The 288,358-nt window shown below is 41.9% G+C and overlaps 2 protein-coding genes and 1 long non-coding RNA gene across 5 annotated transcripts in view; 2 read left to right on the top strand and 1 right to left on the bottom strand.

Moving 5' to 3' along the window:
- The first annotated feature begins 1,810 nt into the window (after window positions 1–1,810).
- trim44 (tripartite motif containing 44) lies at window positions 1,811–154,435 on the top strand. 3 transcript variants are annotated; one of them, XM_034176852.1, is made up of 7 exons: window positions 1,811–1,920; window positions 5,511–5,815; window positions 5,861–6,217; window positions 28,828–28,905; window positions 64,067–64,363; window positions 78,182–78,204; window positions 152,872–154,435. In XM_034176852.1, exons 2-7 carry the CDS (start codon window positions 5,570–5,572, stop codon window positions 152,954–152,956), a joined length of 1,086 nt encoding a protein of 361 aa, XP_034032743.1. In that variant the 5' UTR covers window positions 1,811–1,920; window positions 5,511–5,569; the 3' UTR covers window positions 152,957–154,435. The 3 variants fall into 3 exon arrangements, with proteins under 3 accessions (XP_034032743.1, XP_034032741.1, XP_034032742.1); XM_034176850.1 differs by having other exon boundaries at window positions 5,511–6,217; XM_034176851.1 differs by lacking the exon at window positions 1,811–1,920 and adding an exon at window positions 1,922–2,058 and having other exon boundaries at window positions 5,513–6,217.
- Window positions 154,436–184,646: 30,211 nt separating this feature from the next.
- LOC117516401 lies at window positions 184,647–201,636 on the bottom strand. Its single transcript, XR_004562389.1, has 3 exons — window positions 201,560–201,636; window positions 201,337–201,338; window positions 184,647–184,657 (listed from the first exon to the last, which is right to left on the bottom strand). It is a non-coding gene; the product is annotated as an uncharacterized LOC117516401 (long non-coding RNA).
- Window positions 201,637–224,262: 22,626 nt separating this feature from the next.
- Window positions 224,263–288,358, top strand: part of ldlrad3 (low density lipoprotein receptor class A domain containing 3) — a 361,175-nt gene continuing 297,079 nt past the window's right edge. Inside the window, exon 1 of the mRNA XM_034176853.1 lies at window positions 224,263–224,498. Coding sequence (XP_034032744.1) covers window positions 224,444–224,498 — 55 coding nt within the window. The 5' untranslated portion in view covers window positions 224,263–224,443. The remainder of the gene's footprint in view (window positions 224,499–288,358) is intronic.

Below are 288,358 nucleotides of genomic sequence, written 5' to 3' on the forward strand. Positions count from 1 at the left end.
ATCTGTGATAGTGAGCACTTCTCCTTTGCTGAGATAATCCATCCAACCTCACAGGTGTGCCATACCAAGATGCTGATTAGACACCATGATTAGGCCACTCTGAAAGGTGCAGTTTTGTTTTATTTGGGGGGGGGGGGGGGATACCAGTCAGTATCTGGTGTGACCACCATTTGCCTCATGCAGTGCAACACATCTCCTTCGCATAGAGTTGATCAGGTTGTCATTTTTGGCCTGTGGAATGTTGGTCCACTCCTCTTCAATGGCTGTGCGAAGTTGCTGGATATTGGCAGGAACTGGTACACGCTGTCGTATACATCGGTCCAGAGCATCCCAAACATGCTCAATGGGTGACATGTCCGGTGAGTATGCCGGCCATGCAAGAACTGGGACATTTTCAGCTTCCAAGAATTGTGTACAGATCCTTGCAACATGGGGCCGTGCATTATCCTGCTGCAACATGAGGTGATGTTCTTGGATGTATGGCACAACAATGGGCCTCAGGATCTCGTCACGGTATCTCTGTGCATTCAAAATGCCATCAATAAAATGCACCTGTGTTCTTCATTCATAACAGATGCCTGCCCATACCATAACCCCACCGCCACCATGGGCCACTCAATCCACAACATTGACATCAGAAAACCGCTCACCCACACAACGCCACACACGCTGTCTGCCATCTGCCCTGGACAGTGTGAACCAGGATTCATCCGTGAAGAGAACACCTCTCCAACGTGCCAAACGCCAGCGAATGTGAGCATTTGCCCACTCAAGTCGGTTACGACGACGAACTGGAGTCAGGTCGAGACCCTGATGAGGACGACAAGCATGCAGATGAGCTGATCAGACGGTTTCTGACAGTTTGTGCAGAAATTCTTTGGTTATGCAAACCGATTGTTTCAGCAGCTGTCCGAGTGGCTGGTCTCAGACGATCTTGGAGGTGAACATGCTGGATGTGGAGGTCCTGGGCTGGTGTGGTTACACGTGGTCTGCGGTTGTGAGGCTGGTTGGATGTACTGCCAAATTCTCTGAAACGCCTTAGGAGACAGCTTATGGTAGAGAAATGAACATTCAATACACGAGCAACAGCTCTGGTTGACATTCCTACTGTCAGCATGCCAATTGCATGCTCCCTCAAATCTTGCGACATCTGTGGCATTGTGCTGTGTGAAAAAACTGCACCTTTCAGAGTGGCCTTTTATTGTGGGCAGTCTAAGGCACACCTGTGCACTAATCATGGTGTCTAATCAGCATCTTGATATGGCACACCTGTGAGGTGGGATGGACTATCTCAGCAAAGAAGTGCTCACTATCACAGATTTAGACTGCTTTGTGAACAATATTTGAGGGAAATGGTGATATTGTGTATGTGGAAAAAGTTTTAGATCTTTCAGTTCATCTCATACAAAATGGGAGCAAAACCAAAAGTGTTGCATTTATATTTTTGTTGAGTGTGTGTGTGTGTATATATATATATATATATATATATATATAGGCTTTAATTACAAGTAAGAACCCAAACTGTTGTTGTTTGCCTCTTATGTGTGGGGGGCTCGTCCCCTCAGTGCCCCCTGTGATTCACACCATACATTGGACCCACTGAACTCCACCAAATTTACAGCAAAAATTCATGTACACTAAAAAAAAGAACACTTTGTGAAGGACTTAAGTGACATTCCGAAATATAATTTTGACAAAATATTTAAATTCACCACCTGTCCGGACGTACAGTGTTTTTTTTTTTTCTTTTTACTTTGGGTTTGAGGTTTTTCCATGAGTTTCCTCTCTCCAGCCTCTGTGTGTCTCTGCTCCTGCTCACACAGCAGACAAGCAGGAAGCAGAAAACAAGAAAAACCCAGACAACAGCTGATAATATTAAGGAAGTAAACGCTCACACCTCGTAGTTGGAGCCTGTTATACTAATAAGTGAAAGCACAGAAGGTAAAATAGAGGCGTCGATAGCACATAGCGCACGGCTCTGCTAAGGAAGTTAGCCGTCAAGCTAACACCTCTCCACTGACTGTCACAAACAGCCTGAGACTGAAACACAACAGACAAGTAAGTGGAGCTCTAGCCTGGAAAACCACGCACAGTGGGGTCGAAAATGTCTGTCTTTAGACTGTGTGAGGAAAGGGGAGGTGAAAAAGCACCTTTGTCGTGGTTGTGTGTGTATGCGTGTGTGTTAGTGCGCGTCCGCCCGCAGTGGGAAATAGTAAATAAACAGCCGAGTGTGTATGTAGTCTTCCTTTTGTGCGTTCTCCTGTCTGCTAAATATATTTAGTTTGTCTCCTGCAGAGTGGATTGAAATGAGTGACAAAACTTGAAAAGGTCACAGCCTGAACACATTCAGATGTGTGTGTGCAGGTTCCACGCACTTTGTGCTTTTGAGCTCGAAAATTAATGTGCACCAACACTTCAGTCAGTCGCCTGGTGTAGAATATTTATTATTTATGGAGGTACAGCACACTGTGTTCGGTTTCAAGGCTCTGACCTCGACACTCCACGCAGTGCACATTTAAACTTGCTGTGAAATGAAAAGTTGACTTTTCCAGTGTCTAATCTACCATAGCTACTTGCATCAAAAATGTCATGCAAATTGGAAACTAATTGCAAACGCAACCTACAGTGCATGCAAAAATTCAGTGTGATGTTTTGTGCAAAATCAGAGAACACACAAAACACTTTGCAAAGTTTTTCAACACAATGGAAGTACTAAGAACACAACAGAATTATTCTCTGTCACACACACACACACATACACAGTATCTGCCCAGAAAACTACTCTTCAGTGTATTCCGAGTAAATTAATAAAATGTGAAAATATACCTGCAGCATAGTGGATTAGTGGTTAGCACTGTTGCCTCACAACAAGAAGTTAATGTGATCCATTCCCACCTGTGGCCTTTCTGTGTGGAGTTTGGGTGTTCTGGCATCCTGTCCAGGGTGTAACCCGCCTCATGCCCTATGACTGCTGGGATAGCTCCAGCCCCCCGTGATCCTTGGAGTAAGTGGGGAGAAAATGGATGAATGAAAATGTACCTTTTAGTGTAATTGTAAAATCTTGAATAAAGTAAATAATTAAATTTGGAGCACCACAATGCCCTGAACAGTCTGTTAAAAGTCCTCTGGGCAAAAACTGCTGTTTGTGAATACTTGTCTTGTGAAACTTTGCAAAGCATTTCTGTGTTTGACTGTGTTGTGTGAATGTACAACGGACACATTATCATATTCAACTGTTGCATGTGCTGCAGGTTATGTTTGTGTTCTGTGTTGGCAAGCATTTTTTTTCTTCAATTTGCAAGATGTTTTTTGATGCAACTGCATGTTGTTGAATTGATGCAGCTGTTTTTTGCATTTGTGCTTTGTGCTTATGCTGGTGTTATGTTCATTTGGGTTGTGGCCCCTATTGACCACCCTATTAACGGTGGACCCAAAAATTTTAATTGTTCTATGAGGTTTAATATAGACCATTTGTATTCTCACAGGCAAATCTGAAAGCCTCATATTGGAGATGCTTGCTATGTAAAAAGAGACTTGAGAGCAAAATATTTTCAGTTTTTAAATGATTACGGCATTGTGTAAATTTACTAACATTGTTTCAGTAGAACATGATACCATTTCATGCAGCCACAGCAGGATTGAGTGAGCCACAGCTGGTCTCAGTTACAGCCTTCATATAGTTTCAAAAATATGTATTTAGTTGTAAAAGGAGATATTTTATCTGGTGGAGCTACTATAACTCGCGGATGGTCTCAAACATCTTGGTTGAGCTGTTTGCAAGCTCCATTTTGCCAGCATCAATCTTCTTAGCTCCACCAGCCTCAATTATCTTGGTTCCATTGCAAGCAAGCCCCACTTCATCAGCTTTGATCATCTCTGGTTTTTTAATTTTTTTCTTTCACACTTTTGTTCTGATCTGTTTATGACTTTGTGGGTGTCTCCATCTTGACCAATGTCTTGGTTTATTAATATGTAAAAATTGTCTCTTGTTCGATTCAGTTTTGATAACCTTGTATTCCGAGGCATCATAGCTGTTTATATTGTCGTTGGCAATTCACTTTACAACTTTGTCCCCTTTCTCACTTGAACAGATATAGAAGGACACATGTATAACAGACGTGAAGATCACAGTTGCCTACGAGTGTTATCCAGCTTGTGGTTTCATGAGCTAAAGCGTCAGATGTTTTACATGTGACGTTTGCAAAAACAACCACAGCACGTCCACAGTATAACTTTCACACAACTGTGTCTGAGTGCCATGCACTGACACATCCACCACACCATGGAACCACCTTTGATCCTGACTGGCAACCACCCACGTAGGCAGCTGGTTCATTCCCACCTCTTAAAAATACAACCTATTGTTAGGTTGTCCAAACCAGTACAGTTACCACCAGTTATCATGGGAGACAAAATTGACATTGTTTGAACCACAGTTCGTACTAACACAACATCAGATCTTTACTGAGCCTTCAAGATGTTGTGACTGTGATGCAGTGTTTGAGCGAATTCTCCAGTTTTATCCTGCACCCCTTATACACATGGGCCAAAACAAAAACCTCCCATAGGTAGGACTCAGACTGGTGAACGTTAAGTAGTTGTCGGAGCATGCTGTGGGCGCTGTACAAGATGACGTTTCTACAGTGATCATTTGTGTACACACAACTCTCTGGCCTGATTGTGCAAAAACATAATGGGGTGGGACCTTGACATAAGTATTGGATGTTGTGGTTTTCTTGAAATCTTATCGTAGAAATGAATTAATCCACCATCTTGTAATAGAAATCCTTTTCCGTTTTTTTTATGAAAATTCTTATTATGAAAATAAAGTGACAGAAGTAAATCAGAAGGAATTTGGCAGTCAGATGACCCCACCTTTTGATAGGAAACTACTCATCTGTTACTTGGTCAATCTTAGTGGGTTTGTGACCTTGTAGAGACATTCTTTCATCTGTCAGAATTGTGCATTTGGTTGTAAGAAGAAGCAAGTACTGCGTAGGCAGTGAGGCCCATTGGTTCTGGAGCTTATCCCAAGATTCTGTAGTGTGAAGAGGATGAGAGCCTTCAGCTACCCCGGGATGGTATGCCAGTCTAACACAGGTTACTTCCCCAGCAGCGCAAGTACCCATTTATAGCTGGGTTGAGTGGGACACTGCAGATGACGTGTTTTGTCCTTGGACCCAGACAGACAGTGTGACCTGGAATTATGCATATGAGGCTGGTCAGACAAGATGAGTGGAAGAGAAAATCCTCTTCATAGACAGACAGACAAAATGGTTAAAACACTGAAACAATGACAGAATATAGAGGGTTATATTAAAAAAGAAGTCAACAATAAAGTGTGTGTGTCATTGCATTATCAGTGTTGCGAAGAATTTTTCTTCTTAATTCCCTCCTATATGATATATTGTTGCACTATCAAGTTAGATGGTTTAATTTCTGATCTGTGCACATGTGATGACTACATATAAAAAGTGGCTGTTATTTTTAATCTGTGCTGCCCCCTGTGTAGCTCCTGTAAGACTTACTGCTTGGATCTCCTGAGGCGTCCTCAGCTGCCACCACCACGATGGACCATCAAAGGGAACCCCCAGGGCCAAAACAAGAGGAGCTTCCGCAGATGGACGGCTCATGTGATGCATGTGAGCCTGATGAGGCCCAGCCAGCCACTCATGTTTGCTACTCCTGCAGCTTTGCCTTCTGTCCTGTCCATGCTGACAGCCACACCAGAAGGACACGTCACCTGCTACTGGTGTATAACCATGAAGCAGCCCAAGCTTGCAGCCTTGCTGTAAATGGAGACTCTGTTGTTGAAGGTGGAGCAGAGGCTGAAGCTGCGGAGGGGAGGTTATTTGGAGTGGACGGGCAGGATTTAGATGAGGTGAGGAATCGGGAGTTGGAGCAAGTTGGAGTGGCACTGGCTGATGAAGATGAGAATGTTGCTGGAGGGGAAGCCCAGAATGGACTGCTGTTGGAGGCCCAGTTAGGTGCCAGGGCTGAAGGTGGAGAAGCAGTAGCGCAGGAAGGCGTGGTTCCTCCTGAGCCTGGGAAGAGGGACACTGTGACAGTAGAGAGACTGCGCTGCAAGGAACATGGGCAGGAAGCCTCCCTCTACTGTAAACCAGATGAGAAAATCATTTGTGTGGTGTGTGCTGTGCAAGGTGAACACCGTGAGCATGAAATCATCACGCTGCATGAAGCTTACCAATGGCAGAAGGTGAGTCTCACTTAAGACTGAGGACAAAATGTGTATGATGTGATTGACATTTGACATTTTTGTGTGTGTGTGTGTGTGTGTGTGAGGTCTGTTAGAAAAGTATCCGACATTATTTTTTTAAAAAACCATATGGATTTGAATCACGTGTGATTGTGTCAGACAAGCTTGAACCCTCGTGTGCATGCGTAAGTTTTTTCATGCCTGTCGGTTGAGTCATTCGCCTGTGAGCAGGTTTTGAGTGAGGTGTGGTCCACCCCTCTCGTCTATTTTTTATTGCGAATAAATGTCTGAACGATTTGGAGCTTTGCTGCATCAATTTTTTTCCAGAAACTGTGAGAGACCTCCAGGTGGACACCGTTCGAAAAATTAATATGGCTTTCAGGGACGATTTTATGGGGATTAAACAGATTACGGGGTTTTACTGCCGCTTTAAGGACGGCCCACAACTGCTGAGAGCGCGGTGCGCTCCCAGCCCCCATCGACAGGCTCAGACCCAGCTGGAACAACCAGATCATTTCCAACGTGAAAGCTTTGTTGATCCGGGACCTCGTCTGACTTTCACAAAAAGGCAGAAGATGTGGACATCAGCACATTTTCCGGCACATTCCACCGTTACAGGAGATTTTTTCATGGAAAGAAAAGCGGAGGGACGTGCCACGGCTCCGTTCATTACGCGGGACAAAACCACTTCGGTGTTGGTCTCTCAGGACAGCTTTCAGGTGGATTTCAGACGGATTCCGGTTGCTTTCCAGTCGTGTGAATATCCGATTGTGATTGTGCATGAGCTGGACATGCCAGAACATGTCCCGTGAGGCTTCATCACGGCGTTGCTTTGCGCCGAGTGGCTGCACCGCGACGCGCGGTGGAGCAGCTTCTTTTTCCATGACAAAAACTCCTGTAACAGTGAAATGTGCCGTTCATTTTTAAACTGGACGCTGTCTTGATCCGGTATGTCATCTGACTAGCACAGGAATTGTGAAAAGACGTGGACATCAGCACTTTTCCGGCACATTAAGACAGACGTGCGGAGGAGTTCCGTGGTGCAGCCGCTTGGCGCAAAGCAACGCCGTGATGAAGCCTCACGGGACATGTTCTGGCATGTCCAGCTCATGCACAATCATAATCGGATATTCACACGACTGGAAAGCAACCGGAATCCGTCTGAAATCCACCTGAAAGCTGTCCTGAGAGACCAACACCGAGGTGGTTTTGTCCCACGTAATAAACGGAGCCATGGCGCGTCTCTCCGCTTTTCTTTCCATGAAAAAAACTCCTGTAATCGTGGAATGTGCCGGAAAAAGTGCTGTCCACATCTTCTGCCTTTTTGTGAAAGTCAGACGAGGTCCCGGATCAACAAAGCTTTCACGTTGGAAATGATCTGGTTGTTCCAGCGGGGTGTCAGCCTGTCGATCGGCGCTGGGAGCGCGCCACGCTCTCAGCAGTTGTGGGCCGTCCTTAAAGCGGCAGTAACACCCTGTAATCTGTTTAATCCCCATAAAATTGTCCCTGAAAGCCATATTAATTTTTCGAACGGTGTCCACCTGGAGGTCTCTCACAGTTTCTGGAAAAAAATTGATGCAGCAAAGCCCCAAATCGTTCAGACATTTATTCGCAATAAAAAATAGACGAGAGGGGTGGACCACACCTCACTCAAAGCCTGCTCACAGGCGAATGACGCAACCGACAGGCATGAAAAAACTCACGCATGCACACGAGGGTTCAAGCTTGTCTGACGCAATCACACATGATTCAAATCCATATGGTTTAAAAAAAAAAAAAAAATTATATATATATATATATATATATATATATATATATAAAATTTAAAACATAGGCTTTGGTTTTAGACGTTTTGGGGTCGTCGTTTCACTTGGGACAAAATTAATTGGCACATTATTAATTTAGAAGGCAGCCACCACCAGCTAACGGGCTAATTAATGTTATTGGATGGGGCAATCAGAAATACTCAGAGTAAAGGCCCCCTGACACGAGCATTACTTTGATTCACGCACTTGCAGGACCTGTGTCATGCAGGAGAGTAAACTCGTCTTTAACTGGTGTAGACTGAACGTGAGAGGGGCGCTGGCGCGTGCTGTTGCACGAGGAGAATTTTGAAATGTTCAAAAAAATCCTTAATGTGGTGCGATCTAATCGCCAACACGATGTGCAGTTCGTCAAGTCGAGTAAAGAAGTGAACAGAGTGAGTGGTGATGTCACCAGGTCTCATCAGAAGAATTATAACAAGATGTTAAATTTATCAAAAACACACTTTAACAGCTGCACACAAGAAGGAAAGAACACACAACTGTTTTGCCAAGGCATGACAATGTAAACATGACAAATAATTACCTTTTAAGACGGCTCAAAATGCTTTCTGCAGCTAGTTAGGCGCGCGTGTGAACGGCTGAAGCTGTCCTCTGTGATTCAGGAAGCGATTAGAGCCGTATTCAACAGCCAATTTGCAGAGAAAATGATTCATCCGACACAAAATCATTTTTTTTTTTTATACACAGCGTCCAGCGTAGAGCATGTGGTAGGCAGTGGAATAAAGAACAGCATCCAGCTGGGAACACAGCGAGTGGGATCGTCACGACAATGGACGTTCAAGTGTGTGACTCAAAAGTCATGCTCGTGTCAGGGGTCCTTAAAGGTGCCCTGACATGACTTTGATCCGCGCACTTGCACACACTTCATCATGATGATCCCACCCGCTGTGTTCCCAGCTGGATGCTTTGCTTTGTTCCAGTGGATGCTGTGCTTTGTTCCACTGGATGCTGTGCTTTGTGCTGCTGGATGCTACGTATATAAATAACTATTTCGTAACAGATTAACCATTTTCTCTGAGTTGGCTGTTGAAAACGCCTCTAATCGCTTCTGGAATCACAGAGGACGGTTTCATCTGCTGCTTTTTTTCCCTTTCTCTCTTGTGCGCTTAATGAGGTGGAGAATGCATTGGAACTGTCTAAAAGGTAATTATTTGTAATGTTTATATTGTAATAGTTTGGTAAAAACAGTTGCATGTTCATTCCTTCTTATGAGTAACTGTAAAAGTATGTTTATGATAGATTTAACATCTCGTTGTAATCAGATAAGCTGCGATTTGATGCGGTGCACAGACGCAATTACTTGCACTCACACACACTGTTTTTTTAATTGTTTGCGCAATGTTCATGTAATTAATGCGTGATGGAGATTTTGAACATTTCAAAATTTTCTCTGCACACTTGCGCAAACCCACACACAGTTTACGAGTTTGAGACGAGTTTACTGTCCTGCAGAGTGTGTGCAAGTGCGCGGATAAAAGTCATGCAGTGTCAGGGCACCTTAAACCGCTTCTTGTTGCCACTGTTTAGTTAAATACTTTCCCACGATATTACGACAGGCAGTACACATACAATTGAAGACATATAACTGTTATACAACAAGATATAAAAATAGTTTAAAACCCATAGAATAAAATAATTATGATATTAAATTAGAGTTTAAAATATCACAAAATATAAAACTTTTATAACTGACACCAGTAAATGTTAAAAATAATTTAATCATGCCAGTGAATAGATAGGATAAAATGAGTACACAACACCACTGCAAGGCATCCTACCAAATGCTGAATATATGTAAGGTTTTTAAATTATTTGCAGACGTATCTGTTGGGAACATGTCACACCTCAAGACAAGGAATGTTTTTATTCCTTTATTTATTTTTTAAAGCTCTATATTTTGTAAAGCTGATGGCTCTGTGGCAGAGGACCTGGACTCCTAGCATGTGTATTTGCTTCAGAGTACCTGGCTGTTTTTCTATTTTTTTGCACTATGTACTGCCTTTTTTTTCAGGATTGTAATGTATACAGAGCTTCATCTATGTAGTTTGCATTTCTGAGTTCGAGTTGAGCAGTATGCCAACAGCTGTAGGCAAAGTAGTCTTTGAATGAATTCACTGGGACTCCTTAAAATTTCTGTGTAATCTGAAATATGACAAATGATGCAGTATATAACAGATTATTTTACCTTATCCCAACATCACTTTTGTTTTGAAAATGCGCGCTCTCCCACAACTCAGTCATAGAGTGCGTCATTGAAATATTACCGTTTGTGGCTTATTTTGAGTTGATTTGGGCTGTTGACAGCCTCTCACAAGTATAGCATGATGAGGAGTATTTTGAGGGAGTGTTTTGTGGTTTTGCTCACTGACCATGATTTATGTTTATTAGTAAGATGAGAAACCAAACCCATTTTTATACAAATGTTCTTGACTGAATAAAAAACTGTCGTAATAATAATATTACTAATAATAATACCGTTAGTAATAATAATATTAATATTATATATTATATAATAATATTAAAGCAATAATATTATTCATAATTATTAAAAGGACATTATCATGGCGAAATATTTTCTTCTCAATAGTAAATTGATAACTTTCTTGCTGTGGCACATACACCTAATGATATATTTGAAATGATCTCCATGTTAGTATACCAGAGGTTTTTCTCACTTGAACAATCACTGCAAACACTACACTGGCAGCAGCCATTGTTGCTGATTTCTTGCTCCTTTCCCAAAAAAATGAGTATGGCATAGCACCAGCTTTTGGCTCCAGGTAGTTCAATGCTCTGCTCACCAAAAGCCGTGACTGTGAATATATTATAAAACATTCAACAGGACATATGCTTTGGAGGCGCAGCTGATCATGAGTGATTCATCTCTCATCTCATCTTCAACCGTCCTTTCCAGCACCCTGGAGTAGACTTTCACAGGGAGCCTTAGTAGTGTGATTCCCTTGTAATTGCCACACACTCTCTGGTCCCCTTTTTTAAATATGGGGACCACCACCCCAGTTTGCCACTGCTTAGTCACTATCCCAGACCTCAGCGCAATGTTGAAGAGACGTCTCATCCAAGACAGTCCCTCCACATCCATTCCCAGTGAATGGTTCAAATAAAAAATGAAAATGCACACAGAAGCACAAGCACAGAAAACAGCCCAAACCAAAAACAGTCACAAAAAAAAAACTTTATTCAATTTCAGTTTATTTTATTTATGTGGTGTCAAGTCGCAACAAAAATTACCCCAAGGCGCTTCACAAGGGTAAGGTCTAACCTTACCAATCCTCCCAAGGAAGCAAGTAAGAAAGGTGGAAAACTCCATCGGAATAGTTTAGGAAAGACAACTATGGAATAAATCCTAAATGTATGCAAAAAAAAAAAAGCCTCTATTCAGGTTTGGAGGTAAAAAAAAAAAAAGGTGATCAATTATAGCATGATATTTATGTGTCAGACATTGCTTCCACCACGAAATGACAATTTATGCTGTTTCCAACTGTCAGGCACATTAATTGCTGCAGTTGGCTCAGTAACTCACTTGAATAAACTGGTAAGCACTAAAGTGAGAAAGCGTGCTCAGATTCCCAACAATGAACCCATACCCAATAGAATGGCGCATTTTACAATCGAGAATCAATTAGCAGGGCCTTGTCATTTTGTTATTCACACAATGAATAACGACAGTCAGCCAGGACTACGTCACATGTGCACGTGAGGTCCTGAGAACGAGAAGTGTGCTTGGGGAGTAATGGCAGCCTCCATAAAGGCTTATTTGAGAGTAATTGTTTAATTTTATGATAACAAAGAGCACAACACATTGCACGCTTTACACGTCAGGCAATGCTTACCAACGCTTTAACGCGTGATGTCAGTCACTTCACTTTGGAAGTGGCAAGGGGCGGCAGAGATTACTACGTCACACTCTGGCTGTTTCTACAACCCGAAAAAAAATTGAGCGATCGCCATCTTGAATTTGCATCGCCTAAACCACAAAAAAAAGCTTTATAAACAGCAGTAGAACGATTTTCCCATCACCCTGCTGGGAGAAGCTTTTTTTCAGCTACTTTTTGGAGTGACGCCAACCGAGGGAGGACTGACGACAGTGAGCTGACCCGCATGGAGAAGCTGGGGTTCAGGCATCATCCCTGGGCAGGGCGAGGCAGGCAGCCAGGGTGATGGAGCAGACCCACTCAGTCCGAAGTCTCCCACTCTTTGGAAATATGTGAAGTCCCAGTTTGACAAACAGAGCTTAGTTCTGCAGCTTTATTAAGGTGAGAATAATATAAAAATAAAACATGACGTTTACTGCACTGCTGTGAAGGTTTAATGATCGGTTAATGTTAGCTTAGCCTTTTAGCGTAGTTGATCAGAGTGAATGCTTTAATTTGTAAATGATTCAGTCTTTTTTTTTTTTAACCAAATAAAGCTATAGCTTTTTTTTGGAGACCTTTAAAGCTCAACTTTAAACAACTTTTTTTTTCAGGCGTTTTTTTTTTTCTGTTTTTTTTTTTTTTTTTTTTATCTCTGTCTTCAACAACACCAGAGGTCAAAGCTGCAGAAGAGACCTTCATCTGGTCATGAGAATCCAGCATAACATCACCTGCTTCTAAATAAAAGGTTCTTTAAACAGCAACTATTTCATTATTTTTTTAAAAGTTGTTTCATTTTATATTTTAACAATAAATGAATGGATCATTAAAAATGTCCACAAAATCAAAGTCAAAAGACATTTGCACAGGTAGAAGCACACTCTCACGATCACCACTAACTTAGCTTATGGCAAGCTAAAAGTGGACGCTCTCGTTATGGCTGAACAACTGTCCAGTTTTTGGGTGTTCTGTGTTAGTATGCGTCTGCGGCTGATGTGCTTGATGAATTCCTGCACAAAAAGTAGTTCCCAGATAATCTAAATCAAGATAACTGAAGTTTTAAGAGTGGCCGTAATAAATATTTAAGAAACTTAAAGTTTATGAGCAACTTCACTTGTTATCGCTCAAGCACATTGTAAACATTGACACGATGGAGATTGATGTGGAAGAGTTCAGAAAGATACATTTGCAATGTTTTGATTACCATTTACAGTTGGCGATGAAAGACTTGGGTGTTAACTTCATGTTAAAGTCAGAACAAGAAGCTGCACTGAAAGAGATCTATCTGGGAAGAGACACATTCTGTGTTGTTGCTCCAACAAAAGCGGCACGCTGAGCAGGGTGGCGAAAGTAGTCCAGTGAGCTCAACCTGTGGGTGATTAGCTATCCCACAATGCCAAAACAGCAGAGATGTCGGTCCAATGAGAGCGGCACACTGAGCAGGGTGAGGTAAAAGCTCTCCCCTTATTGTGCACAGTTTTAAAACATTCACAATCACTAGTCAAATTCATATTTTAGAACTGACTCTGTCTCGTTAAAGGCAATCACATATTTTCATGCAATTACAAGTTGAAATGACTCAATTTAAAAAAAAAAAAAATTCATCATGAGGATTATGTCACAGAAATCCTACTTTACAATCACACTGCAGTCATTTAAAAATCATCACCTCCTGTTGCATTTATAATAAACATTTGTATTTATTTACAGTGTCTGTTTTTCTGGTTGAGATATGAATAATCTGCCAGACTTAAAAAATTTACAAATTTCCATGTTTTATTTGTCTAAAAATAAATGTCCAAGGTTCCTTATGTTAAACAAGAAATTATCTAATCTGAAATAATAGGTAGTTTTAATTTACAGATGAAGAAAGGTTTCTAAAGAACATTTTATTTATTTATTTATTTAGCTATTTTAATTACAAGTGTTCTAAACTTTTTTTTTAACAGTAATCAGAAATTTTGAGGTTAAAAAAACATTTGCAAGGATTTTTCTTCAGAAAACTGCTCTATAAATCAAATCAAATCAATTTTATTTATATAGCGCCAAATCACAACAACAGTTGCCCCAAGGCGCTTTATATTCAAGGCAAAAGCCATACAATAATTACAGAAAAACCCCAACGGTCGAAACAACCCCCTATGAGCAAGCACTTGGCGACAGTGGGAAGGAAAAACTCCCTTTTAACCTCCCCTATAAACGAGCAGTCCTGTGACACGTTTCTGTTTTGTAGAGATCAGTGGTTTCTGCCACTAGTCTTCCGTGTTTTGGCCCGACGTGTCGTTCCTATTGGACAGCACGAAGCTACGTCACAGCTCAGAGCGGCGAAAGTTGGATTGGGTTGAACTTTGACTGCATCAGCCTGTCAACAAGTGGCAATGCGTGCTCCCGTCAGAAGCATCAGTTTAGCTCGGCTTTTGATGCGACACGTCTGACGCCTCTAAAAAGCAATGTGTCTCATAGAAAATAATGCTTTTTAGACCGATTCGTGATGCCTCTGACGCTTCCAACGCGTCCGATGTAAAAAGCCCTTTTGGTTTTCTATTGGATGCCAGTATGAAGTCCTGAAATACTTTGTTTGGCAGTGATAATGCCACTTTAAATGGGACAGTCTTATTACGGTCCATGCTCTGGCATGGTTAGTGATCACAATAGATGTGTACTGTGCCCGAGACCACGTCTTCAACTGGGCTCAGGCACTGTTCCATAAGGTTTAGCATTTGCTGATGTTTATAAATGAAGTTGACATATATTTTGCTTTTGACCAACTAACTGAATAATCATTTCAGCTCTGTCTATCAAACATAAACATGATTTGTGTATCAGAAAGTCTGTTTTTTGTGGCTGTGACACTTTGACTACTCTGACCTCACATCTTTTTGCTTTGGATTTATTAAATAAGTCCACTGAGTCACATTCAGCACAGCAATCCAGTTGGTTCCATAAGCTTAGCTCATGTTGTTCTGGATTCTGATAACACAATATGGTCTCAGTTCTGCTGAGCACAGTGCTGGTGAAGATTATAGTTGGATTTAAGAGTCGGCTGTTATCGGCAGACTAAACACTTTCTCTGTGTTATTGCACAGAACACTAATTAACAGGGGCATGATAACATCGTGAAGCAAGTCTTGGGTTTGGATTATTATTTTGAACAGCCAAGGGTTTTGTTTGAACATAAAGGTAAATGACATTTGCAAGATCATCATTTAGAAGGTGGGAAAACAAACGTGGTACATAAGCTGCAGTTGTTAACTCTCAAGGTGTGATGGTGTGATTAATATACTGAGATGACGGTGTTGTCCTCTGCCCTGTGGCTCTACTACAATTGAAAAAAGGTGGGCAGCACATTTTACTCGCGTACTTCAGTATTGTGGCTATATGCATATTGACAAGGGAGAAATGAGGTCACACACAGCCCGTGGCTTTTGCCCCGATTTCTGTTTTAATGTGGACTGGTAAATGAATCATTCTGTCAAAGCATCATAGGTTTGTTGTGCATGTCAGACTTGAATTTGGTAGCTGATTACATAAAAATGTGATAGTGATAAGTGTAGAGGGATACAAGTTAAAACACTATTTAATTGAATACATCGAACGGGACACCTCTTGTTTAGAAGCAGGAAAAATAATGTTAAGTTCAATATTGATCAGTCCTTGATCTGAAAGTCATAAGTTCTGAATACGATTGATTAAATCGGTCTTCAACTGGATACAAGACAAAATGACTATTTACAGATTTTATTTACATATGTACAGGTAGGGATGGGTATTGATAAGATTTTATCGATATCGATGCCATTATCGATTCTGCTTATCGATCCGATTCCTTATCGATTCCTTTATCAATATCTCTTGTGGATTTTGTGGAGCTTTACAGGTTTTCTATGTATTTCATTGAGTCTTAAAATAAATAAATATGAAATTGGTCAGTGTATCCTTGATCTCTGGACATAAATAAAAATAAATAAAATGGTGTTTCGCTTTGAAGTTATTCATTCTGACTGGACTCTATCTTTCTAACTTGACTCGGCAGAGAGCCGCGCAGCGTTTGGAGCTGTGTGAACAGAACGGAGGACGATTCTTGTTTCTTTCTTCCAACAAGACAGGAGTCCCAGTTAGTAACTTTAATCCGCACAAAACTGACTCACAATTGACATATTCATGGATGAAAGTGGTGAAAAACAAAAAAAAACAACACATTAACACATTGAAAATATGGTTTGACCGAAACAAACTGTCATTAAACTTAAATAAGACAGGGATGAAATGGAGGTGTAAGAGTCACTAGGTGTTCACAGGAAACACTTATTTATTTATGTATATTCATTGTTGGTTGGTTTTATATTTTCTATTGTGTTTCTATTCAGGTTCTTTTTGTCTCTCTCTAAAACTGTATATAATAACTAATTAGATTATTAATATATAAACAAAAATAAATTTTCAAAAAATTACAATTTGTAATACATGTGACTCTTTTACGACAACAAACGCTTATTATACAGAAAACAATTGCACCCAAACGTGATGACAGCTGCAACTGCTTAATGCTAACTTTAACATTGAAAATGCGATAGACATGCTAACACGTTAGCATCGCTCCCGTGTTTAAGTTATAAAATGCATCTATCAACTGTTTCAGAAGACCATAACAGGTCGGTTTAACATAAAAAAGGTAAATGATACTCACAGACGTATGCTCTTTAGGGTTTTAGCGGGGGGAAATTAAGATATAATGAAAGGGGAAAAAAATGAATAAACGAAGCAATAGATTGGTTCAAAGCAAAGCCGCGCCGCAGAAAAGTTGATTACAGACCCACTGCAGGGCCTGTAATCAATGTAGAGAAATTATCACTTTCCTGAAAAACACTCCCAAAAACAAATGCCACTCTAAAGGACCGATAACGGAATCGTTAAGCAAAAAGCTTATTGATGTTGGTGGATCGAATCATTTCTTAACGAGACCTGAAAAGAACGGTTGTAATCAACCGTTTCTGGAGCGCGGCTTTGCTTTGAACCTTGAACCAATGAAGCAATGCTTTGATCTGCTGCTTTGTTGGTTCTTTGTTTTATTTCGCTTTATCTTAATTTTTCCCCGCTAAAACCCTAAAGAAGATATGTTTTGAGTAATATTTACCTTTTTTTATGTTAAACCGATCTGTTATGGTCTTCTGAAACAGTTGATAAATGTATTTTATAACTTGAAAACAGGACCGATGCTAACTCATTAGCATGTCTATGGCATTTTCATTGTTAAAGTTAACATTAAGCTGTTTGCATCTCCGCACGTTTGTGTGCATCTGTTGTCTGTATAATAATTAATGGCTCAGCGTTTGTTGTCGTAAAAGAGTCAAATGTATTACAAATTGTAATATTTTAAAATTTTATTTTTATTTATATATTAATAATAATAATAGCAACAACAACAGCAATAATAGTAATAATAACTAATAATGCTACAATACAATTTTAGAGAAAGAGACAAAATGAACCTGATAAAACAGAAAAGATAAAATCAACTAACAATGAACATAAGTAAATAAATATAGAAATAAATAACTGTTTCCTGTGAACACCAAGTGACTCTTACACCTCCACTTCATCCCTGTTTTATTTAAGTTTAATGACAATTTGTTTCAGTCAAACCATATGTTCAATTTGTTAATTTCTTCAGTGATTTCCTCCAGAACTATCTGCCAAGCTAGAAAACTGCTGTATCCTAGTAAGGGCAGAATACTACTGGAATGAAATTGAATAAGGAAAGTTGAGTTTTTTTTCTCACCAAAATGGATGCTGCAGTTTATTGTCTGGAATAGCCCCAGGTGACATTTCAGAGCTTATAGAATTCAAACATTTTCATGCAGGCGGTGTGGGGGGGTAATTTTGGGATTCAGCTTTTTTTGTTGTTGTTGTTGTTTGTTTTTCTCCACTTTCATCCATGAACATGTCAATCGTGAGTCACTTTTGTGCATATTAAAGCCACTAACTGGGACTCCTGTCTTGGTGCAAGGAAGAAACGAGAATCATCCTCCGTTCTGTTCACACAGCTCCAAACGCTGCGCGGCTCTCTGCTGAGTCAAGTTAGAATGATAGAGTCCAGTCAGAATTAATAACTTTAATTTAAATCAAGTGACACCTCTTTCCAAACTTTGTAATACAAACTGCAATTGGTCAAAACATTTTTTTTCCTCCCAAAATGAGATGTCCTGCACTGACGTGCAGCAGCCGGCTGAGCTCAGCTCAGAGGTATGGAGAGACATTCATGCCAAAATGTCTGAAAGGAAATGGTTTTGACAAAAACTACAGATTTTATTTATGTCCGGAGATTAACGATCCAGTGACCAATTTAAAATGTTGTTGACATAGAAAATCTGTAAAGCCTACTTTTAGTACACAGAAAATTCACAAGAGGTATCGATAAGGGAATCGATAATGACATCAATATCTATAAAATCTTATCAATACCCATCCCTACATATGACGTAATTTCTCTACTTCTGGGTACAAATCATGGCATTTTCAATGGGGTTTTAATGGGCAAATTGCACGCAAACAAAGTGGAAAATGCACAGAAAAAGTGACGATGCGGTGGAAAAGTGGACAAACGTGTCAAAGCAGTTTTGCAGGCGGCAGAATGGAGCTACTCTGGTTAGCTGTGTAGGCTAGGACTTACCGACACAACGTTTCCTACCTCCTCACCTTTTCTTCTCCATCGTGAACTAAAAAAAAATACTTTTCGCGACTGCTTCAGTGACTGCAGCTGAAAACAAAACCGTACATCATTTATCCATGTGAAGTTATGTTGTGTATATATTAAATGGAGGTACCCGTAAGTGGTCAAATCCCGCAATATCACGGAGGGTTCAAACCAGACTACGGTCTCCGATTGGAATACTTTGAGGTTCGCTTATCTGAGTCGTTTGGATTGGATGGAGTGAAGCGTTTCGGTCCAGCCTGGTTTCCCGATCAGCCTTTTTCTGGCCTCCTTTAATTGTCATGCATCGAGGTAACCCATCGCGTATTTCAGATAACTACAGGCAAGCGGACTGCTTTGTTGGTTTCACACTGGGGGTGAACATGATGGTTTGATGGTTCCATAGAAGTTTGGTTCACCAACCAACCAAGGATGAAGGTTTCGGTGTTTGCTGTCAAAAATGCTTCAGCTGCTTCCAAAACTTGTGCACAATCAATTTAAGGTTGTTATAAAAAAATAGAAAAAGGTTCAAGGCTTGGCAAAGGAATTTGTGGAGAAAATTTTTTTTAAATGAACAAAAACACTTTTGGCATTGAGCAGAAAATGAAGAATTTGGCGACTCGCAAATTTGGTCTTTATTGGAAAAACTCAGCTTGGAAGTTTTCGTTGGAGCTCGGATAGCTTGACTCTTAAAGCCTTAAATGTTATTACAAAAACTGGTTCCTCAAACAATGAATGTTACGAAACAAAAAGAAACACAATGAAACAAAAGCCACGGGCTAAAACTAAGGAATAAGAAGAGTGAGGAGAAGTTCAGAAAAGAGCATGGAAGCATTGAAGGACGAGAGAGAGAGTTTCTTTGTTCCGCAGCCCTTTTAAAAGAATAGATCAGATACAACAGATGATATATACCTTCTTTCTTCTTTGTCTAACAGATATAAGCTGACAATCATCTTCTGAACCAGTCCTAGAAAAAGAAAGTGATTAACAGAGATACTGTTTTCACATGACTATTCATAATAATTAAACAAATGACATTAAAACATACACCAACTGATTGTAAAAGGAAGACTCATATATAAAGAAAAAGCATAGCCGCTGTTTTATTTCATTTATTTGAAATAAAACAGCGGCTAGACATCAATATTTTGAGTGTGCTATGCTTTTTCTTTATATTTGAATTAGTATTTCTTCATGTGCACCTCAGCGGAGGATCTTGGTGTGCATTTTTTTTATCTATTTAAAAGGAAGACTCAACATCACATGAAAGAAATGTATAAAAGATTAATTTGGTGCATAAATCTCATCTTTAAGGATAAAAAACACACGAAAAGAGGTAAAAAGGTTTTTTTCTTTGTGAAATCATATTTGTGTATTGAGGAGTCTGTATTCTTCCTCAAGGTGGCGCTGTGGTTCCATCCCTATGTTGTGTTTTTATGACCTTTAGGATGTGTTGGGATTCTAGGTTCATTGTGATGTTATCTGTAGGAAGTATCCTTTTGATGTTTGACTAGGGATGGGTATCAAAAACCAGTTCCTGTTAAGAAATGCTTCGATCCACCGACATCAGTAACCTTTTTGCTTAATGATTCCCTTATCGGTCCTTCAGTTCATATTATGCCGGAGCAGCCATCGTTTTTGAGGGCGTTTATCGGAAAATGATCATTTCTCTACGTTGATTGCACACCTTGACGCTTCAAGCGACGAATCAGTCCTGGGGCCCACTGCTTTGCTGGTTCTCTGCTTCGCTAGTTCCCTGCTTTGCTGCTTTTCAGAAGCAGCAGGTCCGCAGTTTCTTCATTAAACCCCTCTCAAAGCCATTTAAAGATGCCAATCATGAGTCACCTTTGTGCTGATTAAAGTCACTCACTGGAACTCTTGTCTTGGTGCGGGCAAGACAAGAGAATCATCCTCCATTCCGTTGCTGTTTTGTGGGACTAACTGCACAGCTGCAAATGCTGCGCGGCTATCTGCCTAGTAAAGTTAGAAAGATAGATTTCGGTCGGAATTCATAACTTCAAAGCAAATTGGCATTTTAAATCAAATGACACACCTTTCCAAATGTTGTAATAAGACAACTGTAACAACCCAAAACCGTTTTTTCCCCAAAATGAGACATCCTCTGTTGTTTATGAATTACATTGATGTTGACTTGCAGCGCAGCAGGCTGCAAGAGCTCAGCTCAGAGGCTATGGAGTTACATTTGTCTCATTAATATCTGAAAGGAAATACTTTTGACAAAAACTACAGATTTTGTTCATTTCTATTTATGTCCAGACATCCAAAGATCCAGTGACCATGTACAGCTTTTATTTATGTCCAGAGATCAAGGATCCAGTGACCAATTTAATATTTATTTACTTTCAGACTCATAAAGTTGACATGGAAAACCTGTAAAGCCTACTTTTAGTACACAGAAAATTAACAAGCAGTATTGATAACGGAATCGATAAAGAATCAGATCGAAAAGCAGAATCAATAATGACATTGATATCGATAAAATCTTATCATCCCTAATCTGGATGCTCTCTGAGTTGGACAGGTCTCATTAAACTGTCTAATACAAATGGGGTGCTTTTCATGATGGGAAACAAATTCATTTTGCGACGGGAGCACGAACATGGGATGACGGCGTGGAGGGTCTGGAAAGGTTATGGTTAGGGTTATGGAAACTAACGCTACGGTTATGGTGAGAGTTAGGAGAAGAGGAAGATTATAAATGGGGAAATAAAAAACCCTGTCAGGCGCTTTTTGTGACAGGGCCACAAAAAAAAAAAACATGCTGGGCTGGATTAACATCACTTTGAACAGATGGAATCAGTTAATCAGTGAAATCACCTGGTGGAGTGGGCGGTTGCAAAGAAAACCTGCACCCTCTTGGCTCGTTCTGGAACGAGTTAAATTCCCTTGGTCTAATACATTCAGTTTCAACTGAGGTTGCCTAGAACCATTTCAACAAGTGTGTTTGATCCATAGCACTCTTCATTGAAGCTTTCCTGAGGCATTGTAAATTTAGCCAGGAAATGTTTGGAAGACACGTCGCTTTGTGACAAGGGTGAGGGCTTTTGGTGTTTAACACCAAGTCAAGTGATACAACCCCTGGCAATAATTAGATGTAGACTAACGAGCAGATCTGATTTAATGCAGGTGTTAGTTTTGGGGATGAAAATTTACAGGGTGATTCCATAATTTATTCCTCAGAATTGAGTGAGTCCATATTTTTTTTCCCTCTGCTTGGTCTAAAAAAGTAACCGTTACTGACAACCACAATTATTTTTCCTGATTTCTTATAGTGTTTCTTAAAGCCAGAAAGTTGCCATTTGAAATGACTTTAGTTTTGTGTCATGTCTGTGATCTGCTTTTTTTCTACAAAATTAAACAACTGAATGAACATCCTCCGAGGCCGGTGATTCCATAATTTTTGCCAGGGGTTGTAACAGTCATTCAGTTTATTCCAGCCTTATGTCTGGAGAGTCTGTTCTCTGTTAAAAGTGGAAAATTAAGCCAAATTTTAATTCTGTAAAGATTTGTGTGTAGCCATATTCACTACGTAAGATACCATCTATCTAGTCAAGATGTCGGTTGGTTGTGTGTTTCTTTCATGAAATGCTTTGTCTTTTTCTTAAAATTAAAGCTGCACAATATTAGAATTTGATTACAATTTATACATGATAATGAAATTATACATAAAATGATACAACTGTGTGAAAGTGAAAATGCTTGTTTTTTGGCCTGTCTTCTAATCATAGCCTTAGTTTACATTGATTAACAGAACCAAATCACATTTAGCTAATTTGGAATACAAGTTCTAATTTGCTGAAGTCCTAAAGCGTTATCTTTGCTCATCCATCGTCGCTGAATGTAGAGGTGTGTGCTTATGTGCTTCAATCACTTTTCATATTAAAAGTGACTGTTGACAGGAAAAGCCTAACATGTTTTTTTCTGTACTATATTACATGCCATTATGTTTTCACAAACGTGTAGCATGTCTTACAAAGTCTAAATAGTACACGGTGTACTTGCAGACTATTTTATTCCCATAGAGCAGACATATCCAGTGGAGAAACAATTATTTGCAAATTATGCAATTAAACATTTCAGCTGTTTTAGTTGAGCTGAAGCGCTACTCTGCTGTGTACTGTACTTCAAAAATGACCTTTAGGAGTATTTCTTTACAAGTGCAGCACGGTGGATTAGTGGTTTGCACTGTTGCCTTGTGGCAAGAAGGTCATGGGATTGATTCCCACCTGTAGCCTTTCTGTGTGGAGTTTACGTGTTCTCCCCGTGTTTGTGTGTTTGACAAACTCATTACTGTATAAAGGGGTGGAGTGTGGCTCTACATGTGACAAAAGCCCTGAACACGGCCCTCTTAAGGTTTGTGCTGCTGAACTTCCATTTGGGTGTATTTTAAATATTTTGGGGTCTATTCAGTGGCTCCACTAAAGGTTTACTTTGTTGTGGACATTAAAGCCTTGGTCCCACCGAATAATGGAGGCTGAAGAAGGAGCCACGCATGGGTGTGGGGTGATTATTTGAAGAATGACCCACGTTTTCATCTTAACACGTATCCACTATGAAGGTGCCACTATGTGCATCTCTGTACCCCGCATGTGCCGCGTAGCAGCCTCTAGTGAGCCACGACCGACCTGTCATTACAGCCTCGAATGGCTCGCATCAGCCACACTAAGCTACGTAGTGCCATGATAGCGCCATGATAACGCCATGTTGGCGCACGTTTAGGCATGAGTTTGGTCCAAACCTCCAGCCCTCCCACACCTGGTCCCTTTAAAGTGTGGGTTTTCAATTCACAGATTCACAGCAGCATTTAAAGATGTCCCTTTTTTTTTTTTTTAACACAGTCCAAAAATAGACACTCCATCACAGTTCAGTTGTGCGCTGTGCGCCAGGCTGCAGTCCACCTGTAATGCACCAGACCAGCTAGACCCGAACCACGGGTTCCTGGAGAGCCGCCTCTGTGCTCCTCGCTGGCTCCACGGCTCTCTGGATTTTTATTTATTTTTTTTTTTTGGAGCTTTAAACACACAAACTTTATGTTTGTTTATTTCTGCAAAATCGCTCTTTTGCATGTGCGCTGCTGTTGTCCTTTCATGGACAGCCGCCTCTCTGCTCTTTCTGGCTTCCGTTCCATCCGTGGCTTTCTGGCTTTATTTTTTCCCTGGCTTTAAGCACAATCATTTTTACAACGTGATTCCACTTTAACTTTGTGTTCGTCTGTTTATTTCTGCAAAAGCGCTCTTTTGCGCGTGGTGCCGTTCTGCATATAGAATGAGGCGGCCGTTTTATTATATACACCTGTGGATCATTTTCAATATATATATTTCTTTATTTCTTCCGCAGCTTACAAGTAACTATGATACAACTTTTAACTTTGTGTTATGTCTTCAAAATCGCTCTTTTGCGCGTTCTCCACCTGTGTTGCTGCACAGCTCCTGCTCTTAGTTGCTCCACTGGAGTTATTATCTTCCATGGCTTTAAACACACATCCACTTTCACGCAGTCACCCAAATTTTAACTTTGTGTTCGTCCAGTATTGACTGAAATATCACTCTTTTGTGAGCTGGCATTCTGCCTAAATGCTCTTTGAAGCATAATGAGGAGTCACTACTGCCTCAGTGCGCATACAAAGCGGAGCTCATGTGATACATTAATTCCAGAAGTGATTACAGGTATTTTCGGCATCCAAGGTTTGACAGAAAATGATTAATCCGCTACAAAATAATTATTTTATATAGAGTCCAGCGTACAGAGCAGGTGGAATTTGGTGCGCAAAGAGTTCACCCGCTCCAAAAATAGCCTCTCAGGTCTTGCTTCAGTGCGCACACACAGTGATCCATTAACAAGATATTAAATCAACATACTTTTACATACAACAGACATCAACATACAGGCATACGTTTATAGCAAGGAACTGTTTATCAAGCTATAAAAAACATTAAAAATAATTACCTTAAGCTGCTCAAAATACATCCCACATGGAGCAGGAAAGAGAGGAAAAAAAGTGTCCAGATGAAACAGTCCTCTGTGATGCCAGAAGTGATTAGAAGTGTTTTCAACATCCAAGGTTTGGCAGTCCAGCGCACAGAGCAGGTACAATTGTGTGCGCAAGAGGAGGAGCCGCTCCAAAAATAGCCTCTCGGGTCCTGCGAAGGTGCCAGGCGCACGGATAATGGACTTTTTGCAGACTCGTAAGCACCATGCAAATGCCTCTAAGCCGTCACAGTAACTCGAACACAAACTGCGCCACGCTGTTGTTGCTAAATTTTGAACATCTTGAAATTAGCGCTACGCTCAGAGAGGAGCCTAGTTAACTGAAGATAATGCCTCTAAGAGCCACTCTGAGCCACTATAATGCCACGATAGCTCACGAAACAAAAAAAACAGGGTGCGTGGCTCCTTCTTCACTCCTCCTTCACTCGGTGGGACCGAGGCTTAAGAGTCACGAGCCGCGTACAGTCGGTAGATCTAAGATCTCGGTCTCATGGCATACGACGATTCCTGAATGAAGGGAAGAAAGTTAAAAAAAAAAAGAAAAAAAAAAAGTCACAAATCATTGAGAAAAGGTGGACCAACAAGCCTTATCACAGAATAGCCTGCGATTCAAGATCACAAAAGGAATGAAAGACGAACAAAACAAAACTGAAGCTAATGTTGATCTTGATGCTTTAAATGAAACATACCTGGAGCCACTGCTGGAGCAGTGTGTGTCTGCATCTCTGCAGGACTCGGTGCTGGGACGGAGCTCAGCTGCAAACAGAAGCGCGTGATCCGACCCAGTGTGCAGGGTTCTCAGCAGGATTTTCCCTCAGCGTAACAGGATGGAAAAATCACCTTAAAAAGCCAGGGGTTCGGGGGATGCTTAACCTCCCTGGAACTTTTGCATTATGGGTTTATAAAGGGCCTTCTTTGTTAGTCTAAATAAATAAACCAAAATCTGATGTCCAGACAGAAGAAGAGAACATCTCCAATAACACCAATATGAAGTTGAAGCTGCAGAGGAGACTTTCATCTGGTTAACCCTCTGGGGCCGACGCCGTCGTATACGACGGCTAAGCCCAAGTTTTCCTAAATTATAAATAACTTTGAATGATATGAGATAGAAACTTGCTTCTTTTTTTTTTTTTTTTTTGCTGAAAAGTTAACTCCGCGGACTTTCGAGCCAGCCATCGGCCATCTTTGTACTCCTTATCGAAGCTGTGTGATGACGTGCGCAATGTGAATGTCCAATCGGAATTGGTTCACCGTCACGTGGTTTTCCAAAATCCAATCGTAGAGCAGATTTCCCACACGTAAAAAGCCAAAGATTGTTTTCAGGAGTGATGTGTTACTAGTTGGCCCGTTTGAATAGCCCCTTGGGTACTTCAATGAGTACATACAATTAGTACATACTCAGTGCGCCCTGCGCCATTACGCACAGTGATCAGTGAAAGCAGGAGCACACGGAGAGCCTCTGATGACAATCTCACGTGCTCAAACAAAGAGTGTGTATCTCTATCAGGATTGCTCCACTAGTTTGCATGTGAATGTTACTGGATAACTCTGTTGCTTTCTCTGCGTAAAGCACTATTTACCATATCAATGGACAACAAAACACATAGACCATTTTGTATATATTGTTCAAAATGTGCATTTGTGTTTATTGTTTGAACGTTTTTGTTGTACAGATTTTCACACAAGACCTCAAATTACCTTTATAAAGTGTCAAACAAGTTGTTTATTATAGTTTGCTGTACGTTTTGAATAAATGTGTGTGGAAAATTATTTTTCGCTTTATTTTTTCCTTGCCTATTTTTAATTGTAAACCTTTATTACACTTATAAAACACAACAAAAACATATATATTCTGAAAGCACAGGTTGTCCTGAAAAAGAGATATAAAACCTGATTGTGGGATGCAGGGAGAGCTGTTGACAGCAATAATAAAACATTTATGCCAGGCGAGTGACCCCAGAGGGTTAAATGTGCTGAAAGTCCAGCTCACCTGTCGTCTCTGCAAAATCACACCTGCTGCTACACTTCTAAATAAAATCAAGGCTCTTCAAACAGCAACTATTTTATTATTTCAAAAAAAACCTTTTCCTTATTTTAACTTTAAATGAAGGAATCAGTCATCATGGTTTTAATTTACAGACAAACATCAAAGATTTCTAAAGAGTCTTTTTTTTTTTTTACTTAAAACTATTTTAATTACAAGCTATTTAATGTAAGGAAAAAAACACAGAAGGGTTTACTGTGTATAAAATAGCAGTTCTGATGTTCCTGACACAAGTCTACACTGTTTTGTGTTTTTGCCTGATACCTTGTTTCTTTTGGCTTTAATGTAAAGCTGTAACATAGATTAAAAAAAAAAACTATGGCTTTACTTCACACAATTTGGCACTCAAAATGCAGGCAATAGTGTTTCAGAGTGTTCTAAATTTAAAAATCCAGCGGGCAAGCTGGCCCCGGTCTCCCCTGTCCTGCAGCGCTCAGCTTGTGGCTCGCTGTGAGGAGAACTTGAGCGGCTGTAAGAGAACTTTCCCCCGAGCACTCGGTGCCAGGTACGCTGCAGGAGTCAGAACTTTAATGGCTGTATGAGAACATTTCCCTCAAAAACCTTTCCCATACGCGCAGTGATCCACACCAGAGAACCTTTGTGCACTGTTCCATGGAAAATGCACATCATGAGGAACGGAAAAAAAAACTGCAGTGTCAAACGGTGGCTAATTTTCTTTTCTTGCTCGCAATAACAGACGGTAGTCCGGTTGCGACTTTAATCAGCAGAAAAGTGAGTTACAATTGACATCTTTAAATGGGTGTGACTGAGGTTGATGGGGAAAAAAAAAAAAGATAATTTCTGTCGGTTGATTATGGGCCCGCTGTGGGTCCACAATCGCAAAAGATCATTTCTGATGATCAAAAATTATCATTTTCCCATCACATGCCCTTGGAGACAGTGTAATACCCCAACTGCAGCGTAATCTTTTCACGCAGCAGTGTAATGGGCCATTACGCTGTTATGATGCTGGTGAGAACCGTGCTGTGGACATCTGTGCACATGTTGGTGTATCCACCTGCTCTGGTTCCTCGTCCAGAACAAAAGAGGGATCATCTCCTTCATCATCAGGATCCTCACTTTCTGGTTCAGACTCTGATGACACGCTGTGTGCTCTGTCTTGCTCCAATTAAAACAAACAAAAAAAGGTGAAGCGCTTGCTTAATATTCATACGACGCCACATCACATGTAGCCAGAAGCCCCACACCAGCACCGCAGCAGAGGAAGCAGCTGCATCTCTCCTCCACAAAAGCATTCACAAACCGGCTTCTGTACTGTGTGAAAACATTCAGCTGGTTGAACGAAGTCAAACTAAACGCTAATGTTACAAAAACTAAGCAATCGATAAAAAACGTCAAGAATGACAGCAAAATGAAATACGGACGACTTGAGGTTTTCGGCAGCATTTGTTCAAATTTTTCAACAGTTTAAAAATCTTGACGATGTGCCAGCTGCAGGAACGAAGCTGCAGGAAGGTTAAATGATGCCAACGAAAGTCCAGATTTCTTGTTTTGTTTGGGCTTCGTTGCCCTTCGTTAAGTGCCATGTGACCAAGCCATAAAGGATTGCCATAAAGGATGAACCTGCAGACAGCTGCTAAAAGTGCTAACTGTGATCTGTTAGATCAGCTGTAGACCTTGTTCTGCCTTTTAATAGTCATTCCACAAACATTGGTGAATAAACTGGCAGTACCTGGAATAACTCCATCTCTGTGCAAGTAGTTTGTGGACTTTTTAACAGACAGGCTTCAGAGTGTCAGAATCCGTAACACCACATCCTCTTCCATCATCCTCAGCACTGGTTCTCCTGAAGGCTGCATACATTACTGTACACATTACTGACATGTCTGTACAGTTCAAAATGAAAGTGGTGTTACTCGGGAGCCCTTTATAATTTTTCATTGAAATTGTATGCATTTTCGTTCACCCCTTAAGGTATATTTATTCAGGTTTTTCTCTAAATCTGAGAATGTCATCCAGGATTTTTTTCTGGAATTTGGTTGATTTTTGTTTTGTTTTTGCATGGAATGACCCAAAATGTTAATGCAAGATAGTTTTGTGCTTTTCCCGAGGGTCCTGAAGCGAATAATCAAAAAGTTTTGTCCAGTTGTTAAGTGGTTGTACTTTTTTGTGTGTGTTTACTGATTGTTTGTGTACTCTACCTGTAGAACAGGCAGGGCTATGACCTGCTGGGTTGTACACAACAGATGGCTGAAAAGATCAAGACCAAGTGGACAAACCCTGAGGTGAGTGTAAAGTGCTTTTGACAGAACAATGAGTCATAGACCTCTGAGCTGTAAATGTGAAAAAGAGGAAGGAAAAAAAAATATTTTCACTCATTCTTCATAAGTATATGAACGCTGACCAACTGTAAAATGAAAATTTCTCTGCAACCATGAAGGCTATATTTTACCTCTGTGGAAGGAATGACGGTATGACCTACCCAATTGTCCAAAGAAATGCCTGAGGCAAAGGCAGACAACTATGGAAAAACATCTCAAAGAACATAAATAAAATAGGTCATTATCCATGTGCACTTGGGCCAGTGTAGATGAATTTAAAGTTGATGTACAAACATATCAGGGCAGGATTGATTGAAATTTCTGTGTTGTCACCACATATTTTCCAATGATCTCTGATGTTTTCATGGCAGACATTTATTATCAACTATATACCCATCAGCCATAACGTGACCACCTGCCTAATATTGTATAGGGCCGTCTTTTGCCACCGTTTGCGACCGTATAACAGCATGAACGTCCGCAAATCATCAGACACAAAGGGGTTCTTCCCATTCTTATTCAATTCCATCATTTGCACAATTTATTTTTCTGTAGGTAATTTGGTGTCAAGCCGAGGCAGCATCGCACCAACAGCGGTCAGGGCGCAGAGTAATCCATCAAATGTGAAAATCCATTAAATCCATCAAATGTGAAATGGTAATTCTGTATCAGAATCCACATCGATACTTTAGTATGGTAGCTTAAATTCACCCATTGTCGGCGGCGGTGCGCGACTTTTTTCTCACTCTCAGCTACCAGCTAGCAGCGCGCATGGTGTTCTTTCGAATTGTGCTTCTCGTCACATAAATTGACAGTTCTGCATCTCAACAATACTGCGCATCTGTGTGCATCCATGCAGAGGACAGGAATGATATTCGACAGGAATGGCATCTCGTCAGAACACCAGTCAGGGCACAGAGTAATACATCCAAATGTGAAATGGTTGAATATTTTGCCGCCATTACCTCGATATTATACGGTATGAAATCTCACACAATTAACCAATCAGATTCACAGAAAAAAATGTAATTGGATTAGAATTATGGAATGAAGGACCTGCGGAAATGCTCCTTGTAGTTGGGGTGTAGCAGTCTGTTGCTGAAGGCACTGCTTAAGGCACTCGCTGTCAGATGGAGATGGTGGGAGGTGTTATTCGTGATGGTGGACAGTTTGGCCACAGTTTGGCCAAGTCACTCAAATATTTATGTGTCCCCATTTTCCTGGCTTCACATCAGCTTTGAGGACAAAGTTGATGTGTTGGCACCAGGAACTTGCTGCCAAATTTATCCCGCCCACTGGCAGGCGTCATTGTAATGAGTGGTTAACGTTATTCATGTCAACCCTCAGTGGTCACAATGTTATTGCTGATTATTGTATTCTCTCTGTACTTTTCTCAGCCTCTGAGATGGGAAAGCTCTTCAGGTTTTTTAAGTTGCTTAAAACAACTTTGATTGTTAAAATTTTACGTGATTGCCTTAATTTGCTCAGTAAATCGACATTTGAAAATTGTGCTCATGTAAATCAACCTTTATTTACATTCACCAACACAGGTGAATATAAGTTCTTTCTTCTCACTATGGTTTCTGCAACTGTCTCCAGCAAAAGAGAAGTCATTTTTGCTAGTATCCATATAATCTGGCCAAGCAGTCTCTGCCTCATGAATTTACAGTACAGCCTAAGGCTGTTTTGGTATTTCAGATGTGTGCTATTCCACATTTTACTTCTACTGGATCACATCCCTTGTAGTTTTCACAAATTGTGAAATTTGTGAGATTTAAGACACAATCAAACCAACCAGTTAACACATGGACAGATGGTTAAAAAAAGATGAAGAAACAATAATGATAATGGGAAAAAAAATCCTACTGTGAGGACTTGTTTAGGAACATACTTCTGTGTTTAAGGTTATATGACGCTGGTACTACAGATTATTTTTAGGACCTGAAAATGTCAGTGTGATGGAAAAATATTGTTATAATACATCAAATTGTTTTGTATTTGTTCCATATCCACACTGTCAAACATGCCATCATGATAATTAAATTTAATGACTTTATTTGTGCAAAGATGCAGACCTAGCAAACCTCTGAGACCTGAAACATTGTCCTTAAATCCTGGTTCACGCGGCAAGATTATGCCGATTTCGGATCCAATCGTCCCCTTCCAACAATCATAAGGATGCACCGACTATTGTGATGCCTCCAAAGATAGTCTTATCAGATATTCCTGCCGCGTATGGTGTGTTAAGAGCGCTCTTGTCTGCTCGGATGTACGTCAGGAATGCTCAGACCACAAATTGTGGATATTCAACATGTTGAATTATCTTGGCCCGATATCCCAGCGTGTGTGGTGTTCCCCAACCACAAACGAGCACGCAGCCCGCTGAATGTGATGTGTAGCCAATAAGAAAGCGAGGTAATAGATGCACGGAGTGGAATCCAAAATCAAAATGGCTGTTATGGCGCAGCAGAAAGTCTGGTGATCATGCTGTCTCCACTCTTTTAAAGAATGCCTTTTCTTTTTCTTTTTGTATCATTTCTTTTTCTCTGTTAGAAATAGTCCACAAACTGACTCCATTTGTTTACTGTGAAGTCACATTTAATATCGAGAGGTTTTGGGAGATTTCCTGTCTGACCTGGGAATGCTTGTGTGTGAAATCCGTTTGTGTATGGTGTGTTGTCTTCACCGTGTGGTTGCACACCACATGCTGTATGATCAAACCTGTATGTGTGTGTGTGTATATATATATATATATATATATATATACGAGGTCTATTAGAAAAGTATCCGACCTTATTATTTTTTTTCAAAAACCATATGGATTTGAATCACGAGTGATTGCGTCAGCCAAGCTTGAACCTTCGTGCGCATGCGTGAGTTTTTTCATGCCTGTCGGTTGTGTCATTCGCCTGTGAGCAGGCTTTGAGTGAGGAGTGGTCCACCCCTCTCGTCATTTTTTTCATTGTTTAGGAATGGCTCAGAGACTGCCGCTTTGTTTGATCAAAATTTTTTCAGAAACTGTGTGGGACATCAAAGTGGACACCATTCGAGAAATTCAGATGGTTTTTAGTGAAAATTTTATGGGCTTCAAAGAGATTACAGAGTGTTACTGTCGCTTTAAGGACGGCCCAGAGCGACTGGTGGTGCGCCGCGCTCCGATGCCGCCATCGACAGGCTGAGCGACCATTTCATTTCTAAACGGATGGCTGTATGGATCCGTGACCATTGTGTGCAATTTCTCTGGTTATCACAAGAGCTGGACATCAACCATTTTCCAGCAGATTTCACTTTTAACAAGAGATTTGGGTTCAAATACTTATTTTCCTCAGTGTATATTAAAATGTGCTATTTTCTTACAAACTTATGTGAAAGTACTTCAAAGTAAAATGGTGAATCCAGGAATGTCAGTAATTGGCATAGAACCCCCATCATTAAAAAAAGGGGGGGGGGGTGACTGGCGGTTCAAGCTGGTAGGGAGTGTCAGGAAAGATGACTTTAAGCTTGCTTTCATCTTGTTTTCATCTTGGAATATAATACGTGCCATGGGATTAATATACATGCTGTTGGATTAAACTGCACAGTGTTTGGTACCTTACAGGAGTAAGTGAGGTCATACTGGACTTTTCCATTGCAAATGGGGAGGCCCACGGAATGAACTCGGTGGTGAAGACGAGGGAATATGTCTAAGAATGATTCTAACATGACAAGTATGATCAAATGAAGTATTAATGTGTTAAAATTAAGAGTTGATTAGAAAAATTATTAGAAAAAGTATGTTACAAATAAGTGAAATGAATGATTATATGAGTTGTTTTTCATAAAGAGTGCAGAGTCAGAGAAAAAGAGGAAGTGAAGAAGATGTCGCAAGCAGGGCAAGAAAAGCTGATGTTAAACAACTGATCAAATGATTAAGATGTTGGTAAAATATGAAATGAATAATAAGGAATGAAAATGTTTGTATATGATCATATGAATTGTTTTTATGTGAAAGAGAGTTGTAATGAAATGATTGAATATGATTGATGTGATTTTGAAGAAATGATTTAAAAGAATGAATTCTCGGAAAAGCTGAAGTGTTAACAGAAAAGAGGAACTTGAGAAATAAGTTACTGGCAAGGGCTGCGGAGATTTCCAGTAAGCAGAAGGAGAAGGGAGGAGGTTTTGAGTCAACAGCGTCCCCATGGTAACCAAGATCTGAGGACAACAACAGTCAAGCACATATATAAACTGTGAAACACCAAAAAACGTGGTTATTCTTCCAGGGAGAGGTGCTGTTGCCACTACTCCCCTGCTACAAGGAAATCACAAGACTTGACCATCTTGTGAGCACCAATTGGAATTGTGGAGTGAGAGGATTGGAGCCATAAAAGATCATTTGAGAGAGTTTTCAACTCCCACTCAGGCCGTCCAGTCACGGAGTAGCAGAACAATGGAGAGTAACCACTGGCCTTAAGTCTGAGTGGGGAATGTTCAACGATTTCTCTCTCAAGGAACATCATCGCATACCAGAATGGATTAGATCAACTTTTGGTTGATTGAAGACGGAATAAATTCTTATGTGGATTAACTTCCTGAAGGACTACAACATCACACAAGGATCGTGGTCAGCTAAACATTAATAGTTGATGAAGAGGAAATCAAGTTCGAGCTGGGGACCCTAACCTCAAAAACCTCCTTCCCTCACTCCTAGAAAAAATTAAGAAGTCAATCCAGTCCCAGTCAAAGTAAGATCAGTCAGAATTATTGAATTAAAAACAAAAATCTCTGCCAATCATTATTCTAATTATACTTGAATTACTGTTGTGAAATTATCACCATATAACCTATTTTGATTATGTTATTGGCACTCGCAAAACCTGCAATAAATTTCCAAGCATGCATTTAAAGTGTTAAGGCTCGGACATTGGATTATTGATGCTTCTTAAGGTGTAAAAGTTAAAGTTTATTGTGTACAACATCAAAAGGCTCTAAAAGGTTAGTCTGTTTTTTTAATGAAAATAATACATCCTGGGGACTCGCTGTACGAGTCACTAAATTCAAAATCTAGCAACATTCCAAGAGCCCTGATCCATAAGAGGAGAGCTGCCGTTAATGGGCGTGGCCGGTTCGTATCCTGGTTCCAGAGAAGGCTATTCGACCGGGGTGCGAGATCAGCTTCAGCGGGGTGGACGTCCGGATGGAGGCAGTGAGCAGCTAGACGAATCTCCTCGCCACCAGCTTGAACAGCTTTCGTGCAGCCCTGCCGGGTAATACCCGTGGAGACACGAAGGTCGGACCCTAGAGACAGAGAGCTGGTTTTGTACACAAACACACTCATCGGAGGGTGAGCGTGTGCCGTGTATCTAAAAAGCGGGATCTGACAGGAGCCATAATAGAGGAGATAAAAAATGAGCCACTGCTCATTTTTAATTTAGTGGATACAGCAGTAAGCACTGCAGCAGTATAGACACTGCAGTGGTGGAGACACAACAGCCTGGGATGAGATAAAGAGGGATTAGAAAGAGATTATCATAAAGGAATTAGGCAGTAAACATGAGAGCCAATTATTTCAACCCATATATTTATCATGGTGTCCCATTCACAGATCAGAGTTCTCCTATTGAACTTTGGCAGATAGCATTCTTGTACCAGCTTAGGAGTGATGGCTTCATCGTGTGAGTACTGAGTCATGTTATTTTCGGCCTTCAGTTGATGTTCTTTTGATGCTGCACTTCGACACTGAATCAGTGGTTGCATTTTCAGAGTGACTAAAATAGAAGAAATACCATGCATTAAATAGAATGGCATAATGAATTCCCTGTTACCGACTTCTATTTTAAACCTTTGTCAACCTCGAAATTGATGACAAAATAATGTATTCATACAGGCTACACCGTAGGAGAATGATAAAGGTGTTTGAATTTTTTTTTTTTTTTTTTTGCCCAAGTGCAGTAAATAGGAGTGATACAGAATTGTAAAGCACATCTCAATACACTGCATTGTTCACACCGGGCGCGACGTGAGCGACAGCAGCAACAGGTTGCCATGTAATCCTTATGGAACCACGCATTTTGGTGCCAAGTCACGCAGTACGACGCAATGAACGCGAATGAAGTGATGCGAGTGAAGCGATTTTGAGGGATTGGCGCGTTTGTGGTGCGATATTGCATCACATCGCATTGCCCTCGTCCCCAAGTTGAAAAATCTGAACTTTTTTGTCTTGTCGCACTGCGATGACCAATCAGGGACTGAATATGTAGTGACATGGAGATGTCTGGAGTTTGACTGAAGATGTGAACATGTCCTGTATCTGGTAGCAGCCTGTGAGCAGGACTTATGTCTCTTTTGTCCTTTATTTCACAATTATGACAGAGTTTTTGGAACAAGCAGCAGCCCCACAGCAGCTTTCTTTTTATTTTCACTTTATGTGTGCGTACGAGCGAATCGTCCATGGAGATTATTTTACTTATTAACTACAGAGATGTATAATGAAACAAATGGTGACTGGTTTCTAAACACAATTATGACAGAGTTTTTGGGGGATAGAGCGAGCAGCAGCCCAACAGCAAGCAGCGGAGTTTCTTTTTTGTTGTTTACGTGCGCGCGCGAGCGAGCTAATTGTCTGTGGAGAATATTTTATTAATTAACTTCACAGATGTATAATAAAACAAATAGTGACTGGTTTCTAAACACAGTTATGACAGAGTTTTTGGGGGAAGAGCGAGCAGCAGCCTCACAGCAGGCAGCAGAGTTTCTTTTTTTTTTTCTTTTTTTTTTTTTTATTGTTTATATGTGCGCGAGTGAACGGGAAACTGGGTCCCGCAGAGGCAGAAGGACTGCTGAAAGCAGCCATCATCCAGATGCAGCTCCTGCAGCAAATAGTAATACTCCCTGAATTGGGAACGTCTCATGACGTTTGTCAGCTTTCCACAACTCGCTCCGTGTGATCAAGGTCCGTCATGTTAACTTGACTGACAGCCGGAGCCGGCGAGTGGAATGGAAGCTCCTCCTAATTGATGACGCACTGGGGCGAATTTTCACAGCAAAAGCAGAGCGACACACCGGGCGATGGTGGCGCGTCCGTCACCACACGAACCCCGCGAATTTGTAGCGTCTGATCACGCCCGGTGTGAACGCGGCATTATATTACCCAAGTTGAAACAGATGTACTACAAAAGACATGTCTGTATGTGCATTTGCATTATTTACCTCTTCTTTTAGCCATGTGTTATCAAAACATATCATCCGTATCCATTTTTTTATCCCGTTCTCTGTGTCTTCCTATGTCTGACCGACCACCTATATGTCCTCTTACCACAGCCGTAAACTTCCTATTTGGACTTTTTCTTCTGCACATTCTTGAGACCTCCATCCTCACCATTCTTCTCCCAGTATACCCCGCTCTTACTCTGCAAAGCCAAACAATTTCACATCTCTCTTTACTTTCGCCATCCTTCTGTATTTTTTATCTGGGAGGCTACTCTTAGTTGGCTCTCCTATTATTTAACCATCTTTCTATCCCAAAAACATGGTACACATGGGTTAAGGTCTCAAGATTCCATCATTATGACTGTTCTGAAAGTACATGAGCACCACCTGTTTGGAATACTTTCGAGAATAAGCTCAAACTCCAGGATCTAGTTTCACTCATTGAATTTAGAGGAACTGAAGTCCACGGCGTATGAGTCTATTGAAATTTGTAAATATTCGTTCATTCATTCACTCATTCATCTTCTACTGCTTAGTCCACTTAAGGGTCGTGGGGGGCTGGAGCCTATCCCAGCAGTCATAAGGCGTGAGGCGGGGTACACCCAGGACAGGACGCCAGTCTGTCGCATGGCCACAAACACAGACACACACACACACCTACGGACAATTTAAAGATTCCAATCCACCTAACCCGCATGTCTTTGGATGTGGGAGGAAACCGGAGCACCCGGAGGAAACCCATGCAAACACAGGGAGAACATGCAAACTCCACACAGAAAGGCCACAGGAATTGAACCCACGACCTTCTCGCTGTGAGGCAACTGCGCTAACCACTAATCCACCGTGCCGCCAATTTGTAAATATTCTGATTGAAAATATTGTGTTCTCCACAGTTTGGTTGGATTTCATTATGAGGTGTTGATTGTTTGATGGGATGTTTGTTGGCCTGAAAATATATGTATTACTGCAGTTCTTGGCCAGTTTTTATTTATTTATTTATTTTTTGTAGAACAGGTAGGTGAATGGATAAGGAGCTAGTCTGCCAAAATGTAGACCTGGATTTGAATCTCGCTCTTGCTGCCTGTCTTTGTCCTAGTACAAGGCGATAAATTAATCTACATTGTCTCAGTCTACCCAGCTATAAATGGGTACCAGACTCTCATCCGCTCGATGCTGCGGAATCTGGAGATAAGCACCGGCACCACTAAGCCTCAGGGACAATATAGCATTTACCTGGCCAGGTATCTCTTTGAGATTTTAATCTCAGCGGGACTAACATAAATAAATGAAGGTTAAATAAATAAATATGCTCATTTCTAGGGCGGTGCTGTGGCTTAGTGGTTTGTACTATTGTCTCACAGCAAGAAGACAGATCCAGTGAAAATTGTAGCATCTTCAGCTCTGCCAACTTTAGCTGTCATGCGACCTGTGTCGATTTTATCTTGTTTTTGTTTTGTTTTTTCCGGGGGGGGTTCCCTGTTTTGTTCGCCAACCTGACCATCTCCAGTGCAAATATGAAAGGGGTCATAACTGATCTTGAAGCAATCCCACTCCCCATGTTGAACGTGTTTCATTCCGACTGCAGATAGTCATTTGGTTTTTCTTGAAATTAATTGGATATTCCTCTCGTCAATGAAAATGCCACAACATAATGATGAATGTTATTCAAAACTTTGTAAAGGTCAGCAGATGGCTGCATATTTATTTTTCTGTTCATTTTTGGTGGAGAGCAACCCATTCTCACCTCAGCTTGTGGCAGCATTACAAAAAGTACATGGGTTTGTGATGGGGCCATGAAAATGGGCTGATTTTCATGACGGGAGCACAAATTCATTTTGTGACAGGGGCACAAAATGTGGGGTGATGGGGAGGGTTGTTAGGGTTAGGAGAACAGGAGGATTATACAACCCCAATTCCAATAAAGTTGGGAAGCTGTGTGAAATGATTTGCAAATCCTCTTCAATCTATATTCAATTGAATACACCACAAAGACAAGCTATTTATTGTTCAAACTGATAGATCTTTTTGTTTTTGTGCAAATATTTGCCCATTTTGAAATGGATGCATGCAACACAATTCAAAAAGCTGGGACAGGGGCAACAAATGACTTGGAAAGTTGATGATTGCTCAAAGAACACCTGTTTGGAACATTCCACAGGTGAACAGTTTAATTGGAAACAGTTGAGTGACATGATTGGGTATAAAAGGAGCATACCCAAAAGGCTCAGTCATTCACAAGCAAAGATGGAGTGAGGATCACCACTTTGTGAACAACTGCTTGAAAAAATAGTACAATAGATTAAGAACAATGTTTCTCAATGTTCAGTTGCAAGTAATTTAGGGATTCCATCATCTACAGTCATGATATAATCAGAAGATTCAAAGAATCTGGAGAACTTTCTACACGTAAGCAGCAAGGCTGAAAACCAACATTGAATGCCCGTGACCTTCTATCCCTCAGGTGGCACTGCATTAAAAACCGACATCATTGTGTAAAGGATCTTACTGCATAGGCTCAGGAACACTTCAGAAAACTATTGTCAGTTAACACAGTTCATCGCTACATCCACAAGTGCAAGTTAAAGCTCTACCATGCAAAGTGAAAGCCATTCATCAATAGGGCAGTCACAATTATTACAATATTCGCCAATCGTGATTATTTTTCATATTCGCGATTATTTTTCATAGTCGCGATTACCGTGAATTATTTATTTTATCCACAAAGCATAAAACGACTCAGAATCTGACGTCATTGTGCTGCAGCCTCGCTCACTCTGTTTCGCTCTCGTCTTAAGGCAGGACAATAACATGGAGGCTGAGGAGCGATCCGTCCTGCCGTTTGGATAAGACGGCCGATTAAAACAGTGGGCGTCTTCTTCAAAGCCATGTAAAATGCAGAGTTTACCAAAGAAGCTGTCGGTGTGTGTGCGCGCGCGGATTCAACAGGCTGCAGACTGCGAGGGAGGGGTGGGGGAGGGAGATTCCTGAATGGAGGCACGACACGCTGTTGAGAACCATCAGTGCACGTGAGACGGTGAGCGCGGAGCAGAGAGAGGATTTTAACCCGAGTGAACATGTTAAAAAAACAAAACCAAAACCTGGAGCTACTTTTACTTCTCTCTGAACTTTCTCTCCCTGTGTGATTCTGCTGTTACCATCCTGTTCACACCATGTCCGCGTCGTATACTGAATTTATGAGATCATGAGATGAAATAAACAGTCAATATCTTTAAAAACTTATTTAAAAAATGAGAATATATGAATGAACGTGGAGTAGCTGTGGTGATGTTCAGATGCACAGATCACAAAAAAGCAGGTGAGAACTCTGAACTTTAACAGCTATTATTTTCCAAAGATATTTATTTGTCCAGTCTTGAACTTAATGTAGTGTTTAAGCACAAAACGTGACTGATGTGGAGAAACAATTTCAGAAATGTAACAGAAACAACCACAAATCATAAGAAGTTGGGACTGTATGTAAAATGAAGATAAAAATAAAAATGTTGCACTATTCCCAGTTTCTCCACTCACAGAAGCCAAACGTTTTTCCAGAGTTGTGTAATTATACTACGATAGTAGAATATAAAGAAGGGAAAAAGAAAACAAAATAGACAATATATTTGTCAATAAAGAAAACAAAATAGACAATATATTTGTCACTCGCAATTATTTGTCTGACAATTAATCATCTCCAGAAATTCCTAATCGTGACAGCCCGATACATCAACAACATCCAGAAACACCGCCACCTTCTCTGGGCCCATGCTCATTTGAAATGGACAGATGCAAGTGGAAAAGTGTGCTGTGGTCTGATGAATCCGCATTTCAAATTGTTTTTGGAAATCATGGGCATTGTTGTGTCCTCTGGACAAAAGAGGAAAAAGACCATCCAGATTGTTACCAGCGCAAAGTTCAAAAGCCAGCATCTGTGATGGCATGGGGTGTGTTAGTGCCATGGCATGGGCAACTTACACATCTGTGATGGCACCATCAATACTGAAAGGTACATCCAGGTTTTGGAGCAGCACATGCTGCCATCCAAGCAATGTCTTTTTCAGGTACATCCCTGCTTATTTCAGCAAGACAGTGCCAAGCCACATTCTGCACGTGTTACAACAGCGTGGCTTCGTAGTAAAAGAGTGCGGGTACTAGACTGGCCTGGCTGCAGTCCAGACCTGTCGCCCGTTGGCGCCTCATGAAGCGCAAAATACAACAACGGAGATCCCGGACTGTTGAACAACTGAAGTCGTGCATCAAGCAAGAATGGGAAAGAATTCCACCGGCAAAGTTAACAATTAGTGTCCTCAATTCCCAAACGTTTATTGAGTGTTGTTAGAAGGAAAGGTGATGTAACACAGTGGTAAACATGCCACTGTCCCAGCTTTTTTGAAACGTGTTGCAGGCATCCATTTCAAAATGAGCAAATATTTACACAATGTCTTAACTTCATTGGAATTGGGGCTATAAATACCAAAATAAAATAAAAAATCATGTCACGAAAATTGGGTGCTTTTCGTGATGGGGCATGAAAAAAAAGTGAGACTGGGCTGTGGATAGTATATTAGTCTAAATACAAAAAATATTTATTTAAATACATTTAATGCTAACCCTAACCCACCATTTACATTATGTCAGGAACATTAACCTCAGATTTCTTTTCAAATTTACATTCTGTGGTGCCCCAAATTAACACTTGGTAGCCTTACAGAGTAAGTCTTATACAGGTCCTGGGGCCTGTATAAGATAGTGTCGGTGCTTATAGTGTCGGTGCTTCCCTAATGTTAAGCGTATAAGAATCTGTGTCCCCTGGATGGATGGAGGACACAGATGTGTAGTCTGAACCACACACCTGGAAACAATCGAACCCTGGTCTAACACTTCATAGTCCAACTCAAATGCTACCTGCTCTCTGTTGCCCTGAGAGTCATAGTATTGTTTCGCTCACCTTTCTATCAGCAGTCTTGCTTGCTTTCTGCACCTCATAATCAGTCGCCTTTTTCACCATATTGATGAAAACAAATGCAGTTCAGGCTGAATTTTTACAACAAGTCAACCTTGAAATCACTGGGTGTATTTCCAATGCATACGCTACAGCGGGGTCATGTTCTGCCACTGAAAATCCTACCTGACCACAGACTACAGTGTTGAGCTGTGAGATGCAACAGTGAGTGTATCAGAGAAACTAACAGCACAGTCTGAGCAATTTGCCATCAACATCAGGTGCGTCTGCTCTCTCTCACCCCTGCAACCTCAGTTCTGCTTAATGCCGAGGTTATGCAACTGTGTCGGTACACATCGGAGAACACTGGCATACACGAGTACTGCTAAATACCTGCGAAGTTGTGGCCTGGCATACTATGCAAGGTTAATTTAAAAAGGCATATAAGAAGTAATGCTTGCTGGTACCCATGCCATTTCAGTTTTGCTGTCACACTGAAATATCAGTGCTGCCCCAAAGACTCCCTGGACATTTGGTCTTTTAACGTTCCACTGCAGAGTTGCAGTGCTCTTGATTAAAAAAATATATATATATATCCTTTGCTGTACCTACTTGCTCACAAGACACTGTTAGAGGCTGTTATATGGATTTCTCAGTGTTCTGTCAGCACTCTAAAATGTAAGAATTTCTTATTATGCGTGACGGGTAACTCAGTGACTGCCATGTGGGAATGACAAAAGCCAGAGGTGGTTAAATTGTACTGTAGTCTGAAAGCAGTACTCGACCTGTGCATCTCTTGGATTGAGGTGGATGGGGAACAACTCCTTTGCTTGTGTTTTCTTATTAATTCAATTATACATATTTGCTTGGTGTCTGGAGGTGTTTTCATGTCTTAGCAGGGAATAAAGTAGAACTCAATCTGCTACAGTTGAGTGCATACTAATGGATCCCCTTATTTTAGAATGGCACAAAAAGGAAAGACACTTTTTTTCATCATTTTTGAGCTCCTGCTAATGCTCCTTTATGAACAATAGTTCCAAAAAATGGACAACAGACACTGCCAATGACTATGCCTTCAGAGTTGTCATGGGTGGCTTCGTGGCTCACCCCATTCTCTTATCTGCATGGTTGTTCCTTTTTGAGAACTGCCTCTTCCACACAGATTAAAGGCCCTGTCACACTTTGACGATTTAGCCAGCGTATGCCAATTGTATTAAAAATGCTGGCATAAGTCCACTAAGGTTTTTTTGTTTTTTTTTTATAACTTAAGAGCATGCTGAAACACGCTGAAGCTCGCTGATGTACGTCCTAATAAGCTGAGCTCCTCAAAAAATTTTGGGCATGCTGAAAATTTTCAACCAATGCCAGCGTGTGACTCATACGTCCGGCACATACTGGACATAAGTTGTAGGTAAGTTATGTGATTGTTGACACACGTTTCTTGTAATTTAGTCCAATTCACCATCACTGATGGACATGAATCCACATGAAGCTCCTGATTTTTGAAAATGACTATTGACGCTACTTTAATTCGTGGCTGGAAACGCAGCATTTTAAAGCAAGTCCCTCTGTGATTTTTCTGCTGCAGATGCGTTTCTCAGAGGATGTCCGTGTCGCACTCTGAACACACAGAAGCACTGTGATGATTTACACTTTTAAAGCGCCATCACTGTGGTGTGATCATCAGATGACCTGATCGATCGATCAGGGTCATCACACCTGATTAATGCGCCTTAATTCATTAAAGCATTGTCGTTGTTGGTGATCATCACACCGACAGATCACACAGCACTTCATTCAGGTCTGATCGCGGTGGTTTAAAAGTTTAAATCATCACAGGGTTTCATTATTCATGTCTGTGATGACCTGATCAGGAACCAGCCGACGCTTTAAACATTTAAAGAGACAGCACTTCATTTATTCATGGCAGCATTTACCACAGTCAGTCCACTCATCAGCATTCTGTACACAATGAAAATGGTCCACAAAGATAAAAATGAAAATAAAATAATGTTAAATTACTGTTTCTGACGCGCACCACATCGTGCAGTACTGACCCGAACCACTGGGTGGAAACGGGGCTGTTGTTGTACGCTGGTTAATCGTCAAGGTGTGACAGCTGCATTAATTTATTACACGTACCACAGCGTGTGCCAGCATTTTTAATACAGTCAGCATACGCAGGCTAAATCGTCAAGGTGTGACAGGGCCTTTAGCAACAGTACCATACTGGTTGTACTGCTATAATATGAGTGCATGTATATATTTCGAGAAGATACAAAAGCTGCTTAGGTGGACCCAGTGACATTGGAGGAGGTAATCTAAACAAACTGAGGACATACAGAGTATTTTATGTCACTGGAAGTTTTTTTTCTACACTTTGTCCATTTTTTGTGAGTTAGATGACAATGAGACATTTGTATGAGCTGAGTGGATGTTATCTGGTTTTTGCAATTTCACAGTAAGGAGATGCAACTTTTTGCACTCAACTGTGGATAGGTAAAACAATATGCAGGATGGCTGTTTCTGCAGGAAGCTGGTGATGCTCACTGTGAAAGCGCTGGCTGAGAGAAGTGTGTTATGGCCTCAGAGTATGACAGCAGGCATTTGGCATGTTCACTTTACACTCATGTTTTATTTACTTGAAGTTTGCTGTTATCTAAGGCACATTCTGCTCATGGGGCTGTTGCAGAAGAGCGGACACTGGTATCGGGAAGCAACACACCAGAATCGGCCCGGTCACGCAGATGTATACATGCGCATTGACTACATCCGCTTTCATCGCCTCATAAAGTCTTCAAGAGCAGCAGACACATTACAGACTGTCTTAGACAGCTAAAGCTCAGGAACAGACACCAGGGCCACTGAATGAACTGGCTGTTGGGTGTATTCCTTTGACTCTGCCACTTCCCTTTCTTCTGTTCCATCATGCATTATGTCTGCCATTTCTTCTTCATCTTTGTAAAATATTTTAATTGAATTACTTGATATCAGTGTCCAGACAGTTGTTTGGCTGTTACTTAAAAAATAAAATTTAAAAACTAAAAAAAATATGAATTTTAAACTATTAAAAAGGTGTTTGAAATTGAAACTTATTATAAAACCGAAGTTCTTTCTTACCATCGATACATTATTACTTTTGACGAAGCTGCATGTTTTGAAAGCAACTTTTTAATGTATTGTGTAGGATGCTAAATTGAGGAATTTAATTTGAGGGAGAGGGAGAGAGAAAGTGCTGTTCATTTAGAGCAAACCCACAATTGCCAAGGGCAAGGACGGTTCAAATCCATTTACTCCTAATGTTCTATTAATGCCTTTTAGCCCTCTCTAAAAAGCATCAGACGAAACAGATATGTGAATAAGCCAGACACTGATTTGTTAGTGAGGACATTGCACTTGATGTTTAATCGAGTAAAAATTGGCATGACGATGCATTAAAGTTGGTGAAAATGCTAAAGCAGTTACTGTGTTTCTTAAGTAGTTATTCCAGTTAAGACCTGTTTTTATCTATGTCACAGAAAGCAGAGCAGCTCCAGCAACTGCTTAACCCCGTGTGTGTGTGCGTGCGCACGCGCCTGTGGTTCGTGTGGCTGACGTCCGTGTGATAGCTTGACAAAGACTTCCTGTATCAAGGTGAAAGTTATTCCAGAAGTTCACCTCACTAAGACCTTAGACAAACTCAGTGTTTGTGTTTCAAGGATATTCAGTTTCTGAAAATTTGTGTATCTTGACAAAGACTTTGTGTATCAAGTTGAAAACATGATACACAATGTCACCTCATGAAGCACTCAGACAAGTTTGACATTTGGCACGTTTTGATTGAGAAGAGGGCAGATTCACTGAGCACTTGTGTACTTGATGTCTTTGTGAAAGTTTCTACACAAGGTCAACTCACCAAGATCTTGGACAAGTTTGCTATTGGACTCTATGACGCAGGCTCAGGGAAGTGCTACACTTATCCACCCACTGCCCCCACCCTTGGTCCGGGGTTTATTTTGGATTGGGGGGTAGGTTTGTATTAAATCACTCTGATATTGTAGTACATCATGTTTGACATCTGTGGAAAGAAATGTTTCTGTCCAGAAGGAGATGAAAAATAACTTGCTGAACTGTTTGTGAGGACCTTAAACCATATATTACCATAGGTGCAAAACCTCCGTTTGTATACGGATTTCCATCAAAATTTGTTTCCATGTTCCGTTTATATTGTCATCGAAAATCTCTAACAATATATAGGGTGTCCCAAAAAAAAACATTTAAAACACTCGGTTTGACCCTTAAATGCTACAGACTTAATCACTCATGTTTCTTTTTTACTTGCAGAGACCCTGAAGTTTATGTTGATGCCAAGCAAGACTCAGGAAAATGCCAAGATTAACCATACTACAGCGAGCAAAAAATATTGAGTTTTGGCACCAGACCAGGAGTGTCAAACAGGTAGAATGCTAGACTGACAAAATGCAGGGCCAATATTGACATTGCTATGAAAAACTTCAACCTTTCAGCTTTCTATCCAGCCATAAATTTATTTCCTTTGACCATTTTCTTTGCTGATAAAATGTTGCATATTTTTTGAGGAAAATAAGTATTTGAACACCCTGCGGTTTTGCAAGTTCTCCCACTTAGAAATCATGGAGTGGTCTGAAATTTTCATCTTAAGGTGCGTTTACACATAACCAAGACACGTTACGAATGTCATTTTTCTGTCATTCGTGACACATTCCTGACATTCTTAATGTGACTTAACACATCTGAATAGGTTTCTTAATAGTGCGTGTTGGTGCGTGATATTCATGATATTCTTGACATTCGTGGAGCATGTTTTTGTCTGTCAAAAAAATCTTCCACGAATGTCACACACCACCCTCATTTCGTCTCACGTCGTGGAGGTCGCAACTGAGCGTATTGATCCGTCTAGATGAGTAGTGATCCTTAATAGAACGTGACAACCTTCGTAGTGGTTCCTGTTATGGTTCTTGGAGCCCAAACTGTCATGTGTTATTACGAAGTCACACAGAAACTGTCAAGTTTTGACACAACTTGTAACGCGGCGTCACATTTCACTGCGCGCCACAATGAATCAGTTTTCTGTCACGTGCGCACAATTAAACTCGGCTCCAAATGTCGTTCCACAGTTCCTGCTGAAGCTCCTCAGGACGCTCCTGCAGGTATTACACCTGCTGTTGTAACTGATGAGCGGGAGAACGAGTCTGAGCCAGAGGAACCAGAGGAGCAAGAGGAGACTCACGTGCAGCCAGACATCTCTGCACCTCCTCCAGTCGGGCGGAGGAAGAAGCGTGCGCACAATTAAACCCTGCTGCACCGCATTCAGTTTGATTGCTGACACCAAGTCGGCAAAAAGTCTCATTTCAGTGCTCTTCAGCGCGCTCCTGCAGGTGTTCCACCTGCTGCATGTGCCAGATGTTTGGGAAAATGAGTGAGACAAGAGCAGCATGAAGCCACACATCTGGCTCTGTCCTCCTCCTCCTCTCTGTGTCACTCCATGGCACAGAGCCCAACTACGCATGCAGTCACAAAGTACTTCTGAAAAACTGGAGCGATCTGAATTTGGTTGGATGAATATGGGTGTGTGTGGAGACAATTCACCTCGTTCACAACGGGACAGAACTTAACGATGCGCTGTTGCGCGCAGTAGCGCTACTATACAATTCTAACACTATTCTTGACCCTGCGTAATGGTTCCTGATAATTCTCCAGCAACACGTGCCATTAATCGTAATGTGTGGTAACAAGTTGCAGCAGTTCCTGAGGACACCTGACGCCTCTGCCCCGAATAATCACTTTTGTGATCAGCGGCCAAGAATGTATACTTCGTGGCATTCGTGACTTGTCGTCATTATGTGTAAACGCAGCATTAGGTGCATGTCCACTGTGAGAGACATAATCTAAAAAAAAAAAAAAATCCGGAAATGTATGATTTTTTTAAAATTATTTATTTGTATTTTACTGCTGCAAATAAGTATTTGAACACCTACCAACCAGCAAGAATTCTGGCTCACACAGACCTGTTAATTTTTCTTTAAGAAGCCATCTTATTCTGCACACTTTACCAGTATTAATTGCACCTGTTTGAACTTGTTACCTGTATAAAAGACACCTGTTCACACACTCAGTCAATCACACTCCAACCTGTCCACCATAGTCAAGACCAAAGCTGTCTAAGGACACCAGGGACAAAACTGTAGACCTGTACAAGGCTGGGATGGACTACAGGACAACAGGCAAGCAGCTTGGTAGAAGACTACAACTGTTATGATTATTTATTAGAAAGTGGAAGAAACACAAGATGACTATCAGTCTCCCTTGGTATGGGATTCCATGCAAGATCTCACTTTGTGGGCTAAGGATGATTCTGAGAAAGCTCAGAACTACACAGGAGGACCTGGTCAATTACCTGAAGGGAGCTGGGACCACAGTCACAAGATTGCATGAGTAACACATGATGCTGTCATTGTTTAAAATCCTGCAGGGCAGCAAGGTCCCCCTGCTCAAGCCAGCACATGTCCAGGCCCGTTTGAAGTTTACCAGTGACCATCTGGATGATCCAGAGGAGGCGTGGGAGAAGGTCATGTGGTCAGATGAGACCAAAATAGAGCTTTTTGGAATCAACTCCACTTACCATGTTTAGAGGATGAGAACAACACCAAGAAAACCATCCCAACCGTGAAGCATGGGGGTGGAAACATCATACTCTGTGGGTGCTCTTCTGCAAAGGGGACAGGACGACTACACCGTATTGAAGGGAGGATGTATGGGGTCATGTATTGCGAGATTTTGGAAAACAACCTCCTTCCCTCAGTAAGAGCATTGAAGATGGGTCATGGCTGGGTCTTCCAGCATGACAATGACCACAAACACACAGCCAGGGCAACTAAGGAGGGGCTCCGTAAGAAGCATTTCAATGTCCTGGAGTGGCCTGGCCAGTCTCCAGACCTGAACTCAATAGAAAATCCTTGGAGGGAGCTGAAACTCCAAACCTGAAAGATCTAGAGAAGATCTGTATGGAGGAGTGGACCAAAATCCCTGCTGCAGTGTGTTATTTGCAGCAGTAACATACAAATAAATTATAACAAAAATCATACATTGTGATTTCCATATTTTTTTTAAGATTATGTTTCTCACAGTGGGCATGCACCTAAGATGAAAATTTCAGACCCCTCTATGATTTCTAAGTGGGAGAACTTGCAAAATCGCAGGGTGTTCAAATACTTATTTTCCTCACTGTGTATATATATATATATATATATATATATATATATATATATCGTCGTGTGGCTATGCCCCGCTAAGTTCCCCCTATGCTGTGACTAAATTCTGGTGAGAACCCTGATATCAAACTCTTGTGAATTGTGCACTCCAGCAACAGTTGGAATTTGAAAAAAAGAATCAGCTTGGCATTTAAATTCACAGTGAAATGAAAATTGTTTTTAAACATTCTTGTGTCGAAAATGTTTAAAAAAAAAATTCTTGTGTCCTCCTGTGGGTTCACCACCTGCAGAGGGGACCATGGGGGTCGGGTGCAGAGGGGACTGGGTGGCGGTCGAAGGCAGATGGCCCAGCAGCCCGGTCCGCACTCACAGCCTCTGGCTGTCTGGACATGGAATGTCACCTCGCTACAGGGGAAGGAGCCTGAGCTTGTGAGGGAGGTTGAGAGGTACCAACTAGAGATAGTCGGCCCACCTCCTCGGACAGCTTGGGCTCTGGTACCTAACTCCTGGAGAGGGGCTGGGTGCTCCACTTTTCTGGCGTTGCCCACGGGGAGAGGCGGCGGGCGGGGGTAGCATTGCTCTTTGCTCCCCAGCTCAGTCGCCATGTGTTGGCGTTCACCCCGGTGAACGAGAGGGTTGCATTCCTACACCTTCGGGTTGGGGACAGGTCTCTCACTGTTGTCTCGGCCTATGGGCCGAGTGGCAGTGCAGAGTACCTGACCTTCTTGGAGTCCCTGGGAGGGATACTAGATAGTGCTCCGACTTGGGACTCCATCATTCTCCTGGGATACTTCAACTCCCACATGGGCAGCGACAGTGAGACCTGGAGGGGGGTGATCAGGAAGCACGGCCTCCCCGATCTTGACCCGAGTGGTGTTCAGTTGTTGGACTTCTGTGCTAGCCAGAGTTTGTCCATCACGAACACCATGTTCGAGCACAAGGGTGTCCATAAGTGCACGTGGCACCAGGACACCCTGAGCCGGAGGTCGATGATTGACTTTGTAGTCATATCATCTGACCTTCGGCCACGTGTCTCAGACACTCGGGTGAAGAGAGGGGCTGAGCTGTCGACCGATCACCACCTGCTGGTGAGATGAATCCGTTGGGAGGGGAGGAAGCCGGTCAGACCTGGCAGGCCCAAACGTATCGTGAGGGTCTGCTGGGAAGGACTGGCAGAACCCTCTGTCACCAAGTTCTTCAACTCCCACCTCCGGGAGAGCTTCTCCCAGATCCCGGGGAGGTTGGAGACATGGAGTCCGAGTGGACCATGTTCTCCACCTTCATTGTCAATGCGGCCGCTCGTAGCTGTGGTCGCAGGGTCTCTGTTGCCTATCAGGGCGGCAATTCCCGAACACGGTCGTGGACGCCGGAAGTAAGGGATGCCATCAAGCTGAGGAAGGAGTCCTACTTGTCTTTGTTGGCAGGTGGCACTCCAGAGGCAGCTGACAGGTACTGGCAGGCCAAGCGTGCTGCAGCCTGTGTGGTCGCAGAGGCAAAAACTCGGGTCTGGGAGGAGTTCGGGAGGAGGACTATCGGTCGGCCTCGAAGAAATTCTGGCAAACCGTCCGACACCTCTGGAGGCGGAAGCAGCTCTCCACCAACACTGTCTCCAGTGCGGGTGGGGAGCTGTTGACCCTGACTGGGGATGTTGTTGGGCAGTGGAAGGAATACTTCGAGGATCTCCTCAATCCCATCGTCACTTCTTCCGAAGAGGAAGCAGAGACTGGGGACTCAGAGGCAGACTCATCCATTACCCAGGCCGAAGTCACCGAGGTGGTCAGAAAGCTCCTCTGTGGCAAGGCTCCCGGGTTGGATGAAATCCGTCCGGAGTACCTTAAGTCTTTGGATGTTGTGGGACTGTCTTGGTTGACACGTCTCTGCAACATCACGTGGCGATCGGCGACAGTGCCTCTGGATTGGTAGACCGGGGTGTGGGTCCCTCTGTTTTAGAAGGGGGAATGGAGGGTGTGTTCCAACTACAGGGTTGATCACACTCCTCAGCCTCCCTGGTAAGGTCTATTCCAGAGTACTGGAGAGGAGAATTCGACCGATATTCGAACCTCGGATTCAGGAGGAGCAGTGTGGTTTTTTTTCTTGGTCGCGGCACACTGGACCAGCTCTACACCCTTCATCGGGTGCTCGAGGGTTCATGGGGGTTCGCCCAACCAGTCCACATGTGTTTTGTGATTTGGAGAAGACTTTTGACCGTGTCCCTCGAGGCGCCCTGTGGGGGGTGCTCCGGGAGTACGGGGTCTGGGACCCTTTGTTAAGGGCTATCCCGTCCCTGTACGACCACAGCAGGAGCTTGGTTCGCATTGCCAGTAGTAAGTCAATCCTGTTTCCAGTGCATGTTGGCCTCCGCCAGCACTGCCCTTTGTCACCAGTTCTGTTCATTACCTTTATGGTCAGAATTTCTAGGCGCAGTCAGGGTGTAGAGGGGGTCCGGTTTGGGAACCACAAAATCTCGTCTGCTGTTTGCGGACGATGTGGTTCTGTTGGATTCGTCAAATCAGGACCTTCAGCGTGCAGTGAAGCGTCCAGGATGAAGATCAGCACCTCTAAATCTGAGGCCATGGTTCTCGACCAGAAAATGGTGCTTTGCCCTCTTCAGGTCAGTGGAGTGTCCTTGCCTCAAGTGAAGGAGTTTAAGTATCTCGGGGTCTTGTTCACGAGAGAGGGATGGATGGAGCATGAGATCGACAGACAGATCGGTGCAGCATCTGCAGTGATGCGGTCACTGTATCGGACCGACATGGTGAAGAGAGAGCTGAGCAGGGGGGCAAAGCTCTCGATTTACCATTCGAAAGAACAAAATCGTGAGTACAAGCAGCCAAGATGAGTTTCCTCCGCAGGGTGGCTGGGCACTCCCTTAGAGATAGGGTGAGGAGCTCGGTCACTCTGGAGGAGCTCAGAGTCGAGCTGCTGGTCCTCCATGTTGAAAGGAACCAGCTGAGGTGGCTCGGGCATCTTTTTCGGATGCCCCCTGGACGCCTTGCTGGAGAGGTGTTCCGGGCACGTCCCATCGGGAGGAGGCCCCGGGGAAGACCCAGGACACGCTGGAGGGACTACGTCTCGCAGCTGGCTTAGGAACACCTCGTGGTTCCCGGGAGGAGCTGGGGAGGTGTGTGTGCAACAGGAGGTCTGGGTGACTTTGCTTGAGCTGCTGCCCCCGCGACCGACCTCGGACGAAGCAAAAGAAAATGGATGGATGGATGGATGGATATATTACAACTGTCTTTTGTTCAGTATGAATTATGGGCATATTTTTAAACTGCCTTCCACAGTAGGAGTGCTGCATTCTGGTGATGACATTTTCCAACACGTTATTTAGAATTCATTTGGTCTGGTGGTGGTATTTAGCATTATTATGTGGTATTGATCTTGTGATTGTCCTTTTTGAATTAATTTTTTTTTAACTATTTCATCAGTTTTAAATTACTTACAAGTGGCACAAGTTGACAAATGTTATGTCTTTAAGTGTATTATTAACTGCAAGCAGAAAGGATGTAATTATTGATTTGTTTTATAAGACACACTTAGAATTTGATAAATGAAAACAGTGAAAGCGGAATTAAAGTCAGTTAAGGTCAGTTTTGTGTGTGTGTACATTTTACTTTAGTGGTAAAAGGGGTGGGCATTTATAAGCTTTTGCTGCTGCCCACAACCTTTCAGTCACACAGGTACTCTGTTAAATTGTCCTGTTTATGAGTTTTTTGTTATTGGTGAGTCTGTGTGCTGAATAAATTCATTAATTCAGTCATTCATTCATGCAGACAATCAGTGCATTTGTCGAAACCTATTACAGACAGATACAGATAGTAAATAAATTTTAATGAAATCAAGACTTGAGCCATATTTTGTTCCAGTATAGAGTCAAATACCAGTTTTAAAGCAAGAAAAAATGACCAAAGTGCTAGCAGAATGCACCAAATTGCACCATTTTTTTTCCAAAGGTTTCCTGGGGGAGTATGACCCTGGACCCCCTAGGGGACCTTGCGCCTTTGGCGCCCTGCTGTCCACTCACAAAAAATGTCCAGTCAAAATACAACCCCTGGCAAAAATTATGGAATCACCAGCCTCGGAGGATGTTCATTCAGTTGTTTAATTTTGTAGAAAAAAAGCAGATCACAGACATGACACAAAACTAAAGTCATTTCAAATGGCAACTTTCTGGCTTTAAGAAACACTATAAGAAATCAAGAAAAAAAGATTGTGGCAGTCAGTAACGGTTACTTTTTTAGACCAAGCAGAGGAAAAAAATATGGAATCACTCAATTCTCAGCAAAAAAATTATGGAATCACCCTGTAAATTTTCATCCCTAAAACTAACACCTGCATCATATCAGATCTGCTCGTTAGTCTGCATCTAAAAAGGAGTGAACACACCTTGGAGAGCTGTTGCACCAAGTAGACTGACATGAATCATGGCTCCAGCACGAGAGATGTCAATTGAAACAAAGGAGAGGATTATCAAACTCTTAAAAGAGAGTAAATCATCACGCAATGTTGCAAAAGATGTTGGTTGTTCACAGTCAGCTGTGTCTAAACTCTGGACCAAATACAAACAACATGGGAAGGTTGTTCAAGGCAAACATACTGGTAGACCAAGGAAGACATCAAAGCGTCAAGACAGAAAACTTAAAGCAATATGTCTCAAAAATCGAAAAATGTACAACAGAACAAATGAGGAACGAATGGGAGGAAACTGGAGTCAACGTCTGTGACCGAACTGTAACAAACCGCCTAAAGGAAATGGGATTTACATACAGAAAAGCTAAACGAAAGGCATCATTAACACCTAAACAGAAAAAAACAAGGTTACAATGGGCTAAGGAAAAGCAATTGTGGACTGTGGATGATTGGATGAAAGTCATACTCAGTGATGAATCTCGAATCTGCATTGGGCAAGGTGATGATGCTGGAACTTTTGTTTGGTGCCTTTCCAATGAGATTTATAAAGATGACTGCCTGAAGAGAACATGTAAATTTCCACAGTCATTGATGATATGGGGCTGCATGTCAGGTAAAGGCACTGGGGAGATGGCTGTCATTACATCATCAATAAATGCACAAGTTTATGTTGATATGTTGGACAATTGAAAGGATGTTTGGGGATGATATCATTTTTCAAGATAATGCATCTTGCCATAGAGCAAAAACTGCAAAAACATTCCTTGCAAAAAGACACATAGGGTCAATGTCATGGCATAGGGTCAATGTCAATGAGCAGATCTGATTTGATGCAGGTGTTAATTTGGTGGATGAAAATTTACAGGGTGATTCCATAGTTTTTTCCTCAGAATTGAGTGATTCCATATTTTTTTCCTCTGCTTGGTCTAAAAAAGTAACCGTTACTGACTGCCACAATCTTTTTTTTCTTGATTTCTTATAGTGTTTCTTAAAGCCAGAAAGTTGCCATTTGAAATGACTTTAGTTTTGTATCATGTCTGTGATCTGCTTTTTTTCTACAAAATTAAACAACTGAATGAACATCCTCCGAGGCTGGTGATTCCATAATTTTTGCCAGGGGTTGTATTCTTACTTGCACCCATGCATTACTTTGATATTAGTCCGAGGATTTTTGTTGTGATAACTTGCTACAGTAAAATATTTGTCTTTTCTGTCCTTTTTTTTACTATATACTCAGATTTACCTGCACATCCAAGTATTTTTGTATTGATTATGTATTTTTCCATCAGCACTAGTAAGTACCATAACCTTCTTTAGTTGGCTCTTACGCTGCGGGGTGTGAATTTACTTATTTTTGAAAGTGGTACTTTTTTGTAATAATTAAAATGTGAATGAGTAAAACTGTTTGTCTTTCATAATCCATAGTCCCCAGCTTTTTATTTATTTATTGGCAGACTTTAATGTTGACTTTTAAACTTGCCTTTAACACATTTCATATACAAGCATTGTACATTAGACCTGTTCAAAATGACAAATGTTACAAAATCCTTTGGGCCACATGTTGTTCTTGTTCCACTAATAAAATAAAAGATCTGTGCAAAATTTAATTGTAATCTGACATTGTTTAGGGTCCCCCACAAAGCAACAATTTTCCCCAAAAAGCAATGTAGTAATCCAGTAATTCCAGTAATGTTCTCCTCTAGGTGACCAATCAACCACCACTTTTTTGTGATTAGAAGCCATCACATGTACCTGTAAAAGAAAAATAAGGGCATCAGATTCTTCTCCTGTTAGGGTGATGTTGCCTTGCAAGCGGAGGGAGAGGAAAATGTGTCACTCTGGGGGACCTCTAAATTTTATCTGAGTTCAAATTTGATCTGCACCTATAAAACCGCAGATGGAACAAAAACAACATGTGGCCCAAAGTCTCTCACAACTTTTGTTTTCAGTATATAGCATGAACAGCCCTATTGTACATACTGCTAATCTAGTAAAGTTTAGCTTTTTGTTACAATGAACATTAACACGTTTAATTTAAACTGGTAAAAGACATGTTCAGCGTTTGATTTGCTTGCACTGCTGTCAGCCTTGAATTTTTCACATATGAAAATTTATTTTAAAAATTTGCTTTCTTAATCTGTTGGAATCCTATTGCCTCAAACAGAAATTAGCTTTCTTAATCTACCACCCTGATTGCCTGCACTCACTCTCTCACGTCATGTCCTTACTACAACTTTGCCCTTGGAAGCAGTGTGCTGCTGTATCTCCTGAGGCTTCATTTCTTGGCCTCAGCTTTCAGCAATGCAAATGAAGATTAACACACATGAATGTTCATTCCTTGCTAGCAGGGCAAATTCTCAGGGAAACTCAGTGAAAGGTCCAGGGGCAAAGGGCTGTTCCTCCACAAACACATGAACAGTGATTCAGGATCATAGCTTCCCTCTTCCGCTGAAGCCATGGAGATGCAGTTAGAGGGTGGCAGGGCTCTGTGAACGGCTAACAGACACTGTGAGGGAATGTTTCACAGTAATGCATGACAGGCAAAATGCTGAAAATGACTTTCAGTGGTTGGCCATTTATTCTTTGACATACATGTCAGGTAATATATTTATATTTCTGTTCTCCAGAATTTGTGATACATATACTAACCCCGAAGAAGAGCAAAATATGTACTACCTTGGTTTTCTGTGGGAAATTGCACATGCATCTCTGCTAGTCTGATTTAACAAGTTTTGTTCCAGTTGCCAAAGCTTGGCCCTTATTATAAGGCATTATTGCTAACCTCACTGCAACTGTACTGTTGTTTTTTTAACATACCAAGTTCAAAAGAAAGGCATGTACAGTCAGGTCATACGTATTTGGATACTGGCATGGTTTTTATAATTTTGTCAGTGTACACCGCCACAGTGGAATTAAAATTAAACAATCTTGGTGTGATTTTTTTTTTTTTTTTTTTTAATTCAAGTTGTTTCACTAAAATATTGCATTGATCATTTTGGAATTGCAGTGTTTATACACTGTCACTTAAGTTCAGAGCACATGAGTAATTGGACAAACGATAACAGTTATTCTTAATGCAAGTCATTATTAAGTTACCATGCAAGAAGGAAACTAGTCAGGGAAGCCAGCTGTAAAGGAGTTATAGGCTTCTGTAGCTGTGACTGATGAAACTGTGCATAGTGAAGCTTTTGTCTGTTGCATCACCAGAAATACCAGTTCAAGTTAATTTATTCCAGATATGTCAGAAACCATATAAACAAAACATTATAAATGCACCCACATCTGCATATCTTTAACACCAAAGAGATTTAAGGTGCGTTTACACATAACCAAGACGCGTTACGAATGTCATTTTTCTGTCATTTGTGACACATTCCTGACATTCTTAATGTGACTTAACGCATCTGAATATGTTTCTTAATAGTGCGTGTTGGTGCATGATATTCTTGATATTCGTGGAGCATGTTTTTGCCTGTCAAAAAATCTTCCACGAATGTCGCACACCACCCTCATTTCATCTCACGTCGTGGAGGTCACACGAGCGTATTGATCCGTCTTGATGAGTAGTGATCCTTAATAGAACGTGACAACGTTCGTAGTGGTTCCTGTGACGGTTCTTGGAGCCCAAACTGTCACGCGTTATTACGATGTGACACGGAAACTGTCAAGTTTTGACACGACTTGTAACGCACCGTCGCATTTCACAGCGCACCACGACAAATCCGTTTTCTGTCACGTGCGCACAATTAAATTTGGCTTCAAATGTCGTTCCACAGTTCCTGCTGAAGCTCCTCAGGACGCTTCTGCAGGTGTTCCACCTGCTGTTGTAACCGATGAGCGGGAGAACGAGTCTGAGCCAGAGGGACCAGAGGAGCGAGACTCGCAGCCAGATGTCTCTGCACCTCCTCCAGTCGGGCGGAGGAAGAAGCGTGTGCACAATTAAACCCTGCTGCACCGCATTCAGTTTGATTGCTGACACCAAGTCGGCGAAAAGTCTAATTTCATTTCATTTCTATTTTCATGTTTCCTTTTTTTGTGAATATTTACAAATAAAATAAAGGTAATCAATAGTAAATTAAATAAATTATTTTCCTAATGTTTATACCCTATCTATATACCCATACTCTGCACATAAAATATACTTACACACACATGTGAATCCAAGTACGCCCATATCAACATGTCTGAAAAGGGTAGGAAGAAGTATAACTTGTCCAGTGTTCATTACCTACGCTAATTACCTATAATTCATGCAAGGTTATATTATAGACAGCAGTTTTGTTTTTTGTTTGTTTGTTTTGTTTTTCTTTCTTTTTTTTCCTTTTTTTTTTTTTGTTTAAGATGGTCTAAACTATTCATCCAATTTTATTTGTGTCCCATTATATTTATAGTGCTAAATACATTGTTAGTGTCCACCTTGTATCAATGTCCCTGTATTTGTTGAAAAATAATCAGTCTGAGCTTTTTCTTGAACAGAATCATGCTTGGACACTGTTTCAGCTCATCACTAAGTTTATTCCAAACCTTCACACCACTAACTGAAATAAACATTCTCTTCACAGATGTTTGAACAATTCTGTTTTTGAAGTTAAGGTTTCCCCTGTAATTATAACCCCCCTCTGTATCAGTAAAAAGGTTCTGTAAGTTAGCTGGTAGTTGTTTGTGTCTAGCTTTATACATTAATAGAGCTGTCTGCAATTCTGCCAGATCTGGAAGTTTTAGGAGGCAGGAGTTTATGAATAAAGCATTAGTATGGTCATAGAAACCTGCCTTATGAACCATTCTGATGGCTCTTTTCTGGAGCATGCATAACGGTCGACGTGAGGATTTGTAAGTGTTGCCCCAAACTTCCACGCAGTAATTCAGATATGGCAAAACAAGTGAACAATATAAAATATGCAGAGCTTTGTAATTCAGTAAATATTTTGCTTTGTTGAGCACTGAAATACTTCTAGATATTTTAGTGTTAACATGTTTTATGTGAGGTTTCCAGCACATCTTATGGTCGATCATCACACCCAGAAACTTTATTTCTGTAACTCTCTCCACATTGGCACCATCTATCATGATTCCTAAATCACCATTCCCCCCTATGCTTTCCAAACAGTGTAAACTTTGTTTTATGTAAATTTAATTATAGTTTATTTGTATCAAACCACTTTTTAAATTTTGTCATTTCCAAGGTGATATCCTCCACGAGAAACTGTAAATTCTCACCTGTACAGAAAACATTTGTATCATCAGCAAACAAAACAACTTGCAGTATTTTTGAAAGATTACACGTCATTTATGTAAAGAATAAAAAGTTTGGATCCCAACACTGACCCCCGGGGGACACCACAAACAATGTCCAAGCATGATGACTGAAAGTCACCCATCTTCACAAATTGCCTGTTGCTTAAATAGCTTCTCATCCAGTGTAGAACCACCCCCCTAATACCATAACGTTCCAACTTCTTGATTAATATGAGATATATCGTGTATCGTATATCGTGATTTATTGTATCAAATGCCTTTTTTAAATCAGTGAACACCCCTGCTGCATATTTCTTTTTATTTATGGAGCTGGTGATTCCTTCTGTTAATTCAAGAACTGCCAATGATGTAGATCTTTGTGATCTAAATCCATATTGGCTTTCAGAGAGCAATTTGTGTTTGTTAATAAATTTGTCCAATCTCCTAATAAACAGTTTTTCTAATATTTTTGAAAATTGTGGGAGTAAAGAAACAGGCCTATAATTTATGAAATGGTGTCTGTTTCCAGTTTTATATAATGGGATGACTTTTGCAGTTTTAATTTTATTTGGAAATTTACCTGTCTGAAATGACAAATTACAGATGTAGGTCAGTGGCTGAATAATTGCTTCAATAACCTTTTTAACTGTCATCATATCGATGTCATCACAGTCAGTCTTGTTTTTATATGTATTGACAATCTATAATTTCTCTCTCCTTTACTGCTTTGAGGAACAATGACTTTGGATTTCTGTTTATTAAAGTCTCACTCCACTCATCAGCTGTTCCAAGATCAGGGATTTTTTTTTCTGCCAGCATTGCACCAGCATTTACAAAATACTTATTAAATTCATTTACCACATCATTCATATCGTCAGTGTTTTTCTCATTATTAACAAAATATTGTGGATAATTATACTGTCTACAACTTTTTAAAATAATATTATTCAAAACCTTTCAAATACCTTTAATGTTGTTCTTATTCCTATCTAATAATTGACTATAATATTCTTGTTTGCCTATCCGTATGATAGTTATCAGTTTATTTTCAGATTTCTTGTACCTATTCTCAGCTTCTACAGTCCTATACTTAATGAATTCTCTGTAGAGTGTGTTCTTTTTTTACAGGTATTTTCCAATCCCTTTGTGATTCATGGTGTGTCAGAATATTTATTTTTATTGCTGTATTCTTTTTATTGGACACTTTCTATCATGTAATGATTTAAAAATATACAAAAGCTTCATATGCCTTACCAATGCTACTTTCCCTTAATACCAACTCCCAGTTCTGTACCAGCAGTTCTTCTTTAAATGCATTAATTGCTTCCTCCGTCTTCACTTTTTTAAACCTTTGTCCAATATCCTGTTTAACTTTCTTGGTAAATGATCACTGATATCATTAATTAATAATCCACTTATTGTATTGTTATATATTACATTTGTAAATATATTATCTATTAATGTGACACTTTGAGCTGTAATTCTGCTAGGTCTAGTAATTTTAGAATAGAGGCTCAGACTGTACACTGTATCAATAAATTCTTTAGTTGACTTATGATTATTTGGGTTCAGCAGATAAATATTAAAATCCTCACAGATGAAGATCTTTTGGTTTGAAGTTGTATATGTTTCCTCAAACCATGCCTTAAAGATTTCAATATTTGAACCTGGTGTTCTATACATGCAACTAACAATTACATTTGATTTTTTTTTCCCCATATAACTTTCTACTGTTATACATTCAAATATGCCATCCATCACTTTGGTCATATTTTCTACCACTTTTAACTTCGGGTTTTTGTCCACATACACAGCTACCCCTCCACCAGTCTTCCCCACTTGGTTTATGTAATTAAATTCATAATCATCCAATTCAAAATCAGCTCGCTCATCAGGGCTGATCCATGTTTCAGAAATAGCAATAACACTGAATGGTAATTTGAACTGTCCCAAACAAGCTTTGATGTTGTTAAAGTTTGCATACAAGCTCCTACTGTTAAAGTGAATGATAGAGAGCTTATTGTCCGCTTTAACCGACATGTTGAACTGATCCTCTGTGTAATAGCAACAGTTATCAATGATGTGATAGTAGAAAGTATTTTCTGTGTTGATGTCCTCTTCTATGCACTGATGTTTGTACTCTGTGTAATCACATGTTTTCAGTTCTGGTTTTCCACCATTGACAACCATGTGAATTGATAATCTATCCGCAGCTATTGATGATTGGATGCTGATATCAAATGTCATCCTAATGGTGAAAAGTTCATACTGTCCCGTGTTTTACCTCCAATCCCATCAGTGCTCAGTTGTATCTGTCCAGTCATTCGGTTTCTCGAATGACCAGAACCTTCGCCTCCTATGGTGCTCCATTGAGTTTGATGAATATCTTGCATTTGGAGGTCCACGTTGCCTGGATCTTTCCTTTCTTCTTCAGAATACGGGCTTTTCTAGTGATGTCTCCGTTACGTTTGGTCAAATGTTCGTTTATGTAGATGTTGGAACCTCTCAGCTTCCTTCCTTGTCCCAGCAGAGCCGCCTTGTACTTCCTATTCACAAACCTCATGATGATGGCCTGTGAACCTCTGAACCTCCTTTGGGCAATATTAGCGTCTTTTGCTACTGACAAACAACTAATGACAAACAACCTTATTATGTTGCTTGTTGCTAATTGCAGGGTCCATCTGGCAGCTGAGGCTACTGTTTATCGAACAAACCATGTCTTTGCTCATTATGAATTATGGGCATATTTTTAGACTGCCTTCCACAGTAAGTAAGCTGAAAATGTTCAGGGTTTTTGTGTTTTATTTACAACCCCGATTCCAAAGAAGTTGGGACATTGTGTAAAAGGTAAATAAAAACAGAATACAATGATTTGCAAATCCTCTTCAACCTATATTCACTTGAATACACCACAAAGACAAGATATTCAATGTTCACACTGATAAACATTATTGTTTTTGTGCAAATATTTGCTCATTTTGAAATGGATGCCTGCAACGTGTTTTAAAAAAGTTGGGACAGATGGTATATTTATCACTGTGTTACATCACCTTTCCTTCTAACAACACTCAATAAGCATTTCAGAACTGAGGACACTAATTGTTGAAGCTTTGGAGGTGGAATTCTTTCGCATTCTTGCTTGATGTACGACCAGTTGTTCAACAGTCCGGGTCTCCGTTGTCATATTTTGTGCTTCATAATGTGCCACACTTTTTCAAAGGGCGACAGGTCTGGACTGCAGGCAGGCCAGTCTAGTACCCGCACTCTTTTACTGCGAAGCCACGCTGTTGTAACATGTGCAGAATGTGGCTTGACATCGTCTTGCTGAAATAATCAGCGACATTCCTGAAAAAGACGTTGCTTGGATGGCAGCTTGTGTTGCTCCAAAACCTGGATGTACCTTTCAGCACTGATGGTGCCATCACAGATATGTAAGTTGTCCATGCCATGGGCACTAACACACCCCCATACCATCACAGGTGCTGGCTTTTGATCTTTGCGCTGGGAATAATCTGGATGGTCTTTTTCCTCTTTTGTCCAGAGGACACGACGTCCATGATTTCCAAAACAATTTGAAACATGGACTCGTCAGACCACAGCACATTTTTCCACTTCGCGTCTGTCAAATGCGCTCAGCCCCAGAGAAGACGGCGGTGTTTCTGGATGTTGTTGATGTATGGCTTTCACTTTGCATGGTAGTTTTAACTTGCACTTGTAGATGTAGCGACAAGCTGTGTTAACTGACAATGGTTTTTTGAAGTGTTCCTGAGCCCACGTGGTAAGATCCTTTACACAATGATGTCGGTTTTTAATACAGTGCCGCCTGAGGGATTGAAGGTCATGGGCAGTGGTGGGCACAGCTAACCAAAAAGTTAGCTTCTATAACCATTAATCAGATAACTGAAAAGTTATCTTTTATGATGATAAACCGCTAAACTGCTAAAAAATTTGTCTTTATTACAGATAGCCAGTAACTATTCGTATTGATTTGGAATCGGCCACATCAGATTAAACTTTTGACTTCTGATAAACCAGTTTCACTTTAAGCGCCACAGGAGCTTCTGGGTAAATTCAAGGATCACAAACACAAAGAACACACATCATCATCTTTCAAAAGCAGTAATACACAGTATTAGAAATCACAGTTTATCTCGGTATTAGATACACCATCATTTATGAGCTCAAAGCTGCTGCTTTTTTCGCATGCTTTGAACCCTGCGTCTTAAACAACCAAAATACATCTATTAATGCATTGATTGGCAGAGTAAAATACACGTAATAAATATAAATTCTTACCTGTTAGTTTCAGTGGGATTCATCTGAATAAATAACCTACGTTTTAAATCCAAAACAATATCTAAAAGTGAAGAAAAGACCCTCTCTCTGTACACACAGCTGCGCCATGAGAGCTCCTCTCCCCCACCCGTGTCTTGGCAATTAAATTACAGCCACAAAGAAATAAAATAAAATAATGTTAAAATTAGTCTGTTTTGTTTTTGTGTTGAGTAGACAAGTCACTGTAATGTGCAAAGTGAACCTAAACTACACTACCCACAATGCTGTGCCGACCGGCCAATCACGTTTTGCGCTTAATGATGACATCATCAGCAAGCGACAGGCAGCCGGTCTGCTCCGTGGCTAGAAACACACAACAAAAGGACTAAAATGTTTGATTTTAGGGTTTACAAACATTTTTGACTGTTAACATTTTGTTTGCTGGTAAAGTTTATTGGACTGAAAGTTATCAGGACTAAATTTATCAAAAGATAATTGGTCCAATGATGGTTTTAAAACTTATCTGAAAAGCTAATCCTATAGCTGAAACATTAGCTTTGATCATTATCTGCTATCGGATTATCTGAACTGTGCCCACCACTGGTCACGGGCATTCAATGTTGGTTTTTGGCCTTGCCGCTTACGTGTAGAAGGTTCTCCAGATTCTCTGAATCTTGTGATTATATTATGGACTGTAGATGATAGAATCCCTAAATTCCTTGCAATTGAACATTGAGAAACATTGTTCTGAACCTGTTGGACTAATTTTTCATGTATTTGGTCACAAAGTGATGATCCTCGCCCCATCTTTGCTTGTGAACAACTGAGCCTTTTGGGGATGGTCCTTTTATACCCAATCATGACACTTAATCATGACCCTCAGTTCCCAAACATTTAGAGTGTTGTTCGAAGGAAAGGTGATGTAACACAGTGGTAAACATACCACTGTCCCAGCTTTTTTGAAATGTGTTGCAAGCATCCATTTCAAAATGAGCAAATATTTGCACAAAAATAATAAAGTTTATCAGTTTGCACATTAAATATCTTGTCTTTGTGGTGTATTTAATTGAATATAGGTTGAAGAGGATTTGCACATCATTATATTCTGTTTTTATTTACATTTTACACAACGTCCCAATTTCATTGGAATTGGGGTGTAAAGGGCCATTTAAAAAATCTTTTGTGCAGAAATACTAAACAAAAGATGACGTTTTCCCCCCTTGGTCAATTTTCTGCCAACTCAAAACAGCCCGTAAAATTCAGCTTAAGGCAAGAGAGACCAAGTTGCTGATTTAGACAGATTTCAATAAAGACACATTTTGCGGGAGCAGAGATGATCACTCTTGACTGTGATGGCTTCTGCGTAGGAAGTGGAACCATCTTGGTGGAAAGTATTACAGGGTGGTGTGTTTCTTGGTGTTTTGACGTAAGGAGTCGCAGCTTAAAGAAGTCTCTGTGGGAGCAGGGGAATTGATTAAAGACTTATGTCAGTGTCAGTTGAGGTGCCTTGAAAGCCAAGCAGATAGATGGTTTGCTGTAGTCCAAAGAGCCTCTGACGTGATTGACCTCATTAAAATGTTTCATTAATGAAATTGTAAAATAGCCTGAGTATTCCTCTTTCACCCGTTGTTTTTTGACTGAAATAGAATGTCATATTGTTTCTGATTTCATGTATATGATTGTTTTTTGCTATTTTATCATGTCTACACAGTAGTAGTTCTTTCAGGTAAGTTGTAGTCATGTATTATGTCCTGTATCCCTTTCCAACTTGTTAATTTCAGGACTATTCTCACTTAAAATTCAACCACTTCATTTTTCCTCTCTCTGTGTCTCATCCTGCTTTGGTTAGATGTCAACTGAAGAACTGGAGGACTATGTGAATGAACAGTTTGATGAGCTCCGTCGATTGGTGCGTCTGGAAGAGAAGAGGACCCTTCACCTGGTAGACCTCAAAGAAGCATTTTTGACAGCTTCTGCCGCTGAGAAAATTGCAGAGATCACCGTCCAAACGGAGCGCCTACAGGAAGAGATGGCTAACATTACAGAGCAGCTGTGCCTGCTGGAACAGGCAGAGGCCCAGGCAGTCGGTGCAGCAGTTGTAGCAGAGATCCTGACAAGAAGCCCTGCACCAGCCAACAGAATCCCGGTGAGATTGAGACCGGTGGTTGGCTCTCACTGCGGTATTGTATCACTTCCTGTTCCGGAGCACAGCGGTGTTTTTCTGTATCTGTTAGCTGTTTAATCTGCGCAGTTAGATTGATCTAGTTATCTAGATTACGATTTGTTTCCCAGTGTAATCTTTACGTGCCTTAACTAAAGCACTCCTTCTGCTGAATCACCTCTAAATTATTTACACATTATTCACTTTGCGTGTTTTTAGGAATCCGCTAGGTTAGCGTAGCTACTAGCTCTTAGCCGATTTAGCATGGCGGCTTCTCCTGTCTCTCCCGCACTTTTCTGCTCTGGGTGTGAAATGTTTAGTTATTCCTCGGCCTCCTTTAGCAGTAACGGTACTTGTAATAAGTGTAGCTTATTCGTAGCTTTGGAGGCCAGGCTGGGCGAATTGGAGACTCGGCTCCGCACCGTGGAAAATTCTACAGCTAGCCAGGCCCCTGTAGTCGGTGCGGACCAAGGTAGCTTAGCCGCCGTTAGTTCCCCCCTGGCAGATCCCGAGCAGCCGGGAAAGCAGGCTGACTGGGTGACTGTGAGGAGGAAGCGTAGCCCTAAACAGAAGCCCCGTGTACACCGCCAACCCGTTCACATCTCTAACCGTTTTTCCCCGCTCGACGACACACCCGCCGAGGATCAAACTCTGGTTATTGGCGACTCTGTTTTGAGAAATGTGAAGTTAGAGACACCAGCAACCATAGTCAATTGTCTTCCGGGGGCCAGAGCAGGCGACATTGAAGGAAATTTGAAACTGCTGGCTAAGGCTAAGCGTAAATTTGGTAAGATTGTAATTCACGTCGGCAGTAATGACACCCGGTTACGCCAATCGGAGGTCACTAAAATTAACATTAAATCGGTGTGTAACTTTGCAAAAACAATGTCGGACTCTGTAGTTTTCTCTGGGCCCCTCCCCAATCAGACCGGGAGTGACATGTTTAGCCGCATGTTCTCCTTGAATTGCTGGCTGTCTGAGTGGTGTCCAAAAAATGAGGTGGGCTTCATAGATAATTGGCAAAGCTTCTGGGGAAAACCTGGTCTTGTTAGGAGAGACGGCATCCATCCCACTTTGGATGGAGCAGCTCTCATTTCTAGAAATCTGGCCAATTTTCTTAAATCCTCCAAACCGTGACTATCCAGGGTTGGGACCAGGAAGCAGAGTTGTAGTCTTACACACCTCTCTGCAGCTTCTCTCCCCCTGCCATCCCCTCATTACCCCATCCCCGTAGAGACGGTGCCTGCTCCCAGACCACCAATAACCAGCAAAAATCTATTTGAGCATAAAAATTCAAAAAGAAAAAATAATATAGCACCTTCAGCTGCACCACAGACTAAAACAGTTAAATGTGGTCTATTAAACATTAGGTCTCTCTCTTCTAAGTCCTTGTTGGTAAATGATATAATAATTGATCAACATATTGATTTATTCTGCCTAACAGAAACCTGGTTACAGCAGGATGAATATGTTAGTTTAAATGAGTCAACACCCCCGAGTCACACTAACTGTCAGAATGCTCGTAGCACGGGCCGGGGCGGAGGATTAGCAGCAATCTTCCATTCCAGCTTATTAATTAATCAAAAACCCAGACAGAGCTTTAATTCATTTGAAAGCTTGTCTCTTAGTCTTGTCCATCCAAATTGGAAGTCCCAAAAAACAGTTTTATTTGTTATTATCTATCGTCCACCTGGTCGTTACTGTGAGTTTCTCTGTGAATTTTCAGACCTTTTGTCTGACTTAGTGCTTAGCTCAGATAAGATAATTATAGTGGGCGATTTTAACATCCACACAGATGCTGAGAATGACATCCTCAACACTGCATTTAATCTATTATTAGACTCTATTGGCTTTGCTCAAAAAGTAAATGAGTCCACCCACCACTTTAATCATATCTTAGATCTTGTTCTGACTTATGGTATGGAAATAGAAGACTTAACAGTATTCCCTGAAAACTCCCTTCTGTCTGATCATTTCTTAATAACATTTACATTTACTCTGATGGACTACCCAGCAGTGGGGAATAAGTTTCATTACACTAGAAGTCTTTCAGAAAGCGCTGTAACTAGGTTTAAGGATATGATTCCTTCTTTATGTTCTCTAATGCCATATACCAACACAGTGCAGAGTAGCTACCTAAACTCTGTAAGGGAGATAGAGTATCTCGTCAATAGTTTTACATCCTTATTGAAGACAACTTTGGATGCTGTAGCTCCTCTGAAAAAGAGAGCTTTAAATCAGAAGTGTCTGACTCCGTGGTATAACTCACAAACTCGTAGCTTAAAGCAGATAACCCGTAAGTTGGAGAGGAAATGGCGTCTCACTAATTTAGAAGATCTTCACTTAGCCTGGAAAAAGAGTCTGTTGCTCTATAAAAAAGCCCTCCGTAAAGCTAGGACATCTTTCTACTCATCACTAATTGAAGAAAATAAGAACAACCCCAGGTTTCTTTTCAGCACTGTAGCCAGGCTGACAAAGAGTCAGAGCTCTATTGAGCTGAGTATTCCATTAACTTTAACTAGTAATGACTTCATGACTTTCTTTGCTAACAAAATTTTAACTATTAGAGAAAAAATTACTCATAACCAACATGTTTATTAGACCCCATTCCTACCAGGCTGCTCAAGGAAGCCCTACCATTATTTAATGCTTCGATCTTAAATATGATCAATCTATCTTTTAGTTGGCTATGTACCACAGGCTTTTAAGGTGGCAGTAATTAAACCATTACTTAAAAAGCCATCACTTGACCCAGCTATCTTAGCTAATTATAGGCCAATCTCCAACCTTCCTTTTCTCTCAAAAATTCTTGAAAGGGTAGTTGTAAAACAGCTAACTGATCATCTGCAGAGGAATGGTCTATTTGAAGAGTTTCAGTCAGGTTTTAGAATTCATCATAGTACAGAAACAGCATTAGTGAAGGTTACAAATGATCTTCTTATGGCCTCGGACAGTGGACTCATCTCTGTGCTTGTTCTGTTAGACCTCAGTGCTGCTTTTGATACTGTTGACCATAAAATTTTATTACAGAGATTAGAGCATGCCATAGGTATTAAAGGCACTGCGCTGCGGTGGTTTGAATCATATTTGTCTAATAGATTACAATTTGTTCATGTAAATGGTGAATCTTCTTCACAGACTAAAGTTAATTATGGAGTTCCACAAGGTTCTGTGCTAGGACCAATTTTATTCACTTTATACATGCTTCCCTTAGGCAGTATTATTAGACAGTATTGCTTAAATTTTCATTGTTACGCAGATGATACCCAGCTTTATCTATCCATGAAGCCAGAGGACACACACCAATTAGCTAAACTGCAGGATTGTCTTACAGACATAAAGACATGGATGACCTCTAATTTCCTGCTTTTAAACTCAGATAAAACTGAAGTTATTGTACTTGGCCCCACAAATCTTAGAAACATGGTGTCTAACCAGATCCTTACTCTGGATGGCATTACCCTGACCTCTAGTAATACTGTGAGAAATCTTGGAGTCATTTTTTATCAGGATATGTCATTCAAAGCGCATATTAAACAAATATGTAGGACTGCTTTTTTGCATTTATGCAATATCTCTAAAATGAGAAAGGTCTTGTCTCAGAGTGATGCTGAAAAACTAATTCATGCATTTATTTCCTCTAGGCTGGACTATTGTAATTCATTATTATCAGGTTGTCCTAAAAGTTCCCTAAAAAGCCTTCAGTTAATTCAAAATGCTGCAGCTAGAGTACTGACGGGGACTAGAAGGAGAGAGCATATCTCACCCATATTGGCCTCTCTTCATTGGCTTCCTGTTAATTCTAGAATAGAATTTAAAATTCTTCTTCTTACTTATAAGGTTTTGAATAATCAGGTCCCATCTTATCTTAGGGACCTCGTAGTACCATATCACCCCAATAGAGCGCTTCGCTCTCAGACTGCAGGCTTACTTGTAGTTCCTAGGGTTTGTAAGAGTAGAATGGGAGGCAGAGCCTTCAGCTTTCAGGCTCCTCTCCTGTGGAACCAGCTCCCAATTCAGATCAGGGAGACAGACACCCTCTCTACTTTTAAGATTAGGCTTAAAACTTTCCTTTTTGCTAAAGCTTATAGTTAGGGCTGGATCAGGTGACCCTGAACCATCCCTTAGTTATGCTGCTATAGACGTAGACTGCTGGGGGGTTCCCATGATGCACTGTTTCTTTCTCTTTTTGCTCTGTATGCACCACTCTGCATTTAATCATTAGTGATCGATCTCTGCTCCCCTCCACAGCATGTCTTTTTCCTGGTTCTCTCCCTCAGCCCCAACCAGTCCCAGCAGAAGACTGCCCCTCCCTGAGCCTGGTTCTGCTGGAGGTTTCTTCCTGTTAAAAGGGAGTTTTTCCTTCCCACTGTAGCCAAGTGCTTGCTCACAGGGGGTCGTTTTGACCATTGGGGTTTTACATAATTATTGTATGGCCTTGCCTTACAATATAAAGCGCCTTGGGGCAACTGTTTGTTGTGATTTGGCGCTATATAAAAAAATTGATTGATTGATTGAGAAGGACCTGTATATTTTTTCTGCTAGAGAGGCTCTGTCACTTTTGGATATAGATTTTTTTATTTTATTTTATTTATTTATTTATTTTTTACTCATGCCAGCTTTCAGATCGATGGGTTACCAAGTTAATAATATCACAGAAATGTGGTGTGACAGATATTCCAGCATGCAGTACCTTTGTTTGAACATTTATGGTGTGACTAACCTCATTCTAGCAGCTAACCATCCTTTGCACTAAATGGTAAATGGATTGCATTTATATGGTGCTTTTCCATCCGAATCAGATACTCAGTGCTTTACAATGATGCCTAGCATTCACCCATTCTCTCATACAACCCCAATTCCAATGAAGTTGGGATGTTGTGTAAAATGTAAATAAAAACAGAATACAATGATTTGCAAATCCTCTTCAACCTATATTCAATTGGATACACCACAAAGACAAGATCTTTAATGTTCAAACTGATAAACTTGTTTGTTTTTGTGCAAATATTTGATCATTTTGAAATGGATGCCTGCAACATGTTTCAAAAAGTTGGGACGGGGCAACAAAAAACTGGAACACCTAAAGAACACCTAACTGGAAACAGGTGAGTGTCATGACTGGGTATAAAAGGAGTATCCCCAAAAGGCTCAGCCATTCACAAGAAAAGATAGGGTGAGGATCACCACTTTGTGAGCAACTGCGGGAAAAAATAGTCCAACACCTCATCTAACTCAATCCAGAAATCTTCTTTCTCCTTCATCTCGCAAGCTACCTGTGGGGCATATGCATTAATGACATTCATAATCGCCCCTTCAATTTCCAACTTCACACTCATCATGCTGTCAGACCCTCGCTTAACTTCCAACTCACTCTCTATATTCTTTTTTCAGAATGATTCAACGCCATTTCTCCTCCTGTCCACACCGTGATACAACAACTTGAGCCCAACTGCAATGCTCCTGGTCTTACTTCCCTTCCACTTGGTTTCTTGTGCACACAGGATGTCCATCATATCATCCAATTCTCTCACTTTACAGTCATATTGCCAACATTCAAAATGCCAACGCTCACTTCCACACTTCTAACTTTCCTCATCTACCACCCAACAGTACCCCAGTTTATGCCAGATACCCTTCCCGCTGCAACCCACACCAAATAAACAAACATATGCTACACCCTTCCTCCCCTCCTCTTTTACACGGTGTTACAGCCCGAACGGTCCGCCTCTAAAAATCGATCCGCATTTTGCATCTGCCCATGTGTTGTTTCGGACCACAGCAGCACGTCTGAGACGGAGTCTCTTCACCTAAAGAAATCAAATGGATTAATGGGATTATTAACTATGAGATGATAAAGGTAAAACCTCTTAAATCATTCCAAAGTGAGATTTAAGCAGAAACGAGTCGAAATTCCATAACGCTTTCAAATGTCTGACGCGCGATGGACGCATCAGCTAGCAGCTTGTTTAGCTGCGGCGCTCTGATTGCTTCCGCAGCGTTTTACAACCCCAGTTCCACTGAAGTTGGGATGTTGTGTGAAATGTAAACAAAAACAGAATACAGTGATTTGCAAATCCTCTTCAACCTATATTCAGTTGAATACATCACAAAGACAAGATATTTAGTGTTCAAACTGATAGACTTTTTTGATTTTCTGCAAATATTTGCTTACTTTGAAATGGATGCCTGCAACACATTTCAAAAAAGCTGAGACGGGGCAACAAAAGACTGGGAAAGTTCATGAAGGCTCAAAGAACACCTGTTTGGAACATTCCACAGGTGAACACCTAATTGGAAACAGGTGAGTGTCATGATTGGGTATAAAAGGAGCATCCCCAACAGGCTCAGCCGTTCACAAGCAAAGATGGGGTGAGGATCACCACTTTGTGAAGAACTGCATGGAAAAAATAGTCCAACACTTTAAGAACAATGTTTCTCAACATTCAATTGCAAGGAATTTAGGGATTGCATCATCTACAGTCCATAATATAATCAGGAGATTCAGAGAATCTGGAGAACTTTCTACACGTAAGCGGCATGGCCGAAAACCAACATTGAATGCCCATGTCCTTCAATCCCTCAGGCAGCACTGCATTAAAAACCGATATCATTGTGTAAAGAATCTTACCGCATGGGCTCAGAAACACTTCAGAAAACCATTGTCAGTTTACACAGTTCGCCTCTAAATCTACAAGTGCAAGTTAAAACTCTACCATGCAAAGCGAAAGCCATACATCAACAACATCCAGAAATGCCACCGCCTTCTCTGGGTCAGAGCTCATTTGAAATGGACAGACGCAAAGTGGAAAAGTGTGCTGTGGTCTGATGAGTCCACATTTTTTTTGGAAATCATGGACGCCATGTCCTCTGGACAAAAGAGGAAAAACACCATCCACATTGTTACCAGCACAAAGTTCAAAAGCCAGCATCTGTGATGGTATGGGGGTGTGTTAGTGCCCATGGCATGGGCAACTTACACATCTGTGATGGCACCATCAATGCTGAAAGGTACATCCAGGTTTTGGCGCAATACATGCTGCCATCCAAGCAGTGTCTCTTTCAGGGACATCTGTGCTTATTTCAGCAACAGCGTAACTTTGTAGTAAAAGAGTGCAGGTACTAGACTGGCCTGCCTGCAGTCCAGACCTGTCGCCCATTGAAAATGTGTGGCTCATTATGAAGCGCAAAATATGATAACGGAGACCCCGGACTGTTGAACAACTGAAGTCGTACATAAAGCAAGAATGGGAAAGAATTCCACCTCCAGAGCTTCAACAGTTAGTGTCCTCAGTTCTTAAACGCTTATTGAGTGTTGTTAGAAGGAAAGGTGATGTAACACAGTGGTAAACATACCACTGTCCCAGCTTTTTTGAAACGTGTTGCAGGCATCCAATCCAAGATGAGCAAATATTTGCACAAAAACAAAGTTTATCAGTTTGAACATTAAATATCTTGTCTTTGTGGTGTATTCAATTGACTATAGGTTGAAGAGGATTTGCAAATCATTGTATTCTGTTTTTATTTACATTTTACACAGTGTCCCAACTTCATTGGAATTGGGGTTGTATGATGAAATAATGCTGAATTTATGTGGAAATGATTGTTGAACAAAAGCTTCAGATATCTGTCGCTGAGATCGATGATGACTGGTGTACAGTTTGAAGCAGAAACGAGGTGTTAATTCATGAACCGCATCATTGGGGGGCTGATTTTTAGGGGGACCGTTCGGTCTGCGACACCGGGCTTGGAACAGCACTCAGAATGCACTGGCTGTTGACCCCATGTGGCTGAGTTCAAAAGAACAAATACATAAGAATAAAAAATATATATATGCTGAAGAGAAAAGCCATCCGGCTCTGACAGTGTGTTCTACATTAGCATAAAACCAAAAACAATAGTTTGACAGGGTGTGGAATGTTGGAATTTGAAATTCATGAATGAATTAATTTCAAATGAGGTAACACTGTAAACACACAACCAAGTGAAACAAAAGAATTGTTAGCATCTCTGTTAGATAAAAACATGTTTTTAAATGTGTTGACCTTACTGGCAGTAAGGGTTTTTTGTCTCACCATCTCAAACAGAAGCTAATCCTATTTGCCAGAGAGCTCCAGTCATGGCCTAGGGGGTTTTTTGTTTGCTTGTTTTCTTTTTCTGAAGTCATGCCTTGATTCCAACTTTGTAGAAGAAACAAAAGACTAGCAGCTTCAGAGCCAAGTTAGAAAAGTGCCTGGTGTTTTGTAAGTGCTAGTTTTCAAGCGGTGTAGCAGCAAGGCTGTGGAATATTACATATCTTCCTCCTGATTGTAATCCTCCATTTAAACTCATCCCAAAAGTGCAAATCACTTAATTGAGGTGAGTCTTTTTCCTTAAGGTCAAACACACGAATTACCACTGCTTCCATTTATATACACACAGACCCAATAAAGAGTGTCAGCAGGGATTTGTGGGGGAAAATATTGCTGAAAATTAACCAATCCCAAGAAGCCAGAGGCAAAAGATGGTAAGCGATTTTGTCTGTATTCCGAATCCCATTATAACCACATTTTAATTCCTGGCACGTGTGTGTGTGTGTGTGTGTGTGTGTGTGTGTGTGTGTGTGTGTGTGTGTGTGTGTGTGTGTGTGTGTGTGTGTGTGTGTGTGTGTGTGTGTGTGTGTGTGTGTGTGTGTGTGTGTGTGTGTGTGTGTGTGTTGGGGGTGGCTGGGTGGGTGGGGATATGGACTTTGTTTACTTTCCCGTTCAGCCATGTCTATTATTATGCTCACATGTAGTGGTAAAAAACTGAGGGGGTACTGTTTTTGGTCTTGTGTCTTAGTGTGAGCAAAATAATTAAGTTTTGATACAATTTTCAGGAGAAAAACACCTCAGTGGAATGATTTCAGGATGGTTGTAATAAAAGTGAGCTTAATTTGAGAAACATCTGTTAAAAATGAAGGTTCTGTAAATTTTTTGGTCCAGTGATTATTTATTGGGGATATATAAATAATGGCTATTTCAGGGAAGAATTCCACAAGCACAGTGTTGTTGAACATTGCCCATTCTGGTTCAATGCCCCCAACCTCCACAGGGATGCTGTAGAAGCTCTGCCAGAGGTGTGAGTTGAAGATCTCTCAGACAGTGGGCTCCTCCTGAGGTTCCCAGGTCACCTGCACTATCCGTTTGGGCTTACCAGGTCAGTCCAAAGTTCTCCCCCACTTTCTGAGCCAACTCACCACCAGACGGTGATCAGTTGACAGCTCTGCCCCTCTCTTCACCCGAGTGCCCAGAACATGCGGCCTCAAATCAGATGATACGATCACAAAATCAATCATTGTTCTTTGGCCTAGGGTGCTTTGGTACCATGTACACTTATGAGCATCCTTTGTTCGAACATGGTGTTCGTTGTGGACAGTGCGTGACTAGCACAGAAGTCCAATAACAAATGACCATTCGGGTTTAGATCAGGGAGGCTGTTCCTCCCAATCACGCCTCTTCAGGTGTGTCTGTCATTGCCCATGTGTGCGTTGAAGTCCCCCAACAGAACAATGGAGTCCCCCACTGGAACCCCATACAGGACTCCATCAAGAAGGCCGAATATTCCAAAATGATGTTCGGTACATACACACAAACAACAGTCAGAGTTCCCCCACAGCGAGGTGACGGTCCACACCCCCAGAGCTAGCCCCTGCAGCCTGTGTCTGGTCTGTCGAAGCCCTCGACTTTCACTGCCACCCATGGGACTGCGCACCCAACACCATCGGTTCCCCCTCCGGGTTGTGAGTCCACAGGATGGAGACGAAAGGTCCACGTTGCCTTTTCAGGCTGTGCCCAACTGGGCTCTGTGGCAAACCTAGCCACCAAGTGCTCCCTGACGGGCTCTACATCCAGGCCTGGCTCCAGATGAGGGCCCCGGGCTTCCTCTGGGTCAGGTCACATTTCCTCTGCCTTGTTCTGTCATGGTGTCTTGTGAACCATTCTTAGTCTGGCATCTCACCTGAGACCAGTTTGCCATGGGAGACCCTACCAGGAGCACAAAGGCTCCAGACAACACAGCTCTCAGGTTCATAGTGGCACACAAACCTCTCCACCACAATAAGGTGATGGTTCCCAGAGAGGTGTTAAAAATGCATTCTTTATTATTTCATAATCATTATGAGCCGTAATGGTGTCAGAGTTTTACCTGTCACTAATTAGAGTCCTGTCCCCTCCGTCACCCACTGCATAGATGTATCCACAAACCAGTAACCACACAGTGATTTTTGAAGTGAGACCTGCTTCCAGACTGATCCAGTGAATTGGATCACACAGGACTGCAGGCTTGGTGAAGGGATGGGATGAAGGGAAAACCTTAACACGAGTGGAAAGTGCGACCTGGTTCTCCAGTTAGAAGTGTGCCAGGTTTTACATCTGCTCAGAATGGATGATCGGGAGGCGTCTGAATTGCGCCAGTATGCAGGTGGTGAGTTAGCAAGCGTGGGCTAGAATGTGGCTAATTCCTCAGTCATCCTGTTACTTCCATAATGGGCCACTTGCCAGAACACAGGTGTGTTTTAGTGGTTCTATAAAATCATTGCATTTGTGATGTTCACATGACCTTTGACCTTGGGTGACCTTGTAACGTCAAACTCAAAGGAATGTTTGTTTTGTTTAAAGCCACTATGGGTTAAAGATGGTGGAAGGGTTGCGTTAGTCAAAAATAAAGTAGTTCAGTTTTGGACACAGCGAATCAAATGTCGAGGCAACACAAAACAACATATTTTGGCTTCACTGAACTGTAACAATAATACAATTCCATGAATCAGTGTCACATTTGGAACACATCTGGGACTGTATCAAAACCACATTTTTGCAGGGTTGTATATTCTGGTGTCACAGCAGTATGCACTATTGAGAGTAACTGTTCTTTGCTGCACATGAAATTTATTTACTGGTTTGATGTTTTGCTGTTTTAGTGGAATTACCATATGTTAATTTGTATGTCTTTGAAAAAAAAAAAGAACTACAATTGGGTCGGTTATGCAGTTTGAAATGGTTAAGCTGGAAGAAAAGCTTACAACTGTCAATCTAATTCAGATAGTCTGTCAAGTTTCTTTAAGTTCAGCATTTCCTCTCTGATTTTGCAATTTGACTTTGGAATCTAAGTGTTTGACCATGTAAAACTAAACAGGGGTAAAAACAATTGGTAACCTTAAATTATTGAACTAGAATATTTGTCCAGATCTGAAGCTAATTAAATTTCAGGCTTAATCTTAGTGAGGCAGACAGTTGGTGCTCTGCAGACCCCACTCGTCAGCTCTCTTCTCATCTGTGCAGCCTCCAAGAGGCAGTTAGTTACGCTGTGTCAAAATCCCTTCCCGGTGCAGCTATCTTAACACTGGCTGTGAAGGTCCAGTGCAGCAGTACAATCAGTGCCCAGCAGAATATTAAAGGCAGCCAAAGAGGCCGCCCTGTGTACAAGGTCCTGCTGCTTGAAACAAGACCAATTTGTGCAGAATCTGTAATGGTGTAGCTAATAGTTTGTGGCTGTAGTACACAACATCACTCTGAGTGCACGCTGCAGTTTGTGCAAAATAGTAATATACTAATGTGTGCACAGTAAAGAAACTGGCCATCTATTTTAAATATTATATCCAGGGTACTCGCCAGTGCTGTTGAGCATAGGGGGCCCTTATGCTGTGATTTGTGCCCCTATGCTAACCAGCATAGGGAGCTTTTCTGTGGATTTTTTTTTTCTTTTTGTCGTACGTTATTTAACGTCTCATTTAGCAACACAAACTGGCCCTCAAAATGCAGGAAATAGTGTTTCAAAGGGTTATAAATTTCAACGTTTTCTCAGAGGGATGCACCCGGACCCTCCTACAACAGTCGCACCTGCAACACTCGTTGTGTGGCTATGCCCCGCTGAGTTTCCTCCATGCTGTGAAAAAATCCTGGTGAGAACCCTGATATCAAACCCTTGTGAACTGTGCATTCCAGCTACAGTTGGAATTTGAAAAAAAGAATCAGCTTGGCATTTAAATTCACAGTGAAATGAAAACTGTTTTAAACATTCTTGTGTCCTCACTTGAATTGTGATCTATCAATCATGTAAGCTTGACATTAGGCACACTCTTGGACTTTGTCCATTACTTACCTTAGCACTTAGGATGAGTCAGATGAGGTGTGTATCTCCTTCAAAGTAAGGGAGCAGCAGGTACAACATTTTGGCCCTGTGGTGTGCTTCTCTGGCTATGGTACAGCATGCAGGCACCTCAGTGTTGAGATCCCCAACAGCTGGAAAAGGCAAATGTTTCTGTACATGCTGACACCAATTAATGCAAATTCATTCTTTGTGATTCAACAATACCATCTCACATCTATGCACATTGCTATTATTTTGAACAGAACAGTATTTGTAGTTATTTATAATAAAGCTCATGTTGAAACTGTAAACTGTCAATTTCTTTGTCACAAGGCTTTGATAACAAACTGTTAGGAATCATCACCATGTATATTGGCAGATATATTGCCATCATAATTTTTTTTTTTCTTTTTAATTCCTTAATATCTGTAGAAGCCCCCAAACACCAGCCGAACGGTTCTCCCTCTAAACTCGGTCCGCCCTGCCTTCAATGCGCATGCATCATTTTGGAGCGTCAGCAGCAATTCACCTATTATCTCCTCGTTTCTGCTTAAAACTGCACCCCAGTCATCATCTGTCTCAGCGACAGATATTTGAAGCTTATGTATAACAAGCATTTCCACATAAATTCAGCATTATTCAGTAATAAGATTGGGGGGGTGGCGGTCAGAGCGCGACAGCAGCACGTTTGAGTCTGACTCTGCAAGTCTGACTCTCTACACCCAAAGTGATCAAAGGGAATAATGTTATTATTAACCATCAGATGACAAAGTAAAACCTCTTAAATCATTCTAAAGTCAGTTTTAAGCAGAAACAAGGCAATAATCGGTGAATCACTGCTGATGCTCTGAAATGACATCAGATTCAGACGTGCTGGTGTCACGCTCTGATCTCTCCCCCATCTTTTATTATGGAATAATGCTGAATTTATGTGTAAATGATTGTTGTACAAAAGCTTCAGATATCTGTCGCTGAGATAGATGAAGACTGGAGTGCAGCTTTAAGCAGAAACTAGGTAATAATCGATGAATCGCTGCTGACGCTCGGAAAGGTTGCATGTGCAATGAAGGCGGTGGGGGGACTGTTTGGTCGGTGACACCGGGTTCTGCTTCTTATGAGTGTTGGCATTTAAAAACAAACAACAACAAAAAAAAAGCGATGACTTGCGTAGCTTCATATGTTTTGTTGTCACATCTCTCAGCATCTTTTCAGAGACTTCTGCCAGTCATCAGTGTATTCCGAGCTGTCATGTGTCCACCATATCTTATTGTCACCATTGTGACTTACTGCAAGTCCAGTGTTTTTCTTTTTATTGCAGGTGAATGAATGAGTTTTGCTCCCCTGTTTGTACCATTCACACACCCCTAAGCTAAACCCATTAGTAATTAGCATTATTGTTATAATAATGTGTTATGCAGGTTTAAAAAAAACATAATAATTAAACAGAAAAGTCTGTGTGTGAATAATATTTGTGTCTTGGTGGTTTGTTCCAGACTGTTTCTGTAACAGTTCATGAATATATATGAGCACAACTGGGGTATGAAAGTGAAAATTAATTGGTCAGCTTTCGAGCCACACCAGCTGTGAACTGCGTTGATATAAATTACGTTTACCTTTTGTTTGATAGCTGCAACACCTGTGCAAAGATTGTAACCATCTTTTATCTTCTCTTTTCCCCTTCCTCTCTCTCATCTTCAGCATGACATTGATGCCAGGCCGAGGTAAGACCACCAGCATGATTCATGTTTTTGTTTTCATAACCCGATAATTTAGGAGGACTGACGACACTTCCAGTGAGGTCCTTGTCCCATCAACAGCAGTGAGATTACGTATTCATCTCACATAATAACACACAAGCTCTCACTCCTTACCTTTTTTTTTCCCTCCTCCTTTAGCCATTCTGCTCCCATCATTAAGTAACACAGACTCGCCAATGCATAGTGGCCACCCACTGCCTTCTAAATTGCTCGATCACATGCATGTCACGTTGGTGCCTTGATGAAGCAATTAGTGGGTTTCATCTGTCTGTCTGCTGGAATCACAGGAGGTGACAATCAGTCTGCCCCAATAAAAGGGCTGTGGACAGGGTCTGGCAGGCTGGATCTGTGTATTTGCATGTGCAATATCCATAAACTTGTGTTAATTTGGGCTCTCGTGGACCAAACATTATCCTCTGGCGTAACCAAGCCCCAATGTTTGGTGCTGGAAAATGAAGCCAACACAGAAAGTGCCAGATATTGCAGTTCCTCGAATGTCCGCTTGAGGCTGGCTCTAAAAGTGAGTAACTCCCCGTAGACCCCATGTTAAAATCTCCAACTTAACAGTGCAAATAAGCATGCGTTTATTCTGGTTTTAAAAAAACTGTTTTGGTCTCTGCAGTTAGCTGTCAGACAACTGTATGAAGATGAATTTTCTTAAGTCATTGGTTTAAGCCAAAACATTAATAATTAGTGCCGTGAATAATTAGGAGCATGATCCTTTTGAGTGACAGCCAGTGTGTGCTAATGGGTTGAAAGCCCTGCTAGCAGAGGCTACTGCCGCTATCAGTGGATTTGACTGTTTGTCCTTTCTGAGCATTTTATTACAAATATGTGATAATATGATGTACTCTTTTAATTGTACAGACCATTTAAGAAATCTGTGCCTTAGTGTTTGTGTTGAGTGAAATTTTAGTATTTAATTTCTGTATTACCACCATTCGTACCCAAGCCACCCATTATGAAAACCATAGCCTAGTCCACAAAAAATGTTAACTAAGGTTAACCTGGTAACCTTAGCTTTGGTTATGTTGAGATGGGAGAGTTAAGGCACCTTGACACGTCCACAAATTTGATCCCCACACTGGCACACAATCTTGTGTGCCAATGAGTAAACTAGACGTAAGCTGTTGTAAACTGTGCATGGCTGCATGTCAGTGCACAAAGAAAATTTTGAAATATTCAGAATTTCTGGCACACATGAATTTCATGCCACCTGCATGAATTAGTCGGAAACATTGCGCAACCTATTTGAAAACACTGCGTGTCAATGCGTGTCATTGCATGCAACGCATCTGAACCTGAAATTAGATTATGACAAAATGTTACATCTATAATAAGCATAACTTGACAGATGCATTATCTAACTCACAAGAAGAAAAGAAAATGCAGCTATTTTACCAGTCTATCACTATATACGAGGTCTGTTAGAAAAGTATCGGACCTTTTTATTCTTTGCAAAAACCTGATGGATTTGAATCACGTGTGCTTGCATCAGCCAACCTGGAACCTTCATGCGCATGCATGATGAACTTTTTCATGCCTGTTGATTGCGTCATTTGCTGGTAGGCAGCCTTTGTGTGAGAACATGTGTAGTGCGCTCGGCAGATTTTCATTGCAAGGAAAAAGATGGAGTGACTGGAGCAGCGCCGCATCAAATTTTGCCAGAAACTGGGCGACAGCCAGGTGGAAACCACTCGGAAGATTCAGACGGCTTTCAGTGACGATGCTATGGGCATCACACAGATTAAGGAGCGGTACAACCGGTTTAAAGATGTCCACACAACGGTGGAGAGCGAGCCACACTCCGGTCGGCCATCAACATGCTGAAATGACCATATCATTTCCAAAGTGAACGCTGTGGTGATGCAGGACCGTCGTGTGAGTATCTGAAAATTGCAGAAGAGGTGGACATCAACACTTTTTCAGTACATTTGATGGCCAGATTTGGCCATGAAAAGAGTGGCTGTGAAATTCATGCCGAAGCTGCTGACAGCGGAGCAAAAGCACCTCCGTGTTGAAGTCTCACAGGACATGCTGTGACATGCCCAACTCTTCCACAATTTCTCGGATAGTCAAATGACTGAAAAGTCACCGAAAGCTGTCTGAATCATCCGAATGGTTTCCACCTGGCTGTCGCCCAGTTTCTGGCAAAATTTGATGCGGCGCTGCTCCAGTCGTTCCGTCTTTTTCCTTGCAATGAAAATCCGCCGAGAGCACAATACATGTCCTCAAACAAAGGCTGCTTACCAGCAAATGATGCAATCAGCAGGCATGAAAAAGTTCACGCATGCGCACGAAGGTTCAAGTTTTGCTCATGCAAGCACACATGATTCAAATCCATCAGGTTTTTGCAAAAAATAAAAAGGTCCGATACTTTTCTAACAGACCTCGCGTGTGTGTATATATATATATATATATATATATATATATATATATTAGGGCTGGGGCAACGTTAACGCGCTAACGTTGTGTTAATTATTGAGGTCATTATTGCAGACAATTTTGTTCCTCCCCTTAACGCTGCAGGGGTTTTTTTGTTTTTTTTTTGTTTTGTTTTTTTTTTTTGCCTTTTATGACTGTTGTTCGTTGCCTTTTATTTTGAAAGCGTCAGTCGGGAGCGAGCTTATGTTGCTGCTTCCTGCTGATAGCTGAGTTCACACAGAAAACGACACAAGGCTCGAGAAAAGTACATGCTATGCAATGCAAAACAAAACAAAATGCAAAAAGACGCCGAACATTTGAATGGACATTTTCGGTACAAAGTTTTACAGGATCAGGCCCAGATCCAGACCGGTTTAATTTTTTTTACGCATCGTTCGTCACCGGTAAAAAAAAAATCTTGAATAATCCAGAATAGTGCTGAACGTGTCCCCGCGGTGAACACAGCTTTTCGGTGGTTTTCATGTCAACCTATAGTCCATAAATTATACGTATTTTTCCGAGTTTCAGAGTCATACGACGTACAAATAAAGTCGGATATTCAGCGTTTGGTCTATAATCAACCGTTTCTGCAGCGCGGCTCCACTTTGAAACCATGACCCATTGAAGCAATGCTTCGATCCAGTAGCTCGTTGGTTCTTTGATTCACTGCTCTTCAGAAACGGCAAATCCCCTCTCAAACCCCTCTCAAAGCCATTAAAATATCGTCAGTCACTTTTGTGTGGATTAAAGTCACTAACTGGGACTCTTGTCTTGTTGCTGTCAAGAAACGAGAATTGTCCTCCGTTCCGTTCACACAGCTCAAAACGCTGCGTGGCCGAGACAGAGTCCGGTTGGAATTAATAACTTCAAAATGAATCGCTGCTTTAAATAAAATGACACCTCTTTCCAAACGTTGTAATACAGACAAGAAACTACAATCGACTAAAACATTTTTTTTCCTCCCAAAATGAAACGTGCTGTATTTTCTTTTCAAATTACATTCTGAAGTGAAGCACAGCAGCTGTAAGAGCTCAGCTCAGATATATGGAAACACATTCATGCCAATAATGCCTGAAAGGAAATGCTTTTGACAAAAACTACAGATTTTGTTTATTCCTATTTATGTCCAGAGATCAAGGATTCACCATGTAGAGTTTATTATGTCCAAAGTTTAAGGATCCAATAACCAATTTCATATTTATTTACTTTAAGACTCAATAAAATGTTCAATTTCAATTCAATTTAATCTGCTTATAAAGTGCCAAATCACAACAAAATCTAAATATACTAAAAAAAATACATCACAATTGTACACATATCACAGTTGTGGTATGTGTACAATTGTGACATATTTGTTTTAGTATATTTAGTCATGGACATGAATATTGTTACCTCCTGGACTGTTTGTAATTTTGATTGGTGTCAATGGAAAATGTCTTCTGTGAACTGTCTGTATCTCAATATATTATTAAGAATATATGCAGTCAAATCTTTATTGATTTTATCACTTGAAAAAAAATCATATATAGATTCAGGTATAATTGAAAGATTTGGGCAATAAATTTGATCCTGTTTAATCAATTTTTGTTATAGTGTTGTTGTTTTTAGGACATCATATTTATACAAATAAGAAATGTTCACTATGGTCCATGAAGTATAATAAATATATTAAAACAAGTGTGACAGTGTATGTTGGATTATTGAATAACAAGACACGTATGATTTTTATTTTATCATTGGGCAAAAATACATCTGTCAGATTTTCACTCTGGATCCAGCCCTGAGGACGGCGCATTGGAGAAAAGCAAAGTTATCTGTAATCATTGCAATGCAGAATTTGCGTTTCACTGAAGCTATACAAGTCTCAGGTGCCACCTCAATGGTTACTGTTTTTTTATTTATTTATTTTTACAGATTCTCATTTTGATATGAAACAGGATAACAAATGACCTGCCAGTGGTTTTATATTTGATTTCATTAGTGTTTCAGTTGAAATTTACATTTTCAAATATATGCAGCGTTCATTTACATTTTCAAATAAAACTGTGCTTTTAAGCAGCTTTTGAATTCATTTTTGGGTTTCACATATACCATGCGATTAATCATGATTAATCACAGAAAGTCACTGAGTTAATGCGATTAAGATTTTTTATGTTTTTTATTTTTTATGTTTGCCCATATATATATATATATATATATATATATATATATATATATATATATATATATATATATATATATCATCGTGTGGTGGAGAATGCATTTGGAATCTTGTCTCAAAGGTAATTATTTACTATATATATATATATATATATATATATATATATATACTGTATATATTTGAGACAAGATTCCAAATGCATTCTCCACCACACGATGTGCATGAGACATCCTGTATCTGTAGATAATTTCTGTATGATTCTGGAGAATGGTGTCATCAGCCAAGTTATGACAGCAAATGCGTCATCAGCTGCAAAATTATTATTTTATATAGGTTGGAATCCAGCAGGGTGCATTGGCATGACGAATTGCATGGCAGTTTGGGGATCAAATTTGTGCAAGTGTCAAGGTGCCTTCATGGTTGGGCATCATTTGTTCCACCCTGTCTTGCCCATGCCCCAACTCTTTACTCATTTATTGGTTGGCTGGCCGTTAGATGGAGTCGTGCACTGGACAAGATGGCAGCATTTGAAACCACCCTATATGCACTTGAAGCCAGCTTTTATACAGTCTGTGGTTATAACCTGCAGTAGTTTTTATATTTGAGCTACGGCAAACCACCTTTCAGGTGTGTGGCAGAGACCTTGAAAACAGACTGGACAATTCCAGACATTTTTAGAATGTGTTTGTATCATTGTTTTGTGTGTGTGTGTGGGGGGGGGGGGGGGTTCCTTCATTTCTGTCTGTGCCAGACAATCTGGACTGGATCATGCATTCTCAGTCTCACACTTATTGATCTGTTGACACCAAAATGTCTCTGCCTGACTTGAGCACTCCGAGCACCACCTGCTGTTTCTGCCTTCCAGTGGCTGTCTCTCTGAGCTTTTATCTCAGAGCTACAAATGCAAAAATGTTGACACCATCGGCACATGACAGGACATCTGTCCTTGGAGAAAATAACCCAATCCTCTGTGGGCAAAGGCTGTATTTTAAAATAGTCCTCTACACTCCAGAACTGTGTTTAAATATTCTGTGTCTCATATTCTGGCATATTCATGTTTTGCCAAAAAGTAATTTCCATGCTCCCAAAGTCAAACTAATACAAGCTGAATATTTTTAGTTTGTAGAGTTTCCCCTTGTGGTGTTGGATGCCTGTGGACATGCACTGTATTTTTTTTCTTTGTTTTAGATTGCGGCTGAGTTTAATAAGTCAAGAAAATTGTGGCCAGTGCCAGTGCGCTGTGCCAACATGTAATATGTTATTGATTGGTCAGCCATTACTGTGGCCTCGAAGAACTGGAGCAGATGGCAGCAGACTGAGGCCCAAACTCCTACACATTCTCTCACATGCACACAGTTATAATTGTTCCCTAAGTCCTCATGATGCCTTAGAATGCAGTGGGTGCACAATCTACTGTGCCTGGTTAAAAGGGAGGAAAAAAAGAAAATCTTCTAGTGAGGCTGATGGGAAGAAATGAGAGACATTCTGGACTAATTTATGTGTGAAACTGTGCAGAATATCTCAGCATTATACATAAAAAAGTGTAGCAGTGTACTTTGATGTTTAAACTTTGATTTTTTTTTTAAAGGTAGAACTGCAAAAATTAATTGATTAGTTAACTGTTAAATTAATCAACACCTGTGTGTGTGTGTGTGTGTGTGTGTGTGTGTGTGTGTGTGTGTGTGTGTGTGTGTGTGTGTGTGTGTGTGTGTGTGTGTGTGTGTGTGTGTGTGTGTGTGTGTGTGTGTGTGTGTGTGTGTGTGTGTGTGTGTGTGTGTGTGTTTTAATTGATTTCATTTGGTTTCAGGATAAATGTGAAAATTCTCTGCTTTATTTTTTTATTAGTTTCTTGTCCTCTGGTAGTAAAGTGTATATCCTTTGGCTGTGGACAAGACATGCGAATATGTCAACTGTGGCTTTGCAAAACATTGATTTGAAATTTTTGTCGATGCTTCTGAACACAAAGCAGCTTGAGCTTTGAGTCTGGTCTGCTTGAGGTTTCTTCCTCAAATCATCAGAGGGAGTTTTTCCTTACTGCTGTCGCCTGTGTGCTTGCTCTGGGACTTGGTAAGGTTAGACCTTGTGTGAAGCGCCTTAAGGCAACTTTGTTGCGATTTGGTGCTATATAAATGAAAATAAATTGATGAATTGATGATTGAGTTGGACCTCCTCCTCCCCACAAGACCACAATCCTGCACCCACACGTATCTTTCTTTGACTTCCTCATCAATACGAATCCCTAGCCTTTTCCCAAACCTCTTAACATAGGTGCTCCACACCTGCCAAGATTTGTCCTTCTGCAAGGATAAATCTGCCTTTATTCCCTTTAGCCCAGATTTCACACTGCAGCTGCTAACATGATTTATTGCAAATTTTATTTTCCCTGTGAGACTTTTAACTCCCTCAGTCTGTGATTTTGTTTTTCTGCTTGTGTTTACAGTCTATTTGCATGTCTCTTGTGTGTGTTTTAAGGAAACTATTAGGGTTATAAAAATTAACAAATACTAATTGCAAGTCATTTTTGAAGTCATGGATACAGCTACACAGATAAACACACCCCTCAGTCGATCTAAATGTACTATGGTCTGGGGTGAGAATCTCCAGGCACCTCACAATTTGATTAGATTGGCATTCAGCGGGCTATGATTTGATTATAAAACAATGATCAGTGCATTTTTTTCTTTCCTATGCAGGATTACTTTTTCTCACTTGGTACTTTTCAAAGCAAAGTATTTGTAATGATCCTTAGTGACTTGACTCCCAAAACATTCATAACAGCTCAACCATATTTGCACCCATGTTGCTCTCCTTTACTGATTACAAATTCTAAAACCCAAGGGGGTTGTTGCTCCACCTCCTGCGAAAACCATCTGTATAAGTGTGGGTTTATGAATGACGGACTCTGGTTTGGGTTATTACCACTCCAGCAAAGTAAAGCATATTATTTTCTTTGTTTGTTTGTTTTTTTGTTTTGTTTTTTTTTTTGTTTTGTTTTTTTACTTTTTTTTATTTGTTTCTAAACAATAATCAGACAAACATTCATTAAGAATCAAGAAACCAAAAGGGGGAAAAAAAATTAAACAAGAAAAAAAACACAAACCAGGGGATATCTCCTCTGTCACTGCTCTTGTTCCTGTATATCAATTTCTTCCATTTTTCTTCCAGCTGGGCTTTTTGTAGAGCTATGTTTTTACGAAGGCATTTTTATGCTTTTTTTTTTCCACTCCGTGCTGCTCTGTGCATATCCTCATTAAAAACAGCAGATCCATGACACGCAAATTCTAATGCTGTTTTCTTCCGCCCAAAAGCACCCTGGTCTCTTTCTGAGGATGACATGACATAAAAAACTGTGATAAAACTTTCTTAACTGTCAATCTTGTTGTGTTTTCTGCATAAACAAATATGATCCATTCTTCTGCTCAAACAGCAAGGCAGGGGTGAATCCATGCGAGAAAGGGGCAGGGGACGTGGCTCCCCACAACAGGCCTAGATTAAAGGTCCACTTTTGAAGACATTTTTTCATACTAGGGGGTGGTGGCCAAGTGGTTAAATTGCTTGGTTTCAGTTCAGAAGGTTCCGGGTTCAAATCCCACCCCTGCCACATTTCTCCATGTAATGTGGAGTTGCGTCAGGAAGGGCATCCGACGTAAAACTTGTGCCAGTTCAACATGCAGATCCACCTTGGATTTGCTGTGGCGACCCCGAGTGCAAACAAGGGAGCAGCCGAAGGGACTTACTTTTACTACTAATGCTACATATAGGAATAATAATAATTTCAACAACTAAAATGTTTAGAAAGAATTTAATAGTTACATTTACAAATAATGTAGGTTAGAAATTGTTAGAAAAAGAGTTACCATTACAGTGCTGTCAACAATTAAATATGAGGTCAAGAAAGATGCCCTTATTTTATTTTTTATAAACCAGTATTTGTGTTCATTGAAGTCAAGAAAGGGTGACTATAAAGTGAGTATTGGTAAAATGCGTTATCATTTTCATGTTGAGGTGGTGGAGGGGGTGTTGTCAGCAGCTGCTGAAAGTAACTAGTAATCTAACTTGATTACTTTTAAAATTGAGGAATCAGTAAAGTAAGTTACTTACTTTTTCAAGGTGTAATCAGTAATTGGATTACTTTTTCAAAGTAACTGCGACAACACTGGTCAGTTTCTCCATCAGATCTCTTCAATAATTTGGATCCATTGTTTTATAGTTGGAGGCTCAGGGTGATACCACTTCCTTTTTATTGATTTTTTTTTTTCTTTTTCTTTTTTTTTCTTTTTTTTTTTAGAAGCCACTGTAAAAAAAAAAATTAAAAATATTTATCTTTTCTTTGTACATATTCAACTGAAAAATAACCTTATTACAGTATAGTTGCATTCAATGGTAAATTTAAAAAAATAAATAAATAAAACCATAAAAGGTATTATTTTCAACTCATGGAGATGCATGTGCACACTGGCTATGCTGCACTAATGTATTTTGTACGTCAGAATAATTACAACATTGTTGGACTGGTGATTTATTGGCACTCTAAACTGGAAAAAACATGGCACGCAACATCTATTCTCAATTCAATTCAATTTAATTAGCTTATAATGCGTCAAATCACAACAAAAAGCGTCCCAAGGCGCCTCACACAGAACAATTCAACATAAAAATTAAATAAATAATTTAAAATGAATTTAAAAAAATCTAATACATAATTAAAACAGAAGTAAAAGAATAAAACAAATAAAAAATAAAGACTATTCATAAGAAACACACAGTCGCACGAATACTGTTCCACAGGGTAGGTGCACAATGAGAAAAAGCTCTTTAACCCGCTGACTTCTTCTTCACCCTTCTTCACACAGAGAAGTCCCACATCCTGCAACCGCAAAGCCCAGGCCAACACATAAAGTTCCACCAGATCAGCCAGATAAGATGGTGCCAGTCCATGAACAACTTTATAAGTCAATAACAAAACCTTAAAATCTGTTCTCACAGAGACAGGGAGCAAAGATGCCAAAATAGGTGTGATATGTTCAGACCTTCTGCTACGTGTCAAAGTCTGGCAGCAGCGTTCTGAACCAGCTGAAGACCCCTAATGCTGGACTGCGGTAACCCTGAAAATAGAACATTACAATAATCTAGTCTAGAAGAAACAAAAGCATGAATCAGGATCTCAGCATCAGCCATAGACAGGATGGGGCAGATCCTCACTATATTTCCCAGATGGAAAAAAGTCCTAGTAACATCCCTGATGTGGAGGTCAAATGACAACGTGGAATCAAAAATGACCCAAGGTTCCTCAGGTTGTCCATATGATGTATGACACACAAACCCAGACCGAGCACCAGCTGGGCAAACTGATGCCGATGTCTCGCTGGACCAAGAACCATCATTTCAGTCTTATCAGAGTTTAAAAGCAGGAAGTTACTAGACATCCAACTTCTCACTGATAGAAGACAGTCCTCCAGGGATTTTATAGGAATGACATTTCCCGCAGTTATAGGCATGTACAACTGAGTATCATCAGCATAACAATGAAAGGCAATCCCAAAACTTTGCAGTATATGCCCAAGGGGTGTTACATACAGGGAGAAAAGCAAGGGGCCTAAAATGGATCCCTGTGGAACCCCAAATCTCATGTCACTAAGGTTAGAGATAGTGTTATTATACAAAACACATTGAGAACGACTGGACAGATATGTCAACCACGCAAGGGCACTTCCAGTAATCCCAAAAAGATTCTCCAACCTATCAAGCAAAATATGATGATCCACGGTATCAAACGCAGCACTGAGATCGACCAACACCAAAACCGTAGTGGTGTCTCAGTCCATTGCTCGCAGAAGATCATTCACTACTTTAGTGAGTGCTGTCTCTGTGGAATGATATTTCCTAAAAGCAGACTGCAGCGGCTCATAAAGATCATTCTCAGTGAGGTGGTCTACGTCTACGAGCTGCCGTGAAACCACCTTTTCTAAAATTTTTGAACAGAATGATAGGTTTGATATCGGCCTGTAATTTTTCAATACATTATGGTCAAGATTACATTTCTTAAGTAATGGTTTAATCACTGCAGATTTAAAACATTTCGGATCAGATCCAGAGGTTAATGACAGATTGATCATTTCCACTGCAGTTGGCCCAAGAATGGTACACAGGTCCTTAAACAGTTTTGTTGGTATTGGATCAAATAAACAGGTTGTGTTTTTTTGTAGACGCCACGAGTTTCGTCAGTACGCCTAATGAAATGCTATTAAATTCTATAAATCTAGGTAACACCTCAGTGATAGCACTCATCTCCATAGCAGGTTTTAATGGCTGGGCCGAGGCATTGCTGAGATATGCTCAGCCTATAATCTTCTATTTTCTTCTGAAAATAATCCAAGAAATCCTGCGCTGAAAAGGGAGAACAACTAAGAGGTGGCTCTCGTGAATGAGAAATGCTACCCTGTCAAACAAGAACTTTGAGTTATGTTTGTTTTTACTGATCAAAACAGAGTAATAGGCCCACTTTGTGGCCAGTAGTGCATGCTTATAATCTAAAATAGCATCCCGCCACACAAGGCGGAACACCTCTAATTTGGAACTGCGCCATTTCCATTCCAAACCTCTAGCCTTCTGCCTGAGGTCACGCAAGTAACAATTGAACCAAGGTTACTGTGTCTTGGGAGGGCGTGGCCCCAAAGGAAGGTGTGCAATCTTATCAAGTGTAGTTTTAAGTGCTGAATTTAAACTATCCGCAAGGCTGTCTACTGATTTAGCATTCTCCAAACTCAAAGCTAAAATATCAAGTAGTCTAGCCTTGAGTTCAGTCATAGTTGAGGGTTAATACAATGCCGCAGTAGTAGACAAGGTTGTTGTTCCACTAAACGCGGCAGTGTGAATGTAAACCTGATAAGTGAATGGTCTGAGACCATAGATGCGAGAGGCAAGGTGTCAATATTCGTGACAGCAAACCCACATGCAAGAACCACATCCAGGGCATATGTGTCGGGTCCTGAATGCATTGCTGGAATCCTAATGCATCCACAATTTGCCTAAATGATTTGCTGAGGGGATCAGAGGCCTTATTTATATGAATGTTAAAGTCACCAATAATCAAAATGTTATCTGCACTAGTTGACAAACTAGAGCTGAATGCAGCAAAATCATCTAAGAAATCAAGAGTATGGGCCAGGGGGCCTATAAACAGTGACAAAATAACATAGCTGAGGTCCAGTCTTATGACCCTGACAGTACTCAGCACCATGGGCATAACGGAGAGTCAGATGCTCAAACGAATTATATTTGTAACACCCAATAAAGAAAACCTAGATTTATAAATGAAAGCAACACGCCCACCTTGCTTCACACCACGAGACACATGAATAAATGTGTACGCCGGTGGGCAGGCCCCATTCAAAGGAAGGAGAGTTGTGGGTTTGAGCCAGGTTTCACATAAGCCAATCATATCTAAATGATTTCGAGGACAGTGATCTGATGTTAATGAGACCCAGGGCAAGGACCTCAGTGTGGATGACAGTCTGTTTGGAACCTGGCGAAGCAAGCCCAGCTTCCGAGAGCGCCACTGGCATACATCAGTCCGGCTAAGACGTGGACGGCCGGGCCGACACTCCTCAGAGCCGACCAGCGGCACCACACAGGCTTTGACCGGATCCACAAGGCACCAGGGCAGGACAGATCCCGCCAGAATTCTGTGCACAGCTCATCCAGATGGCAAACAGCAAGCCAAACAGAGCTTCATCTTCACCAGCTGGCCCCTCGTCTCCCGTGGCAATGAATGCGCTTTCGGCCGAAAGGCAGCACAACGGCACAGAAACGCCGGAACCTCCAATAAAAATGAGGGTGGAAACTTCTGTCCACCCGCCGATAGCCGCACCGCACCCGGAACCGGGGGCTGGAGATCCAGCAGCGTTTGGCAGTCATACACCCGCAGTGACTCTGATTCAAAAACAGCATAAGTTAAAAACAATAAAATAACAAACAGAATGGAGAGCAGCAGACGAGCAGCCAGACACAACGGCGCCATCTTGGTTCTCATCTTGTGTCTTTTAGCTTAGTTTACACAGTGCGCACTGTGTGCTCATACACAATGCAGACCACCAGTGATACCAGTAACGCGTTACTTAGTAACGCGTTGCTCTAATCTGACCACTTTTTTTAGTAACGAGTAATCTAACGTGTTAATCTTTCCAAATCAGTAATCAGATTAAAGTTACTTCTCCAAGTCACTGTGCATTACTATTATTTTTGCATTGTGGGTTGATAGCAGCATTAAACTTGGTCCGTGGGCAGGGGGTCGGGGTTCGACTGAACTGCCCACTTTAAGCGGGCTGTGAGCTTTTCATCCGCGGTTTTCTGCAGCAGCTCGTCCTCACCTCTTAAAGCATGGTGACTTCCTCCAGACTCTGGGACCTTGATTTCCAAAGGAAATGCAAAATTTACTTTCATCAGAGAACATAACTTTGGACCACTCAGTAGCAGTCCAGACCTTTTTGACTTTAGCCCAGGCAAGACGTCACGTCAGCAGTCTTCTCCATGATTGTGTAGCCTACAGATCTAGACTGAGACACCAGTTAAAGGCTTTTGCAGGTGTTTTGAGTTAATTAGCTGATTAGAGTGTGATGCCAGGTGTCTTCAACATTGAACCTTTTCACAATATTCTAATTTTCTGAGATATTGAATTTGGGGTTTTCATTAGTGGTCAGTTATAATCATCAAAATTAAAAGAAATAAACACTAGAAATATATCAGTCTGTATGTAATGAATGTATACATTATACAAGTTTCACTTTTTGAATGGAATTACTGAAATAAATAAACTTTTCATGATATTCTTGATCAGCACCTGTATATCACACAAATGCTTGCCTGACAAGTCTCTGCTGCACACAGCAGTCACTGTGTTAGCAAAAAAGTAACAAGTAACCTCTTGTATTCTCCTTTGTTTGGCATTGCCTTCTTTTAGTTTGTCAGTAAGCTAGTAGTAACAGATGATCTCTTCTGCTCTTGGCCATTACTGGCCACTGCAGCATGGACGGCTCCCCTGGGTAGAACAGCCTGTTGGGCAAAAACATTTCTGTTGACTTCATGTCTCAAGGCTCATTCCACTAGAGGAAGTGGCTAAGGGGAACAGAAAATAGCAAGACACTCGATGGCAATAAAAAATATTACAGACAATGGGCAGGCTCCCACTGGGAGGGAGGTGTAATAACTTGAAGTACACAGTGGAGCTGAATTCCATTTGGCAGAAGTCAATTGGCAGTGTTGTTGGACTGCAGTGCAAAGTGTGGCTTGACTTCAATAATCTTAATTTAATTGGCATGTGTGAGTGATGTTGACTGTTGTTATCAGAGCTGATGTTTCGTTATTCATTATTTTTAACACTTGTGTTGATTGAGCTTGCGTATCTTAATGAGACAAAATTGAAAGGAAGGCCTAAGGAGGAAGGCAGTAATGTGACAATGGGTGTGGGAAAACTACAAAACCACCTGAATTGCTACTAGACGTCCATCAAAGCAGAATGTACATTTTTTTAGGGGAATAAATATTGTTGACTGAGTCACACCTCTTCAAATGTGAATTTATCTTAGACAGATACAGTACCCAAAATGTTGCTCGATGGTTGTTTCTTATACAGTAGGGATGCTTGACAAATTTCATCATGATTATTGTCTTAGGATTTGAGCAGCTAATTTCAATTACCCCTTTAAAAATGGCCCGTCATGCTATGAGCTTATGTTCATCATAAGTTGCACTAATGATTGACTTGTTAAATGTACATAACGACGTCAGTAGAAGCACGGTTTCCAAATTGAACTTGAGTGCACATAGGAACATATTTGGAAAGCTGATATGATATAACCTTTAAAACAGACAAATATGTAATACAAAAAGTGGGGTCTTGACCCAAATCCAGACCTATGCATCTTCCCCAGCATGAACCCATATTTTCACAACCCTGATTTTCATTAAACAAAAGGTAGGCCATTGTTTTCTTGATTAATGAACACATAGCTTATGTATTTGTTGCCTTTAGTACAGCCATGATACAACGGAGAAGTACTAATACCCCACCCCCACCCTCTCGTCACATAAAAGGAGACGTTGTTGAGAGGGTTTCCACCTATAGGTGGCTTGGGACTCAAATCTCTGAGGTTCTCGCTTGGTCAGCAAACACATCTGACGTCGTGAAGAAGGCCCAACAACATCACCACTTCCTAAGGGTCCTTAGATGGAACAAAGTGCAGTCAAACCTACTTGTGCCTTTTTACCATGCCACAGTTGACAGTGTACTGGTGTGTGCTGTTTCTGTGTGGTATGCTTGCTGCACAGTGGCCAACAGGAACAGACGACAGAGGCTAATAAGAATGGCAGAAATGGCAATCAGCTGTCCACTTCTGTCCCTGGATGCCATTGAAAGGACCCAGTGCCTCTCAAGAGCTAAAGCCATTGTCAGAGATCACTACCAGCACCTGTTCAATATGCTGTCCTCTGGTAGGAGGTACAGGATCATTGAGAGTAAAACCAACAGACTCAGTAACAAGTGGCCTGTTCAGACTCTTAATATGCACCTTTAATATAATTGACATGAATGCACAGGCACTTTAACTTAATGTGCAGTATGTATCGGTCTTTTTAAACTTATGCACCTTGCAGAAGTTGTTTTCAATAATTTCGTTGTTCAGGCGGCTGCACAATAACAATAAAGATATCTTGAATCTACATGTCAACTTTTTGACTCACCCAAATAACTACAGGGTTAATTTTCTGAAAACAAGGCAGCGTTTCGATTTTTGAGGGAAGTTATGAGGTGAAACCCCAGATTTTTAATACATGCAAAATTATATACACTCAACAAAAATATAAACGCAACACTTTTGGTTTTGCTCCCATTTTGTATGAGATGAACTCAAAGATCTAAAACTTTTTCCACATACACAATATCACCATTTCCCTCAAATATTGTTCACAAACCAGTCTAAATCTGTGATAGTGAGCACTTCTCCTTTGCTGAGATAATCCATCCCACCTCACAGGTGTGCCATATCAAGATGCTGATTAGACACCATGATTAGTGCACAGGTGTGCCTTAGACTGCCCACAATAAAAGGCCACTCTGAAAGGTGCAGTTTTGTTTTATTGGGGGGGATACCAGTCAGTATCTGGTGTGACCACCATTTGCCTCATGCAGTGCAACACATCTCCTTTGCATAGAGTTGATCAGGTTGTCAATTGTGGCCTGTGGAATGTTGGTCCACTCCTCGTCAATGGCTGTGCGAAGTTGCTGGATATTGGCAGGAACTGGTACACGCTGTCGTATACGCCGGTCCAGAGCATCCCAAACATGCTCAATGGGTGACATGTCCGGTGAGTATGCCGGCCATGCAAGAACTGGGACATTTTCAGCTTCCAAGAATTGTGTACAGATCCTTGCAACATGGGGCCGTGCATTATCCTGCTGCAACATGAGGTGATGTTCTTGGATGTATGGCACAACAATGGGCCTCAGGATCTCGTCACGGTATCTCTGTACATTCAAAATGCTATCAATAAAATGCACCTGTGTTCTTCGTCCATAACAGACGCCTGCCCATACCATAACCCCTCCACCACCATGGGCCACTCGATCCACAACATTGACATCAGAAAACCGCTCACCCACACGACACCACACACGCTGTCTGCCATCTGCCCTGAACAGTGTGAACCGGGATTCATCCATGAAGAGAACACCTCTCCAACGTGCGAAACGCCAGCGAATGTGAGCATTTGCCCACTCAAGTCGGTTACGACGACGAACTGGAGTCAGGTCGAGACCCCGATGAGGACGACGAGCATGCAGATGAGCTTCCCTGAGACGGTTTCTGACAGTTTGTGCAGAAATTCTTTGGTTATGCAAACCGATTGTTTCAGCAGCTGTCCGAGTGGCTGGTCTCAGACGATCTTGGAGGTGAACATGCTGGATGTGGAGGTCCTGGGCTGGTGTGGTTACATGTGGTCTGCGGTTGTGAGGCTGGTTGGATGTACTGCCAAATTCTCTGAAATGCCTTTGGAGACGGCTTATGGTAGAGAAATGAACATTCAATACACGAGCAACAGCTCTGGTTGACATTCCTGCTGTCAGCATGCCAATTGCGCGCTCCCTCAAATCGTGCGACATCTGTGGCATTGTGCTGTGTGATAAAACTGCACCTTTCAGAGTGGCCTTTTATTGTGGGCAGTCTAAGGCACACCTGTGCACTAATCATGGTGTCTAATCAGCATCTTGATATGGCACACCTGTGAGGTGGGATGGATTATCTCAGCAAAGGAGAAGTGCTCACTATCACAGATTTAGACTGGTTTGTGAACAATCTTTGAGGGAAATGGTGATTTTGTGTATGTGGAAAAAGTTTTAGATCTTTGAGTTCATCTCATACAAAATGGGAGCAAAACCAAAAGTGTTGCGTTTATATTTTTGTTGAGTATATATATATATATATATATATATATATATATTAGTATTATCAATACAGTTTTACTTAATACGAGGTCTGTCCAAAAAGTATCGTACCTTTTTATTTTTTTGAAAAACTATATGGATTTGAATCACGTGTGATTACTTCAGCCAAGCTTGAACCTTCGTGCACATGCGTGAGTTTTTCCACGCCTGTCGGTTGCGTTATTTGCCTGTGGGCAGGCTTTGAGTGAGCACTGGTCCACCCCTCCCGTCGGATTTCTTTTGTCTGAGAACTTGCTGAGAGACTGCTGCTTTGCGCCATGAAATTTTTTCAGAAACTGTTAGAGACAGGCAGTTGGAAACCATTCGATAGATTCAGTTGGATATCAGTGAAGATTCTGTCAGCGTCACACGGATTAAGGAGTGTTAAAACCTTTTTAAAGGCGGCCCACAGCGGCAGAGGGCGCGCAGCACGCCGAGCGGCCATTTGACAGGCTGGATCGACCAAATCATTTCTAAACTGAATGCTGTGTTGATCCGGGACATCATGTGACTACCACAGAAATGGCAACAGAGCTGGACATAGCACTTTTGCGGCACATTCCACTGTTACAGGAGATTTTGTAATGAAAGACGTGCGGAGGATTTCATGCGTCGGCACGAAGCAGCTCAGGACGTGCAGCAAAAAACACCTCCGTCTTGGAAGTTTCACAGGACATGTTGTGGCATGTCCAGCTGTTACACAATTTCTCGGATACTCACTCGACTGAAAGCCATCCAAAGCTGTCTGAATCTTCTGAATGGTTTCCAACACGGAGGTGTTTTTTTTTTTTTTGCTGCGCGTCCTGAGCTGCTTTGTGCCGACACGCGAAATCCTCCGCACGTCTTTCATTACAAAATCTCCTGTAATAGTGGAATGTGCCGCAAAAGTGCTATGTCCAGCTCTGTTGCCATTTCTGTGGTAGTCACATGATGTCCCGGATCAACACAGCGTTCAGTTTAGAAATGATCTGGTCGATCCAGCCTGTCGAATGGCTGCTCGGCACGCCGCGCGCCCTCCGTCGCTGTGGGCCGTCTTTAAAAATGTTTTAACAGTCCATAATCTGCGTGACCCCGACAGAATCTTCACCGATATCCAACTGAATCTATCGAATGGTTTCCAACTGCCTGTCTCTAACAGTTTCTGAAAAAAATTTCATGGAGCAAAGCGGCAGTCTCTCAGCAAGTTCTCAGACAAAAGAAATCTGACAAGAGGGGTGGACCAGTGCTCACTCAAAGCCTGCCCACAGGCGAATGATGCAACCGACAGGCGTGGAAAAACTCACGCATGCGCACGAAGGTTCAAGCTTGGCTGATGCAATCACACGTGATTCAAATCCATATAGTTTTTGAAAAAAATAAAAAGGTCTGTTACTTTTTGGACAGACCTCGTAGTGTGCCTACATGTGATCTGAATTATTAAAACAACATTTCCACCATCTAACTCTCATTCAACAGTGCATTTCCACCGACAGAAGCACAGAATGTATCATTTGTCTTCTTGGGCAAACACTAATCAGCCCCTTGAAGTGCAGCAAAATGACCATTTGTGTATGTTGCTAAGGAAAAATGATAAATATTTGGCCAATCAGCATCGCCAAATTTAATATCTTGTGGTCCATAGAATTTTTGCCCATGGACCAATTGTGTGTGGTTGCTAAGGAAAAATAAGTTTTTGGCCAGTCAGCATTGCCAAATTTAATATTTTGTGGGCCATAGAATTTTCGCCCATGGACCAATTGTGTGTGGTTGCTCAGGAAAAATGATAAATATTTGGCTAATCAGCATTGCCAAATTTAGTGGCTTGGGTGCTGCTGTTTTTGGCATAAACAGAAACCCCACTGACGTTTGGGTTATATATATATATTTTTTTTTTGTCTCCGTGTTTTGTTGGAGTAACTTGAAGAACTTTGGGACTTTATGATTGCTTCTCCTCCTGGTTGTTATGTCCTCGGTGGTTTTCAGCTGCAGATTCGCCTTCAGACACTTAAGCTCAGGTGAACTCACGAGCTGTTAGGATTTACTCCCAAATGTTGCTCCTGGTGTGGAAATGAGGATGAAAATTTAAGATAAAATGAATGACTGATGCTTGTTTGTTTTAGGGATCAAAGCTGTGATTTTTATTGGTACAGTGGACCAGTTATGACAGTTAGGGGAGACTGGGGCTGTTTGTAACACTGTTCAAAGCTGCAGCCATGCTGGTGTTTTAGTAAGTAAGTAAGTAAGCTTTATTTATATAGCACTTTTCACATACCAAGGTCACAAAGTGCTTCACATGATATAAATAGACAATAAAAACAACACATACAAATATAGAACAATAAAATAAATTGACACTAAAATGCCAGTTTAAAAAAAATGTGTCTTTAGTTGCTGTCTAAAAACATCCACAGAATCCAGTGAGCGAAGAGAACAGGGAAGCTCATTCCAGAGGCGAGGTGCCACAGCTTTAAAAGATCTGTCCCCTCGAGTTTTAAAACAAGTTCGGGGAACCATCAGCAGGTTCTGATTGGAAGACCTCAAACTGCTGCTGGAAACATAAGGCTGGATCAGGTCCTTAATGTATTCCGGTGCCTGCCCATGTAGAGCTCTAAAGGTCAGCACAAGGATTTTGTAATTTATCCTGTAAAAAACAGGGAGCCAATGTAAAGACTTGAGGACAGGAGTAATATGCATTCTCCTGTGGGCGCGGGTAAGAAGTCGTGCAGCAGAATTTTGCACTACCTGCAGGCGGGCCAGCTCTTTCTTACTGAGGCATGTAAAGAGACTGTTACAATAATCAAGTCGTGAAGAAACAAATGCATGCACAATCATCTCTAGCTCATTAAAAGCCACCATTTTGCGTAATTTGGAAATGTTTCAAATTTGGAAAAAACAGTTCTTAACGAGCTGCCTGGTGTGAAGTTCCAAAGACATCCCTCCATCCAAAATGACACCCAGGTTATGCAGGCTGCCTTTAACAGAGCTGCTCAGATTACCAAGGTGATTCTTAATGACAGACATAGCACTATCTGGAGCTACAATCAATGTCTCAGTCTTATTAGAATTCAACTGCAGGCTGTTTTCAGTAAGCCATTCTGTAATTTTAGTGAGACAACTAATGAGAGAACACATTTTCTGTGCTTCAGTTGTCTTAAAAGAACAGTACAGGTGCAAGTCATCAGCATACAAATGGTAGGACACATCGCAGAACTGCTGGATCAGCTTACCAAGAGGAAGGATATACAGCAGGAACAAAATCGGACCCAGGACTGAGCCCTGCGGGACACCCCACAAAAGATCAGCAGATTCAGACATCACATTGTTCACAGAAACACTAAAAGTTCTACCAACCAAGTAAGAGCTAAACCACTATAATACAAGACTTGACATGCCAACCGTATCCTGCAATCTATTAATCAAAATGCCATGGTCAGCGGTATCGAATGCAGATGACAGATCCAATAAAACCAGCACAGAACATTTACCACTATCAGCGGCCATCATAATGTCACTAGCCACCTTCAACAGGGCAGTTTCAGTGGAATGAAACTCACGGTACCCGGACTGAAATGTGTCATAGATGTTGTTAGTCTGCAAAAATGATTTAAGTTGGACACAGACCACCTTTTCTAAGACTTTAGCCAAAAAGGGGGTCTTTGATATTGGCCTAAAGTTCTTTAGTTCCGTAGAGTCCAATCCTGCTTTCTTTAGCCGTGGTTCCACAACAGCATGTTTAAAAGAACAAGGAAACACACCAGTCGACAAAGACATATTGAAAATTTTAACAATACAAGGCCCAATAGAGTCAAAAACATTCATAAACAATCTAAAAGGAACTACATCCAAAATACCAGAGGTTGGTTTCATTATGTTGATGACAGATAGAATGTCCTCAATTGTAACAAGCTTAAAAGAGGTCCAGCATTGAGTGGGAGGTCCCAAATACCGAGAATCACAACAAGAGGGCAATGAGAGCGGCAAACTATCTTTTATGACTCTGACTTTGTCAATGAAGAAATTAAGGAACTCATCACTACTTGTTTTAGGAAGAACAGGAGTTACAGCAGCAGCAGGTGACACAATAGAGCTGATTGTGTCAAAGAGCACTTTGGGATTTCTCTTATTTGAGGCAATCAGCCGATAAAAATAGCTTTCCCTGGCCTCCTCTAACATCTTATTTAAGGAGGATATTAGATCTCTTAAATTAGCCTGTGGACCTCCAATTTTGTTGATTTCCATAAACGTTCAATCTGGCAACATAATCTCCTTTGATTCATAATCACATCATTGATCCAAGGACAGAATCGGCCATGGGAAACCTTATTACCTTTAAGTGGTGCTGTCTGATCCAAAATAATAACACAATGGCTGTTAAAACAGTGCATAAAGCCATCAATTTCAGTAAATTCACTAAAAAGTAAAGGGTCAAATTTATCACAGAACTGCATAGCGACTGCGTCTGTGATAATCCTCCTCTCCATAAAATATTGGAGTAGTTTCAACCTGATTTCTCATATGTCATGAGGATCAGCCCACAGAAGTGAAATATTCTTTAGAGTATTCCACAGTCTAAAACAAATGATTTGCTCAGCTTTTTTTTTTTTTTTTAAAGAAATTCTAACTCAGCCACTACTGAGTACACACAAGATTGTTATAGTCAGACTAACTCAAGTTTACCAAAGCATTTAATTAAATGGTTTTGTATGCTTAATTTGCTTTCTCCTCTGTACTGTTAATACATTTTAACCAATTTCATTTAAAGGTTTGGTGTTATTAGTTAGCCGAATTATTTAATTTAAATTATTCTAGCTTCTTTATTTTGCCTCCATTCCACTCAATAATGTTCATGCAAATTATTACCTCAATTTTACCTTAATTTTTCACTCACTCACTCACTCACTTACTCACTCACTCACACACACACACACACACACACACACACACACACACACACCACCTCTCTCTCTTTGTCTCTTTTTGGAAGGTGCTGTGAAGATTGTAATATGTACGTAATGTTCTTTTGTCAATTGAGGAATTTTTCCTTATTTTGAAAGTGTTTAAATTTGGGCATATTTTCTATTCTGTTGAGGGGGTGTCATTGTGAAACCCAGCATCTGTTTGGCTGAAGATAATGGCAGTGCAGTACAGTTTGGTGTAATATGTGTGTAATTGGTGTCAAATGGTGAAATGTTCCATGCTCAAGAACTTGAGTGTTGTATTGCATTTGATACTGTTCCTTTCCAAAGTATAAATGAGGCCTAATATAGCTGTAAATGGTTAACTTTATCTGTGAAACTGCTAATTTTGAGAAGGACATGAAATGATTATTGTGGAATTGTAGTAATTTTCTGGCTGTTCATTTGAATGCCTGTACTGGATTAGGCAGGAGAATCTATTGGCACATCAGCCCCACCATGATTTTTTTTTCCACCAGCTTCCACTGAATACATGACACACGATTGAGTCAAATTTGCATGGCTTTTGTAAGTAAGAAAGTCACACTTTCTAACAACTTATAATTACACATTTCCAAAACATGGGCTCAGAAGAATAAAGAGTATTGTTTTGGGGCAGGGGAATGGGACCTGCCAATTTTGCATAATTAGGAATAGTAAAAGGTTGAGGAGTCCCCAAATACCCAATCCTAGTGAACACAGTAATCTAAAATTCACAATAGCCAAACGTGCCAAAACTGGCCCAGTTTTTGTCTTGAGAACACTTCAAACTTTTATGCAAAATAAAAGTTTCAAAAGCAACAATGGACAAACAAAACTTCCTTATTTTCAACAAAATATACTCTACCGTATCAGTTTAGTAAGTATAACCAGCGTGTGTTCCATGCCAGCTCAGTCCATTCATTTTGTTTTCCCTGCTAAGAACTGTACGTATAACACACTTCATCACTCAAAAGTGACAAACCTTGCTTGAATCACGATTGAACAACGATATCCACACATTCCGTGGAGGCTGCCATATTGTTTTTTCGTATTTAAGCTGCATTCTGTCATTGGCTGAAAAGAGCAGTGCGTCATTTGTTCTGCTGGTAACGCAGTGCATTATGGGATGATTTTTGCCGGGTTCTCTCATCCTTTAAATTGTGCTTTTTCTAATTAACGACCCCCATCAAGCAGATTTGGAATTGGCGTGTCAAAATTTATTACAAGTGCTCAGTTGTTAATTCTCACAGGTTTGGCATGAAATTGCCTGGTAATTGGTGTCATTTCCTCAGCTGGTAATGTTGGTAATAGGCAGACAAACGGTAGGTAGTGAAAGACAAATCATTAAATAAAACTTTTTGTTGGGTGTGTTGGCTTTTCTCTGTCACAACACTAATTCTGTTCTTGTTTTGTTTTTTAAATCTGCGACAGGCAGCAGTGAGTATGAGTACAACACCCCCAATAAATGCAGCCATTTATAAAGTACAAAGTTTTTGGAAGCATCGTCGTCTTTTCGTTGAGTAGTTTTGGGAAGAGACCAAAAATGTTTTCTGTGGTTCCTGCAGCGAGTTCTCCCTCGGGTTTTCGTATCCTGTCATGAATGACACCATATGAAGGAGTCATTTCTAAAAGGAAAATTGAGGTGCTTAAAAAAAAGTCATCACTTTAGTTGGGTTTGTCTTTTTTCTTTTTTTTCTGTATAGACAGATTTTTATACTGCTTTATTTCTATTCACGTTGATTTTTCAAACTCATGGCCAGTGAATGCTTTATTTTTTGCTTTTTTACTACTCTGTATTCTCTATGGTTGTGGTGTTTATAGCATGTGTGTGTGTGCGTGCGCACATACACACAGAATTCATAAAGTGTGTGATATCTAAATGCATCATTTACTGACTGTACAATCCCATTTTATATTATTTCAACAACAACACTTGCAAATTGGTGATAACTGAGTGGAATAGCAGCAGGTCGGTAAAACCTGAGGAATTACTGTGTGAAAACATGTTAAAGAAATGAGTGAATATATTCAAAGCTATAGGAGAGAAATATTGGCAGAGGGCACACTGCATGCATAGCAAAACCCTCTGTTGTAAGGAAAGTGGAAATAAATTTGAAATAACTTTCTGATTTCGGAAACACAAATTTTGAAAGATTATGATAAAGCCAGTGACGTGCTGGTTTCGATTGGCTTGATCACAACTGAAAACCTGAAGGACTCTCAGACCATGAAAAACAAAATTCTCTGGTCTGGTGAGACAAACATTGAACTCTTTAGCATGAATGCCAGGCGTCATGTTTGAAGGAAGCCAGGCACCATCCCTACAGTGAAGCATAGCAGGAACTGGGAGACTAGTCAGGATTGAGGGAAAGATGAATGCAGGAATGTACAGAGGCATCCTGGCTGAAAACCTGCTCCAGAGCGCTCTTGACCTCAGACCGGGGCAAAGGTTCATCTTTCAGTAGGACAATGACCCTAAGCACACAGCCAAGATGTCAAATGAGTGGCTTCAGGACAACTATGTGAATGTCCTTGAGTGGTCCAGCCAGAGCCCAGACCTGAAACTGATTGAACATCTCTGTAGAGATCTGAAGATGACTGTGCACAGACATTCCCTATCCATCATGATGGAGCCTGAGAGGTGCTGCAAAGAGAAATGGATAAAACTGCCCAAAGGAAGACGAGCAAAGGGTGTGAATACTTGTGTATATGTGATTTCTTGTTTTTTTATTTTTAATAAATTTGCAAAAATAAAAAAAAACAATTTCATGTCATTGTGGGGTGTTGTGAGTAGACTTTTACAGGAAAAAAATTAATTTACTCCATTTTGGAATAAGGCTGTAACATAGTAAGTCCCTTCGGCTGCTCCCTTGTTTTGTACTCGAGGTCGCCCGCCACAGCAAATCCAAGGTGGATCTGCATGTTGAATTGGCACAAATTTTACACCGGATGCCCTTCCTGACGCAACTCCACATTACATGGAGAAATGTGGTAGGGGTGGAATTCGAACCGGGAACCTTCCACACTGAAACCAAGTGCATTAACCACTTGGCCAGGCTGTAACATAAAACATAAAAGTGAAGCGCTGTGAATACTTTACGGATTTGTTGCATCACACTAACGACTTAGGAATTACAGGCATTTTCATTCACTGTCTCCATTTTCAGACGCCATAAGCAATTGGACAAACTATAAAGATTGTCACTTATTAAACAAAGCATGTTTTACTGCCAGTTTTCTTCTGAAAAGTGAAGGGATGGATTCAGAAATATTTTCCATGTCACTGAATATGTCATGGACTTCATTTTTATCAGTCAGTAAGAAACACGAGCAGTGAGGACTGTTATGTGAATGTGTCTGGTGCAGGCACTTCTCAAAAACGGAATGCTCAACAAGGAATAAGAGTGGGGGAATCAACCAAAACACTCACTGGCTATGACCCCCAGAGGAAACTGGTGATGGTGCAAATCTTGTCTGATGCTGTTTGTTGTTTTGTTGGTGGAGTTGCACAGGATTTTCATACTTGAACACACATGAAAGTCTTTCACACACCTTCTGGTAAACATCAACTGAAATTTCACATCTATTTAAGTCTTTTCTCTGTGCCAGTCCACCATGGAGCTGTGTAACTGGCAGTGCAACATATATTTATATATTTATATAGCGCTTTTCCATCTGCATTAGACGCTCAAAGCACTTCACAAATAATGCCTCACATTTACCCCGATGTCATTGTGCTGCCATACAGGGGACTCAGTACACACCGGGAGCAACTAGGGCATTAAGGACCTTGCCCAAGGGCCTTTAGTGATTTTCTGGTTAGGCTGGGATTTTAACCGAGGATCCTCTTGTCTCAAGCCCAACACTTAACCACTAGACCATCACCTCCCTTTTTGCAGTGATGCCCAAATTTTAAGTGATTAAAGACTTGGGCAGAGGCTGTCCAGTTTTTCAACAGATGTGTGAGAAAATTCTTGAAAAAGTTTTCAGTTAAACAGACAGAAGAGATTTGTAGATTTCTCCCTTTGTAGTGCATAATACCATTAAAGGCACCGCATCAAGAACAGTCATTCATCAATAGCTGATATAACCACATGGACAGTGGATTACTTTGGGAAACCTTTTTCAAGCATGACAGTATGGAGTTACAGTCTCAAATGGCACTTAAAACTCTACTGTGCAAAAATGAAGCCTTATGTGAACTTTGTCCATAAGCTGCTTTGGCTTCTCTGGGCTCAGAGTCATCTGGGTTGGACCATCACATAGTGGAAATGTCAGCTGTGGTCACATGAATCAGTATTCAGAATGGACACTGTGTGGGTGCTCTGGACCAAAGATGAAAAGTACCATGCAGAGTGTTACTAGCAACAACTCCATAATCCAGGGTTTGTTGTGGTTTGGGGTTGTCAGTGAAATTGTCGAGAGTCATTTATACTTCTGTGATGGCAGCATTAATGCAGAAGAGTACATTGAGATTTTAAAGCAACATATCCTGGCTTCAGGACATCTTTGCCAGGGATGTCCATGCATTTTTTTAAGCAAGAATATTTTTTAATAAACTAACTTCACGCCATACTGCATCTGATTTATGTAGCTGTCCTCAGTGAAATGACCACTACTTGTGTGAGTGTTTTTTGTAGAACCATCCCAGTCCTTTTGTGTCTTCTTGACAAATTGTGCCCATGCATCTTGTTGCTCTTCCATGTGGGGAATTTGTGAAGGGCAGCTCCAGTTTTGGTCACGTTGCCACACTCAAACACAATACAGCAATTTTTCCATCTCCTGATATTCATTCCACATACCTTGGTGATTCAAAATATCCAAATCATTATTTCTATGTAAACCACGTAAAGGGCAGAACAGTAGAGAAAAACTAAACACAAGCCATTCTCTCGAGTTTATTTGGCGGACTGTTATGCCAGCTGGCCACCCGTTGCCATGACATCACCCACTTGCTGACTTACTTTGCACCTTATGGCACATAAGCAGAGAGCACACAGTAACTTTAAAGTCTTGAAGTGGCCACTTACAGATATTTATGACTTTTATTGAGTGTAGACCTTCCAAACAGTTACAAAACACATTGATTCACAATGGTTTAAGTCAGTCTTCTGATTTTTAATGCATGTGGCCTTTAAAGTAATAGATTTTGTTATCTAAACAGCACCTTTATTTGACCTTTGATCTGTATTTTTATTAAACTAATAGTTTTTTAAACATGGTATTGAATTTGCTATTGAGAGTCCTGCCATTTCACTGGTAATAATATTAACTACTAAATTTTTATGCCCTGCATAGCACATATAGCATCCGGGTTGTACGTGCTTCCGTCTGTGTGTCTGTCCGTCCATCTGTCTGTCCGTTCGGCCGCAATTCGTTCGCTGCAACGTAGCTCGGCACCTATTGCTCGCAGAAAATTTCATATTTGGTGGGTACATGCCTTGGAGGAGTACTTCGCATGGGTTCGAAGGCCGTGACCTTGACCTACTTTTCAAGGTCACCAGTGGTTCGCAATTGTCAAATCCTTCGCCGCAGCGTAGCTTTGCACCTATTGCTCGTGGAAACTTCATATTTGGTATGTACATGCCTTGGGGGAGTACTTTGCATGGGTTCGAAGGCCAGTGACCTTGACCTACTTTTCAAGGTCACCAATGGTCACAACTGTCATATCCTTTGCCGCAACATAGCTCGGCACCTTTTGCTCAGAGAAACTTCGTATTTGGTGGGTATTTGCCTTGGAGGAGTACTTCGCATGAGTTCGAAGACCGGGGACCTTGACCTACTTTTCAAGGTCACCAATGGTCACAACTCTCAAATCCTTCGCCTGAAATTTGTTCGCCGCAATGTACCTCAGCACCTATTGCTTGCAAAAACTTGCCTTGGAAGAGTGCTTCGCATGGGTTCGAAGGCCGGTGACCTTGACCTACTTTTAAAAAATTACGAATAGTTGCATTTGTTCGAAGGCTACCGACTTTTTATGGCCGCTGTTGGCCACATCCTTTCAATAAATATAATGTCAATCTCCAATTTTTACACTGTGAGTCCCAGTTAACATCAAACACATGAGGGTTGAACCAAATACCTACCCCACACATGTACATATTACTGCACTTTACATGTAAAATAGTACTGCATGCGAGGCATTTCGTGACTAGTGTCTCTAGTTGGTATTGTGACAACCCTATGCACGATAGTGGGTAGGGTTGTCAACCCTACCCACTGTCAACCCTGTGCCTGGTTACCCACTGTTCCACATGTTCTTCATTTTTCTCTGTTTTATTCACATCCAATGATTAAAATTACAACTAGAAGGCATAGATCAAGTAACCAGCAATTCCTAGTTTTTTATTAGCTGGATATACCTGTTTTGATTAATTAGGTGCTGGTAAAGCAAGAAAAAAATGATCCATCAAATCCATCCTCTTTGCTTTCCAGCTCATGTCTGCATAAATTCACATATAGCCACATTGCATCCCCGGTGGTGTTTGTGTTATATTTTGTTTTGCATATGTTCTTCATTAGTGTTTTTAGTGATTTCATTGTTATTTTTGTGTTTGACTAACATGGATGCCCTTTTCTGTTGGCTGCAAGTCAAATCTATCTACGGGTACAAATAAAGTCACTTAAACCTGAACCTGCTCTTACAGGCAAAACAGGTGATGTGAGAGCTGTCATATTCAGCCTGTGAACAAGATAGTGAAAGAGCTGGGTCTCATAGCAAAATGAAAGCGGTGCTCTCCATCTGCCCCAAGGACGAGGTAACGAGGCAGCGGAATGAAACGTCTCATGCATCATGTGTAAGTTGTTGCTTTGACAAACTCTACCATCCAGATAGCAAATATTGTGCATGTATTAACACCCACTCCAAAAAGGTCTGTCCATGTTTAAAGAGAGTCATGCATGTTTGAAAGTGGAAAATGTTAGTTTCACTGCCAGCATACATTACAGCCTACAAGTCTGAAGAGAACTGAAGTAAATGCTGTGCTAACTGCAAAGCAAACTGGTCAGTGTGGGACTGTGCTTATCATTTTGTTTAGATCTTCTTGTCCCTCACTAGATCAAATAGATGGTCAGGGTGAAGCCAAGAGGCTTTCTTTTGGAGCACAAAGTGAGGAAGACACATTTCCCCTAATAAAAAATTAAAATTCTTTATAATATTAAAGTAGCCAATTACAGACCCCCTCTTTCTTCATAAATTTGCCTGTGTGTGTGTGTGTGTGTGTGTGTGTGGTGTGGTGTGTGTGTGTGTGTGTGTGTGTGTGTGTGTGTGTGTGTGTGTGTGTTGTGTGTGTGTGTGTGTGTGTGTGTGTGTGTGTGTGTGTGTGTGCGTGCACATGCAAGGACATATTAACATTGTTTGAAAATTATTCAAGATATGTGTATGTGTGTATCTGCATGTGAGAATGTTGTGAACTATGTTTTAAAATTGCGTCATGAATACTCACGACTCTCTCTGTGTGTGTGCACATCACATTCTCTCTGTCTGCCTCTTTTTCATCCATGTCTTTTCTGTCTTGGCCATCATCGTTTCATGGGGGTCTATCTGAGGTCCCTAATAAATGCAAATCACACACACAAACTGACAAATAGAGAGGCGTGTGTTTAGATGACAAGCGATGTTGACCATGAATAATTCAAACACGAGGAACCATCTTCCCCCAGGTTTTTTATTCATTTATTTAAGTTGTGCCTGTGCATGTAATTGTACTTGTGAGGAGGGTGGAGGAGGTAATGCAGCTCATTTATAAATCTTTTTCAGTAGGAACCTGCTCTCTTAAGTTATGCCATTATGGATGTAACTGCATTTACATTGTTGGTAAACTCCACAGGACCTTATGTCCATCCACAGTGTTTCCACTTCAGATTCTCTCATTGGCCTGTGGTCCTAATGTCTGGTTATGTGCCTTCATCCAGTTTACATGCCAGATACACAGAGGGTATTTAGAGAAAGGAGATATACGAGGTCTCTTAGATAATAAACCGACCCTTTTATTTTTTTTTTTAACTATATGGATTTGAATGACATGCGATTACACCAATCATGCTTGAACCCTTGTGCGCATGCGTGAGTTTTTTCACGCGTGTCGGTGACGTCATTTCCCTGTGGGCAGGCCTTGAGTGAGATGTGGTCCCGCCCTCTCGGCTGAATTCCTTTGTTTCACACGCTGCTCGAGACGGCGCGCGTTGCTTTATCAAAAATTTTTCTGGACCTGTGAGGAATATCCGAGTGGACACTATTCGAGAAATTAAGCTGGTTTTCTGTGAAAAGTTTAACGGCTGATGAGAGATTATGGGGTGTTTCTGTCGGTGTAAGGACTTCCCACGGAGCGGGACGTCGTGCAGCGCTTCCAGGCGCTGTCGTCGGCCTGTTTCGAGCTGAAATCATCCTAATTTAAGGCTTAATTCACCCAGGACATCATGAGAGAACAGAGAAGATTCAGAAGAGGACGGCATGAGGAATTTATGCGGACATTCCACTGTTTAAGGACATTTTTTTAATGAAAGACGTACGCGCAAATTCGCCGAGTCGTTTCCGTGACGACTCGGCAAATCTGTGTGCGCCGCGACAGGAAAAACACCTCCATGTTGAAAACCATTTGTAGAATTCAGGCGGCTTTTAATGGCTTTCAACAAGTGAGTAACTGAGAAATTGTTTAACAGCTTGGGCATGTTCCAACTTGCCCGTTAAGATTTCCAACGGAGGTGTTTTTCCTGCCGCGACCCCACGCGGTCGGGTCCAGCCCGACATGCGACTCTGCCCGCACGTTCTTTCATTAAAAAAATGACCGTTAACAATGGAATGTCCGAATAAACTCCTCATGCCGACTTCTTCTGAAAGTTCTCTGTTCTCTGACGACTTACTGCGTCAACAGAGCCTGAAATGTGGAAGTTTTCAACTTGAAACGGCGAGACGCTGCCGCCTCGAAGCGCAGATCGCCGTCAGGCGCCGTGGACCGTCCTTACAGCGACACTACCAGACCAAAATCTCTCATCAGCCATTAAAATTTTTACCGAAAACCAGCTGAATTTATTGAATGGTGTCCACTCAGTTGTGCCTTACAGTTTTGAAAAAAATTTTATCAAACAAAGCAACAGTCTCTGAGCCATTCCTAAACAATGAAAAAAATCGACGAGCGGGTGGACGACTCCTCACTCAAAGACTGCCCACAGGCGAATGACGTAACCGACAGGCGTGAAAAAACTCTCGCATGCCCACGAGGGTTCAAGCATGTCTGATGTAATCACACGTGATTCAAATCCATATGGTTTTTGAAAAAAATAATAAGGTCGGATACTTTTCTAATAGACCTCGTATATACTGATTTTTGCCTGTACTGGATTATGGTGATGTTGTGTATATTTGTGCTTCAATCAGTTGTCTACAGTCCTAGACTCCAGTGTACCATTGTTCTCTGAGCTTCATCACTGGTTGTAGCTGCCTCACCTATCACTGAGTTGTATGCTAATGCTGGCATGCCTTCTTTGACTGTAAGGCGATATACACACTGGATGACTCTGGTTTACATGGCTCTTATTGGGTTGGTTCCCACTTATTTATCCAATTTTCTTCGGAGTTCTGAAAGTCCTTATGCTCTACACTCACATGATATCTTGTATTTTCTTGTATCTTGTATTCAAACAGAAACGGGAAAGAAAAGTTTTCGTTTTTCTGCAGCCTCTGCTTGGTTTGTCCTCTAGACTGAACTGAAACTGTCTGGGTTGATTTCTCTAAAGGACAGTGGAAATCTTTTGAACAATGCCTGTGTTTTAAATCTTAAAGTGTTGTTTTTAAAATGTTATATATTGTTACAGTGACTGAAATGATTGTTTTACTTGTTAATTTCTTGTATTTGATATGCTTTAATGGTTATCCTGATGTTGTTTAGTTGTCTATTAAAATGTGTGCTGCTGCCTTTCTTGGTCAGGTCACCATTGTAAAAGAGGTCACAATCTCAATGGGCTTTTATCTGGTTAAATAAAGGACACATATATATATATATATATATATATATATATATATATAATATATATATATATATATATATATATATAAAATATAAAATATGTGGACGGTCGATTAGTGAGATCAGGTTTGAAACAGGTATGTGATAAATCTGGCTTCAGCTGGCAGTCTGAAAAAAATCCAAGATATCTTTGGTGCTAGGTCTGTTTGGATGATCATTGGGTAATGCCGAGATGACTTTGTGTCAAACCTCTGGTTACTTAAGAAGACTTTGATGAGCAGTATCATGTCTATTGTGAGGGATTGTCAGCTATGATATTTTGGCCATGTGTTGCACTTCTCTGCAGATGATCCTTTATAAACAATGTGAGGTAATTACTGAAGAGGACATAAAAGGTGGTGACGCAAACAGGAATTGTACAGCAGTCTTTGGGGGCAGGTTGGTAGTACAGAAGGAAAAGGCATGAAAAATGATGGAGCGTGTGGAAAATAATAGCTCAGAAAGCTCTAGTGCACTAGACAGAAACAATGGGTTGGTCTCTGATGGCAAACATCACCACGCTTCCTGGTGTATAAGCATTTTATCTCTGCCAGTGTTCCACATTTTGTAATATCTACTTCAACACATACCCTCCCTGATAACCTTGTGCTATCTAATATGTAGCCCCAGGTTGAACATCATGGTGAGAAACCACCCTCCTATTTTTAGGCTTGGCCTTATTTTACTGTTTTCTGTGACTGTAAATTGAGGCAGAAGGTGTTGCGTCGTAAAATGTGTTGTGTGATTATATGCTCGATTATTTATGAATGCAGAACCTTGTTTGTATACCCTGCACTCATTTCTCACAGCCTGTCTTAATAATTCTCTTTCTGTGCACCTGCTCATTAAATTACCCACCCAGACTCCTCAAGCCGCCTCATCTCATAATCACATTTTCATTGCAGCCTCTGTGGTTACATATGTTCTGGTAAGAGGAAGGATGTGAAGGTTTGGTATCGGAAATAAATAAATGCAAATGTGTTAATTACAGCTCTCTGTATCCCCGTGAAAAAAAAAATGTGTATTTTTGTGTGATTGTGCATTTTGAGAGCATATAGTAGTGATGTCTATGTGTGCATGCAGTTACTAAGAAATAAGAAAGTGACAGGAAAAAAGGCATGAGATAAAAATGATTGGGGAGTCGCACCAACATGGCAGGCGGTAGGAGATGGAGTTCTTCATCTCGGGTGCAAATCTTCCAGCATTCTCGCTCTTCCTTTTTTTTTATTCCATCATATGTCAACACACATCTGATGGATGCAGCCCTGCTGCAGTGATAATGAAACGACCTTCTACTTCCTATTCTGTTGCAGGGTAATGAGGGAGATATTGGCGTTGCTGAGTCATGCACCATCTCAATAGTCGTCTTTGTTTCTGAAAATTACTGTGAAGCGTGATTTGTCTTGCATATTGTGGTTTAACTTCACACAGTGGTGACACAGCTCTGTAAAATAGCATTGCAAGTAATCTGAGCAAACTGTAATACCAGCATGGTCGATATATTGGGTGACCATTCATTCAGTTTTTGGATGTAATGTCTAAGTAGATGTCTTAGCAAGGGAAGGTGCATTTGTGCAGCTTTTGGTGGTTTGTCAGATGGAATATCTTGTATTTTATTGGCTTAGTATGTCAACAAATGCACTCCATGTAGTTTCCCGTTTCCATATTATTTGCTCAGGCACCTATCTTATTTTGCATTTCATTGATTTAAAGTGTAACTCGCCCCACACCATGTAGCACACTGCTTTCTCACTTCAGTCATGCAGTTATACGAGGTCTGTCCATAAAGTATAGGTTCTTTTTATTTTTTTCAAAAACTATATGGATTTCATTCATATGTTTTTACGTCAGACATGCTTGAACCCTCGTGCGCATGCGTGAGTTTTTTCCACGCCTGTCGGTGACGTCATTCGCCTGTGAGCACTCCTTGTGGGAGGAGTCGTCCAGCCCCTCGTCGGAATTCCTTTGTCTGAGAAGTTGCTGAGAGACTGGCGCTTTGTTTGATCAAAATTTTTTCTAAACCTGTGAGACCAATCGAAGTGGACACGGTTCGAAAATTAAGCTGGTTTTCAGTGAAACTTTTAATCGGCTGATCTGAGAGATTTGAGGTGACACTGTCGCTTTAAGGACTTCCCACGGTGCGAGAACGTCGCTCAGCGCTCTCAGGCGGCGTCATCAGTCTGTTTCAAGCTGAAACCTCACATTTCAGGCTCTATGATCCAGGACGCGTGAGAGAACAGAGAAGTTTCAGAAGAAGTCGGTTTCAGCATTTTATCCGATATTCCACTGTTAAAGGAGATTTTTTTAATGAAAGACATGCGGACCTGGGTCACGCTGTCGGCTCGCAGCCGCCGCAACGCTCCGCCACAGGAAAAACACCTCTATTGGAAGCCTTAAGGACAAGTGAACATGTCCAGCTGTTAAACAATTCTCATATACTCACTCCACTGAAAGCCATCAAAAGCCGCCTGGATTTTACAAATGGTTATCAACACGGAGGTGTTTTTCCTGTGGCGGAGCGTCGCGGCGGCTGCGAGCCGACGCGCGGACCCGTCCGCACGTCTTTCATTAAAAAAATCTCCTTTAACAGTGGAATATCCGGATAAAATGCTGAAACCGACTTCTTCTGAAACTTCTCTGTTCTCTCACGACGTCCTGGATCAATAGAACCTGAAATGTGGAGGTTTTCAGCTTGAAACAGGCTGATGACGCCGCCTGAGAGCGCAGCGTGACGTCTCGCACCGTGGGAAGTCCTTAAAGCGACAGTGTCACCTCAAAATCTCTCATCAGCCGTTAAAATTTTCACTGAAAACCAGCTTAATTTTTCGAACCATGTCCACTTCGATGTGTCTCACAGGTTTTAGAAAAATTTTGATCAAACAAAGCGCCAGTCTCTCAGCAACTTCTCAGACAAAGGAATTCCGACGAGGGGCTGGACGACTCCTCCCACAAGGAGTGCTCACAGGCGAATGATGTCACCGACAGGCGTGGAAAAACTCACGCATGCGCACGAGGGTTCATGCATGTCTGACGTAAAAACATATGAATGAAATCCATATAGTTTTTGAAAAAAATAAAAAGGACCTATACTTTATGGACAGCCCTCGTATAAATGAAACAAATAACCAAAACACAGCCTTGCATTCAATCCTGTGTGAATAAAAGGAAATCCTTTCATTGTAGTGCAAGTAGAAAGGATGAATTCATGTATTTAGCAAGCTTTATCACAAAGGTGTTGATATTATGCAGCAAAAGAAAAAAATGGTGCAGCAGATGAACAGAAGATCAACACGCCTGCGGACAATAAAGCAGAGCTCCAAATCGATGTGTAGCACAAGCTGCACACTTACAGCAAACTGTTGCATGCAACACGCAACTTGATCAAGTAGGCATCTTTAGGTTAATAAAAAAATGTAATATGTATGTATTTATGTGTTTGTGTATATATATATATGTATATCCATTTATAAATAAAGCAAAGTGACAAATACATGCTAGAGAGATTATACTTTCCAGATGTCTTGTGAATGTCTCTGAATTTTCCAGGAAGAGTTTGAGGATGTGGCCAAGGATAAGGACGTGTGGGATGAGCTGCTTTAAAGCCAGCGTGATGTTGTCAGCTGGCAGATGCATGGTTACTCACAATGTAAGTGATACTTATCCAAGTTTTGCTAAGTGATTGCTAGTTTGACACAGTCATTCTAGCCATACCCAAGAGCCTCCAAAGCGACCAGGTACCAATAACATACAGTTGTTACCATAGGTCACTGGGTAGCATCTGCTCACAAACATGCAGTAAGACAGGAATCACCAGGACCCTAGAGACTTTGCGCTTCATTCTCTTGCAAAGATATATGCATTGCCAAACACCTCTGTCCAGTGACGTCATGACTCCATAAGTTCTTCCAGATGTCTCTTGATCTCAAACATAGAGCTCGAGGACCTAGAGTCATGAATGTCACAGCCGAGATAAGTGAATGTCTCTTCAAGTTTGACACTTTTGTTATATACAGATACATTTGTGATGTCTGAGTCCAGGAAGTCGTTAAAAGACTGGGTCTTAGTCCTAATCCTGGAGAGTTGCAAACCCAGACAGTCAGATTCCTTGTTTGGCTCCGCAAATGCTGCAGTAAGAGTATTCATTGATTCTGCAAAGATCACAGCATCTGCCTACAGTACATCCTCAAACCACCTCGCCTGTTTTTATGTAATGTTGAGGAGGAGCTGCTATAGTCTCTCCTCCCTTTTGATACCAGACCTCCCAACTCTGTCCATAATGTTGTACACCATCCATACTCTGGAAAAAAAAAGTTATTTTACCCATTTGTGATCACAGTCTCATTCTATAAGCCACAGTTAATGGTGTTAGTACTGAATCTTAAGCATGAAGCAGCATTAAGCTGCTGTGCTGTATTCACCATCAAATGGAAAACTACCAATCAGGAAGCCACTAATCAGTGTAATATGCACATTATGTCTTGAAGACAATCCCTGAGTGCTCATGAGTTCTGTTTGGTCCGAGAAAAACAGTATTTAGCTGATATGATGCTGTGAAGGATCTGGCCCAGACAATTAGAGCTCCTGCTTTACCAGTCTTGATTTTTTTTTTTCTGTCTTTTTTTTTTAAGCCATTTACAAACAAGCACAAGGAATTATTTTGACAGTCTGGTTATTCTCCCTCCTCTTCTCCCTTTGTCTTCTCCTCAGTCTGATCAGTGCCCTCAGTTTGGGAGCATGAATGTCACAGTAGATCTGTTGAAGCCTTGCATTGCACCCTGTTGTACTCACAGGGCCCGTGCACACAATTAAACGGACTCAATGTGTTGTTGATTCTAAAACTATACACATTTTGTGCCAAGTGTCAGATGTACGTATACACACACACACACACACACGCATCAGCGTTGGTAGCCTTGGGGTAGAATTGCAGGTCTGATTTCAGGTTCATTGAGATGTAGGAGGAAGATAGAGGTGGGCTGAGCTGAGGGGCAGTGAATCAGTGCTTTATCAAAACCCTGACCTTATATGAACTGTCAGCGCGCGCGCACACACACACACACAATGAGCAAACATCTGCCTTCAGCAGCACATCATAGCATGAATGTTTGAATGCACAGCAGTGTGGTTGTCACATCCCTCTTCCAGTCAATCCCCATTGTGCCCAATTATTGTCTTTGTGAGGGGAACGGGGTGTGTGCATACGATGGTGTGTTTGGTCCTGCAACCTTACAGCATGTGTTGTCAGCACGTAGATGTGTAGCTGCAAGTACATTGGCCGAGAGAGAACAACAAATGCTCATGCATAAAACACAAACACATAAAACACTTGCATCCATTCTACATCAGCTAGCTGCATTTTAAAAAAAAAAAGCCAAGCAAATTAAAGGACATGTCGCACCAAAATCATAACAATTTAGACTGTTAGTGACCATCCGATGATACACCGGGATTACTTTGTGCACTTCCGTGACCGGTTTCAAAGTATAGTGAACCACATTTAAATGACAGCGGTTAACCAAAGTGCTGTACAAAAAAGAAACATGGACACGAAGTTATGCCCAACTGTAAGTAGTAGTAGTAGAAGAAATGTTATATAATAACAGAAGTAATAATTTAATAATAACATTAAAATTGAAGCAGGTAATAAAATGAATAAGAACAAAGTAAAAATAGAATAAGGAATAAAAATAAAGATAGAACTGCTCACTTTGGAAACACCAGTGAAAAAAAGAGGATTTAAGAGTCTCTAGGGTCAGTGATGCCCTAATATTGAAGGGGAGACTGTCCCAAAGCCTGGGGACAGCCACTGAAAAGGCTCTGTCACCGCGAGTCTTCAATCTGGTTTTAGGCACCTCAAACAGCAGTTGGTCTAAAGACCTTAAGGCTCTGTTTGGGGTGTAACAGGAACAGAACCTCGGAAAGATACTCAGGGGCCAAGCCATTAAGGGCTTTAAAAACAATTAAAAGAAGTTTAACATCAACATAAGGGACTGGGAGCCAGTGGAGGGAGGCAAAAACTGGCGTAATGTAGTCATGCTTTTTCTTTCCAGAAAGAAGATGAGCAGCAGCATTTTGAACAAGCTGAAGGCGATTGACAGAGGTCTGATCCAAGCCAACGAGCTACAGTAATCTAACCTACTTGTAATAAAGGCATGGATAACCTTCTCTAGGTCAATCCTAGACAAATAGAGCTTGGTCTTGGCTAAGAGACGGAGTTGGAAAAACTTGTTTTAACAACAGCACTGATCTGCTAATCAAATTTAAAATGGCTGTAAAAATCACCCCAGGGTTCCTTACACAGGACTGGAAGTTTGAACTCAGGGGACACAGGATATCAACAGAGCAGGCTTTGGAAATGTTTCCCCCAAACAGGATAATCTCTGTCTTGAATAAATTAAGATTTAATAGATTAGTACTCATCCGCAAATACGGCATTTGCAACAAACAGCTATGGAGACTGCCAAAAACAAAGTCGGCTTTTTTTCTGAGTGTTTCCCACAGTGTTAACGTGGGTTTGAGTAAAACATCCCAGTGCGCACTTGAATGGAATGTAGCTGCTAACATTACAAACAGACCTGCAGATTAATTGCAAAGTTTATATAAGTGTGATGTTGTTATGATGACTTGTTTTTAAGTGATAACTGTTCATTTTGATGCAGTTACAGTAAAAGGAGCAGCAGCTCTCCACTGTGAGAAGACTTGGTGCACAAGCACAACCATTAGTCATGATCACAGCCTGTTAAAAACGATCTCTGCTTGAAGCTCAGCTTTGTGCACACTTATAAGTATTGTCATCATTATAACTGTGAAAATCTAGGAAATATAACAGCTGAGAGGTCTGCATGCACATTAAAACAGTGTGCTGCTCCACACACATCAAGATCCAAAATCCAACAGACTCACTCAAAGAAAAAAATAAAGTCTATCAGTTCCACTGAGGAGAAAAAAATTCAAAAGGGAAACAAACTGAACAGGGATTTCCAAGATTAAATATGTAAAGTCCACTCCAACAAAGAACTTGTCACGTACAGTGATCACCAGCAGGAGGACAATGTCCAGGTCCACTGAGTCCTCACGCATGGATCATGTGTGATCCGTGTGTGTATTTGTATTGTCAAGTGTGTCAGTAGCATGGACCAAGCAGAGGGTCACCACTTTGAGTCTGGTCTGCTTGAGGTTTCTTCCTTAAATCATCAGAGGGAGTTTTTCCTTAGGGCCCCTTCACACATAGTACGAATAAGTACAAATCATGGCGAATCACGGCGGAACAGCTCGTATGAGCGAACCATGAAAACATTGAGCCAACGGGCAGGCGTGAACAAACCCCCTGCAATGGTTTCGTGCACATGACAGTGTTGTGCATGAGTGTGCATGAAACTGTCGCTGCAGGAATACAGTGCGAGCAGCTGGAGTATGTGTAATCACATTGAGCAGTTGCTGTGAAAAAAAAAAGAAAAATACATGCCACCCACGGGATTGGAACCTGCAATGCAAAAACTTTACCACTGCACTACTATCGCTGTCCTACAAAAGGTGTGGAAAAATGCCTGAAATCAACAAGCACATAAATGCATTTTTCTAAAAAAGAGGGGAAAAAAATGCACAGTGATAACTGACTACACGGCATTTGTTAGTGTTTTTCTGCTGATACGTGACTGAAAGTGGCGTATTTGTCGAACTGTTGGCTTGTCATATAGTCCTGCGGCGCGGCGCTCACAGGACATACGTGTTCTGTCAGACAGATGTGACATTCAGATCGCCTGCAGCCTGTAAAAACAGCATTCTGGAGACATTCCATGCGTGCTTTTGTTGAGGCAGTAAAATGGCGTCCTGCAACACAAACAGCAGTGTCGCCACACATTAGGTTCCAAAATACGACAAACTCTGAAAAACAACAAACTCTGAAGTGTGCCATCATGTTGTCATTATGGTGTGTTGTGAGAAGAATTTTGAGGGGGAAAATGAATTTCATTAATATTTGAATAAGGCTGCAACATAAAATGTGTAAAAAATGAAACGTTGTGAATACTTTCCAGATGCAGTGTGCGTGCGTGTGTGTGTGTGTGTGCATTATATTGATCTCCTGAATCAATTCAGCAACTGATGATTGCTTTAAAAATAAAAAATTCTGTAAATTGAAAATGCTTCCAAACACAGAACACTAACAAATACTAATATAACCTGCAACACGTACAACAACCTAATTTGAGGTAGTTTCTGATTTAAATTCACATACCAAATAACACACACACACACACATTTGCTCACTGTTAATTGTGTTTTATTTCATTTGCAATGTATTGAACAGAAGAAGTCAGTGAAAGTGCTTTCGGCAGAAACCTCTTCATGTGTTATGAATATTACCATTGTGTTGTAGAGCTTTACAACAAATCTGTTTGCATGCATTGGTTGATTTTTGTTTGGTTTTTCTGGAACTATCTTGGCCACTGTACATTGCTCACCCCAGATGTACCTCCAGCCTCTCCCCAAGATGCTCAGTCATCCAACACAACAAATTCTCCAATTCAAATATGGTTGTGAAGTCACACCTGCTCATATATGACAACTGTGGTTATCCATACCTACAGTGCATCCAGAAGTATGTGTGCTTAGGTTATTGTCCTGCGCAAAGCTGAACCGTCACCTCAGTCTGAGGTCAAGAGCACTCTGGAGCAGTTTTCATCCAGGATGTCTGTACGTTTCCCTCAGTCCTGAGGGAAGATGAATGCAGAAATGGAGATGAATCCCAGTTCCTGTCACTGAAAAACATCCCCACAGCATGACTGCTGCCACCACCATGCTTCACTGTAGGGATGTACCTGGTTTTCCTCCTCCAAGACATGACGCCTGGCATTCACACCACACGGGCCCTGATTGGTGGATGCTGCAGGAGATGGTTGTCCTTCTGGAAGGTTTTCCCTCGTTTCCCACAGATGAATGCTGGAGCTCTGACAGAGTGACCATCGGTTGTTGGTCTCCCACTATCACTCAGTTTAGATGGGCGGCCATCTCTGGGAACAGTCCTGGTGGATCTGAACTTCTTCTATTTACAGATGATGGAGGTCACTATGCTCAATGGGACCTTCAAAGCAGCAGAAATGTTTCTGTACCCTCCCCTAGATTTGTGCCTTGAGACAGTTCTGTCTCAGAGATATCTACAGACAATTCCTTTGACTTCATGCTTGGTTTGTGCTCTGACATGCACTGTCGACTGTGGGACCTTATATGCAGACAGGTGTGTGCCTTTTCAAATCTTGTCCAATCAACTGTATTTACCCCAAGTCAACTCCAGTTAAGCTGCAGAAACATCTCAATCAATTTTAATCAATTTGCAAAAAATAAGAAAAAAAACTTTTTCCACATTGTCATTATGGGGCATTGTGTGTAGAACTTTGAAGGGAAAAAAATGAATTTCATCCATTTTGGAACAAGGCTGTAATATAACAAAATGTGGAAATAGTGAAGCGTTGTGAATACTTTCCAGTTGTGCTGTATTTAAAATCCTAAATTGTTTCAATACTGACATTCCTTGAAGTCAAACAGTGCCTTTAGTTCTGATTATTCTACAGTGCTGAGTGTAGCATGAGATGCTTGAACGTTATCACAGAATTCACAATCCGTACGTTTTACATTTGACTGAGCTTGGTTTTGTTGTCAAGATCACAATGGTTGCATCACCTGCATTGTTAAGATTAACTTTTCATGGCAACATAACATATTTTGTTTGTTACAAGATGAATGCCTTTGCGCTATGCCTTGAGGTTGTTTTGCCTGAAATCTGTCACTGCATGTTTAACTTTCTGGTGAGGAGAAGGAGACGAGGCTTGAATGAGGCATAAGAGACTTTTATCAGGCGAGATGAGAGTCGTGACAGTCTGGAGCTCAGGTTTTCTGGGCTGGCTGTCTGTGTCCTTCAGAATGAAGACTTGGATGACAGGAATAGAGTGGAGGAGCTGGGGAATTTTTATATGACAGAAGGCTTTGCCTAATCGCCAGTCTGTTCTCCAGTTTTGGTGTTTCCCTCCATCTCACAGCCACACTTCTCCTTTTTTTTTCCCCTCCTCCTCTCGTGTAGCCATATGTGCCACTGACATCCATCCAGTCTCTGATGGGGGACCAAGGCAGAAGATGAGTCAGTTTCATTGCTCCAAGTGTTGTGTAAACAGGCTTTTAATTTAAAACCTCTCCAAGGGAATCCAGATTCCGGCACAGCTCATTGAAGCACCTGGGCGTCTTCACTTATTAAGGTGGCGCCGACATTCTGCAGTGAGAGAATAGACAGTTTGAAAGAGGCAGCGGGGGGCAGCTATGCCAGCGTGCCAAGTGTGTGGGTGCTGCTGTGAGCAGTCAGTCTTCATAATGGCTGCCTGGCTGTGGTCGGGAGCCAGCTCAATAGTCACATGACTGACTGTGCAGATCAGACCACGATGGGCGCCGCTTAGCAACCCCAGTGGCGCCTGTGATGCAAATAACGGACAGAGAGGAAGAGGGAGAAAGATTAGAAGGCGTCACGGTTATGGATGGGGAAAAAAGCAAACCGTGGAATCATAGATATCAGCTACGATTTTTGGGCTAAAAAGAAAAATTGCAGTTGGTGATAAAAGAAAAGGTCAGGGAAGAAGGAATTAACATCCTAAGAGGGAATGTGGAGACAGTGTAGCTATTATTCATTATTTGTAATCTGATTTCTAAGGGACAGATAAAAGTTTCTCTTTCCAAATTGTTTTTGCTCCTTCCTTATGTTTTGCTGTTATCCTCTGTCGACTGTAAGGCTACAAGGGCTGATATAAGAATGCACATCTTCCATGCATCCATGCATCAGTCTGAGTTCATTGGAAGCATAGTAAGGTGGATATTGAGTGTGGGTGGAGTGTATCACAGAGCTCACATATCGGATCGGATCATGGTTTTTCGTTACGGGCCAGGTCATTTTTTAGATCATCAAAACAGCTTTGCTTTCTGAGTGGTGCTCTACTTGGCACAAAAAAAAAAAAAAAAATCAGGAAAAGTTCTGTAAAATAAAAAAAGAAAAATTAGGGAAACGTTTTTCTTTTTTTTTTTAAGTGTCTCTAAATTGACCTTAGGTGTGTGTGTGCGTGTGTGTGTTTGTCTGTCTATATGTGGTCCTTTGGGCAGTCTTGGGAGGGGAGGGGGGCTGCTCAAAGCAGTCATTTATAGCGAACTTGCCTCTGGCAGGTGAAAGAAGGGTGATCATAAGCTCCGCTATAAGGACGTGCTGAAACAGCACGTGAAAAGCACCAACATCGACCCTGGCTCACGGGAAGACCAAGCAGAGACCAGATCTATATGGCACAAATGTTGTCCAAAAGTCAGTCGCTGCAGTTGAGAAGAAACTACATGACTACCAACCTGCTCATGACAGAAGACACACCACCCTGACTCAGTCTATCAGTGCAGCCGGCCTTGCCATTTGAAAGCAGGACATAATACACAGGTATAGAAAAAAAATGGATAGATGGATGTAAACTTTGCAATTAATCCAGTTTATACCCATGCTGATCAGGGCATGTGTGTGTGGTCAAGTATGGTCTATTACAGCACTAATTTTCTGCCCATCCCAAATGAGTATCTCTGATGAGTTTTAAGTTGCATATGATCAGGTTTCACCAAGCCCCCCCCCCCCCCTTTATTATTTACATTTACTACATTTTAACAATATTTTTACTTTTATTTCATGAAGAAAATATCCTAAGAAACTGTCACTAGCAAAACTGGAACAGATTTCAGTTGACTTCTTGGCCCTGATGGATAAAAGTCAGTTACATCAACTCTCAGTTACTGACAAAAAAGCTGACTTGTCTCAACTGGAGACTTTTGATTATGAAGAAGTAGAAGCAAAGTTAGAAGCAGCACCTCTCTAGGATTGGGTTGTTTTGCTGTGAAAAACCAATGGTGTCATTCATTTTAACTTTGCTGACTGAATCTTACTTTGCTCAGTAATTCAACAGGACAGCAATGGTAAACTAACACTTTCACCTTAATCTTGATTTATCAAGATTCTGTGAATTTCTTCAAGCATGAGAGGTTCCTTGTTTAGTTTTGTTTTTTAACAGATTGTCTTAAATTGCTACTTATTTAGTAAATATATAAAATGAGCTGTAATAGAAAATTACTCAGTATAACCTCCCAAAGTTCAACCTATTTGTTGAGGCTCCATGTCCTCACTCTCCCAACATTTATATAGTTATATAGTCAGGAACCATTAAGGTGATTGTATTATCTGTTTTGCTCTCCTCTATGGGTTCATCTTAGCGTCATTCATTGCCATTTAATTTGTGACCAGGAGTGTAATGATGCTGTAAAATTAAGACGCAGTCCTGTGACTGCACAGGGTGTACTATTCACCTTAATTGTTGACTGTGAGATCACTTCTGAGTGAAGACAGGCTTTTAAGGAACCATTATGGTGTGGTGTACCCATATCAATATGTAAAAACTGAGGGAAATAGTAAAGAAGATCCTTAGCTTCATGTTGTCATTTTTTAAGAACTCTATCTAATGAGCAGTTTTAATTTGTGTCAGCTCCACGCATGGGGTTGCTGCAGTTTTTCCTCAATTAATTCCTCGATTGTCCCAGTGGCCACAGATACTAAAAATACTGAGCGAACACTGGCTCATGATTGCGTGTTTACAGTTGTTAATGCTCTTATCTGAACGGCTCTGCATTAATTCCTCTACGTGATTAACAGCAGGTACCTGCATCGAAGTGAACGAGAAATCAGTTCATAGCAGGATAACCGCATACATCTACCTCCTCGCACCTGCTGCTGCACATGCACGTCTTCTGATTGGATGGGCAGCAGCACATGTTACTCCGCATTACTGATCTTTCTGCCTCATCGCCTGCAGTCTGTCTGCAGGAGGAAGGCGTACTTAAGATAATGCATGCATCATGTTGTGAGTTGAATGCATGCACTCCTTGAAAGTAGTGGTGCGCATCTCATATCCTGATGTACACTTGAAAATAAAGTGTATGGACATGAGTTTGAACCGGATCGACTAGCGGCGATGCACCTAGTCGATGATGAGGTGGATTTATCCTCACCTCATTTTTCACTGATGAATAAGATGTATTGGCGGTCAAGTTAAACAGCCCGCAGCTCTCTTTCCTGTGTACGATAATGCATTGCCTGTTGTTGTTGAATCGTGTCTTCACTTCCTTCACCAGCTGATTAAGTCTGTCGAACAGCATGGAAACACCACGGGGCAGCAGCAGAAGAAGACAATTCGAGTGAACAGGCCGCTGAATCTTAAAGAAGCGATCACTGTTTGTAGCAATTATGCAGCCAGTCATGGGTGATTCTGAGTATAGACGGACGAGCGGTTTTGTTTCACTATCTACCACTGATCTTCAGGCATTAACCTCCAGTCACTAGTTAATGTCATGTTAACAGACACATAAATTGTACACTTGTGCAGGAGGGGAGCCTTCAGCTTTCAGGCTCCTCTCCTGTGGAACCAGCTCCCAATTCAGATAAGGGAGACAGACACCCTCTCTACTTTTAAGATTAGGCTTAAAACTTTCCTTTTTGCTAAAGCTTATAGTTAGGGCTGGATCAGGTGACCCTGAACCATCCCTTAGTTATGCTGCTATAGACTTAGACTGCTGGGGGGTTCCCATGATGCAATGAGTGTTTCTTTCTCCTTTTGCTCTGTATGCACCACTCTGCATTTAATCATTAGTGATTGATCTCTGCTCCCCTCCACAGCATGTCTTTTTCCTGGTTCTCTCCCTCAGCCCCAACCAGTCCCAGCAGAAGACTGCCCCTCCCTGAGCCTGGTTCTGCTGGAGGTTTCTTCCTGTTAAAAGGGAGTTTTTCCTTCCCGCTGTTGCCAAGTGCTTGCTCACAGGGGGTCGTTTTGACCGTTGGGGTTTTTACGTAATTATTGTATGGCCTTGCCTTACAATATAAAGCGCCTTGGGGCAACTGTTTGTTGTGATTTGGCACTATATAAATAAAATTGATTGATTGATTGATTGATTTTATAAGTTTGATCTATAATCAAGTCTCACAAAAGTCTGCTAATTCTGTGTAAACGGCTTTATCAGTTCGAGAACTGTTGTACTCAGCAGGCGCGTCTCCCAGTCATCAGTCCATCAGTGGGTGTATCAGCAGCCTTTGACAGTTAATCCTGCTGTCCTCACTCTCAACTGAGTGTATCAGGAGGTGCTCTTAGCTGTTTTGGAAGGGTTGTTACCAGAGTGGTTGCTGTCAGAACACACGGGTTCTGTGGTGCAGCAAATGTGGCGATGCACAGCACTAGTGCATTTTCCCAGACTTAAATTGGTGTTTTGTGTCGTACCTTTCTGGGTGAGCTTTCCCATAGTCGTGAAGGGGCCACACTGCTTATCGTCTGGGGTTCATCAAGAGTTAGTAGTTGGACCCGTGCGCCACCTTACATAGTGCTATGATCTGCTGTCATGGTTTTTCACACAGAATCAGTATTATGCCAATAACACTCAGCTCCAGCTATCACTCCTGCCAAGAGACTCAACAGTCTCTGTGCAGAACACATCCTGCTTCTCTATAGATTGATGAAGGGCTGTTACCTTCAGCTAAACCTGTCAGAACCTGAGTGTCTTGTCAATCCAGCTGGTGTATGCATGCAATATCAAATTGAGTGTCTGCTTTGACTTCTTGTTACACCTCCTGCATATATCTACAATAAACCTGGGTGTTCTGACTCATAACCAGTTAACCTTTGCTGTACACATTTTAAGCATCTGTGATCATGCTCATTACCATGAGAGAAGAAATGGTTTGAGAGAGGGGTCAAGGAGGCATTCTTTGTGAAACGTTTGAAACCCAGCCTTAACCGGGGAGGGGGTCTGAGACACACTTTATCCCCTGTTTACAATGGGGTACCCAGGTCAAAGGCGTTTCAGTCTTTTGTTCATGGTAATGAGTCATTCACGTCATCAAGGGAGCCATCAGAAAGGCATCCATCCCATCATTAGAGGGACAGCTGTCCTGCCATTAGGTGTGCTAACTACAGCACAATAGTTGCTAATTACAGCTATTGTTTAGTCACTAGCCTATAGCAGTCTGCCTCTCAGGAGGAGGGGTCTGGTTAGGTTTAAAACTCCAGCTTTTGTTGGCTTCTGTTTTATTCTTCTCTACAACAGTCAGACAGAAGTCAGACTTCCAGAGCAAGAATTTTAGCTGAGGAAGCTTCTGCGATTTGAAGCAAAACATCCTCGCGTCAAGCAACCCAGTCCAGTCGAAGATTCAAGCTTCTCTACTATGGATACCACCTGGACAACTGAGAGCCTACACAGAAACTCTGTGTTGTAGGCCTACTTGGCATTGGTTCCTTCTTCACCCTCCTGTCTGAATGTAGCCATCCAGTTCTCTGCTTCTTGAAGTCCACAACACTGTATGACATCTGGTGTTTGCCACCACATAGTGAACCTAAGGCTCAGGCGTGAGTCTTCTCTTTGAGGGCTCTCAGTGGTGCGATGATGGGCCCAATGTCTGTTCCATAATTGACATTCCTTACAGTTTTTTTTTAACTTAATAACTTGCTGCTGTACAGAGTAAGTTTTAGTTTCTGACATATTATGTCAGTAGCATAGTTTATTGTACCCTATGGTACATTAACAAATGTTTAACAAGGGGGTTGACAGATGTATTACATTAACAGGCTTTAATTCACATGGTCAACTAAAAGTATTGCATTACCTCTTAGGAATTACAGCCTTTTTTATACACAGTCCTTCCATTTTCGGAGGCCATAAGTAATCAAATTAATCATATAATACAGATCATAACTTTACAGCCAGTTTTCTTTAGACAAGACGGGGAATAGATTAGGGATGGGTGATGTCCTTGTCATAGTCATCACCAGTGTGATATTGCGCCACGACATGGACTGCACAATACGGCCAACATTGCCAACAGCCTACTTATACATCCTGTTCATTTAAAAATAAAGCACCAACAAAAGGATAAAATATTGTGAAATAATGCCAAATATTCATTAATTTGGAACACATCATCATTCCAGTACATCACCAGTTCTCTGATCAGCACAGCAAAACTTAGTTCTGATATTTTTTTCCCATTGTGCTGTATATGCGAGTCTAAACACCAGTTATATACTCTTTATTGATGTAACTGGCTATCAAGTTATTTTCGCATGGAGACATAACACCCCCTTTTCTACTTTTTTTTTTTACTAATAGCCCAATTTCATAGCCTTAAGAGTGTGCATATCATGAATGCTTGGTCTTGTTGGATTTGTGAGAATCTACTGAATCTACTGGTACCTTGTTTCCCATGTAACAATAAGAAATATACTCAAAACCTGGATTAATCTTTTTAGTCACATAGCACTACTAGTATTCTGAACACTACTGTATGTTTTCATATCTCAAAAATGTGATTGGCAAAAACGACCACCAGATTCTGATTCAGTGCCCCCAAATTATCCAAAATCTATTGGAAAAACTCCATGCAAGAAAAATCGTGTTGACCAGTATTATTAAAAAAAAAAAAAAACACCCCGAGTCCAGGAATACACCACTGTGTTTCAAAATTTGATGATTTAATGTCACATCATATAACCCACCCCTAGGATGGATACATGAACATTTCCAAGTTGCTGAATATGTCTTGGACTTTATTTACATCAGTCATTCAGAAATACAACCAGTTTGGTACTGTATGGTAAATCTGGAAGGTGTCATTTCTCAAAAACTGAGTGACCATACAAGGAGGAGTCTGGTAAGGAAAGCCAGCAAGATATATTATGACAACTCTGAAGACATTATAGGCTTCTGTTGCTGTGAGTGGAGAAACTAGGAATAGTGCAGCTTTGTTACGCAAGTTGACGATGGAGCGAAACAAAAAAAAAATGATGTCCATCTACTTAAACTATTAAACTATTAAAATTCCATTTTCCTGAACTGTGTGATGGCAAGTGCGCTTGACCACTTTATGCTGTTGGAAATCTCCACAAGATATGAAATGATGACTCTTCGCTAGGGGAGAAGAAATTTCTTCAACAGCATTAATCACTGCATAAACAAAGCCAATAGTACTGAGAGTTTGATGAACACGGGTTGCTGCGCAGGTTCAGAAACGTTCAACAAAGTATTTATCATTTTAGCACAATAAAAGAAACCGAAAGAGTGTTGAGGAGCAGTGTTGTGATTGTTTTGTGACACATCACATACATCATGAGTTCCTTTGTGTCTGCTGTGCTGTGTATGTATATCAGATAGGATTAGACAAAGCTGCAGGTTTTTCTCCTCCCTTAGGAAGGAACTGTTCCAAAGAGGCCTGTTGCTGAAGCTTTTTGGCAATGTGGAGAAACCTCAGACAGTTTTCACATTAAAACAGAAACACCAACATCAATGCCTTCCTCACTGATGATATGACGAATCTGATTAGATAGATGTATTCAACAGAACTACCAATTGTGCATCAGACTTCCTGAACTCTTTTGTCTTCAATATTGCAGTCCTTCTTTATTACACTTTGTCCATCATTCCTTGTGCTCCAGACAGAAATTTTGTGAATCAGTTATTTTTAAAACTGTGTGACTCATTGTTTTTGTCATCCATCTCTGCTACTGGCAGAGTCTCCTGGGCCCACAAAGACCTTCTCCAAGGACTGTTGTGAATTACCACTTCTCATTAGTATAACCAAAATCAAAGTCTTTATTAAGAAAAAAGAGTAATGTTCCTTTTTCATTATGTGATATTTTCTCTTTTTGCTATTTTCTTACAAGGTCTCTTTGAAAGGATCCTTTGGTGCAGCTGGAATGGCTTTGTGTCAGATGAGCAGCTACTACTTAAGAAGACTCAGATGAGAAGTATCACCTCTCATCAGAGACAGTCAGCTATGACATTTTGGCCATTTCTCTGGGTATTATCCAGCATTAGGTCCATGAGTGTTGAGGCCCCCATTGGCTGGAGAAGGTCAAGGGGATGCCAACGCATGATCTAGTTGTGACACTTTCAAGAGGTGGGGATGAATCGGTTGTCTGCCTGGGTGGTTGCCATCCTGGACCCAGGGTGTTTCCTTTGTGTGTTGGATACACTGAAGCAGACTTGACTGTGAAACTGGTGTGACATGGACAGTAGAATGTGCATGTCGTAGAAAACATGCCATGCTTTGTTCAGGAATTTGTTTTGTTTTTTTTTTAGATTAGAAATCATTTATTTTGTATAGGTTTCTTATAGGGGAAGTAAAACAAGACAGAACTGGATGAAATTAATCAAATGTAATGAAGGTGCAATTGTTGTAGATCAGCGGTTGTTAAACTACTGAAAAGCAAATTTTCTGTCTCTTCCTGCTCTACCACTAGCTGATTAGCTCATTCAGTTGTACAACCAATCAAATACTAATGGCAGTCTGTTAATATTTGATTGGTTGGCTGTTCTCCCTCTTCACAGCTGAGGCTCTGTGGATGAATAGGGATGATAAAGTATTCAGGGGGGTCTGGACTTTAAACATGGTTTGAAAAGGAGAAGTGGACAACTGATGATGCTGTTTAAATATACATAAGAGCTTGTTTAATTTTAATTTTAAAACACTCTCTCTCTCTCTCTCTCTCTCTCTCTCTCTCTCTCTCTCTCTCTCTCTCTCTCTCTCTCTCTCTCTCTCTCTCTCTCTCTCTCTATATATATATATATATATATATATATATATAGTAGTGTTCAGAATAATAGTAGTGCTATGTGACTAAAAAGATTAATCCAGGTTTTGAGTATATTTCTTATTGTTAATGGGAAACAAGGTACCAGTAGTTTCAGTAGATTCTCACAAATCCAAGAAGACCAAGCATTCATGATATGATATAACTTTCCTTTTTGCTAAAGCTTATAGTTAGGGCTGGATCAGGTGACCCTGAACCATCCCTTAGTTATGCTGCTATAGACTTAGACTCCTGGGGGGGTCCCATGATGCACTGAGTGTTTCTTTCTCTTTTTGCTCTGTATGCACCACTCTGCATTTAATCATTAGTGATTGATCTCTGCTCCCCTCCACAGCATGTCTTTTTCCTGGTTCTCTCCCTCAGCCCCAACCAGTCCCAGCAGAAGACTGCCCCTCCCTGAGCCTGGTTCTGCTGGAGGTTTCTTCCTGTTAAAAGGGAGTTTTTCCTTCCCACTGTCGCCAAGTGCTTGCTCACAGGGGGCCGTTTTGACCGTTGGGGTTTTTACGTAATTATTGTATGGCCTTGCCTTACAATATAAAGCGCCTTGGGGCAACTGTTTGTTGTTTGACGCTATATAAATAAAATTGATTGATTGATTGATATGCACACTCTTAAGGCTATGAAATTGGGCTATTAGTAAAAAAAGTAGAAAAGGGGGTGTTCACAATAATAGTAGCATCTGCTGTTGATGCTACAAACTCAAAACTATTATGTTCAAACTGCTTTTTTTTAGCAATCCTGTGAATCACTAAACTAGTATTTAGTTGTATAACCACAGTTTTTCATGATTTCTTCACATCTGTGAGGCATTAATTTTGTTGGTTTGGAACCAAGATTTTGCTCAGTTACTAGTGTGCTTGGGGTCATTGTCTTGTTGAAACACCCATTTCAAGGGCATGTCCTCTTCAGCATAAGGCAACATGACCTCAAGTATTTTGACATATCCAAACTGATCCATGATACCTGGTATTCGATATATAGGCCCAACACCATAGTAGGAGAAACATGCCCATATCATGAAGCTTGCACCACCATGCTTCACTATCTTCACTGTGAACTGTGGCTTGCATTCAGAGTTTGGGGGTCGTCTCACAAACTGTCTGTGGCCCTTGGACCCAAAAAGAACAATTTTACTCTCATCAGTCCACAAAATATTCCTCCATTTCTCTTTAGGCCAGTTGATGTGTTTTTTGGCAAATTGTAACCTCTTCTGCACATGTCTGTTATTTAACAGAGGGACTTTGCGGGGGATTCTTGCAAATAAATTAGCTTCACACAGGCTTCTTCTAACTGTCACAGCATTTACAGGTAACTCCAGACTGTCTTTAATCATCCTGGAGCTGATCAGTGGGTGAGCCTTTGCCATTTTGATGATTGTTTTCCGTTTTATTCCACACGTCTCTGGTTTTTCTGTCCATTTTAAAGCATTGGAGATCATTGTAGATGAACAGCCTATAATTTTTTGCACCTGCATATAAGTTTTCCCCTCTCCAATCAACTTTTTAATCAAACTACGCTGTTCTTCTGAACAATGTCTTGAACGTCCCATTTTCCTCAGGCTTTCAAAGAGAAAAGCATGTTCAACAGGTGCTGGCTTCATCTTTACATAGGGGACACCTGATTCACACCTGTTTGTTCCAAAAAAGTGACGAACTCACTGACTGAATGCCACACTACTATTATTGTGAACACCCCCTTTTCTACTTTTTTTTGTAATAGCCCAATTTCATAGCCTTAAGAGTGTGCATATTCATGAATGCTTGGTCTTGTTGGATTTGTGAGAATCTACTGAATCTACTGGTACCTTGTTTCCCATGTAACAATAAGAAATACTAGGTCTTTTAGAAAAGTATCCGACCTTTTTATTTTTTTCAAAAACCTGATGGATTTGAATCACGTGTGCTTGCATGAGCCAACCTTGAACCTTCGTGCGCATGCGTGATTTTTTTCACGCCTGTCGGTTGCGTCATTTGCTTGTAAGCAGCCTTTGTGTGAGGATGGGTGGAGTCTCTCATCGTTTTTTCTTTGCCAGGAAATGGCGGAACGACTGGAGCAGCGCGACTGCATCAAATTTTGCCAGAAACTGGGCAAGAGCCAGGTGGAAACCATTCGGATTGTTCAGACGGCTTTCGGTGATGATCCTATGGGCATCACACAGATTAAGGAGCAGTACAACCAGTTTAAAGACTACCGCACAACAGTGGAGAGCGCGCTGTGCTCCGGGCGGCCATCAACATGCTGAAATGACCAGATCATTTCCAAAGTGAACGCTGTGGTGATGCGGGACCGTCGTGTGACTATCTGAGAAATTGCGGAAGAGGTGGACATCAGCACTTTTTTGGCACATTCCACTGTGACAGAAGATTTGGCCATGAAAAGATTGGCGGCGAAATTCATCGGCACAAAGCTGATGGCGCAGCAAAAGCGCCTCCGTGTTGAAGTCTCACAGGACATGTTGTAACATGCCAAGCTCGTCCACCATTCGGAAGATTCAGACGGCTTTCGGTGGCTTTTCAGTCGTGTGACTATCTGAGAAATTGTGGACGAGCTGGGCATGTCACAACATGTCATGTGAGGTTTCAACACGGTGGCGCTTTTGCTGCGCCATCAGTTTCGTGCCGATGAATTTCGCCGCAACTCTTTTCATGGCCAAATCTTCTGTCACAGTGGAATGTGCCGAAAAAGTGCTGATGTCCACCTCTTCCGCAATTTCTCTGATAGTCACATGAAGGTCCCGCATCATCACAGCGTTCACTTTGGAAATGATCTGGTCATTTCAGCATGTTGATGGCCGCCCGGAGCGTGGCGTGCTCTCCACCATTGTGCGGCCGTCTTTAAACCGGTTGTACCGCTCCTTAATCTGTGTGATGCCTATAGGATCATCACCGAAAGCCGTCTGAATAATCCGAATGGTTTCCACCTGGCTGTCACCCAGTTTCTAGCAAAATTTGATGCAGTCGCGTTGCTCCAGTTGTTCCGCCATTTCCTTGCAAAGAAAAAACGACGAGAGACTCCACCCATCCTCACACAAAGGCTGCTTACAAGCAAATGACGCAACCGACAGGCGTGAAAAAAATCACGCATGCGCACGAAGGTTCAAGGTTGGCTCATGCAAGCACACGTGATTCAAATCCATCAGGTTTTTGAAAGAAAATAAAACGGTAGGATACTTTTCTAACAGACCTCATATACTCAAAACCTGGATTAATCTTTTTAGTCACATAGCACTACTATTATTCTGAACACTACTGTGTGTGTGTGGGTGTGTGTGTATATGTTGTGGGATCGCTTCCCACCTGGTCCCTTCTGGGTGGAGTTTGCCTGTTCTCCCTGTGTTCACATGGGTTCCCTCTGGATGCTCCGGCTTCCTCCCATTTGGAAGTGGGAGACGTGTTTCACCCTATGACTGCTGAGACAGGCTCCAGCACTCCGTGACTCCTGATTGGAGTAAGCAGAGGTGTGAGTTTCTTCAGACCGAGGTCCGAGTTCTGTACGAGCTGCTGCATATTCTCAACAACAGCTTCAGAGGAAACAAGACCTTTAAAAGCTTAAAGCAGGCCCGAGGCGTCAGCTAGATCTGAGGCTAACAGCGGCTACGTCCGAGGCTAGCAGCGGCTACGTCCGAGGCTAGCAGCGGCTACGTTCGAGGCTAGCAGCGGCTACGTCCGAGGCTAGCAGCGGCTACATCCGTGGCTGGCGGCGGAGGCATCGGTGGAGGCGGTTCATCCAGGCCGAGGCATCGGTGGCGGCGATACATCCAGGCCCGAGGCGTCGGCTACATCCGAGGTTAACAGCGGCTACGTCCGAGGCTAGCAGCGGAGGCATTGGTGGAGGCGGTTCATTCAGGCCCGAGGCATCGGTGGCGGCGATACATCCAGGCCCGAGGCGTCGGCTACATCCGCGGCTAGCAGCGGCTACATCCAGGGCTGGCGGCGGCTACGACCGTGGCTGGGGCGGCTGTGAACGAGGTTAGCAACGGGGAGTGTTGGGGTGCGGCTACCGGACCTGTGGTGGTGGAGGCTACTGGTGAGAATTGTTTTTGTAATCAATAGTGGCCATACTGAGCCACGACAGTCGGCATGGCACCACCCAGGAAAACAGATAAACTCGAGGAAGATATAGAGGAGATAAAGACCTCATTAAACCATATATCAAAAGACATGTCTAATCTAGACAAACTGATGGTGGAAATTAAAGAACTCCAAAATCTGGTTAAAGAGAAGGACAAGATCATTAAGAAACTTGAGCAACGTGTAGATGAACTTGAACAATTTACTAGAAAAGATGACGTTATAATATCTGGACTAGAAACAAGGCATCGGACATATGCAAGGGTGGTGGATTCTGGTGGAACCAGTGGGGAGAATGCACCACCTGAAGAAAGACAATCATTGGAACAACAAGTTACAAACTTTTTATATCAAAAAGGTGTTGTCATCCATCAAGATACAATATCAGACTGTTATACTATTCCAACTAAAGATAGAAAAAATAAACTATCTAACATTGTTATACGATTTACAAGCAGAAAATATAAATATGAGTTATTAAGACAGGCAAAGAATTTGAAAGGAACGAGTGTCTATATAAATGAGCATCTAACAAAAAAAAATGCAGATATTGCTAGGGAAGCAAGACTACTAAGAAAACAGAAACATATTGTTGCTACATGGGTCTGGAATTGTAGGGTGTGGATTAGAGTGAAAGAAGGAACAAACGGTATACAAATCAAAAACATGGAGGACCTTACGAAATACAGACCTGAATAGACAATCAAATATAACATCTGTTGGTAATTGGACCAACAAAAAATCAGATCAAACATGGAAACAGAGGATAAAATATATGACATAGACACTAATATTGATGAAAGTATATTTGACTTAAAAACGATTGGTTGTGAGTATTATACAGTAGAACAGCTGAATAGTGAAAAAATTGCAGAAGATACCCTGTCACTCATACATATAAACAGTCGAAGCTTGTATTGTAAAATGTCACAAATAAAAGATTATTTAAATCAGTTTAAAAATAGATTTAGTATTGTTGCAATCACTGAATCTTGGCTTAAAGATGATCTCATGGATGAAGTTCAAATGGAGGGATATGAGCTGTATTTTGTAAACAGAAGATATAAAAAAGGCGGTGGTATTGCTCTGTATACAAAAACAGATCTGATGTGTACAATTGTTGAAGAAATGACAATTATGAATGATGTCATAGAAATTGTAACAGTGGAACTTGTACATGAAACATCTAAGAATATTTTAGTTAGTTGTGTATACAGAGCACCAGATTCTTGTGTTGTGAAATTTACAGATAAAATAATTGAATTATTCCATCAAATTAAAAACAAAACGCTTTTTATGTGTGGGGACTTTAATATTAACATAGAAAGCTCCAGCTGCCAAAGATCAAGTGATTTTGTGAATACAATGTATAGTTTGGGGTTATTCCCCTTGATAACAAAACCAACCAGAATTACATCGCAAAGTGCAACGGTAATTGATAATATATTTACAAACAGAACAGATGAAATTATCAAGAATGGGATCTTCATGACAGATATTAGCGACCATTTACCAATTTTTTCAATATTTAAATATAAAAATAGGTACAACAAAAAAACTGATATAAACTTTAAAAGAGATAAGTCAGTAAAAGCCTTAGAGGCATTAAAATATGACCTTAAAAATCAAAACTGGGAAGAAGTTTATGTCAGTGATGTTAATGTAGCATATAACTCATTTATGAAAATATTGATGAAATCATACAATAAAATTGTAAATTAATTGAAATTAGTAAGAAAAGAGTAAATAAACCATGGCTGACAAAGGGAATAAAAAATGCTTGTGCAAAGAAAAACTATTTATACAGGTGCTTTTTAAAATTGCAAACAAAGGAATCAGAACATAAATACAAAAAATATAAAAATAACTATTAACAATAATTAGGAAACAAAAAAAAGATTATTACAGTGAAAAACTAAATAAGAGTAAAGATAATATGAGGGTAACATGGGGAATTATAAAAAGTGTGATTGATAGCGATGGAACGAAAGAAACTATTCCAAATTACTTTGTTAAGGAAAATAAAGAGATATATGATATAAAAGAAGTTGCAAATGGGTTTAATGATTATTTTTCAAATGTAGGGTCAAGTCTGGTGGGAATAAACCAATAATAGAAGATAAATTATGTACATTGGTAAATACGGTCAATAGTATTTTCCTGGACAATGTGGAAAAAGATGAAATAAGAAATATTGTAAAAAACTGTGTAAGCAAAAGATCAACTGACCATGAAGATTTAGACATGATGACTGTAAAAAGTATAATAGAAATTGTTATTGAACCATTTACTTATATTTGTAATCTGTCTCTGTCAACTGGGGTTTTTCCAGATGAAATGAAAATTGCTAAGGTAGTCCCATTATATAAAAATGGAGACAAACATAATTTTTCTAATTACAGGCCAGTATCATTGCTTCCACAGTTTTCTAAAATTATGGAAAAAGTTTTTGTAACAAGATTGGATAAATTTATTGAGAAACATCATATTTTAAATAATGCTCAGTATGGATTCAGAACAAAACATTCGACAGCTATGGCAATTATGGAACTAATAGAGAAAATATCAACAACAATAGATAATAAGGATTATTTTGTAAGTATTTTTATTGACCTGAAAAAGGCTTTTGATGTTATAGACCACTCAAGATTGCTCCACAAGTTACAACAATATGGAATAAGAGGTGTTGCACATCAGTGGGTAAAAAGCTACTTAGAAAATAGAAAACAGTTTGTTCAGATAAATAATACCAAATCAGAATTGTGTAACATTATTTATGGAGTACCACAAGGATCGGTACTTGGACCCAAACTGTTTATTTTGTATATCAATGATTTTGTGAATGTATCCAATGTGCTTGGCAGCATTTTATTTGCTGATGATACAACGCTGTTTTACTCTGGATCAGATATACAGGAAGTAGCACAAGTGATAAATACAGAGTTGGAAAAAGTTAAACATTGGTTTGATATAAACAGATTGTCACTAAATATTAATAAGACAAATTTCATATTGTTTAATGATAGAGCGAAAGAAAATAATGTGTCATTACAAATAGATGGAATGGATATACAAAGGGTAAAAGAAATGAAATTTTTAGGAGTCATGATTGATGAAGATCTTACATGGAAGTCACACATAAATTACATAAAAGGAAAAATAGCGAAAGCCATTGCTGTTTTGCATAAAGTAAAATATTCATTAAATAGTTATGGTTTATTAACATTGTACAATTCATTGATTGTCCCATATTTAACTTACTGTGTAGAAATCTGGGGATCAACATATACAACCTATATACAACCTTTATTTATTTTGCAGAAAAGAGCTTTAAAAGTGATTAGTAACAGTGGTTTTAGAGATTCATCTAATCCATTGTTTAAGTATAGGGTACTTAAATTTCATGATTTAGTTGATTTGAAAATATTACAAACGATGTACCAAGTTAATAAAAATACTTTACCAACAAACATTCAAAATATGTTTGAAAAAAGAGTAAGTAGTTATAAATTGAAAGGAATAGAAGTCTTTAAAAAACCAAGATTTAGAACCAAAGTAAAGGAAAGGAGTATTGCAGTAAATGGTGTCAAATTATGGAACAATCTTAATAAAGAAATTAAAGAATTAAGGTCGCTTAAATTATTTAAAAAACATATTAAATTAGATGTATTAAGTAAGTATGAAACTATGAAGTAAGTCAGTGGGCTGCAAGAAAGTAAAAAAAAAAAAAAAAAGTAAACTGTTAATAATGTTTGGAGTGTCTTAAGTTTAAATGTAACCTGTCAGTGATGTAATCTATTAATTAATGGTCATAATTATGAAATGGGTCAGTGGTATGTGACAAGTTAAAGAAATGCAATCTGTTAAATAATGTTGACTATGATGCTGTATATTGAAAGATTGTATTGTTAAAAGGGGCAGAAATCATAAGACTTGTTCTTCTTTCTGCTCCTTTTCATTCTGGTATTGTGGTGCTTTTGTTTTTTGCTTTTCTGTTTTTCTTTTAAATGAATGAAATAAATATTAAAGAAAGAAAGAAATGTATGTATGTATGTGTATATATATACATACACACACACACACACACACACACACACAAAACATCAATCATACGCTTCACCTTTTAACAGCCAGAGAAATCTCAGGTCTGTGTGGAAGTGCACATGACTGTGTGCACAACAGCAAATGACCATGAAATGACAATTTTTCCACTTAACTTCGTAAATACTAAAGGCGACTAGTCTCAGACCTTCTTTCATTCAGGGATCTGAGTGTGAGGCCTATCTCAAAGGACAGCTGAAGCAGCTGTACCTTAAACACACTCTTCACACAGAGTCGATACAACATGCTTTAAAGGACACGATATTCAAATACATGTTAACTGTCACAGCAACTTCCAGGGTTATGTCACTTTTGCCCCCAATTTGTGTATGGTCTTTGGCCCGCTTAATACCACAGCACTGTGTGCTTGGCATAGTCCGGTTTCTAGGGGATGATGGGTGCTACAATTTGACATTGTGTTCAGACTACAGCATGCTCATGACTTGCATGTCAGATAGATCCAGCCCCTTTGCATCAAGCAGCCATCATTACATTTAGTTTTTGTGCCCTCTAAATAGAAACTATTGATTCCATTTTGGATTATATTGACTGATTGCATTGCAGAAGTTGATTAAGTAGTCTGAGTATCTGAGGTTGTCCTGGATCAAGAGAAGTCATTTTTCAGTCACTTCCTGGACACTGACATCAGAAGTGTTTCTATATATCATAAAGTTCTTGGACAAAGAAGGGCCTTGTTGATGCCAGTTTCTTTTCGGAACAATAAAGATCCAAGTCTGCAAGGTTCTGGTGCTTCCTGTCTTTCTGTATTGTTGTGATAGTTGGACACTAACCTAAGTGACTTCAGGTGATTACTGGATATCTTGGTAGTAGATAACTTTGAAGAATACTGGAATGGGGTTGTGTCAAACAATTACTTTTGGAGACTCAGATGATGAATACCACATGCATTGGGTGGGGGAGGGTGCCATTGATTATCTGTTACCCTGTGGTACGATTCTCTGAGCATGATCCAGTATGCAAATCCAATCAGTAATAAGAGTAACAGCAACTAGAAAAAGCCAAGGGGTGCTCATGTTTGAGTTGGTTGCGGTAGATGGATGGTTGGATAAATGGCCGGTTGACTGCCTGGAATCGGGGGTGGGCAAGTTGTTCCAAAAAGGGCCAAGAGGGTGCAGGGGTTTTTTTTGCAGCCACTGACTTCACCAGGTGATTTGACTGATTAATATCACTTTGAGCAGATGGAATCAGTTAATCAGTGAAATCACCTGGTGGAGTCAGTGGCTGCAAAGAAAACCTGCACCCTCTTGGCCCTTTCTGGAACAAGTTGCCCACCCCTGGCCTGGATGGTTGCAGTCCACGACCCAAGGCATTTCTGTAGTGTGGTGATGTAGGAATGCTTGGCGGCAGTGCATGCTCCCAGACCTGACTTAAATAGCAAATAGTAGGGCTTTCTGAACCCAACAATCCCTACTTTTTCAAGACCTACCTAAAGATCCAAGATGGACAGTTTTTTTGTTGTTTTTTGTTTTTTTATTTCAATTAAGAACCCTGTTTTTGTTGCTCAGTCAAATGATCACCTTGTATCTGTATAGCCTTTTATACAGTCCAAAAGGTGACCAGTGTGTCAGGGTTCGGCGTTCTGGGATGTGTTTTGGTGTTTTATTGTGCAATATTTTTGTTGTCATGTTCTGTGTGGTGTCTTTTTTGTCTGTCGTTTTTGCTTGGGGTTTTCTGTCACTGCTTCTCTTGTCTGTCACTTGGTGCCTGGTGGTGGGCGTTTCCCTCTAGTCTTCCACTTCCTCACACCTGTTTCTCATCACCTGCTCATTACACCTTGTATTTAAGCCTCACCTTGTTCACTTCCTTTCCGCCAGATCGTGCCTTCACTTCTAGCCTTCTTCAGAGTCCTTGTTTGTGATTTTCCTGCTGTGTTTTTGAACGTCCTGCCTGCTTCCTTGACCTTGCCTTTACCTAATGATTTTGATACTGTTGTTTATTCTGGACAATGAAAGGCTCATTAAAAGTCTGCTAACGAGTCTTTCATTGGATTCAGGTGTGTTGGAGCAGGGAGACAACTAAGAGTGTCAGTAATGTGGCTCTCGAGGACCGAACTTGGCCACCCCTGATTAAGTGCTTTCCAGTAAAACTAAAAACGGCCTACACAAGGACAATATACAGTAACAAAATAAAGTCAAGGAAGATAAGTGTGTACATAAAACCAGAATAAAATGTCACAGCAGCACTAAGTGTTAAAAGCCATTTTTAAAAGAAAAGTCTTTAATTTTCAAAAATGGGGGGAGCTTGTTCCAAAGTCTGGGCTCAGTGACTGAGAAAGCCTGCTCAGTCCAATGTTTCAGGTTTGATCTGGGACCCTCCAGCAGACAGAGATTAGATGACCTCAAAACCCTGCTTTGGTCATTTAGTACCAATAACTCAGTGAAATAGGGTGGTGTAAGACCATTAAGAGTTTTAGAAGCAAATATTAAACTTTTAAAATCAGTTCAGCAGTGGATGGGAAGCCAGTGCAGAGAGTACAGGACAGGGGTAATGTGCTCACATCTGGGGGTGTTAAATTACAGTAGTAGTCTTGAGCTGATTCTTTTTTTTCTTTTTTTAGCTGAATTTGTTTTTGTTTTTTTTTTCTTCTGTTTTTCTGTTTTTTGTTTCTAAACTTTGTCTGTAGGTGTGCATGTGGGTATGAATGTGTTTGTTTGTCTATATGTAGCCCTAAGACAGACTGGTGTCCTGTCCAGGCCACCAAACCCCCCCACCCCCGGTGACCCTTATTTGAAGTAAGCGGGTTTAGAAAATGTATTGATGGATGGATCTTTTCCATTTCTTCTGTTTGCAAAGAAATTCTTGTAAATTTTGAAAAAACTTTGTAACTTAGAATGGCCTTAGCAGTGGGTCACCACTCTTGAGTCTGGTCTGTTTGAAGTTTCTTTTTCATTATCACCAGAGGGAGTTTTTCTTTACCACTGTCACCTGTGTGCTTGCTCAAGGAGTTTGGTAACGTTAGACCTTCCTCATGTGAAACGCCTTGGGGCAGCGTTGTTGTGATTTGGTGCTATACTAATAAAATAAAACACAGGACAACATGGCTTCAGTTTTTAGTTTAAAAAAGTCAAACTCTCATACATAGTCAGTGATGTGTCTTGGGAATAGACCCAGTCATGTTTTAAAAGGAATTCATTAATTTTTAAGCCAGTAAATTCTAAAAATAACAGGTAACCAGTGAGGTGATACAATACAGTCATAGGGCAAAGTACCTCTGTTTCTTCTCCTAACCTGAGCAGCTATAGTTTGTATGAACTGGAGGACTGGATGATATGTGTTATTTATTTATTTATTTATGTATTTATTTTTTACTTGTTTCCAGGGATAACAAGCTACAGTAGTCTGGAAATAGAATGTGGGGTGAGAGAGCCTACACAGAAACAATGTGGGGTCTGTATTGCTTCAGGAGTACAGTAACCTATTGCATAAATATACTATTTATATGTTTGGCCCAGTGTTTGACAGGCCTGTGCATTGCATTGTTTCAACAAAGCACCACCAAGGGTTCTACAATATTTGACTGCATTATGGGTGTTCAGGCTGATTTGAGTAGTCTTATTGTCTAGACATAATATTGCCAGACATATATTCTCAATGTGTTTTTATTTAATGTCATAAAGTTTTGAAACACCAAATTTCAAAGTGTTTTATATGTAGATGGAGACCATTTACCCTAATAATGTTGTAGGTCTCATGACGTCAGTTGTTTCTACAGTTTGAGATTTTCTTCCGATTGTCCTAATGGTTAAGATAGATGATCCGGTCATTACTAGTAAATACCCTGATGGGAACCAGCAAGTCATATTTGTGCAGTAGACTCTAATCTGCAGTAATCCCGCTGTACATCTTGGTGTATATGAATTAATTCTGTTCTGGCGATACGGGCTCAGATAACAAAGATATTCAAGGTAAACACCATCAATGTGTAGAATTTTGCTCTTGGAAACATTTTTAATTAAAAGGAATCATTTTCTTGTGTCGCTTATTGAGTTGGTTTGGTGTTATTTTAGTGTGTCTACTACTCCACCACTTGAAATCTTAAAAACGGGCTATTTATATCAAATGATTACCCACTGTAAGAATAAAGGGCTCTCTTAGGAAATGAAAATGATTTCACAGTACATTTACATCATTTTCATTACCCTTTCAGTTTCTTTTTATTTCCTGTCAGCAGCAGTTCAGATCAGTTTTTTGCTTTTGTTAGCACACATGTCCACAAGGGAAATTGATTTATAAAGGTAATTGTTCACCTCTCCACCCCTGTGTTCACTTGGTAACTTAGCACAAATATAATTTCTTTGCAAGCTGTTAAACTTGGGACCACATATAAATAATAATGAATTTTACACCTCCTGTATGTTTTTCCAGTATTATACATGCTCAGTAGAGGTCAGGTCTGGGAGCTTGTGCTGGTACTGTGAGTCATTACATCCACCACACCAAAGAAGTGCCTTGGGTCCTGGGTGACAGCCACCCAGACACATAACACACCTCAAAAATGGCCATCCTATCTATCTGTCACAGCCAAATGAAAAACGGATGTCCCCTTGTCCTTCTCCAGCTGTCAAGGCCCTCAGCACGAAGGTATCTGCATGCTGGATCGTGCCCAGCGAAACATTGCATGACCATAATGTTTTAACTAACATTCCCTCACCATGCAAGTGACACACAACATCTGAGTATCACTATATTATCAGCTCTATTCTTGGCATTTATTCTTTTATTTTGAAAGCTTTTGTTCTTTTATTCTTGAGAAAGCCCTTTATACATAGTTACTATCTTTGTTATTATTAATAACAAACATGATTTTTCAGTATACAAGTTGCACCGACGTATAAGTGTCAGGACCTCCCAAACTAGTTATAATAATAATGCAATACTTATACTGAGCAGACCAAAGTTGTGCACTTGATCTTCTTGCTTTCTGATCTTTGTGGTGCCCACATATACTTTTTGTATTTTACCATGTGAGTAGAGTGTCCTGTCTGGCCATCACCGAAGTAAACTATGGCATGAACACAACAGTAGAAACTCCTCCTCTTGGTCAAACAATAAACCATAGAGTTTTGTTTTGTGGTTTTGACATTTACACAGTACACCTGTTTTTCTTGTCTCCAAGTTGATCAAGTTGATGTCCCTTAATGCCAACATTCTGTTTTCTCCCTCGCTTCTGTGTTCTTCACATTTCCTGAAGGCCTGACAGATAGTCTTTTCCATCATTATACACCCCTCTCCCTCTTCATACGCTTTCCTTGATTCCATTAGGATCCATCCATTTCTCACATTCTAGCTGGCAGGATCGTCACTGTGCAAAATATTGGAAAGATCACAGATGCACTCTTAATGAAAGCTGTGTTCTGAGGCTGTTTTTTAAATTACATATTCTTAGAAAGCCTGTCACATGAAGGTAAGAATATAAATCAGTAGAGAGAAGATGGGAAGTTGGCAGATGTGATGGCTAAAAAGTGGATCAATCAATCAATCAATTTTTTTTATATAGCGCCAAATCACAACAAACAGTTGCCCCAAGGCGCTTTATATTGTAAGGCAAGGCCATACAATAATTATGTAAAACCCCAACGGTCAAAACGACCCCCTGTGAGCAAGCACTTGGCTACAGTGGGAAGGAAAAACTCCCTTTTAACAGGAAGAAACCTCCAGCAGAACCAGGCTCAGGGAGGGGCAGTCTTCTGCTGGGACTGGTTGGGGCTGAGGGAGAGAACCAGGAAAAAGACATGCTGTGGAGGGGAGCAGAGATCGATCACTAATGATTAAATGCAGAGTGGTGCATACAGAGCAAAAAGAGAAAGAAACAGTGCATCATGGGAACCCCCCAGCAGTCTACGTCTATAGCAGCATAACTAAGGGATGGTTCAGGGTCACCTGATCCAGCCCTAACTATAAGCTTTAGCAAAAAGGAAAGTTTTAAGCCTAATCTTAAAAGTAGAGAGGGTGTCTGTCTCCCTGATCTGAATTGGGAGCTGGTTCCACAGGAGAGGAGCCTGAAAGCTGAAGGCTCTGCCTCCCATTCTATTCTTACAAACCCTAGGAACTACAAGTAAGCCTGCAGTCTGAGAGCGAAGCGCTCTATTGGGGTGATATGGTACTACGAGGTCCCTAAGATAAGATGGGACCTGATTATTCAAAACCTTATAAGTAAGAAGAAGAATTTTAAATTCTATTCTAGAATTAACAGGAAGCCAATGAAGAGAGGCCAATATGGGTGAGATATGCTCTCTCCTTCTAGTCCCCGTCAGTACTCTAGCTGCAGCATTTTGAATTAACTGAAGGCTTTTTAGGGAACTTTTAGGACAACCTGATAATAGTGAATTACAATAGTCCAGCCTAGAGGAAATAAATGCATGAATTAGTTTTTCAGCATCACTCTGAGACAAGACCTTTCTGATTTTAGAGATATTGCGTAAATGCAAAAAAGCAGTCCTACATATTTGTTTAATATGCGCTTTGAATGACATATCCTGATCAAAAATGACTCCAAGATTTCTCACAGTATTACTAGAGGTCAGGGTAATGCCATCCAGCGTAAGGATCTGGTTAGACACCATGTTTCTAAGATTTGTGGGGACAAGTACAATAACTTCAGTTTTATCTGAGTTTAAAAGCAGGAAATTAGAGGTCATCCATGTCTTTATGTCTGTAAGACAATCCTGCAGTTTAGCTAATTGGTGTGTGTCCTCTGGCTTCATGGATAGATAAAGCTGGGTATCATCTGTGTAACAATGAAAATTTAAGCAATACCGTCTAATAATACTGCCTAAGGGAAGCATGTATAAAGTGAATAAAATTGGTCCTAGCACAGAACCTTGTGGAACTCCATAATTAACTTTAGTCTGTGAAGAAGATTCCCCATTTACATGAACAAATTGTAATCTATTAGACAAATATGATTCAAACCACCGCAGCGCAGTGCCTTTAATACCTATGGCATGTAAACCCTTCCAGGACAATTGCCAATTAGACCTAGTGGAGCGTTAGTGCAGGGAAAGTAAATTGCTCATAATAGCCTCCAGCACATCTCTGTATTTTTTTAACATTAGATTTCCATCTACAAATCAATTTTTCTTTATCTTTTGCAATTACTGCTGCATTATTGCTCTTGTTTCTTTCCCTTTCACTCTTCTATTCAATGCATTTCCCCTATCACAGTGATCCCCTGTCACAAATCTGTTTGTAGTGTTAAATAATCCTGCTGCAGCGACAGGTTTTACTTCATTAAGTTGCAGTAGAGTGCAGTGCTTCACTGCAGTATAAGGCTAAGAGTGTCTCCTCGTGGGCTCTATCAATATCCATTAAGGAGCCTCTCTCATTAGGCCAAACCTCATAGGCCCCCAAGGGCTTGAGAAATGGGCCCTGCCGTCTTAAGTGATGGAGTGTGCTTAGATGGCATCACTGCTGTGTGGGAATGCAAATTGTAATATTTATTTTCCCCTGCGGGTGATTGCCACCAGTACTATGTACACAGACTCCTTTTCATTCAACCTCTTTGCTTAATCAAGAGAAACCTCTCTCCCCTTTTTCTCAGCCCCCGGCTTGCTCTTAACTCCTCCCTTTTTCCTTATCCCCCATCTCCACACACTCCCCAAACCTATTCAGCATATCCCAGCATCTGCAGTATGATTATTCATATGGCAGTGAAGCTGGCACAGCTGCTGTGGTAACCGGAGCTCGATGGCACTGCTTTTCTGCCAAGAGTATAGAAATCGAGCTTGATCAGGGCAAACACCCCCTCTCCACTCTATAATTCTATATGTCTCTACCAGAGGTGGGACAAAGTCACCATCAAGTCACTCTCAAGTCATGAATCAGCAAGTCCCAAGTCAAGTCTCAAGTCATAATGACCACCAATTGTTTGCAAGCTGACTCTGTATACCATTTAATTTTTTTCAAACCTTGCTCAGTCCTGGGACCAAAACAAGGTAGTTATTAACAAACTGTTGCTGTTGCCTGCACTGTAACATGGTGTCAGGTTTCACACATGACCCTGGGTATGGACAACCAAAGACAACCACCTTAGATCAGAGCCGTCTGCGTGGCTACAAACCCTCTCCAAAGCTTGATGTGCACCTGCTTAATGACGGAGACCGCAAGGGCTGTGATTCGTTACTTTTATGTTTTCACTCCTTCCTCTCAAGTCATATTTTAATAGTTTTTGCAGTGCGCACAGCGGCTACATTTTGATCATGGATCAAATATGTTTTGGCTGAAAAGTCTGCAAATATGACCAACTTTACAACAAGGAGTCAGACAAAGATGCTCAAATGATCCACAATTCATGGAGGGAAATTGCACCTACTGTTACATTGGTTTGGAGCTTGATTATTGATGAAGAAGTGGAGCTCGTTGAGAGACAAATTAATCCAGAAAAAGCCACTGTTTCTGTGGTAAATTGCATTAAGATGGCCAACAGCGTAAATCGCGTCCCAACACCAGACAGTTTGGGCCATAATGACGTAATGATCTAGAAGGCTCATCAGACACTTTTGGGTGGAGGTGGAGGGGAGGGGAAGCGACGAGGAAACTATTATCATCATTATTATTTAATAGGCTTTGCTATGCAGTTAAATCAATATGGGCTTTTATTACGTGGCTGCAATGCTATGTGTGCTCTGATTGGCTAATTACCAGTTGGGTATTTTCCCATATCTGGACCGGTTACCATGGCAGTCGGCCCATAACACATATTTGCGTTACAAATCAGGAAGCAAAAAACATGATTAAAAAAACCAAGTCGGAAATAAACATACTCCATAAACAGCATTGGAGGAAACCCACAGATTGGAAGCTTACCAGCTAATGACCGGATCATCTGTTATCAAGTTCTTCATGGATGTGAAGCAAATAGTTCTGACTATGAGCAGTCAGCAGCTTCCATATTCATATTCATATATATATATATATATATATATATATAAAATAAACAAAAATTATTAACCTCGCTTGCTTGGTCTGTACAGGGATATCAGTTCTCTGTGTTTTTTTGCATGGACCTCGCTAATGCTCGGTCCATACTGACAACACATCGGCCTGATATTTCCCTGTTCAGACCTCATGGTCGGTTAATAATCCTTTAATATTTACTTCATATTAAAACATAAATAGTATTAACTAGTTTTAGTATAAGAATAATGAAAGTTGACTCTATTATTTTTTTTTTCCCTTATTTGTGGCTCCCCCGTGGATGGACCCTGTCCTTAGCAGTAGCCTATATGGCTGGGCCACGCCCATTTATAAGTGATCTTGGTGTCATTCTGGGAGATGGGTAACACCCTTACAGACTGAAAGAAATGACTTGTTCCAATCTGGAAATGAAAGGGTGTTTGCATGGGTTACAACAATAGGGGTATCGCACTACTCTCTGTGCCAGGGAAGGTGCTTGGAAGGATTATTCTTCACAAGATTCAGTTCCAGCTACTTGCTGTTAAGCAACCAGAACAGTCTGGTTTCATGCTCAAGAAGTCAACCACCAACTGTATTCTAGGGCTGTGAGTGTTTAAAGAATGTAAGCATGACTACCGGACTTCAGCCTCTATACGCATCCACCACTTCGAAGGACTCCCAGATAGCAGTCCAATCACCTGAATTGAACACTTTGAGAAGATCAACAAAGGCTGCAAAGAAGCGCTGCAGATATTTACACCTGTGTTCTATTACTATGCTGGAGGAGTGTGCTATGAAATGCAAGTTACCCTGAAAGGTCCAACATTGTCCAGCAAACAATATTTGAGATGTTGGAGTCGTTGATGTGTGCTCGCCGCTGATTTGAAAGTCAGTTGTGTATGCATGGCAATGTTTTCTTTCATGTTAAGTTGTGCAGGTTTTTTTCTTTTTTCAGCTGCTTCCATTTGGTGTTTCACCAATGAAAACAGCCATCTCACACTAATTTGTTCTAGAGGTCTATGGACTTACAGCATTGCAATATTTAGCATTCACTATGCACTTCAATACATATTTTTAACTCTGGTGTTGAACAGAGGCAAAATTGCTAAAATTGCCACTATCCTACTACAAGAATACCCAGACGTAGATTAACAATGACAGCTGTAGTGTCATTGCACCTTTTTCAAATGGCCCATTTTAATTTTGGTTTGGTTCATTATTTTGTCCACAGACACTGCAGATCTTGATCAATGAGGTTTCATAATCAGTTAAACCATTTGGTTGAAAACAGCACAGACTAGACCCAGGTCTAACAGAAGTTGGGAGGAGTTTAGCAAATGAAAGGTATTGATCCTTTTGGGTCAGCCACAGTGTTCATTTCAAAAGGTTATTCTTGAGGGCTGAGGATAAAACAGGAAATGAGGACAAAACAGGAAAAGGCTTTTCAGAAACATTGTGCTTGCCCCGCTTGTCTTCACTGATGGCCAGAGGTTTCCTTCCTTGAATGATGGGGTCGTTTTATGGCTGGTGAAGAACCTTTTCTCTCAGTCACAGAGGGGAAATTAGCTTTGTTCTATTCTTATCGGTCCTATCTAACCTTCCCTCCCCCATCTCTGTCTGCCTCTCACGCACCCGCACAAATGGTCCAAATTTCCCCACACCGAAGCTGATGGCCATCCATCAGTACCGATTTTCTCTGAACCCTGCACAGAAAGCTGTGCAGCAGCTCTCTTAGCCCAGTTAGCCTCCGTCCACAAGCCACGGCCACATCAAGAGGAGGAGGCAGTGATCGTTCCTGATCAATAATACATTGACTGCATTAAAGCTTATGAATAAGTCATGGATGGAAAGAACCCAGTCATCAGGAACGAACCTCCCATTCACGCACGCCCACACGCAGAGCAAAGTGATCTTTTACTTAAGCCAGGGAAGCCTCACTGAAAGAGACAGAGAACAAAGCAACAGTTTTAAAACTTGGAGGGATTTTATCACACACCCACTGACATTTTGTTGCATGTTCAAGCTCCATTCTGCCCTTTTTCTCCGCCGCTTCTACCCATCCCTTTCATGCCATTCTCCCCCGCCTTCTCACCCTCTCTCACGTAATGGCCTTTTTCCTGTGGGTAGTATAAATAAGTTATTACATTCATGTGTCCTAAGGCATAGCAGCGACCGTCTGAATATAAATAGTTCATTTGCTTCTGTGGTGTAGGCCACGCTTTGTGCCATATGAATACCTTTGTAATTACTTTTTCTTTTTTTTTTTCAACAAAGAGTTTTGTGACTGTTTAGGTTGTGAGCGGAGATGCAAGAAGAAATTGGCTTACATAAATGTCAGCCAGTGATTTCCTCCTAATATCTTTGTGAGTGAGTGTGTGTTACAGATGTGCGAACATTCCCCGTGACACTATCGACAATTTGACTCCCGAGTGTCATTGTTACAATCGATGGGAAGTTCAACATTTTGCTTGTGGATACTCCAACACACAATCGAAGATTAAACTCACAGACTGTAGTTAATTGGCAGCTTTCTTGCCAGAACGTCTGAATAATTAATCTCTCAGATGTACACTATATATAAAATATAGAGCTCATTGAACGTCTTTCTGCATTTATGTACAGTATATGTGCTGACACAGTCCGCCACCCACCTACTCCCTTCCTGTGCACATGCTCACATGCCTTTGAGTGTGCAAATGTTTGGCTGCTTTTTGAGCTGACATTATTGTGGGTTTGGGCTCTGATGGTGTGCTCCTCCTGGAGGCACAGGGAGGTAGAGGAAGCAGCACTTTGTTCCTGCCAACAGAAGTGTGTCAGGCAGGAAATCAGGAAATCTCATGGAGCAGTTCTCAGAAAGACACAGCAGCCTCTTAACAGCTGTGTGATTATCTGTACCCCCCCCCCCCCCCCCCCCAAAAAAAATAAAACTAGTGCTGAACACAACATGAGCTGATGAAAAGAATATAGAATATAGGAATTGTGGCATGGGTGGGAGAGGAACTTGAACCTTGGAGAAGTAGAGATTGATGAGAAAATCTGTTTTTGACAGACCTGCGGGAAAATGCCACAGTACAGTGTATCTGAGATTTTAAAGTTTGTCATTAGGGGCATATTTTAAAACAATGAAAATCATTGCATCATTTTGTTGTATCCCCTACAACTGCCACAACACTGAGTTTCTTTACACAAAATGTTAGTTTTATCTGGACAGTTCCTGTGTGGAACTACACATACAAGAATTTAGTTGTCATGAGCCTTTGGAATGGCTGTAATGATTTTATATCGAATATATTGTTACCGGAGGAGACCCAGATGAGTATCGCTTGACTTGGAAGGGACCATTACCACATTTTGACCATGTGGTGCTTTTCTATGTGCATGATCCAGCACATAGGTGCCTCAGTGTTGATGACCACAGCAGCAGGAAAAGATCAAGATTGGACATTGGAATTAACAAACAGAATTTTCAGTTTTCAAATGGCCTAAGACAGATTTATTTGTAAAACCCACCACAAGTAACTGTGTGTTATACCGACCAGCCAACCGCTGACGTCAGAAAACGAATGTACCCATAATGCAACGCGACGTGTGTCTAAACTCAAAACCTTCAAAATTAGTGCATTACTTTAAAACTAATACTATAAAATATAAGCAGAAATATAAGCAGAGTAGGATCTGGTTAGTACTTGGATGGGAGACTTCTTTGGAACACCAGCGGCTGTGTGTGTTTCTCCAGGTGAAACTGGAGTTGTGTCAGGAAGGGCATCCGGCGTAAAACTTGTGCCAATTACCAATGCAGATGTGGCTGTATCCGCTGTGGCGACCCCAAACAAAAACCGGGAGCAGACGAATGGACAACAACATATAGCTGATATTTTCACTTTGTAAAACGAAAGACATACCATTAATTTCAATAACTTGTCCGCAATTAGTTTGTTCAAAATTATAACCATAAGTCAAAACTGTCTGCCTGTGCAAGACTCCAGTGAATTGACCGGCAGGTCTGTATGGTGTGAAGAGAAATTATCTTTTTTTTTTCTTCCCTCGCTCTTCCTTTCTCTCTCGTAGTCCGCTCTCCTCTGCCTGCAGAGAATAGAGCTCTACCATTCATGGCTGGCTGTCTGTCTGCTACAAAACATGTAACAGACAGGCACTAAAATCTTTGATTTCAGACTTTACAAATGTTTTTAACTGTTTAGCTTTATTGACTATGCCCGCAAAAATATGTTGGTGGTCTAAAAGTTATTGGAACTAAATGTATCGGAAGCTAATTGGTCTGCTGATGGTTTTCAAAGTTGTCTGGAAAGCTAATCCACTAATGAAAACGTTAGCTTTGATAATTAGCGGTTAGCAGATTAGAGGAACTGTGCCCACCACTGGGTGTGAGCGGTTCGCTGACACGTTGAGGTACAAAACAGCATCGGCCTTTCACTTTGAGCATGGAAAATATTAATTCAAGACTGCAAAACAGTTCTGTGTGTAACGTGATGTGGCACACATCATAATATGCCAAATAACTGGATACTGCCCAGCCTGAATAAGCTATTTTACCACTTTTCATGCAGCCAAGTCTGTGAATGGTAAATGGATTGCATTTATATAGCGCTTTTCCATCTGCATCAGACACTCAAAGCGCTTAACAAATAATGCCTCACATTCACCCCGATGTGAGGGTGCTGTCATACAGGGTGCTCACTACATACCGGGAGCAATAGGGAATTAACGACCTTGCCCAAGGGCCCTGGATAAAGATACTTTGACAGGCAGTTTACTTCAAAAAAAATTTTAATTACGAAATATGTTTTATGATTCTCCCACACCTCCCCTGTCCTGACACTTAGCATAGGACCACCGCAAGGGTGTGTGCTCAGCCCGGCTCTATACTCCCTCCATACCTCCCACTGCACACCCACTCACCCCAGGAACATCGTCATCAAGTTCGCAGATGACACAATGATAGGGGTCTCGTCTCGTCTGAAAAGGTGATGAGATAGCCTACACAAATAAAGTTGAAAACAGGATGTGCATCTGCCACTCAGGACAGGGGACCAGGAGGTGGAGCGTGTGTGTGTGCATGCGTGCGTGTGTGTGTGTGATGAAAAGGAGAGCTGTTTTAACTTTATTTGTATTTTCAGGACAGTGACAATAAAAACATTCTTCTTTTGGGGAAAAGGGCTCAAATGTGATTTGCATTTTTTTAAAAATGTGATTTATGATATAAAGTCTTGCAAAGAGTATTATTTAAAATTTCTCCGTGATCTAGTCTTAAAAAGAAAAGCAAAAAGCAGAGAAATTGCAATATATTGTAATATGAAATTGCAATACAGTGGTCCCTCACTATAACATGGTTCACCTTTCGCGGCCTCGCAGTTTCACGGATTTTTTAGTCCAATTTTGCATGCTTTGTTTTTTTTTTTTTTACAGTGCATTGTGTTCTGCGTCCTCATCAAGCAGGCCAGTCGCGGCACCGCGAAGGGAGAGTACTCGCATTGTGTTCTGCGTGTCTGTTTATAAGAATCTTCTCGCCCAGAAGAAAAAAAGAGCGCCAATAACTACCCATAACTCTGTTCTTCACTCGGAAAAAGACACCTGCACCGAGGTGTGACTCGTTAGCGGAGCGGCGCCAGGACGAAGAGGCGCGATCAGAGGAACTGTGAAATACTGGTCAGTCACTATTAATAATTTCTTATGTGTCCAACCTCGTAGGTTGATCGTTAAAGTTAAAGTCATTAGTTCTAAAAGCCATCATAATTATTTATAGGAAAACATTCTATTTTTATTTCTCAAAAAAAATGTTTGGGCCTGAAAACAGGTTGGTCTTATTTTTCTATAAGGTTTGAACTTTGAGAGTGTTTACACATGAGAGAAAAATGAGAAAATGTTAATGCCTGTTTGAGAAAAATGTATAAAGTGTGTAGTGAGGGGTTTTACAGCCTTAAAATGTCTATAATAATTGTAAAAAATAACGCTGACTACTTTGCGGATTTCGCCTATTTCGGGCTATTTTTAGAACGTAACTCCCGCGATAAATGAGGGACCACTGTACTTGTAAAATCTCGTTTCTCAAGCATTGCGATCTATATCAAATTAGCACCCATGTATCGTGATACATATCGTAACGGGAGTCAAGTGTATAGTCCCAGCCCCAGTAAACATCTTGCTATGTCACTGCTTCACCTCGGGGAGCTTTATGGCATTCCCTCCACTCCTCCTACTCACCACAAAAAGGTTCAGCCTCCCCGCTTACCTCACTGTCATCACTGTAGTCGAGCTTCCAGGTACCTTGTTACCGTCTTTGATTCATGTGATTAGAATCTCATATATTATCAAACTGACTGTCCAAAGTATGAGGAGAGAGTAGCGGGTAAATTAAATGGCATTCCTCTTTAGTGCTTTGAATTTTCGCACAGCATCCCAGTGCAATCAGTGTGCATTTAGAAAAACATGCCGACTTATCGCCTTCATTTAGGGGAAAATCATCATATGAAAGCTGGAAGGTGGAATGAGAAAAGTTGCAGAACTGACTTGCTACTGAGGCAGGCGCACTGCTCCGTCACCCTCACGACATTGTCCAATTAGAGCATATGATTAGTGTAGACTGTCTCTGGTGATATGGAATCCATCAGCCAGCCTCAGATTGCTACAGGTCTCTGTAATTTAACCATCTCTGTCGGCACAGAGCTGCTAATATAAATCTAACAGACTGAATGATTTCTACTTAAGGGCTGCGTTGATTGAAGCTGATCACATTTTGCAAAGGTTTATTATATTTCAGTAATATGTACGTTTTGATTGTGTTTGTGTGCAGGCGTTTGTCAAAGCATACTGGCGAAGTGACAGCTGCCATCTGATATGTGATTCCATTATCTCTCCTCCAGGATACCAGAGCCAAGGGCAGATCCTATGGACCCATTGGACTTGGGAGACAATGAGTCTGGTCCCTCCATGGACCACGCCCCCTGATCCCAGCATCTGCATCCACCTGTCTTTCAAAGTCTACTTCAGCCCCGCCAGGCTGTCACACATGACCTCTCCCTCTCTGTCAGCCGTCTTCTCGGCTCCCCTCCCCTCCCGCGGTGTCCTCTGGGACTGAGCTGACCTTGAGGATTTGCTGTGACAAATACAGATGGCTGCCTCATTTCTGCTTTCAAACTTTTTCATTCCTCACCACCTACTAACTTTTTTTAATTGAAACAAGCACGTTATGTGCAATCAATTACTGTCAGTCTCTGTCTTAACAGCCAGTCAGCTCCTTGGCTTCATGGCTCAGTCAGAGAGGAGTCTGGGTAAGCAGCCGAGCACAGCATCTGCTAAGCACACCAGATGTCCGAAACGGGCAAATTCTGTCACCTTCCATGTGTCCCTGTTCATTTATTCACAATGTAATTTCGTGTCTGTCATTTTTTTGACAAACATTTTTTTAAACTGGGATATTGGAAATGGCACTTTTTTCAGATGCCACAAAGCTGGTCAGATCTGGAGAATTCTACAGTCACAGAATTACAATGACTGCTAAATCTGCCCATATTGGATCTTACCATTAAAAAAAATTGCTCTAATAACAATTCTGGTACCATAGAATTACCCATCTATTACCAGGATGCTGCACAGTCCTCATTAGTTTGGAAAACAAAAGACTTGATTGTGCAGAATAGTACTTGTGCAGTATCCACCTTGTATGGACTGTAAGAACTCATTATTTTGGCGAATTTGGATCCTAAATTAGCGTGTGCATTTTCTTCTTCTGCCTTAACCTGCTCATCTATCTGCCAGTTTTGATGAAGTCTGTGTATATCAGCAGTAGTTGCCTCTGAGAATGAAGCAGTGTTTTTAACTGTTTGTTGGCTGGTTTGCTATCAGTATTCCCTAAAAGCCATCAGATCAGCTGTCATTACACTGATGAAGAGGTTGGGCCTATCCTGGAATAAAAATAATGTTGGTTTGGATTCAGATGAACACTGAGATGAGGTTTTTTTAAATGAGTATTCAAGATGTCGAGTTTTGTTGCTGATGCCAGCCACCTCATAAATGTTGCTTACAATTAATGCATTCCATTTTACCAGAATCGTTAAAAGGTTATTCCTGTCAAACCAAACTAACATTCCCATCAGTCACTGTCTTTACAGGTGAAGGTTGCAATTCCAACCACAGGGAGTCCACCTGTGTTTGTACTTTTCCTTCATTAGTGTGCTGTTCAAATATTATTTCCCTGCCTCTTAGAAATACTAGAACTCTTGGTGAAACTCTATTGTATGTGCCTTAATGATAAATGTCCATCAGGTGGAGATATTGCTCCATTTGAAGAACCTTGACTAACGGTTCCTCCTGGGACACCACCAACGTCCAAACTGATACTTATATTAGATACGAAGTCTTGCATTTTTCACTGAAGGAAAAGTATGTTCAGTTTCAAAATAAAGAAAATTTACACACACCTTTTTTAAAAATGCTCTGCTTTTCCTTCTTTCTTGCTAAAATGGTCTCCAGGGTACTGTTTATTTGTATCCACTGTAGACAAATGCCACACTTGTGCTTGTGATTTGGTATATAGATGACATTCTCCATCTTCCACTGGATGATAAGGAGGGCACAACGCATCATAAGCATTATTGATAGTTTCCATCCACTGTTCCTGTGGTTTTCTCATTCAGTGCTCACATCTAAATACTAATACTCACACCATAGACCAGCAAGAACCAAAGCTAAATTGAATAATTTAAACTGAACAAAAGAACGTCACCTTACCTCTTTACCTCAGGGAGCTTTGGTGGCCATTTGCATGATGCTTTCTGGCAGCTTGGCACTAATCTGCTACACTTGTTTTAAAGGGAATGACAGAAGGCACTGTGATTGATTTCTTTCATTTTATGCACAGGAGGCCCATTCCTATTTATATGACTTCCTCCAACCCCTTTATTCCCGGCACACTAGTTTCCACTCAGATTTCATGCAGCATAGATCAGTGTTTGTGCAAGTATGTCCGCACATGGTCCTGTGGTTGGTTTTTCCACGCACTTAAAGACAATGAAGACAGGACTGATAAGATGTAACATTTTCTGAGTCCTGATAAGATGTAACATTTTCTGAGTCCAAAGATGAATAAATTGGAATATTTGATTGGTTATTCTTTTGCTGGCCTATATGGAAGTAGGCCAGTACTTGTCTTCTCACATGTAGACCTAAACCTGCCAGAATTTGCACAGTTTACAACTTTCATTCAGAAACGTGGCATAAAATGCTGAATTGTAAAGTGTTGATGCAATGTCAAAGTAAAATGTTGAGGGACCACTGTGATCTCGCTCAGTAAACAAGGACAACTTTGGCAAGAACCTTCAGTTGTCTTTTTAAAATGTACTGTAGGAATACAAATGGATGTTCCTATGACCTCATTCCTGTCCTCTGTTCCTGATGACTGAATGGGGATGCTTCAATTTCAATTTATTTAATTTTTATATAGCGCCAAATCACAACAAAGCTGCCTCAAGGTGCTTCACACAAGTAAAGTCTAACCTTACCAACCCCTAGAGCAAGCACACAGGTGACAGTGGTAAGGAAAAACTACCTCTGATGATTTGAGGAAGAAACCTGAAGTAGACCAGACTCCAAGGGGTGACCCACTGCTTGGGCCATTCTAACAGTTACAAGTTTTTACAGTTTCACAAAGGTGAAGAAACAGAAAACAGGAAATCAAAACATCTGCTGCATCAGTTTCACACATGGCATCTCGTGGTCAGTATAGCCGCCAATCCCATGTGACGCCCTCTGCACCTTGGACAGAGAGAAAAAGAGCAGAATCACTCGGCCGGAAAATGCTTGCAGTTAATTCTGTTGCTTCCAGGATTTGGGTCCAGATCTGGCAACTTTATAGGCCTATTTATACTGACTTTATTCCAAGAAAATAACCCGGTGACGGAATCTGGGGGAGAGTTGTTGTCTCAAATAGAAATTTGAATGTTTTGTCAAATATATTTGGTTGTATTTCACTTTGCTGCAGTAGCACAGCATTAACATGCACTGAAATATTAATGTGTCAGCAGCTCCTTTTCTGTTCTACAGTAACAAAAGACTGGAGTCTGATGTTACTTCTGGGTTTTGTCAATTTTCTCCTAAATCTATAAACAGACTTTTTGCTAAGCTGTTGAATGTATCGATATTTACACTCTTATTTGTGTCTTGCCAGGGTGGTGGCCAAGTGGTTAATGCGCTTGGTTTCAGTTCAGAAGGTTCCGGGTTCAAATCCCACCCCTGCCACATTTCTCCATGTAATGTGGAGTTGCGTCAGGAAGGGCATCCGGCGTAAAACTTGTGCCAGTTCAACATGCAGATCCACCTTGGATTTGCTGTGGCAACCCCAAGTGCAAACACGGGAGCAGCCGAAGGGACTTACTTTTATTTGTGTCTTGCCCATTGTTGCTAAAACCTGAGAACCATCCAAAGTGTTATTTTGAGAAAACCTGACAGGTATAAAATAATTGAGGAATGACACAGAGTAAAAAGGTAATATAGGTTTTCTGGTTTGCCTTCATCAAAATTCAGAGCACATACTCATCCTCGGAGAACTGGGAGCTCTTTATGTGTATTTCTTTGCTCTCAGCTACAATCAGAACCGTGTTGTCTCACCATCTCTCGTTTTTCTTTGTCACTGCTCTCGCTATCTCAAAATTGCATCATGTGGCATACATTTGCCTTCACACCTGATTTCCACCTAAGCTGAGAAGCTTCATCAAGCCCAGAATGCTTTTCTCAGCGTGTCTGATCTGCCTGTGTCGACTTATCGACTCTGAGAGACTCATTTAGGCGGTGGTCACGGTTATCGGACTGGTAAAATATCTGGATTTGCATTCCCTTGTGCATTTCGTTTCACAGAAATAATGGCTCGTACTGATTTACTGCATGAGGCATCGATGCCCAGTTTTCTCGAAACCACTGCCTACGGGCCAAATACCAGAGCACTCTAAACACTTTTTTAAGCTTTTTTTTTTTTTTTTTTTTTTTTTTTTCTTTTTCGTGTGATTGCGTCGAACCTGATTTATGTTTGCTGTTCTGAGCTCCCATATGACAAAAGAGAGCCCGTTTTCAGCCAGTAATCATTATCCCGTCATGTGCGTCGCTTCTGTCATTGAGTTCGACATGATCAAAGAAACAATCAAAAAGGCGCAGTGGAACAATGTGGCCGTTTTCTCTGCAGGAAATGAAGAGGAAAAGATTGTCTGATTTCATTTAGTCAAAGAGGCCACGAGGTTGCATTTTCTCCACACCCAATTACACCTGAGCTCCCAGGTTCACATCGGTGAGGATGTTCACAGGGAGAGAGACGCAAAGAAACACAACCTGAACGCTGCCGCTGAGCCTCTTTGTGCATTTGCATTGTTGGGAATTAATTACTTCTTGGGTTGTGGTGTTAAATTAGTGTGTGACCCACTTTGATTGCTCTGAGGGATCAAAGTAGTGAAGGAACAGAGGTCAGGTCTGGCAACACTGCGTGTCACTGCAACCAACACATGACGGAACGGGACTGGATCCTGGATGGCAACCACCCAGACTGACAGCTGCTCCGTCTCCACTATGTGCTTCCCCCTTGGGGTTTTTAAGGTGATGTAAATATACCATGTACATAACAAAACTGCTCGGGTTTTTCATGGTGCAGTCACTTTCTGCTGCCTCAAAAGAGCGATCCACCTGGACTGAACCTAACCACACTTCATTTTAAGATGTACACGCCCACAGGGACACATGAGCTCAAGTGCTGCTGCGGTTTGAGGGCCCAGTCACACGGCACACAGCAAATGCTAAACAAAGGAAAAAAGTCAGAAATCGTTGAGAAAAAGTGGACAAATGAGCACATCACCGAAAAGCCTGCAAGTCTAGAGCGTATGAAAGAACAAAACAAAACCAAAGAGAATGGCGACCTTGACGCTTTAAACAAAATCAAAACAAAACAATTATGACATGACAGCGGGTATCAGACCAAGCGCCAGCTTGTGCCCATTTCTGCACCCAACATGCACTCTCCACAGCACCTGCAGGTGTGAGAGTTGTCTTAACAGGTCTGTCTTCACAAAAACTGTGCACACAGTCGTCTGGGGCACACAGCCTTTTGTGTGTGCGCACAGCCTCTCCAGCCACAGACGGCTGGAACGTGCGTAAATAGTTAAAGTAGTTGATAAAACGTTCTTTCCGCTATTGTTTCTGTATGACAGCGTTGCTTTTCGTCCCACACATGGACGAGTTTTAGTCATTGATCCGTTCAGATATCGTCAATGTTTGTGCAAGATGTCAGACTTGCGAGGTTGGACGAAGTTGGACTACAGTCAAATGGAATGCTGACTGTACAAAAACTATGCAAACAATGAGGAACCGTCAACACAGAAAGCAAAGCGGAATACGGATGAATCGAAGTTGTCGTTGGGATTCGTTCACATTTTTCACACACCATCTTCAACCGCTTAGCCCAATTAAGGGTTCACTGGGTGCTGGAGCCTATACCAGGCTCCAGCACAGACGGCAGGAACGTGCATAAATAGTTCAAGTAGTTGATAAAACGTCCTGTGTCAAGACTGGACAGGACGCCAGTCTGTCGCAGGACTACATATAGACAAACACATTCACACTCGCACGCACACCTACGGACAATTTAAAGTTCCAAGCTACCTAACCTGCATGTCTTTGGATGTGGGAGGCAGCTGGAGTACCTGGAGAGAACCCACACAAACCCGGGGTGAACTCCACACAGAAAAGCCACAGGTGGGAATCAAACCCATGACCTCCTTACTGTGAGGTAACAGTGCTAACCACTAATCCACCGTGCTGCCCTCACATTTTTCAACAGTTTGAGAATTCTGACAAAGCACCAGCTACAGGAACGAAGTTGGATGACGGTTAAACAATGTCAACATAAGTCCAGCTTTCTTGTTTCGTTTTGGCTTCGGTGTCCTTCATTAGTGCTGTGTGACCAGGGCTTAAAGCTACAGTGTGCAGGATTTATGGGTGTTTATTAGCAAAACTGGAATATTGATTTCATAACCGTCTGTGCTTTGGTTTAAATTATTGTGTATTACAAAAAAGGGCCATTAGAATGATCGCTTTCTTTTTTTAATGAACATACATTTCTTATTTGGAGTCTAAATATTCTGAAATTTTATGACTTTTTAAAATCTCAATTATATTTACACCAGACTGGCATTAAGATTTTCTTCCTCATACCCTCAGCACGTACAAACTATGGTAAATTCAAGATTCAATTCAAAGAGCCTACTATATGGAACAATACTGATGAAGAATATCAAAATTTTAACTTTGATAAATTTCAACATTCAATTTAAAAAATTATATCTTCATTTTAGACCCCCCTCCCCATTATAATTATATTTTTCTATTTTCATTATTTGCAGGCTAATGCACGTGGTTATTTTTTGTTTATAACGTATGTCTTGTATTCTTGTATGACCTCTTTTGTTTATTTTATAACAAATTCTTGGTTGTTCAGCTAGATTAGCTTCTAATTTATTTCTGGACAGCCTTACCTCCTACCTATTTCTTATTTTAATTTTTTTTTTTTTTTTTTTTTGTATATTTTAGTGTGTGGTGTAAATAAACTCATTGAAACTCCTTGAATTCTTGTGTTTTCATATGATTTAGAATGAGCCGTTCATATCTGCATGGGGCAGGCCCAACAACCAGCCCTGAATTGGGTCAGATACTGGCCTCTCTGTCCTAGCCTGTGATTGGTTGGCGGCCGAGACGCTGACGTCAGCCCATGCGTCACCCTCACACTAATGTGGCGCAAGCGCTGTTCGCCTATTGGTTGTTTAGGAGAGAGAATTCCAGCGTTGCTCTTGTATTGGTCATTTAGGAGTGGGAAATCGCTCTCCAAAATGGAGGCCAGTATCCTGCCCAATTCATAGCTGAGCCAGTTGTCCGGCTAGTGAGCCCCCTGATGGAGGCCGCTGTGTTGATATAGTAGTCCCAAAGGGACATGCGTATTCTGTCTACTGCATTTTACAGCACAGCTGGATAACTGAAGAAAAAAGGAATCAGTGGTTGCTCCCCTATAGAGACTTTGCACATGACGTCACAGTTCACGTGCAGGGGGTGCCACACACATCTGAAGGTAAAGTATAGTGGGTCACAATCGCTGATCTCTATATAATACTGGATAGCTCATTGGCCAATATTTTTGAAGCAAAGTGGCTGCCATATTACCACTTCCATGTCCTGCTCCTGAACGCTCTTTACTATTGATCTTTAACCAGATGCACCCACTTTATTTTTTGTGATTTTGTAAAGAGGAAAAAAAAGTCTTCATGTGCAGCTATAAACTGCACAAATCACCAGTTCAGAGGTTGTGGATGAACATTTCACCCCTGAGTATGATTGAAATAGAAAGCAATGAACAATAATTTGAAGAGTTGTATCCCTTATTCCAGCATATAGGCAACAATAATAATAGGTGGAGTTACTTGTGTGTAGCCACATATTGAGTTTTGTGTTGGACGAACTATTTTAAGACATTTATTAGGTCGACTTGTGCATAATTTTGGAGCTTTATGCGTTGTTGCTACAAGTTTATTACTAATATTACGCTGAAGCTCACAGAGCTATGTGTAATAAATATTAACATTGCAAGGGAAAACCAGCTCTCCTGTAGCTAGTTAAGTGGTGTTTTATTCTTTCGGTGCAACTATAAAAAAAATCCACTATTGCTATATTATCCATCATGCCTTTTATTATCCATCCACGTTTGTGATATGGTACCAATATGAATCATAATTTTTAGCATGAAGTATTTGTCCCAGTGAAATCTGAGTAATTGAGAATAGAAGGGGAGAATGTGTACTAAAAAAAAGAAAAGGAAATGAATGAAACAGCTAATCATGGCAGACATAGATTAGGAGGGATGAAGGTTACATTAACTGGAGAGCAATAATAAGAAAATGAGAGAATCAGCTCAGTTATTAATCCAAATTGTTGACGTTCTAATAAGCCGTCTATGTGCCGTCCACATACAGTTGTATGCAAAAGTTTGGGCAACCCTGATAATTTTCATGATTTTCCTTTATAAATTATTGGTTGTTTGGATCAGAAATTTCAGGTAAATACGCGTATATCATATACCAGACAAACACACTGATATTTGAGAAGTGAAATGAAGTTTCTAGTATTTACAGAAAGTGTGCAATAATTCTTTAAACAAAATTAGGCAGGTGCATAAATCTAGGACCCCAACAGAAAAAAATACATCTGTATTTAGTAGATCCTCGTTTTGCAGAAATAAAAGCCTCAACACTTCCTGTTGCTTCCAATGAGAGTCTGGATTCTGGCTGAAGGTATTTTGGGCCATTCTTCTTTATAAAACATCTCCAGTTCAGTCAGGTTTGTTAGTTTCTGAGCATGGACAGCCCACTTAAAATTGCACCACAGATTTTCAATAATATTCACGTCTGGGGACTGAGATGGCCATTCAGAATGTTGTACTTATTCCTCTACATGAATGTCTTTGTTATGTGTCGGACGCAGCTCGGAGAACCGACCAGCGTTTGAAGGACCCAGTATGAAATAAGCAGAGCACGGTTCAAAGGCTAACTGAATTTAATACATAACAGTGATAATATAATAACAAAAGGTGCGGCCTGGCGTGGTGCGCTCCCAGCAGCGCTAACGGTCCGGAGCCAGAAGTTGTTTCGGACCCAAGGACCCCGCCGACACCCCCCAGGTGGCCGCAACAACCGAGTCTGTGAAAGAAGGAACCATTAAGTGAGTCCTGTCAAGAAAGATGACTTTGAGCTTGCTATCAGCTTGTTTTCATCTTGGAATATAATACGTGCCATTGGATTAATACACACGTTGGAATAAACTGAACAGTGTTTGGTACTTTCCTGGAGTGACTGAGGTCATACCGGACTTTTCCATTGCAGATGGAGAGGCCCACGGGATGAACTCAGTGGTGAAGACGATGGAATATGTCTAAGATGATTTTAAAATGACAAAGTATGATCAAATGAAGTATTAATATATTACAAGTAAAATTTGAGAATGATTCTAACATAAAAATGATTAAATGAATAATTAATGTGATAAAAAGTAAAAGTTGATTAGAAGAATGTGTTTTACAAATAAGTGAAATGAATGATTATATGAGTTGTTTTTCTGGCTGTTAAAAAGAGGAAATGAGAAAAGCTGTTTTTGTGCAGAGGTGAAAAAAGAAGACGTTAATGATGTCACAAGCGAGGCCAGAAGGGCTGAGGAGAAAAACAACTGTTTAGAACATTAAAGAAGTAATAAGATATGAAATGAATAATAATTAATGAAAATGTTGTATATGATCATATGAAATGTTTTTATGTGAAAAAGAGTTGAAATGAAATGATTGAATATGATTAAATGTGATTAATATTACATGATTTAGAAAGAATGAATTCTCGGAAAAGATGTGTTAAACAGAAAAACAGGAAACTTGCGTAACAGATTTACTGACAATCGGGACATCAGTTACCGGTAGCCAGGAAATGTTCTCCAGATGGCTTCCAGTAAAAGAAGGGGGTAAGGGAGGAGGTTTGGACTCATCATCATCCCCATGGTTACTAAGATCACCCCAGCAACGGCAAGAATTTTCGTATAAAAACTGTACAACAACAGGAAACGGGGTTATTCTTCCAGGGAGAGGTGCTGTTGTCACTTCTCCGCTGCTACGAGGAGATCACAAGACTTGACCATCTTGTGAGCTGCAATTGGAATCGAGGAGCGAGAGGATTGGAGACATAAGAGATTATTTGAGAGAGTTTTCAACTCCCACTCAGGCCGTCCAGTCATGGAGTAGCAGAGCATTGGAGAATAATCACTGGCCTTAAGTCTGAGTGGGGAAGTTTCAGCGTTTTCTCTCTCATGGAACATCACATCTTTCCAGAATGGATTAGATCAACTTTTGGTTGATTGAAGAAGGAATAAACTCTTATGTGGATTTATTTCCTGAAGGATATAAACTCTTATGTGGATTATTTCCTGAAGGATTACAACATCACAAGGATCGTGGTCAGCTAACAACTAAAAGCTGATGAAGAGGAGACCAAGTTCATCGAACTGGGGATTTTAACATCAAAAGACCTCCTTCCCTCACTCCTAGGAAATTTGATGAGAAGTTAATCCAGTCCAGTCAGAGTAAGATCAGATAGCATTATTGAATCAAAAACAAAAATCTCTGCCAATCATTATTCTGATTATATTTGAATTACTGTTGTGAAATTATCATCACATAACCGATTTTGATTATGTTGTCAGCACTTGCAAAACCTGCAATAAATTTCCAAGCATGCAGTTAAAGTGTTAAGGCTCGGACATTGGATTTGTTGATTCTTCTTAAGGTGTAAAAGTTAAAGTTTTTTTGGGTGTATAACATCAAAAAGTGCTCTAAAAAGGTTAGTCTGGTTTTTAACGAAATTAACGCATCCTGGGGACTCGCTGTACGAGTCACTAAATTTAAAATCTAGCAACATTCCAAGAGCCCTGATCCATAAGAGGAGAGCTGCCGTTAACGGGCGTGGCCGGCTCGTATCCTGGTTCCAGAAGGAGGCTATTCGACCGGGGTGCGAGATCAGCGTCAGCGGGGTGGACGTCCGGATGGAGGCAGTGAGCGGCTAGACGAATCTCCTCGCTACCAGCTTAAACAGCCTTTGTGCAGCCCCGCCGGGTAATACCCGCGGAGACACGAAGGTCGGACCCCAGAGACGGAGAGCTGGTCTTATATAAAGCGGGATCTGACAGTCCACACTCTACACACAGAACACTTAAAGGTGTACAAACAGCAAACACTTCCTGGCTTGATTACTGATCAGCTTCCCAACCTGCAGGCATGGAACAATCAGTTCACAAAACTCCACTGCGGTGAAAGCTGATACATGACTAACAAACAGCTCAATACAATAAGGTGTGAGGGACACCACATTTACTGACTGTATAAATGTTAGTCACAAAATCTAACGTACCTCAGGAAGTGTGCTGACGAGCGTGAAACCTCACCCCCTCCTCTTCACAGACTGTGCATCAAACCTGGACGTTCTCAGCATCCGCTGTTGATGAGATGGCTCCCGAGACGACGATCTCACCCGTCTGGTCACAAGGTCGAGTCTCTGGCAAATACACACTGTGCACTCCAGTCTTAAATGCCAACATGTTCCAATCCATCCAGATGCACCACAGCTGTGAGTCCTGACGAGTCGCAGGTGATCAGGGTGAGGTCCTGACAGCCTCAGCAACACAGCCACTCAGTCCCAAACGCACGCCACCTGGGAGGAAAACCAAAAGACAGAAACAAACCGGCAGCCAGGCCCCCCCAGCCATATAACAGTCTTAGTAGATTTTGAGCAGTGTTTAGGGTTGTTGTCTTGTTGAAAGATCCAACCCTGGCACAACTTCAACTTTGTCACTGATTTATGAACATTGTTCTCAAGAATCTGCTGATATTGAGTGCCTATTCAACTATCGGCCGATATCAAATCTATCATTTTTCTCTAAAATTCTGGAAAAAGTGGTGTCACGGCAGCTCGTAGACTATCTTACTGAGAATAATCTCTTTGAGCCACTGCAGTCTGCTTTTAGAAAATATCATTCCACAGAGACGGCTCTCACTAAAGTGGTAAATGATCTGCTTATAATGGATTCGGACACCACTATGGTTCTGTTGCTGTTAGATCTCAGTGCTGCATTTGATACAGTGGATCATCATATTCTACTTGATAGGCTGGAAAATCATTTTGGGATTACTGGGAGTGCCCTTGCATGGCTGACGTCATACTTGACCAGTCATTCTCACTGTGTTTTGTACAGTAACACTACCTCTAACCTTAGTGACATGAAATTTGGGGTTCCACAGGGGTCTGTCTTAGGCCCCCTGCTTTTCTCCCTTTATATAGCACCCCTTGGGCACATATTGCGGCATTTTGGGATTACCTTTCACTGCTATGTAGATGATACTCAGTTATACATGCCGATAACTGCTGGTAATCTCGTTCACATAAAATCCTTAGAAGATTGCCTTGCAGCAGTGAGAAGTTGGATGTCTAGAAACTTCCTACTTTTAAACTCTGATAAAACTGAAATGATGGTTCTTGGTCCAGTGAGACATCGGCATCAATTTGACCAGTTACTGCTCAGCCTCGGCTCGTGTGTCATACATCACACTGACAAAGTCAGGAACCTTGGGGTAATTTTTGATCCTTCGTTGTCCTTTGGCCTCCACATTAGAAATATTACTAGGGCTGCTTTCTTCCACCTGCGAAATATAGCGAAGATTTGTCCTATCCTGTCTATGGCTGATGCTGAAACCCTGATCCATGCATTTATCTCTTCTAGATTGGACTACTGCAATGTTCTATTTTCTGGTTTACTGCAGTCTAGCATTAGGGGTCTCCAATTGGTTCAAAATGCTGCAGCCAGACTTTTGACATGAAGCAGAAAGTTCGACCACATTACACCCATTTTGGCATCTCTTCACTGGCTTCCTGTCCCAGTGAGATCAGATTTTAAGGTTCTGCTACTAACCTATAAAATTATTCATGGACTGGCACCTCCCTACCTAGCTGACCTAATTAAACCTTACGTACCGGCCCGAGCTTTACGTTCTCAGGGTGCAGGACTACTTTGTGTCCCTAAGGTGAATAAGAAGTCTGTGGGTCACAGAGCTTTCTCTTATCGTGCCCCTGTTCTGTGGAATGATCTCCCTGCATCAATAAAACAGTCAGATTCTGTGGAGATTTTCAAGTCCAGACTTAAGACGCACTTATTTTCCCTTTCATATGGCTAGCATACTGGTACAGTTTTGTTTTACGCTTTTCACTCTTTTAATTCATTTATTAGTAATTGGAGCGGGCTGCGGCCTCAACTTTACCTAAATTCTGGGTCTTTTAGTGAAGTTTAGGGCTAGTGGCCGGCGATCACCTTAGTATTTCTCTGTTTTTCTTGTTGTTTAATGCTGGCAAATTATACAGTATTTTTTGTCTTTCTGATGCCTGATTCTGTTTTTTCTCTCTGTTTAAAGTGCAGCTCCATCCAGAGATGGGAGTTGTATTCGTGTTGGCGATCCTCCTGTCCTGTGCGCCATTAGCATTTCTTGTATATTTGTCCATGAATTGTTCTGTGAATTGTTCTGTAATTTATGTTTGTAGTATGGTCCAAGCAGAGGGTCACCCCTTTGAGTCTGGTTTGCTTGAGGTTTCTTCCTCAGAGGGAGTTTTTCCTTACCACTGTTGCTCTGGGGGTTGGTAAGGTTAGACCTTACCTGTGTGAAACACTTTGAGGCAACTCTATTGTGATTTGGCGCTATATAAATGAAAATAAATTGAAACTGAATTGAAATTGAGTGGAATCCATTTGACCCTCAACTTTAACAAGATTCCCAGTACCTGCACTGGGCACACAGCCACACAGCATGATGGAACCACTTCCAAATTTTACTGTAGGTAGCAAGTGTTTTTCTTGGAATGCTGTGTTCTTTTTCAGCCATGCATACTGCCCCTTGTTATGTCCAAATAACTCAATTTTAGTTTCATCAGTCCACAGCACCTTATTCCAAAATGAAGTTGGCTTGTCCAAATGTGCTTTAGCATACCTCAAGTGACTCTGTTTGTGGCATGGCGTGTATGCAAAAAAAGGCTTCCTCTGCATTACAGCATCATACAGCATCTTCTTGTGTAAAGTGCGCTGTAAGTTGAACAATGCACAGAGACACTTTTTGCTGCAAGATCATGTTGTAGGTCTTTGGAGCAGGTCTGTGGGTTGACTATAACTGTTCTCACCATCCTTCGCTTCAGCTTATCTGAGATTTTTCTTGGCCTGCTACTTCAGGCCTTAACTAGTACTGTGCCTGCGGTCGTCCATTTCCTCACTATGTTCGTCACAGTGGAAACTGACAGCTGAAATCTCAGATAGCTTTTTGTGTCCTTCCCTTAAACCATTATGTTGAACAATCTTTGTTTTCAGGTCATTTGAGAGTTGTTTAGAGGATCCCATGTTGCCACTCATGAGAAGAGATGCAAAGAGGAGAAACATTTGCAAATGGCCACCTTAAATACCTTTTCTCATGATTGAATTCACCTGTGCAAGAAGGTCAAGGGTCAATGAGCTTACCAAACCAATTTTATGTTCCAATAATTTGTGCTAAATGTATTCAATCAATAAAATGACAAGGGTACCCAAATTTATGCACCTGCCTAATTTGTCTTTAATTATTGCACACTTTCTGTAAATACTAGAAACTTAATTTCACTAATCAAATTCGTGAAATAAGTGTGTTCGTCTGCTATATGATATATTTAACTGAAATTTCTAAGCCAGACAACTGATGATTTATAAAGGAAATCATGAAAATTACCAGGGGTGCCAAACCTTTTGCATACAACTGTAAGTTGAGAGTGGTAAGATGGCCACCAGTTTGCTTCAGCGGTTTTTATGGAGTGTGTGGGCCAATGAGCTATCCAGTATTATATTCAGATCACTGGTCACAATAAGCTGGGCTGTATAAACAAGCCATCTTTCCACTGTTTTTCACCATTTTTTTCCACTAATGCACGATGCCAGAGACTTTTTGTGCAGTTCACTGTCACTGACAAACATTATCACGCAGGGTAGAAATAGTAAAATAATAATAATAATAATAAAAGCATCACAAAAATGTTACTCATTGCGTTATGGAAGTCACAACGGGAACACGGAAAAAAAAAGCGAGACTCGGCTGAGTTTTGCGCCACAATCTCACAAATTCAGTAAAGTTAATGACGAACATTATCACTAAGTTCTGTTATAAATATGTAAGTCTGCAATCCAATGAACTAATTAAGGCCTGAGTGTACTTACATGTGCAGTGATAATAGTGTCATAAACAACACACCCGGTGCTGTGTAGAAACGCCCAAAACAAATTTTGTCCTTGTACTGCAGTAATTCAGCACCAAAAACATGTCTGGTATGTTCGCTTACTCCACTGTCGGATTCAGACATGATGACTTTGTCACTAAGCTTGTCCCACCACACTTTGCAGTGCCTATGTTGTTTCTCGTGTTAATAATTTGGAAAGCCCTGTGTGTGAATGGTCTATAGGCTGTCTCCTTGTTGCTACTGCAAGTTAACAACCCTTTTTTATCATACATATTTCTTATCGTGAAAGAAGGCAAGGGAGCATAGATCTGTGTTGGCAAAGAAACAAACACAAAATGTGAAGAGAAATAAAACTGATTGGTGACGACATAATTCAATTTGCAACCTCACCACTAGATGACACCGAATTCTACACACTGTAGTTTTAAAGAATGGGGACGCTGCTGCACGCTGTGTTGAAGATTCCACACAGTGAACCTGGCAGTGCCTGGGCCATGAGAACTTGGACTTTTGTTCTCCTGCATTAAGACTGACATCGCCAGATGCCTCTGTCCAGCAACCTCATGACTCCATCACAGAAAAGATAATGAAGCATCTTCACGACCTTTAAATCCTTCCTCAGTCATTCTCTTTATTCTTGTAACATTCAGCACTAAGCTGTTGGATGTGCTGTATATGTTTCTGCATGTTTAGTTATTTTTGAGGATGTGCATTATTTTGAGAAAAAAAGTCGGTTTATTTTCAGACTCTTCTGCCGTTTTCCACACTGCACGCTCTTGTTCCGTTCCAGAGATTATATTGCCCGTCTGACAGTAAGTGCACTTTCTTATTCATCTTTGCTCTTGGCATATTTGCACACATAAACAAGGAAATGGAAATCGGTGAAGGAATCCTGGCCCGCATTTTTACATTTTACATTTTCTGCAGGTTGCTATCACTTGGAGAAAAAAAAAAAACAAAAAAAAAGGTGAATTTTGCAGTAGCTGACATGATGGCTGCTATGATGCCTCCATGGTTCACCTTCCAGCTTGTAGGCAGTGAATCATCTGCTACCACACGGGACATGAAGGCCAATAATGAAGAGAAATGGGAAATTGAAATGGTGAGAATGAATTCATTTATTTTTATAATCTCCACCCATGGTATGTGCCGCATGGAAGACACATACTTCTGTTTGTGATGTTGTGTGACTGTGATACTTACACCCTGGATCCCCACTGAGTAAATAAGTAAGATACGTAAAAACAAATTCAAGGTACTAAAACATTTCCCACCATCAACATTTGTAGGGAGCCAAGAAAAGGTGTGTTTTTAGTATAGATTTAAAAAATGTCAGTAGAATTTGTCTGCCGAATCTGAGTCGGTGTCCCGACAACATGATCAACCCGTCGAGAAGATCTCCACCGAGCAATTGCGCATGCGCATCTCCCCGTCGAGATGAGCTTCCTGTCATCTAACGACAATATTCTGCTTTAAAGACAGTGTGTGTCCATGCAAGTCTTTACTTTTTAAATTGAAAAGACACATTACTGTATTTATATGTAATGGTAAAACTTAGGTGGGTTTTCTGCTTTTCTTCAGTGGGTGAGTTCACATGCCCAGTTGCGCGGTGGTGCTCATCTCGATGGTACATGGTCACCCGTCGAGATGAGCTCCACTACCGAAGAAAACCCATGCAATTTTTGTCTTTACATAAAAATAAAGTAATAAGTGTGTTTTCAATTTTAAAAAGTCTAGATTTGCATGTACACGCTGTTTTTAAAGTAGAATATTGTCGTTAGATGACTAGGACGGGGGAGCTCAACTCGACACACATAACTATCGATCAACTTGCAGAACACCAGCAGTTTGTTCCACGGCAGCAGTGCACAAAATTCCGGTGATCGACCACCCGCTAACGTCCAGGACACAGAGCAGGCCGGTCTTATGTGGTCGCAGGGCATGTACCATATGTACATGTATCAACAAGAAAACTTTAAAATCTGCCATCATATGAACAGGCAGCCAATGAAGACATGACAGAACAGACATGACAGCATGGGGGTTATGTGATCAAATTTTAAATGTTTGAGTCCAAACTCAAGCAGCTGCATTCTGGATCATCTGCAGAGCTCTAATGCTTTTAAGGGGCAAACCTGAAAACAGCGCATTACAAAAATCATGCTGGACGACACAAAAACACAGATCTAAAATTGATTTGGTTTTTGCAATATTTTGCAAATGATAGAGTGCCGCTCTTGTCACCTCTTTGATATGTGCATCAAACAAGAGAGACTCATCAAAAATGACACAAAGATTCCTGACAGTCTCATTACGCTGAATCATGCAATCACCCAGATAGATAGTGAAATGCTCAAACATGTTTCTTAGTTTTGGTGACCCAGTTGCCATCATCTCAGCTTTGTTTGAATTATGAAGGAAGTTAGTTGACAACCAACTCCTCGCATCGATTCAACAGATATCAGTCTTGCTCATGGTAACACTAGTCACCCCATCACCAGCAAACACAGGCAGATACTTAGACTGTGCTTATATCCTGGGCAATAGATGAGCTGCCATAATATTTTGTTTGTCCCCCTTTTGCCCCCAAAACAGCCCTGACTGTCGAGGCATTGACTCCACTAGACCTCTGATGGTGCGCCGTGGTATCTGACACCAAAACCTTGGCAGCAGATCCTTGTATTGGGTCAAACCACATGGGCTGGCCTTCCCTCCTCACACACATCAGTGAGCCTTGGTTGTCCACGACCCTGTCACTGAGTCAGCTTTTTCCTTCCTCTAACCACTTTTGGTAGATATTGATTGGGAACATCCCACAACAACTGGAGTTTTGGAGATGCTCTGGCCCAGTCATCGAGCTGTCACAATTTGACGCTTGTCAAAGTCATTCAAACTTTTACACGCTGCCTCTTTTCCTGCTTCCAACACATCAGTGTAGACGACACAATGTTAACTTGTTTAATATATCCCCCCACCCCGAAATAAATGTACCATTGAAATTAAATAATCATTCACTTCACCTGTCAGTGGTCACAATGTTGTGTCTGATCAGTGCATTTGCATATTAATCAGGGAAAATAATTCCTCATTTATTATTTTAATTTAATTTCATTAAGGCCTTGTCCACACTGAAACTGAACTTCCCCTATACACTCTTACTCTTTGTCATTTTCAAAAAGTGTTCAAGAAATATCTCTGTTCTCGCCTGTATGTAGCGCTGTAACACTTCCACCAAAATGGAGAAGAAGACATGGAGCTAATCAATCATCCGGTTGAGTGTGCCACTCTCACTGGAGCGACATCTTTGCTATTTTGGCATTGTGGGATAGCTCACCGGACTACTTTCGCCTGACCCTGCGTTGAATTTGCCAACATGAGAAGATGCTGCTGGATGAGTGTGAGTATATTGACTTACGACCATTTAGGCATAAAAACACACAAGATACACAAGTTTTTGTGCCAAATATACTCCTTATGTTTTTGTTACCCATGAAAGCACACTATCATCGCAAATACAGCATTGTTTTGGAACTACTGGTAGGTGAAAGATTTTCTCTCTGTCTGCTGTTGCCAGTTTTTCTATGAGGCTATAGGCTACATGTGTAGGTCTGTGGATATTTGTATTGAACAGTAGCCTAGGTTTGTGTGTAATTTTGGTCATTCTGTATGTCATTATTGACTGTTGCACATCAGAATGTGGCTATATGTGCGTGTGCCCGTGAACATCACAGAGGTGTAGCAGAGAGCCGTCACGACACATGAGCCCTTATTTCATAGCACCCTCATAAAAATGCCAAACTGGAATTGTATGAGGATGGGCATTTGGTGTGAATCCCAATGCTCATCTGTACCGGTGTAGCAGACCGAACGGACCACCCCTAAAAATTGGTCCGCTTTTTGCATCTTCGCATGTGACATTTCAGACCACAGCAGCACGTCTGAGACTTTGAAATGTCCGACATGCAGTGAACGCATCAGCTAGCAACTCGTTTAGTCGCGGTGCTCTGATCACTTCCTCCGTCTTTTATGATGAAATAATGCTGAAATTACGTAGAAATGATTGTTGTACAAAAGCTTCAGATATCTGTCGCTGAGATAGATGATGACTGGAGTGCAGTTTGAAGCAGAAATGAGGTGTTAATCTGTGAACCACGTCATCAGGTGGGACTGATTTTTAGGGGGACCATTCCGTCTGCAACACCAGATCTCAGGAGACCTCTCAGGAGAGCCAACATCATCCTAAAGGACTCATCCAACCTAGCCCGACAACCGGCATGAATTACGCCGGATACTGGGTGACATTTAGGAGTAGGAATTCCGTCAGGATTACGTCGAAACTACTGCATGGATTTTGGCAGTTTTCAACACAGATACATATTAGGCCATGGAAGACATTAAATTTTGGAGGTGATCCAGATCCAGATTCTGAATCAAGATTCACTTTATATAGGCTTTGAAGGATTACGTCAAAACTACTTCACAGATTCTCACCAAATTTGCACCACAGATAGATATCAGGCCATGGAAGACTCCACTGAATTTTGGAGGTGATTCGGATGCGGATTGGTGGGGACGTCAGAAATCTCTAATTGCTCTTGTTTTAATTTGCACTCTGAACATACCTTTTTCATTGTTAAATTTTATGTTTATTTTCTTTTCTTCTCCAGACCTTTTTAAGTCTGCGTGTGATTTACTCAAGTTTATATTTGCAGTGAAAAGCTTGCACCTTACATTTCGTCGTACCTGTTACAATGACAATAAAGAATCTGAACCAGATCTGCTGTGGTGACGCCACCCCAGAAACCTGGAACAGCCAAAAGCAAATTAATAGTAATAATATTATTTCCGAATGCGTTTTCTTTTTTGTAAACATACATTATGAATTTTAAATGGAAACACGTAATAGTTTCATCACAGGGAGTGGATGAGTATCTTAATATTTAGGGGTTTTGGTGTGTATTGTTGCATATTATGTTGGGAAAGTGTAAGTACACGGACCCACAACAGGGGGCGCAAATGAACGGACAATGAAGAAAGTCAAATAACAAAGCTTTACTGTTGTGAACACGCACAACAAACACAACAAATTACAATTTCGGTCACAAGTCGAATTCCAACGGTGTCGTGTGGGCAGGCTCGACGATAGGAGACGTCTGTCCAAGTCGAACCGGAACCACCCGATTTCCTCCGCCACCGAACCCCGGGAATACTGGAGCCGCCAAGTCCCGAACTCCCAGGTGATCACTGCCTCCGCTCGTCGGATCCGGTACTGCTGGCGAGGAACAGAAATAGTCAGATTTGGGTGCGGCTGCACCCAACAACACGTGGGGTGGAAAACACCACCTCCACCTCTAATCAGAAACAACACTGTAATGTGGGAATAAGAGTACTTATCCAAATACGTCCTTTTCAGTCTTCAGTCGTTTTACACACAAGCAACAAGGGATTAATCCGTATGGCTGGCTGAGTTCGTTACCTCCTTGGTAGAGCGATATCTCGGCAATGAGGTGGAGATGCCGTCCAGCTGATATACCCCTCTGCTGATGGATGTCAGCTGTCTCAGTTGATAGATGACGGCTGTCACCTTGGCTGCTCCTGTGAGGCGGCAGCGCCCTCTGGTGCCTGGAGCCCGCACTCCAGGCAGGGCGCCCTCTGGTGGTGGTGGGCCAGCAGTACCTCCTCTTCAACTTATTAATGGGGATTGTGGACTAGATTTTAGAATTTTGATATTTATATTTGCATACTGACAATTTGTTGTTTATTTTTTACTTTATTTTTAGAGTGTGTACATATTATATGTGACACCAACAGAAAAATATGTATACAGTGGTGTATGTATGTATGCATGTGAATGTGCAAATATGAGTGCTATTGCACTGACTTCATTCTTTTTTATAGTGATACTTTCTGATTTGTGGAGACATCCCTTGTGTGTGTGTGTGTTTGGTTTTGTTTTTTTTATTTTTAGCTGTGACCTGTAGTAACTTTTCCAGCTGTTTCCAGCTTATCCAATAATGTTCTAAAGTACCTGTGAGGAATTCTGAGGGGGAACAAATTAATCTCTTCCCAGCTGTCGATTTGTGACTGATGGGAGATCCAGATGGCGAGTAGATGCCGGTGATGATGAACCTGTGCTGACTGACAGCGGGCATCTGTCAGTAGTGGCAGATAGAGTCGACGCTCTGGCAGCTATAGCTCATGAACAATGACCAGGTGGAGACAAAACAGCCTGAGAATCCATCGCTCACCTGGACAGCCTCCATCACTCACGCAGCCTGGGCTCAGACACTTGTAAGGATTCTGTCTGCAATCATTTCCTGTCTGCAGCATCCTACCGCGAGCAAGAGGGAAAGATGCTGAAGCAGATCAGCATTTATATAGTTCAGTGTTGGACTGAGGAATACAACCCCTGACAATAATTATGGAATCACCGGCCTCGGAGGATGTTCATTCAGTTGTTTAATTTTGTAGAAAAAAAGCAGATCACAGACATGACACAAAACTAAAGTCATTTCAAATGGCAACTTTCTGGCTTTAAGAAACACTATAAGAAATCAAGAAAAAAAAATTGTGGCAGTCAGTAACGGTTACTTTTTTAGACCAAGCAGAGGGAAAAAAAAATATGGACTCACTCAATTCTGAAGAATAAAATATGGAATCACCCTGTAAATTTTCATCCCCAAAAGTAACACCTGCATCAAATCAGATCTGCACGTTAGTCTGCATCTAAAAAGGAGTGATCACACTTGCTCTAAAGTAATATCAAATTTGATGAATTTTTCTTCATGTTTTGAATAGAACGTGTAGTGTTCCCAGCGCATTTGTGCATTTGGAAAAAAAAAAAAGAGGAAAAAAGGAAATAAAAGCTATTTTAAGGATTTTGAACTTTATTGCTATTATTTTGAACACAGCTGTACTTCTAAGATGCCGTGAACCTTTTCAGGCACAGCCTATAATCGGCCTTTCCAGTCTCTATTTCAGTGAAGACCCACCAGGCTCATGTAGCTACGTATTCAGTGAAGTCATAATTCCTGGACAGTTTCAGACACAGTGTTGATTTTTTCATTTCTCCTCGAGGACTCCAATCCTTGTTGGACCTCATCCGTCGAAAACAAAGCCAACAACACCGGTACATCCTCATAGGTGCATCCGTCACGTCTGCTGTTCATATTCTGTTTGGGTTCTCATGTCTACTCCCAAGTCCCTAACCCTGGCATTCCCGAACAGTCGATCGCTAGCTGAGTTCCAGTCGATCACATGACACTGGTGCTGTAACGGACAGTGCTACTATAACAGATTGATGCAGAAGGTGGCAGCACTGCACCAATAAGAGACCGCAGTCTCGTTTGAACCCTTCGTGATATAGCAGGATTTAACTACTTATGGGGACCTCCATTTAATATATACAAAGCATAACTTCACACGGATAATTGGTGCACTGTTTTTGTTTTCTGCTGCAATTACCGAAGCAATCGTGAAAAGTTTTTTGTTTTTTCGGTGCCCAGTGGAGAAGAAAAGACGAAGCGAGTGGAAGACGTCGTGTTGGTAAGGGTTAGTCTACACAGCTAACCAGAGTAGCTCCGTTCTTGCCTGAAAAACTGCCTTGACACGTTTGAGCTCCGGATCATAAACAAACCGCAACACATGAAAATTCAGTAAGGTATATCTTATATATTATATTCCAATTCTAAGGTGGAACTATGCCAGTATACAAAGGTATATCTAAAAAGGAAGAGTAAAATAGGAGAGTAGAAGAGTAGAGTAGAGCCACTTAGGTGCCTGGTCTTGACAACCAGGGATGGTAGGTTAAAAAGCTTTTTTATCCCATGGGAACTCTCCCTACCCACCCAAGCAGCTCAAGAAAACGGTATATATAATATAATAAATAATAAGACATAAGAAGGATAAGACATCACAGGAGAAGATTGTAGTATATGTAATTAGTATGTAGACTAGTAGTAAAATCAATCGTCACTTTTTCTTTGCATTTTCACTTTGTTTGCATGTAATTTGACCAAAAACCCATTGAAAATGCCATGGTTGGTACCTCAGCCGTAGACAAATTATGTCACGTGTGTCATATTTTACCCCTTTAGCACCCGCACCCCTGCCCTAACCCATAACAGGTTTTTCCTTCTAGTAGGAGTCCCTGCAGTGGAGACATGGGCAGTTGTGTCAGACCCCCTAAATGCCCTGTGAGTTCCTACAGTGGAAACAAGCTTAATTTTGTACAGGCCATGACTGGAGAAGGAACCTGTATTAGACTGGCGTCCCATCCCTTGAGGAGTTATAGACTCTCACCCACTTAACACTGTGGAATCCAGGGAGAAGTGCCAGCACCAACTGGCCCCGAGGCCTGTATAGGATGTCTTCTTTGAAGCATACTGAAATTGGTTATTCAGTATTGTTTACTTACCAGAGGTCAAAATTGGCTGCTGGCTAATGGACTATATAGAATAAGACTTTCATTTCCATGTCAAAAATTTGAAAGCAAACCAAATTATACCTGGTGACTCAAATCTGGCAACGTGGTGCACCCTCTCTTCTGTGCTTGTTTTCCTTCCATCTCTCCCGCCTGCCTGGCCTTCTTGAGTCCACTCATCATTCATGCTGTGTACACGTTCTGCTTGCCCAGGCTCCTCCAGAGCTTGTTAATTGCGTTGGTGACACAGGTCCGTGTGTGATGCAGTGGTAGTAATTGCTCTGGTCCATCCTTAGGAGAGGAAACTGCAGCCATCTGGCCTCTGGGTCAGCCCCAAAGTTCCAAGATTAGATGCATGCTTCCGATGTGTGATGAGAGAGATAATAGCGGCTTTATCAGGGGCAGAACCGCTGTCCTCATCAGGGCAGCCGAAACAGACCTTCTGCCTCCTTCTTATTACAGTAATATGTATTTGCTGTTTGTGCTTCTTATTGTTATAGTTCACCCATAGTTAGGAAGCAGTTAGTGTGACATAATAATGATGGATTATAGTGGGAGGTGCACGTCATTACCCGTGCACTTCATTTGTTTCTCTGCACTCTGGTGCAGGGAGATCAAGTGGCATCACTTTGCATAATGTCTAGATCCACATGCATGTGAGTGGCACTTTCAAATAGCTGCTCGTGTACAAATGGCTTCCTCTGAGTTCGGAGCTTAATGTCAGCGCGCCCCATTTATCAAGGTATCTTGGAAAAGACCAGAGAACTGACTGTGGAAATGAGCCTAAATAAGTCAAATGCAGCCTTTGAAGAAGGAAAACTAAAGAGATCCTTACATGAAATGCACAAAGTTATAGATTTGGGGTCTTTTCACTTGTGTTTAAAAAAAAAAAAAAAAAAGATTTGGCACAGTGAAAACTGAAACTGGCTGAAGTTGATTCCACCACCCCACTGCCTGTGGCAGGGGGCTTTTGTCTGATTCTGGCACAAGCTGGACCAAGATGAAAATGTACAAAATATTAAGAAGACCTTTATTGTGGAAATCACTGTCAGCATAGTTCAAGGATCACATCTGATTACAGCCACTTATATAGGCCCTGAGGCCCATTGAAGCCTGTGTTTATCCCTGGATGCTGTAGGGTAAGGTGGGTGAAAGTTCATGATGCCCCCTGGTGGGGACGGCAGCCCATCGTAGGTTACTTACCCACCCAAAGCCAGTACCTGTTTACAGCTGGATGGACAATGTAGTAGATAAAGTGTCAGGAAGTGTGATACGGAATTGAACCTAGATCTATATGTCGGTAGCCCCACTTCTTATCCCATTGAGGTAGTCTAATGATGGACATGTACAGTAGCTAGGTTTTTCTTAGATCTAAATCAGCGGGGGCCGATTTTTAGAAGGACTGCTCGGTCGGTGACACCGGATCTAATCCTGATTACAGATTTTGTGGCCAATTAAATTCAACATTGAAAATCCCATTTAATGTAGATTTTGCATTATATCTTAATCAAACATGCCCCAATCATTCTCTTATTTGAACATGAGGTGCATACTGGCACTCACTATCACCTGACAAAGTTTGATCCATATCTGATCTGGATTGTGGATTTTGTGGACATTTTAATTTAATACTGAAACGCCCATTTGGTGATATCTCAATCAAAAGTGCCTCAATCACTCTCATTTTTCTGTACAAATTGTACATAGTAGAGATAACCACCGTCCTGTGGAAATTATCTGAAAAAGAATTCAGAAACTGAAAAAGTTGGGAAAAAACTAATACCACAAAAAAAAAACTTTGATTGAAGTGCATGAACTAAATACATAATCCTGACATGTGATCACATCTAATTTAGCTTATGAAAAGACACTTCTATCAGGACTTTGACCTTGAAAATTTTTTCCAAGGTAAAATTTTGTGGAATTGGAAGCTAGTGCTGGAGGAGGGTTTGCGCTCCATGAGTGCGATGCTGTAATACAATACAGGATCTTCTCTGTATCACTCAGTAGCTGGAAATAATCGTCACTGTGCATCATGTCAAAAACACCAGTGGTGCAGCAGCTGCCAACATCAATGGAAACAGCGTGTTCCTTACAAATAATTCATTGACAAGCTCATCCAGCAGCTCATGTAGTGTTGAAAGACAACTGCAAATAAAATGATTTTTTGCTTTTGTGGTTTTTTTTTTTGTTTTGTTGTTTTTTTTTAACATGACCTACATTAATAGAAAGGAAAAGAAGTTGAATTTCTTACCTTTTTTATGGATTTGTCCTAAAATGAAATAAAAATTGACTGGGCATTTATTTCAGTCTCTCATATTTGTGATTTTGTTTCTACTTCTGCTTTCTTTTTTTTAAGGGTGAGAACAAAGGTGTGGTCACAAGGGATGATATTGTGCAGGAAAAAAAATACTCAGAAACTTCAAAGTGTGTGAACTTTAGTGCAGTTTATGAAATGGTTTGGGGGGGGAAGCCTGTAAACAAAGCATGAGTCAGATTTTGCTGCTGGATTTCAAATTGTATCTTCGGTAGAAAATGTTTCACAGTTCACCAAAGGCAGCCTCGAGAAACTTTGTGAGCGGTTTGATCCGCCCGCCGTGCAGCTCGTCAGCTACACTCAGGAGCAGCTGTTAAAGCCAAGCAACAACATCCGATGTAAAGTTTCCAATTTTACATCAGAAATAAGCACATTTACAGCCTGCTCATGCTCCACCTCTTTATTACGTCCACCAAGGACATAATAAAATCATAGACGTTTATTTATTTGTCTGTCTGTCTGTTAGCAGGGTTATGTCAAAACTACTGCATGGATTTTGATGAAATGTTAACCACAGATTCATATTAGTCCATGGAAGAACGCACTAAATTTTGGAGTTGATCCGGATCCAGATTCTAGATGACGTTTCATTTTATATAGGCTTTGAAGGATTACTGTTAGCAGGATTATGTCAAAACTACTGCACGGATTTTGATGGGATTTTCAACACGGATACATATTAGGCCATGGAAGAATCCATTCAATTTTGGAGGGGATCTGGATCTGGATTTTGGATCAAGATTCCCCTTTATGTAGGCTATGAAGAATTTCTACCTCACGGATTCTCACGAAATTTACACCACAGATAGATATTTGGGAATGGAAGACTCCACTAAATTTTGGAGGTGATCCGGATCTGGATTGGCAGACATCAGAAATCTCTGTTTGCTCTTGTTCATTTATGGGTTGTGTGGGAGTTAGAGGAAGTCAAAATGGTGACATTTGGAGCTGACCAGTTGGAGCTTTGAATCTTCCCTTCAGAAAACCTATGAGTGACATTACAGAGGGTCTATGATTCAAACCTTCTTTTGAAATACTAATGCACCTTTTATCTGCAAAGGAGGACATGATACATGGGGTTCATAACAATGGGTGGGCAGTGATGAGATGGAGCAGAAAGAAAAGTAGTTATGGCTTCCAAATAATTGCAGGGAACTGATAGATCTGGATGGTATAATGGCAGGGAGAGAGTTTCAGCTGTTGAGGCTGTTGAATTCAAATTGCATATAACACACAGCAGCACAGAGGGATTAATACATGTATTTTTACTCGTGTGCACATACACTGCAGGAAGCTTTTTTTTTCATCATTCCTTTCTCGGTGTCTTTCCAAAACGGACTAACATCCATTAGCGCTGGCAGGCAGGGGGATTGAGATGAATGCTTTCCAATTTTAAACACCTGTCTGAGTGCCCTGCGGGATCCCCCACTACACAGGAAGATGTGTGAAGTGAAAGCTGGAGCCATCCCAAGGTAGCGCGGACTGCTTCAGAGTGGCCTCACAATCCCTACCTGTGGGCGGAATAGCGAATATGCGTGTGTTTTTACACATTTGCACGCTGTAAATGGTTGCCCAGACAACTCTGTCTCCTCTTGCATCCTGAGAGACATCTCTACCTTCAAAGATGCATCTCTTAACAAAAAAATAGAGTATTAATCACTTATATTGTGCAGACGTCATCCCTGTGTTGGATAATGGGGAAAAACACCGCAGCGATGATGATGATAACAATGTGCTCATTGAGATCACTCAGGAGGAGAAACAGAGGTGTTTGTTCTGCTCTGTGTGTAGTACAGATGAAAGCTTGAAGATCTGCTAAATTTCTGGATGTGGCCTGTGTTTATACTACATAGTACTACATTTGGCTAATTATACAATAATATAATTTTGGAGAATGCTATGGTTTGTCACTAGGCCTCCACCTATGGTATGGAATAGTGGCCTGCTAACCATAGAGGCAGGGCTGATAATACACTTTATCATATGTTACAATGCTACGCGCACTCTGATTGGCTGATTGTCTGATATTTTCCCATGACAATCATGACAGTCAGTCCAGATCACGTATCACATTCATTACAAACCAGAAAGCTCAAAACACGATTGGAAAAACCAAGTTGGACATGAACATACTCCATAAACATCTAAACAGCATCGGAAAAACACAAAGATTGAAAGTTTACCAGCTAACGACCAGACTTCGTGGAGCTGAAGCAAACAGGTCTGACCACAAGTCCAAAACCGTCAGCAACTTTCATATTAGAGCAATACCGTAAGTTCACATGTTTATATAATAATAGCCATATAATAAACAAATTATTAACCTCACTTCCTTGGTCTGTACGAGAATATCAGACCGAGGTGTTGACAGTATGGACTGAGTGTGAGCATTAGTGTGAAAAACACCTCAGCCTGGTATTTTCCCATACAGACAGCACGCTCAGTTAATAATCCTTAAGTAGAGCCTGGAATATAATCATGCTGTTACGTCCTTGGCAGATGTAATAAAAATCGTTGGCGTTCATTTATTTATTTGTCTGTCTGGTAGCAGGATTACATCAAAACTACTGCACGGATTTTGACTGAATTTGCATCACAGATAGATATTAGGCCATGGAAGACTCCATTAAATTTTGGAGGTGATCTGGATCCGGATCTGGATTCTTGATCAAGATTCCACTTTATATTGACATTGGCTTTGAAGGATTATGTCAGAATTACTTACGTCAAAACTATGTCACAGATTCTCACCAAATTTGCACTAGAGGTAGATGGAAGACTCCACTGAATTTTAGAGGATTGGTGATCCAGATTGGCAGATGTCAGAAATCTCAGATTGCTCTTGTTATCATGATTATCACTTACACCACACAATCACATACAAACCACAGTCAAGTATCACTCATCAACCGTGGTCACATTAGCTACAAGAGACATGCCAAAGTGACCAGCTGCCCTTCATTCTCAATCACAGTGGGTGTTTTACAGTGATGTGGCACGACGACTGCCAATCTGTGTGAGAGCAGTATGTTGGTTGGTTGGTTGGTTGGTTGCTCATAAAAAAATAATTCAAGATGGCAGGTTTTTTCAGCGTCCCCCACAATCCCTTGTGGCTGAAGTGGTTTAGGTAAATGGAGTGAACAGTGCAATTTAAGTTGAATTCATGACATCTTTCACTTGTAATTTACTTGAAATAAAACAAAATCTAAATATAAAATATGATGTAAACATGAAACTTTTTCGGGGTATCCCAGTATTCCCCGTGCCCTGATGGTGGTTCTGGTGTAAACAAACCAGCCACTCAATATATAAAGAAAGTGTCATGGCGATCCCTTCATGACAAGGAAGATTGTCTCTTGATAAATTCCTGGAAGGGATAGAAAATCTACAGCCACAGTTGATCCTGAGATGCCTGTGCGTCGGTTTGGTTAACACGGGAATGTCATTGCAGGCCGACACATGGTCCTTGACAGCTCTTTAGCCTGGTCTGATGGCTGGGAAACAATTGGGGTCTGAGGACCTGCTGCAGCTTTCATCAGGTTTTATGTACTTGTGATTTCATACGTTTTTATTTTTCATAAATTTGCAATGTTGTCATTACGGGGTGTTGTGAGTAGAATTTTAAGGAAAAAAATTTACTTTGTTTTGTAATAAAGTTGTAACATAACAAAATGTGGAAAGAGCAAAATGCTGTGAATACTTTATGGATGCATTGTATAATGATTCAAAGGAAGTAAATAAATGGAAGTCAAGTTACATGAGTTTCTGAATGTGACAACCAGAATGGCAAAGATTTTACCACTTTGCCGACACTATGCACCATACTGTTTGTATTTCTGAAAAACTGATGTAAATGAAGTTCAAGAAATATTAATTGGTTGTCCATTCGGCTGCCCCCGTTTTTTGTGTTCGGGGTCGCCACAGCGGATACAACTACATCCGCATTGATATTTGGCACAGGTTTTACGCCGGATGCCCTTCCTAACGCAACTCCAGTGTTACCTGGAGAAATGCACACAGCCACTGGTGTTCCAAAGAGGTCTCCCATCCAAGTACTAACCAGGTGCCACACTGCTTAGCTTCTGAGATCTGACGGGATCAGGCTGACACAGAGCAGACTGGCTGCTCAAGAAATATTAATTTACTTGAAAATATTCATATACCCATCCCCTGATTTGTCTCCAGAAAACTGTCTGTAAAAGTGATGTTTTAGTCCTTATGTTTAAATTTTTAAATAAATTTCCCCTGTCCCACCTTTTTTGTTGTGTGGGCCGCTGAAGAGGAGGTACTGCTGGCCCACCACCACCAGTCGGCGCCCTGCTTGGAGTGCGGGCTTCAAGCATGAGAGGGCGCCGGAGCCATTGGAAGTGACAGCTGTCACTTGTCAACCACACCAGCTGTCTCTCATCAACCACCTCATAAGAAGCGGATTACAACTCCACCTCCTCGCCGAGAAATCATCTACCACTAGAGGTAACCTTCTCTGCTGAATTATCGATTGTCTAACATTGTTCTGTGTGCAGCCGCATTCCTGTGGAGATCCAGAAGAGGGACAAACAGGAGCTGCACGAGAGAAAACGTATCTGGAGGTGGAGGCTTTCCCTCCCGGAGGAATTGAGTGTAAAGGTTGCTGGGTGTGAGGACTCACACTCACCGCCTTCTGTTTCTTGTCTGCCAGCAGTACCAGGGCCGACAACGGAGGACAGAGACCACGTGGGGACTCAGGACTTGGCGGCTCCGGTGTTCTTCAGGCCGTTGGTGGTGGAAGCGGTGTGGGCTCCGGCTCTTCGATCATCAGAGGTCTCCTATCTTCGAGCCTGCCCACAGTCCTCTTGTGTACAATTGGCACCCATTATTTCTGTTTGTATTCCGTTGTGTACTTTCACAACATTAAATTGTTACTCCTTTTCTTATCCATTGTCCGTTCATTTGCGCCCCCTGTTGTGGGTCCGTGTTACGACACTTTCCCAACAGGATTTCTCGGCCATTCGTCATGGATCCCGAGGGGCGTCAACCACAGCTTGAACAGCCAATGGGAGAACAAGGAGCGCAGGCGTCAGCAGGAGGCGTGGTAAGTGATCTGCAGCAAATCCTTACCGCTTTCACTGCTCAGTTACAGCTGGTAACCGAGCAAAATGCAATCCTCAATCGGAGGATGGAGGCTCTCACCGCCAGAGTGGAAGCACGCGAGTCGAGCGTCGCTGCAGTGTCTCCTCCTGCTGGCCGGGAGCCTAATATAGATGTTCCACTGGCCGTTCAACTACCCCCCCCCACCGTCCCCTGAAGCTTACATAAGTCCTCCCGAACCGTACGGAGGCTGTGTGGAAACGTGCGCAGACTTCCTAATGCAGTGTTCGCTCGTTTTTGCACAGCGTCCAGTTATGTACGCATTAGACGCCATCCGGGTGGCTTATGTAATTAATCTGCTTCGAGGTGAGGCACGCGCTTGGGCTACAGCGCTCTGGGAACAGGATTCATGGCTTCTGACATCATACGCTGGGTTTATATGGGAATTCAAACAAGTGTTTGATCATCCCAACAGAGGCGAGACTGCCTCGATCGTGCTGCTGTCACTGAGACAGGGGCGTCAGAGCGCAGCTGATTACGCTGTCGACTTCCGCATCGCGGCTGTGAGGTCTGGCTGGAATGACGTTGCGCTCCGCGCTGCCTTCATAAGCGGACTGTCTCCAGTACTGAAGGAGCATTTACTGGCTAAGGACGAACCGCAGGATTTCGACGGGCTTGTCAATCTGGTTATACGCTTAGACAACCGCTTAAATGAACACCGTCGGGAGCAGGCCGGGGGGCGTGGCCGGGCACAAGCCGTCCCTCTCTCTTCCGGGTCAGAAAGGGTGACGTCGTCCCCACGCTCCATTGCCAGTGGGCTCCGTGTGGCAACAGCTCCCCCTGCTGACGAAGCTATGGACACGAGCAGGGCCAAAGTGAGATCTGATGTCAGACAAAGGAGGCTGGCCCGCGGGGAGTGTTTTTACTGTGGCTCATGTGAACACATGTTAAAAGACTGCCCCAAATGGTCAAACACCAACGCCCGTCCTTAGAAACTGGGCTAAGGGTGGGCCATAACATGTACACGGGGAGACCCCGCAGATCAGCACGAATCCCAGTGATAATCCTGAGTGGGGATTTAACCCTTCACGCCCCAGCACTGGTGGACACGGGGTCCGAAGGGAATCTGTTGGATAGCAGATGGGCAAAGGAAGTGGGGCTCCCTCTAGTGGCTCTGCCTTCGCCTTTGAAGGTACGGGCACTAGATGGCACTCTACTCCCGTTAATTACACACCGGACCCAGCCCGTGACTCTGGTTGTGTCTGGGAATCACAGGGAGGAGATCGTGTTTTACGTGACACCTTCTACCTCCCGAGTGATTTTGGGTTTTCCTTGGATGGTGAAGCACAATCCCCGGATCGATTGGCCGTCTGGGGCAGTGGTGCAGTGGAGCGAAGCCTGCCACCGGGAGTGTTTAGGATCCTCGGTTCCTCCCGGGATCACGGCTAAGGAGGAGGTTAAAGTCCCTCCCAATCTGACGGCGGTGCCCGTGGAATACCATGATCTGGCTGACGTCTTCAGCAAAGATCTGGCACTCACTCTTCCACCGCACCGACCGTACGATTGTGCCATTGATTTGATTCCGGACGTTGAGTACCTGTCCAGTAGACTGTACAACCTCTCACGTCCGGAACGCGAATCAATGGAGACCTACACCCGGGACTCCTTAGCCGCCGGGTTGATCCGGAACTCCACCTCCCCGATGGGTGCTGGTTTCTTTTTTGTGGGTAAGAAAGACGGCGGACTCCGTCCATGCATCGATTACAGGGGGTTGAACGAGATCACGGTTCGCAATCGATACCCATTGCCCCTCTTGGATTCGGTGTTCACACCCCTGCATGGAGCCCAAATATTCACCAAACTTGATCTTAGGAATGCGTACCACCTAGTTCGGATCCGGAAGGGAGACGAATGGAAGACGGCATTTAACACCCCGTTAGGTCATTTTGAGTACCTGGTCATGCCGTTTGGTCTCACCAATGCGCCCGCGACGTTCCAAGCATTGGTTAACGACGTCTTGCGGGACTTCCTGCATCGGTTTGTCTTCGTATATCTGGATGATATACTCATCTTTTCCCCGGACCCTGAGACCCATGTCCGGCATGTACGTCAGGTCCTACACCGGTTGTTAGAAAACCGGTTGTTTGTGAAGGGCGAGAAGTGTGAGTTTCACCGCACTTCTTTGTCCTTCCTGGGGTTTATCATCTCCTCCAACTCCGTCGCCCCGGATCCGGCCAAGGTTGCGGCGGTGAGGGATTGGCCCCAACCAAAAAGCCGTAGGAAGCTGCAACAGTTCCTCGGCTTTGCAAACTTCTACAGGAGGTTCATTAAGGGTTACAGTCAGGTTGTTAGCCCCCTGACCGCCCTGACCTCCACTAAAGTCCCCTTCACCTGGTCGGACCGGTGCGAGGCCGCGTTTAGGGAGTTGAAACGCCGGTTTTCGTCTGCGCCAGTTCTGGTGCAGCCTGATCCTACTCGCCAGTTTGTAGTGGAGGTGGACGCCTCAGACTCAGGAATAGGAGCCGTGCTGTCCCAGAGCGGGGAGTCCGATAAGGTTCTCCATCCTTGTGCCTACTTTTCCTGCAGGTTGACCCCCGCTGAGTGGAATTATGACGTGGGCAATCGAGAACTCCTCGCGGTGAAGGAGGCTCTGGAAGAGTGGAGACACCTGTTGGAGGGAGCTACGGAGCCTTTCACGGTTTTTACGGACCACCGGAACCTGGAGTACATCCGGACCGCCAAGCGGCTGAACCCCAGGCAAGCCCGCTGGTCCCTGTTCTTCGCACGCTTTGACTTCCGGATCACCTACCGCCCCAGGACTAGGAATCAACGATCCGATGCACTGTCCCGGGTGCACGAAGAGGAGGCCAAGGCTGAGTTGTCGGACCCCATCGACACCATCCTTCCCGAGTCCACTGTCGTGGCCACCCTCACCTGGGACGTGGAGGAGACCGTCCGGGAGGCCCAGGCAAGGAACCCGGACCCGGGAGACGGTCCGAAGAACAAACTTTACGTCCCACCAGAGGCTAGGGCTGCCGTCTTGGACTTCTGCCACGGATCCAAGCTCTCCTGTCATCCCGGAGTGCGTAGGACCGTGGCAGTAGTCCAGCAGCGCTTCTGGTGGGCGTCACTGGAAGCCGACGTCCGGGACTACGTCCAGGCCTGTACCACCTGTGCCAGGGGCAAGGCGGACCATCACAAGACCAGGGGTCTCCTCCAACCCCTGCCTGTGCCTCATCGCCCCTGGTCCCACATCGGCCTGGACTTCGTCACGGGCCTCCCGCCGTCCCAGGGCAACACCGCCATACTGACGATAGTGGACCGGTTCTCCAAGGCGGCCCACTTCGTGGCCCTCCCGAAGCTCCCAACGGCCCAGGAGACAGCAGACCTCCTGGTCCACCACGTCGTGCGTCTGCATGGGATACCGTCGGACATCGTCTCGGATCGTGGTCCCCAGTTCTCCTCGCAGGTCTGGAGGAGTTTTTGTAAGGAGCTGGGGGCCACCGTACGTCTCTCGTCCGGGTATCACCCACAGACGAACGACCAGGCAGAGCGGGCGAACCAGGACCTAGAACAGGCCCTTCGCTGTGTCACCTCCGCGCATCCGGCGGCCTGGAGTAACCATCTGGCCTGGATCGAGTACGCTCACAACAGCCAAGTGTCATCTGCCACCGGCCTCTCCCCTTTTGAAGCGTGTCTGGGCTACCAGCCCCCATTATTCCCACTTGTGGAGGGAGAGGTCGGGGTACCCTCGGTCCAGGCCCACCTGCGGAGGTGCCGCCGGGTGTGGCGGACCGCCCGTTCTGCCCTGTTGCGGGCCCGGACGAGGGCCAAGACCCATGCAGATCGCCGGCGTTCCCCGGCCCCTGCATACCAACCGGAGCAGGAGGTGTGGTTATCCACCAAGGACATCCCGCTCCAGGTGACATCCCAGAAACTGAAGGACCGTTTCATTGGGCCATTCCCCATCGCCAAAATCCTCAGTCCGGCCGCAGTGAAGCTGACACTCCCGGCTTCACTGCGGATCCATCCGGTTTTTCATGTCTCTAGACTCAAGCCATACCACGCCTCACCACTCTGCACCCCTGGACCCGAACCACCTCCTGCCCGAATCATCGACGGGGAGCCGGCATGGACTGTTCGTCGGCTCCTGGACGTCCGTCGGAAGGGCCGGGGTTTTCAGTACTTGGTGGACTGGGAGGGTTACGGACCCGAAGAACGCTCCTGGGTGAAGAGGAGCTTCATCCTGGACCCGGCCCTTCTGGTCGATTTCTACCACCGACACCCGGACAAGCCTGGTCGGGCGCCAGGAGGCGCCCGTTGAGGCGGGGGTCCTGTTGTGTGGGCCACTGAAGAGGAGGTACTGCTGGCCCACCACCACCAGTCAGACAGAGACCACCTGGGGACTCAGGACTTGGCGGCTCCGGTGTTCTTCAGGCCGTTGGTGGTGGAAGCGGTGTGGGCTCCGGCTCTTCGATCATCAGAGGTCTCCTATCTTCGAGCCTGCCCACAGTCCTCTTGTGTACAATTGGCACCCATTATTTCTGTTTGTATTCCGTTGTGTACTTTCACAACATTAAATTGTTACTCCTTTTCTTATCCATTGTCCGTTCATTTGCGCCCCCTGTTGTGGGTCCGTGTTACGACACTTTCCCAACATTTTTTCTGTATTGTGTTTATGTTGTAGGCCTGAAATGCAGGATTGGATGTACATATGAAATGATGTTGACCACACAAAATATGAAATATCTTGGTTTCACACTGTCTGCAGTGAAATAGAAGTCAAAGTTAATGTAGGAATCTCACTGGTTTTTGCATTTTCTATACTGTCCCAGCTCTGTGAAATGCTTTATGTTAAATTCTGTCTCCTTATTTATTTTTAACTTGCACTTCACCACATGTTGACTTGTGCATAGAATCTGAAGTATGCATGATGTGCATATTTTTCTCCCTGTGCTTACTACCTTTTCAAATACCAGCAAATGTGTTGTTTTGCTGCGTGCACATTACAAATAAATGTGACTTCTGTGGCAACTGTGAGATTATTTTTCACAAGCATCCTGACGACGTCGATGCACTACGACCAGTGGTGGGCACAGATAACCAAATAGATAAACCGATAAACCACCCAAAAATGTATCGGAAGTTACAGATAACCGATAAATTCCAGTATTGTCTCTGGTACATTTGCAACTACTAACAAGCTGAATTTGAGTTTTAACATCACGATTGCTTTTGGAAGCATCAAAAGCGACAAAAGACCCAAACAATGAGCCAGTACTTCTATGTTTGAACATGCTGCCCCCTGCTAGAAGCTACACGGATACAGCACAGACGCACCCTGAGAGCAGCCACAAAGCCAGGTCTCTACCAATCACAATGCTCCGGTCAGGCGGAGGTCTTGAAAAATAAAGTCATACTGACTTATGGTTTTGTGTGAATACTGATAGAATAACTCTATTAATGTCAATTCTGTCATTTGTACATAGTTAAAATATAACATGTATCTTTTAATGTTGAATAATGCACTAATTCTGAGGTTTTGTAACAAACGCAGACAGATCGCAAAGGATTCTGGGTAAAAGTGCCTCTGCTAAACACTGACTGGTTCATTCAGTCATTATGTAAACCAACACGTTAATGTGACGTGTGTCATGTGTTGGTGTTTACAGATAAATGTGCTTTCATAAAATATTCCATTTTTTATTTGTAAAAACAGGCATTTTTATGGAGCCCTGGAAGTGTCATCGCAAAATGTTTTGCATGTGGAGAGAATGTGCGCTCATTTTATTAGTGCCATGCGCACGTTTTATTATATTGTAAAACATGCACTCAATATTGTCTTGACACATAAATGTTGGCTTTACACTGTGCAAGTTGTGGCCCTTTTTCAGATGATTTTTCATTCGTGCGAGAATTTTTTGGACCGAGTTTCAGGTTAATCATGCATCCTGTATCATGTAGTGTACATGGATTAACAAGCTGCGTTTAACATCTCACGACCACCTCCTGATCACCAATCGTATGGTTGAATGAAAATCAAACCTGTTTGATATTATTCTGTATCCTGCTGCTGAAGAGCTACAAGTGTCCAACTGCTCGCACTACACATGTGCAAACACCGCAGAGCTGTCTTGTAATGTTTTTTGTTGGTGTTGTTTTGTTTTGTTTGTAAACTTAATTTGTAAAAGAAAAAAAAAAGCCATTTGCAAAGCCAAAAAGTTGATTTGACAACCATCTGATATAACTGGGGTCAAAATAAGTAGAACACTGCCATCTACTGATGCCCAAATGCTTAGTACTTAGGGCGAATGCTGCCATGAACACTACTGGCCAGTAGATGGCAGAAGAGGCCTTGGAAACTTGCCAAAACAGAATTCCAGATAATCCGTGTCTGCTACATTTAAGATGCGTGGAATTTAACAAACGTAAATACAATAACGTCTATAAACCCAGAGAATATATTCGCGGGAGTTTTAGGCACTAGAGTTTAATGCTGCTGTCCGTGGAGCCTGAACAGAGTGTCTGAAATGCATTTGTCCTGTCATGAACGTACTGAGATTACCCTATCCTACCCATAATGCACTGCTGGGCACAGCATGTGCTCACAAAACCTTAAAAATTATCACATTACTTTAAAACTAAAACATATATCTGATATTTTCACTTTATAAAACTTTCAGACATGACAGTCTTTTTAAATAACTTGTCCAAAATTAGTTTGGTTAAAATTTGAACCATAAGTTAAAAATGTATGCCTCTGGATGACTTGGGTGATATTGCCAGTGTATCAGTATGGTGTTAAAGAAAATGATTTTTTTTTTTTGTGACCAGTTTTCCTTTGTCTGCAGAGGATAGAGTGGTTTCTTCTGAAAGCAGCTCTCTTCTGTTTGCAGAGGGTAGAACTATACATTTCTTAGGAAACTTTTAACAGGTAGGTCTCAACTGATTTTAAATTTTAAAAATGTTTGCCGCTGTTCAGCTTGGTTTACTACGGTTTACTACGTTATCGGTCTAAAAGTTATCGGACAACAATTTATCGGAAGATAATTAGTCTGATAATGGGTTTTAAAGTTATCTAAAAAGATAATCCGATAATGAAAACATTATCTTCAATAATTATCTGTTATCAGATTATCGGAGGTGTGCCCACCACTGACTACGACCCAAACATGGTGAAAGATTTTGACTAACTGTAAGTCGCCATTAGGGTAGTGATAATAAAATGACAGTCTGATTAAACCAGAATCAAGTTGCGGTAATTGCTCTCATGATGAAAGGTCAGACTCGGCATGAGTCTGGAGCGAGGCGCCACCAGCGGTGGTATTTAATGAGGCGTTCTCTATGAGATTATCCATGGGGAAACAAAGCTTAGCTGCCAGCTGACATTTACGGGACTGTGTGTGGATCCTCGATACGCTGTGTCTTGTCCTGCCAAATCCATCTTCATGATATGTTATAGATTTCTTCTACACATTCAAAAATCACTGCCATTCAAACACATCAATAATCTGCACTAAAACCTACTCTGATCACCACTCTTTGGGTTTGGCCTCGCTTGAGGATTAGAAGTGATTAAAGTCATTCCAGCTCACATTTTCTTCCTCCTTAAGAGCAGGTGGGGAAACTCCCATCAGGACTCATACTTCTGCATCAGCCTGCCTCGACAGGACGGCCAAAGGTTTTGCTCCACTTTACAGTCTCATGACGTTACAGAGTCATTTGTGGCTGCGTCCTGTATTTGCCAACCTGCTTGTTTACAAGTTGAATCAGAGCATTTTCCCAGTATTTTGTTTCTCTGTGTTTGCCATTTTGGGACGAGATGGATACTCTCTACAGTACGTCTTCACCGTGTTCCACTTTTACAAATATTGATTCGAGGACATGGTTTTATTACACGTCTCTCAGAACGGCTAATTCAAAGCTTGAATGACAAACTCAAAGAAGGATAGATCGAAAAACTGAACAAAAATATACAGTAGTGTTCAGAGTAATAGTAGTGCTATGTGACTAAAAAGATTAATCCAGGTTTTGAGTACATTTCTTATTGTTACATGGGAAACAAGGTACCAGTAGATTCAGTAGATTCTCACAAATCCAACAAGACCAAGCATTCATGATATGCACACTCTTAAGGCTATGAAATTGGGCTATAAGTAAAAAAAAAGTAGAAAAGGTGTGTTCACAATAATAGTAGTGTGGCATTCAGTCAGTGAGTTCATCAGTTCTGTGGAACAAACAGGTGTGAATCAGGTGTCCCCTATGTAAGGATGAAGCCAGCACCTGTTGAACATGCTTTTCTCTTTGAAAGCCTGAGGAAAATGGGACGTTCAAGACATTGTTCAGAAGAAGAAGCGTAGTTTGATTAAAACGTTGATTGGAGAGGGGAAAACTTATACGCAGGTGCAAAAAATTATAGGCTGTTCATCTACAATGATCTCCAATGCTTTAAAATGGACAAAAAAAAAACAGGGATGCGTGGAAGAAAACGGAAAACAACCATCAAAATGGATAGAAGAATAACCAGAATGGCATAGGCTCACCCACTGATCAGCTCCAGGATGATCAAAGACAGTCTGGAGTTACCTGTAAATGCTGTGACAGAAGACGCCTGTGTGAAGCTAATTTATTTGCAAGAATCCCCCGCAAAGTCCCTCTGTTAAATAAAACACGTGCAGAAGAGGTTACAATTTGCCAAAGAACACATCAACCGGCCTAAAGAGAAATGGAGGCATATTTTGTGGACTGATGAGAGTAAAATTGTTCTTTTTGGGTCCAAGGGCCGCAGACCGTTTGTGAGACGACCCCCAAACTCTGAATTCAAGCCACAGTTCACAGTGAAGACAGTGAAGCATGGTGGTGCAAGCATCATGATATGGGCATGTTTCTCCTACTATGGTATTGGGCCTATATATCACATACCAGGTATCAGTTTGGATATGTCAAAATACTTGAAGAGGTCATGCTGCCTTATGCTGAAGAGGACATGCCCTTGAAATGGGTGTTTCAACAAGACAATGACCCCAAGCACACTATTAAATGAGCAAAGTTTTGGTTCCAAACCAACAAAATTAATGCCTCGCAGATGTGAAGAAATCATGAAAAACTGTGGTTATACAACTAAATTGTTGGGAAAGTGTAAGTACACGGACCCACAACAGGGGCGCAAATGAACGGACAATGGAATAGGTCAAATAACAACACTTTACTGTTGCGAACGTGCACAACAAACACAACAGATTACACAATAGATCAAAGGTCAAATTACAAGGTGTCGTGTGGGCAGGCTCGAAGATAGGAGACGCCTGTCCAAAGCAGAACCGGAACCACACGATTTCCTCCGCCACCAGACCCCGGGAATACTGGAGCCGCCAAGTCCCGAACTCCCAGGTGGCCACTGCCTCCGCGTGTCGGACCTGGTACTGCTGGCGAGGAACAAAAACACAATTAAACGTGGGTGCGTCTGCACCCAGCAATCTGCACGGCAGGGAAGCTACCTCCACCTCTCGTTGGAGAAAAAGTCTGTTATCACTCACAAAAATCACAAAAAAAGGCTTTCTATCAAGCAGTCAGGCTGAGGATATTACCTTTCAGGTAGAACGATATCTCGGGAAAGAGGTGGAGATGACGTCTTGCTGATATACCGATGCAGATCAGATGAGTGGTGACAGCTGTCACAGGTGATGAGTGTCAGCTGTCACCCTGGCTGCTCCTGTGAGGCGGCAGCGCCCTCTGGTGCCTGGAGCCCGCACTCCAGGCAGGGTGCCCTCTGGTGGTGGTGGGCCAGCAGTACCTCCTCTTCAGCGGCCCACACAACAGGACCCCCCCCTCAACGGGTGCCTCCTGGCGCCCGACCAGGCTTGTCCGGGTGGCGGCGGTAGAAATCGGCCAGGAGGGCCGGGTCCAGAATGAAGCTCCTCTTCACCCAGGAGCGTTCTTCAGGTCCGTACCCCTCCCAGTCCACCAAATACTGGAAGCCCCAGCCCATCCTATGGACATCCAAAAGCCGGCGCACAGTCCAAGCCGGCTCGCCATCGATGATCCGGGCAGGAGGCGGTGCCGGACCCAGAGTACAGAGGGGTGAGGTGTGATGTGGTTTGATTCTGGACACGTGAAATACAGGATGGATCCGCAGTGAGGCCGGCAGCTGAAGCCTCACTGCGGCTGGACTGATGACCTTCTGGATTTTGAAGGGACCGATGTAACGGTCCTGTAACTTGGGGGAGTCCACTTTGAGGGGGATGTCCTTTGTCGACAACCACACCTCCTGCCCTGGCCGATACGCAGGGGCCGGGGTCCGCCGACGGTCTGCATGGGCCTTTGACCTCATCCGGGCCCTCAGCAAGGCAGAACGGGCGGCACGCCACACCCGACGGCACTTCCGTAGGTGGGCCTGGACCGAGGGCACACCGACCTCTCCCTCAACCACTGGAAACAAAGGCGGTTGGTACCCCAGACATACCTCGAAAGGGGAGAGGCCGGTGGCTGACGACACCTGGCTGTTATGGGCATACTCGATCCAGGCCAGATGGGTACTCCAGGCCGCCGGGTGCGCGGCTGTCACGCAACGCAGGGCCTGCTCCATCTCCTGATTGGCCCGTTCTGCTTGCCCGTTGGTCTGGGGATGGTACCCGGATGAGAGACTCACCGTGGCCCCCAGTTCCCGGCAGAAGCTCCTCTAGACGTGCGAGGAGAACTGGGGACCGCGATCTGAGACAATGTCTGTTGGGATCCCATGCAGCCGGACGACGTGGTGAACCAGGAGGTCCGCTGTCTCCTGGGCCGTCGGGAGCTTCGGGAGGGCCACGAAGTGGGCCGCCTTGGAGAATCGGTCCACTATCGTGAAGATGGTGGTGTTGCCCTGGGATGGCGGGAGACCCGTGACAAAATCCAGGCCGATGTGGGACCAGGGGCGATGGGGCACGGGCAGCGGCTGGAGCAGACCCGAAGCCCTACGATGGTCAGCCTTGCCCCTGGCGCAGATGGTGCAGGCCTGGATATAATCCCGGACGTCGGCCTCTAGGGACGCCCACCAGAAGCGCTGCCGGACAACTGCCACGGTTCTTCGCACCCCTGGATGACAGGAGAGCTTAGAGCCGTGACAGAAGTCCAGGACTGCAGCCCTAGCTTCTGGTGGGACGTAAAGTCTGTTCTTCAGCCCAGTTCCAGGGTCCGGGCTTCGTGCCAGGGCCTCCCGGACGGTTCTCTCTACGTCCCAGGTGAGGGTGGCCACGATAGTGGACTCCGGGATGATGGGTTCCGGTGGATCCGACAACTCCGTTTTGACTTCATCTTCATGTACCCGGGACAAGGCATCCGATCTCTGGTTCTTGGTCCCGGGACGGTAGGTGATCCGGAAGTCAAAACGGCCGAAGAACAGTGACCAGCGGGCTTGCCTGGGATTCAGCCGCTTGGCGGTCCTGATATACTCCAGGTTCCGGTGGTCAGTGAAAACCGTGAATGGCACGGACGTTCCCTCCAACAGATGTCTCCACTCTTCAAGAGCCTCTTCCACCGCAAGGAGTTCTCGATTGCCGACATCATAGTTCCGTTCGGCCGGGGTCAACCTGCGGGAAAAATAGGCACACGGGTGAAGGACCTTATCGGTCTTCCCGCTCTGGGAAAGCACAGCTCCTATCCCTGAGTCCGAGGCGTCCACTTCAACCACTAACTGGCGACTAGGATCGGGCTGCACCAGAACTGGTGCAGACGAGAAGCGCCGTTTCAACTCCTTGAACGCGGCATCGCAACGATCCGACCAGGTGAAGGGAACTTTTGGTGAGGTCAGGGCTGTCAGGGGGCTAACTACCTGACTGTAGCCCTTAATGAACCTCCTGTAGAAATTAGCAAAGCCGAGGAACTGTTGCAGCTTCCTACGGCTAGTGGGTTGGGGCCAGTCTCTCACCGCCGCAACCTTGGCCGGATCAGGAGCGACGGAGTTGGGGGAGATGATAAACCCCAGGAAGGACAAAGAGGTGCGGTGGAACTCACACTTCTCGCCCTTCACAAACAGCCGGTTCTCCAACAACCGCTGCAGGACCTGACGTACATGCCGGACATGAGTCTCAGGATCCGGAGAAAAGATGAGTATATCGTCTAGATATACGAAGACGAATCGGTGCAGGAAATCCTGCAAGACATCATTAACTAATGCTTGGAACGTCGCGGGGGCGTTGGTGAGGCCGAACGGCATGACCAGGTACTCAAAGTGACCTAATGGGGTGTTGAATGCCGTCTTCCATTCGTCTCCCTTCCGGATCCGAACCAGGTGATACGCATTTCTAAGATCCAGTTTAGTAAAGATTTTGGCTCCATGCAGGGGGGTGAACACGGAATCTAATAATGGCAACGGGTATCGGTTGCGAACCGTAATCTCATTCAGCCCCCTGTAATCAATACATGGACGAAGTCCGCCATCTTTCTTGCCCACAAAAAAGAAACCTGCCCCCATCGGGGAGGTGGAGTTCCGGATCAGCCCGGCAGCTAATGAGTCCCGGATGTAGGTCTCCATTGATTCGCGCTCAGGTCGTGAGAGGTTGTACAGCCTGCTGGACGGGAACTCAGCGCCTGGAACCAAATCAATGGCACAATCGTACGGACGGTGCGGGGGAAGGGTGAGTGCCAGATCCTTGCTGAAGACGTCAGCAAGATCGTGGTACTCAACCGGCACTGCCGTCAAATTGGGAGGGACTTTGACCTCCTCCTTAGCCTGGGAACCGGGAGGAACCGAGGATCCTAAACACACCCGATGGCAGGTTTCGCTCCACTGAACCACCACCCCAGATGGCCAATCGATCCGGGGATTGTGCTTTAACATCCATGGGATGCCCAAAATCACGCGGGAGGTGGCAGGAGTTACAAAAAACTCAATCTCCTCCCGGTGGTTTCCAGACACCACCAGAGTTACTGGTGGTGTCTTGTGTGTGAGTAAAGGGAGGAGGGTGCCATCTAGTGCCCGCACCTGCAATGGCGTAGGAAGCGCCACCAGAGGGAGCCCTACCTCCTTTGCCCATCTGCTGTCTAGCAGATTCCCTTCTGACCCCGTGTCCACCAGTGCTCGGGCTTGAAGGGTTAAATCCCCGCTCAGGATTGTGACTGGGAGTCGTGTGGCAATTTGTGTGTGTCTCACTTGAATGTCTTGACCCCCCCTTAGCCCAGTCTCTAAGGGCGAGTGTTGACGTTTTGGCCGTTTGGGGCAGTCTCTCTGTGTGTGCTCTGTTGAGCTGCAGAGAAAACACTCTCCACGGATCAGCTTCCCCATTTTGGCCCTGTGCGTCTCCCTAACAACGTCAACAGGGGGAGCTGTTGCCCCACAAAGCGCTGCGGCTGTTGAGCGTGGGGAGGGCGGCCCCTTTTCGAACCCGGAAGGGAGAGGGGCGGCGCGTATCCGGTCACGTCCTTCGCCTCGCTCCCGACGGCGTTCCTCTAACCGATTGTCTAATCGTATAACGAGATCAATAAGCCCGTCTAAATCCCGCGGTTCGTCCTTAGCCACCAGGAGCTCCTTCAGGACCAACGACAGTCCGTTTACGAAGGCGGCGCGGAGGGCAGTGTTATTCCAGCCGGACCTCGCAGCCACGATGCGGAAGTCGACTGCATAAGCAGCTGCGCTCCGGCGCCCCTGTCTCATTGACAGCAGCACGGCTGAAGCGGTCTCTCCTCTATTTGGGTGATCGAACACTGTTCTGAACTCCCTCACAAACCCATCATATGTCAGAAGGAGCCGTGAATTTTGCTCCCAAAGCGCTGTAGCCCAAGCGCGTGCCTTGCCGCGAAGCAGATTAATTACATAAGCTATCTTGCTAGAATCAGTCGCGTACATGACGGGACGTTGTGCGAAGACGAGCGAACACTGCATAAGGAAGTCCGTGCACGTCTCCACACAACCTCCGTACGGCTCTGGAGGGCTTATGTATGCTTCAGGGGAAGGTGGGAGGGGTCGTTGAACGACCAGTGGAACGTCACTGTTATGCACAGGGTCGACCGGAGGGAGAGCCGCAGCAGCGCCCTGAGGGCGCGCCTCCACCTGCGCGGCGAGAGCCTCCACCCTGCGGTTAAGGAGGACGTTCTGCTCGGTCATTAAATCCAACTGAGCCGTGAAAACGGTGAGGATCCGCTGCAACTCACTGATCATTCCTCCTGCGGGCGCCTGTGCGCCCTGTTCTTCCATTGGCCGTTCAACAGCCGGTTGACGCCCCTCGGGATCCATGACGTTGGCCGAGATATCCTGTTGGGAAAGTGTAAGTACACGGACCCACAACAGGGGCGCAAATGAACGGACAATGGAATAGGTCAAATAACAACACTTTACTGTTGCGAACGTGCACAACAAACACAACAGATTACACAATAGATCAAAGGTCAAATTACAAGGTGTCGTGTGGGCAGGCTCGAAGATAGGAGACGCCTGTCCAAAGCAGAACCGGAACCACACGATTTCCTCCGCCACCAGACCCCGGGAATACTGGAGCCGCCAAGTCCCGAACTCCCAGGTGGCCACTGCCTCCGCGTGTCGGACCTGGTACTGCTGGCGAGGAACAAAAACACAATTAAACGTGGGTGCGTCTGCACCCAGCAATCTGCACGGCAGGGAAGCTACCTCCACCTCTCGTTGGAGAAAAAGTCTGTTATCACTCACAAAAATCACAAAAAAAGGCTTTCTATCAAGCAGTCAGGCTGAGGATATTACCTTTCAGGTAGAACGATATCTCGGCAAAGAGGTGGAGATGACGTCTTGCTGATATACCGATGCAGATCAGATGAGTGGTGACAGCTGTCACAGGTGATGAGTGTCAGCTGTCACCCCGGCTGCTCCTGTGAGGCGGCAGCGCCCTCTGGTGCCTGGAGCCCGCACTCCAGGCAGGGTGCCCTCTGGTGGTGGTGGGCCAGCAGTACCTCCTCTTCAGCGGCCCACACAACATAAATACTAGTTTAGTGATTCACAGGATTGCTAAAAAAGCAGTTTGAACATAATAGTTTTGAGTTTGTAGCGTCAACAGCAGATGCTACTATTATTGTGAACACCCCCTTTTCTACTTTTTTTTTTTACTAACAGCCCAATTTCATAGCCTTAAGAGTGTGCATATCATGAATGCTTGGTCTTGTTGGATTTGAGAGAATCTACTGAATCTACTGGTTCCTTGTTTCCCATGTAACAATAAGAAATATACTCAAAACCTGGATTAATCTTTTTAGTCCCATAGCACTACTATTATTCTGAACACTACTGTATGTACAGTCAGGACTGTAAGTAGTTAGACAGTGATGCAGTTTTTGTAATTTTATCTTTGTTCACCACCACAGTTGAGTTAAAAGCGAACAATAAAATGTGCTTGTAGTGTAGAGTTTAGCTTTATTTTAAGAAGTAAGTCCTATATAGACCCCAAGACCTGTTGGTGCCAGTGATTATCCCCAGATTCTATACCGTGATGCAGATTCCAGTCTGACGCTGGTTATTTCCTCAGTCAAAACCAGTGCCCATTTATACCTGGGTGGACTGAAACTGTGATGTTTCTCTGTCCTTGGTCAGAGAAATAAAGCAAGACTAGGAATTGAAATGAGGTCTACTTATTGATAGACCAACTTCTTATCCCACTGAGCTATCTGCTGTACTTGTTTGATTTAAAGGATTGAACAAAACAGAGCCGCAAAGTAGTCCAATGAAAATTCACGCTTGTGTTTCGTGAGCACTGACAGACCTGTGATCTGGTCAGTGGGTAAGGCCCGGCCTCAGATGGTGTATCATGTGCTTACACATTTCTCCAGCAAATCCCTCGTCTACCTTCAGTGCCTTCACAGCCCACATTCTCAGATATTTAGCACTTCTCTGGGTTATGTTCTGAATTCCAAGTCAAGTCTGGGAGCAGGCGCTGATGCCACAATTCAGCTTGAGCTGAATTATGGCAAAGTATCCACTCATCTTCCACAGCCAGGTGAAACATGGCCAAGCTCTTGGTCTTCTCCAGCCACTGTAGTCCTCAACACTCAACACCTATGTCCTGGATCAAGCATAGAGAAATGTGTCACATGGCTAAAATGTCTGTGGTTCCCTCACAATGCCACTGATCCTCTTTATCTTTGTCTCCCTAACTTATTTGATTCAAAACTGTTCCAGTGGTACCCAAGACTTTGGAAGTCCCTCTGAGATGAAACATCCCTTCCTGGGAAAATTGGTCACACCACTGCAATCGCAGCTTTCAGTGTCTTGTCAGGAAAAATAAACTCCCATATTCCATTCCAGTCATTTGGAAAACAGTTTGATGTTGAAGTCTAGCCAGATTAAGTCTGGGAGAGAGGACTGAGGAGATAGTCACCTGTATGACTTCAAATGAATCCTTTGAGAAACTGCAACAACCCTGTGGACATATTTCACAAACTTTCTTTCACAAAATTCCTTTCCCTGTGAAAATGATTGATCTCATTAGCTACACCACTGATATAAGAGCACCATTAATCAAATAACTGAAAAGTTATCTTTTATGATGATAAACCAATAAACTGCTAAAAAAAAAAAGATATTTATTGCAGATAACCAATAACCGATAACTTTTACTATTGATTCGGACGTGGCCACATCAGATTACACTGTCGGCTTCTGATAAACCAGTTTCACTTTAAGCACCGCAGGGGCTGCTGGGTAAATTCAAGGCTCACAAACACACAAGAATGCACAAAAAATGAATAAATAAAAAAATAAAACCCCAAACACTGTCATCATTTTTCAAAAGCAGTAAAACACAGTATTAGAAGTCACAGTTTATCTCGGTATTAGATACACCGTCATTTACAAACTAAAAAGAAGCCTCTTTTTCATACGCTTTGAACCCTGTGGCTTAAACAATCAAAATACATCCATTAATCCATTGATTGGCAGAGTAAAATACATGTAGTAAATATAAGTTCTTACCTGTTAGTTTCAGTGGGATTTATCTGAAAAAATAATCGTCTGAGATGATCCAAAACGGTCTAAATGGTGAAGAAACGTTCCAGTCTGTACACAGCTGCGCCGTGAGAGCTCCTCTTTCCCACCGAGTGTTGGCGATACCAGCCGCAAAGAAATAAAATAAAATAATGTTAAAATTAGTCCGTTCTTCTTTCAGATCCAATGGCGGATGGCACCAGTTTAAAGTGCATTTACCGCCACCTACCAGGCTGGTGAGTGATCGCTAAGATTTTACAAAACCTTAACTCCTGGCAGCCATAGTCATTTGTTTAGATGCGATGAAGTAATCCAGTGTCCTTTAGATATTTAAATAATTCTTTTTGCACAATGTGTGATGGGTTTTGCAGCAGATTTCCAAGGGACGGAAACAATGTAACATTCAAAGTGAACCCGAACTACACTACCCACAATGCTCCCTGTGTCGACCGGGAAATCATGTTTTGCACTTAATGATGACATCAACAGCAAGCGACAGCCAGTCTGCCATAAATAAACACACAACAGATGGACTAAAAAGTTTGATTTAGGGTTTACAAACATTTTTGACCATTAAACTTTGCTCACTTTCCCAGCAAAAAAAAAATAAAAAAGTTATCGGACTGAAAGTTATCAGAACTAAATTTATCGGAAGATAATTGGTCCGATGATGGTTTTAAAACTTATCTGAAAAGCTAATCCGCTAGCAAAAACACTTGCTTTTATCTGCTATCGGATTAACTGAACTGTGCCCACCACTGGTCACTGCCAAGATAAGTGAATGTCTACAACTTCAGCACTTTTGCCTCAAAGATACACTTCTGATGACCGACTCTAGGAAGTCATTGAAGCCTGGATCTCAGTCTTGTACCAGAACAACTGCACACCCAAATGCTAAAATTCATCACTCAGCTTCTCAAGTGCTGCAATCATAGTATCCACTGAGTCTAAAAAGATCAGCAAAGCTGTTGTCGACAACAAAAGTACCTAAACCACTGGTTTCGACAACCCTACCCAACACCCAGTCCATGCAAACCTTGAATAGTGTAGGAGGCAAATACCAGGTTTCAAGGGAAAAATGTAGGCAAAGGCATATCAACAAAGTGAGTTATTTTTATGTGTATGCTTCTGTTCTTGGACACACCAACAAATAAAGATGTTAAGCAAGAAAAGAGTTGAATAATTGAACTTTTCTGGAGCTGTTTCGGAGAGCCCTGCTGCGCAGAGTTGGCAATTCTTCACCCTGCGATCAAAGGTTCGGTTCTCTACAGGCTCGACTACACATCTGTCTGCTCATTCATCTTCACTTCGCTGCCCTGTTCGCCTGTGACCAGAAGTCCAAACCATTCAACCATGAGTTATAACCCTGTGGTGCTTATTAACCCTGAGACTCAGAAATCTTTGATTCCACCCAAACATTAAACACCCCCCCCCCCCCCCCCCCCGACTCTGCTCAGTTATTCTATGCCAGGGGTGGGCACCTTGTTCCAGAAAGGGCCAAAAGGGTTCAGGTTTTCTTTGCAGCCACTGACTCCACCAGGTGATTTCACTGATTAACTGATTCCACCTGCTCAAAGTGATATTAATCAGTGAAATCACCTGGTGGAGTCAGTGGCTGCAAAGAAAACCTCACTTCAATAGCTCAAAAGTGCAGCTCGGCTGCTGGTATGCATATTTCTTCATTCCATCTCAGACGTACAGCAGCACTATACTATTCTCAAGGTTACCTTCAGTGAAACTCTAACAAATGTAGGGTTTTTATTTTTATTTTATACAAATATAGCCTGCAGCACAGAGAAGTAAAAAAAAAAAAAGCAGAACATGACCAGCAATGGAGGCAGAGAACACATAGCCCATTTTCGCCGATCAAAAAAGGCACCTGCGACATTTGGTGGCTGACAAGGCAGCCTGCGGCCATGAGCAGTGGAGAAAGAAAATAAATCAAATAAATCATAGAACAGTGTAAGCCTGCTGGGAGCACTGGTGCCTTTTTTTCATGCTGGCTTCACTCCAACACATGACCTCTTCTTCACCATGATTTCCAAAATCCTCTCTTTTCTAAATTATTTAAAAACACGTGTACGCAGACAGTTATCTATGCTCAGGAGTGTGTACAGTTGTGAATAAAGCAACAGAGAGGGGACTCCGTTTTTGCTTAACCTTGTGTTTGATAAGCAGATGCACATTAAACAGCTTTGATTTGTCCTCAAACCCCATCCTCCAGTGCTGAAAAATGAAACCAATGCAGAAGTGCTAAATCTTGTAGTTCCTTTAATGGCCACTTGAAGCTCGATCCCAATGGCTTTTATGTTAAAATGCCAAATTTTGCAGCAGAAATAAACATGTTTACAACCTTTTGGTTTTGGTCTCGACTGCTAGTTTCTTCGTTAATGATAATTGTATAAGTTTAGGGCCCCGCTAGCAGAGGCTCCAATTTGCTGTATACTCACCATGCTTGTCCTTTCTGAGTTTTGCCATTTATTTAAAGCCATGGTCATATGTAATTGCACACAATGATAGGAATGAAGGAAAAAAAGTCACAAAGTCACAAATCATCGAGAAAAGGTGGACGAATGATCCTGCACTTTTCCCATCACTGAAAAGCCTGCAAATCAAGAGCACAAAAAGGAACATAACAAAACCAAAACTAATGAAAGAAAAATTAAGCGAACGTCAACACTGACGCTTTAAACAAAATCAAAATGAAACATTCATGATGATGTGACTGACAGCGGGTCTGAGACCAAGCGCAGCCAGCCTTGTCCTCATGTCCGCAGCACTTGCAGGTGCAGGGTCTGGTTGTCTTGATAGTTGTAAATAGTAACCCAGTCCACCCGTGATGTAAACCACTGCCAAGTGTACAAACTATGCATTACTCAAACACCTGAACCAAGGTTTCCCTGTTAGCTTGTTTGTTAACTGCTAAAGGTGGCTATCTGACCAGGCTTCATTTGTCTCACTCAGATCATGTGTGTCTTGTCCATGCTCCGCCTCTTAGTCTTCACTCATTTGGCAGGGAGTTAAACAGAGTTAGGCACCACCAAGATGGTGACATTTGGAACTGCCCCCATTTGAGCATCAAACCTGCTCTTTTTAAAACCTATGGGTAACATCATCTATATGTACAGTCTATGGTCTTTTCCCTAGGCTGCTCGAAATCTGAGCTCTGGCTCTGGGCATTTGCAAACTGATATCCCTTGTGACTGCAGAAATCTTTTTGTTGTTGTTGTTTGTTTGTTTTTAGGGGAAACCAAGTAGCTCCTCTCCATGGAACAACACAGGTGGGTCTGGTGAGGTTTACCACAGTGTATCCAGGTCTCAGCCAGTGGTCAGCTATGATAGGTTGTGTGTCCAGATGACAGCCAGTTTCTCACTGGATAGTCCTCATTCAGGTCTTATTGGAAATCAAAAGTTTACAGGAGATTGCTACACACAACTTTAGTCTGAATTACAAAGAAAAAAGAAAGAAAGACAAAGAAACAAGTGGTTCAGCTTCACCAGACGTTTTCAGATCTGCCAGCCCCTCTCAAAGTACTGCAACAACAAGGGCAGTTCACAGTACTTCTGATTGATTTTCCTGCCTTTATTCACTTCAAAACAGCTTCCACGTCTCCCACAGATGGCTCTTTGGACTTTATGTTGGCTTGTACTTTTTAAAACACCCAAATCTTCATGGAAAAAAGCCAATGCTAAAACCAAGAGGAGACATTCAGAGATATTTAATGCTTAAACAGTCAAGAAACATCTGTCAGTTACAAGTTCCAATATTTTTTGCTCACCCAAAAAATACACATTATATGTTAAACATATGAGATTGTACCTTTTGAAGTATTGCACAAAAGGTACAATCTCATATGTTTAACACATCCAGATGGAAATACCAGAAAGTAAAATGTGATATCCTGAACTGTACAGCAAAAAGAAGTGAGTGCCATATCGTTCCATGACTTTTGGAGGAGATTGTAGTTCTCCTTCTAAGTGTGTGTTCCAGTGTCATATCGTCCACTGTTCTGTCACATCCCTCAGTATTCCAAAATGGTTCTACACCAGATTCTTCTTGGAATATATCACATCTTATTCTCAGTGTCGTGATAACCAGGTAGCCACAAACAAGGAAGGGCTGCTAAAATAAGTGAGGACTGGTTTTTACCCAGTGTACAAATCAGTCTTGTCCAAGAATTTTCCCAGACGACTGCACCTAACGAAACATCATCATAATTCAACATAACTGAGTGCTCCTTCTTCTGGTCACCCTACTCATAAAGGCCTATAGGATTCTTGCATGATTTTCGTTAATAAGAATCTTGTCATATTTCTCAGAAATTTAAATGACCTGTAGGAATCCTATAGGAAGTATAAGCAGGTGTGCGCATAACTGGTACTCAGGTGCTTGTGAGTGTAAAATGCATGATGCACAGCAGAAAACAGAGAGAAGTGCTTCTCTGGAAGAATGCAGTGACCACAGATTGTAGGAAAAGCTCATCCCTCCATGTTTTCTACTGTGTGTCATTTATTTTTAGCAAGCAAAAACATTCTTGTGTATGATTTCTTTAGAAGAAAATCATACCATATTCCTAATAGAAAAAAACAAATCCAACAAGAATTCTGGGAGGATTTCTATCAGAAACTGGAACAACCTTTCCCTCTAGGAAGCTTAAATGAATTCTGTAAGAGTCTATTCCTATGGGAAATCATACAGATGAACCAAACTAATAATAATAATAATAATAATAATAATAAAACTATATAAAACTGAAGCATAGTGAGAGCATTCTGAAGACTGATTGCAAATAGATGTTGAAACTTAACTCATATGCTCATGACCACCTTTTCATGCTACTAGACCTTTATAGACGCCAGCGTCAAATCTCGTGCATAATCACGTTCTCACTGGGGAGGCCGAGATTTCGTTGTCAGTGTAAACAAGCGTTTGCAGCAACTTGTTTGCAACATTGCGTCGTTATGGAGGTGAGCTCAAACAAAATATGTATTTAGGTGTTTAACTAAGATAATCATGAGTCTTAAATGTGAGTTTTATTTAAAAAAAAAAAAGGTTGTGTGTCAGGAACCGGTTCTTTTCGGGTATCGTTAAGAAATGATTCGATCCATCAACATCAATAGCCTTTTTTGCTTAACTATTCCCTTATCGGTCTTTCAGAGTGGCCGTTGTTTTTGAGGGTGTTTGTCAGGAAAATGATAATTGCTCTGCATTGATTACAGATCCTGCAGCGGGTCTATATAATCAACCGTTTCTGCAGCGCGGCTTTGCTTTGAACCTTGAACCAATGAAGCAGTGCTTCGATCTTCAATCTGCTGCTTCATTGGTTCTTTGTTTTATTTTGCTTTATCTTAATTTTTCCCTGCTAAAACCCTAAAGCCCTGTTTACACATAGACAGTAAACTCTCCCGGAAGCGTCCCGGCAGAGATTTTGCCCCCTCCGGGCCGTTTTAGGGATCAAACGCTATAGTTAACACCGGCGCACGGGGGCGTGGTTTGGTTCCGGCTTCACCGGGAATCGTCGAAAAAATTATTCAACATGTCGAATAATTCCGGGAGCGCTCCCGGAGAAGTGGCCTGATGACGGAGACAACGCAAACAACGGCGTTTGATACTTTTTAATGGCCGTGTCATCCCGCTCCTTCCTGTAGTGCCGCAGTTTACACCGCCGTAATTGGCAGCCGGCGTTGTATCCCTAACCAACGGCGTGTAAAACGGCGATAGAGCCCACATCGGCGTCCTCAAAGGTGTTTTAACCGGCGACAGCAGCAGACAAAACGGCGGCGCTAGCGGACAGTACGCTGTTCTAAACGCCACCTCCCGGTTAACGGCGTTCCAAACGGCCGATAGGCTGCGGTCATTATAAAACGCTAACGCACTGCATGCAGGTCTCTCACTCGCGGCCAGCTCCAGATATTTTTGCAGAGAAGCTCCAGTATACCTCCTAAAATAAAATTGGCAGCGGCAAGGACTTACCAAGAGGTCTGGTTCAGAAGCAGAGGGTAGCCCTGTGGTGGAAACGAGCAACACGTTGAGGAGGGGAAAAGGAGAGAAAAGAAAAGGCTGAGAGATGAGCTCCCTGTCACTCCCTCCCCCTGCACTGACAGCTGCTTCAGCCTATTATACTCTGGGGGCGGTGCCTATAAGCAAAAGTTCCTGGAGTAATACAGGATTTGCCTGGATAAATCCAGCGGTACACAGGGCATTATCGGCGGCAGGAGAACACCGCCGTTCTCACGCGCGTCTTAACCTGTGATTGTAAAGGATAGAACTGGGTATTAACCCCCGCTGTCTGACGTGTGCCGGATGCTACGGCATCAAAACTCCACTTTATTCAGCAGCGTTTTATCCGCGTATTTGCGGCTAGTACAGCGCTCAAAACGCCGGCGAAATACTCCGCCCCTTTCCACTGCGAAAACAGCCGGAACTACCGCGAACTTCGGTCTACGTACTACCCGCGGCAAAACCGTCTATGTGTAACCTGGGCTTAAAGACCATATGTCTGTGAGTAATATTTACCTTTTTTTACCTTTTTTTTATGTTAAACCAACCTGTTATCTTCTGAAACAGTTGATAGATGTACTTTCTAACTTAAAAATGGGACCGATGCTAATGTGTTAGCATGTCTATGGCATTTTCAATGTTAAAATTAGCATTAAGCTGAGACATTATCAAGCTTCCCTCCCTAGCACGCAAAGAATTCTTGGATGCTCTAAAACCGCGAATAGTCATTTGACAATAATTTTTCATTATTATGAGGACAATTAGTAAGTAAGTAAGTAAGTAAATTTTATTTATATAGCACCTTTCACAGACAAGAGCCACAAGTACACCACACAAAACATCAGACAATGGCTGAGACATAAAAACATAAAACATAACATAGGATAGCAGAGCAGCCCAAAAGCTAAGCAAACGCTTGAGTAAAAAAGAAAGTCTTAAGTTGGCTTTTAAAAGTATCGACAGAGTCCAGTGAGCGCAGAGAGAGCGGGAGACCATTCCAAAGCCTGGGAGCAACAACCTGGAAGGATCGCTCTCCTCTGGTTGCAAAATGGGTACGAGGAACCATCAGCAGATTTTGGTCCACAGACCTCAAAGCCCTGGCAGGGGCATAAGGCTGGATAAGGTCACAGATATAGGGAGGCGCCTGGCCATGTAGAGCTTTAAAAGTTAAAACCAAAATTTTAAAATTGATCCTGAAGGACACTGGCAGCCAATGAAGCTCCTTTAAAATTGGGGAAATATGAGTCCTTCTGTTAGCTTGTGACAGAATTCTTGCTGCAGAGTTCTGTACCAACTGCAGTCGATGCAACTCCTTCTTGTTTAGACATGAAAACAAACTGTTACAATAGTCTAAATGTGTTGACACAAAAGCATGAATAATAAGCGCTAAATCATTTCGAGACACCATTTTCCTGAGCTTAGAGATGTTTCTTAATTGAAAGAAGCAATTCCTCATCAGCTGTTTACAATGCTTGTACCAACGACATGTCTTTGTCAAAAATGACACCCAGGTTTCCAAGACATGATTTAGCAGACTGGCCCTGGTCTCCCAAGTACTGCTGAATACCTGGAATATGGGCATCAGGGGCAATAACCAATGTCTCTGTTTTGTCTGCGTTAAACTGAAGAAAGTTATTCGTTAGCCATTGTTTAATTTCCGCCAAACAATGGAGGAGGGAATCAAGCCTCTTAATCTCAGATGGCTTAAAGGAGCAGTAAAGCTGGATGTCATCCGCAAATAACTGGTAAAAGACATCAGTAAATCTTTGAATGATCCTACCTAAAGGGATCAAGTACAATAAAAACAAAATGGGGCCCAATACAGAACCCTGAGGGACTCCACATAACAGGTCCGCAGACTCTGACCTTATCTGGTTAGCAAAAACGCTAAAGCTACGCCCAGACAGATATGAAAAAAACCACAGAAGAACTGACCCCGACAGTCCGACATGATCCCTCAATCTATTCAGCAGGACCTGGTGGTCAACAGTATCAAAGGCAGAGGACAAATCCAAAAGAACCAACACGGTGGATTTCCCAGCATCAGCAGACATCATAATGTCGCTGGACACTTTCAAAAGAGCCGTTTTCGTAGAGTGTTGTCTACGAAAACCGGATTGAAACCTGTCATGAATGTTATTCAGTTCCAGGAAGAGTGTCAGTTGGTCTGAAACCACCCTCTCGAGGATCTTAGACAGGAATGGGAGCTTAGAAATAGGTCTAAAACTACTTAGCTCCATTTGATTTAAACCTGTTTTTTTCAGTAGAGGCAACACTATGGCATGCTTAAAAGCACTGGGAAACACACCGGTGGACAAAGAAAGATTTACCATTCTAGTAACGCACGGACCAATTACCTCAAATACCTTAATAAAGAGCCTGTAGGGAAGGATGTCCAATGAGCAAGAGGAAGGTTTCATCTTGCTCACCAATGCCGAAATATCAGCAAGTGTCACAGCCCTAAATGAAGACCCAATGCTGGGAACAGGCTCAATAACAGTAAAAGTACCACACAGGGAGGGTGGAATTTTATCCTTAATCAACTTGATTTTGTCAGTGAAAAAACTCAAAAAAGCATTGCTATCAGCTTCAGAAAACACAGGAGTTGTTGGGAGAGGGTCGTAACACGGACCCGCAACAGGGGGCGCAAATGAACGGACAATGGATAAGACAAAGAGTAACAATTTAATGTTGTGAAACGCACAACTGAATACAGACACAGATAATGCCAATTGTACACAAGGTGACGTGCGGGCAGGCTCGAAGATAGGAGACCTCTGGCGATCGGACAGCCGGGACCCACACAGCTTCCACCACCAACGGCCTGAAGAACACCGGAGCCGCCAAGTCCTGAGTCCCCAGGTGGTCACCGTCTTCTGTTGCAGACCCTGGTACTGCTGGCAGAAGATGACAAAAACAGTTATGATGAGTGTGTATCCACACACCCAGTAATCCTTTTTCTACAGGTCTCCAAGGAGGGAAAACCTCCACCTCCAAACAACTATGTGCAGGTCCTGATACTACTTATCCGTGAGGAGAGAAGTACGTCGTCTCCTGTTGGATCTGCAATCCCAGCCTCCAGCTGAGGAAAGGTCCAGGAACGCCTGCAAGGCAATCAAAAACTCACTGTGCGATCAGCACCAAAACTGCAGAGAGGTTTACCTTCAACGGTAGGTGATTTCTCGGCGAGGAGGTGGAGTAATGATCCGGCTTTTGTAGAGCTGCAGGTGATTGGTGACAGCTGGTGTAAATGAGTGACAGCTGTCACTCTCTGTCTCGGCGCCCTCTCATGCTTGAAGCCCGCACTCCAAGCAGGGCGCCGACTGGTGGTGGTGGGCCAGCAGTATCTCCTCTTCAGCGGCCCACACAACAGGAGTAACTGAAGCAGCAGGACATACAAGAGAGTTGATTGTATCAAACAACACTCTGGGATTTATTAAGTGTATCATGATATTATTTTATACTATACTTGTCTGTGTCCTTCGACAAAACATTTCATCTGCATTGTCCCAGCCCACCCAGCTGTACATGAGTACCAACCATGGCTGGGGAAGTAAAGCGCTTTGGGGTGGTGCTCCATTCATTCAGGTAATTGTCAGTTTACCCACATATACTTACACCTGCTGTATCTGTGTACTGTCAGTATAACTAAAGTATACGTACTTAGGCTTTCCACTATGTTTATGAGTATACACCAAATATACTTAAATTTTTCAGTATACTTGTCAGTGTGTAAGCTAAGTATACTTTTAGTATAACCTGGTAAGTATGTCTCTGATAAGTGCATAACATGTAAACTGAATGTATACTTGCTTATTTTTTAGTTTAAAAGGGGCATTCTTAGAGTCCAGATGAGTCTGGGAGCATGAGCTGGTGCCACGCTTTGCCGCATACACAACAACAACCACATACACATCATGGCAACCACCCAGGCAGACAACCGGTCCAACCCCACATCTCCAAAATAACCATCTATCAACCGCTTCCAGCTGAAATATGGATACCATCTTAGCCTTCTCCAGCCAATGGGGGTCCTCAGCACTTGCATGCTGGATCATGCATCAAGAAACACGCCACATGGCCAATATGTCAAAGCTGACACTTCCTCACAGTACTCCTCATCACTTCGTGTCTTGTAACCGCTCACTTGCCAGAAAGTCATTCGAGCAGTACCCAAGGTTAACTCTGAACAGACCTAAATGGTAAATGGACTGCATTTATATAGTGCTTTTCCATCTGCATCAGACACTCAAAGCGCTTTACAATTATGCCTCACATTCACCCCAATGTCAGGGAGCTGCCACACAAGGCGCTCACTACACACTGGGAGCAATAGGGGATTAAAGACCTTGCCCAAGGGCCCTCAGTGATTTTCCAGTCAGGTGGGGATTTGAACCGAGGATCATCTGGTCTCAAGCCCAACACCTTAACCACTAGACCATCACCTCCCCATCACCTAGTACCAACGACATCCCGTCACTGCCTTAGATCACTGGGTCACGTCTAAGTTTCACAACGATACAGTCAGACGGGAAGCACTTTACTGCTAGTAAACTACAATAAACTGCCACTTTAACTAACTGTTCATGCTGCTATTACATTTTTAAACTGTTATCAGCCACTGTTTCTGAAATCTCACAATTTGTTTCTTTGATTTTTAGCCTGTTCGTTGTTTGATTTTCCACTTGCAGGCCCTCCATCTAAACACTTACTATGTAGCAACCTACTGCCCAAATATTTACTGTAGTGTGTACTAAAGGTACATGAGGGAGGAGTAGGGACACAATTTGGACTTACTATGCCACCGCAATCTTTCCCATCCTTGCATCTAGATGCTTACAGATGATATACAGTATGCCACAAAAAATTTCTGTTTTGCACCAGCAGACTTCTTTCAATGGTTCCTGATAATAAATGTATTTTTGCACAATATCACGGCCCCTTGGATGCGAATAATTGCCGGTTTAGAGGATCATGGTTCTTGGGTTTACACAAGGTTGTGGAGGTAAATGCAGCATATGCAATACTTTGTACGTCTACATTTCCTTATGATGGACACATAGACTCCAGTGTGTGGGCTCGGCAGAATAACTGTTCACCAAAAAATGTAACTTTCTAATGTCAAAGTAGAAACTTATGCTGAATTCCTGTGCACTGTTCCTTAGCATGTCCTCTGTCTTGTATCCCCCCCCACCCGCCCCTACCAAGATTGTTTTGTGACTCATTCTGTCACATATCTGACACAGAGATGTCCTTCACACCAGCAGGCTGGTAATTAAATATAAGACGAATGTGAAGGCACTCACACTAGAGAGTAAAACTGCCATTGCCAACCTGTTAAAGGCCTTGGCATTTCACAGCAACCTGAAAAGCCGTTTGTCATGTCAAGAACAGGCCAGCACGACGCTCTCATTGCTTCTATTAAGGCTTCTTTCCTAACATTTTATTACCTCACTTCACAAAGGCCACAGCAACTCTACAAACATCTCTTATTGACATTGTGGAATATCTTACAGCTCCCATGTGACCAGGGGCATAACAAGTAATTATGCCCGCCAAGGACGTGATAAAATCATTGGCGTTTCATTTATCGATTGGTTGATTTGTCTGTCTGTCTGACTGTTAGCAGGATTACATCTAAGGGCCCTGTCCCACTGGCATTTAGGAGGATTTGCGTATGGATTGCACACAAAATTGGCTCATATTCGCTTAACATCTGCAATATGCGTGAAACATGCTTGTATGAGTCGGCCGACTCCCGCACACGTCCGCAATTATCTGCAGAGGCACGTTTTTCCATTTCCAGGATTTTTGAGCTGCACAAAATTTTGCCTGTGGATGACATCCGCCTTACATACTCCATACATACTCAATTCATACACAATACATACTCACTCTATGTGCTGTATGTCTACTGTTAACCGCTGATATCCGCAACTGACGGGGATTTGCGGCTTGACAGCAGAGTGGGACAGTGTGTAAAACAGATATATATCGTGCCCATCACGTCCACATCACAAACTAAAATATGCTGTCGTGACTGCATACAGATTGGCCATGAATAAAGTGTTTTTATTACATCTGCTTTGCAGCTGATTTGTGGACAATCTGTGAATGCATAACAAACACATCACGTAAACCCAAAGTACTATATGTGGCAAAAAGCGACATACCTGCCAGTCAGTGCCGGTCGGGCTGTGGAGATCCACAAAGACGTAATAGCTGCAATCGTGTCTCCTCCAGGACTTTTATTTAACACCAACAAAAGGAGGAGTTGCTGTTTAGCCACGACTCACGCTGAAGTCTGTTTTCTGTGACACTCTCTCTAAAAAAAAAACACCGTCTCACAACCCGAGCGGCTTCCCCCCTCCCGCTCCCCAAACTCATGAACAGTTAACCCTTACATGACAACATGAAAATTAACTCTGTGATCAACTTGTCCAAGTCCAGCACTTGCTCCAGAGGCTATATTGTTGTGTAAATAGTGATGCCGAAAGGCCCGAGTGAGCTTATTTTATGACCGCAATGCAGATGCCGTGCACGCGCAACATGTGCGGGATGCATTCATAATACACCCGTAATACTGCAGTGATAATCTCAATGTGTCGGATCAGTTTCCTCACTACATGCGTTATACGAGGTCTGTTAGAAAAGTATCCGACCTTTTTATTTTTTCAAAACCCTGATAGATTTGAATCACGTGTGCTTGCATGAGCCAACCTTGAACCTTCGTGCGCATGCGTGAATTTTTTCACGCCTGTCAATTGCATCATTTGCTTGTAAGCAGCCTTTGTGTGAGGATGGGTGGAGTCTCTCGTCGTTTTTTCTTTGCAAGGAAATGGCGGAACGACTGGAGCAGCACAACTGCATCAAATTTTGCCAGAAACTGGGCGACAGCCAGGTGGAAACCATTCGGATTATTCAGACGGCTTTCTGTGACGATCCTATGGGCATCACACAGATTAAGGAGTGGTACAACCGGTTTAAGGACGGCCGCACAACGGTGGAGAGCGCGCCGCGCTCCGGTCGACCATCAGCATGCTGAAATGACCAGATCATTTCCACAGTGAATGCTGTGGTGATGTGGGACCGTCGTGTGACTATCCGAGAAACTGCGGAAGAGGTGGACATCACCACTTTTTCGGCACATTCCACTGTGACAGAAGATTTTGCCATGAAAAGAGTTGCAGCGAAATTCATCGGCACGAAGCTGATGGCGCAGCAAAAGCGCCTTCGTGTTGAAGCCTCACAGGACATGTTGTGACATGCCCAGCTCTTCCACCATTCGGAAGATTCAGACGGCTTTCGGTGGCTTTTCAGTCGTGTGACTATCCGAGAAATTGTGGACGAGGACGTCGTGCGCACAAAGGTTCAAGGTTGGCTCATGCAAGCACACATGATTCAAATCCATCAGGTTTTTGGAAAAAATAAAAAGGTCGGATACTTTTCTAACAGACCTCGTATAACCGTGATTGTTCATCATATATTTGCTATATATTATTAAGATATCCATAATTCATACTGGGACATTTGTCATTTTTGGCCATTTTTGTTGCGGACGACAACGAACGCCCGTAATTTGTATGCTCAATTCATGCGCAATTACAAGTAATCCTCTCCCCAGTGGGACAGGGCCCTAAACTACTGCACTGATTTTGATGAGATTTTCACCACAGGTACATATTAGGCCAAAGAAGATTGCATTAAATTTTGGAGGTGATCCGGATCCGGATTCTGAATTAAGTTTCACTTTATATATGGTTTGAAGGATTACTGTTAGCAGGATTACATCTAAACTACTGCACTGATTTTGACGAAATTTTCAACATAGATACATATTAAGACATAGAAGTCACCATTAAATTCTAGATCAAGTTTCACTTTATAGGCTTTTAAGGATTACGTTGAAACGACTTCACGGATTTGCACCAAATTTGCACCACAGGTAGATATTAGGGCATGGAAGACTCCACTGAATTTTGGAGGTAATCCGGATCCGGATTGGCAGATGTCAGAAATCTCTGACTGCTCTTGGTTTTTTGTTGTTGTTGTTGTTGGGTTGGGGGGGTGTCAGTTTTGCATAAGCTATCAATGTCAAAATACTCATTGATTACTCAAGCATCTGTTTATTTTCTGTTTATTTTCAAACATTTAGAAACAATTATTCCTGAAATAACTGTCATTTTGTAACAAACAGTGAGTTATATTTCCTGGAGCAACTGTTTCATGTTATGTTTCATGAATTAAAAAAATATTTGTCAAAATCATTATTGAAATTTAGTCTTTCAAATGTTTCACAGCAGGCCTTCCTTTTAAGGTTTCAGGTGCTTTGAAATAGTGAAATGACAAAATTGTTTCCTGACATAATTGTTTAATATGCTTGTTAATTTCATCTCATGTGTTTTATAGCATTGAAGTAGTTGGTGTTTATTTTGGTGTTTATAACATTTTCAGTGAATCATACATTTATTAGAATATTGACTATCTGCCAACACTCAGCCCTGATCTGATACTTGTGTTTTCCTCAATAATACACTTCCACAAGGCACACGTACATTAAACACAGTCTAATTTATATGCCTGGCAACTAAACAGTTCTGCAATATATTAAGAAAAAAAACTACAGTGCATCCGCAAAGTATTCACAGTGCTTCACTTTTTCCACATTTTGTTATGTTACCTGCCTTCTTCCAAAATGGGTGAAACTCATTTTTTCCCTCAAAATTCTCCACACAATATCCCATAATGACAATGTGAAAAAGGTTTTTTGAAATTTTTGCAAATTTATTAAAAACAACAAACTAAGAAATCACATGTACATAGGTATTCATAGCCTTTGCCATGAAGCTCAAAATAGAGCTCAGGTGTATCCTGTTTCCACTGTTCTTTAAGATGTTTCTACAGAGTAATTGGAGTCCACCTGGGGTAATTTCAGTTGATTGGACATGATTTGGAAAGGCACACACCTGCCACACAGTTGACAGTGCATGCCAGAGCACAAACCATGCATGAAGTCAAAGGAATTGCGTGTGGGCCTCTGAGACAGAATTGTCTTGAGGCACAAATCTGGGGAAGGGTACAGAAACATTTCTGCTGCTTTGAAGGTCCCAATGACTCTTCCTAGAGCTGGCCACCCATCTAAACTGAGCGATGGGGGGAGAAGGGCCTTAGTCAGGGAGGTGACCAAGAACCCAATGGTCACTTTATCGGAGCTCCAGTATTCCTCTATGAAGAGAGGAGAACATTCCAGAAGGACAACCATCTCTGCAGTAATCCACCACTCAGGCCTGTATGGTAGAGTGGCCAGACGGAAACCATTCCTTAGTAAAAGGCACAAGGAAGCCTGCTTGGAGTTTGCCAGAAGGCACCTGAAGGACCAGACCATGAGAAACAAAATTTCTGGTCTGATGGGACAAAGATTGAATTCTTTGGTGTGGATGTCAGGCACCCAGGCACCATCCCTACAGTGAAGCATGGTGGTGGCAGCATCATGCTGTGGGGATGTTTTTCAGCAGCAGGAACTGGGAGACTAGTCAGGATTGAGGGAAAGATGAATGCAGCAATGTACAGAGACATCCTGGATGAAAACCTGCTCCAGAGTGCTCTTGACTTCAGACTGGGGTGACAATTCATTTTTCAGCAGGACAATGACCCTGACTAGTCAGGATTGAGGGAAAGTCCACCTTTGAATCCAAGCATGGACTCAAAGGTGCTAACTTGAAGAGACTGGAGAAGATAGCGGAATTTATTATAGGAGTCTACATACCCAGCTGGTTTAACACCAAGATCAACTCCAGCTGGATTGAAGGACCCAACCATCTGCTGTACCAGCTACTCCAGCTCAGAAGTCAGAGGAATGATGTGATGGACCTTGTCATGCCCACAGTGAGGGTGTGCTCCAGACCAAGCTCTGCAGCTCTGACCAGTCTGGGAGGAGACAGCCAGTCAATAAGATCCTGGAGATTAGAGGTAGAGGTGACCAGTGGAGCCAGCTTGGGGACAACAGTGTGAGGCTGAGGAAGACCCCAGTCATCAACTCAGCTGCACCTACTCTGTGAGAGCTCATAAAGTGGGACACAGACACCAGGGAGCCTCCTTTGACCTATCAGCTTTCTCCAGAGATTTTCAATTGGATTCTGGTCTGGGCTCTGGCTGGGTCACTCTAGGACATTCACAGAGTTGTCCTGAAGCCACTCCTTTGATATCTTGGCTGTGTGCTCAGGGTCATTGTCCTGCTGAAAGATGAATTGTCACCCCAGTCTGAAGTCAAGAGCACTCTGGAGCAGGTTTTCATCCAGGTTGTCTCTGTACATTGTTGCATTCATCTTTCCCTCAATCCTGACTAGTCTCCCAGTTCCTGCTGCTGAAAAACATCCCCACAGCATGATGCTGCCACCACCATGCTTCACTGTAGGGATGGTGCCTGGCTTCCTGCAAACATAACTCTCATGATCTGAGAGTCCTTCAGGTGCCTTTTGGCAAACTCCAGACAGGCTGCCATGTGCCTTTTACTAAGGAGTAACTTCTGTCTGGCCATTCTACATTACAGGCCTGGTGGTGGATTGCTGCAGAGATGGTTGTCCTACTGGAAGCTTCTCCTCTCTTCACAGAAGAATGCTGGAGCTCTGACAGAGTGACCATCGGGTTATTGGTCACCTCTGTGACTAAGGCCCTTCTTCCCTGATCACTCCCTTTTGACATGTGGCCAGCTCTAGGAAGAGTCCTGGTGGATTTGAACTTCTTCCATTTATGGATGATGGAGGCCACTGTGCTCATTGGGACCTTTCATTGGCTCTACAACAACTCCCCTATTTTTTTCTGTCTTGGTTTTCATGCGCTCTTTTTCTTCCTCCATCTCTCACTTTCCCTCCTCCTTCTGCTTTCCTCGCCTGTAGTTTCCTCACACTTTCTCCTCCCCAGCTGCTGTGTTAGTCTTGTTTTCAGTCTTCAAACCTAGATACATATTCATGTGCTCACACAATCACACACACACACAAAACATAATGGTTACGAATGATTATGGCGCTCACACTCCGAGTCTGAATGGTAACCCATCACCTCGCAGACTCGCTCTGGCAGCATCTGCGGTGGTGGTGAACACCTGTCGTTCTTTTGGTGCTGTGTGGACTGAGATTGGTTGGGGTACTCATAGTCCTGAGAAGAGAAATAATATTCAGTGTGTGAATGAGAATGTGGTTTGTCTGCGTTTGTACGTGCTAAAAGCATGCATACCCCTTTTACCACACAGGAACTAGTAATTATGCCATAAAAATATGTGGTGAGCATATGTGTATATTGTAATTAACAGTGTACTACAAAGAGATATCTAATAAGTGTTAATATTTATTTGCTGGTGTGTCTACATTCAGTCATGCATGGCTCATTATGGGACGAGAAAGTGGATTTGTGTACGTGCACACAGTTTCATAAGATGTTGAAATTTAAATCTTTAAAAATTGGACCATACAAATGCACAGTCAAATGAAAAGAATGCATATGCACATTTCTGCCTTAGTGCATCCACAATGTTTTAGTTGTGACTCTTTTAAGTTTTACATATGTGACCCCTGGAAATTTACACATCCTTGTGACTTCACTGAAAATAAAACACACTGCAATTAGCAAATCTTACAGTTACAGTGGGGAAAATAAGTATTTGATCCACTGTCAATTTTGCAAGTTTTCCCACCTACAAAGAATGGAGAGGTTTGTAAATTTTTATCATAGGTACATGTCAACTGTGAGAGACAGAATCTAAAAAGCAAATCCAGATAATCACATATTGTATGATTTAAAACAATGAATTAATTAATTAATTAACAAGGACAAAGAGGAAGTGGAGCAGGAAGTGGATGATGATGAATATTCCATGTAAAGAAATTACGAGTAACTGAAGTGGACGACAAAGTGGAACAGGAAATGGGTGACAAAGAACAGGAAGTAGAACAGGATGCACAGGTAGTGGAAGTACATGAAGAGGAATCAGAAGAAAAGGAAATGTAAAATGATGAACAGGAAGTGGACACTGACAAAAAGGAAATGGAACAGAGAGTGGATTGCAAAGAGAAAGTGGAACAGGAAGTGGATAGCAAAGAGGAAGTGATGACAAAGTGGAAGTGGAACAGGAGGTGGATGTTGCCAACGAGGAAGCGGAACAGGAAGTCAACATTGACAAAGACGAAGCAGAACCGGAAGTTGGCATCGACAAGGAGGAAGTGGAACAGGAAGTTGGTGGTAAAGAGGAAGTGGACAACTATTAACAGGACATGGACAATGACAAAGAGGAAGTGGAACAGGAAGTGGATATCGGTGAACAGGAAGTGGACAATAGTGAATAGGAATTGGAACAGAAAGCAGATGGCAAAGAGAAAGTGGAACAGGAAGTGGACATTAACAAAAAGGAAGTGGAACAGGAAGTGGACAATGGCGACAAGGAAGTGGTACAGGAAGTGGACGACAAAGTGGAAGTGGAAGGCAAAGAGGAAATGGAACAGGAAGTGGACAGTGGTAAAGAGGAAGTGGATGATGAACTGCAAGTGGATGGCAAAGAGGAAGTGGATCAAGAAGTGGACATTGACAAAGAGGAAGTTGAACAGGAAGTGGAACAGGAAGTGGATGGCAAAGAGGAAGTGGAACAGGAAGTGAACATTGACAAAGAGGAAGTGGAACAGGAAGTCAATATTGACAAAGAGGAAGTGGAACAGCAAGTGGGCGGTAAAGAGGAAGTGGACAATAACAAAGAGGAAGTGGAACAGGAAGTGGATGACAAAGAGCAAGTGCAACAGGAAGTGGACATTGACAAAAAGGATGTGGGGCAGGACATCAAAACTGACAAAGAGGAGGTGGAACAGGAAGTCAACATCGACAAAGAGTAAGTGGGCGGCAAAGATGAAGTGGACAGTGATGAAGACGAAGTGGACAATGACAAAGAGGAAGTAGACAATGACAAATAAGAAGTGGAACAGGAAGTGGATGGCAAAAAGCAAGTGGAGCAGGAAGTGGACATTGACAAAGAGGAAGTGGGGCAGGAAGTGACCAATGATGAACAGGAAGTGGATGATAAAAGGAAGTAGATAACAGTCAACAACAGGAAATGCATGATGACAAAGAGGAAGTAGAACAGGAAGTGGATAGCGAAGAGGCAGTAGAATAGGAAGTGGACAACAACAAAGAGGAAGTGGAACAGGAAGTTGACATTGACAAAGAGGAAGGGGAACAGGACGTGGGTGGCAAAGAGGAAGTGGAACAAGAAGGTGACAAAGGCAAAGATGAAGTGGCCAATGATGAACAGGATGTCGAGAATGGCAAACAGTAAGTGGACAGTGAGAAAGAGGAAGTGAAACAGGAAGTGAACAATTATACACATCCACTTCTGTTCATAATATGGTACTAATACACACACACACACACACACACACACACACACACACACACACACACACACACACACACACACACACACACACACACACACACACACACACACACATATATATATATATATAAAGCTTGCTGATGATTCCACAAAACTTGTAGAAACTTTGATTAAAGAATGCTAATTTTTAGAATTATTTGTCCCAGTGAGATATGACTGAGAATAGAAGGAAAGAAAGTGTCAAAGTAATAAAAGAAAGAAAGAAAATAAATCAAACAGCTAATCATGGTGTGCATAGATTAGGAGGGATCAATCTTACATTATCTGAAGAACAAAAATAAATAAATGAGAGAATCAGCTCAGTTATTACTTGAAATTGTTGATGTTCTAATAAACTGTGTGCGAGCTGCATAAGTTGGGAGTGGCAAGATGGCCACCAGTTTGCTTCAGCGGATTGCACAGAGTGTGGGCCATTGAGCTATCCGGTAATATAGAGATCAGTAGGAACTGGTCAATGACAAGAGGAACAGGTTAACAGGAGGTGGACAACAGTGAACAGGAAGTGGAACAGGAACTGCATGGCAAAGGAAGTAGAACAGGAAGTGGACAACAAAGAACAGGAAGTGGACAATGGTTCAATTTCAATTTATTTTCATTTATATAATGCCAAATCACAACAGAGTTGCCTCAAGGCGCTTCACACAAGTAAGGTCTAACCTTACTAACCCCTAGAGCAAGCACACAAGCAACAGTGGTAAGGGAAAACTTCCTCAGAGGAAGAAACCTCAAGCAGACCAGACTCAAAGGGGTGACCCTCTGCCTGGGCCATGCTACAAACATAAATTACAAAACAATTCAGAAAACAAAAATACAGAAGAACAAAAGAAATACTAAGGTGATCGCCGGCCACTAGCCCTAAGCTTCACTAAAAGACCCAGAATTTATATAAAGTTGAGGCCGCGGCCCACTCTGTTTCCTATTAAATTAATTTCAAGGAGTAAAAAGCATAGTAACATACTATGCCAGTATGCTAGACATACAAAAGGGAAAATAAGTGCATCTTAAGTCTGGACTTTAAAATCTTTACAGAATCTGACTGTTTTATTGATGCAGGGAGATCATTCCGCAGAACAGGGGCACAATAAGAGAAAGCTCTGTGACTCGTAGACTTCTTATTCACCTTAGGGACACAAAGTAGTCCTGCACCCTGAGAGCCCAAAGCCCGGGCCGGTACGTAGGGTTTAATTAGGTCAGCTAGGTAGGGAGGTGCCAATCCGTGAATAATTTTATAGGCTAGTAACAGAACTTAATTTAAGATGAAACTAAAATATAATGTCAATGTTGTGTAAAAAGACAAGTCAATCGCTTTTAAATAAATTTTCAGTGTTTGTATGAGATTTCTTTCTGGTGTAAGCCTTTAGAAGAGAAGGTGGGATGTAATGTTCACTATGTCAAGAGTAAAGAAGAAAAGAATATTGTAACTTGAATAGTGCTTGTGTTCCAGTCAAACTATAAGCATGCTGTGTGAAATGGTTAATGTCAGCTTTCCCTCCTTTGTCAAACACACACACACACACACACACACACACACACACACACACACACACACACACACACACACACACACACACACACACACACACACACACACACACACACACACACACACACATATCACTGCTCTCATTCTACATTCTGGTACCTCTCGCCACATATCTTTCTCTCTCTCATTTTCTCTCTCTTTCTCAATGCCACTGCTTACCCACAGGCAAAGTCATCCCAGGTTGCCATGCTCCTTCCTCTTCACCAATCAGATAGCCTCACTATACCTCCAAGTCATTTTCCAAATGTGGCTACTAATTAGGTTTCTCCTGCGATTTAGTCAATAAAAACCTTCATATTAGTGACTAATGTCCTCTAATGAGTCCATTTGTAGGCCAGCGACTAATTAGATCTGTGCTGTTTATAGATAGGCTAAACTAACTGACGGGCGTTACCAAAGCGTAGTGTCAATCAGGAATGTGTTTGAACCCAGTTCTGCTTTTAACTCATCAGCAGACCTCCTCAAACCCCCAACAAACTGATTCTACTCGTCTGGATCACAGATCAGGCGATATTTCACAGACATCTCAGCGCAAACATTAATAATCTCTCCAGGAGGACGGAATAAAATCCATTTAACACACTGACTTACAAATGTGCTTGCTCCTCCAGAGGATTTTTCTTTTATTAGTGCTGATGGTATTTCGGATTTGTGTCGAGAAGGAGGGTTTTACCCCCACTTTTTGTTAAATGTAGTGGTCATTAAAATATTCATTTCTGCAAGCTGTAGATTTTTCAAGACTTGTTACACCGCGTAGCAATCTGACAACAGAAGCCATGATAACAGAGTGAATTATCTTTGGGCCTACGGGCAACTATCAAACAAGAATCTGTGACAAAGTTTGAGCAAACCCAACTCCAATGCCAAGATACTTTCATGCAGTTGGAGTCCACATACAACCCCCCCACTCCCCCCACCCCCACCCCAACTGGATAAGGCACCGTGTGAATTTTAAAGTGAACTGCAGAGGTCTGATACTGGGACTCAATCCAATCATATGCCTTCAGGTTCCCAATACACTATCACAAGGAGAGGTTTGTCTGCGCAAACAGCTGGCGTTCTGCGATAAAAACGAAACATTTGGTTGGTGAAATCCTCTGTCCTTTTGCTCCGCTCCCTATCTCCTCATTTCAATTCAGATTGCTTCATTGGCATGAAAACGCCAACATAAAAGTATCAAGATATTCTTTATTTTCCGACTTCATGCGCAACCACGCGTCCGTGTGCGTCTATCTGTGCCAGCACAGTAGGTTATCTTAAATATTATATTTCTGATGACAAGATCAGCAAAAATATATTGGGAGAAGGAGGAATCTGTCTTTTTTTTCTCTCTTCAACACAAAACAGTCTTTCAGTGACAATAAGCCAACTGAATGATGATTTATTGTCATTACAACAAGTGCAACGAAATTATCTTCACACCCAATTACCACAAAAATACAGCAATTAATCCACAATTATTACTGGTTGAACGTAATAATGGCACACATCCGAATTAAAACAACCGCAGATATACACTGATCATCTTTATTAAAAGCGTGAGTGTGTACGTGCATGATTTTATTTAGTAAGTTCAATGTAAGTGCATAATATAATTGTAAATATATTATAAATACATGGATGACACGAGAGAGGGAAAAACCCTATTCCCATTGTGGTCCATTTAATTTAATTTAACCAGGTTTCTCCCATTGAGATTGAGACCTCTTTTGCAAGGGAGACCTGGACAATTATAAAGTTTCCAAGTCAGCTAAACTGCACGTCTTTAAATGTGGCACCCCAAGGAAACCCACGCAAACACAGGGAGAACATCTAAACTCCACACAGAAAGACCACAGGTGGGAATCGAACCCATGACCTTCTTGCTGTGAGGCAACAGTGCTAACCACTAATCCACCGTGCATTTAAAAATCAAATGACAAAACATGAAAAAATGAACGAGTGAATGAATGACTAAGTTTTATTCAGCATGCACATAAACAAAATAACATAAGAATCTCTTACTAGCAAAACTAATTGAAAAAACAAGAAAAAAATTAGAAAATAGAAGTAATAATAATAATAATAATGTGTATACCATAACAAGAACCTAAACAATTTAGAATTACATTAAGACAGTTAATTAACATTAAAAAAAATTACATAATTAACAGTAAATAAAATGGTTGAGTTCCTCTTCTAAAAATTGTTGAGGTATGAGGCTCTAAAAACATTCTAGATTCACATGCTGTTCTGGAAACTTTGCATAATTTATTACCACGTATATATAAAATGTGCCGATTCAACATGCAGATCCACCTTGGATTTGCTGTGGCGACCCCGAGTGCAAACAAGGGAGCATATGAGTTGTCTTTAATTCTGATGTATGCCATTATTACGGTAAACTAGTAATAACTGTGGATTAATTGCTGTATTTTGTCTGAGGTAATTAAACGTAATTTCGTTGTTGTTGCACTCGTGTAATGACAATGAAAATAAATCTCATCTCATCTCCAAGCCCTGTGACGATGTAACCGGCAAATTGTTACTTTTCTGAGATTGAGTACTGTATTTGTTTTGTTGTTGACCTGTTAATGGTCCCTAACCCTCAGCTTGAACCCCAGTCCTGGCCTGTTCGACCTCTGCTCTGGAGCTTTCTGTGGCTCCGCCCCCCTCAGCAGCTCCAGCTTTTAACTCCTCCTCTTTCCCCCAAAGCGGACGACTGCTCTGAAAATGCATATGCACTCCTAATTGTCACCAGACGAAGTAAAATAACCCGTTTTGAATAATATAAAAAGCAGGAGGAGCTGTGCCGGGTAAGTTTTTTGGAGTTTCCTACACCTTGTTTTTGGCCCCGCGGCGGCGCAGGGTAGCAAAGGGCCAGCCGGAGGAGAAAGGAGACCGTATGATGTGGATCTGGTACCTGCTCCTTGGTTCGGGTTCCGGCTCAAGAACTGTTGGTAAGTTGTCTTTTTAAACATTATTTTTATTATAAATGTGTTTTCCGACACGGCGCGTTCACACTTCAGTGCACACGGGGGGAGGAGGAAAAAGAGGGGGCGCGCGCGGGGGGGAAGTAAAGTCTTTGAAGTATTCGCTGCATTCGAATATTTTCCACAAGTACTTCAATCCGTTGAAAGCGTGCGTATTAACGGCGCATTTCCATCCCGTTTTTTTTTTTTTTTTTTTTTTTTTTGTTAAATGCCAAGCACATCGCGCTGGGGGCATCTTTGTTTTCGCTCCTTCCTCCGTGTCCGTGATGAGGTTATTGACGGGACAATTCTGAAGGAAATCTCTACTTCAAGTTTCCTCCTCTGACAGCCTGATGACACCTTCCTCCTTCCAGCACTGTGGTCTCAGCCTTCCAAGCGTGTTGGAATACGAACTCTTAAAGTCAACTTTTCACATACCTACAATCTCGTGCCATTTTTTGATAAGGAATGAAAACAATATACTTGAAGAGGTCATTGTTCAGAATACCTTTCATTGACTTTTATGGCTGGGATTTCGATTTAAACCTCAAAGTTTCAAAATTCTTCCTTTGCCATAAGCACAATTTGGGGCTGAAACAGTTTGTTGTAGAATTCTGTGACATATACAACCCCTGGCAAAAATTATGGAATCACCGGCCTCGGAGGATGTTCATTCAGTTGTTTAATTTTGTAGAAAAAAAGCAGATCACAGACATGACACAAAACTAAAGTCATTTCAAATGGCAACTTTCTGGCTTTAAGAAACACTATAAGAAATCAAGAAAAAAAAAATTGTGGCAGTCAGTAACGGTTACTTTTTTAGACCAAGCAGAGGGAAAAAAAATATGGACTCACTCAATTCTGTGGAATAAATTATGGAATCACCCTGTAGATTTTCAGCCCCAAAACTAACACCTGCATCAGATCAGATCTGCTCATTAGTCTGCATCTAAAAAGGAGTGATCACACCTTGGAGAGCTGTTGCACCAAGTGGACTGACATGAATCATGACTCCAACACGAGAGATGTCAATTGAAACAAAGGAGGGGATTATCAAACTCTTAAGAGGGTAAATCATCACGCAGTGTTGCAAAAGATGTTGGTTGTTCACAGTCAGCTGTGTCTAAACTCTGGACCAAATACAAACAACATGGGAAGGTTGTTAAAGGCAAACATACTGGTAGACCAAGGAAGACGTCAAAGCGTCAAGACAGAAAACTTAAAGCAATACGTCTCAAAAATCGAAAATGCACAACAAAACAAATGAGGAACGAATGGGAGGAAACTGGAGTCAACGTCTGTGACTGAACTGTAAGAAACCGCATAAAGGAAATGGGATTTACATACAGAAAAGCTAAACGAAAGCCATCATTAACACCTAAACAGAAAAAAAACAAGGTTACAATGGGCTAAGGAAAAGCAGTCGTGGACTGTGGATGACTGGATGAAAGTCATATTCAGTGATGAATCTCGAATCTGCATTGGGCAAGGTGGTGATGCTGGAACTTTTGTTTGGTGCCGTTCCAATGAGATTTATAAAGATTGAAGAGAACATGTAAATTTCCACAGTCATTGATGATATGGGGCTGCATGTCAGGTAAAGGCACTGGGGAGATGGCTGTCATTACATCATCAATAAATGCACAAGTTTACGTTGATATTTTGGACACTTTTCTTATCCCATCAATTGAAAGGATGTTTGGGGATGATGAAATAATTTTTCAAGATGATAATGCATCTTGCCATAGAGCAAAAACTGTGAAAACATTTCTTGCAAAAAGACACATAGGGTCAATGTCATGACCTGCAAATAGTCCGGATCTTAATCCAATTGAAAATCTTTGGTGGAAGTTGAAGAAAATGGTCCATGACAAGGCTCCAACCTGCAAAGCTGATCTGGCAGCAGCAGTCAGAAAGTTGGAGCCAGATTGATGAAGAGTACTGTTTGTCACTCATTAAGTCCATGCCTCAGAGACTGCAAGCTGTTATAAAAGCCAGAGGTGGTGCAACAAAATACTAGTGATGTGTTGGAGCGTTCTTTTGTTTGTCATGATTCCATAATTATTTCCTCAGAATTAAGTGAGTCCATATTTTTTCCCTCTGATTGGTCTAAAAATAACCGTTACTGACTGCCACAGTTTTTTTTCCTGATTTCTTATAGTGTTTCTTAAAGCCAGAAAGTTGCCATTTGAAATGACTTTAGTTTTGTGTCATGTCTGTGATCTGCTTTTTTTCTACAAAATTAAACAACTGAATGAACATCCTCCAAGGCCGGTGATTCCATAATTTTTGCCAGGGGTTGTAGCATGAAACATTCATATTCAGGCCAGCATAGTTAAGATTAAGAAACTCTCAAATCTTACGTATTATAACCCGAATGTGTTTATGGATTAATTTCACACAATGAAAGCATGTTATAGTAGAGAAGCTTGAATCTTCAACTGGACTGGGTTGCTTGATGTGAGGATGTTTCACTTAAATCGCAGAAGCGTCCTCAGCTAAAATTTTTGCTCTGGTAGTCTGACTTCTGTCTTGATTCTTGTAGAGAAGAATAACAGAAGCCACAAAAGCTGGAGTTTTAAACTAACCAGACCCCTCCTATCGAGAGGCAGACTGCTGTAGGCTAGTGACTAAACAATTGCTCTAATTAGCACCTATTGTGCTCTCGTAGCACCCTCCTAATGACAGGGCAGCTGTCCCTCCTAATGTCCCTCCTCTCCTGATGACTCCCCTGATGACTCTCCTGATGACGCACATTATATGAATTTGTGCTTGAAGGAAAATCATTTCGGGTTTGACATCTTTGAGGGTTGATCATTTGTATTTATTTGGTGCATCTTATGATGTGCGAGAATGTCCCATTGAGATCTTTTTTTTTACAAGGGAGACCTGGACATTTTTTTTTTTTAGTTTACAATTCACCTAACCTGCATGTCTTTGGATGTGGAAGGAAGCCGGAGCACCTGGAGGGAACCTACGTAAACATGGGGAGAACATGCAAACTCCACACAGAAAGGCCACACAGGTGGGAATTGGTCCTATGAACTTCTTGCTGTGAGGCAACCATGCTAACCACTAAGCCACCATGCTTCCTACATAATGAATTCATAAGCCTAACTCATCCTAAACCATTTCATGGATTTGACTAAAACTTCATACAAGGGTTACAAATTATATCAAGGTGGGCATGAAGGCAAATCATTTGTTTGACGTAGATACCTGGACTATTGGCAAAATGGTTGTACCTGCATTAATGGTAAATGTCCATCAGGTGGAGATTTTGGTCCATTTCAAGAACCTTGAGTATTCACTGTTTTGCAGTTGTAAATCTCTGTAACTCACACGAAAGGTCGGTTTCAGCAGAGTTCTGGTTCAGGGCACAGTGTAAACAAACCTTGTGAAGGATGGATAATAAGAAAATATCGGGGCATGGTAGAAGACCATCACAGGTGCCACACTTCCTCTAGATAACCCTGTCAACTTGGGAGGACGTGTCATCATCATAATTGACCTTGATCCCGTTGGATCAGTGGCATCCACATCCACGCTAGCCATTGTGTACATGCGCTGTGAGAGGCTGGAACTCTGCTGGTGCTGCGGTACATTATGGGAAGCGCAGGTGGAAGCTAGGGGGATTATGGGAAACATTAAAGTACAGAATAGTGTTTTCACTGATGTCAGACTTAACAGCGTGGCAGCCGTTTTACCCATCTTGGTGGTATTGACGAATAAACACCCAATAGCCGAAGTGTATGTTCTACTCTCTCCGATGGCAAAAGTTTGCAAAAATGTTGCAAAAGTTTGCGTGACAGCCATGAGATACAGAAATGGACTCAGCAGTGAAGCAAGAGATGAAGGTTAAATTGATTGGTGAGGATGATGATCCGCATGAAATGCCAACATCTGTGTGGTTGGTGAGTGAGAGTTCACTGCCTGCTATTATGTACATGGACATCGGGAATTATTTATTATTTTCATGGAGCCCTATCAGAGGACTTGAGAAACTACAAAGCTTGGATGACTATAACCAGTTTGTTTGTGGCTGGGTCTGGGAAAAAATGTCATTTGTAATTGTGGAGTACAAATGGAAAACTAACTATCAGCACAGCCACAGCACATGGATTGGATAATGCTTGTTGTTCTGCCGCTTAATGTTTCCTGCTGCTCTGCCACACATGCAGGTAAAATACATGGTAAATACTTTTCATACCAAAGTGAGCTTGCTGTCAATTGTTAAATCTCAAATGTGATCTTCTGCTTTAATGATAGGTAATTAACAGCCTCAGAGCTCCCACAGGTTTAAAACAGTTTAAAAACGTTTGATTCATGATGTTTTTTGTCCACATTTTATTGTTCATTGGACATATTTTAAAATGAAATGGTCATAAATAATAGAGACCTTTTACATTCTTTTTCCTGATTCCTTATCCCTGATGCCTTATCACCTTCAGCAATCTATAGTAATGCAGGTCCATCCCTCTGTGTTACTGATTATGGCAGCACACAAATGACAGCATTTGAACTCCAGATGCTGTTATAAACAGAAGGGACACTGGAGTATGCCAGACTTACAGGTTTGTGACCTCACACAATGCTAAAATACCCTTGGCCATATAAGCATGGTCTTTATAATTTACAGTTGTTTAATTGGTGTCCCAGTGTAAAGTACATATATGTAATTAATTATACAATTATTATTTACATTAATTATTAAAATCCTGCTGTCTTACTTACAATTTGTACATGTTGAATACAACCCCTCTATCAATCAGTCAAACATAAACTATGTTTATGAGCTTTTGACAGTACTCTGACAGTCTCTGGCAGTAATAGGACTGGACTTATGCTGACCACAGATGGACAGACAGACGGACACAAAGTCTTCGCAAAACCTGATGGCCATATTTGATGGCGTCTGGTTTGTTCAACATGTTTGTGATTTTCACAGGGAAAAAGCACAAACTTTTTTCTCTTCAGATTTTATGTTTTTGTGTGAATTTAGGTTCATTATGTTAATACAGTATGCCAGAATGAAAGAAAAACACTAAAGTTACACAGGTGAGATTGTGCTGAAAAAATGACACCAAACAAGGCAAAGCAAGCAGTTTTTAAAGGTATATTATGAAGTTAAAACCAAAAGTAGTCAAAAATGGCCAATTGTACCCTGGGCTGCAGAGGGTTAAGAAGCAACATGACAGCATAAGTGAATGGTTGGTGGAAGTGGTGCTATGTTTAGAGGTCTGGAAGTGCCCGGGCCGATTCAGGCAATGGACCCAAACGCTAGGGAGCAAGACACGGAGTGGTTTACAAAAGAAAAGATATTTATTGTCAAGACAAAATAAAGATGCTGTGCTGGGGGGGCCTGCAGAATGGAGAGTGAAAATAGGGAGCTGCAGTATCCCCAGCCTGTCTTGAAGGAGAACTGAAAGTAGATGTTCATGGACCAGGACCAGGTGGAACGCATGACTCCGAGACCACGAACTAAGGGAAATGAAGACACAGATGGTGACTGAATGCACTCGTAACACTGGAAGCCTTAAACAGTCATAGTTCACAGAAGGCTTAAAATAGGGTTGTTCACAGTTCAGGGAATAATGTTCTCCTCTTAGGAAATAAGGTTTACTGTTCAGAAAGCGTTCACAGTTCATTAATTGTCTCCAGAGGTCAGAGGTCAAGTGCTGCATGTTTGTGATGCAGTTCCAATTAAGCAGGACTTAGACAGCTGGGCTCTTAACAGTTCAATATCAGAGTTTATGCAGTTCTTAGGAAGAGTTCTTGGAACAGTTCTTTATCTTAGCACAGTCACAGACAGGAACGAGTGAGAACGGGATACCACTGAGACGAGCAGGAACTTAACTGGCGTGAAGCAGAGCCGCGCTCTGAGTAGAGAGTCGAGGAGTTCTAAGGTGACTTGCTGTACAGGGGCCAGGAACCAGAGTAGCGTGGGAGCTACTCAGGAAAGCATTTGGAACACCAGAAAAGACAGTTCACTCTAATACGGGAATTAGAGAGTTGGCCAGGTTACCTTTAGTTTAGCTGCAGGAAGCTCCGACGTCTTAGGTGCATGGGAGCGGCAGGAAGACCCGGTCAAGGTCACAGAGAAGCAATCAGGCTTGGTCCTCATGGAACGGTCTGGATCATGGGTCATGGATCGTGGAAGACTCTGTCACGAACCTGGCCCCAGGAAGGTACACCAACCAAGAATCTGGCACTACTGATCAGAAAGTCTGAGTTCATATAATCTGCTGCTCATCAGCCGCTCATACACTTCAGGTGTGCGGCAGAGATGAGAGGTAAGGAGCAGCTGGTGTGGAACTCAACAGAGGACGCCATCTGGGGGAAAAACTCACACGATACAGGTTTAAAAACAAAAACCAGGGATCGGGGGGAATCGTGACACATGGTGGGTTTCGAAATCACTACTGGATGGGCCGTTGTTGATTTTCTTTGCTTTCTTAGCTGTATTTCATTTTGGAACACAAGCAATAAACTGATGTTTTCTTACAATGTATGGTTAGATGAGGGCATTTCTAAATGCAAATGACAAAACATGGGGGATTTATCAGCAGTTGCTATTTACTGAGGTGTGTACGAATAGTGTCCGCCTGTGATAAATACAGATTTATTTATTTTTTTTTGTACTTACACACATAATATATTTTATTACTATGACAGCATTTAGAAAGTTTTCCTACGCACAGCTCGGTAAATGAGGGCCCTGTCAGCTGAGCATAATGTATCTCTTGGGAATATATATTAATAAAAAACTATTTCCTAGGATTTTTGTGTGCTGAAATTCATCTGGGTTTCTTGATGCCTGGTATTGTATAAACTTTGAACATCTCAAGCCTGCTGTGCAGCAGAGTAGACACGCTGTTAGAGGCTTGTGCCGGGTGCACGTCTGCATGCTACAAAGGTTTTGTGTTATTCATCATGCTCCTCTGCATCGACCAGAAATGACACAGTGCAGCAGTGTGGGAGTAAAGACTGGCCTTTACACTTTTCTTACTCCTTCTGGGGACGGGTGTAGCAAACAAAAGTTTTTAAACAACAACTTTTCATTTAAAGCACCTCTTGAATTTATTTATTTTTTTTTTAATTATAGAATACATCTCTGTAGTTAGCATTGTTGCTGCACAAAGCGTTTAAGGCCCGGTCACAGGGCACTTAATGAAGGGCAATGAAGCCCAAACGAAACAAGAAATCTGGACTTTCGTTGACTTTTGTCATTGACTAACATAAGACGACTAATCTACAAGTTTAGCCATCGATGTGAAAACGGTGATTAGACAGATAATGTTGGGCGACTAACCGTAGTCAACTAAGTAAGTTTAGTAGACTAAAAGATTAGACTGCTTTATGAAACTGGGCCCTGGTCCTTTCTTTGTGGAGTTTGCAAGTTCTCCCTGTGTTTTGTGTGGGATCCCTCTGGGTTCTCTAAACTGATCGTAGGGATGAGTGAGTGTGTGAATGACTTTGTCTGTCTGTATCATGCCTGCAATAGACTGGTGGCCTGTCCAGGGTGTGCTCTGCATCTTGCCCAATAACTGCTGGGATAGGTTCCCTGCCTGTGACCCTGACATTGAATAACCAGGTTTAGAAAATGGATGAATGCATGTCTGCAGTGTCTATGGTATATATTGCTGGCAACAGTATTGCCTGTTACTCAAACACCTGTACTGACTTACTGAAAAGATGTACAATGCGACCCTTTTAAAATGCATAATAATGTTATCAGTTTTGAAAATAGTTTGCTCATTTTAATTACAAATTATCTTATTCATATACAGTAAAACTCGCATATAATGGATTCAGGTGAACCAGTGAATTTTGTCTGTTATAATCAAAATCTGTTATACGTTTGTATAAAATGGACAATATCCATTATATGTATAAAACAGACAAAATCCATTATATGTTTGCAACAGATTAGTTACAGTCAGAAGACGCCGAACGGTCTATGGGGAATCCTCAGCACCAATTAGGCTTACATATTTCCTTAATTAAATGCCTGACCTTGAATCGGACCCTGCCTCATTTAATGACTGAGTCAAAACTTTGTCTGAAAAAAAAATCAACACCTGCCTTAAATAAGCACTGGGCGTTATGCGCATTAAAATGATTACATTTGGTCGAGTCACTCTTTTTTCCATGTTTGCTGTGGAGTGGTATCTTATAATCCTAAAGCTTGATTTATGCTTCTCCGGCTCTGTGGCCATGCAATAACAATGTCGTGCAAGTGAGTATTTTAAAGTTCTTCGTCGTGTCTTAATGCAATTTGGCACAGGAACAGCGGCTTTTTCTGGATTCATTTGTCCCTCAATGAGCTCCAATTCTTTATACAATCATCACCCTCCAAACCAATGGTACAGTATGTGTAATTTCCTTTCATGAATTACTGGGCATGTCCGGAGTGCTCTGTCTAGTGTATACAGTAGTGTTCAGAATAATAGTAGTGCTATGTGACTAAAAAGATTAATCCAGGTTTTGAGTATATTTCTTATTGTTACATGGGAAACAAGGTACCAGTAGATTCAGTAGATTCTCCCAAATCCAACAAGACCAAGCATTCATGATATGCACACTCTTATGCTGCGTTCACACCGGGCGCGACGTGAGCGACAGTAGCGACAGGTTGCCATGTAATCCCTATGGAACGACGCGTTTTGGCGCCAAGTCACGTAGCGCGATGTGATGGATGCGAATGAAGCGACGCGAGTGAAGTGATTTTGAGCGATTGGCGCGTTTGTGGTGCGATATTGCGTCGCATCACGTTGCATCGCCCTCCTCCCCAAGTTGAAAAATCTGAACTTTTTCATCTCGTCGCACCACGATGACCAATCAGGGACTGAATATGTAGTGACATGGAGATGTCTGGAGTTTGACTGAAGATGTGAACATGTCCTGTATCTGGTAGCAGCCTGTGAGCAGGACTTACGTCTGTTTTGTCCTTTAATTCACAATTATGACAGAGTTTTTGGAGTGAGCAGCAGCCCCACAGCAGCGGGGAGCGGAGTTTCTTTTTTTTTTTTTTTTTTTGTTTTTACGTGTGCGCGCGAGCGAATCGTCCATGGAGATTATTTTACTTATTATCTACACAGATGTATAATAAAACAAATGGTGACTGGTTTCTGAACACAATTATGACAGAGTTTTTTGGGAAAGAGCGAGGAGCAGCAAGCAGCAGAGTTTCTTTTTTTTTTTTCCTTTTACGTGCGCCGCGCCGAGCGAATCGGCGGTGGAGAATATTTTATTAATTACACAGATGTATAATAAAACAAATTGTGACTGGTTTCTAAACACAATTGTGACAGAGTTTTTTGGGAAAGACAGAGGAGCAGCCCTGCAGGATTAAGGCTATGAAATTGGGCTGTTAGTAAAAAAAAAAAAAAGTAGAAAAGGGGGTGTTCACAGTAATAGTAGCATCTGCTGTTGACGCTACAGACTCAAAACTGTTATGTTCAAACTGCTTTTTTTTAGCAATCCTGTGAATCACTAAACTAGTATTTAGTTGTATAACCACAGTTTTTCATGATTTCTTCACATCTGCGAGGCATTAATTTTGTTGGTTTGGAACCAAGATTTTGCTCGTTTACTAGTGTGCTTATTGGGGTCATTGTCTTGTTGAAACACCCATTTCAAGGGCATGTCCTCTTCAGCATAAGGCAACATGACCTCTTCAAGTATTTTGACATATCCAGACTGATCCATGATACCTGGTATGCGATATATAGGCCCAACACCATAGTAGGAGAAACATGCCAATATCGTGATGCTTGCACCACCATGCTTCACTGTCTTCACTGTGAACTGTGGCTTGAAGTCAGAGTTTGGGGGTTGTCTCACAAACTGTCTGTGGCCCTTTGACCCAAAAAGAACAATTTTACTCTCATCAGTCCACAAAATATTCTTCCATTTCTCTTTAGGCCAGTTGATGTGTTCTTTGGCAAATTGTAACCTCTTCTGCACGTCTTTTATTTAACAGAGGGACTTTAACAGAGGGATTTTTGCAAATAAATTAGCTTCACACAGGCGTCTTCTAACTGTCACAGCACTTACAGATAACTCCAGACTGTCTTTGATCATTCTGGAGCTGATCAGTGGGTGAGTCTTTGCCATTCTGGTTATTCCTCTATCCATTTTGATGGTTGTTTTCCGTTTTCTTCCACGCATCTCTGTTTTTTTTTGTCCATTTTAAAGCATTGGAGATCATTGTAGATGAACAGCCTATCATTTTTTGCACCTGCGTAAAGTTATCCCCTCTCCAATCAACTTTTTAATCAAACTACGCTGTTCTTCTGAACAATGTCTTGACGTCCCATTTTCCCCAGGCTTTCAAAGAGAAAAGCATAGGGGACACCTGATTCACACCTGTTTGTTCCACAAAATTGACAAACTCACCCCCTTTTCTACTTTTTTTTACTAACAGTCCAATTTCATAGCCTTAAGAGTGTGCATATCATGAATGCTTGGTCTTGATGGATTTGTGAGAATCTACTGAATCTATTGGTACCTTGTTTCCCATGTAACAATAACAAAATATACTCAAAACCTGGATTAATGTTTTTAGTCACATAACACTACTATTATTCTGAACACTACTGTATATATGAGGAGTTTTTATAGGAAATGCATTGGGATCGGACGGGACATTTTGTCCAACGTGAGTGAAAATTCTTCATACAAAATCCGGTATATAAAGTGTTTGTCATGGAAAACCATACAAAAACATTGGCACTTCTGCTTTTGTCCGGTGAGTGTGAGAATCTGGTTTATGTGATGGCAGTTTAGGTGAGTTTTACTGTACTATATTTCATTTGATTTTTTTTTTTTTTTTTTTTTTTAATGATTAATCACTACACTACTAATTGGATTCCAATTTTTAGTGGCCAGCGATCACGTTAGTATAAACTCACTTTTTGAGGTTTCAAGATGGCGCCGTTGTATGTGGCCTGCCGTCGGCACTCGCTTCTTTTAGTGTCGTTTTTATTGTTTTTACACTTTGTTGCGCCGCTCGGTCGTGTCTCCCAGCAGACTGACGTGCGCTCAGTCCGTGTGGCACTCGTCAACACAAGGTCACTCACAAGTGAGACTTTCATTTTGAATGACTTTTTCTCCAGTCGTGATCTGGACTTTCTCCTGTTAACGGAGACCTGGCTGAAACCAGGTGAAAATAGCGCCTTTTCTGAGCTCCTCCCCCCCGGCTGCTCGTTTTTCAGCTCCCCGCGAGCATCAGGTCGAGGCGGTGGTGTGGCCACGGTTTTTAAAGACAGTTTTAAATGCCGATTTTTATCTTCTAATGTCTACTCCACTTTTGAACTTCAGTTGTTTGTGATGGAATTCGACTGTCCTGTGCTCTGTGCTGTTGTTTATCGTCCACCAAAATTTAATAAGGATTTTATTCAGGAGTTTTCTGAGTTTCTGACAGATTTTATCCCAAAATATGACAAATGTTTGGTCTGTGGTGATTTTAATATTCATATCTGTTGTCCTTCTAATCAGCTGGCTGATGATTTTAAAAGCCTCCTGAACTCTTTTGGTCTAACACAAGTTGTGGATGGACCAACACATAATCTTGGACACACCTTGGACCTGGTTATTTCTTTTGGGCTCTCAGTTTCACTTAAGGACATATCAGACATTGCTATTTCAGATCACTTTCCTGTTATTTTTGAATTTATTGCTCCTCCATCTGCTAGTAAGCCACTTGTTCCTGTCTCTCGCCGCCGTTTGGTCACCTCCTCGACAGCAGGGGACATTGCTGCTGCCTTCATGGACTCTCAGTTTTATGCCATGAATGGACTGATTTCTCCATTACTCCCAGATAACATCCTCTCTTCTTTCCACTCTACATGCACAGTCATTTTGGACTCTGTTGCACCGATGCGCTGCAAATCCAGGAAATCAAAATCCGACCCCTGGTTAAATGCCACGACCCGTGCCCTCAGGCAACGCTGCAGACGGGCGGAGAGAAAATGGAAAAAGGACAAACTGCAGGTGTCTCTGGGTTTTCTGAGGGACAGTCTAACTGACTATCAGAAGGCTGTGAAGGAGGCAAATGCACAATATCTGTCTCATATTATTTCGAGCAGTTGTCATCGTCCCAGTGTGTTATTTCAGACTATAAACTCAGTTGTAAATCCACACACCTCTGTTTTGTTGGACGCTACAACCACAACCTGTGAGGAGTTTCTTCAGTTTTTTATTGATAAGGTTTCATCAGTCAGACAGAACGCTGATCAGAACTGTAATGTTGAGTTGTCTGCTCCTCGTGCACATTCTGCTGTGCTCGAACAGTTTGAGCCCATTTCTTTTGCATCTCTCGCTGATGTTGTAAAACACATAAAATCTACAAGTTGTCCTTTTGATGTTGTTCCAGCTAAGGTGCTGAAGGAGGCTTTTAATACTGTTGGGGCGGGTCTCCTAACTTTTATCAATGCTTGCCTTAGATCAGGGTCTGTTCCAGCTGCTTTTAAACATGCTGTGGTTCGACCTCTTCTTAAAAAACCTCACCTGGATTCATCAGTTTTATCCAATTTTAGACCTGTCTCTCATCTGCCATTTCTATCTAAGGTTTTAGAAAAGGTTGTCTTTTTACAGTTACAATCATTTTTAGAAGACAATCTCATCCTTGAAAATTCCAGTCTGGGTTTAGATCGCGACACAGCACTGAGTCAGCACTTTTAAAAGTTCATAATGATATTACTCTGTCGGTGGATGCAGGGAATCCTGCTGTGCTGGTTCTGTTGGACCTCACAGCAGCCTTTGATACTGTGGATCACACAGTACTTGTTTCCCGGTTGGAACATTATATTGGCATTCATGGTATTGCACTTGAGTGGTTTAGATCATATTTGGCTGAAAGGAGCTTTTCTGTCATGATTGGGGACCTTTCCTCATCAACTGCTCCTCTGTGCTGTGGAGTGCCGCAGGGATCTGTCCTTGGGCCGATTCTATTTTCTTTGTACATTCTGCCATTGGGGTCAATTATAACCCAGCACAATTTGTCCTTTCATTGTTATGCAGATGATCTGCAAATCTATCTGCCTGTGAGGAGTAATGGGAGTGATGCTTTGTCATCATTATTTAATTGTATTCGTGATGTAAAGCAGTGGCTGTCCCGAAACTTCCTTTACCTGAATGATGGTAAAACTGAGATCATGGTGTTTGAGCGCACTGGCATACCAAATGTGGTAACACCAAATTTTGGTGCTTTGGCTAACTATGTAAAACCAGCTGTTTGGGAGTAATATTTGACAGCTGTTTGAGGTTCGATCAACAGATAAATTCTGTTGTCAAAGCTAGTTTTTTCCAACTTCGCCTCTTGGCTAAAATAAAGCACTTTCTCAGTAGACGTGATCTTGAGACGGCCATTCATGCTTTCATCAGCTCCAGACTTGATTATTGTAATGCACTTTATGCGGGCATTAATCAGTCGTCTCTTGCGCGTCTCCAGTTGGTGCAGAATGCTGCTGCTCGTCTTTTGACAAACACTTCTAGACGTGAGCATATTGCGCCCATCCTATACTCACTCCACTGGCTTCCAGTTCGTTTTAGAATTGATTTTAATGTTTGTTTTTAAAGCTATTTATGGCCTTGCACCTCCCTACTTGTCTGAAATTTTAACTTTGCGCACCTACAGTAGGACGTTAAGGGCGTCTGGCCAGCTTTACTTAGATGTTCCAAGGTCAAGATATAAACGCTGGGGTGATCATGCTTTCGCGGTAGCTGGCCCCAGACTGTGGAATGAGCTACCTCTTGAGTTACGTACTATTCCTGACCTAGCACTTTTTAAATCTAAGTTAAAGACTTATTTATTTAAACTGGCTTTTAACACTTAGTGGGGAGGTGACATGTTCTGTTATTTTTATGTTCTTTTTTTATGTGTTGTTTTAAAATTTTATTTTATATGTGTTTTATTTTGTAAATTTGTGTTTTTAATGTTAAGCACTTTGGACACCAGTCGGTGCTGTAAAGCGCTTTATAAATAAATGTTGATTGATTGATTGATTAGTTGCTCCTTTCTTTGCTCCTGACCAAGGCAGCGTCTCTACATCTGGAGTTGGTCCCCAGGCGCCGGACTATGGCCTAGTGATTGGATTGTGTCTAACTGTAATTAGGATGGGTTAAATGCAGAGGACAGATTTTGTTGTATGTATATATGTACAGTGATAATAAAGGCTGTATTCTATTCTATTCTATTGACATGGATGGCCTTCTGATAAGGACAGACATTGCTCCACGTGATCTCACTTAGCATAACGACCTATTAGGTAAGGAAGAACAGTACAGAAATTTTTATGGACATTGTAAAATGCTTTCAGCACAGCCTTTGGAGTAGAGCTTTCATAACTGCGGTATGGCCTCTGAATAGAATTTAACAATCAAATCGTTTCGAGATCATCTTTATTTAATGGCCACTAAGACAGACCCCAGTTACATCAACACAGAGTGCATGCGAATGTGGTAAATGGTAGAATTGGCGCATTAAACGGCCTTGCCCAAAAGCTATAACGTGCTCCTGATACTACTGCTGTGATTTTATTTTAGAACATGCCTCAAGCATATCACTACTCTGTGCAAATACAAGCCATCTGAATTTTATGTTAAAGTTTAGGCTGAATTCCAATGGCAATATTCCCCAAAGCATGGCCCTGGTTAAGCACGCACCTCTTTTTAGTCAAGGTTTTTGTTGCCATTTGAGAGTGAAGTGTGAATCATCATTATAGTATGGGACAGAGAGCTGAGAACAGAGTATTACGTAGAATGCCAAACACCACTGTGGTTTGGTTTCTTATACAGGTCCTTATGCATTATGACACAGGAGGGTGGAAATGACGGATGTTAAAAAAATAAAAAAACAAACAATAACAACTTGAATAGCACTATAGTTTGTTTTATTCCCTGCTGACATGTTGGCAGCTCTGAATACATAATGGTGCTTCATTGTCTGGCCTAGAAAATCAAAATACCATAACAGTAAACACACTGCCACACAGCTGTGAAATAGAGAATGCATAGTAAACCCGAGAAGGTCAGTAAATTTTGCTTAAGTACAGTATGAACTGTATGTAGACATAAGTCAATAATTTTTAATTGGTATTAGATACATTCTATTCTAGAAATTCCTTGAACCAATGATCCCAATTTATAATTTTCATCTATATCTTAAAATGAAGTTTACTTAAAAATGCTTTCTATATATATTTTTTTCCCAATTATTTTTATTGAAGTTTTTCATATAACATAATTTTAACAGAGGTACACTTCACTGGGGTGTAGGCAAAACATATTGCCATCATGGTGTACATATATGCATGAGCGTACTCAATGCAATATACATATATGCAATTATAGAAAAATAAAATAACAACAGATAACAGAACCAATAAATAAATAAATAAAAAGACCTGCAAAAGTATAAATATGTGACATATAGTACAAAGAAATGCTTGCGAGGACCATTAGGAGGAGGGCTGTCAAAATCCAAGGTGGTTTAATTAATTGATTTATAAATAGTGTTTAACTTTTTTCATAGTAGTTAATAAAAGGTTGCCAAATTGAGTAAAACAGCTGTTCTTTTTTCTCAGAGAGAATTTTAGTTTTTCCAATTGCAACTATTACAAAATTTCTCTTAAAAGGTTTTGATGAATAGGAGGGTTCTTATTTTCCAATTAAGCAAAATTAAGCATCTTGCCAGAAGTAGCACAAAACATAGTGAGTGCATTGTTTTGAAAATTATTTAGGCTTACCCCGGTAGGAACAACACCAAATAATGACATTATTGGATCAATAGGGAGTTTCTTTTTGAAAATTTCAGACAAAGTGTCAGTAGTTTTTGTCCAATATGGGTTGATGATAGGACAGTTCCAAAATGTATGTGACAGTGAAGCTGGAGAGAACCCACAACATTCACAGGCAGCATTTACTCCTGGAAACATCTTGGTCAGTTTTTGTTTAGACAAGTGTAAGCGATGAAGGATCTTGAACTGTAGTAGTCCATGTCTCACACAAACTGAGGAGGAATAAACTCGTTCCTGGGCTTCAGTCCATTGGTCTTCTGTGATGTTTATTCCCAAGTCTTTGCTCCAAGCATCCTTTATGTGATCAAGTGATGTTGTACATTCAAACTGTGAAAGGTTGTTGTATACCTTAGTTATTAATCCCTTTTTTAGTGGGTTGTTTAAAAGTATATTATTCAAGAGATATTCGGAGGGTTGATTGGGAAAGGAGGGAAAATTTGTCTTTGTGAAGCTACGAATCTGCAGATATTTTAAAAAGTCTCCATTATCAATGTTAAATTTATGCTTTAGCTGTTCAAATGTTGAGAAAATATTATCAGTAAAAAGATCTTTAATGGAGCGCACTCCTTTGCGGTCCCACGATTGAAACATTTTGCCTGTGAGAAGTTTGTGTGCATGGTTATCAATTAATGGTGTTAGAATTGAGCATTGGTTCCACTGAAAATGAATCTAATTTGTGTCCAAATTTTCAATGAGTGTGACACTGCTGGGCTATGACATTTAAAGCTGGAGAGATCAGAGGTGTGAAATAGTACTGATTTTAATGCATTAGGGGAGAAAGCTTGATTTTTCCATCCGTTCCCAATCAGATTTGTGATTTCCATTCCAAAATGATATACATCGAATATTGCAAGACCAGTAATAAAGACGAAGATTGGGTAGATCCATCCCTTCCATTGATTTTGGTCATTGTAAAAAAGAGTTTTTAATTCTTGGGGTCTTTCTGTTCCAAATAAAGGAGGTAAATAAAGAATCTAACATTGTGAAAAAAATTTTACTTATCAGAATTGGGGTACATTGAAATAAAAATAAGTATTTTGGCAGAATGTTCATTCTGATTATATTAATACGGCCCACAAGAGATATGGGCAGGTTGGACCATTTCTGTTGTGTGGGCCGCTGAAGAGGAGGTACTGCTGGCCCACCACCACCAGTCGGCGCCCTGCTTGGAGTGCGGGCTTCAAGCATGAGAGGGCGCCGGAGCCATTGGAAGTGACAGCTGTCACTTGTCAACCACCAGCTGTCACTCATCAACCACCTCATAAGAAGCGGATTACAACTCCACCTCCTCGCCGAGAAATCATCTACTACTAGAGGTAACTTTCTCTGCTGAATTATTGATTGTCTAACATTGTTCTGTGTGCAGTCGCATTCCTGTGAAGACCCAGAAGAGGGACAAACAGGAGCTGCACGAGTAAAGACGTACCTGGAGGTGGAGGTTATCCCTCCCGGAGGAATTGAGTGTAAAGGTTGCTGGGTGTGAGGACTCATACTCACCGCCTTCTGTTTCTTGTCTGCCAGCAGTACCAGGGCCGACAACGGAGGACAGAGACCACCTGGGGACTCAGGGCTTGGCGGCTTCGGTGTTCTTCAGGCCGTTGGTGGTGGAAACGGTGTGGGCCCCGGCTCTTCGATCATCCGAGGTCTCCTATCTTCGAGCCTGCCCACAGTCCTCCTGTGTACAATTGGCATCCATTATTTCTGTTTGTATTCCGTTGTGTTCTTTCACAACATTAAATTGTTACTCCTTTTCTTATCCATTGTCCGTTCATTTGCGCCCCCTGTTGTGGGTCCGTGTTACGACACCTTCCCAACAATTTCTGGTCCAATGCTGGTATAGGGTCATAAAGTTTTTACTGAAGAGACCAGAAATTTCTTGTGTGATATTTATGCCAAGGTATTTAAAACAGTTGGAGACAGCAAAAGGATAGGTAGTCAATGTATTAACTTGTCTTCTTGCCTCAGTACTGATGGGAAACAATATGCTTTTTGATAAATTTATTTTGTATCCTGACACATCTCCAACATTTTTTAGTATGGTCATTATCTTGGGCAAAGATTGAGATGGATCTGAAATATACAACAGTAAGTCATCTGCATACAAAGATACTGTGTGTTCTGAGTTTCCTCGAGTAATCCCTTTGTATTCTTTTGTGGAGCGTAATGAAATAGCAAGTGGTTCTATGGCCAAAGCGAATAAGAGGGGAGATAAGGGACATCCTTGGCGTGTGGAACGGTGGAGAGAGAAGGGACTTGAGTCTTTATTGTTGGTGCGTACATTAGCTCTTGGGTGAGCATACAATAATTTTACCAAAGCAATGTAATTGGGGCCAAATCTAAACCTTGACAGGGCCAAGAACAGGAAATCCCACTCGACCCTGTCAAAGGCTTTCTCTGCATCCAGTGAAAGTCATATTTCTAATTCTTTATTTTTTGGGTTTTGAGTGTAAGTAATATTGAATAGTCGTCTGGTATTAAAAAATAACTGTCTGTCTTTAATAAACCCTGTTTGGTCAGGTGACACAATTGTAGGTAGGACTGATTCTAAACGGAGGGCCAATATTTTGGCCAATATTTTATTATCCACATTTAATAGAATTATGGGTCTATATGAACCTGGATTAAGTGGGTCTTTGTTATTTTTGTGAATCAGGGAAATACATGCCTCATATAGTGTTGGAGGTAGAGAACCTGTTGTTAGTGCTTCATTATCAACATCTAAAAGCTGAGGGGTAATTTGATCTAAAAATATTTTGTAAAATTCAGTACTGTAACCATCAGGGCCAGGGCATTTACCATTTTGCATATTCAGGATGGCTTGTTTTACCTCCTCTTTCGATATGGGTCGGTCTAATTTTTTTCTTATTTTCTTGGCTTATAATGGGTATTTGAAGATTTGAGAAGAAGTTTTCTATTAATTTTACATCATTTTGGGATTCTGAGGAATACAATTTAGAATAGAAATTCTTGAATGTATTATTTATTATGTCTGGATCTTTTATTTGTCCTGTATCTGTTCTAATTTCTGGGATTAGCCTGGACATTGCTACTTCTTTAATTTGCTGAGCTAATAGTTTGCCTGTTTTTTCTCCGTATTCATATTGTTTGTGTCTTAGTTGTGTCAGTCGTTTCATCGTTTCATTTGTGTATAAAAGGTTGAGTTTTGTTTGTATTGATTGTCTTTTCTTATACAAGTCTGGTGATGGGGAAGTGGCATAGATTTGATCAATTTCAACAATTTCTTGGGTTAGTTTTGTTTCCTCTTCCCTACGCTGTTTGTTTATCAGACTAGTCATTGAAATAATTTGGCCTCTTAAGTATGCCTTTAATGTTTCCCATAGGATGGATCTTTTAATCTCAGGTTCATCATTTATTTGGAGGAATAATTTAATTTGCTTTTGCAGTTCGTCTACTGTTTTTTTTGTTTGATAGGAGCGTGTTGTTAAATCGCCATTTTTTTTAGTTGGTGGACTGTATCCTATCTCTAAATGGAATGATACTGGACTATGGTCAGATATAACAATTGCTTCATAATCACAATGTTTGATATTTGTTAGAAAGGAGTAGTCAACCAGAAAGAAATTTATTCTACAGAACGAATGGTGTACTGGGGAGAAATAGGAATATTTTCTTGTGTTTGGAGCTAAGGTTCTGAATGGGTCAATCATTTTGAAGGTGTTTTTAAATCTTTGGATAGCTTTTCTGATTTTGATATGTTAAGTGCTTTTTGGGAGGATCTATCAATTGTAGGGTCTAATACTTGATTAAAATCTCCACCAATAATCAAACGATGAGAGTCCATGTTAGGGATTGCAGTGAAAAAAGTTTGCCACTGCGCGGTTTCGGGGCAGGGCTCCTGTGAGCTCGGTCAATAACAATAGGAGTGGAGAAGTTTTCCTCACCAAGCACTTCAGAAAGAAATCTGGATGAAAACTCGGTCGGCTTGTTGGACTCAGCTCCCTCCGGAATATTTAAAATTCTTATATTCTGGCGGCAGCTTCTGTTCTACAGATCAAGTAGTTTATCCTGCATTTTTTATGCTCAGCGGTGAGAGACTGGTATGATTTCTCGAGAGTCGTGAGTTTATCCGAGGTGTCGTTAAGGGACTGTTCCATGGTGGTCTGTGTATGAGCCACTTCTGCTTGCCGTGAGACTCTATATAATTATTTTAAGAAATTAAATGTGTAATGAAAGCTGGTCTCCTCTGTGTCAGCCTGATCCCGTCAGATCTCAGGAGCTAAGCAGTGCAGGATCTGGTTAGTACTTGGATGGGAGACCTCTTTGGAACACCAGCGTCTGTTTGTGTTTCTGTTTGTTTGCGTCAGGAAGGGCATCTGGTGTAAAACCTGTGCCAAATACCAGTGTGGATCTGGCTGTATCCACTGTGGCGACCGCCCGAACAAAAATGGGAGCAGCCGAATAGACGACGACAACAACAACAAATGTATAATGCATTTATACTAAGAATAAATTGCAATAATTAGAATCACATTGCTGACATTTGAAGACATAGCACTTGACAAATACATTATAAGAATTGATCATTTTGAGATTTTGCTGTGAATAGGGCAGTCACAATTATTACAATATTTGCCAATCGCGATTACTTTTCATATTTGCGAATATTTTTCCTAATCACGATTACCGTGAATTACTTATTTTATCCACAAAGTTGCATAAAACGACTCAGAATCTGACGTCATCATGCAGCAGCAGCCACACGCAACTAGTCGACTAGTCACGACTACGTTGACGATTGAAATCATTAACAACTAATTTAGTAGTTGACAAGTCATTTATTTTATTTAAGTCTTTGTTTTTCCTCTCAATTCATAGTTTTAGGCAGCTGTCCTGCCGTCGTTTGGACGTTCAAATTTTGAATGAGACGGCCACTGTTTTAATCGGCCGTCTCATTCAAAATTTGAGCCGTTTAAAATGGGTAGTTTACCGAAGGAGCTGTGTGTGTGTGTGTGTGTGTGTGTGTGTGTGTGTGTGTGTGTGTGTGTGTGTGTGTGTGTGTGTGTGTGCGCGCGTGCGGAGTCAACTCGCTGCGGACTGCGAAGGAGGGAGCAGGTGAGTGAGTGAGATTCCTGAACGGAGGCACGAGACGTTGTGCTCTGCTGTGAACCATCAATGCACTTAAGACAGCGAGCGCGGAGCAGAGAGAGGATTTTAACCCGAGTGAACATGTTTAAAGAAAAAAAAAACCTTGGGGCTGCCTGTGCTCTCTGTACTTTCGCTACACGTGTGGTTCTGGTGCCACCGACCTGTTCACACTATGTGCACGTCGTATACTGAATTTATGAGATCACAAGATGAAACAAACGGTTAAATATCCTTAAAAATGAGAATATATAAATTAACTGAGCAAAAATTACACACACACGGGTTTAAAAAAAACCCTGCTGTGGAGAAGCTGTGCAGAGGCACAGATCAAAAAAAGCTGAACTTTAACAGCTGTTTATTTTCCAAAGGTATGTATTTGTTCAGTCTTGAGCTTAATGTAGTGTTCAAGCAAAAAACGTGACTGATGAGGAAAAAAAGGATGACTTCACCACACTAAAATGAACTGGAGTCAGAACAAAAATACAAGCTGCTAATTTCTGTTGCTTTTCAAAGTTATTAAGCTGTAGCTATATGTTTTAATTATTTCAAAGTGAGTTGCCTCTTACTGTATTCTGATTTATTTATACAAAAAAAAAAATTATGGGGAGTGTAATCAGCCTGCATTGTTCTGTTAAGTTTATATCAGTTTTCCTGAACATGTCCAGGTGTTTTTCCTTCTTTATAAGAGTTTTGTGTTTGCTCCACAAAGTTTTAAAACACAATAAAATGTTCACACTGTTCTTTATAGCAGTTCTGTAATTTCAGAAATTCAACAGAAACAACCACAAATCATAAAAAGTTGGGACTATATGTAAATGTTGGGAAAGTGTAAGTACACGGACCCACAACAGGGGGCGCAAATGAACGGACAATGGAATAGGTCAAATAACACACTTTACTGTTGTGAATATGCACAACAAGTACAACAGATTACAATAATGGACAAAGTCAAATTCACACAGGTGTCGTGTGGGCAGGCTCGAAGATAGGAGACGCCTCTCCAAAGTAGAACCGGAACCACACGGTTTCCTCCGCCACCAGACCCCGGGAATACTGGAGCCGCCAAGTCCCGAACTCCCAGGTGGCCACTGCCTCCGCGTGTCGGACCTGGTACTGCTGGCGAGGAACAAAGGACAATTAAAGGAGGGCGCGTTCGCACCCAGGAATCCGAACGGCAGGTAAGTTACCTCCACCTCTCGTTGGAAAATACTCTCAGAGCAATGCACAAAAGTCACAAAGATCACTGTTAAACAGTCAGCTGAGCACGTTACCTTCTCGGTAGAAACGATATCTCGGCAAAGAGGTGGAGGCGTCGTCCTGCTGATATTCCCCTGTTGATCAGATGATGGGTAACAGCTGTTGCAGGTGATGCGTGAAAGCTGTCACCCTAGCTGCTCCTGTGAGGCGGCTGCGCCCTCTCGTGCCTGAAGCCTGCACTTCAGGCAGGGCGCCCTCTGGTGGTGGGCCAGCAGTACCTCCTCTTCTGGCGGCCCACACAACAGTAAAATGAAGATAAAAATGTTGCACTATTCCCAGTTTCTCCACTCACAAAAGCCGAACATTCTTCCAGAGTTGTGTAATCATACTATGATAGTAGAATATAAAGAAAGGAAAAAATAAAAAAAATAAACAATATAATCGTCAATCGCAATTATTTGCCTGACAATTAATCGTCTCCAGAAATTCCTAATCGTGACAGCCCCAGCTGTGAATAATAATCTGCGTCATGGGTCACCAACCCTGTTCCTGGAGGGCATCTATCCTGCATGTTTTCTAACTGTCTGTTTCACTCCCACGCAATTAACACTATCAGGTGGGCTCAGCCAATCAAGAGCTGGAAAACACCACTTTTAAAAAAATCAGGTGTGACTTGAGTAGGTAGATTTGGAAAACATGCAGGACAGGTGCTCTTCAGGAATCGGGTTGGTGACCCCTGATCTATATTATAATAGCCATGTGACCTGTGTGTGCATGCGTGCATGAGTTTGGCTTCAATCACGCAGAAACCAACTAGAGCTGAGATTTGCCCTTTGGCATGCTTATATATTTTGGATCAAGGATGAATATTGCGAAAATCGAAAGTTGATAGAACAAATATTTTTGGAGAAATTAGCAATTTTAGCTCATCTGTAAACAATGGACGTTTTGATGCAATGCATCATGGGAGTTTGGGGTTTTAAATGTTGTTTTGTGGTTCACGTTAGTTTAACAGTGTTGTTAGTGTTATTGATTTATTATGTTTTTGTAGCGCAATTGGTTTAGTTAATTTTGTTGCTGGTACAACAAGTGAGAAGTGTACCACGTTTGATGTCTTCCGCCACAGTCTCTGTTTATGTCTAAAATTGGGAGCATCTGCTTGCGGCAGAATGCGGAAAAAACAAAAAGCTACACATGTGTGCATGTGTACAACTTTGATCATGAAGAACCTGAGGACAGCTGACATTTGCCATTGGGTATGCTTATGTATTTTAGGTCAAGGATGAACGCCACCAAACTGAAACGTTGATAGGACTAATGTTTTTGGAGAAGCTATGGATATTAACTAACTACATTCTGCACTTGCACGCCACTCCAGCAGGGGCTTTTATATATTAAAAGCGTGAGTGCGAGATTTACTCAACAAAAATATAAACGCAACACTTTTGGTTTTGCTCCCATTTTGTATGAGATGAACTCAAAGATCTAAAACTTTTTCCACATACACAATATCACCATTTCTCTCAAATATTGTTCACAAACCAGTCTAAATCTGTGATAGTGAGCACTTCTCCTTTGCTGAGATAATCCATCCCACCTCACAGGTGTGCCATACCAAGATGCTGATTAGACACCATGATTAGTGCACAGGTGTGCCTTAGACTGCCCACAATAAAAGGCCACTCTGAAAGGTGCAGTTTTATCACACAGCACAATGCCACAGATGTCACAAGATTTGAGGGAGCGTGCAATTGGCATGCTGACAGCAGGAATGTCAACCAGAGCTGTTGCTCGTGTATTGAATGTTCATGTCTCTACCATAAGCTGTCTCCAAAGTCGTTTCAGAGAATTTGGCAGTACATCCAACCAGCCTCACAACCGCAGACCACGTGTAACCACACCAGCCCAGGACCTCCACATCCAGCATGTTCACCTCCAAGATCGTCTGAGACCAGCCACTCGGACAGCTGCTGAAACAATCGGTTTGCATAACCAAAGAATTTCTGCACAAACTGTCAGAAACCATCTCAGGGAAGCTCATCTGCATGCTCGTCGTCCTCATCGGGGTCTCGACCTGACTCCAGTTTGTCATCGTAACCGACCTGAGTGGGCAAATGCTCACATTCGCTGGCGTTTGGCACGTTGGAGAGGTGTTCTCTTCACGGATGATGCGAAGGAGATGTGTTGCACTGCATGAGGCAAATGGTGGTCACACCAGAGACTGACTGGTATCCCCCCCCAATAAAACAAAACTGCACCTTTCAGAGTGGCCTTTTATTGTGGGCAGTCTAAGGCACACCTGTGCACTAATCATGGTGTCTAATCAGCATCTTGGTATGGCACACCTGTGAGGTGGGATGGATTATCTCAGCAAAGGAGAAGTGCTCACTATCACAGATTTCGACTGGTTTGTGAACAATATTTGAGGGAAATGGTGATATTGTGTATGTGGAAAAAGTTTTAGATCTTTGAGTTCATCTCCTACAAAATGGGAGCAAAACCAAAAGTGTTGCGTTTATATTTTTGTTGAGTATAGTAAGTTCAATGCAAGTACATAATATAATTGTAAATACATGAAAAATACATGGATGACACAAGAAAGTGAAAACACCTATTTCCATTGTGGTCCATTTAAAAATCTAATGACAAAATAGAAGCAGAAATAAAATAATTATAATACTGATGATAATAATAATAATAATAATAATAGTGTGTATATGATAACAATAATCTAAACAATTTATAAATATATTAAGACAGTAATTTAACATTAAAAGTACATAATTAACAGTAAATAAAAGGATTGAATTCTAAGGTTCTAAAAACATTCTGGATTCACACACCATTCCAACTCATTATAGAAACTTTTCACAATTTATGACCACCCTTGAAAAATGTCAGCTGCCTATTTGAAAAACACTACCCAGTCTAGAGCCCATGGAACCCCACGGGCAGTGCACTCGTGAAAACAGCATTCATGCAAGTGTAGCCAAATTTCTGTAAACATTTCAATTTAATGTACCGATCTCTTTGTAGTAAAAAAATAAATAAATAAAAACTTCATTGCTGAATAGTGCTTAATCTTACATTCAACAAACAGATTAATTATAACAAGTTTTCAGAATACTTATTGGCCAGTTACTTTCAGGACATAATTACAAGTAGGTCTACACTTCTGAAAGGAATATAAAGTGGGGTACAGTATATCTGCCAGAATCATGAGTTATGTAAGAAATAAGATACTCTGAATAATATTGCTTTGACTAAAGTGTGGTTGGTTCTGAGTGGTAAGAAAGCAAAGCAGTCTGCAGCAGCATAGACTCTAAACCTGCAACACATATTTCAGGATGTGGCCTAATTTTTTTTTTTTTTTTTTTTTCTAATTTCTTAATCTTTTTAAAGGCCATTTCAGACACTGGAGGCTTATCCTACTTTCAGTACAAAGTGAAAGCAATGTGTGTTCTGTGTCAAAATGGGAGGTGGGTACACACAGTAAAATTTGTCATTTTGAGACATTCCACTTTGTATATTCCACCAGTCTTGTATGTTATTGATCCTGTTGTCTCCTGATCTGAAAGATTCAAAGTTCTTCATTTTTACTTGCATACAACACGGGAGATTGTAACACTGCAGAAATTTGAATTCCTTGCCTTTGAGCCCCAATGTGGCAACATTTATGATTAATTACAAAGAAGAAAGGGATGTATGTGCTGCCTACAAGACGTGCCAGGTCTGGGACCTGGTGCCATGTGTCACTGTGTCCACAGCTCCACAAACCCATCCAAAAACTGGTCCATCCCCAATTCCCAAAAAGAGTCATCTGTCTGCTGCAGCCAGATAATACAATGGTGTCTGTTTGACCTTTGCCTCCTGTTGGTGTCCTTAATATCTGTATGTTGGCTCATGCATAGAAGCGTGCAAGATAGCAGTATTGTCTGGACAGACACACCTTCACATTAGAAGAGGAACACTTGATCTGAGTCTCCCTAAGCCAGTATTTAATCAATCTGGTTCATTCAGTTGTTTAATTTTGTAGAAAAAAAGCAGATCATAGACATGACACAAAACTAAAGTCATTTCAAATGGCAACTTTCTGGCTTTAAGAAACACTATAAGAAATCAAGAAAAAAAATTGTGGCAGTCAGTAACGGTTACTTTCTTAGACCAAGCAGAGGGAAAAAAATATGGACTCACTCAATTCTGAGGAATAAATTATGGAATCACCCTGTAAATTTTCATCCCCAAAACTAACACCTGCATCAAATCAGATCTGCTTGTTAGTCTGCATCTAAAAAGGAGTGATCACACCTTGGAGAGCTGTTGCACCAAGTGGACTGACATGAATCATGGCTCCAACACGAAATGTCAATTGAAACAAAGGAGAAGATTATCAAACTCTTAAAAGAGGGTAAATCATCACACAATGTTGCAAAAGATGTTGGTTGTTCACAGTCGGCTGTGTCTAAACTCTGGACCAAATACAAACAACATGGGAAGGTTGTTAAAGGCAAACATACTGGTAGACCAAGGAAGACATCAAAGCGTCAAGACAGAAAACTTAAAGCAATGTGTCTCAAAAATCGAAAATGCACAACAAAACAAATGAGGAACGAATGGGAGGAAACTGGAGTCAACATCTGTGACCGAACTGTAAGAAACCGCCTAAAGGAAATGGGATTTACATACAGAAAAGCTAAACGAAAGCCATCATTAACACCTAAACAGAAAAAAACAAGGTTACAATGGGCTAAGGAAAAGCAATCGTGGACTGTGGATGACTGGATGAAAGTCATATTCAACGATGAATCTCGAATCTGCATTGGGCAAGGTGATGATGCTGGAACTTTTGTTTGGTGCCGTTCCAATGAGATTTATAAAGATGACTGCCTGAAGAGAACATGTAAATTTCCACAGTCATTGATGATATGGGGCTGCATGTCAGGTAAAGGCACTGGGGAGATGGCTTTCATTACATCGTCAATAAATGCACAAGTTTATGTTGATATTTTGGACACTTTTCTTATCCCATCAATTGAAAGGATGTTTGGGGATGACGAAATCATTTTTCAAGATGATAATGCATCTTGCCATAGAGCAAAAACTGTGAAAACATTCCTTGCAAAAAGACACATAGGGTCAATGTCATGGCCTGTAAATAGTCCGGATCTTAATCCAATTGAAAATCTGTGGTGGAAGTTGAAGAAAATGGTCCATGACAAGGCTCCAACCTGCAAAGCTGATCTGGAAAATTTACAGGGTGATTCCATAATTTATTCCTCAGAATTGAGTGAGTCCATATTTTTTTCCCTCTGCTTGGTCTAAGAAAGTAACTGTTACTGACTGCCACAACTTTTTTCTTGATTTCTTATAGTGTTTCTTAAAGCCAGAAAGTTGCCATTGGAAATGACTTTAGTTTTGTGTCATGTCTGTGATCTGCTTTTTTTCTACAAAATTAAACAACTGAATGAACATCCTCCGAGGCCGGTGATTCCATAATTTTTGCCAGGGGTTGTATAAGAGGAAAATGTCCAGTCCTCTTGTTTAACTAGGACTAGACATGGACGGCTTTTTTGCCACTGGCCCACAGGTCCAGTAGCTTTGAGAAGTTACTGGCCCCACCAAAATTATACTGGCCCAGGTGTCAGTGTGCAACGCGAACTACAGCCACCAAAATTATTAAATTTTGATGCAATTGCATGCATTCTAAGGATGAAATTAATGAACACTCAAAATTGCTATTAATTTACAACCTTTTTGCATTTCATTTTTTGTGTGAACATGTTTGTGTTTGAACTTACGTTGTACTTTTTGTGTTACTTATTTATATGTTATACATTGTTGAGCATGTCAGTAACACTTGTTACCAGAGGTGGGACAAAATCACCATCAAGTCATGAGTCAGCAAGACCTCTGCTTGTTACTATTTAATCTGTTATTTCTGTTTCAAATTTCCATGATTTTTTAAGTTGGAGCTGACCTTGCATGCACTTACTAATTTAAGTTATTTTTTATTTTATTTACCATTTAAGTGTTGTGAATGAATTTTTAAGTTGGAAATTACCTTTTTCCTGGCTGTGTTCTGTGTTTGGGTGGTTATTATTATCATTATTGTTGATTTTATGTGAGGATTTTTTAAAAAAGGAGACCTGAAAGTTTAGCTACAATTTGCCAGAAGGTATATCTAAAATCACCTCCAAAATTTAATGGAGTCTTTCATGGCCTAATATGTGTCCGTGGTGAGAATCCCTGAAGTAGTTTTGACTTAATCCTTCAAAGCCTATATAAAGTGAATGTTGATCTGGATCCAGATCACCTCCACAATTCAGTGGATTCCTCCATGGCCTAATATGTATCTGTGGTGAAAATTTCGTCAAAATCCGTGCAGTAGATTTGACGTAATCCTGCCAACAGACAGACAGACAGACAAATAAATAAACGCTGATGATTTTATTACATACTTGGCGGACGTAATAAAGTCCATTATCTCCTGCTCACAGTTGGATGGCTAGCGAGAGAACATGTCCACCATCCACTCCTCATGGACGGAGTACACGCACGATTGCCAACTGCAGCTCTGTGGTGCTTTCACCTTCTTAAGTTCTCTCAATTGTGGCACGTTAAATAAAGTCCATTAACTCCTGGAGCAGGGGCGTCAGACTGGGGGGTAAAGGGTACTATGTACCCAGGGCCCAGAGCATGGGGGGGCCCCACAAAAAACTGGCATTAAATCCATTTTTGTGTTGCATGTTATTAATGTCCATACAAATCATGTTGCAAAAGAATATAATTAGAATGAATGTATAAATGTTGCAAAACATAATTATGCTCTAACAATAATATTGAAAGATCTCTGAGGGCCTTTCCCTTCCTTTCCCACCCTTTTACACACACCAAATTGCACCATTTTTCAAGAAAATGGTGCAATTTGGTCCCCCAGACCCCCAAACTCAATATTGCTCCCCCAACTTTAAAAAGGGTTCTGACTCCCAGGTGTGATCTAAGGTATACATGATTTAGACCTGGTTTGACTACGCATTAGAAATATGGTGTTTGCGTAAATAAAAAAAGAACATAACAGTGGGGGGTGGGGGGGGGGGGGGGGTCTTCAATATGGCTAGTACCTAGGGCCCAGAATTTGGTGCTACGTCCCTGTCCTGGAGATAATGTATTCTGAGTTTTTCAAATGTATCAAATCTGCCTGCATGTCCAGGCAGTCTGTAGCATCATCGAGCCAAGCTTGCACACAAGTTGTATATTTTTCTCTCGCTCTCTCTCCCTGCACACAACTTATGCAGTCATTCCTGCGTACTAGATTCGCAGCACAATGCAACTCTACGCAAGCCTGGTGTGAAGGGGTTAAGTCTCACGTCTGCTAGGGGTGTTGAAAAAATTCACTTCTTTAACGATTAAGAATTATTTCAAAACATTGAAAAACCAGTTTAAAAAAAAAAGTAGCCTCTGCTTTGTTTTCTCCTCCTCACTGCTGGCCTCATTCATGCCTCACTTCTGTTTCCTGTTGTATGTAGGAGGCAGAGTGAGTATTGTGTGTGTGTGTGTGTGTGCACGTGCACCTAGACTAAAGGTGCACTAGACTGACAGCTTGCATCACTCTGTCTGGAATGTTTGGAAAAATAAATGGAATTTGTTTACTTGCTGTTTTCTTCCAAGATAGGAGTGTAAAAAAACAAAGAGTACAGATACATATTTGTGTTAAATCACTGTCTCTGTATCAGAATTAACTGTGCTGCATGTACGTTTACACAATGTAACCAACTTATTACAAAGCTGACTTTTATATGCTTTGGTGTTAAATTTCACAGATGGGATGTTTGCCAAATAGAGACACTGCCTACAATGAATTTTAATCTGTACAGAGTGATCATTTTATAACATGTCCTAATTTGCGCATAAAATTAAACAAACTGAAAATTGACAAAATGTTGAATGTGGTCTGGTGGGACATGTTATGCGACCCTTGACTAAAACCTAGACATCACCAGTTTCACGAGTTGGTGCTGCATTCTGAAATCAACTTCTCTCACATTTTTGGGAGGAATTTCGGCAAACTTGATGCAGTTTCTTGAAATGTTAACATAATGTAGCAAGCACTTGTACCAAAGCAGCATTTGCCAGTGGGGGATATCGTGCTCTCCCCCTCTAGCTGCCACCTTATCGTGGTGGGGGAGTTTGCATACCCGGATGATCCTAGGAGCTATGTTGTCGGCGGCTTTGTACTCCCTGTAGGGTCTCCCAAGGCAAACAGATCCTAGGTGACGGGTCAGACTAAGGGCAGTTCAGAACCTCCATGACCAGTAAAAGATCAAGGACCGTGACGTCGCCCGGTATGGCGGAGCCGGGGTCCCACCCTGGAGCCAGGCCTGGGGTTGGTGCTCGCGCGCGAGCGCCTGATGGTTGGGCCTTAGCCCATGGGGCCCGGCTGGGCTCAGCCCGAAAGAGTGACGTGGGCCCGCCCTCCTGTGGGTTCACCACCTGCAGAGGGGGCCATGGGGGTCGGGTGCAGAGAGGATTGGGTGGCGGTCGAGGGCGGGTGGCCCGGCGGCCCGGTCCATGCTCACAGCCCCTGGCTGTTGGGACGTGGAATGTCACCTCGCAAGGGGGAAGGAGCCTGAGCTTGTGCGGGAGGTTGAGAGATACCGACTAGAGATAGTCGGGCTCACCTCATCCATTACCCAGGCCGAAGTCACCGAGGTGGTTAGAAAGCTCCTTGGTGGCAAGGCTCCTGGGGTGGATGAAATCCGTCCTGAGTACCTTAAGTCTCTGGATGTTGTGGGGCTGTCTTGGCTGACATGCCTCTGCACCATCGCGTGGCGATCGGGGACAGTGCCTCTGGATTGGTAGACCGGGGTGGTGGTCCCTCTGTTTAAGAAGGGGGACCGGAGGCTGTGTTCCAACTATAGGGGATCACACTCCTCAGCCTCCCCGAGTACTGGAGAGGAGAATTCGACCGATGGATTCAGGAGGAGCAGTGTGGTTTTCGTCCTGGTCGCGGCACACTGGACCAGCTCTACACGCTCCATCGGGTGCTCGAGGGTTCATGGGAGTTTGCCCAACCAGTCCACATGTGTTTTGTGATCTGGAGATGGCATTCGATCGTGTCCCTCGGCGCACCATGTGGGGAGTGCTCCGGGAGTACGGGGTCCGGGGTCCTTTGCTAAGGGCTATCTGGTCCCTGTACGACCGCAGCAGGAGCTTGGTTCGCATTGCCGGTAGTAAGTCAAACCTGTTTCCAGTGCACGTTGGCCTCTGCCAGGGCTGCCCTTTGTCACCGGTTCTGTTCATTATTTTTATGGACAGAATTTCTAGGCGCAGCCAGGGTGTAGAGGGGGTCTGGTTTGGGAACCACAGAATCTCGTCTGTGCTATTTGCGGACGATGTGGTTCTGTTGGCTTCGTCAAATCATTACCTTCAGCGTGCACTGGGGCAGTTTGCAGCCGAGTGTGAAGCGTCCGGGATGAAAATCAGCACCTCCAAATCCGAGGCCATGGTTCTCGACCGGAAAAAGGTGCTTTGCCCTCTTCAGGTCGGTGGAGTGTCCTTGCCTCAAGTGGAGGAGTTTAAGTATCTCGGGGTCTTGTTCACGAGTGAGGGACGGATGGAGCGTGAGATCGATAGACGGATTGGTGCAGCATCTGCAGTGATGCGGTCGCTGTATCAGACCGTCGTGGTGCAGAGAGAGCTGAGTAGGGGGGCAAAGCTCTCGATTTACCGATCGATCTATGTTCCGATCCTCACCTATGGTCATGAGATTTGGCTCATGACCGAAAGAACGAGATCGCGAGTACAAGCGGCCGAGATGAGTTTCCTCCGCAGGGTGGCTGGGCGCTCCCTTAGAGATAGGGTGAGGAGCTCGGTCACTCTGGAGGAGCTCGGAGTCGAGCCGCTACTCCTCCACGTCGAAAGGAGTCAGTTGAGGTGGCTCGGGCATCTTTTCCGGATGCCCCCTGGACGCCTCGCTGGAGAGGTGTTCCAGGCACGTCCCACTGCGAGGAGGCCCCGGGGAAGACCCAGGACACGCTGGAGGGACTACATCTCTCGCCTGGCTTGGGAACGCCTTGGAGTTCCCCCGGAGGAGCTGGAGGAGGTGTGTGTGGATCGGGAGGTCTGGGTGGCTTTGCTTGAACTGCTGCCCCAGAAAATGGATGGATGGATGGATATCGTGCTGTCAGAGCACTCTTTGTTGAACAGGGCAGCAAACGCAATATCCATCCAAAATGTGTTTTTTTTTTTTTTTTTTTTTTTTTACATTTTAAATGTTATTTATGACTAATATATGATATGAAATATTAAGAACATAATTCATCTTGGCTTGTTTGGCGCACCACTCCCTCGCCATAGCAATCGCCTTCATACTACATTTTCTCAAAAAAAAAAAAAATATCCCTGGTATTATACTGTTGCCGGTCACAATTAGTTTTTGTTTTTTTCCCTTCATGTTTTTGCTTCTTTGGGATGGAGGATTTATGCTCGCTTGCCTTATCTTGTGATAGGCAATATGTGTGATCCTCCATTCAATGAAAATGACATTTGTCAAACTTGTTAGTCTGCAGTAGCAGCCAGTAGATAATGTACAGGGAAGAAACCACTGGTTCCACTTCTTTTTTTTTTTTTTTTTAAGTTTTCTGGCCATATGCTTCATTCTCTTTCTATCAGACTTACCTACTGTAACTTTAATGACTGTCGACTCAGCATATCATTTTATTTGATGGAATTTTATTTGAGACTGGTGGACACCGGTGGTCAGGGAAGCCGTCCGACTGAAGGAGTCCTTCCGGGATATGTTATCTCAGAGGACTCCAGAGGCAGTTGCAAGGTACCAACAGGCCCGAAGGACAGCAGCCTCTGCTGTGGGCGAGGCAAAGCAGCGGGTGTGGGAGGAGTTCGGAGCAACCATGGAAGAGGACTTACTGTCAGCACCAAGGTGCTTCTGATGGACCGTGAGGCACTTCAGGAGGGGAAAATGGGGAACCATCCAAGCTGTCTACAGTAAGGATGGGACTCTGTTAACCTCAACTGAGGATGTAATCCGGCGCTGGAAGGAACACTTTGAGGAACTCCTGCATCAGACCGGAGTGCCCTCTATAGTAGGGGCAGAGCTGGAAACTGATGGAGGATTTTCATCAGTTTCCCTGGTGGAAGTCACTGAGGTAGTCAAACAACTCTGCAGTGGCAAGGCCGCGGGGATTGATGAGATCCATCCAGAAATACTGAATGCTCTGCGTGTGGAGGGATTGCCTTGGATGAGACATCTCTTCAACATTGCGTTGAGGTCTGGGGCAGTGGCTAAGGAATGGCAAACTGGGGTGGTGGTCCCCATATTTAAAAAGGGGGACCAGAGTTTGTGTGCCAACTACAGGGGCATCACACTACACAGCCTCCCTAGTAAAGTCTACTCCAGGGTTCTGGAAAGGAGGGTTTAGCCGGTAGTCGAACCTCTGATTGAAGAGGAACAATGTGGCTTCCATCCTGTTCGTGCAACAACCGACCAGCTCTTTACTCTCATAAAGATCCTGTAGGGTGCCTGGGAGTATGCCCACCCAGTCGACGTGTTTTGTGGACTAGGAGAAAGTGTATGATCGGGTACCACGGGAGATACTGTCGGAGGTGCTGCCGGAGTATGGAGTGAGGGGGTCCCTTCTCAGGGCCATCCAATCTCTGTACTCGTAAAGTGAGAGCTGCGTTCGGATGCTCAGCAGTAAGTTGGACTCGTTTCCAGTGGAGGTTGGCCTCCGCCAGGGCTGTGCCTTGTCACCAATCCTGTTTGTGATATACATGGACAGGATATCGAGGTATAGTCGGGGGGAGGAGGGTTTCCGGTTTGCTCGGCTCAGGGTCTCATCAGTGCTTTTTGCAGATGATGTGGTCCTGTTGACTTCATCGGCCGGTGACCTCCAACACTCACTGGATCGGTTCGCAGCCAAGTGTGAAGCGGCTGGGATGAGGATCAACACCTCTAAATCTGAGGCCATGGTTCTCAGCAGGAAACGGATGGATTGCCTATTCCGGGTAGGGAATACGGCCTTGCCCCAAGTGAAGGAGTTCAAGTACCTCGGGGTCTTGTTCATGAGTGAGGGGATGATGGAGCATGAGATTGGCCGGAGAATGGGCGCAGCAGGGGCGGTATTGCATTTGCTCTACCGTACTGTGGTGACGAAAAGGGAGCTGACCCAAAAGGCGAAGCTCTCTATCTACTGGTCAGTCTTCTTTCCTACTCTCACCTATGGTCATGAGTGTTGGGTCATGACCGAAAGAACTAGATTGCTGCCGACATTGGCTTCCTCAGGACGGTGGCTGGTGTCTCCCTTAGAGATAGGGTGAGAAGTTCTGTCATCCGTGGGGAGCTCGGAGTAGAGTTGCTGCTCCTTTGCTTTGAAAGGAGCCAGCTGAGGTGGTTCGGGCATCCTTACCAGATCCTCCTGGGTGCCTCCTAAGAGAGGTGTTCCAGGCACATCCATCTGGGAGGAGACCCTGGGGAAGACCCAAAACTAGGTGGAGAGATTATATCTCCACACTGGCCTGGGAACGCCTTGGGATCCACCAGTCAGAGGTGGTCAATGTGGCACGTGAAAGGGAAGTCTGGGGTCCCCTGCTGGAGCTGTTGCCACTGTGACCCGAACCCGGAAAAGCGGTTGAAGATGAGTGAGTGATGAGTGGCCGTTGTGTTGTCATGTTTGTCAAATAAACTTGACATTTGAAATGAAACTCACCTCACCTCATGTTTTTAAAAACTGTTATATCAAAAATTACTTAAAAGTTCACAATGCAAGTCTGTTTTTGAATTTGCATAAGAATGTATAAATACACAGTGACAAAACTGTTTCTTGTTGATTTATTTGCACCATTAAAAGCCAGGGGTAAGTTCAGCTCCATTACCTGCTCTGTGCTACCAGAATGCTCAGAGGACAGGTGGAAGGATGTTTTCTTTCCCAACCAAAGACAGACTGTTTGGGTCATTTCTCTCACTGAACTGGGAGGCAGAATCATGTTGTTATCACAGTATGTATTGTTCTTTGTATTTCTCTGGTGTAGCCTCATAGACTCAGGCCTGTTGGTCTTATAAATCGCCCAGTCTGTGCTCATTTTTGCATGTCCTTTGAACAGTACAGAGAGAAAGAATGGGATGGTGTGTTTTTATCCGGGTTAAATGGCTGATAGGTTTCCAGCCATAGTCACAATTAGGCCAGGGATTAGATGGGGTCATGAAGCCTATAGTTCCCAGCATTGCTGACAAAGCCGCATTACTGGAGTCATATTTCCAGTGCTGGGAATGCTGCTGCTTTTACTGCTGTAAGCACATCCTGTGTCATTTTCAAAACTTGCTTTATTTGTTTTGTGGCTTTGACCACTGAAGTATATTTATGTACCAGTACGTTCCTTGACATTTTGGTGTAAATTGTTGTGCATTTGTCACTCCAATTGGGACATACAGTCGGCTTTCTGTCCATTCTGTCTCAGTATCTGTGATCTATAACTCATGATGGTAAATGTTTTATGGACCCAGACATATGTGCATCAAAGGAGTTGGAAAGAGGAGTGAAATGTAGTCAAAAAGTTTGAGGACAGGTCATTACACATCATTTTTTATTTATTTATTTTGGATTGATCTGAACTAATTTGCCATGCGGTGATGTGAAGGTGTCATCCCCAGTGGGTGCCTAATATTGATCCACCACATCCTTGATTTCCAAGATTAACAAACCGTAGACTTAGATGAATCTGCTTATTTGCTGAAAAAGATGGTTTAAAGATGGGACTCATTAATAAGAAGGAGGAGGATTGCATTTCTATAGTACTTTTCCATCCAGCAAATGCCCAGATTTACATTACAATGATGCCATGTCCATTTAGGTGGACTGAGACAAAGCAGATCAAGCATCTTGTCCAAATACACAGACAGGTGGCATGAGTGGGATTCAAATTCAGGTCTACATATTGGCAGGTGTACTACATATTATCCACAGAGCTATGTGCTCGTTAGATTTTTGGACTTGCAGCATTTATGTTGAACAAACATTTATGTTGAGCAAGGTCCAAAATGCACACCTAGCATAGGTTTGGGCACCTGCTTGGGTGGCCCGAGGCCAAATTATTTTTAAAAATTTAAGCAAACATTTATTTTTTAAAAATATGGCTCATCAGTTCCACTTCTTGCAGCATTGCAGAAGTAAAACTAGGACACTCAGAGTAATATTGATTGAACAATGCTTTAGTTGTAAAAAATACATTAGCTCTCATTGTATTATTGTTTTTGTTATCATATGAAAAATGTCTTCAAAGTGGACTTTTAATCTAAGGTGTGTGTGGGGGGAGGGGGCTGCTTGGACACGAGGAGAAAAACTTATTTACATGGAAATCACGACCTGATTAGCTGTTAAGGTTGTAATCTTGTTTTGGTACAGCACTGACAGGCAGTGAATGATAACAAATGCTGGCTGTTACTGCATCGCACAGTCTATTAATGACAGCAGTGTGATGATGTCACAGGAGCACAAAGGATTCTGAGACAACTGCAACAAGGATTCTGAGACAACTGTAACAAAAAATAATTCCTTTTTGTGTGAATTTGAAAGTTTTTGTGCAAGTTGAGCTTGTTAAAATTATATCCATAAGTGATTATGATGTCTAAATTAAGAAATAACATGACACCATGAGCGCATGGTTGTTGCGAATTACTGGGTTCAAAACTACTGGTGGAAGGGCCACAACCACCTAGTGCCGCATTTATTTTATTTTTAGATTTTTCATCTCACTGCTGTGTCCACACACAAGCACCTCCATTTCCATTTCATACGAGTTTATTTTCTTCACTCTCTTAGTCACAAGCACAAACTGATATTTTATTGCCATAGTTGATTAATTGAGGGTGTTTCTGCATGCAAATGACCATGAGTGTGCATGAACATGGTGGTTTAGAACATATGCAAATTATCAGCTCCTGATACTTACTGATGTGCTTATGACTGCTGTCTGCATGTTACATTATAATAATTATTATTTTTCGCTCATTTTAAATTTTGTTCATACAACAGCATTTAGGACCTTTTCAACACACTTTGATAAATGAGGGCTCAGGAGTTGACTATCAGGCCTCGTTGTTTTTCCTTCATGAAATGTTTCTGATGGAATTATTCACATTTTAACTGTGGGACACTTGCAGAAAAAGAACATTATTAACAATACTGTTATTTGTTTAGCTTGGTGTGTTAGCCGAGGTGTTTGGGGTTTCAGTAGCTTCCTTAATTCCTGATCACTTCTCAGGTCAGTTCTTGGAACATGTGCTAGTGCCGTGCATTGCTGCATCCACTGCATCATGGAAATGTCATTGTCCTGGTTGGCAACCACCCAAGGAGATAACCAGATAACCACCTCTCGAAAATAACTATGCTGCAGACAGCTGAAATGTGGACGTTCCCTTGGCTTTTCCCAGCTACTGGGGTCCTCAGTGATGAGGCTTCTGGGTGCTGGATCAAGAATTGTGCCACATGGTCAAAAAGTGTTAGCTGACATTCCCTCACAATTCATGTCATACTCCTTGTCTGAGGGTCACTGATTAACTGCTTGTTTAATATAAAGGTCTTCCAGATGTACCCAAAGATCCCATAAATAGACCTAGTACCAAAGACATCTAGTTGTTGCCTTAGGTTAGTGGTTAGCATCCAAGTCTCACAGCCATGCAAAAAGATAGGAAGCACCAGGACCCTAAAGACTTGGACCTTCATTTTGCTGCAAACGTACTGGAATAAACACCTCTGTCTCAGACCCAGAGGCATGGACATCGCACCAGGACCCTAAAGACTTGGACCTTCATTTTGCTGCAAACATACTGGAATAAACACCTCTGTCTCAGACCCAGAGGCATCGACATCACTGCTAAGATAAGTGAAAGTCTCCACAGGTTTGATCCAACACCATGTCTGACGTATTGAACGGTGTAGAATTTGAAACACATAACGTGTTGCGCTTCTGTGAGGGAATTTTTTAAAAAATTCTTTTTCTGTAATTCACTAATAGACCTGCAGAGATTTTGATTGATAATTAGTGGACCTATCATGGCTTTCCTTTGATTAAAACATACATCACGTAACAAGTCTCAAGGTGGGACAAACAGCCGCGTAAACAGGGAGTAAATCAAGATTGTATGACAGGTTGTTTTATTTATTTTTTTTTACATGTAGAAATGGGCATACATTTGCATGTTTTACTGTATTTATTATTACTATTATTTATTTATTCATGCTCCAAAAACTAAACTCCAAAACAGCCAAATTCATTGCCTATGCAAAGTGGCAACTCACCCAAAGAGGCGGTCAGTCATTTGGGAAGCAGTAGTTTCTGTATTGTAATCCAGGGAGACTGGAATTTCACAGTGTAGTGTCAAATAATACCAAATGTTCTTTTAATCTATGTTGTTAGTAATTTAACCTCACAGAGACTAAAACCAGTGGTGCATTGATATGAGTGAGTCCTTGATCAAAGTGAATTAGAAGGAAGTTTTTCATAAATTGACAAACCTGTGCTACAAATGCAAATTAAAGGATGAAGCCTCATGGCCAGACAAAGGGACCGAGCTGGAAAGGATGTGCAGCAGGTTAGGGTGGTAAAGGATGCTGATGGCAATGTCCTGACAAGAGAGGAGAGTATGTTGAGAAGGTGGAGGGAATATTTTGAGGCACTGATGAATGAAGAAAATGATAGAGAAAAGGCTTGATGATGTGGAGAGAGTAAATCAAGAAGTGCAAGAAATTAGTAAGGATGAAGTGAGGGCAGCTATGAAGAGGATGAAGAGTGGTCCAGATGACATTCCAGTGGAGGCATGGAAATGTTTACAAGTGGAGGTTCTAACCAGACTGTTTATTAAAATCTTGGAAAGTGTGAGGATGCCTAAGGAGTGGAGGCGATGTGTGCTGGTTCCTATTTTTAAGAACAAGGGTGATGTGCAGAGCTGCAGTAACTACAGAGGCATAAAGCTGATCAGCCACAGCATGAAGTTATGGGAAAGAGTTGTAGAAGCTAGACTTAGAAAACAGATGAAGATCTGTCAGCAGCATTATGGTTTCATGCTGAGATAGAGAAGGTCAGAAGGAGTTACATTGTGTGTTTGTGGATTTTGAGAAAGCTTATGACAGGGTGCCAAGAGAAGCGTTGTATTTTATGAGTAAGTCTGCAGTGGGAGAGAAGTATGTGAGGGTAGTGCAGGACATGTACAAGAATAGTATGAGAGTGGTGAGAAGTGCAGTAGACTCATTCAAGGTGGAGGTGAGATTAAACCAAGCATCAGCCTTTCTTGTTCACAATGGTGATGGACATGTTGACAGATGAGCTCAGACAGGAGTCTCCCTGAACTATGATGTTTGCAGATGACATTGTGATCTGTAGTGAGTAGACAACAGGTTGAGTCTAGCCTGGAGAGGTGACGATATACTCTGGAGAGCAGGGGAATGAAAGTCAGTAGGCGCAAGACTGAGTACGTGTGTGAAAGAAAGGGAGCCCAGTGGAATAGTGCAGTTATAAGGAGTTGAAATTGTGAAAGTAGATGAGTTTAAATACTTGGGGTCAACTGTCCAAAGTAATGGAGAGTGTGGTAGAGAGGTGAAGAAGAGAGTGCAGGCAGGGTGGAGTGGGTGGAGAAAGGTGGCAGGAGTGATTTGTGACTAAAGAATATCTGCAAGAGTGAAGGGGAAAGTCTATGAGACGATAGTGAGACCAGCTATGTTGTACAGCTTTGAGCCGGTGGCACTAACAAAAACATAGGAGGCAGAGCTGGAGGTGGCAGAGCTGAAGATGTTGCAATTCTCTTTGGGAATGACCAGGATGTACAGGATTAGGAATTAACATATCAGAGGGACAGCTCAGGTGTGACGGTTTGGAGACAAAGTCAGAGCGGTGAGATTGAAATGGTTTGGACATGCACAGTGGAGGACCCAGGGTATATAGTAAGAAGGATGCTGAGGATGGAGCTACCAGGCAGGAGGAGAAGAGGAGGTTTATGGATGTGCTGAGGAAGGACTTACGGGTACAGGTGGTTGGTGTGACAGAAGAAGATACACAGGACAAGGTGAGATAGAAACGACTGAGCTGCTGTGGCGACCCGTAATGGGATCAGGTGAAAGAAGGAATGGTTAAAAAATTGATCTGGAAGAACTATTTTAATTAATCTATTCATACTTTTAAAAGCTGAAATGTTTGTCACTATCATCACATTTGTGATGGTAACTGGAAAAAATGTTTATTTGCAATCATTTGACAAATTATTGAGGGAATGACATGACTTGCATTAGTTTGCTCAGTCATGATTTTAAAATATGAGTTGTCTGTTCATTGGCTGAGAATATTGGTAAACACATTCTTCATGCCTATAAATACAGTAGTTTAAAGTATAACATGTGACATTTAATTTAATGTTTGAACTCCTGGCGTGTGGTGTACAGGGTGCATCATAAATAATCTTCAATTCTACTTTAATTTTTGGGATACTACTGTGATGATGTCAAATCTGTAACGTACATTTTTGTTTACATCTAACGTCCATAATTTACACTGTGTATGTTTGTTTATATTTATTTATTTATATTTTATTTTGTTCATTTGCCAGTGAATGATGACCTCTGGAATGCACTTATCCAGTAAATATGACTCAGTCCTGTGACGTTTCCTGATTTAAAGAAAATTGCCTGAACACTCAAACAATTGAGTGTCACACTGTGACTTTGAGATACTGAGCTGCAAAGGATATACTGGTATGGTACGTATCAGACCATTTAGTCAGTATTTGGCCACATATCCTGGCTGCATTGGAAGATTCCTGGGTTTTGTTACTGTATTAAGCTTCGTTTACACATAGATGGTAAGAGCTCCCGGAAGCGTCCCGGAAGAGTTTTTGGCCGCCTTAAGGATCACACGCTGTTGTTAACGACAGCACTAGGGGGCGTGGCTTAGTTCCGGCTTTACCGGGAATCGTTGAAAATTTATTCAACATGTCGAATAATTCCGGGAGCGCTCCCGGAGAATTCGCGTGACGACGGAAACAACGCGAACAACGGCGTTTGATACGTTTTAATCGCAGTTTCATCCTGCTCTTTCCTGTAGTGCCGCAGTTTACACCGCCGTAATTGGCGGCTGGTGTTGTATCCCTAATCAACGGCATGTAAAACGGCGATAGAGCCCACATCTGTGTCCTCAAGGACGTTTTAACCGGCGACAGAGGCAGACAAAACAGCGGCGCTAGCGGACAGCACGCCGTTCTAAACGCCACCTCCCGGTTAATGGTGTTCCAAACGGCCGATAGGCGGCGGTCAATATAAAAACGCTAGTGTGCTGCATGCAGTCCTCTCACTTGCGGCCAGCTCCAGATATTTTTGCAGAGAAGCTCCAGTATGCCTCCTAAAAGAAAATTGACAGCGGCAAGGACTTACCAAGAGGTCTGGTTCAGAAGCAGAGGGTAGCCCTGTGGTGGAGACGGAGCAACACGTTGAGGAGGGGAAAAGAAACAGAGAAGAAAAGGCTGAGTATGATCTCCCTCCCCCTGCAGTGACAGAGGCTTCAGCCTATTATACTCTGGGGGTGGTGCCTATATGCAGAAGTTCCTGGAGTAAAGCAGGATTTGCCTGGATAAATCCAGTGGTACACAGGGCATTATCGGCGGACAGCAGAACACCGCCGTTCTCACGCGCGTCTTAACCTGCGATTGTAAAGGATAGAACTGGGTATTAACCCCCGTTGCCTGACGTGTGCCTTATGCGACGGTGTCAAATTGCCACTTTATTTGGCGGATTTAGCGGCATTTTATTCGCGTATTTGCGGATAGTACGGCGGCCAAAACGCCTGCGAAATGCTCCGCCCCATTCCACCGCGAAAACAGCCGGAACTACCGCGAACTTCGGTCTATGTACTGCCCGCCGACAAAACCGTCTATGTGTAAACTAGGCTTCAGAAATAGACGATTCAGGGTCAGCTGGCTGAATTGTACACAGCTGTAGGAAAAGGCTTCATAATATTACTGGATATTTGTGAAGACATAGACCACACATCCCCACCAAACCCCACCGCTGTCAACTTGGTTTTCCCAGTTTTGTATACATCCTTGGTCGACCCTCTGTGAGGAGAATAACCTCATATGCTGTACGAGTCCCCCGGTGTTGCAACTGTCAGAGGGGGTATGGGCCTGGGCAGTCTGACAGCTGGCTCGCCTGCTATCCCCTGTGATCAGGAGTCATTTGTTGTACTGTGTCTCACGGACACCATGACAGCAAGTGTTGACACTGACAGGCTATTTTGGGCTGAAATTCCAGTACGCCACTGTCAACCCAAACAAGTGCTGTACCTTAATGATTGACAAAGGTCCAAGGAAAAGTACAAAATCACCAAAGGGTAACTAATTTGCTTTGTTCACAGAACTGGGGAAAATATGTTTCATCAAAATTTGGATTCACAGATAAGGATTTCTCTCATTTGGCTTTGTTTCATTCCTCCAGATACTCTACATAGTACATCCATAATTGACTGTCAATGAACAGACTATGTGGAGTCTGTGGGTCTGACCACGTGGAGATTTGATTCAGGTGTGATTTCCCTGCTCATTGCATGGACCTGATGGCCTGCCAGACAAAACTAAAGGCTGCAGGCTAAAAAAAAAATCAGAAAGTACATCTGCAAACTTGAAAATAACAGGTGCAAACTAGAGTTAGGTATCAAATTTTTGATACCATTAAACCTTCCCCAAATTATACACGGTATGCAGTATTACCATCTGCCTAACCAAAATAGGTTGGGGTGTGTGGTATTTGTCATGTTGAATGGTATTTGTCATTGAATGTAAATTTTAGGGCTTGTAGAACTTTTAAAGTATTTTATATATGAATAAACAGAAATTGTCTGTGGCTAAGTTACATACCTGCTTTTAAATAAAAGCACAGCTGGTAACATCCAGTAGCTGAACAACAAGATTTAACAATAAACACATTTTCTAAAGGTTCAAATAAAAATGTGCATAATGTTCCAGAATCAAAATATTTAAGCCTAAAAGATTTTGCTAAAATTGTGAGTGGAGTACTGCAATGAGAATTTCCTCTCGTCGCTCAAGGACCTGTACGCTTGCCCTTTCTCTGCCCTAACTGCAGCAGTCTGTAGTGGCAATCTGCTCCGGTCAGTTTTCACCCGCGCCAGCAAAATCCCTCACCGCTCACTCCAAAAAGTAAACAGGAGCAGCAAAGCAGAGGTGCTTGGGATGCTGAACACAGTGTGAGATACTTTAGCCAGGCATGGTAAGGATGCTGAATTTTCTTTGCATAATTGACTGGCCTCTGTGTCCATGTTCTGCTTCAGGGAGGACATGTACTTTTAGACTTCACTTTTGCCATCTCCAGGTAAGAGCTGCTGCTTGTTGAAGTATGACCTGAACATGCAAGCTCTTTCTGGCATCAGGCTGTGGATTTGGAGATGGCGTAGTTGGGTTGTCGGTCTCCGTTACAGCGTTAATTACCTCAGTTTTTCAATGAGGAGGTCAGTGATTTCTCAAAGTCTACTGCCTACATACTAATCTCAGATGATCATTGTGTCTTGAAACAGGGATTTAACAATGATGCTAAAATTAAGTTTGTCATGAACCATGCATCTGAAATGTTTTTTTTTTGTTGGGGGGGGGGGGGGGGGAGCAGGTGGTGCTCACCAAAACAGCCTCCCGAACTGTGAGGTGCATGCGTTGCAAAAATGTGAGGCACTCTTGTACTGAAATGCTTAATTGCCATAAACATCCCACAAATTACAACAGTATCAGGCAATCTGATCAAATGTTTTATGGGAAATCAGCGCTGATATTTTCCTCTGGAACTGATTATTTAAGGACTGTACCACCCTTGTGTTTGTGACTGAAGTGCTGAGCACATTGAGCAATTCTGTTCTGATTGAGGTGCTTGAATGAGGTGTTTCTGTTCTGATATTCAATCATTCTGATTATTAACGGATCATGAGGTTCCATGTAAATGTAGCTGTTGCATAGTTTTAGCCAGTGACTCAGACTACAGAAATGCTGTGAGGTGAAACAAATCTGTAGCTAAAATGAAACTCTGAGTTGTAAAGAAGATGCTGTAGAATGTGAAATTTTGACTTATTTGCCATCTTAACTGACTTTATTTTTCCCTCATTGAATGTAATATAATAATTAGTAATCTGACTATTTCTTTTGCACTCTATTTTTAAGACATGGGGATATTTGCATGCCATTATGTCGCGCAGACATACATTTGATTTAGCGACCTCTCAGGTGAAATTCGAATCCCAATCTATGATTGCACAAGCTGTTATACACCTGATACAATGCCTTTGGCCAAGTTTGTAAATTAACAAATAAGATCAGTCTCACTTCATCTGTGCTGAAATAATTGCCTATTTGTCACAGTTAATTTTCAATGCCTGGACTTGACACCTTAATTCATTACTGCAAACCTGAAAACCTGATCACCAGTTTCAGTAGAATTCAAACAGTTGCCTTTTCTGTTTAATATGCAATTTTAAAAAAAGGTCTAAATGTAAGTAAATGTGTGATTGATATAGGGCTGAAACGATTAGTTGAGTAATTCAAATAATTCAGTTACAAAAAATGTCGAAGCTTTGTTTAACGTTATAGTACATATGCCAGGCCTGTATGTGGTGCGTAACATCCCCAGAAAAAAAACAGAAGAGGACGAGAGCATGCCCATAAATCTTGTAAAGGCTAATTCAACAGCTACCACTTTCCAACGCGACACACAGAGTAAAATAAAGTTTTTTAAGAGAAAGAGGGTCCACGCTAAGTCATCTGAAATGGACGGACTGTGCATTTAAAGCGAAGCAGTGTGTTTGTCTAGTTTTAAAAAACACACGGTCCGCTCTATGTGGGGAGTGACCCGGCGGCCGGATGCTGTCTCTCTCTGTTTGGTGTGAGGGGTTCTCAGCACTCCGCTCACACCGGGCGAGTCACAGCTCCGTCCCCGGCCACACTGACAGTTTCTGAAAGATCCTCTCAGCAAAAGTCCACTCTTTCTTCTGTGTTTTGCTCAGACTCGCATAGTGTTTTGCTTTTTAATTTTCCCTTTTTTGGGCAACACACAATGCTTCACAACACCGTAATTTAAATACAACCCCTGGCAAAAATTATGGAATCACCGGCCTCGGAGGATGTTCATCCAGTTGTTTAATTTTGTAGAAAAAAAGCAGATCACAGACATGACACAAAACTAAAGTCATTTCAAATGGCAACTTTCTGGCTTTAAGAAACACTATAAGAAATCAGGAAAAATAATTGTGGCAGTCAGTAATGGTTACTTTTTTAAACCAAGCAGAGGGAAAAAAGTATGGAATCACTCAATTCTGAGGAAAAAATTATGGAATCATCAAAAACAAAGAACGCTCCAACACATCACTAGTATTTTGTTGCACCACCTCTGGCTTTTATAACAGCTTGCAGTCTCTGAGGCATGGACTTAATGAGTGACAAACAGTACTCTTCATCAGTCTGGCTCCAACTTTCTCTGATTGCTGTTGCCAGATCAGCTTTGCAGGTTGGAGCCTTGTCATGGACCATTTTCTTCAACTTCCACCAAAGATTTTCAATTGGATTAAGATCCGGACTATTTGCAGGCCATGACATTGACCCTATGTGTCTTTTTGCAAGGAATGTTTTCACATTTTTCGCTCTATGGCAAGATGCATTATCATCTTGAAAAATGATTTCATCATCCCCAAACATCCTTTCAATTGATGGGATAAGAAAAGTGTCCAAAATATCAATGTAAACTTGTGCATTTATTGATGATGTAATGACAGCCATCTCCCCAGTACCTTTACCTGACATGCAGCCCCATATCATCAATGACTGTGGAAATTTACATGTTCTCTTCAGGCAGTCATCTTTATAAATCTCATTGGAACTGCACCAAACAAAAGTTCCAGCAACATCACCTTGCCCAATGCAGATTCAAGATTCATCGCTGAATATGACTTTCATCCAATCATCCACAGTCCACGATTGCTTTTCCTTAGCCCATTGTAACCTTGTTTTTTTCTGTTTAGGTGTTAATGATGGCTTTCGTTTAGCTTTTCTGTGTGTAAATCCCATTTCCTTTAGGTGGTTTCTTACAGTTCGGTCACAGACGCTGACTCCAGTTTCCTCCCATTCGTTCCTCATTTGTTTTGTTGTGCATTTTCGATTTTTGAGACACATTGCTTTAAGTTTTCTGTCTTGACGCTTTGATGTCTTCCTTGTCTACCAGTATGTTTGCCTTTAACAACCTTCCCATGTTGTTTGTATTTGGTCCAGAGTTTAGACACAGCTGACTGTGAACAACCAACATCTTTTGCAACATTGTGTGATGATTTACCCTCTTTTAAGAGTTTGATAATCCTCTCCTTTGTTTCAATTGACATCTCTCATGTTGGAGCCATGATTCATGTCAGTCCACTTGGTGCAACAGCTCTCCAAGGTGTGATCACTCCTTTTTAGATGCAGACTAACGAGCAGATCAGATTTGATGCAGGTGTTAGTTTTGGGGATGAAAATTTACAGGGTGATTCCATAATTTATTCCTCAGAATTGAGTGGGTCCATATTTTTTTCCCTCTGCTTGGTCTAAAAAAGTAACCATTACTGACTGCCACAATTTTTTTTCTTGATTTCTTATAGTGTTTCTTAAAGCCAGAAAGTTGCCATTTGAAATGACTTTAGTTTTGTGTCATGTCTGTGATCTGCTTTTTTTCTACAAAATTAAACAACTGAATGAACATCCTCCGAGACCGGTGATTCCATAATTTTTGCCAGGGGTTGTAAAATAAAAATAATAAAAAACTGACTTTGAGGCTTGCATGTTCAACCTCCAGCTGGAATGCAAAAATTTTACAAGTTTGGAAAAAACAAAACAAAACAGAAAGCCAAATCCCATCGTCATTTCAGCAAAATGTCAACACTGGCACAGCGACATTGTGGCATTGCTTAGGGAGAGCCCTGGACTATTGATGTTGTTTAAAAACGCAAAAATCGATAGCTGCAGTCCTAGATTGATACGGTGCATCCACAAAGTCTTCACAGCGCTTCACTTTTTCCGCATTTTATGTGACAGCCTTATTCCAAAATAGAGTAAATTCTTCTTCCTCAAAATTTTACTCAGAACACCTCATAATGACAGCATTTTTTATTTTTATTTTTTGTAGCAAATTTATTAAAAAAAAAGCAAACTAAAAAATCACATGTACTTAAGTATTCACACCCTTTGCCCAATACTTTGACAGCAATTAGTCAAGTCTTCTTGAATATGATGCCACAAGCTTGGTTCACCTATCTTTGGGCAGTTTTGTCCATTCCTCTTTGCAGTACCTCTCAAGCTCCATCAGGTTGGTTGGGGAGCATTGGTGCACGGCCATGTTCACATCTCTCCAGAAATGTTTAATTGGATTCAGGTTTGGGTTTTGGCTGGGCCACTCAAGGACTTTCACAGAGTTGTCCTGAAGCCACTCCTTTGATATCTTGGCTGTGTGCTTAGTGTCATTGTCTTGCTGAAAGATGAACCGTCACCCCAGTCTGAGGTCAAGTACAGTGCAGCAGGTTTTCATATAGGAAGACTCTATACATTGCTGCATTCATCTTTCCCTCAAGCCTGACTAGTCTCCCAGTTCCTGCCACTGAAAAACACTCCCACAGTATGATGCTGCCACCACCATGCTTCACTGTGGGGACGGTGCCTGGTTTCCTTCAAACATGAGGCCTGACATTCACACCAAAGAGGTCAATCTTTGTCTCTTCAGACCACAGAATTTTGTTTCTCATGTTCTGAGAGTCCCTGCAACCCGATTGAAGATGAGATGAGATGTTCTGAGAGTCCTTCAGGTGTCTTTTGGCAAACTCCAGGCAGGCTGCCATGTGACTTTTACTAAGGAGTGGCTTCTGTCTGGCCACTCTGCCATACAAGCCTGATTGATGGATTGCTGCAGAGATAGTTGTCCTTGTGAAAGATTCTCCTCTCTCCACAGAGGAATGCTGGAGCTCTGACAGAGTGACCATCGGGTTCTTGGTGACCTCCCTGACTAAGGCCCTTCTCCCTTGATCACTCAGTTTAGATGGGTGGCCAGCCCTAGAAAGAGTCCTGGTGGATCTGCCTTGGGGCAACTGTTTGTTGTGATTTGGCGCTATATAAAAAAATTGATTGATTGATTGGATCCGAACTTCTTCCATTTACAGATGATGGATGCCACTGTGCTCATTGGGACCTTCAAAGCAGCAGAAATGTTTCTGTATCCTTCCCCAGATTTGTGCCTTGAGACAATCCTGTCTCAGAGGTCTCCAGACTATTCCTTTGACTTCATGCTTGGTTTGTATTCTGACATGCACTATCAACCGTGGGACCTTTTTATGTAGACAGGTGTCTGCCTTTCCGAATCATGTCCAATCAACTGAATTTACCCCAGGTGGACTCCAGTTAAGCTGTAGAAACATCTCAAGGATGATGTGGTGAAACCAGATGCACCAGAGCTCAATCTTGGGCTGCTGCTAGGCGCAAAAGAAGAAGAAGAAAATGTGGCCACAGACAGTGGGAGAGGAGGAAGACTAGAAGGGTGGAAGTGAGAGTCGGGACTTTGAATGTTGGCAGTATGACTGAACTGGCTCATACGCATGTCCACTTGATCTCTTGCACACACACAATATGTCTACCTTTCTCCTCTCCAAGTGGAAGGGAAATAAGAGTAGGAACATAGGCGGTGGGTTAAACTTCTTGTGTCATGGTGAGGATAGGAAGAGAAATAGTGGGGTAATTTGAAGAGGACATTAAGATTGTGTTAGAGGTTATGTGAGTGTCTGACAGGGTGATGAGTTAGATGAGTTAGTGGAGAGTGTGCCCAAGCAGGAAAGAGTGGTGATGGGAGTGAACTCCAATGGACATGAGATTGACTAGTAATGAAGGCGAAAAGCACTTGTACCGATTTGCCAGACAAAGGGACAGAGCTGGAACGGATGTGTAGCAGGTTAGGGTGGTAAAAGATGCAGATGGTAATGTGCTGACAAGTGAGGAGAGTGTGTTGAGAAGGTGGAGGGAATATTTTGAGGAGGTGATGAATGAACAAAATGACATAGAGAAAAGGCTGGATGATGTGGAGAGAGTAAATCAGCAAGTGCAAAAGATTAGTATGGATGAAGTGAGGGCAGCTGTGAAGAGGATCACTCTTCATAGCTGAAGCCCTAGATTGATACAGTGCATCCAGAAAGTCTTCACAGCACTTCACGTTTTCCGCATTTTATGTTATAGCCTTATTCCAAAATGGAGTAAATTCATTCTTCCCTCAAAATTCTACTCACAACACCCCATAATGACAGCATTTTTTTAACCTTTAGCAAATTGATTACCCCCCCCCCCAAAAAAAAAAAAACAAAAACCTAAGAAATCACATATGCATATGTCTCTTCATCCTCTTCAAAGGCAGTTGGTCCAAATGACATTCCAGTGGAGGCATGGAAATGTCTCGGAGAGATGGCAGTGGAATTTCTAACCAGATTGTTTTATAACATCTTGGAAAGTGAGAGGATGCCTGAGGAGTGGAGATGAGGTGTGCTGGTTCCTATTTTTAAGAATAAGGGTGATGTGCAGAGCTGCAGTAACTACAGAGGCATAAAGTTGATCAGCCACAGCATGGAGTTATGGGAAAGAGTAGTAGAACAACGGAGAAATCTTCGTTTAAAAATGACAAATTTACAGCTAAAATTTAGCCCTCTGCAAAACTGTCAGCACATCCGGGACGTTACCGAGACGTCATAGAGAAGACCCTCTCCCAACATGCATTGCGCACGCCAACTGTAATTTGTGGATTTACGTCAGTTTGCATCTCTTACAAAAGCACCTTTTTATTGTCTTATACGGAAGGATCGACTTTTTTTAAAACTTCATATTGTCTTGTGAGTATACATTTCTTTTATTTTTGCTTAAAAATTACTTTTGGGGACTTTTTCATACGCCCATTTGATTGAGTGGTGTCGCATTGAAAATCTACTGTCTTTAGCCTCCGGTGTTACCGTTGCGGGGTACGGCTGTGGGACCCGCAAAGAATCCAAGTCATTAAAAAGATTCAAACCTCTATCAGTGGCCACAGAGCTCTGCGGCTGCGATTACCGAGCCCGTGCGGCGCTGCGGATTTTTCCACAAGAAGTCTGCCCTTGCGGGCGGCCGGCCACTCCGCATCAAAACAGCGAGCGTAGTCTCTGGATTTGTTGCCAAGTTGGCCGCACCTCCATTCAGTAGACAGGGAGGTGGTGCCGAGCCTGCAGACTCGGTAAGCGCATCGGAGGCAGTGAGAGCAAGGCATTGGGGAAGAACGTCGCCCGCTGTCGATGTCGCCGCTGATCTGAGCATGCAGAGCTGTATCTTGCATTCACTGCAGCTTACTTTTGGCTGTTGAAACCAGGATGTGTATAACAGTAACATTACTAACAGATAAAATCAATTTTAATGCGGGATCGGATTAAAGGCGCTCGTGCTCCGTCTTCTGCCTCACGTCAGTGCAATGTCCCGGATGTACAAACAGTTTTCACAGAGGGCCAAATTTTAGCCACAAATTTGTCATTTTTAAACAAAGATTTCTCTGCTGAATTACAAATTTGGGCTTGCAGATTTACTTTACTGCATTCATAATGGTCTTATAAATACATATCAGCTATTTCTTGAGATCTGACCACATTTATTTCAATGCAGATCTACTTTAAATGCATAATAAGTCCGTTTCAGATGATCAGCATGAACCCTTTCTCTTAAAAGGCTTAATTTTACTCAGCGTGTGGCTTTGTAAACTTGTAGCGTCACCTGCTACGTTGATTCGCGCTTACATTAATTATGGGCATGCTTTACGGTCTTCTCCTCTGTTTTTTGTGGAAGGATTACAGCGCCACCTGGCATATGTACTACAGCTTTAAACGAAGCCACGAGGTAAAGAATTTGCCTCGAACATTTTTTGTAATTAAATTATTTGAATTACTCGATTAATCGTTTCAGCCTTACTGAAGATATTGTGATTCTCTTGGGGAGGGAAGAGAATGGACAGGATTAGAAATGAACATATCAGAGGGACAGCTCAGGTGGGACAGTTTGGAGACAAAGTCAGAGAGGCAAGATTGAGATGGTTTGGACATTTGCAGAGGAGGGACCCAGTATATATAGGGAGAAGGATGCTGAGGATGGAACTACCAGAGAGGAGGAGAAGGGGAGGTTTCTGGATGTGCTGAGGGAGGACATGCAGGTGGTTTGTGTGACAGAAGAAGTTACAGAAGACATAGTGAGATGGAAACAATTGCCCTAATGGGAGCAGCTAAAAGAAGAAATTTGTTGAATTTTTAGGAGAAAAAAAAATATTTGTTCCATTTTGGAATAAAGTTGTAACATAAAAATGTAGAAAAAGTGCAGCTCTGTGATTACTTTTTGGATGCACTGTACACTATGATTTTGGCAGCGAGCCATCCAGCTGTCATTTGAACACTCAATTTTCAAAAAATATGGTTAAAAAAAATACTGGTCGGCTTGCTGAAAGCCATATAAAATATTTGTATAATGGCCTCTTACGTTGTCACCGTCTAATTTTGGCTAAATCCATCTTTTTTTCACAAAAATATAGTTTGTTATCGTCTCGAGTACACAACTAGCAACTGACTTCCGGTTTTGCATTACACCCACTAACACGTGATGAGATTGGTCAATCAATCAATCAATCAACTTTTTTCTTGTATAGCGCCAAATCACAACAAACAGTTGCCCCAAGGCGCTCCACATTGCAAGGCAAGGCCATACAATAATTATGAAACACAGTCTACGTCTAAAGCAACATAACCAAGGGATGGTCCAGGGTCACCCGATCCAGCCCTAACTATAAGCCTTAGCGAAAAGGAAAGTTTTAAGCCTAATCTTAAAAGTAGAGAGGGTATCTGTCTCTCTGATCTGAATTGGGAGCTGGTTCCACAGGAGAGGAGCCTGAAAGCTGAAGGCTCTGCCTCCCATTCTACTCTTACAAACCCTAGGAACTACAAGTAAGCCCGCAGTCTGAGAGCGAAGCGCTCTAATGGGGTAATATGGTACTATGAGGTCCCTAAGATAAGATGGGACCTGATTATTCAAAACCTTATAAGTAAGAAGAAGAATTTTAAATTCTATTCTAGCATTAACAGGAAGCCAATGAAGGGAGGCCAACACGGGTGAGATATGCTCTCTCCTGCTAGTCCCCGTCAGTACTCTAGCTGCAGCATTCTTAACCAACTGAAGGCTTTTTAGGGAACTTTTAGGACAACCTGATAATAATGGTCAGTTAACACAACCTTTTGAAAGGCGGCCTCTGTTTGGTCTGTAATTCGATTAGACATTATATTGTTATAGCATGTCAAATGCAGAAATTTGTTTGTTATTGTCAGTGGATTTTTTATATAATGTGACAGCAGCTGTTCAAATTTACTTTATAGTTACAAGTTTGCTGAGTAGAACCCGACTGATATATCAGCCGGCTGATATTATCGGCCGATATAAGCCCTTTTCAAAGTACTCACTGTCGGCCAAAATTTTGCTGATAGAACACTGATCATTTCTCATAAACAGAACAGTTACTGAAATAACGGCAATGTAAAATGTCCTTGCACCGTTTGTCCAGTAGATGGAGCTCTGACTCCATTCAACTGAGAGCTGCTTACACCCCTGCTTAAATGTGTTCATCACCGGCCCCCGTAGTTCGCTGTCACACTGCACTGATCGGCTGACAAAAGCATACAAGTAAGTTATAAGGATGTTATTTGTAATAACTTTGTTTTACTCCCGTTTCAGTTCAACTCAGTTTGATTAACTCAGTTTATGTAGTAATGTGTCAAATGTGCTTCATTGCGTCGGTCACGCTTTTTATTAAGCCCGCTTTGTGTAGACCTTATTTCTAGCATGAAAAACTTTCGTTTACTGCTAAGAGGTTGAAACATTCAGATTCACTGGTTGTCCGGAAGGGTTCTGGGAATTACTGCCGTTCGCCATTAACCCTCTGGGACCAATGCCGTTGTATACGATGGCTGGGACCAAGCTTTACTAAATTGTAAATAACTTTTTAATGATATGAGATAGAACCTTACTTTTTTTTTTTGGCTGAAAAGTTAACTCTGCGGACTTTCAATCCAGTGTCGGCCATCTTGGTACTCCTCATTGAAGATGTGTGATGACGTGCGCAATGTGTGTGTCCAATCGGGATTGGTTCTCCGTCACATGGTTTTCCAAAATCCAATCGTAGGGCAGATTTACCTCACGTGATATGGCAAAGATCGTTTTCAGGAGTGATAACTTAGTAGTTGAATACCCCCCTATCTGCTCTAATTGCATTTTTGCATTTTTTTGAACTTGAAAATTCTTCTCTGTTATAAAGTTAATCAATATGAGGACAAAGCTTCAGCTTTTAGCTCATACATTTTTTGTTAAGGGTCCAAAAAAGAACATTTTATTCATTAAAAAAAAAATAATAATATCGGCTGATTTATCAGCTATCGGCAAGTCAGCCGATTTATCGATTATCTGCATTTTTTTTCATCCAAATATCGTTATCGGCATCAGCCTAAAAATCCATTTAGGTCAGGCTCTATTGTTGAGTGTAAATATTCAATTATGATTTCTTTTGGTAGTTACATATCTGGTTCCTTTAAATATTTGATCATTGTTTCATCATTTTCATGACTTATTTAATTTTTCACTTTCAAACTGTAGACACATATTTGCATGTACTGTGAAAAATTCTTATTTTTCATTGATTGATCAGTAAAAAGTTAAATTATTAAATGTAGCTGATTTTGATATAATTATTGACATTCAAAAAGTACAGTCATACTTGTTCTCTCACCAATTTCAGTATGGCAAGATTGAAAGAGATATATATCAGTTTGCTGATTAGGTTGTTAACATGCAGAAGTTGTTTTTAGTTGTTTTTGTTTCTTCATTTTCTCTAACTTCATCTTAGGGTCATTCCATATGAAATCACCAAAGATCCCAGTTTCATGGTTTTAGAATTGCCTGGTTTTGATATATTTCATAGCCAGTGTTGAGAGAAGAAAAATGGTCTTGGCGGCAGCTCAATATCTTGTTTCATTTAGATTCTATGGAGGTTTTAAAAAGGGAGCGTGTCCGTGTTAACCCTCTGTGTTCCGTTTATGACCAAATCAAATCAAAAACTAGAAAAGATATTAACTTGATATTTTCAGAATTTGTTTATTCTGTCTTAAAGTTTATGTAAAATGTACAGTTGAAGAAATTAACCCCCTTGGGACCATGTCATTAATTACCAAAAAATTGTATTTGAAAAAAATGTTCTGAAAGTGTGCTGACTTTGATGTACATTTAACCATATTTGCCTTGTCATGTAAAAAATGCTGTTTGGCATGTCGGTAGTACTAATATTAGGCTTCCCTGGGATGCAAAGAACACCACCACAATGTCCTCAGAGTTTGCCCAAAATCAACCCTTGTCCGGCTATTTTTTACCAAATATGTTCCTTTGGCGCCCCCTTTTGGACATGTGGGCATCTTTTGATTTTTGTTTTGTTGGTCTCAAATGAAAGGTCTTCATTGGAACTTCAAATTAAACCTGGTACCAACATCTAACAAAGAGACCTGATGGGAAAACAAGTGCTCTCTTTATTGGTAATCTTCAGTTTTCAGCTTAATCAAAATGTACATGTGACAGGGATCTGTCACAAGCAAACCTATGCAAGGTGAGTCTGAAGTCAACATTAAGGAAAAATTTCATTCATATGATTAATAGCCACCTTTGCATGAACTTAAGTTAGTCCATGCATGGGCATAGCTTATGTACAGCTAGCTACACGTTAGTTACTGTGCTTTGTTTATTCAGTGATACAGAAATTGTTTATAATGTAGCAATGTATGTGTATACATGCTGGATGGATTTCAGAATGGCTATCGTATAGACTGTCATATATTTCCTGTACATTTATGTACATTTTCATGTACAAGATACTGAGCTGCCGCCAAGACCATTCTTCTTCTCTTAACATGAGCTACAAATATATCAAAACCAGGCAATTCTAAAACTATAAAACTGGGACTTCCCCTTATTTTGGATGATTTCATATGGAATGACCCCTGTAGCTAAAAGTGACTGCTGACCTCATGCACCTTTGAGCATAGAGTTGAAAAAATGCAAGAGCCGGCATTGAACTGATGATATTTTCAGAAAGTATATCTGCAAGGTTAGTCCCATTGAGATCAAGATCTGTTTTGCAAGGGAGACCTGGACAATGTTAAAATTTCCAATTCACCTAACCTGCATGTCATTAAATGCGGGAGGAAACCAGAGCACCCAGAGGAAACGCACTGCAAACACGAGAAGAACATGCAAACTCCACACAGAACGGCCACAGGTGGGAATCGATCCCATGACATTCTTACTGTGAGGCAACAGTGCTAATGTGGTGATGTGTTGGTCAGCCCCTTGTTGGGAAGGTGTCGTGACACGGACCCACAACAGGGGGCGCTAAGGAACGGACAATGGATAAGCCAACGAGTAACAATTTAATGTTGTGGAAACACACAACGGAATATAGACAGAAATATGGATTGCCAATTATACACCAGGTGACATGTGGGCAGGCTCAAAGATAGAAGACCTCTGGCTAGAGAAGAGCTGATTCCCACACAGCTTCCACCACCAGCGGGCCTGAAGAACACCGGAGCCGCCAAGTCCCGAGTCCCCAGGTGGCCTCTGCCTTCGGCTGTCGACTCTGGTACTGCTGGCAGAGAACAGAGAAAATCCAGCTGAGTGTGAATCCGCACACTCAGTAGTCCACTCGCAGATAAATGTTCTGTAAGGAGGGAGCACCTCCACCTCCAATCACACACTCGTGCAGCTCCTGTGTAACCACTTATCTGCTATGGAGCGTGATGCGAAGTCGTCGCGGTCACGCTCTTACTCCAGCTCTGATAAGCACACCACAGGGCAAACGGCTGCAAAGAAGAGTTTAGTTAGCAGAGAAATTACTGCAGAGGAGGTTACCTCTTGGTTGCCGATTTCTCGGCGGGGAGGTGGAGTTGTAGGCCGGCTTTTATGGTGATGTGAGAGATGAGAGACAGCTGGTGCAGATGAGGAATGACAGCTGTCACTCTCCGTTGCTCCGACGCCCTCTCGTGCTTGAAGCCCGCACTTCAAGCAGGGCGCCATCTGGTGGTAGTGGGCCAGTACCTCCTCTTCAGCGGCCCACACAACACCCCTGATGTTCCAAATATTGGTGTTATCTGTACCCTAATCTCTAATGACACCTTTGTTCCACAGATGTCAAATACAGGCATTTCAAAACTCAGAATTTTTATTTTGTGTGAGGAAAGAGGTATTTGATTTACAGTGGCTGGCAAAAGTATTCAGCCCCTTGATATTTCACACTTTTAAATTTGTTTATGGCATTTCACATACAAAATGTAAATCAGGTTTCTCAATATAAAAATTTCTAAAATTATCTTCCTTAGACTCAAACTAAAGCAAATCTCTAGAACTTGATATCAATTAATTAAAAATATAAAAGCCAAGATGATGGGTTGCATAAGTAATCAGCCCCTTTGGTATAATACCTGTAAATATTAAGTTTAATTGCCAGTTTTCTTCAGGCAAGTCAGGGGATGGATACATGAACATTTCCAAGTCACTGACTATGTATTGAAAGGGTAGTTGTAAAACAGCTAACTGATCATCTGCAAAGGATTGGTCTATTTGAAGAGTTTCAGTCAGGTTTCAGAATTCATCATAGTACAGAAACAGCATTAGTGAAGGTTACAAATGATCTTCTTATGGCCTCAGACAGTGGAGTCATCTCTGTGCTTGTTTTGTTAGACCTCAGTGCTGCTTTTGATACTGTTGACCATAAAATTTTATTACAGAGATTAGAACATGCCATAGGTATTAAAGGCACTGCGCTGCGGTGGTTTGAATCATATCTATCTAATAGATTACAATTTGTTCATGTAAATGGGGAGTCTTCTTCACAGACTAAGGTTAATTATGGAGTTCCACAAGGTTCTGTGCTAGGACCAATTTTATTCACTTTATACATGCTTCCCTTAGGCAGTATTACTAGAAAGCATTGCTTAAATTTTTATTGTTACGCAGATGTTACCCAGCTTTATCTATCCGTGAAGCCAGAGGACACAACAATTAGTTAAACTGCAGGAATGTCTTACAGACATAAAGACATGGATGACCTCTAATTTCCTGCTTTTAAATTCAGATAAAAATAAAGTTATTGTACTTGGCCCCACAAATCTTAGAAACATGGTGTCTAACCAGATCCTTACTCTGGATGGCATTACCCTGACCTCTAGTAATACTGTGAGAAATCTTGGAGTCATTTTTGATCAGGATATGTCCTTCAATGCGCATATTAAGCAAATATGTAGGACTGCTTTTTTACATTTGCGCAATATCTCTAAAATTAGAAAGGTCTTGTCTCAGAGTGATGCTGAAAAACTAATTCATGCATTTATTTCCTCTAGGCTGGACTATTGTAATTCATTATTATCAGGTTGTCCTAAAAGTTCCCTGAAAAGCCTTAAGTTAATTCAAAATGCTGCAGCTAGAGTACTGACGGGGACTAGAAGGAGAGAGCATATTTCACCCATATTGGCCTCTCTTCATTGGCTTCCTGTTAATTCTAGAATAGAATTTAAAATTCTTCTTCTTACTTATAAGGTTTTGAATAATCAGGTCCCATCTTATCTTAGGGACCTCTTAGTACCATATCACCCCAATAGAGCGCTTCGCTCTCAGACTGCAGGCTTACTTGTAGTTCCTAGGGTTTTTAAGAGTAGTATGGGAGGCAGAGCCTTCAGCTTTCAGGCTCCTCTCCTGTGGAACCAGCTCCCAATTTGGATCAGGGAGACAGACACCCTCTCTACTTTTAAGATTAGGCTTAAAACTTTCCTTTTTGCTAAAGCTTATGGTTAGGGCTGGATCAGGTGACCCTGAACCATCCCTTAGTTATGCTGCTATAGACTTAGACTGCTGGGGGGTTCCCATGATGCACTGAGTGTTTCTTTCTCTTTTTGCTCTGTATGCACCACTCTGCATTTAATCATTAGTGATTGATCTCTGCTGTCTTCCACAGCATGTCTTTTTCCTGATTCTCTCCCCTCAGCCCCAACCAGTCCCAGCAGAAGACTGCCCCTCCCAGAAAGGAAAAGGGAGTTTTTCCTTCCCACTGTCGCCAAGTGCTTGCTCATAGGGGGTCGTTTTGACCGTTGGGGTTTTGTATGGCTTTTGCAGTAGACAGTAGTAGACATTTCTCAAAAACTGAGTGACTGTGCAAGAAGAAGAGTGAGGAAAGCCATCAAGACACCCAGACAACCCAAAAGAAGTTACAGGCTTCTGTGGCTGTGATTGGAGAAACTGTGCATAGTGCATGTTTTATATTTTGTATCCCCAGTTATAAAGGTTCATGATGAAGTGGTATAGAGGTGGATTTTATTAAACAGAAGACTTGAAAGTTCACCTACAATTTGCCAGAAGGTACATTTTAGGTGCAAGCCTAGATTTAATGTTTTGGTGAAAGAAAATCCAAAACTCTTAATTTTTTCAGAGTCTATTGGGTTTGGGATTCTAACGTGTGGTGACACTGCTGTTTGTGTCGCTGGAAACTGTTTTAGTCTTGCCATGAGCGTGCACGCGGTATGTCTTCATGACGTGGTTTCTTTACAGGCTGGACACGCAGATGGATTTTTTTTTACATTGGGAAAAGTCAGAATACATTATTTTTAGGAGATAATGGACTTTCTGTCTAACTGTGAGAGAACTTTGTGAGGATCTCCGCAACATCGGCTGGCGATCGCGCGCGATCCGTGTATGGGGACACCTTTGGTAGAGCAGACTTTGGAAATCACAAGTGGATGACTGTTCAGGTTTTTTTTTTTTCTTCTTCTTCTCATTGGAGTTGGTAGGGTTTGTTTTATTTTACTTTAAGTGTCTGTCTTGATGTGAGACTGTTCTGTAACGGAGCAGCACCCACCACACTCACACAATGTGCACGCGCAGTAAGTTTTTGCACAGTGGAAAGTGGCTCCTTTTACGGTGACTGCATCAAAATTAACAGTTATAACTTAATACAAAAGAGTCACCATAACACCACAGCACACTTATATAAACTTTGTAATTAATCTGTGGTTCCGTTTTTAACGTTAGCAGCAACTCATTCAAGTGCGCGGTTTCCTCTAAGAAACGCTGTGGGAAACACTCGGAAGTGTTCTGATTTTAGTGCGACATGTCCTTTAAAACATAGAAGAATGGAATTAATGCACGCTGCTGTCCAGCACCAATATCTCAAAGTATGTCTCGGTACCTGAATAATTTTGAATTCCGGTCTGCCGTTTTCTTCATAAAAGCCTCTCTGTTCACTGTCACAGAGGCTGCAGCATCGTTCTCAGCCTCTGATCTGATCGATCCCACAGCAGACGGGGTGATCACGAACCAATAGATTAATGTATATTTCGTGCTGCTGAATCACGACATGCTGTGAGATATGGTTGCGTTGCTCAAGTTGGCTGTGCACCAGCCTCCGTGACACTTGCGCTGCCGTGCCTCCTCCCCAGACGGCCCGGCATTCGCTGTGTCCCCCCCAAGACGAAACAAAAAATGCAGAGATCTGGCTTCATTTAAGGTTTGTTTTGTCAAGGTTTGTGTCATCTGGATGTAAACAGGATAAAATAAAGAGCTGAAGTTGTTTATGTGAAATTTCCTGCAATGGGGGGTTTGCGTGCCATTAGATTCCCACCAAGTCTGCCGCTAAAACATCATGAAATGACACTACACTGTAGCGGCACTAGATGGCAGTATGACGGCGTGACGCCGTTGTTCCATTGTCTGGGGAGAACCCTTCATTCACTTATCTCGGCAGTGACATTTATTTCTCTGGGTACTCTGTCTCTGAGGTTCGGAGAGGCCTGGGAAGAGATTAGAGTCATAACATCGCTGGAGGATGCAAGAGAATGAAGGTCCATATCTTTAGGGTCCTGGTGCTTCCTGTCTTTGTATGGTTGTGGGAGTTTGACACTAACCAGCGACTTAAGGTGACAATTGTATGTCTTTGGTAGTCGGCCTCTTAGGAGGATCCTTGGGCAGCACTTGAGTAATTTTTTTGTCAAACAGTTACTTGAATGGTTACAGCCAACACACATTTGTGCACATCTGTGGTGTATAATGTTTTTCCACAGATAAAATAAAATTTATTTTAAGTCACTTAGTCCTCGTATAAGGTACAGTGTGCTTGAGTAACATCTACAAAGGATAATCCTCTCTTTGACAGGCACCGCAGGAGGCAAGGTGCTCATCTTCACAGGAATTAATCACCCAATCTTGCCTGCTGTTTATAGAGGTAATCCTACCAGGCAAAATCATTTGCAAAGCCCATTTTAATTGCTTTAATTGTGCTTCCCTGTCAACTATGGCTTAACAGCAACCTTCAGCAGTAGGCCACAAAATTAATTCATTCTTCTTGTTCAATAGCAAGCATCTGCCACATATGAACGATATGTTCCACTCGGAGCAAATTTGTCACATATGAGACACGGCTACCATCAGAAGAGAAGGAAGCCGAATCTCTGGGCGACGGAGTTATCTGCACCGGTATCGATAGTGCCGCAGCCGGGGGGGCAGAATGCAGAACGGCGTGCGCTGCAAGCTCCGTAATGCAGGCATCTATTTGTTTAATTAGGTTTGCGAGATACTGTAATTGCTCCCATATTTTCTCCAAGTATTCTTGAACTCTTTCGGCAAATGGAACCGCTTCTGCCGCTGGGTCCATTTTAGAATGGCCGGGAACTACTGTTATGTGCCGACGCGGGTTGAGGAGCGGACCTGCGTCTGACTGAACCAGCGCTAAATAACCAGAAAGCGGTTCCAAAAACAAAACATTTATTTCCCTTTCGTGCAATAATTGGTGTACAACATAAAAGTGCGTTTGTCTGGCGGAGTGAAGGACGGCGTGCTCTCCAGCGCTCAAAGGGATCGAAGCCCGGCGCTTCTAGACTCAAGTTCACCGCCAAACACCCCCCAGGTGGACACGACAAACTGACTCTGTGAAGGATAGAAGAGGTGAGGTAAGTCAACAGCTACAACTAATATCCTTCAGAGGCACACACTATCAGCAACACATTCAGGTCTGAATTTAAGCTTTATGTAAATGAGCAGCTTCTCACAACAGGTGGAGGATCATCAGTCCGCACGCCACAGCCGTGAGAAGCGAGCTGCACAATTCTCATCAATGTTCAAATATACTGCGTAACAAAATACAAAATTACTATTAGCACTTATTCAGACAATCAATCACCTCTGATGTGTGCTGACAGCATGTGTCCCTCACCCGTCCTCCTTCACAGGCACGATGTGTCAAACCCAGGCGCGGTCCTCAGCGTCTCACAAACGAACGTCACAAGGTCGAGTTCCCGGCAATTCTGCTTGAATCACTCATGGCTTAAATGCAGAACGCCATCTCATTATCTGCTTCAGCTGAAAGTCTTTAAGTCTGCACGTGACCATCATCCACAGGTGCTGCGGGTCATTAGGCCTGCACATGAACATCCTCCACAAGTGCAGCCAATAATGTTGATGAGGGTGAAGGATTCTTCTGCCAGCACCTTCTCCACAGACAAGAACCAGTTTGCATACCACCTGGAGAGCAAAGAAAAGAAAACACAAAAACATCCAGCCAAACCCCCCAACACACAACAGGTTTCATGTAACACATTTCAAAAAGCTGGGACAGGGGCAAGAAACGACTGGGAAAGTTATTGAATGCTCAAAGAACACCTGTTTGTAACATTCCACAGGTGAACAGGTTAATTGGAAACAGGTGAGTGTCATGATTGGGTATAAAAGCAGCAAAACCCTGAGCCATTCACAAGAAAAGATGGGGCGAAGATCACTACTTTGTGAACAACTGCATGATAAAATAGTCCAAGAGTTTAAGAACAGTGTTTCTCAACATTCAGTTGCAAGGAATTTAGGGATTCCATCTTCTACAGTCCATAATATAATCAGAAGATTCAGAGAATTTGGAGAACTTTCTACACGTAAGCGGCAAGGCCAAAAACCAACATTGAATGCCCGTGACCTTTGATCCCTCAGGTGGCACTGTATTAAAAACCAACCTCATTGTATAAAGGATTTTACCGCGTGGGCTCAGGAACACTTCAGAAAACCATTGTCAGTTAACGCAGTTCGTTGGTACATCGACAAGTGCAAGTTAAAACTCTACCATGCAAAGCGAAAGTCATACATCAACAACATCCAGAAACGCCGCCGCCTTCTCTGGGCCCAAGCTCATTTGAAATGGACAGATGCAAAGTGGAAAAGTGTGCTGTGGTGTGATAAGTCCACATTTCAACAAACAGTACACCATTTTTCTGTGTGATGTTGTGTTTATGTTGCACAATGTCAGGCTGTCCCTGGAAGTGGTCAAATCCTGCATTATCACGCAAGGGTTCAAAGGAGACTGTGCTTTCCTATTTACAGGTTAGTTTTGGTTTGTGTGTTCTGATTTCCTTTGTGCAGTCATGAAATCGCGTTGAACATCGCATGTCACCAAAGACTTGCACACTTGCCGCCAGGACCTCCCTCACACGGCCTGCTTGGTATCTACACACAAACCGCCATAATCGCAGTGGTCACTGTGAAGTATGAATCTGCACCTGACTTCTGCCAAGTCGCCAAGACTGGAGGTCTCACAAATATCACACAGGCCACACACAAACACCTCTCAGAGCACCCCATAACCGCCCTACAGGCACGCAATGACCATGGCATTTTCGCAGCGGAGACAACAGATTGTCCACTATCCACATGACTAGAGTGATGTGAGTTTGGACGTAAACTTAGGAGGAAAAAAAAGAGCAATATCATTTCAATATTACAGCCAACAGGCACACAATGGTCAGGCCTGTGTGCCATGACCATGATTTTTATGAATAAAGTTCATTTTATAAAGCGCTGTTATAAAGTGCAAAATGAGTTCCTTGTCAACTGATGTCCGCCGAGCTCAGCAGAAAGTTTTGTGCTGGTTCAAATCTAGGGATGGGTATTGATAAGGTTTTATCAATATCGATGCCATTATCGATTCTGCTTATCGATCCGATTCCTTATCAATTCCCTTATCGATACCTCGTGAATTTTGTACTAAAAGTAGGCTTTACAGGTTTTCTATGTATTTCCTTGAGTCTTAAAGTAAATAAATATGAAATTAGTCACTGTATCCTTGATCTCTGGACATAAATAAAAATAAACAAAACTGTTTCGTTTTGAAGTTATTAATTCAGACTGAATTCTATCGTTCTATCTTGACTTGTCAGAGAGCCGTGCAACGTTTGGAGCTGTGTGAACAGAACGGAGGATGATTCTCGTTTCTTTCTCGCAACAAGACAGGAGTCCCAGTTAGTAACTTTAATCCGCACAAACGTGACTCACGGTTGACATATTCAGGGATGAAAGTGGTGAAAAACAAAAAAAGCTGAAACCCAAAATTACCTCCAACACCACCTGCACGAAAATGTTTGAATTCTAGAAGCTCTGAAATGCAATCTGGGACTATTCCAGACAATAAACTGGAGTGAGTGCTGAATCCATTGGGGAAAAAAAAATACAACTTATTCAAATTCATTCCAGTAGTATTCTGCTCTTACTAGGATGCAGCAGTTTTCTTGCTTGGCAGATAGTTCTGGAGGAGA

The sequence above is a fragment of the Thalassophryne amazonica genome, chromosome 8 (genome assembly GCF_902500255.1).
Source record: "Thalassophryne amazonica chromosome 8, fThaAma1.1, whole genome shotgun sequence".
NCBI lineage: Eukaryota > Metazoa > Chordata > Actinopteri > Batrachoidiformes > Batrachoididae > Thalassophryne > Thalassophryne amazonica.

Excerpts from the sequence above, each read along its gene's own strand:
- trim44 (XM_034176850.1), top strand. The coding sequence starts at position 5,570 with ATGGACCATCAAAGGGAACCCCCAGGGCCAAAACAAGAGGAGCTTCCG. Across the intron at positions 6,218-28,827 it reads AAGCTTACCAATGGCAGAAG|AACAGGCAGGGCTATGACCT; the intron begins GTGAGTCTCACT and ends CTCTACCTGTAG. Across the intron at positions 28,906-64,066 it reads CCAAGTGGACAAACCCTGAG|ATGTCAACTGAAGAACTGGA; the intron begins GTGAGTGTAAAG and ends TGCTTTGGTTAG.